At 57.4% G+C, this 272,994-nt stretch overlaps 12 protein-coding genes across 58 annotated transcripts; 8 read left to right on the top strand and 4 right to left on the bottom strand.

Moving 5' to 3' along the window:
- Positions 1-7,369: 7,369 nt before the first annotated feature.
- On the top strand, positions 7,370-20,741 carry DENND6B (DENN domain containing 6B). 10 transcript variants are annotated; one of them, XM_059937254.1, is made up of 20 exons: positions 7,370-7,609; positions 12,714-12,752; positions 12,824-12,866; positions 13,480-13,592; positions 14,030-14,110; positions 14,498-14,789; positions 14,911-14,990; positions 15,079-15,141; positions 15,418-15,473; positions 16,052-16,174; positions 16,257-16,352; positions 16,503-16,597; positions 16,711-16,776; positions 16,909-16,973; positions 17,067-17,156; positions 17,255-17,308; positions 17,639-17,763; positions 17,854-17,993; positions 18,100-18,174; positions 18,256-20,741. In XM_059937254.1, exons 1-20 carry the CDS (start codon positions 7,448-7,450, stop codon positions 18,615-18,617), a joined length of 2,220 nt encoding a protein of 739 aa, XP_059793237.1. In that variant the 5' UTR covers positions 7,370-7,447; the 3' UTR covers positions 18,618-20,741. The 10 variants fall into 10 exon arrangements, with proteins under 10 accessions (XP_059793237.1, XP_059793242.1, XP_059793241.1 ...); XM_059937259.1 differs by having other exon boundaries at positions 14,684-14,789; positions 17,639-17,748; positions 17,854-17,956; positions 18,256-18,465; XM_059937258.1 differs by having other exon boundaries at positions 17,639-17,748; positions 17,854-17,956; positions 18,256-18,465.
- A 1,134-nt stretch (positions 20,742-21,875) lies between these two features.
- On the top strand, positions 21,876-51,786 carry PLXNB2 (plexin B2). Of its 10 annotated transcripts, none has more exons than XM_059937282.1 (40): positions 21,881-21,980; positions 33,139-33,192; positions 34,051-34,103; positions 35,878-36,029; positions 37,956-39,042; positions 39,398-39,580; positions 39,675-39,803; positions 40,333-40,433; positions 40,528-40,654; positions 41,057-41,210; positions 41,645-41,759; positions 41,833-41,941; positions 42,022-42,123; positions 42,582-42,674; positions 42,989-43,070; positions 43,153-43,313; positions 43,429-43,577; positions 43,735-43,843; positions 44,042-44,178; positions 44,371-44,541; positions 44,961-45,129; positions 45,215-45,442; positions 45,578-45,754; positions 45,850-45,989; positions 46,083-46,183; positions 46,321-46,550; positions 46,772-46,953; positions 47,356-47,422; positions 47,584-47,730; positions 48,305-48,461; positions 48,599-48,699; positions 48,779-48,863; positions 49,021-49,175; positions 49,255-49,415; positions 49,498-49,645; positions 50,047-50,111; positions 50,316-50,391; positions 50,742-50,816; positions 50,904-51,042; positions 51,257-51,786. In XM_059937282.1, the coding sequence occupies exons 5-39, from the start codon at positions 37,969-37,971 to the stop codon at positions 51,006-51,008; spliced, it is 5,565 nt and encodes a 1,854-aa protein (XP_059793265.1). In that variant the 5' UTR covers positions 21,881-21,980; positions 33,139-33,192; positions 34,051-34,103; positions 35,878-36,029; positions 37,956-37,968; the 3' UTR covers positions 51,009-51,042; positions 51,257-51,786. The 10 variants fall into 10 exon arrangements, with proteins under 10 accessions (XP_059793261.1, XP_059793265.1, XP_059793264.1 ...); XM_059937281.1 differs by having other exon boundaries at positions 51,221-51,786; XM_059937280.1 differs by having other exon boundaries at positions 51,128-51,786.
- Positions 51,787-56,255: 4,469 nt separating this feature from the next.
- On the top strand, positions 56,256-62,617 carry MAPK11 (mitogen-activated protein kinase 11). 7 transcript variants are annotated; one of them, XM_059937245.1, is made up of 12 exons: positions 56,263-56,428; positions 58,683-58,824; positions 58,899-58,957; positions 59,028-59,139; positions 59,214-59,243; positions 59,326-59,373; positions 59,459-59,573; positions 59,896-59,967; positions 60,176-60,255; positions 60,716-60,794; positions 60,881-61,054; positions 61,334-61,511. In XM_059937245.1, the coding sequence occupies exons 1-12, from the start codon at positions 56,313-56,315 to the stop codon at positions 61,411-61,413; spliced, it is 1,107 nt and encodes a 368-aa protein (XP_059793228.1). In that variant the 5' UTR covers positions 56,263-56,312; the 3' UTR covers positions 61,414-61,511. The 7 variants fall into 7 exon arrangements, 6 of the variants coding, with proteins under 6 accessions (XP_059793229.1, XP_059793228.1, XP_059793226.1 ...); XM_059937247.1 differs by having other exon boundaries at positions 56,264-56,428; positions 58,695-58,824; XR_009505479.1 differs by lacking the exon at positions 60,716-60,794 and having other exon boundaries at positions 56,256-56,428; positions 60,881-61,185; positions 61,334-61,417.
- A 1,469-nt stretch (positions 62,618-64,086) lies between these two features.
- MAPK12 (mitogen-activated protein kinase 12) lies at positions 64,087-72,757 on the top strand. Of its 6 annotated transcripts, none has more exons than XM_059937238.1 (12): positions 64,087-64,783; positions 64,856-64,985; positions 66,732-66,790; positions 67,657-67,768; positions 67,876-67,905; positions 68,160-68,207; positions 68,779-68,893; positions 69,117-69,188; positions 69,326-69,405; positions 69,485-69,563; positions 69,658-69,831; positions 70,306-71,359. In XM_059937238.1, the coding sequence occupies exons 1-12, from the start codon at positions 64,659-64,661 to the stop codon at positions 70,530-70,532; spliced, it is 1,251 nt and encodes a 416-aa protein (XP_059793221.1). In that variant the 5' UTR covers positions 64,087-64,658; the 3' UTR covers positions 70,533-71,359. The 6 variants fall into 6 exon arrangements, with proteins under 6 accessions (XP_059793221.1, XP_059793220.1, XP_059793222.1 ...); XM_059937241.1 differs by lacking the exon at positions 70,306-71,359 and adding an exon at positions 72,216-72,757 and having other exon boundaries at positions 64,090-64,783; XM_059937237.1 differs by lacking the exon at positions 70,306-71,359 and having other exon boundaries at positions 69,332-69,405; positions 69,658-70,299.
- Positions 72,758-75,059: 2,302 nt separating this feature from the next.
- Positions 75,060-80,512, top strand: HDAC10 (histone deacetylase 10). Of its 7 annotated transcripts, none has more exons than XM_059937224.1 (19): positions 75,060-75,209; positions 75,289-75,423; positions 75,652-75,748; positions 75,979-76,076; positions 76,176-76,280; positions 76,443-76,511; positions 76,693-76,819; positions 76,998-77,063; positions 77,231-77,290; positions 77,368-77,457; positions 77,596-77,702; positions 77,783-77,850; positions 78,091-78,190; positions 78,310-78,394; positions 78,784-78,875; positions 79,018-79,074; positions 79,351-79,429; positions 79,631-79,813; positions 79,900-80,512. In XM_059937224.1, the coding sequence occupies exons 1-19, from the start codon at positions 75,151-75,153 to the stop codon at positions 80,086-80,088; spliced, it is 1,866 nt and encodes a 621-aa protein (XP_059793207.1). In that variant the 5' UTR covers positions 75,060-75,150; the 3' UTR covers positions 80,089-80,512. The 7 variants fall into 7 exon arrangements, with proteins under 7 accessions (XP_059793207.1, XP_059793203.1, XP_059793206.1 ...); XM_059937220.1 differs by having other exon boundaries at positions 77,923-78,190; XM_059937223.1 differs by lacking the exon at positions 76,176-76,280 and having other exon boundaries at positions 77,923-78,190.
- Positions 80,513-80,684: 172 nt separating this feature from the next.
- Positions 80,685-103,787, top strand: TUBGCP6 (tubulin gamma complex component 6). Of its 6 annotated transcripts, none has more exons than XM_059937217.1 (25): positions 80,685-81,643; positions 82,511-82,674; positions 86,243-86,453; positions 92,202-92,375; positions 93,385-93,506; positions 94,270-94,348; positions 94,460-94,569; positions 94,732-94,823; positions 94,919-95,058; positions 96,090-96,239; positions 96,710-96,791; positions 96,876-96,964; positions 98,177-98,292; positions 99,490-99,628; positions 99,942-100,013; positions 100,224-101,448; positions 101,618-101,676; positions 101,884-102,016; positions 102,097-102,265; positions 102,354-102,495; positions 102,589-102,783; positions 102,862-102,994; positions 103,077-103,290; positions 103,363-103,562; positions 103,642-103,787. In XM_059937217.1, exons 1-25 carry the CDS (start codon positions 80,903-80,905, stop codon positions 103,731-103,733), a joined length of 5,043 nt encoding a protein of 1,680 aa, XP_059793200.1. In that variant the 5' UTR covers positions 80,685-80,902; the 3' UTR covers positions 103,734-103,787. The 6 variants fall into 6 exon arrangements, with proteins under 6 accessions (XP_059793200.1, XP_059793197.1, XP_059793196.1 ...); XM_059937218.1 differs by having other exon boundaries at positions 80,686-81,643; positions 101,881-102,016; positions 102,940-102,994; XM_059937216.1 differs by having other exon boundaries at positions 80,686-81,643; positions 101,881-102,016.
- Positions 103,788-103,846: 59 nt separating this feature from the next.
- Positions 103,847-124,233, bottom strand: SELENOO (selenoprotein O). The gene is made up of 9 exons (XM_059937227.1): positions 123,662-124,233; positions 112,200-112,403; positions 111,082-111,262; positions 109,762-109,892; positions 109,062-109,342; positions 105,668-105,806; positions 104,656-104,841; positions 104,419-104,575; positions 103,847-104,327 (listed from the first exon to the last, which is right to left on the bottom strand). Exons 1-9 carry the CDS (start codon positions 124,225-124,227, stop codon positions 104,142-104,144), a joined length of 2,031 nt encoding a protein of 676 aa, XP_059793210.1. The 5' UTR covers positions 124,228-124,233; the 3' UTR covers positions 103,847-104,141.
- A 4,466-nt stretch (positions 124,234-128,699) lies between these two features.
- TRABD (TraB domain containing) lies at positions 128,700-138,089 on the bottom strand. Of its 7 annotated transcripts, XM_059937234.1 has the most exons (13): positions 137,071-137,686; positions 136,550-136,599; positions 133,696-136,243; positions 133,380-133,561; positions 132,990-133,058; positions 132,592-132,670; positions 132,088-132,254; positions 131,753-131,893; positions 131,072-131,182; positions 130,837-130,976; positions 130,359-130,531; positions 130,165-130,276; positions 128,700-130,045 (listed from the first exon to the last, which is right to left on the bottom strand). In XM_059937234.1, exons 3-13 carry the CDS (start codon positions 133,739-133,741, stop codon positions 129,868-129,870), a joined length of 1,398 nt encoding a protein of 465 aa, XP_059793217.1. In that variant the 5' UTR covers positions 133,742-136,243; positions 136,550-136,599; positions 137,071-137,686; the 3' UTR covers positions 128,700-129,867. The 7 variants fall into 7 exon arrangements, with proteins under 7 accessions (XP_059793217.1, XP_059793215.1, XP_059793212.1 ...); XM_059937232.1 differs by adding an exon at positions 138,004-138,074 and having other exon boundaries at positions 133,696-137,156; XM_059937229.1 differs by adding an exon at positions 138,004-138,052 and having other exon boundaries at positions 133,696-137,320.
- A 3,775-nt stretch (positions 138,090-141,864) lies between these two features.
- Positions 141,865-151,002, bottom strand: PANX2 (pannexin 2). Its single transcript, XM_059934911.1, has 3 exons — positions 150,777-151,002; positions 143,337-144,767; positions 141,865-142,981 (listed from the first exon to the last, which is right to left on the bottom strand). The coding sequence occupies exons 1-3, from the start codon at positions 151,000-151,002 to the stop codon at positions 142,638-142,640; spliced, it is 2,001 nt and encodes a 666-aa protein (XP_059790894.1). The 3' UTR covers positions 141,865-142,637.
- Positions 151,003-155,951: 4,949 nt separating this feature from the next.
- Positions 155,952-200,230, bottom strand: MOV10L1 (Mov10 like RNA helicase 1). Its single transcript, XM_059934910.1, has 26 exons — positions 200,134-200,230; positions 198,330-198,514; positions 193,396-193,558; positions 191,986-192,098; positions 191,365-191,552; positions 188,314-188,457; positions 187,823-188,067; positions 187,314-187,425; positions 185,774-185,968; positions 181,690-181,804; positions 178,315-178,492; positions 177,950-178,020; positions 174,823-174,914; positions 165,431-165,489; positions 164,882-164,979; positions 164,411-164,519; positions 163,958-164,127; positions 163,315-163,461; positions 162,729-162,850; positions 162,449-162,548; positions 162,192-162,356; positions 160,719-160,892; positions 158,212-158,361; positions 157,331-157,438; positions 156,454-156,545; positions 155,952-156,346 (listed from the first exon to the last, which is right to left on the bottom strand). Exons 1-26 carry the CDS (start codon positions 200,228-200,230, stop codon positions 156,316-156,318), a joined length of 3,423 nt encoding a protein of 1,140 aa, XP_059790893.1. The 3' UTR covers positions 155,952-156,315.
- Positions 200,231-204,696: 4,466 nt separating this feature from the next.
- MLC1 (modulator of VRAC current 1) lies at positions 204,697-223,113 on the top strand. Its single transcript, XM_059934909.1, has 12 exons — positions 204,697-204,849; positions 206,292-206,381; positions 207,735-207,788; positions 208,031-208,132; positions 213,382-213,480; positions 213,714-213,716; positions 213,850-213,921; positions 214,756-214,872; positions 216,811-216,867; positions 217,522-217,644; positions 221,339-221,491; positions 223,039-223,113. Exons 1-12 carry the CDS (start codon positions 204,844-204,846, stop codon positions 223,111-223,113), a joined length of 951 nt encoding a protein of 316 aa, XP_059790892.1. The 5' UTR covers positions 204,697-204,843.
- A 2,047-nt stretch (positions 223,114-225,160) lies between these two features.
- TTLL8 (tubulin tyrosine ligase like 8) lies at positions 225,161-266,742 on the top strand. The gene is made up of 13 exons (XM_059934908.1): positions 225,161-225,524; positions 225,792-225,890; positions 233,608-233,699; positions 237,463-237,601; positions 238,272-238,345; positions 239,686-239,814; positions 241,087-241,201; positions 242,669-242,794; positions 249,640-249,826; positions 261,089-261,237; positions 263,229-263,472; positions 265,411-265,846; positions 266,318-266,742. The coding sequence occupies exons 1-13, from the start codon at positions 225,161-225,163 to the stop codon at positions 266,672-266,674; spliced, it is 2,511 nt and encodes an 836-aa protein (XP_059790891.1). The 3' UTR covers positions 266,675-266,742.
- The last annotated feature ends 6,252 nt before the right edge of the window (positions 266,743-272,994 follow it).

Raw genomic sequence — 272,994 nt, 5'->3', positions numbered from 1 at the left:
AAGGACTGAGAAACACTCGTGAAGGTCACAGTCCAGGGGCACAGGCTCAGTAAAAGAACTGAGGCCCGATCACAGGGCCATAGAAGGCGTCCCCTCTCCCACACCTCACCTCCACGTTATTAAGGCCTACTTATAGCAGTTCCCTTCACCCAGTACATCATGTCTGGCTATCAGGAAAAAATTACAAGGCAAATTACACAATTAAAAGGCAAAAAAAACACAATTTGAAGAGATAGAGCAAGGTTCAGAACCAGATATGGCAGAGATGTTGGAATTATCAGACTGGGAGTTTAAGCAACTATGATTAATATGCTAAGGGCTCTCATGGATAAAGTAGATGACATGTAAGAACAGATGGGCAATGCAAGCAGAGAGATAGAAATGCTAAGAAAGAACCCAAAAGAAATGCTAGACATAAAAAACGCCATAGCAGATATGAAGAATGCCTTTGATGGGCTTATTAGCAGACTGGATAACACTGAGGAAAGAATCTCTGAACTGGAGAATATCTCAATAGAATCTTCAAAAACTGAAAAGCAGGGGCTTCCCTGGTGGTGCAGTGGTTGGGAGTCTGCCTGCCAATGCGGAGGACGCGGGTTCGAGCCCTGGTCTGGGAAGATCCCACATGCCGCGGAGCAACTAAGCCCGTGAGCCACGATTACTGAGCCTGCGCGTCTGGAGCCTGTGCTCCACAACAAGAGAGGCCACGATGGTGAGAGGCCCGTGCACCACGATGAAGAGTGGCCCCTGCTTGCCACAACTAGAGAAAGCCCTCGCACAGAAACGAAGACCCAACACAGCCATAAATAAAATAAATAAATAAATAATTTTTAAAAAAGAAAAAAACTGAAAAGCAAAGAGAACAAAGACTGAAAAAAACAGAACATCCAAGGACTTTTGTTCTACAAAAGGTGTAACATACACATAATGGTAATATCAGAACGAGAAGAAAGAAACAGAAGAAATATTTGAAATGATTCTACATTGCACTAAAGGTTCTAGTCAGTGCAATAAGGCAAGAAAAAAATTAAAGGCATACAGATTAAAAGGAAGAAGCAAAATTGTCTTTATTCACAGATAACATGATCATCGATTTAGAAAATCCTAAGGAATCTATCAAAAAAATCTGCTAGAGATAATAGTTTAACAAGGTCACAGGATACAATATCAATATACAAACAACAGTTGTATTTCTACAATTAGAAACAAACAATCTGAAAATGGAATTAAGAAAAAAATTCCAGGGAATTCCCTGGCCGTCCAGCAGTTAGGACTCGGCACTTTCACTGCTGAGGGCCTGGGTTCAATCTCTGGTCAGGGAACTAAGATCCCACATGCCACACGGTGTGGCCAAAAAAAGAAAAGAAAGAAAAGAAAAGAAAAGAAAAAGATTCCATTTACAACTGCATCAAAATGAATAAAATACTTAGGAATAAATATAACAAGAGAAGTGCATACAGAAGAGTCAATGCAGCAGGCTAACAACTTATCAAAAAACAAAACAAAATCAAACAAACAAACAAATAAAACCCCTGCTTACACAGTTAGCCCTTGACTGACATCTGAGAACCTGGATTTCGAGAAGGTTCCCACCATCCCTGGAAATGATCAGAATGGCTCTTTGAGCCAAACAATATGACTTACGTTGAAATCTGCTTTCTTTCCGGGTGCCTGGAATTTTGTTAGGCACCCGGCAGAGACTGCCTATCTGGCCAGCCCTGCAGTGGATTGAACAGTGGCCCCACCCAAAAGATATATATCTACCCAAAACCTGTGAATGTGACCTTTGGAAAAAGGGTCTTTGCAGATGTTATTAAGTTAAGATCTCAAGATAGATCATCCTGGATCAGCGTGGGTCTTATAGCCAATGACAAGTATCCTTCTCAGAAAAGGAGAGAAGACACACGGAAGAAAGTGATGTAAAGACAGAGACAGAAATTGGAGTGATAAACCTACAAGGATTGCTGGAAGCAACCAGAAGGTAGCATAGAGGCCTGAAATGGATTGTCCCTAGGAGCCTCCGTAAGGAACCAACCAGGCTGACACCTTGATTTCAGGCTTCTGGCCTCCTGAACTGAGAGAGAACAAATTTCTGTTGTTTGAAGTCTCCAGGTTTGTATCAGTTTGTTACAGCAGCCTTAGGAAATAAATATAAGTTCCCAATAAAACCGTGGGTGCTGAGTTTCTGATGAACTTACCTGGTTGGCAACATTTCACACCCATTGTCACAACTCCCTGGGACAATTAAGTTTGTCCTGTGTAACTACGTGATGACACTGGAAGCTGGCACCTGGTCTACCCCAAACTTAGCCCCATGAGCCTTTTCCCTTTGCTGATTTTACCTTGTATCCTTTTCCTGTAATAAATCATGGCCATGAAAATGACTCTATGCTGAGTCCTATGAGCCCTCCTACAAATCATCAAATCTGGGGGTGGTCTTGCAACTCCCATGCAATAAAAACTACAAAACATTGCTGAGAAGAATTAAACAAGGCCTAAATAAATGGAGAGACATGCTATGTTCATGGATTAAAAGACTCAATATTGGGCTTCCCTGGTGGCACAGTGGTTAAGAATCCGCCTGCCAATGCAGGGCACACGGGTTCGAGCCCTGCTCCGGGAAGATCCCACATGCTGCGGAGCAACTAAGCCCATGCGCCATAACTACTGAGCCTGCGCTCTAGAGCCCACGAGCCACAACTACTGAAGCCCGCGCACCGAGAGCCCGTGCTCTGCAACAAGAGACGCCACTGCAATGAGAAGCCCGCGCACCACAACAAAGAGTAGCCCCCGCTCGCTGCAACTAGAGAAAAGCCCACGCGCAGCAACAAAGACTCAACTCAGCCAAAAATAAATAAATAAATAAATTTATTTTTTAAAAATTCCTTAAAATAAAAAAAAAAAGACTCAGTATTGCCAAGATGGCAATTCTCCCCAAACCTGATCAATAGATTCAGTGCAATATCGGTGAGTTTTTCAGCAGGTGGTCTTTTTTTAATAGAAACTGGGGTCCCTGGTGGCGCAGTGCTTGAGAATCTGCCTGCTAATGCAGGGGACACGGGTTCGAGCCCTGGTCTGGGAAGATCCCACATGCCACGGAGCAACTAAGCCCGTGAGCCACAACTACTGAGCCTGCGCGTCTGGAGCCTGTGCTCCGCAACAAGAGAGGCCACGATAGTGAGAGGCTCACGCACCGCGATGAGGAGTGGCCCCCGCTTGCCGCAAGTAGAGAAAGCCCTTGCACAGAAACGAAGACCCAACACAACCAAAAATAAATAAATTAATAATAGGAACTGACAAGCTAATGCTAAAATTTACACAGAAATGCAAAGGATTGAGGTAGCCAAAACAGTTTTGAAAATTAGAGGACTCACACTTCTTGAATTCAAAATGTACTATAAAGCTAGAATAATCAAGACAGAATAGAATTGGCATAAGGATAGGCATATATATCAATAGAACAAAGTAGCAAAAAAAAAAAACCCTCAAAAATATGACCAATTGATTTTTTTTTATAAAGGTGCTAAGTCAATTCAATAGGGAAGCAATATCTTTTTTTTTTGTTTTTTGACCACGCTGCACGGCTTGTGGAATCTCATTTCCCTGACCAGGGACTGAACCCAGGCTGAGGCAGTGAAAGCCCAGAATCCTAACCACTAGGCCACCAGGGAACTCCCAAGCAATATCTTTTTTTTTTTTTAAAGAGACAGTCTTTGACTTATAACGATTTTTTAAAAATATTTATTTATTTATTTATTTATTTATTTATTTATTTATTTGGTTGCACCGGGTCTTAGTTGTGGCAGGCGGGCTCCTTAGTTGTGGCATGTGAACTCAGTTGCGGTATGCATGTGGGATCTAGTTCCCTGACTGGGGTACGAACCAGGCCCCCCTGCATTGGGAGCGTGGAGACTTAACCACTGACCACCAGGGAAGTCCCCCAAGCAATATATTTTTAAAAAATGATATTGGAAAAATTGGTTATCCACATGCCAAAAAAAAAAAAAGTTAAACCCTTACTTCACACCATACACAAAAATTAGTTCAAAATGGATCACAGCCCTAAATCTGAGAGGTGAAATACTTCTAGAAGAAACTTAGGAGAAATTATTTGGGTTAGGAAAAGATTCGATAGGTATGAGACCATAAACATACTACCAAAAAGAAAAATATTCCTAACTTAGACTTCATCAAAATAAAAAACCTTTGCTCTTCAAAAGATGCCATTAAGGGCTTCCCTGGTGGCGCAGTGGTTGAGAATCTGCCTGCCAATGCAAGGGACACGGGTTCGAGCCCTGGTCTGGGAAGATCCCACATGCCACGGAGCAACTGGGCCCGTGAGCCACAACTACTGAGCCTGCGCGTCTGGAGCCTGTGCTCCGCAACAAGAGAGGCCGCGATGGTGAGAGGCCCGCGCACCGCGATGAGGAGTGGTCCCCACTTGCCGCAACTAGAGAAAGCCCTCGCACAGAAACGAAGACTCAACACAGTCATAAATAAATAAATAAATAAATAAAAAAGAACGTGAATTTCTTAAAAAAAAAAAAAAAAAAAAAGATGCCATTAAGAAAAATAGAAGACAAGCCACAAACCAGGAAAAATTTTTTAAATCGTATGTCTGATAAAGGACTTGATTCTAGAATATATATTTTTAAAAAATCTTACAACTCATAAGACAAACGACCCAATTTAAAAAGAGGCAAAAGATTTAAATAAACATTTCACCAAAGAAGGTAATACAAATGACTTACGGGCACATGAACAGATGCTCAAGGGACTTCCCTGACGGTCCAGTGGTTAACACTCTGCGCTCTCAATGCCGGGGGCCTGGGTTCGATCCCTGGTCAGGGAACTAGATCCCAAATGCATGCCGCAACTAAGAGTTCACATACCGCAACTAAGAGCCCACATGCCACAACTAAGAGCCCACATGCCACAACAAAGATCCTGCGTACTGCAACTAAGACCTGGTGCAGCCAAATAATTAATATTAAAAAAAAAAAGATGCTCAACATCAGTCATCATTAGGGAAATTCTAAATTAACCCACATGTCACTACACAACCCCTTGGATGGCTACAATTAAAAAGGCTGACAACCTCAAATGCTGGTGAGTATGTGGAAAAACTGGAACCTTCATACATTGCTGGTGGAAACGTCAAATGGTAAAGCCACTTTGGAAAATAGTTTGACAGTTTCTTATAAAGTTAAACATAAACTGAACATACAGCCCAATACTTTCACTCCTAGGTTTTTACCCAAGAGAAGTTAAAACAGGTGTCCACAAAAAGACCTGTACAGGAGTGTACATAGCAGCATTATTACAGGCAAAAACTGGAAACGTTCCAAACATCAATTGGTTTGTTGACTCTAATAACATAATAGCCAGTTGTTTCACCAGCAAAAGCAAGTTTATTCAGGAATAGCCAGAGGAACTGTAATTCATGATGTGGAAACTATGGCAGACTACAAGTAAATCCAAAAAACACGAAAAGGGAGTTTGCTTTTATAGGGAAAAGGGGTCAGTTGGGAGGTACTGTGATACCTAGAGTCCACTGGAGGAGCATGGAGGCTTCCCATTGGTTGGGCTGTGACAGTCTCTGATTGGCTGGGATGTCCTTGGGCCGGAGGGATTTCTTCTTCCTGTTGGAGAGAGAGTAGAGGCACCTGTCTTCCTGTTTCTGGTAATTGAGGATGCGCGGTGGGCATGACAGAGCCCCCTAAAGACCTGTCCTGGCTCCATCTTCAACTGAGGTTTCTTTAAATAATTCCACTGTGAAAGGTTAAGGAAAATGTCATGTATCCAGACAATGAACTACTATTCATATAAAGGAACAAACTACTGATATATACAACAACATGGATAAACTTCAAAAATATTATGCTAAGTGCAAGGAACCAGACAGAATAGGCTGCATATTGTATGTATTAGCGTCCTAGGGCTGCTGTAACAATTACCACAAACTTAGTGGCTTAAAACAATGCACACTTATTATCTTACAGTTCTGGAAGTCAGAAATCTGAAATGAGTCTTATGGGGCTTAAATCAAGGTGTCAGCAGAACCGCATTCCTTCTGGAGGCTCTAGGGGAGAATCGTTTCCTTGCCTGTTCTAGCTTCTGGAGGCTGCCTGCATTCCTTGGTTCATGGTCCCTTCCTCCATCTTCAAAGCCAGCAGTGTGGCAACTACCAGTTTCTCTCTCTTATTCCCTTATCACATTGCCTTCTCTGACTCATTTTGGCCTATGGACTGTAGGCAGAAGTGCTGTATATATCACTTGTCGGCCAACGCAGTTAATAGCTAGCAGCCTTCCATTAATCTCTTTTCCACTGCCAGTGACCTAGGAGGCCATGTGTTCCAGAGGTAAGTCAAGGAGAGCCACCTGACTCTCCCACCAGTCCATGCACAGTGAAAAACCTGCTGAGGACTTGAGGGTTGTTACTCCAACCTAGCCTAGCCTAGCCTAACTTTGGAGTGGGGAACTTTAGTAAAAAAAAAAAAAAAAAGTAAAATATATATAGTGTGTCAGTTAAGTTATTGTCTCAGCTCCAAAGTCGCCCTTCCATGATCGGCTGTGTGATGCTGGGGGGTGGGAGGGGACTCTGCGGCCACATTTCGAGGAGCAAGGGCTGGTGCCTGGCTCTGCCAAGAGGAATGCTGGAAGGAGGAGATGCGACGTCAAAGAGGGAGAGGGACTTGCCCCCCCGCCAGCCACACTTCGCCGCCGCAGCAGAAAATAAAACGGCACAGGTGGCTCGAATTATGTGTGTTATACGCTGTGTCTGGTTTCGACAGACAGGTCTGGGACAGTGTGCAAGGCAGCCCAAGAGGGGGCCCGGAAAAATGTGGAAGAGCGCTGGACACAAGAAGCGAGGAGGGGACTGGCGCGGGCGGGTCTGCACGCACTGACGACCAGGCCATTGGAAACAAAGATGCCCCAGTGGTCAGACACGAACCCCGGACGTGACAGCCCTCTGCAGGACCCCATATCCGGAGGCGACCCCAGGGAGAAAACTCGAGGGACTCCCAGAATCGCTGGAATCTGTGTGTGATAGTTGGTAGAATGGGAGCTCGTAACGACGAAATCCGGTTAGGAAAGCTGGCCGGGTAAGGTACCGGCCAGTCTCGACTTCGCCCGTCCTCACGGTGCCCCCGGCGGCCGCGACCCCGCCCTAACCCGTCTTCCCGCGGGCTCACACGCCCCGCCGGAAGTCCCTCCTCCAGGCTTGGGGCCGCCCTGGCCCGCGCGGTCCCTTCTCTTTGGTGGGCTCGGCGCTGATCTGCCGCACGGCGGTCCTCCGGCCGCCAGGGGCGTGCGAGGCTGCGTCCGGGCCGTTCTGGTCCGCGACGGCCGCTCGACTGCTCCGCGAAGCGGTCCGGGCGCGCCCAGGCCACCGCCTCCAGTCCGTTCCCCCGGCAACGCGCGGCCGTTCTCAGTAGCCGGGTCCATGGACCAGGGGTCGGCCGCCGGGCCCCACCGGGCTCGCGGCCGCCTCGGCGCGCCGTCCTGCGGAGCGCGGGCTCCGGGGGCACCCTGGGCACGCTTCTCGGCCTGGCTGGAGTGCGTGTGTGTGGTCACCTTCGACCTGGAGCTGGGCCAGGCGCTGGAGGTGAGGGGGGCAGCGGGCCGGGGGGAGGCCGGGGAGGGCGGGTCCTGCTCTGTCGCCGCCGGCTAGTGTGGCTCAGGCATCGCCGAGGGGCGGCGGGAATCCCTCCGCAGGTGAGGTACCTTCGGGCAGACAGACCCCCCAGGTGGCCTCTTCCTCCCCAGAAACCCTGCACCTGTCACTTCCTGAAAGGTGCGCTCCCAAGCAGAAGAAAAAAAGTTAAGTTGCCAAGACCGCCCTTTGGGGTGGAGGAACGAAGAGCCCTGCGCTTCGGATACCCAAAGTGGTACTCTTTGATTTTTCTCCCAGTAAAAAGCTGTTTCCTCTCCCCTCCTCTCCCCCGCCTTTCCCACACTATGATACCTTCTAACCTCATTTACTCCAGCCAGAATCCCAGGGGTCACCCTTGACTCCTCCCCTCCCTCCACCCCACATCCCATTCGGGGACAAGGCTGACAGCTCCACCTACAGCAGGGCTGTCAGATTCATTACCACTGCTACTGTACCCCCAAGTCCAATATTTGTGGCTCTCTTGCTTAAATCTTTGGAAACCTCCTTGTTCACTTAGAGTCTGATCCAGACCCCTTGCGGGTCACAACCAGACCCAAGAGCCATCTTTCTGTTCACTGACTGCCCCCAGCCCACCCAGCCTGGGGTGTCCCCACTACCTACAAGACTCTTCCCTACCCCCACCCACGTGGGTGTAGATGAAAACATGACAGACTCAGGGAGGAAGGCCTTCTGTAGTAATGCAGGCCTGGGGGGATGGTCTTCTCCAGGCCCTGAAGGCCATGACATAGACCATGGAGCTGATCAGGGCAGGGGAGGCTGGGAGGTACGCTTCAGCACGCTGTCAGAAGGAACTTTCTGAGAACCCAGGAGGTGGCGCATCCCGTGACTGCAGTTGGCTGAGATGAGGCTGATCAGCCATCGTTGGAAAGCCAGCGTCAGGGTGAGAGGGTGTTTTCCAAGGCCTTGCTGAACTCCATGAGGCTGTGGGAAGCCCAAGTCCTAACAAACGGCAAGGGCTGACACTGCCCAGCTGGCTGTGGAGACCCCATTCCACCACACCAGTCCCCACGTGGCACACCAAATTAACTTGACGCAGGGACCTGAGCACAGAGAGGTGAGGTGATTTGCCTAACGTCACAGAGCCCACCTTCCTGCTGGTGCCCAAATTGTTCCCAATAAAATCACAAGAGAGTCTACTGTTTCCTTAAGGCATTCTCATGTATGATCTTCTAGGACTTAACCATTCAGGCAAGAACTGTTAAAGGCTCCATGTGCTTGGGCTTCTGAGCTTTGCTGAGGCTGTATAGCTCAGGGAGGGGGTGTTGTGGGGACCCACGGCCCCTCCTAATCATCAAGTCTGTGCAGGAATCGGGCAGTGCAACCACACGACGCTCATCAGGTTTGCATCTTGTCTTTCTTCTCTCCCCGGGAAATCATGGGGAAGATCAGGGGTCATTTCAGCTGCGTCCACAGTCACTCATGGAGCATCTGCCCTGCGCTCGCTTATTCCGGGCTTGGCCTGGCCGAGCACCACAGAGGCTCTGGCACTGCGCTTGCCACTGGGACATGATGGAAGACCCAGGGACTGCCTTCCAGGGGCTCATGGATCACGGAGACTCCATGGACAGATGCAGCTCAGAGGAAGGAATGGGGGTTTGGCCATATCTTGGAGGATGAGAAGGAGGCAGCCGGGCAGGGGAGAGGGGGCTCTTTCAGGTAACCCCTCCCCCAAAAACGCCAGCGAAAGCAAAGGCAAGGAGCCAATCATTCACTCATTCAATAAATCAAGCATTGGGCAACTGCCACCAGCCAGGCCCCACGGTACTGGTGCTGGACACATGGACACAGAGCTGAATGCGATGACAGGGCCCTGCCCACCAGGAGTTCACGTTCTGTGCTAGAGACGCAGAGAGTAAGTGGTTCAGGACCCCCGAGAGTGCATAGGGTATGTTGAGGGGGGTCCCACCCACATCGGTGCACTGGAGCCTGCAGGCGAGGCAGGGATCAGACACGAGGGGAGAGCGGGCAAGGCTGTGCACATCAGCTGAGCAAAGGGCCTGGCTCCGCTGCCTCAGCCCTTGGAAACTCTCCTCTCGGCATCCCCGCTGACCCGAGAAGCCCATGCAGTGAACCGCGGCCCGGGGCCCAGAGGGTCCCTCCTCTCCCAGGTGTCCGCGTCCTCCCAGCTGCAGCTCCTGCACTGCCCAGTCTCAGGACCCTTTTAGTCTTCAAAAGTACTGAGGGTCCCAAGGGGCTTTTTATGTGGGTTGTATCTATCGCTGTTTCCTATACTAGAAGTTAAAACAGAAAAATTAAAAATGCTTATTAATCCATTTTAAAAAACAACGGATACCATGTGTAAACAAGAGAAGCCACCGCAATGAGAAGCCCGTGCACCGCAACGAAGAGTAGCCCCTGCTCGCCTCAACTAGAGAAAGCCCGCACGCAGCAGCAAAGACCCAACGCAGCCAAAACTAAATAAATAAATAAATACATATTTATTTAAAAAATATATATATTTCCACAAAAATAACCATATTTTCAAAAACAAATTCAGTGAGGAGAATGGCATTATTTGGCACTTTTACGTCCCTTTTAAAAGGCCAAATAGAAGGCAGCTGTATCTTCACGTCAGATTCAGTCAGTTCCCCTTGATGGCCTGTGTCACAGCCTCTGGAAGCCGCACTGCACACAGTGAGAAGAGAGTGAAAAAGGCAGCTTCGGCCTCTGGGAGCCTAGGGTAGCCACACCACCCTTCGAGAAGCACTTTCCTAGAGGTACCTTCTCCAGCAAGGCGAGGCTCGCTGCATCTGTCTTCCTCAGGGACGACTGGGTTACAGGAGCTGCAGCCCCTGCAGACTGGCTCCTGTGGAAAGGACGAGACCCCTGTGGTTCCAGCGCACAGGGTTCATCGTGTGGCAGACTCCTCGCTCTCTGCCCCTCTCTGAGGGTCTGCTCCATTCCTCTCCTCAGTCAGGCAGGGCCGTCCCTCCAGCTCTGCTCCCAGCTTGTGAACAGTGAACTTGGAGCCCTGGGCGTGGCTGTGGAGCCTCCTCAGATGCTACAAAACTCCTGTGACTGCAGACCAGATTCAGACCCCTGACCTCAGCACCGAGGGCCCATCGTGGCCCTGCCCCCGCTGCCAGGCACCCGCCTTTCCTCTGCCCTTCTCAACAAGGACACGCAGGGGCCCGAGTGGTCCCGTGGCCCCTCCTCTCTTGGAGCCATCTCAAGGTACCTCTGTGGGTCCGCCCCACAGACAAATACTGTTTGGCTGGCTCCCCTCCCTCCTCTTGGCCCTTCCTTCTTGGTGCCTCCTTAGCTGACATCTCCTTGAGATTTCCACATGCCCCACCTGTTCCATTATTCCTTGGAGACATGTTTTCACGCACTCCACAAATACAGGCACACCTTGGAGATGTTGCAGGTTCGGTTCCAGACGACTGCAGTAAAGCAAGTCACACAGATTTGCTGGTTTCCCAGTGCATATAAAAGTTATGGTTACACTAGACTGTAGTCTATTAAGTATGCAAGAAATACAATTATATCTTAAAAAACAATGTAGATACCTTGATTTCAAAGTACTTTCCTGCTAAAAAGTGCTATCATCTGAGCCTTCAGTGAGTTGTTCATCTTCTTGCAACAGTAACATCAAAGATCACTGATCATAGGTCACTGTAACAAATATAATAATGAAAAAGTTTGAGATATTGTGAAAATTACGAGAATATGATGCAGAGATGCAAAGTGAGCAAGTGTTGTTGGAAAAATGGCACCTATAGGGTTGCTACAAACCTTTATTTTGTAAAAAATGCAACATCCGCGAAGCACAATAAAGCAAAGTGTGATAAAACGAGGTGTGCCTGTACAGTATTTGGTGAGGGTCTACTCCCTGCCAGGGGCTGGGAGGCAGAAGTACCTGGGGACACGGTCCCTGTCCTTAGGACACTTGGTGGCAGCGGAGGAGACAGAATAGGCCCAGAGCAGCGAGCCCAGAGCAAACAAAGACAGAAGCTACATTATTACAACAGTGCAAGACCCAGGGCACAGTACCTTACCATCTGGGGGTTCAGGGCACACCCCAGAAGAAGCTTCATGTCAGCCAAAACCCAAGTCCTCCTCCGCATGGGAGTTTGGCCGACAGAGTGAGGAGGGGGCCGCGCATGCAGGCCCTCAGCTCCTGGCTCCCAGCATAGCCGCTTCCTGGGAGAGCCGTCCTGCTGCATCTGAGCACGGGCCAGGGCAGCAGTGATGCCCAAGGCACACCAGGTCCCCAGGAGACACCTGGGGGCCTGCAGGGAGTGAGGGCTCTGGAGGTTCCCTGCCTTTTCCGTTTCCTGCAAAGAAATCCATTCCGGCCATTTGCCTGTGTGCAGGGCTACTGGCTCCCCTAGAGTGTGGCCCGTCTCCCAGGTAGAGCCTGTCCAGCTGGTCAGCTCACTGTACACTCCAGGGGCCTGGGTACTCCAGGGGTCACACTCCAAGTGGGGAGCAGGCCGGAAGCTCCCGGACCCGAGTAGCAGGGGTTGGAGTGAAGATGCTCAGAGGCAAGGGTGCCAGTGTCGGGCAACGTCTGAGTTAAGACGGGATGGGGAGGCTGGCCAGGCCGTCTGGAAGAGCAGGCCCAAAGGAGCCGCAGAGCCTAAGACCCTCTGGCTGGGGGGGGGGGTTGGGTTCGGAGCGCTGAGAGGGTACAGGAGGTGGGGGCCAGCAGGCAGGGCCCTGCAGCCGCTCTAGGCGGGAGAGGAGGCTATGGGGACAGACCGTCGGGACATGGGGGCAGGGAGGCCCAGTCTGGGCGAGTGGCCTTGAGGGCGAGGGGTGTGAGAAGGGGGTCGAGGAGCTCACCCAGTTGTGCGCTGGCCAAGAAAAGGGAAGGATGGAGGCCAGGAGTGGCCTCGGGCCAAGAGGGGCCTGGGGAGGCGGGGCAGGGGACTGGAGCCCTGAAGGGAGGAGGAGGGGTCAGCAGGGAGCCAGAGGTGGGGAAGAGCCAGAGGGTCTGACAGTACTGGGAGGTGGGGGGGGGGGGACACACCTGCAGCCCAGCACCAAGCCTGCCAAGCCCACGTCACCGAGTGCTCTGTGTCCCCCGCAGCTGGTGTACCCCAGCGACTTCCAGCTCACGGACAAGGAGGTGGGTCCCAGCCCTCCCAGGAGCAGCCCTCACCCGGGGAGCAGGCCCTCACTGGCTTTCCTGTGTTTCAGAAAAGCAGCATCTGCTACCTGTCCTTTCCCGACTCCCACTCAGGTAGGCCACCCCGCCTCGCCCCGGCCGGGGTGTCTCTCTGGGGCTGTGGGGAGAAGGAGACGGAGGGCGATGAGGCTGCCCAGGAGCCCTTGTGGCCAGGCCTGCACGGCCTGTAAGCCCCGGTCCCGCCTCCCGCTCCAGGGAGACAGCCAGAGCCCCAGGCCGCAGCAGCCGGTTTCCCCGGTTCCCGTGGAAAGAGGTGTCTCTGGGCAGTGGGGTCTCTGGCCTCCTTCACCCCTGCAGAGGGGTCACCAGGAGCTGGGTCCTGGCCTCTGCTCCTCTCCGGGGCTCGGGTGTCCGGGCCGGCCTGGTTTTCCGCTCCGGGCAGGCTACGCCGGGCCACACGCGACCCCCGCCTCTGCTTGCCCACAGTGCGCGCGCGCTGCGGGGCTGCGGCTGTGCTTCTCTGTGGGCTGAGTTTAAACCCTTAGGTGCGGGGATCTAGGACACGGGGACCTCTGTCGGGAGACACAGAGCCGGAGGGCTGGGCTTTTCTGAGGCATTTGCAGCCCGGCAGAGGCTTCGCCCCCTCCCTGGCCCCCCGCCCCACATGCTGGCAGGAGAGGCTCCAGCCCAACCCGGACACAGCGTGAGGGGACCACCTCCTCCCCAGGCTGCCTCGGGGATACTCAGTTCAGCTTCCGCATTCGTCAGTGTGGAGGGCAGAGGCGCCCCTGGCACACGGATGACAGGCACTGTGACAGTGGGGCCCCCGTGTCTCTGCAGGTGAGCCGGGCTGCCTCTCCACCGCTCCTCCCCTCCCCCTGCGGGCCAGGGTCAGGCGGGCGTGAGCGGCCCCTTCAAGGCAGGCGCCTGGCCAGCCCCAGCCAGCAGGGTCTCCAACTGCCGCAGCCTGGCCCGGCACCCCAGCCTCGACTGGGGGTGGGCCAGCGCTTCTGAGGACTTGCCAGGGTCCCTGGAGCTTTTCCTGTGCTCCACGTGTGCGCCAGGGCGTGGCTGGGTGTGCAGAGGCCGGTGCACGCCTGCGGGTGCTCTCGGGCCCCTGAACCGCTGACCACTGTGTCTGCGGAGATGTCCCTGGAGAGCGGTTGCCTGCCTTCCGGGCCGTGACTCCCAGGCAGACCCCAGCCTGCGTGGGGGTCCGAGGGGGCAGGAGGGAGCGTGAGAAGTGGGCGCGGCCTGGCCGATACCCCTCCTTCCAGAGGGAGCCGGCACACTACTTTGGCTACGTGTACTTCAGGCAGGTGAAGGACAGCTCCGTGAAGAGGGGCTACTTCCAGAAGGTGAGCTGCTGGCTGCTCTGGGGTGGCCCCGCTGAGAGTTGGGGGCCAGCAGCCATCGGGAGAGGCTGATGGTCTGGGGGGGGGTGCGTCCCGAGCCTCCAGGAGCACCCACCCCTCCGCAGCCCTAGCCACTTGGCCCTGGGCGGGGGCCACCGCACCACCTGGGGGCGGGGGCGGCCTCTGGGGAACAGGCTCCGCTGCCCCTCCCTCGCCCAGCCCGGTCTCTGGCCCAGGCCTCCCTGCGCCTCGCTGCGGGAGGAGGGGGGCCCTTGTCACACTTTCAAGATTAGGACGACTTCAGTCTTGAACTCAGACACCAAAAGCAAAAGCTGCTTGAGCCCCGGGAGACCATCCCATGATCCTGGCCACGTGCATTTCCCTCTGAAGGCCTGGGGTCCAGCCCTGCCCTGCTACACCTGGGGTTTTCTAATAGCCTGGAGTCCTACGTCAGGCCATTCCTGGGAAGTCGGTGGGACACCCTGCCCTGGGCGACCCTGGATGAGCCGGGCCTCAGGGGTCCCCGCAGGGTCCCAAGGGGCTGGGGCGACATCTCACCGGCCCCGGGCCCTGCAGTCTCTGGTGCTGGTGTCCCGCCTGCCCTTCGTCCGGCTGTTCCAGGCGCTGCTGAGCCTGGTCGCCCCAGAGTACTTCGACAAGCTGGCGCCCTGCCTGGAAGCGGGTGAGTGGCCGGCAGGCGCTGCCAGAGCTGCCTCGTCGCCATCCCAGCTGTAGCTCCTGGTGGCTCCGGCGGGCAGCTTTCTCCAGGACAGGCTTCTGACGCTGGCCACCTGTGTTCGCAGTCTGCGATGAGATTGACCAGTGGCCGGCCCCTGTGCCGGGGCAGACCTTGAACCTGCCTGTCATGGGCGTCGTCCTGCAGGTGAGGGCTGGCTGGCTGGGGTGCGACGGCCCCAGCACATGTGGACACCCCACCCGGCCCCACTGGCAGCTGCTTCCTTCACCCATAGGTGCACATCCCATCCAGGGCAGACAAGCCTGAATCCGGTCCTCCAAAGCAGTGCAGCCACGAGGTGGGCGCCCTGCTCCCAGGCTGGTGGCCCCATACCTGCCTCAACCCTCAACCCTCCCACCTGCCTGGGCCTCGCCACCTCACCTGCTGGGGGCCCTGGGGATTGGCCAGACCCCAGACACAGGGGCCTGCGTCTCCGTGCAGGGCCGTGGGGCGCGGGGAGGCATGCGGGTAGGGACTGCGGCCCCCGGGACTCTCCCGGGGTGACCGGTGCTGCTCGGGGCTTGTGGGGTGCCATCCTCCCCCTCGGCCTGACCCCACCCACCCTTCCTCTCAGAACCTGCTACCAGCCCCGGTCGTCCTCACCAGTGTCCATGAGCTGGACCTGTTCAGGTGAGCCCGGCAGGCCACCACCTGCTGCCCCGGTAGGTGATGAGTGATCCCACGAGGCTCAGGCCCATGGGGGCGGGGGTGCTGGGGGCCGTCAGGAGTTAGCCCCCAGCCCGTTCTGAGAGGGAGAGTCACGCAGAAGAGGAGCCCGGTGCCCCGATGTCTGCCCCCAGAGGAAGTGAGCACCGGGGGCAGGAAGTCAGGGCCTGGCAGGCAGGTGCAGGGAAGGGAGCAGCTGTGGTGGGAGATGCTGCCAGAGGTGCCCTCTGTGGGGGGCCAGCAGAGGACCCCACCTTTGGAGACCCTCTGGCCCCGTGCTGGGCCCAGCGGGAGCCAGGGCTGTCGGTTTCAGGCACGGCGGGGGCGCGAGGCCAGGCAGCACAGGTGGAGGGTCAGAACCGGGTGGCAGGGGAGTGCCCCGGACACGCCCTCGGCGTCTTCACAAGGCCTCACCGCCGCCTTCCCTCTGGAGTGAGGCCCAGCCTTCACCCAGACGGGGCCTGCCTGGGCCTGGGTGGGGGCAGGTGGGCAAGGGCTGGGGAGCCTCCCACCCGGCCTCCCCAACGCCCCCGCCGGCCCAGGTGCTTCCGGCCCGTGCTGGCCCACGTGCAGCTGCTGTGGGAGCTCATGCTCCTCGGGGAGCCCCTGCTGGTCCTGGCGCCGTCGCCCGCCGTGTCCTCGGAGATGGTGCTGGCCTTGACCAGGTGGGTCGGGCGGCAACGCGAGGGGCCGGGGGCCCTGGACCAGCCCTGCGAACTCACTGTCCCTGCGGGTCCCTCCCCACAGCTGCCTGCAGCCCCTCAAGTTCTGCTGCGACTACCGCCCCTACTTCACCGTCCACGATAGCGAGTTCAAGGAGTTCACGACGCGCACGCAGGCCCCGTAAGTGCCGCCCTGCCCGCCTGCCCGCCTGCCCGCCCTGCGCCCTGCGCCCTGCGCCTGCGTCTGCCTCTCCTCCCTCCCTCCCTCCCTCCCTCTCTCTCTCCCTCTCTCTCTCTCCCTCTCTCTCTCTCTCTCTCTCTCTCTCTCTAGACCAAGCGTGGTCCTGGGAGTCACAAACCCTTTCTTTATCAAAACGCTCCAGCACTGGCCCCACGTCCTCCGCATCGGGGAGCCCAAGATGCCAGGTGAGGCCCCCGGCCTCCGCCCAAGGGTCCTGGGAACGCGGGGCCTCGCCGGGTCTGAGCCTGCGGAGGCAGAACTGAGACCCTGAGGCCCGGCCATGGGGCGTGTCTCGTAGGGGACCTTCCCAAGCAGGTCAAACTGAAAAAGCCCTCAAGGCTGAAGACCCTGGACACCAAGCCAGGTCTGTGCCCCTCCTCTCCTCCCGGGACCCAGAGACACGCCTTGGGGCGGGGTGGGGCGGGCAAATGTACTGGCACAGCTGAAGGGGGTGCCCGCCCCCGAGGAGAGCGCGCTGCCATTCTGCCCTCCCCAGGCCTCTACACTGCGTACACGACCTACCTCCACCGAGACAAGGCCCTGCTCAGACGACTGCTTAAGGTACCGCTGGGGGGCGCTCCGGGGGCGGGGAAGCTGGGCTCGGGTGTGAAGGGGGCGCAGCCGGCCTGCTGCGGCTCAGCCCTCGCCCCCCAGGGCCTGCAGAAGAAGCGGCCGTCGGACGTGCAGAGTGCAGTGCTGAGGCGGCACCTCCTGGAGCTCACGCAGAGCTTCCTCAGCCCTCTGGTGAGGCCCGGCCGGGCCGGCGGGGAGGAGGGGCCGGGCTGGAGGGGCGGGCAGCAGGCTGTGGCCCAGACTCCACACTCACTGCCCTTCCCCCCCAGGAGCACTACATGGCCAGCCTCATGCCCCTGCAGAAGAGCATCACGCCCTGGAAGGTGTGGTCCAGGGAGGGGCTGGGAGGATGGGCCCTATGCCGATCCTTTGGGGGGGCGGTGCAGGAGCCCCTGGGGCCAGCCCGTCCCCACCACACCTGCAGGTGGCCCTCACAGGGAAGAGAAATGTGGGCCACATGGAGAGGGGAGGGGTTCGAGGCCCTCTTCTCTGGGAAGGGTCACCCTGGGATCTGTCCCTGCAGGGTGGGGGCTGGGGGACACACAAGGGGTGTGTCTGCCAAGTGCCCTAGGGAGGGTCCTGACCAGCCAAGGCACGGGGCCTGCGAGGCCGTGCCCCCCCCAGCACCCAGGCTCACCCAGCCCCTGTCTCAGACCCCTCCCCAGATCCACCCCTTCCACCAGGACGACTTCCTGCGCAGCCTGGAGCACTCGGGGCCCCAGCTCACCTGCCTCCTCAAGGGCGACCGGCTGGGCCTCTACAGGTGGGCGGACAGTAGGTAGGGTCCTGGGGCTCCTGCTGCTGGTGGCCGCGCCCATCCCTCAATACACAGGGTCAGCCCACAGCTGCTGCCCCTTGCCCCCCACAGGCGGTTTTTCAAGTCCCCCCATTTTGATGGCTGGTACCGACAGCGGCACAAAGAGATGGCCCAGAAGCTGGAGGCCCTGCACCTCGAGGCCATCTGTGAGGCGGTGAGGGGGGCGCTTGGCTGCAGGAGAGCGCAGAGGGGTGCGAGGCCCGAACAGGGGCTGGAGGAGAGTGCAGGGAGGGGCGGACACAGGCCCAGAGCTGGGCGAGGGCCTTGGCGACGGATGGCCTCATCTTGTCCCCGCAGAACATCGAGATCTGGATGAAGGACAAGTCCGAGGTGGAGGTCGTGGATCTGGTCCTGAAACTTCGGGAGAGGCTGGTGAGATGCCTCCCAGCCCTGCCCCGCCTCGGCCAGCCAGATGTGAAGGTCGCCTGCCCCTGACCACCGCTGCCCCTGCAGGTTCGGGCACAGGGCCACCAGCTCCCCGTGAAGGAGGCGACGCTGAAGCGGGCGCGGCTGTACATCGAGACAGTCATCGGCTCCCTGCCCAAGGACCTGCAGGTCGTCCTGTGCCCTCCCTAGGATGGGGCCCATGGCCCAGGGCCAGGGTCTGGCCGAGCTCCCCTCCCCCCAGTCAAGCACGAGCTCCCCCACCCAAGCTCCCGGCTGCCCCTGGCCCTGGACCCCCACCTGGCACCACCATCATCCCAGCAGACAAGGTGGCATTTGGAACTACAGCCTGGCCCCTGACTGTTGGCGGATCACGTGCTGGCAGCGCCTCCCCTCCCCCTGGGCCCCACCTGCCCTCTCCAGGGTCTTAGGCAGGGGTGGGGGGCAGGCTGTGAGCCCTGCTGATCTGATCTGGGCCAAGGCCACGCACCCCTCCAGGAGCCCATCTGCCCGAGCCCTGCAGGCCCAGGCGTTGCATCTGATGCGTCCTTTAGACCCACCAGGCTGCCCAGCTCAGGACGGAAGGAGGCGGCTGACAGGCAGACCGCTCTCCTCACACAGCCCGCCCCCGGCCGGTCTTGCCTGGGGGCTGAGGGGGGACCTCGCCTGCGGTCGGTCGGCGCTTGGGAGGGGAGAAGCCACTTTGCCCGGAGAAGAGCTATGCCCTGTGGTTCGCTGGGATGCCGCCAGGACCCGCATGGCTGCCAGGCGGGTCCAGGGCATTGTCTTTGTTCCACTCCAGGGACACCCCACTGGGCACCTTCTCCGTTCGCTCTGCCCTGCGCCGCTGCTCGGCTGGCAGGCCCTCGGGTCGCCCCCGTGTCCATGCAGCCCCACAGGCAGCGAGGGGCTTGGACTCTAGCCTGACCAGGCCCCTGCAGCCAGAGCCCTTCACAGCCACCGCGGCCTTGGGGCACCAAGCTCCTCGGCAAGGAGCGAAAGTCCCTCGGAAGGGATCCACGCCCCCACGTGACACCTTGGAGCGCTGGGCCAAGCGATCACCGGTGTTGCCATCAGCACCATCAGAGCTCAGCACAGAGTGGCAGCACTGCCAGCTGGCGGAGGGGGGTGGGGGTGGCGGGGCAGGGGGTGAGGCGTGGGCCCAGAGCCGCAGGCCTTTGGGTCAGTCCCACCGTATCCAACCCCAGACGCCTCACCTGAGGCACAAGGCCTCGTAGACGCCCGCGTGGGCCTCGGCGGCAACCTGAGCTGAGTCCTGGCTGCGCGAGGTGGTGCGGGAGGCAGGCCGAGCGGGGGGCTTTCCCTTCTCTCCTGAATCCCCACAGTCCGTGTCCCGGGATGGAGCACTGACGCAGCCACTCCTCCCAAGCGGGCTTCGGTGGGGCCGCCAGACGACAGCAGGCGCTGGCCTCAGAACTGCCAGTGTCGACTTGTCCGGCCCTGACCACTGCCTAGGACAGCCCGGCGCGTCCCCAGCCCGCAGACAGCTGAGCTCGGCCTGGTGTGTGACTGCAGTCAGGGGACGGAATCGAGGCAGCACAGGGAGAGACAAGCTGGAGGCCCTCAAGTGAGGAAGGACGTTGTGGCCCCAGTGCCGCTTTGGACAGCCTGCCCTGCTGTCTGGCCTGGAGGGGTGGCCCACGGGCCGTGAGGGGTGTGCCCCAGCGCATTGCACGGTCCCCTCCCTTGGCTTTCTGAGGGTGGCTGCAGGTGATGGAGGGCTGCAGGGGAGGGGCTGCAAGGGGGCCTCCGCAAAGCCCTCAGGGACTTTTGCCTCCATCAGCCCAGGAAGGCACAACCAGATTCCCCTGAATCCCTGCATCCTCCCTCGAGGACTCTGCTTGAGTCCACGCAGCAGCCCCTCACAGCGGCTTGTCCTCAGGAACACTGGTGCAGGGGGATGTCGGGGGGAGGGACGCCTGGCAGGGTGGGCAACACTGCCCAGGGTGGAATCCAAAGCTGAAGGGTAGAGGTGGGAGGAGGTCCCTCCCCTGGGGTGCCTGGGGCTGTGGAGGGGCCTCCTCCTCACAGCCTGACCCCCCTGCCCAGACGAGGCCTCTGAGTACAGCGTAGCCTGCGGGTGCGGGCCGGGGGTGGAGTCCTGCTAACTCCATCGTCTCCCCCATAAGCCCCCGGGTTCCCTCTCAGGATCAGGTCAGCTCCGGCTGGGCTGAGCCTCTGTCCCCCCACCAGGCTGGGGACAGGCAGTGAGGAGGGAGGGAGGGGCAGGAGGGTCAAAAGAGGCAGACCCCCCACCTACCAGAGCCCCGTGGACAGAGGGCCTGGGCGGGCAGGAACCAGTGGTCCAAGAGGGCGCTGTGGTCGGCGGCCAGTGTGTGAAGCCGCCTGCTTTTGGGGGTTGTGTGTGGGCCTGGTGTGGTGGCCGGGATGGGGGTGGGAGGGCAGTGGGCTGACCCAGGGACAGGAAGGACGGTCTTCACCCCCAAGCTTCCTGCACTCTATTTAAAGACTCCGCTTTAGTCTGGGATGGTGGACTTCCCACATCTTTGCTATTAAAATGTCCTGTGACACAATACTTGTCTTTTAACTTCCTTTTCTGATAAAAAGTTGGCATCCCTATCAGAGCCTGGTAACTTTAGGGTCCTCTTGGTGGGCCGTTGGGTGGGCCTTGGTGTGGATGGGTTCAGGGCTAAAGGGGTGAAGGTGTGGCCTGGCTGGTTGGGGGTGGGGGGGTAGCAGAAAGAACTAGTGAGCTGACCCTCTCCAGTGGCTTCACCTGAGTGGGGCGTTCCTGAGCATCGGGGGCAGGTCCCAGGCCCGGGCTGGGTGGGGTGGGCAGGAGCAAGTGGGCTCTCTGCCGGGAACGTCTGGGTGGAGGGCAGGTGCCCAAGGAAGGGGGGTCCCAGTGTGGGAGTGCAGGTTAGGGCTGGGGAATGGCCCCACGTCCTCCCTGGGTCCCCAGCTGCTGCTCGGCACAGCGGGGCTTGTGACTGCAGACTGTCTTGCTGGGAGCAGGAGCGCACAGGAGAGCTGGCCCCCTAGGGGTCCCCAACTCTGCTCGAGTTGTGGTGTGAGCGGCCAGGGGCATCAGGACCAGGGCTGATGGGGGCTGGAGTGGCCAGAAGTGGGGCAAGCTCTAGTCCAGAGCTGGACGCCCCAGGGAGAGGCTCGGTCTCACCACCCACCTCCAAGCACTTCAGCAGGGGTTGACGGGTCCTGGGTGTGGGGGGAGGGAGGCGGGAGGGAGGCGGGGGAAGGAGGGCGCTAGAGGCCAAGGACGTGTTGTGAGGGGACTCAGGGCAGGCGTCCTCTTCCCCTCGGAGGTTGGGGGACAAGGCCCAGCAGCCCTCAACCGCCCAAAGGGTAGGGGTGTGGCCGGCCTGTTCCCCAGTCGGAGGGTCGGGGTGCCGGGGACCTCGGTCTTGCCGGCGTTCTCCCCTAGAGCCCAGACTTGGGCTCCTCTGGCGCGAACCCGGACGCGGACCGGGCCGAACCTCCCCGGCGACGCGGCGTGTTTGTCCACTGCGGCCGCCAGGCGCCGGGGACGCGGGGGGGCGCGCGGGGGGCGCGCGGGGAGCGCTCCGCCCGGCGGGCCCCCCTTCTCTCCCTCCCCACCCCCCCCTCCCCTCTCCCTCTCCCTCTCCCTCCCCCTCTCCCTCCCCCTCTCCCCCGCCGGGGGCGGGGCCGCTGCTCCCGCGCGCTCCGGCCCCTCCGCGGCCACACAAAGGCCCGTCTCCATGGCAGCCGCGCTGGCCGCAGCGCAGCGCCGATCGCGGCACGGGCGCCATCGAGCCTCGGCGGCAGACGAGCAGGTACGGGAATGGGGTACGGGGCCCGCGGGGCGGCCGCGCCAGTGGGGGCTTCGCCGTCAGCGCCGCTCCGCCCTGGCCTGCGGCGCTCGGGACGCGGGGACCCGGGCGGCTGCCGCCCCGCAGAGGGAGACTCGGGCTTCGGCCGCCGGCGGTGCGTCCGTCCGGCCGGGGCCGGGGCCGGGCCGCTCCCGCCTCGCGCTCTTCCAGGTGGCGGGCGAGGCCCGCGGCGCCGAGGGCAGCGGGCCTGGCCCGGCAGAGGGTCCCCAGCCGGGCGCCGCGCCCTCTCCCGCCGCCCGCGTCCCTCCGGAGCCGCTCGGACTGCTTCTCGGTCCCGATCCTCCCTCCCTGCTCATGCCCGCTGCCCCTCCAGCCACCGGGATCCGTGCACAGCGCGGAGATCGGCCCTGTTGTACAAGAGCTCCAGGCCCGCGCCCACCCAGCCTTGTTTCCTGGGGTGGCCGAGCCCCGGCTTTCCCCAGGGAGCTGGGCCCGCGGTCAGGCCGTGGCAGCCCCCAAACCCCTTGGGGACTTGTGAGGCGGGCATAAGCCAGGACCACCCTGGGAGCCCCTGGTTTGCACTTGGCCGGGCTGGAAGGCGGGTGCAGGGTTCCCGGTTGGGACTAGGGGTGGCTTGGCACCAGCACCAGCACCTGGCAAGTCCTGGTGGCCCTGGGCCTGCTTCACCACAGAGCCGGCTCCCACAGTTCCCAGTGTTTGTTGGTGTGGTGTTTGGGTGGACACTCTGGGACCCAGGAAGTGAGTACAGGAAGTCTCTGTACTCACTGCCAGGCCCCTGCCCCTCTATGTGCAGCCTCCTGCAGGAAGCCCTCCGAGATGGGCCCTTCCCACCCATCTGTGCTCAGGTTGCTTGGCAGATACGAGGGGGGTCCCTGAGCCCAAGAGCCTCAGAGCTTCCTGCCAGTCATTGGCCTCCTCTTCCCAGCAACTTGGAAAAGGAAGGAAGGGGTCTATCCGTGCCCTGGGCCTGTGGTGGGGGTCAAGACTAGGGGTGAAGCTTGACTCCAAAGCCAGTGGAACGTTCTGGAGCTCGGAGGGCTCTCTGTGCCTGCCCTGGGGAGCCCCTGTCATGTCTAACTGCAGCCCCTGTGTGCCCCACACACGCCCGGGCCGGGCCCCGTGGAGATGGGAGAGCACGGCCCCCAGGGGTGGGAGCTCTCAGCCTGACCCCGTGCGGGATGTTCCCCGGGCACAGAGGGGAGAGTCTGAGAGCTGGACAGCTGCCGGGGTGTGTGTTGGGGGGAGGCGTTCTTCTGCTCTGAGGTGAGGATCCTGGGAGGGAAGGGTCAGCATCGGCCTGCCTGAGCCTGTTGGGTGTTTTTTATGGCGTGTCAGCTTTTAGAAATCCCCAGAGAAGACTGGGGACGAGCAGGTGGTCTCGGCAGATCTGAGCCTGTCACCTTTTTCCACCGTACCTATAGGGGGCCCACCTCTGTCTGCCGGGTAGGGGGAGGCTTGAGGTCTGGCCAGGGGCTCCTTGCCCCAAGAGGGGAGGGAAGTTACAGAGAAAAACAAGGGTTTGGAATGCAAGTCCCCCCTCCCCCGCCGGCCGCCTGCCAAGAAGGAATTATTTTGGATTATCCAGCCGTGTCCAGCCACCCAAGGGGGGAGGCTAGAGCTGGGGGAGGCTACAGCCGTGGGAGAGAGATCCACTTCCGGGGCCGTGGGTTGAGAGCCCCAGAAGGGAGGGACGGGCAAGTCTGGGCAGCTCCACCACCTCCCGTGGCTGCTCAGACCGGTCGGGGGCGGGGTGGGAGGGGATGCGTCACCCTTGAGAGATGGAGAACGCCCGAGGTCGGCCCCAGCAGGCCCCGCCCAGTGAGGCTGGAGTGGGCCCAGGCCCCCTGGGGGAGGCCGTGGGGCAGGAGGAGTCCTAGACTCCTGTTCTGGGGGCCCAGGGAGTCCTGTGTGGCTGCCCTCCAGCTCTGGGTTCAGGGACACACCTTGGGCCGGTTACTTACACCTGTGTGGCGCTTCCCTGGGGTGGCGGGGCAGGTAGGGGCGTGCCTGGGGTGGCGGGGCAGGTAGGGGCGTGACTTAGGCTGCTTAGAGCGGTGGGGCACTGGGGTCTCCCTCGGGCCGAATCTCTGGCCGTTCTCCTGCCTCTTGACTGACTCACTAACCAGCAGCTGACGGATGCACCACTTCCCTCCAAGCCCCTCGGACAGCCCAGCCCTCACCCCCACGTCCCCACCCAACTTGGATGTGGCGCCTGTTAGTCCACCCTGCGGGTGAAGGATCCCATAGGGGAGGGGGTCCCACAGGTGAGGAGCCCCAGGCCAGAGATGCAAGGAGCCCCCAGGGTCCCCAGGGTCCGTGCAGGCATGTGTGCATGTAGGGGGCCCCTGTAGGGGCCACGCTGCGAGGCAGAGCTGGCAGCTGGGGCAGCGTGCAGGAAACCCAGGGGCCTGGCCTCAGCCCAGGTGAGTAGAGCAGAAGAGATTGGACTGGAAGGCACTGGGGTGGGCCGGCAGCCTGGGGACGGATCCATATGGCACGAGCCCCTCTCCCCCTGGACAGCTTGGTTGCAGGCACTTGAGCCGTCCCAGGACCTGGGCCATTCTGGGGACATCGTGATGTCCTGTTCCCTGCCTTGAACTCGCATCCTGGGGGCCGGAGCTGGTGAAGCCCTGGGACCAGGGGAGTGAACTGGTGGGGACAGGCTGTGGCTTCAGTGCCCTCCCCCATGACCCCTTCTCTGGTCTGGGCAGATCCGCGCTGAGGTGCCGGGTCCTCTGGTCCTCCTTCTGTGTCCTTCTTACTCACGTCAGGCCTCAGTCCTTTCTGCTGCAGCAACAGGCACCAGCCTCCTGCCTTGGCTTCCTGGGTGGGGGGAATAAGCTTTTCTTCCCTGCTGAAGAGCCTCTTGGGCCCAGAGCCTGCCCTGGACCAGGGTGTGGGGAAAGCAGTCAGGGGAGGAGGTGAACTATCAGACCTGCCAGAACTCAACCCAGGCTGGTCTCCCAGCTGAGCTGGATGCAGGTTCACTGGGGGCCAGTCCCTAGTTGGCAGTGGGGGCTGGGCAGAGTCCCTCCCCCTGAGGCTAATGGCTATTTGTGTTTGGGGTGGGGTGGGATGGGTGGGGCCTCTAAATGTCTTTGGTCTCAAATTACAGGCTGGACCCGTGGTTGGTGGCCTGTAATTGGTGGGGGGCACTGGGGTGCATGGGGGCTGGGGGAAGCACTGTTGCTTCCCTTTTTTTCTCCAGGCCACATGTGGTCCCTTCATGGTTTTCCCTTCCGTGATTTCACATCCTCTGATGGGCTCCTGCTTCCCTCTGTCCCTGGGGCTTTGAGGACCTCGTTGCCCCTGCTGACCAGGCAAGAATCCTGCCCTTTCCTGGGCCCCCGAGCCAGACCAGGGCACAGCTGCTCCCAGCCCTTCCCTCCCATCCGGCAGGGCTTCTGAAGGGTGGGGCAGGGCCTCTGCTGTCCTGCCCCCAGTGCCTACCCCTGTGGTATTCACGAACCTGTGACAGTGACTGGACCCAGAACCCCAGACGGAGCCCGTGGTGGCCAGGGGCACACCTGTCGGTCTGCCCCTCCGGTCACAGGGAGGAGCCCAGGGCTGGTCCCCCACCTGGAGCTGGGGTCCTATTTCCCACCCTTTGTCACTCTTTGGTCCCCCATCTGCAGCTCAGCGCCCCCTTCACATGGAGAGTGGCTCCCCCAGCACTGCTCCCACCGTGACTGGCAGCTTTCCGCCCTGTGGGCTGGCCGCTGGCCCACCCGAGTGCCTGGTGCCCCCGTGCACTAGGCAGAGGAGGTGCTCTCCTGGGCTGGGGGTGGGGCATCTGGGAAGAGGGCTCAGCTTGGTGCCTCCGTCCTCAGCCCCTAAGATCACGTGATTTCTGAAACCTGGCAGTTCTCCATCCTGGTGCCAGGTGAGTCCTGGCCTGGGGACCATGGGAGCAAGAGTGAAGCCTTTGGGTGCAGCCTGGATTCTGACCCCAGCGCTGGCATCAGCCCTGCCCTGCACTCGTCCCTTCCGGATGTGGAGACCAGAGCCCTCGGTGCAGTTGGCCGGCAGTTCCCATGGGGGGTTCTGGGAGGAGGGGCACCGTGTCGAGCTCAGATCTCGAGCTCAGATCTCTGTGACGCTGCCCCCGCTGGACCCCCTCCTCAGGAAGAGCAAGAAAGAGGAAAAAGGTTTGATGTCAGCCCTGCAGAAGGCCACCTGTGTCAACACAGAGTCTGGCAGGGGCGTCTGCTCCTGAGGCAGGGACAGTTCCGGCTCTGCTCTGGGCCCCCTGAGCCAGCATGCCACCTGTGCAGGGCACGGGCCCTGGGTTGATTGGGGCTTTTCTGGGGGGCGCCATCAGCTCCCCTCCAGGCACCCTGCCCGGCGCCAAGCTGGTGGCTGAAGGCTGAGGCGGCTCCTCGGCCACAGCCGGACGTGCAGCGTGGGTGACAGTGGGAAGAGGGTGACTGGCTTGGTGCCCACCTGGGTCCTTGAGTGCTGGAGGGAGGGGTGCGGAAGGGGTCTGGGGACAGCCCTGATAGGTTAGGGAGCAGGGGTCTGTCTTGGGGTACAAGGGGGCCTGTGGCGCGAGCGGCAGGATTGGGGTGGCCAGGGGGTGTGGACCCGGCCATGGGAGGTAAGCTCCCGGACCATTAAGAGGTGTGGGCTCTGGGCCTGAATGTGGATTCTAGCCCCCAGCCCCAGCCCAGGGTGTCCTCAGAGCGGGGGGGCCTGCTTTGGAGAAGGGCCAGGGCCCAGGACACTGCCGTGGCGAGGCTGCTGCCCTCCCCAGGGAAGGTGGCTGCTGTCCCGCTCGCACCCGGTGGTGGGACCAGAGCTGGGTGAGTTGGCAGGGGCGAGGGCAGGTGGTGGGAGGGAGAGGCCCCAGCGCAGCCCACCTGCTCCCTCTCAGCCTTGGAGTTGCTCCCCGAGGCTGGCCAGGGGACGTGAGGGGCTGGGCCTCCCCCCATCTTGGCATCGGGCCTGATTCGGGGGCCACCGTGAGCCGTCTCAGGACCCGGGGAAGGATGTCAGGAGGGGGGATGGGAGGCCAAGGAGGAGCAAGAGGGGGAGACCCAGGCAGGAGACCCAGCCACACTTCCTGCAGGTGGCCCCTGGCCCTGCCCCTGTGTGTGACAGCTCCTTGCTGAACTGAGTGAGCCGCTGAGGGGGTGGGTGCTGGGCCTGGCCCCGGGGAGCTGTGGGCTACTTCCTGGGTGTGTGGTCACAGGGAGGCCGGGCGCCCGCCTCCCCCCATGCAGTCCTGGGCCACCTCGCTGCCCCCTGACCCCTGCACCACTGTCCCACTCACCACTCTGCCTTACCCTGAGCCGGGGTATTTCCTCGCTGGAAACTCCCGGTCCCTCTGCCCTTCCAAAGCCTAACCCTAACCCTGACCACTGCCCCACCCTGAGCCTGGACTCCTCCAGACCCTACCCAGCCCCCCAAGCACCTGCACCGCACCAGGCCCCGACCCCGCCTGGACAGAGACCGGGCCAGCGGCCTGGAGCCATCGCCCCGCGCAGCTGGCCCTGGCCCACCTTTCCCACACAGGTCCCTCGAGGCCAGCTCCAGGCCCGCCCAGCTCCCCCAGGCCCCTGGGCCCTTTTGGGCGTGCTGGGCCGACGCAGTGCTGGGGCTGCCCGAGGCCCACCCAGCCCAGGTGCTCGGGTCTGGGGCTCTTGTCCCGGAAACACTCTGGGCCTGGGGCAGACGTGTGTGCCTGCACATGTGCGCTCACGTGTGTGTGAGTGGTGGCTGGCATGCCAGCTGAGCACAGCGCCTCAGGCTACTTGTGGGGTTCGGCTGTGATGGAGGAGGGGGGTCGGGGTGACCGCTGAGGCGCTGACAGACTGACTGGGAGATAACAGGTCTGGCCGGCCCCTTGCTCGCTTGGGCCCTCACCCGTCCGCCCCCATGCCCCACGCCTGCCTCCTGCACACGGCCTGGGAAAGGAAGGGGGCTCCGGGCGGGCGGCAGCATCCAGCCAGCTGTGGGAGGTGAGCCTGGAAAGGGGAAGTGAGTGCGGGCAGCTCAGCGGTGGGCGCTGGCAGGCGGGGGCCGACCTCAGAACCAGTGGCTCCTGGCTGCGTGGAGCCCGACGCCCCCAGCACTGCTCCCAGCCTCTCCCGGCTGGGACTGGGGGACGGGGGCGCGGCTCCTCGTCCAGGAGCCCCTCCGGTGCTTGGGCGGCTGGGCCGCTCCCGTTGGCCTCATCTGTGCTCCCGACGCCCTGCAGTGCCCGCCCTCTCTCAGCCGGCCCCAGCCCACATCTGGCCTCTCCCAGTATCTCACCCTGTCTTCCTGTCCCTCTCAGCCTGACCCTGACAGGCTGTCCACTGGAGAGGTGGTCTCTGGAGGATGTCTACACTTAGGCGCCTGAGTGCCAGCCCCGTTCATCTGTTCACCAGGTGTTGACTGCGGCCGCTGTGTGCCAGGGCCGACAAGCTGCTGGGAGCTCCATGGGGGCTCCCGGACCCTGGAGGGTGGAGACTTGTCCCTCTGTCCCCAGCACACAGCACCGTTGTGTGGCACACAGGAAGCGCTTGGGGGCTTCGGGCTGAGCAGATGGGGCAGGTCAGTGGGCCCCTTTGGGGGGTCCCCACGAGCACGGGGAAGTCGATGGAGGCGTTAAGCTGAGGGTGTTCTGACGGGAAGGACTGCTCTGCAGAGGAGGGACATGGGCGAGCCGGGGCGGGGGGGGATCAGAAAGGGGGCCCAAACCGAGTCCAGGTGGGACACAATGGTGGCTGGGACTCAGGGGGGCGGCCAGGAGGAGAGGTGGGTCTTGCATCATGGTGGGGCGTCTGGGCCCCAGAACCTACTGAATCCCACCTTCTGTCCTGAGGGTCTGGGAGGCCCAGGAGGCTGTGGGCTGCTGGCGGCGCCCAGGCAGGTGTTCTTGAAGGACCGTAATCGACTGAAACCAAGTCATCCTAAGCTGTCTCTCCACGAGGTTGGGCACCGCATGGTGAGGCAGTGACTGGGACCGGAGAGGGGCCCGACTGCCAACAGCATGGGGATCCCAGTCTGGGTCAGCGCCCACACGGCGGGGTCTGCAGTCATGGGGGCGTGCGAGGCTGCGGCTGTGGCACACACCCTGGGGCTTTGCCGGGTGAGCCCCTGAGACGCCTGAGGGCGAGGGCTGGATGCAGAGACACCGGTCACGGTGACCTCGGGTATCAGACGGAGCGGCTGAGAGGCGGCCTGGGTGCACAGGGCGGGAAGGGGTGGGAGGCTATGGACTTGGCTGGGGGGAGGCCCATGGGATCAGGGGGGGCGGGCCCGGAGACCCCAAAGGCAGGTGGCAGAGAGAGCCCTGGGGTTTCTCTGCGCCCACTCCCCCTTGGCCTGGGGTCTTGGGCCTTTGACCTTCTCGCGGCCACCAGGCAGGGGTGATTTTCGTGCTGGGACCCGGAGCCCAGGCTGCAGGGGGAGGCTGATTCGCCTCCCCAGCCCCGGCGGGGATGGGCACTCTGGCCCACAGCCTCTGCTGGTTGACGGAGGAACCGGGCTGTGAGCCGGGCTGGTGGGGAGGTGACACCCTATACCTGGGAGGGGTCCTGTGGGAGGCTCTCCCAGCGCTGACGCAAGGCTCAGGCTAGACGTCAGGCTGTCCCTAGAGCCCGGCCCCGCCCATGCCTGATCCTAGGTGGCTGTGCGGGGAGCTCGGCCTTTGCCCGGTGAGTCTGGCGGGATGGGGGTTGGGAGCCATGCCGGCTGCGGCTGGGGCCTCGGCGGATCACTGGCCGACCGCGGAGCGGGGGGCCTGGCCACTGCGCGCTTCCCGGCCAGAGGACAGCCTGACGCCCCGCGAGGCTCCTTGGGGACGGGTCCCCGGGCCCACGTGGCCGCCGTCACGGCGACCGGAGGTCAGGCTCCCGCCGACCGTGCGCCCTGGGTCCCCTGGGAGGCTCGTCAGAGGCCCACTTGTTACCCCCGGGGGCGCGGGGTGCGGGCGGGGCTTCCGGAGGGGTCGTCCGCCGGAGCCGCGCTGCCACCTGGTCACCTGGGGTTAGGAGGCCAGGCCGGCCCTCCCCGTCGGGGGACCTCCCCACCTCCCGGGCTGAACTCAGACCCGGGGCCCCAGGCGGGCGCGGTGGGACCGCGGGGCTCCTCTCGCCCTGGCCCGGGGACCCCGACGCTCCACCCGGCCCCATTCGCGCCCCTCCCTCGCACTTGTTCTGAAAACGGCGGAGGCTCGGATTTGCCGGCGTCTCGCCTGTTTAGTTTCCTCTGATTTGTTTCGCGGTCCCGGCTAATTGCAGATTTGCATTTTCGCCTCGAGAACGGAGCGGAGGCCGGTCCCCTGCAGCCAGCTGCCGGGCGGGGGAGGGGCGGCGCCCGAGGCGGGACAGCCACCCTCGCTGCCTCCTGGCCTGGCCCCGGGGCGACGCGGCCCCCACCCTCGCCGCCGGGTGTTGGCGCCTCCACCCCCGCGTTGTGGGTCCGTAGTGCCCTCCACACGGTGCTAAGACTCCTCCCCCCCACATCTCAGGGTGTCCCTGCCTTGCGCTTGAGCCTTTGCCTGAATCGTCCGTTTCTCCGTGTCTGCCCGAGCCCGAGTCCCCATCCTGGTCTCTGGGTCCCCTTCCTGAGCCCACAGGCTGCCAAGGGCCTCCACAGACCTGGCTGCTGTGCGTTGTTTTGACTTCAGCTTTAAGAAGTTGCTCAATCTGTGTTTGCTTGAAAATAGTGACAGGGAGGTTTAGCCGGTACCCCAGGGCCCTCCTCCCGGGGGGCCAAGACGATGGGAGGGGGACCCTGACAGCCCTTGCCTGGCCTGGAGTGAGGACCCTGCCCTTCCCCAGTGGGCACCTCTTGTTTACCTTTTCCTGGTGTGGGGGGCAGCTACTGCTTAGAAGAAAGGAATCCGAGGAGGGGGAGCCTCAGGGGACCCAGTGGCCGAGGCTCCTTCCTACTGCTTCCCACTCCTCTGGACGTGCGAGGAGAGGCCTGGACCGCCCGCAGCCCTGTCCCCATCAGCGCCCTGGCTGGGGGAGGACACACCACCGTGTGCGTGAGGCTGAGGGACCAGCTGTAGGGGCACATGTACTTTCAACTTCCTCTGCTGTGTGTCACCCCCTTGCCGGTTCACTGGGCTGAGACCCACCTACGGTCTCAGATCCTGTGTTCAGACCTTGCTCACCAGTGAAGACCATAGACCACAGCGGAGGAGTGACGGTCCTGCAGGGTCAGGTCAGGATGGGTGTCTCAGGCTTCTGAGGGATGGGCAGGAGTTTCCCAAGGGGAACAGCAAAAGCAGAGACATGGCGACATCATGGCATCACCCCGAGTTCCTCCTCCACTGAGAGGACAACCGAAGGATTTCTGCACACGGATTCACTTACACCTCGCGGCAGCCCACTTGGGTTGGTGCTGTTATTACCCCCATGTCACACCTGGGAAACTGAGGCACAGTGTAAGTTTGTAAAGAGCCCACATAAGCCAGGTAGAAAGAGACAGACCTGGGGTTTGAACCCAATAGTGTGGCTCCAGAGCTCAGCCCCTGAGGCCCCTCTGGGCAGCAGCACTGGGTGTGTGATTGTGGGGTGGGGGGACACCCATGGCCTCAGGGACCTGTGGGTGTTCAGGAGAGTGGCCTTCATCTGAGCTAGAAGGAATGACCCTCGAGAGCAGAGGCAGGATGGACAAGCTGGGGCAGCTGGGAGCCAGGACCAGGTGGCTGAGGCCGAGTTAGGGAAGGGGAGGGGGAGGGGATCAAGTTTCATTCTGGAGGAAGTGCTGGCTGGAGGAGCCTGACGGGAGGAGAAACTGGAGGGTCTGAGAGGTGGGTCCACCCCAGTGGGTCACTTGGGGCAGGTCTGTCAAGGGGTGAGGTGGTGGCTGTGGAGACTGGGTGTGTGGGCTCAGGAAGAGCGTGTCCCTTGGAAGAGGCTAGCCTCCCTTGGCGACACCTGCAGCACGCACACCCCCGGCCAGGGAGGGGCCTGGGCCAGTGGAGGGCGGTGCACAGGGCACATGGAGCCCAGAGTGATGTCCCTTCAGGGTGGCAGGTCTGCATGCCCTGTGCCCTCGTGTGCTGTGGACCCCGAGCTCAGCCTCCACCTGGACTGGATGCAGCCTCGAGGCCAGGCCCGCTCTGGAATTCTCATGCGGCTCCATCATCCTGACGCCCTGTGGTTTGGCCCCTGAGTTTGCCCCTTTCACAAAGGCTGTGTTGTCGAGTGCCTAGGGCAAAACACACCCCTCACCCTCACACCTGGAGCCCTGAGCCCCTCTTCCCGGGTTAACCCTTCACTGCTCAGCCAGGGGCTGAGGGCACCAGAGGGATTTCCTGCCTGTGTGCGCAAGTGTGGCACCCACCTCCCCGCAGGCCTTGCCCCTGCTCGTCTCCTTTGGACCTGCCGTGGGTCCTCCCAGGCCTGGGCCCTACTCGCAATGTTGTTCCCGACGTCGGGGGAGTGCCCGGGGGGGTACGGGGGGAGCAGGGCCTGACCCTGGTGGAGGAGGTGTTGGGGGCACGCTGCTGGGGAGGGAGCCAGTGGGCCATGGCCGAGGACACCTGGGATAGGCCCGGAGAGATGGTTGGGGGGTGGTCACTGAGAGCCTGGAAAGCCGTGTCCTGAGGCAGAGTGGAGCTGGAGGGGGGATGATGATTATTATTATACATACCTCTTTTTATTTAGACAAGTAGTACGTAAATATATTCTTCTAAAATTTTTTTCCAAAACTGGCAAATGAAGTTGCTTTGCTGTCCCAGCCCCCTCCTCCCTGCCCGGTGCCCCCCCCCACCCCCGCTTCACCTTGACTTTCAGTTTGGATGAAGGCTTGTAGAACTTCTCAGTTAAACCATGTGTGTCTGTATCGACACCCACGTGTGGCGATACCTGGAGTTCTGCACCACAGCCGTCCCCAACAGGTCTGGGCTCCGCTGGGTCAGCATGGCCCACCCACCTTCATCAGCACCATGGTTTTTCAGGGTCCTCTGGTTTCATGCTGGGTGGCTGCCAAATTTTCACTATAATGAACCGCACTGAGAAGTATCCTTGGACTAGTCCTCCCGGTGGATACACATGGGTGTTTATCCAGGAGAGGATACAATAGCAAGTGTTGCTGAGTGCTACAGTGTAACAGGCTCTCCAGAGGCTTTTCGGGGAGGAATAATTTAGTTCTTAAAAACCCCTGGGAGCTCACTATGACTGTCTCCACTTCACAGATGGGGAAATGAGGCTCAGAGAAGTTAAGTAATTTGCTCAAGGTCACACAACTAGTAAGTAGAATTGCGGGGTCGTGTGTATGCATGTTTTTCAGAAAGCAGGTTTAAATTTTTTTTTTTTTAAAGATTTTATTGATTGATTGATTGCTATGTTGGGTCTTCATTTCTGTGCTAGGGCTTTCTCTAGTTGCGGCAAGCGGGGGCCACTCTTCATCGCGGTGCGCGGGCCTCTCACTATTGTGGCCTCTCTTGTTGCGGAGCGCAGGCTCAGTAGTTGTGGCTCACGGGCCCAGCTGCTCTGCGGCATGTGGGATCCTCCCAGACCAGGGCTCGAACCCGTGTCCCCTGCATTAGCAGGCAGATTCTCAACCACTGTGCCACCAGGGAAGCCCCACAAGTTTAATTTTAATCAAAGTAATATATTTACCTAGTTTAATAAACAGACAGTACCAAGAGACTTAATGAGAAGCTGTTCACTGCTCTTTTCTTCCTCTTTTTTTTCTTCCTTTTTTTTCTTCCTCCTGTTCAGCGCAGCTTGCAGAATCTTAGTTCCCCGACCAAGAATTGAACCCAGGCCCTTGGCAGTGAAAGTGCAGAGTCCTAACCACTGGACTGCCAGGGAATTCCCTCTGCCTGTTTTGAGCAGAGGCAAGAGGGGCGGTGTCAGGCATACACACCAAGTGGACATGTGTGAACTGGCGTGCTGGGCTAGGGGCTGGGAGGCCAGTGTCTGAGGGAGGGGCTGTGAGGGCGGGGTGGAGGAGGCTGGAGTTGAGGTTCTCCTGCTCCAGGGTGGCAGAGGCCAGCTGGGGTCCCATGGGCTGTTCCTCGCCCCCCCAGATGTGGAGCAGAGGAGAGATGAGGCAGGGGCCAGGCTTGTGGTGAGACCACTGTCTCTCCTTTGCTTCCTAGAGGATCTCCATGCTGGCCTGGAGCAGAGACTGAGCTGGACCACTGGAGCCTGGGTGAGTGAGGGCTGGGCACCAGCAGGGGAAGGCAGGGGGGCCACAGCCACGCAGTGAAGGCGTGTGGTGTCCCCAAGGCTCTGCTCCGGCCGGGCGCGGTGTGCAAACGTCTGCCCGACCCCAGGTGCCCTAGCTGTGGGGGCCGCTGCCAGGCCCCCCAGTTCTCTGATGGGGGGACCAGGATTTGCTTGGGAGGGGTGGGCTCTGCTGCGAGACTGGGGCGGTGTTTTGGCGCTGACTGCAGTGCTGGAATCTGGAACGTTAGGGCTGGGAATTTGGGCTGGGGGAGGGGGCGCCTGTCCAGACGCTTTCCTGGCCAGCAGCGGGCTGGAGTTTGTGCGACTTCTTGGAAGTGCACCTCCGGGCTTCGGCCAGGAAGAGGCGTCTGATGCCCCTGAGGAAATCCCCGCTGGCCCGGTGAGCAAGCGGGGGGTCCCAGGCTGCCTTCAAAACAGGAAGCGCCCGTTCCAGGAACGCCAGCCGCAGGAAGCTTTGCCGGCTGTGCCTGGCACCTCCCGCGAGGCCGGCCTGAGCGCTGCCTCTGGTCAGGTGGTTCACCCTTTGCCCCTGTGGGCCTGGCCAGGCAGGTCACCTGAGGCTTTGTTTGTCCAGGAAGTGGAGGGAGCTGCTGCCTATCATTGTCACCCAAGTCCCTCCTGCCAGACCGTGTGACCTGCGCTCAGCGTGAGGGGCCCTTGGAACCCTCGGACTTGAGGCTCACTCTGCCCACCACCTAGAGGGGTCCTGGGGCAGGGAGCCCAGGTCTGGCCCTGGCCTGCTCGAGTGGGGGCGGGGCAGGGGCAGCAGCACAGTATCTGGGCCAGTCAAGACCTGGTCCCGCTCGGTGACCGCGCACGTGGCTTTCACGGGGCACTTCTGGTGTGCCAGCCCTGGGGGCCCCTGGGGCCGAGGACAGGGCTGGGCTTCTGCCCCAGGGGCTCAGTCAAGTGAACATTAACCAGAGGGAGACCAAAGCATTCTTTTTTATGCACTGTGACCCTCCCATCTCCTGGGTCCTGTCATGTCTGTGAGCTCAGGACTGAGGCAGGGCTCAGGGTCACAGCAAAGCTCTTTCAGAAGTGGGGGGGCGCCCCAGGAGTTCCCCCGCTTGGTCGGTTCTGGGTTCAAGTCCTAGGCGCGCTGCCGGCCGGCAGAGGGGCCTGGACACGGGTCCATCGGGGACCAGGGGGCCTGCTTCCAGGGGTGGCCTGGGCTCGGGCGGCTCCAGCTCCGGCCGCGGCTCCGCCCCCGCCCGCCCGCCCGTCCGTCCGCGCCCGCAGGTCCGCCCCCGCCCGCCCGCTCCCTCCCTGGGCTCCGGGAACATTCCATTCATTCCCCGCTTGCCGCGGCGGCCCTTGGCCGGAGCCGCAGCCGCCGCCAAAGCCGAGCGGGACCAGGGTCGCGGCGGGGACTCGGGTGAGCGGGGCCGGGGCGGGGAGGGGGGGAGGGCCAGCCTGGGCTCGAGGCCGAGGGGCCTGGACGCCCCCCGCCTCCGCGGCGCCGGGGAGCGGACTTTGGGCCGCGGCGGGCGAGCCAGCGAGCGCGGGGGCGGGGCGGCCGGGACGCTTGGGCGGCGGGGGAGGGGCGGCGGGGGGCGGGGCCCTCCAGCCTTGCCCTTCCCCGCCCCCTCTCCCCGGGCCCTGGGCAAAGGTACCAGAGGGTGCCTGAGTGCCCGGGGCCTCTCCTGGTGCTCCCGGTTCTGTGCAGTCCTGGCGTCGCGGGCGTCCCAGCTCCAGCCTGGGGATCTTCTGAACTGCGCCCTCCTCTCCCCTAGACGGCGTCAGTTGTCCGCGGAGCCGAGCGGAGTCTGCGGTGGCAGGGGCCCGCCTCCGCCCAGGATCTGCCCAGCCTGCCCGCGGTCCTGTGAACTCTTCCTGTCTTTGACCAAAGGCACCATCTCCTCCCCAGCCTGATCACCTCGTCTTGGTGCGGCCTGGGGTCACCCTCTCTCCTCATCCCACCGCCTTCTCTTAGGCCATTTTCACCTCGTTCCCAGGTCCCTACTGTCTCCTGGACACTGTCAAGCCAGCCTGTGGGTGGCTCCTCTCCCAGCAGCTTGTGAGGAGGCCTGTGGGGTCCCCAGGGGCCCGGCAGGGACTGAGCCCTCCAGAGCAAGGGGCTTCTGTGCTTCAGTGCACAGCTGAGGGGCACCTTCCCCAGTCCTGAGACTTGCCCCTGCCAGTGCCCTGTGGTGATTCTGGGGTGCAGAGGGCTTTGTCACTTGGTTGCTTCTTGGTTACGCTTCCTCGAGGGGCTTGAGGAATGTTGTGGAGACTCAGAACAGAGGGGTGCAGTGGGGGATGGAGAAGAGCCGCAGCCTGGCCGGGGGGCTTCCTAGCGGCTCAGGCAAGGATGGAAGCTGGCTTGATGTGGGAATCACAGGGTTCGTGAGAAGAAGCCACCCTATTCCAGTCAACACAGCTTTGCGCAAAACCAGTGCCCCCAAAGAAACGTCTCCCCTGGCCATGGAGCAGAGCAGACAGCCTCCTGCCTTCCTGGAGGAGAAGGACGTAGAGCAGGGCAGGGCAGGCTGTCAAATGGGCGCAGAAAAGTAATTGTTTCTTGAGGGAATGAGAGCATATCCAGGTGTTTGAGGTGGCCGTAGGGGGCATGTCAGCTCCTCTGTAGAGGTGCAGCGGGCCATGGGGGGAGTCTGGGAGGCCAGGGCCTGAGCCCCTCATGACCCTCTGCCGTTGGGGTCAGTCTCCACTCGGCCACGTGGCATGGACAGCTGCCCTAAATGTCCTGCCGGGCACAGGCCCCCTCAGGGAAGGTTCCAGCGGGCCCAGGAGTGAGGGCTCACGCACAGATTGTGAGAGGGTGGCCGGTGGGGGTGGCGGCCAAGACCACTTCAGGGGATTCTGATCAGGGTCCCGAGGGTGGCGTTCGTGCTGGACCACCCCAAGGTGGGAGAGGCCTCCATGTTGGGGACCCTGAGCCCACCCTTGGCCTTAGCAGCTTGCCCCCATACACCCAGAGACACGCACGGGCGCGCACACATACGCAGGGACGTGTGTGTGCTCGGACGGACACCCGCACCCTGACGTGGCCTGCCCTTGCCCTGCACGCAGCACCCCCCGCGGCCTCCGGGGTCCCCCCTCAGAGACCCGGTGGACCCCAGAACCCCCTCCCAGGACCTCCTCTGGCGTGCCTGCGTCCGAGGGTCTGCCCTGGGCGGGGCACAGGCAGGGCGGGTGGATTGCTGGGGCCCTCCTGCTGGTTCAGCAGGGGAAGGGGGGTTGGAGGGAGGGTCCGGAAGGCTTGGGGAGGGGGTGGGGAGGCAGGCCCACCAGTGGCTCTGCTGTTTCCCGTCAGATTACACCGTGTGCCGAGAGTCAGGCATAGAACAGGCGTGTGGCCCACCTGTTTGCATGTTCAGGGCCTGTCGGTCAGCTTGGGTCTGTGCTCTGGAGAGTGTGGTCTGGGGGCGGCGCCTCCCAGACCACCTGGAGCTCTTGGGGTCATGGGATGTGAGGGTGGGCACACGCGTGAGTGTCTGGGAGACTTTCTGGAGGAGGTGCTCTGTTGCCTTGGAGGTGGGCCTAAAGGTGCTTTGGGAACTTGGGGGCAGAGGCCAGGGCGCAGTCCTCGGGGGGCGGCTGCACCCAGGCCTGGAGCTGCAGTGCTGGTGGCCTGGCCTGTCAGCGGTTAGGTTACAGGTGCTCCTTCTTGAGGAGGGCCGGAGATGATCTCCTTGGAGATGAGAGTGGGTGTGTCTGGCCAGATGGGTGGGAAGGCAGGGAAGGGATCGGGGGCTCAGGCGGGCTGGGCAGGGTCAGGCACCGGGGGCTTCCTGTGGGTGGGGTGGGTCCTCCAGGCTGGGGCTCCCCTGACCCTCCTCTCTTCCCACAGGGTGCCGGGGGCAATGGCGCTGCAGCTCTGGACCCTGACCCTCTTCGGCCTGGTGGGCACAAGTGTGAGCCTGCGGTCCCGCAAGCTGGACTTCTTCCGCAGCGAAACGGAGCTGAACCACCTGGTGGTGGATGAGGTGTCGGGCGTGGTGTACGTGGGGGCGGTGAACGCGCTCTACCAGCTGAGCGCCGACCTGCAGCTGGAGCAGCGGGCGGCCACGGGCCCGGCCCTGGACAACCAGAAGTGCACGCCGCCCATCGAGGCGAGCCAGTGCCACGAGGCCGTGCAGACTGACAACGTCAACCAGCTGCTGCTGCTTGACTGGTCCCGGAACCGCCTCATCGAGTGCGGCAGCCTCTTCAAGGGCATTTGCGCCCTGCGCTCCCTGAGCAATATCTCCACGCTCCTCTTCTACGAGGACGGCAGCGGCGAGAAGTCCTTCGTGGCCAGCAACGACAAGAGCGTGGCCACTGTGGGGCTGGTGAGCACCGCGGGCCCGAGCGGCGAGCACGTGCTCTTTGTGGGCAAGGGCAACGGGCCCCATGACAACGGCATCATCGTGAGCACGCGCCTGCTGGACCGGACCGAGGGCAGGGAGGCCTTCGAGGCCTACACGGACCACGCCACCTACAAGGCCGGCTACCTGTCCACAAACACACAGCAGTTCGTGGCTGCCTTCGAGGACGGCCCCTACGTCTTCTTCGTCTTCAATCAGCAGGACAAGCACCCGGCCCGGAACCGCACGCTGCTGGCGCGTATGTGCAAGCACGACCCGTTCTACTACTCCTACCTGGAGGTGGACCTGCACTGCCTGGGCCCCGGCGACACCCGGGTCCCCGCCTTCGGCACCTGCCTGGCGGCCTCCGTGGCCCGGCCAGGCGCCACTGGGGTGCTGTATACTGTCTTCAGCACAGATGGCCGGGGCGGCGGGGGGCCACGGGCGGGCCTCTGCCTGTTCCCGCTGGACGAGGTCCACAACAAGATGGAGGCCAACCGCGACGCCTGCTACACGGGCACCCGGGAGGCAGGCCGGGACACCTTCTACAAGCCCTTCCACGGCGAGATCCAGTGTGGTGGCCACGGGTCGGTACGTGGCCTCAGCACGTTCTCCCACGGGCTTAGACCACACGCGTGTGGGTCTGCGCGTGGCACTGCTTGCCGTGTCCATGTCCCACCTGCTTGTGAAGGCCGTGTGTGTGTGTGTGTGTGTGTGTGTGTGTGTGGTGTCCCTGCGGGCAGGTCAGCGTGAGATGTGGGTGCCACTTCTCCCAGGTGTCAGCCACGCTGGGCGTTGGGTTTTGGAGCAGTGAGCATGTGGGTAGGGGCCCTGCCTGCCTGGGCCGGTTCTGGGGGACATGTGTAGGGCCACGAGTGCTGGGAGCCGTGGTGGGGAGAGGCCTCGGGCGGGGGTCTGCACCCACCGTTGATGCCATGGTCCATAGGGTGCCAGCGAGAGTTTCCCGTGTGGCTCGGAGCACCTGCCCTACCCGCTGGGCAGCCGAGACGGACTCTCAGCCATAGCCGTGCTGCACCGTGGAGGCCTGAACCTGACAGCTGTGACAGTGACGACCGAGAATGGCCACACCATCGCCTTCCTGGGCACCTCGGACGGCCGGGTCCTCAAGGTGAGGCCCAGGGCTGGGGCAGGGTGGTTTCCGGAGGGGACCTCAGTACATGAGGCCCCCTGCCCTCACCATGCACCTGCCCTCGTGCCCACAGGTGTACCTCGCTCCAGATGGCAGCTCTGCAGAGTATGGCTCTGTCCTTGTGGAGATCAACAAGAGAATCAAGAGGGACCTGGTGCTGGCCGCAGACCGGGCCAGTCTGTACGCCATGACCCAGGACAAGGTTGGCCTGTGGAGCCTGGGAGGAGGGGCCTTGGTAGTCCAGCCCCTAGAGACACACAGAGCATGCTGGGAGGGGGGCCAGCTCGCATCTCCTTGGGTCCTGACAGTGTCTCTCGAGCACCTTTCCCGTCTTTGAAACCGTTTCTCTCTCTTCTGTGTCTCTGGCCCGGCCTTGGGCCCCTCCTGACCAGAGGGTCAGTGCTCTAAGTGGGCCTTCCCCAAGTGCAAACAGGGAGGCGAGGGGCCCCAGGCAGCTTCTGTGAGCTCAGACGGTGGGGGACACGGGCCCTGGGATCCTGTGCCACCTGATCCTGGGTCAGGTCCAGCCTCCCGGCCGGGTCCCACAGAGCCTGGCCAGCCGCTGCTGCCTGGAGCCCTCACTGCCCAGCCTCGAGTTGTGTTGAGGCTTCTAAGGCTTAGGGGTAAAGGTAGGATCAAGCTGGCAATCCCAGGAAGGTTTGGCGTCTGAGCAAGGTCCTTTGTGGCTGCTGTGGTGGCCGTAGTCCCGCTCACCGCCCCGGTGCCCCCAGGTGTTCCGGCTCCCCGTGCAGGAGTGTGAGAGCTTTTCCACCTGCGCCCACTGCCGCAGCTCACAGGACCCCTATTGCGGCTGGTGCGTCGTCGAGGGACGGTGAGCACCCGGGAGTCTGGGGGGCTCGTCCCCAGCCTGGGTCTGGGGGTGCCGCCCCACCCTGAGGGCTGACGGGTGCCCCCTGCCCCCGCAGATGCACCAGGAGGGCCGAGTGCCCGCGGGCCGAAGAGAGTGGCCACTGGCTGTGGAGCCGCAGCGAGTCCTGCGTGGCCGTCACCGAGGCCCAGCCGCAGAACATGAGCCGCCGGGCCCAGGGAGAGGTGTGTGGTGAGGGTGGAGGCAGGGCCGCTGCTGGCCTGGGGCTGTGGGGACGTCAGGAGACCTGCGTAGTATCTTGCTCCTGGCCTGGACGGCGGTGCTGAACCTGGGGACAGGGACCCCAGCCTTTGTTGGGTCCCCTGGCCCCTTTGATCCGAGGGGCTCCTGAGAATCCAGGGCAGACCCAGGCCCTGTCCCAGGAGCGGCTTAGGTGACCACAGAGGGGCCCATTCAGATGAAATGGAGCCAGGTTCTAGAGGGTTCTCCAGGGGGCGGGTGTACACATACAGGAGGGCGGCCAGAGAACGGCCAGAGGACCGGGGCTCAGGGCGGGGGCGGGAGGTTGCCTGCACCCTGAGGCTGGGCAGAGGAGTCCTGCTGTGAGCTGAGTGGCCCTTCCGCAGGTGCACCTGACCGTCAGTCCGCTCCCGGCCCTGAGCGAGGAGGACAAGCTGCTGTGCCTCTTCGGTGAATCACCGCCTCACGTGGCGAGCATGCAAGGGGGCGCCGTGGTCTGCAACTCCCCAAGCAGCATCCCCAGCACACCGCCTGGCCAGGGTGAGGCCCCGCCCGAGCCTGTCCCCTGAGCATTCGGGGCCAGCGGAGGACGGCTCACTGGTGAAGGTGGGGGCCACGCGGTGACGTGGCTGGGACCTGGCAGGCGCTCTGGCCCAGACGCCCAGGAACCACGGCCCTCGGTGCCTGCAGGGACAGAGAGAGGGCCCAGCAGCGCAGAGCCCTGGGGAGCGACACACGAGCCGAGATCTGATAGCGGCGGCGGGTCCTGCTGAGCCCTGCGGGGGCCCCGCTCAGACCAGGGTCCCCACACGCGGCCTCCCGTTCTCTGCTGGGTCGCCTGTGGGGAGCTCTGACGGAAGGAGGAGTTGGGGCCGGGGGGGCCCAGTTCCGGCTTCCTGTTCCCCCCCAACCCGAGCCAGCCTCCCCCTGCGTCCTGCAGCCCCCCTGACGCTGTCCCCATCTGCTGTCCACAGATCACGTGGCTGTGACCATCCAGCTCCTCTTCAAACGTGGCGACGTCTTCCTGACCTCCCACCTGTACCCCTTCTACGACTGCCGAGTGGCCATGAGCCTGGAGGAGAACCTGCCGTGAGTGCAGCCCCTGTCTGTCCCTCCCAGCCCCCGCTGCGGACCCCACACTCCTCACCACCCTCTCCCCCAGGTGCATCTCCTGTGCCAGCAACCGCTGGACCTGCCAGTGGGACCTGCGCTACCACGAGTGTCGGGAGGCCTCGCCCAACCCTGAGGACGGCATCGTCCGTGCCCACATGGTGAGGGGCCGTGAGGGCACGCGGGGGCCAGGCTGCTCGGCTGAGGCCAGGCCGCACCTGACCAGCCCTGCCCTCCCCAGGAGGACGACTGCCCCCAGTTCCTGAACCCCAGCCCGATGGTCATCCCCATGAACCACGAGACGGCTGTGACCTTCCAGGGCAAGAACCTGGACACGGTGAAGGTGCGGGGGGCTTGCGGGGCCCTGGCTAACCGGTGAGATCAGGCCTGGGGGGTCCCAGCAGGGGCCATGATGGCTGGTGGAGAGGCATAGGCTTGTTCAGAGCCATCCTCCTGCAGACCAGAAGCTGAGCGCCAGGGCCCATCCAGCCTTCTGCGGCTCAGGGCCCAGCACGTGAAGGAGGCAGAGGGGTCAGGGTGGACGTGGGGACGTCTGGACGGGCCTCGAGGGTTTAGGGTGTGCAGGGGCTGGGCAGCCCAGTGCCGCTCAGGAGGCAGCAGGGCGGTGAGTCCAGGTGTTGACCGTGGCGGGGCCTGTCTGTGAGTGGCCGGGTGTCAGTTGGGATGGGGGTGCCCAAGCTGGCCCGGGAGCTGTGTGGGGCACGGCAGGCACCGGGGCCCAGGGCGGGCATGTGGGACGGGCTGGCCCGCCTCGGGTATCCTGACTGGCCTGTCTGGCAGGGCTCCTCCCTGCACGTGGGCAGTGACCTGCTCAAGTTTGAGGAGCCAGTCAGCACACAGGAGCAAGGAACCTTCTCCTTTCGGACCCCAAAGGTATGCCTCCCGGGGTGGGCGGGCCAGGCTGGTGGACCCCGAGGGCTGGCCCTGCGGGGGCAGCCCAGTTACCTCCGGGGCTTGAGGGGTGGGGCGGGGGCAGGCTCACCACCTGCCCTGCTGAGGAAGCATCTCAGAGCATCCCTGGGCCTCCTGTCTCCCTGGAATCCAAGTCATCCTCCGTCTCTGAGCCTCCAGCTTCTAGACCTGGAGGCCTCCCCTTGCTGCCCGTCGGCTGTGAGGGGACACACGGTGGTCACCCTCGGGGGCTCGGGTGGGAGTCGGGGGTGCAGCGTGTCCCTGTGTGCCCCCAGCTCTCCCACGATGCCAACGAGACGCTGCCCCTGCATCTGTATGTCAAGTCCTACGGCAAGAATATTGACAGCCGGCTCCAAGGTGGGCGGGGTGGGCAGCTGGGCTGGTGGGCGGGCAAGGGGAGCAGGGCGGCCCTGCCGACGGCCAGCTTCTCCCTCCGCAGTGACCCTCTACAACTGCTCCTTCGGCCGCAGCGACTGCAGCCTGTGCCTGGCCGCTGACCCTGCCTACAAGTGCGTGTGGTGCAGCGGGCAGAGCAGGTGTGTGTACGCGGCCCTGTGTGGTAACGCCACCTCCGAGTGCCCACCGCCCGTCATCACCAGGGTAAGCCCCCTTACCCCCCACCTCCCTGACAGGGGGGACTGCAGCCCAGCCCTGGACCAGCTGCGCAGCCTGGCCTGCCCAAGCTGCCAGGTCAGCCGGGCTCTGCCAATTTCAGATCCAGCCTGAGACTGGTCCGCTCGGCGGAGGCATTCGCATCACCATCCTTGGGTCAAATCTGGGGGTCAGAGCAGACGACGTGAAGAGGGTCACCGTGGCTGGCCAGAACTGTGCCTTTGAGCCAGAACGGTACTCCGTGTCCACCCGGTGAGTGGGCAACCTGGGCCCTCAGAGCTGGGCCAGGCCCTACCCTGGGGGGCCAGGGGACTGGGGGGATGGAGAGGAAGGACACGGTCCAGGTGTGCGTGGGTGCCCAGGGCTTGCACACCCACAGAGTGTGCCCACCTGCCTGCCACCCACGCAGGATCGTGTGCACCATCGAGGCTGCAGAGGCGCCCTTCACCGGGGGCGTCGAGGTGGACATCAGCGGGAAGCTCGGCCATTCGCCTCCCCATGTCCAATTCACCTATCAGGTAAGCACCTGGCAGGTGGCTCTTGCAGGTCAGGACAGATGTGGGTGGGATCTGGGGAGCCACGTGCTGACTCGGGGTGAGGCGAGGCTGTGCCCCTGCCTCTTTCTGACAATGGTCATGGCCCAGGAGAGGCCCGGGAGGGAGGACCACAGCCCTGCCGCCCCAGCCCTGAGTCAAATGCCCCCGCTCCTCTTCTAGCAGCCCCAGCCTCTCAGCGTGGAGCCAAAGCAGGGGCCACAGGCGGGCGGCACCACGTTGACCATCAATGGCACCCACCTGGACACAGGCTCTGAGGAAGACATGCGGGTGACCCTCAATGACATCCCTTGTAAAGTGTGGGTGTCACCCACAGGCCGCCAAATCCTGGTCTGCCCTGGTCCTGGGGACAGGGTGAGGGCCCTCTGGCCGTGACCCTGTGTCTATCCTGGAGGGGGCAGTGGAACCAACCAGACCCATTGACCCACTGGCCTGGGGCTGCGGGTGGTCCCAGGGTGGGGTTGACATTGACTGGCAATCCCCACCCCCAGGACGCAGTTTGGGGCACAGCTTCAGTGTGTCACCGGCCCCCAGGCGGTTCCGGGAGAGCTGTCCCTAAAGATTTTCTATGGGGGCTCTGAAGTGCCCAGCCCTGGCGTCACCTTCACCTACCGTGAGAACCCAGTACTGCGGGCCTTCGAGCCGCTGCGAAGCTTTGTCAGGTGTGACCTCTTCCTCCCGCTGTGGCAGGTGCCCCCCACTCCCACACTGCTGGCCACACCCACCCCATCTAGCTATTTCCCAGGTGCCCTCTTCTCACTGGGCTTGTGAGGATATGGCAGAGCTGGTCTGGGTGACAGAAGGAGGCCTCCAAAAATCCCCACTGTATCCCCAGGTCGGGCAGGCCCGACATACCGCCTCCACCTCCCCCCGCCACCCAGCCCGGCCCTGCTTCTGACAATCCAGGGTGGTGGTGCTCAGTCACGTGCTCTGAGCACACCCCCCCACCCCACCGCCTCTGCTATTGCAGCAGGCCTGTGCTTGCACACACCTGCAAGAGTATCCAAAAGCAGGGTGGGGTCGGGGACACAGCCTTGCAGGGCACCTGCTCTGGAGCTGGCTGGGCACCTCCCTTGCCCAGGTGTGCCCACTCAGGCACCATCCCCTCCCTGCCCCCCAGTGGTGGCCGGAGCATCAACGTCACAGGACAGGGCTTCAGCCTGATCCAGAAATTCGCCATGGTGGTCATAGCCGAGCCTCTGCAGTCCTGGAGGCGGCGGCGGGAGGCCGGACCCCTGCAGCCCGTGACGGTCAGTCGGTGCCCGCTGCTGGGGACACGCCAGGGCAGGATGCAGCCTGTGCCAAGTGGCCTAACGGTCCTGCCTCGGCTCCCAGGTCGTGGGCAGGGAGTACGTGTTCTGCAGTGACTCCAAGGTCGTGTTCTTGTCCCCGGCCGTCCCCGAGGAGCCCGAGGCCTACAACCTCACAGCGCTCATTCAGATGGATGGGCACCAAGCCCTGCTCAGGACTGAGGCTGGTGCCTTTGAGTACGTCGCCGACCCCACCTTCGAGAACTTCACAGGGGGCGTCAAGAAGCAGGTCAACAAGCTCATTCACGCGCGGGTGAGGACCTGTGCAACCCCGGGGGTCAGGTCCTGAGTGGGTGCGTGTAGGGGAGCAGCCCAAGATCTGGGCTGAGCCGGTCGGGGCATCCCTGAACCCCTCCTGGGCACTGTGACCCCATCCCCCGCCCCCCAGGGCACGAATCTGAACAAGGCGATGACGATTCACGAGGCCGAGGCCTTCGTGGGTGCTGAGCGGTGCATCATGAAGACACTGACGGAGACCGATCTGTACTGTGAGCCCCCAGAGGTGCAGCCCCCTCCCAAGCGGCGGCAGAAGCGGGACACGACCCACAACCTGCCTGAGTTCATTGTGCGTGTAGGGTGGGGGCAGGGAGGGGACAAGGCACCGGGCTCTCCTGGTCTTGGCCACACACCTGTCCTTGCTGAGTCCGCCTCTCCACGCAGGTGAAGTTTGGCTCCCGGGAGTGGGTGCTGGGCCGCGTGGAGTATGACACGCGTGTGAGTGACGTGCCGCTCAGCCTCATCCTGCCGCTGGTCATCGTGCCCATGGTGGCTGTCATCGCTGTGTCTGTCTACTGCTACTGGTGAGCCCCTCCCCCGGCAGCCTCAGCCCCTTGGCCATACCCACCGGCCAGCACAACCCCGGCCAGGTCCCAGGAGCTTCCCTGTGCCCCCAGGAGGAAGAGCCAACAGGCAGAGCGCGAGTATGAGAAGATCAAGTCCCAGCTGGAGGGCTTGGAGGAGAGCGTGCGTGACCGCTGCAAGAAGGAGTTCACAGGTAGGGGCCGCCCTGCAGGTCCTGGGGGAGGAGGGCTTGGAAGAGGCTGCATTGGGAGGGACGGAGGGAGGGACGGAGGGAGGGACGGAGGAGGGCGGGCTGCCAGCGGCGGATGCCTCACCCCGACCTCCCTGCAGACCTGATGATTGAGATGGAGGACCAGACCAACGACGTGCACGAGGCAGGCATCCCCGTGCTGGACTACAAGACCTACACCGACCGCGTCTTCTTCCTGCCCTCGAAGGACGGCGACAAGGACGTGATGATCACGGGCAAGCTGGACATCCCTGAGTCACGGCGGCCCTTAGTGGAGCAGGCGCTCAACCAGTTCTCCAACCTGCTCAACAGCAAGTGCTTCCTCATCAACGTGAGCGGGGCGGGGCCTCTGGGACGTGGGGCGGGGCCGTGAGGGGGCGGGGCGCGAGCGAGCGAGCGGGTGGGGCTGGGGAGGGGCGGGGCCTCTGGGGTGTGGGGCGGGGCCTCTGGGCGTGGGGCGGGGCCGTGAGGGGCGGGGGCTCGAGCGAGTGGGTGGGGCTGGGGTGGGGCTGGGGCGGGACGGGGCGGGGCTCTGACCGGCCTCCCCCACAGTTCATCCACACCTTGGAGAACCAGCGGGAGTTCTCGGCCCGCGCCAAGGTCTACTTTGCGTCGCTGCTGACGGTGGCGCTGCACGGGAAGCTGGAGTACTACACGGACATCATGCGCACGCTCTTCCTGGAGCTCATGGAGCAGTATGTGGTGGCCAAGAACCCCAAGCTGATGCTGCGCAGGTGTGTGGGGAAGGGCAGAGGCCGCGGTGGGGGGTGGTAGGGGCTGGCAGTGGGGCAGCACAGGCTTGTTCAGGCACCTGGTCTGCCAGCAAGTACAGCCAGTGCCAGTGAGTAGGGCGGAGGGACGGCAGGGGGGCGCGTCGTTGCTAGCAGGTGGTCTCTGCTGGTCACTTAACTGCTCCCCCTGTCATCAGCCCTTTGTAGGATGGGGTGGAAGATGAAAGGTCCACCCTGAGGGGGCTGGGAGACTGGTCACTGCAGGCTATAAATGTACAGCCTGACGGAGACTCTGGCCTGGATGGAGGCTGGGCTGCTCTGAGGGTGGTCTGGGTACCTGGAAGACCCAGCTGATCCTAGGGGCACTAAAGGGTCCTTCAACACAAGGCCTTTCTGCATCTCCAGGTCTGAGACAGTGGTGGAGAGGATGCTGTCTAACTGGATGTCCATCTGCCTGTACCAGTATCTCAAGGTGGGTTCCACACAGCCCTACCAGGGGGTGGGGAGGGACGAGGTGCTGCTGTACCCCCCAGATGTCCACCTCCCTGCGGCCCGGCTCCACCCGGACGGGTTTGCTTCCCACCCTGGCACGATCAGTCCCACCCATGGCTCAGCCGCCCTGTGTTGCTCTAGGACAGCGCAGGGGAGCCGCTGTACAAGCTCTTCAAGGCCATCAAGCATCAGGTGGAGAAGGGGCCGGTGGACGCTGTGCAGAAGAAAGCCAAGTATACCCTCAATGACACGGGGCTGCTGGGGGACGACGTGGAGTACGCGCCCCTGGTGAGCCCCCGGGGCTGGGCGGGCTGCTGGGAGACCTCAGGGGCCGGCTTCCAGGCCAGCCTCAGGACTAGAGGCTGATGCCACTCGCCTCCTTCGTGGACTTGCATTAGAACCCACTCCCCGTGCTGGGCCCACCCGTGTTCAGGGAGGGGCCTGGGTCACGGGTCCTCAGCAGGCTCACGGGTCACTGGAGAGAGGCTCTAAGTGTCATGACCCCCAGCCAGCTGCCTCCTGGGTGCCCGGGCCTGCTGCAGGCGTTTGAGGGGCCTGGGCACACCAAGTGAGTGGTGGTAAACCCGTGTGCGTGTGGCGGTGGTACACGGTGTGTGCGCCCGTGACGCCTGTGTGTTGCACGATACCTAGAAGCGAGCAGTCCTCTGCCCTCTGTCCTGCTGAGCCACGGCGTGCAGGAAAAGGTGGGGCCTGGGTGCTGAAGGGGCTCAGGACCCCCCACCTCCACTCCTCCACCTGAGGGTGTCGCCACTGGGGGGAGGCCCAAGACTGCTCCCAGTTTGGGGCGACTGAGGGCGAGGGCCCCTCCCCAGCTGGCCCTTCGTTCTGTGTCCCCTGGCAGACAGTGAGCGTGATCGTCCAGGACGAAGGGGTCGACGCCATCCCTGTCAAGGTCCTCAACTGTGACACCATCTCCCAGGTCAAGGAGAAGATCATTGACCAGGTGTACCGCACCCAGCCTTGCTCCCGCTGGCCCAAGGCCGACAGTGTGGTCCTCGGTGAGCAGCACCCTCGTGTGCCTGGCTCTGCGCCCGTGGGAGCCCGGTTGGCCAGGTCGGGTGGGGGGTAGCGAGAGGGAGCCCGGACGGGGTGGGCTGTGGCCGGGTCCCAGGAGCTGGGCTGTGTCCTCCCACAGAGTGGCGTCCTGGCTCCACAGCCCAGATCCTGTCAGACCTGGACCTGACCTCTCAGCGGGAGGGCCGGTGGAAGCGCGTCAACACGCTGATGCACTACAACGTGAGTGTGGCGGCCGGGCGGGCCGGACCCCCTGCTGAGAGTGGGGCCGGAGGCCCTCCCTCATGACGCTGTTCCCCAGGTCCGGGATGGAGCCACTCTCATCCTGTCGAAGGTGGGGGTCTCCCAGCAGCCTGAGGACAGCCAGCAGGACCTGCCTGGGGAGCGTGAGTGCCTTCCTCTCATCCGGGCCCTTCTGGCCTCTGGAGGGCATCGTGAGCCAGTGTCCGCCCCATGCCGCCATCTGGGGGGAGCTGTGAGCCCGGCGTGGGACCCAGGCCCCGGGCTCCGGTCCTCGTCCTTCAGCGCCCCCCTCCCCCACAGGCCACGCCCTCCTGGAGGAGGAGAACCGGGTGTGGCACCTGGTGCGGCCAACAGACGAGGTGGACGAAGGCAAGTCCAAGCGTGGCAGCATGAAGGAGAAGGAGCGCACCAAGGCCATCACCGAGATCTACCTGACCCGCCTGCTCTCAGTCAAGGTGGGCCGCGGAGGGCGTGTGGGAGGCAGACCTGGGACGGCGCCGGTGGGATGCGCTGAACCCCGCTCCCGCCCCGCAGGGCACGCTGCAGCAGTTCGTGGACAACTTCTTCCAGAGCGTGCTGGCGCCTGGCCACGCGGTGCCGCCCGCAGTCAAGTACTTCTTCGACTTCCTGGACGAGCAGGCAGAAAAGCATGACATCAAGGACGAGGACACCATCCACATCTGGAAGACCAACAGGTGTGGGCTCCGTCCCGCCACCCGCCACGCCCGCCCTGCTCCAGGCCTCGGCGGCCCCTCACACCCTGTCGTCCCACCTCAGTTTACCTCTCCGGTTCTGGGTGAACATCCTCAAGAACCCCCATTTCATCTTTGACGTGCACGTCCACGAGGTGGTGGACGCCTCCCTGTCGGTCATCGCACAGACCTTCATGGACACCTGCACACGCACAGAGCACAAGCTGAGCCGCGTAAGTGCAGCTGCGGGCAGCCCAGCCCGCTTCCTGGCAGCGCGAAGCGTCAGGGCAGGGGGGCTGCGATGCAGGTGAGGAGGTCAGTTTGGGGCGTGGATTTGCACAGCAGGGGCTGGAGCTCAGTAGAAAGACAGGTGCAGGGTACCTGGGGCGGAGGGAGGCCCCCTGGGCAGTGGACCTGTGGCAGCCTGGGACCCCGAGCTCCTTCCCCTTCCATGAGAGAGAAAAAGTGAGTTTTACTATTAATCACAAAATGACGAAAACACTGTCAGGTCTGTGGCTGGGCAGGGCAGCTACCGCTGTTGGACCCCCATCCCCCGCATACCCCTCTTTCTCTGGGTATCCTGAGCGCGTGCAGGTGTCTTGGCTTGAGTGTCACTTGGCTCCGACCCCCACAGGACTCTCCGAGCAACAAGCTACTCTACGCCAAGGAGATCTCCACCTATAAGAAGATGGTGGAGGAGTGAGTGCACCCCCCACCCCATGAGGCCAGATCCTGGCTGCCCACCCTCAGCCCCCACCCAGCGGGGCCCCCGGGCGGTGCGGGCCTGTGATCAGGAGGAGGGCCCCATGGGTAGCTTCGGGTCCAGTGTCTGGGAGCCACTGCCCCCCGTTCCGGTACCCGCCCCCCGCGGCCCACCCTGTGTAACTCCCCCTCCCTCCACAGCTACTACAAGGGGATCAGACAGATGGTGCAGGTCAGCGACCAGGACATGAACACACACCTGGCAGAGATTTCCCGGGTAAGGGCGGCACAGGGGACGCACAAGCTGAGCGCCCCCCAGGATTAGCCCTCCACCCCTCCCCGGAAGGCCCTGCTGAGCGGGCCAGGAGACTGCACTGGGGGCGGGCGAAGTGCCCACGGGGGAGAAAGGAGAGGCGCAGACGAGGGGGCGTGGGGGGCGGCGGGGCTCGCGAGCAGCTCTGAGCCAGCCCCGCCTGCCATGGGTCTGCGTGGGTGGGAGGCTCTCTGTCTGCGGTGTGCCGTGGCTGTGCGTGTCGTGACCACCGGGGGGACCCTTCGTGTCTGCCTGCTCCACTGGGAGACAGCCTCCTGCCCGTGGGTCACGCAGCCCTTCCGCCACCCTCCCAGGCGCACACGGACTCCCTGAACACCCTCGTGGCCCTGCACCAGCTCTACCAGTACACGCAGAAGTACTACGACGAGGTAGGGGTCCGGTCCTTCCGGGACAGCCGTGCTCACCCTAGCCCTAACCCTAGCCCTGGCCCGTGCTCTGACGTGACCCCTCCTCAGATCATCAACGCCCTGGAGGAGGATCCCGCCGCCCAGAAGATGCAGCTGGCCTTCCGCCTGCAGCAGATCGCGGCTGCGCTTGAGAACAAAGTCACGGACCTCTGACTCCGACCTCCGCTGTCACGGTCTCGGGACACAGGTGTGTGACACCCACTGCCGGGTGCTGGGCGGCCCCGGGGGAGCAAGGCCAAGCGGGCAGGACTCAGCCCTTCTCTCTCTGGCAGAGGAAGAGCCCCCGGGCTTCCGAGTGTGTGCGTGGCAGGGGGGCCCCCACCTCAGCGTTTGTAGCCTCATAGCACCCTTCTCCTGAGCAATAGTGCCGGGCGGCCACCAGCACCAGTTCCCTCCTGCAGAACCAGCATCGGGGGTGTCTCCTTCAAGCCTCCTGAGCGATTTGAAAACGTGCCTTATGCCCCCGGCGCCACGCTGGGTTGCTGGGGGCAGTCGGGCCTCAGCCCCCCTCCCCAGGCACCAGCAGCCGCCTCAGATACCTGGGTTGGGCCTTTTGGGGTGAGGTCTGAGTGCCCGCGGCCCCCAGGACCTAGTGCCCAGACTCTGTCTGCCTGCCCTGCCTGGACTGGGGCAGAAAAGTGGTACGATGCCTTCCTGACCTCGCTGGCCTGCCCTGCGGGGCACTGGCACTCCCGGGGGACTCCGTGCTGCAGGCCCCACCTCAGAGGTCAAGCTGGACGTCAGACGTCGAGGCCCAGGCGGCCAGAAGGGACCCAGCAGACTGGGGGTCGGGGTCCCGGCCTGTCAGACAGGCTGACCTGGAGGCCCTGCCCAGGTCCGGGGGGCCGGGAGCAGCTCCGCCAGGACACCCGCAACCCTTTTTGTAAATCTTGTTAATTGTCAATGAAATACAGCTGTCTTTTTCACTCTGCTGGTTGGCTGGGTTCTTCCCGGGGCTGCCGACCCGCCGTCCCTACACCCCTGACCCGTTTTGGTACTGGGCCTGTTCTGCCCACGGCCTCCCTTCCTGTGCGCTCCTGGCCCCAGAAGCTCACCTGAAGGTGGGCCCGTGTGGCCTCGCACACCCACCCCACAGTCCCTGGCTCCTGTTGGCCAGGCTTGCTGCGTGTGCTGAGGCAGCCCGTCCACAGCCATCAGCTCGGCCGAGTCCACGCCTTCCTGCTGCCCCGGCGGGACAGGATGGTGGTCAGGGGTGGGAGGTGAGCGCTTGGGTGCGAACCTCTCCCAGAGGCACATCCTGGTGCACCCCAGCACTGAAAGTGACCCTGAAGCAGGTGGAGGTTCCAAGGGCACGGTGCGGCGGCACCGCCCCCCGCGGTGCCGGATTGGGCCCGCTTGGGCGCCATCTGGTGGCAGGGGTGGGCGTGGCGCGAGCTCTCAGGGACCTGTTTTCTCCTTCCTGAGGTGGGGTGCCTCACAGGTGTGGTCCACCCAGCACACGTTTAGTAAGCCCCTACTGTGTGCAGACCCCACTGGACACGGTGGTTCCTGGAGGGAGGCCCTGTATATCCCCCTGCTCGAGGCTGTGGGGCCATTAGGGTCAGCTCCTCCTGGGGTCCCAGGCACCTGAGAGCAAGACGCACCTTTGTTGGTGTAGGAAGGAGGGGCTTGTCCCGGAGGCAGGCGATGGGGGAAGGCAGACTGCTCCCAACCCCTGTGTTGCACACAGAGCAGGAGCCATGAGATGCGCTACTCTGTGGCCAATCAAGCACACGTGCCATGACCACACAGGCATGCACGTGTGCACACACACGCAGCACCAGTGTGTTGGGCCCCTCACTCGTTCATTCAACACGGGTTGTCCTGGGCACTGGGGACACAGCAGTAAAGGGGGCAGAAAGGGCCTTCCTTGAGGGAGCCCTTGTGTTCCAAGAATACCAACCCTAGCAGAAAAGGGATTTAGTGGCTCCATAAAGGCAAGTGAAGGGGTCCAGCTTCAGATATGGCTGGATCCAGGTGCTCACATGTCTTTGGGTTCCATCTATCTGACCCTCTTCCCAACATGTGCTACTTTATTCTCAGACACCTGGGACGCTGGTGGCAGGCCACCCGAGCCTGTGTCTCCTCCACTTGGGGCACACCATTGTGGCTGAGAAGTCTCAATGGGCTAGGCCTTGATCATAAGCCACTTCTGTACAGGGACAGCCAATTTTGAGCCACGTGGAACAAGAGTGGATATCTCCCACATGGAAGGGGTACTAGGCAAACAACTGACATCCCCCACCCCAGGGACCCCTGAAATGACAGTGTACTATGGTCAGGACCAGAGACCCAGATGGGCAGGGGATCTGAACAAGGTACTGCTAAACCAGAGCAGGGGCGGCATAGTCTGGGAGTGTTCACGCTTGGGGGAGTGGGGGCAGGGGGAGCAGGAACCTGGAGGCCTGGCTTCTAGACTGGACCCCTGTGGGCCACTTTCTCCTCAGCCAGGCATGAAATGGAGAAGAGTCAGTGAGCCCGCCTTTTGCTGCAGGTCCAACAGGTGGAGTTCCCTTCCCCCTCGGAGGACAGTAGTGTGAAGGGATCCAGGGGCCATCCTTTCATGGGGCCAGTGAAGAAACTGGGCATGGATGTTGGGTGCACAGGGGTGGGCAGGCCAGCTCGAGTGGTCAGGAGGCTGGCAGACCAAGGGGTGACCCAACCTTCTGTCACTTTCCACTTCCCACTTTCCTCCCAATGCAGTGGGAGTGGGGAGATGCAGGGATGGAGGTGACCAGCGACCTCGATGACCTTTCCTTCCAAGTTGCAGAAAACAGCCCAGGACCACACCCCACTTGCTTGTTAAGAGCATGAGACCTCACCTAAATCATGGGGCCCCTGTGACAGGGCCAGATAGCATTTTAGGAAGCTCGTTCTGACCTCAGGGAGAAGTGCAGCCAGGAGACCAGTGTGGGGCTGAAGAGGGGATGGCCTGGACCTGTGGAGAGGGGACAGTGCACACGGAGGGTGGGGGCATCTCGGTACTTAGGGGTAGCTGTGAATCACAGCAGAGAGTGGAAGGAGGCCAGGGGTGGGGTGCCGGGGACCCAGGGCTCATAGGAGGCTATTCTGTGCCGCCCCATCCGTGCCCCATCCTCACACCCACTGGCAGGGCCTGCCACTCCTGGCTGCCCTCCATCCGCACCACCCTCCCTCCAGGCTCAGTCCTCGACCTGCCGGCCGGGACGATGCTGTGAAAACACACAGCACAATGCGAATAAAAATCTGAAATCCTGTCGGTGCTCCCTGCCCAGCCTGCCACGGCCCTGCACCCATGGCCACCACTCTCCATTCTGGTCCTCAAGTCAGGCTAAGTCCTGAGGGGCTGGAGTGTCTGGAAGCTGGCCCAGCATCACTGCGGTCACTCCTGGGGGCTCTGACTGCGCTCTCCCTGCCACCCCACCACCACAGGGAATCCTCCCTGGTCATTCCCCTGCAGTATCACAGCCCCTTCCCCTCCAGAGGGCAACTTGGCTGAGACTGATCTGCCCGGGCGGCCGGGCACACTGCGGGCGCCCCTGTGCCAGGGCAGGTTTGCTGAACTCTGAGGGAGGGTCTCAGCGCGGTGTGTGACCGCTGAGCAGGGCAGTGAGGCTGCTCCCCTCTGGTCAGCGCTGACCACTCGCAGCTGGGATTCCGGGTCGACAGACACCCCTGCCCCCGTGGAGGAGAGAGGACAAAGGCCGCCCCTCCCTGCGGCGCGCAGCCGGTTCCCACGGCCCGCTGCTCCCTCCCGCCTCCTCTTCCCCTGCTTTAGCTGAAGCTCCATTAACTCCGCACAAAACCTCGGCTGCTTCGCCCGGCAGGCCGGGAAAGTGCCCCCAGCGTGAGGCCCCGAGGAGGCCCCGGGTGGGGCGGCTGGGGGAGGGGACACCGGCGTCCTCACCCCATCCCCGCCGACCTCCGCTGGCTCCCAGAGAGGGAACTGAGGCCGGAGCAGCTGGGCCTGGGACCCTGCTTCCTTTCTCACTTTTGGGCTCCCCCCAGGGTCCGGATTTGCCAGGCAGAAGTGTCCGTTTGCCTGGTACTGTGTTGACATGTTTTATTTTAATTTGGTTATCAATATTTAAATATCAGGAGATTTCACATAAAAACTCAGGTTTTAGTTTGTTTCAAAAAAGTGGAAGGTTGGGACCTCAGCCTGATTTCCCACTCTCCTGGGCGGGGGCAGCCCAGCCTCTACCCACTGCTTCCGCAGGGTGGAGGGTCAGGAGGCTATTTATATCCCAGGCAAGTGTTCTCTCCGAACCACTGTCACTTTAAGTGGGAAGTAGAAGTAATCGCTCTGGCCTAGAGCTCTAGGCAGATGCTGAAATAGGGAACATTCCCCTTCACAGGTACAGCCGCCTGTGCGAACTGCACCTTCCAGGTGGAGAGAGGAAATGTGCAGTGCTGGGCAGAGTTCACCAGATCTCGGGAACTGTGGTTTCCAACTAGGGGAGCCCCGCAGTACCTAGGAAAGTCAGGGTGGGCTTCCTCGAAGAGTTGACAGCTGAGGGAGCTGTTTCAGAAGGAGGAAAGGTACCAGGCCCCAAAGAGGACCCATTTGGGGAGAGCTTCTTACGGGCCCAACACCCCAAAGGCCCCTGGTGCCGCCGCTGTCCCTGGTCCTGAGGGCTGGTCTCCGGGCCTGGCCCAGCAGTCACGCTTCTCCCAAGGGGCAGCTGGGCCCAGCCCTGGAGCCAGCCCGTGCAGGATGCCACACCAGACTGTGGAAGGGTTACCGGGAAGCGAAGCACACCGCCAAGGCCGGATGGCCTCCACGGGGGAGGGAAGCCAGGCTGACCCAGGATCCAAGGCACTTCCATCTGCCCACGGCGGACGGGCCCTATCCAACCGAATGCCTAGCTTTTATTAGGGGGTATATTCTCTTCTGATAAAAAATACCTCCCATGGTTTGTCCCTGGCTTCTTTGATTTAGAGGATTCTATCTTCATTTCTGCGGGAACACGCTGGGGGAAGAGGTGCAGGGCCCGGAGCAGGTGAGAGGAGAGAAGGGATGCACGGACCAGAGCAGGTTGAAGGGGCGTTAAACGCAGGACCCGGACTAGGCGGATGGCGGGGTGCGGGGACGGGAGGTGGACAGCGGGGAGGTGCCGGCATCTGTGCCGGCAGGGGAGGGTGCGGGGAGCGGAGTCCTGAGAGGTGGTGGCGGCCTTGGTCCGGGCAGTGCCGCGCCGAGGACCCACGCGGCGTATATTGGGGAAGTGCGTGGACCCCGGGAGGTGGGCGGTAAGTCGTTCCGCGGCATCCCCCTCCCCCCACCCCCCCACCCCGCCCCGGGAAGGCCGGTTTCCGCTCGGCCGCCGCCTCGGAGGGGCAGGAAGCCGCGCGTTCCTCTGCGGGAACCCCCTCCCCGGCCCCGCCCCGCTCTGCTCCGCCTCCGGCCTCCGGCTCGGGCTCCGCGGGGCGGGGGGCGCGGGGCGGGGCGCGGGCCGAGCTGCGGCCGCTCCGGACATGTCGGGCCCGCGCGCCGGCTTCTACCGGCAGGAGCTGAACAAGACGGTGTGGGAGGTGCCGCAGCGGCTGCAAGGGCTGCGCCCGGTGGGCTCGGGCGCCTACGGCTCCGTCTGGTAGGGGCGGGGCGGGGCAAGGGCGGGGGGACTGAGCGCGCGCCCCCTCCCCGCCCGTGCGGGGTTCCCGGCGTGGGGAGGGGCTCGCCCTGCCTCCGCCCCCGGGCCTTATGCGGATCCGAGGAATGAATGGGGGGTGGGGGCGTGAGGGAAACTTTCCTACCCGAGCCTCTCCCCGGCGGGAGAGGGGTCGTCCTCCCGCCCCTCGAACCCGGAGTGTCCCCCTCCAGGCCCGAATCCTGCGGCGTCACAGCTGGCGAAAGGGCGGGCAGGTCTCCCGGGCCCCTGGATGTCTGAGCATGCATCGGGGGTGCCCCCGGTCAAGGGCCAGGCAGCCCTGGGCTCTGGCAGATACCCCCGCCCCAGGGTGGGTAGTTCTGTTTGGAAAAGAAGAGCCCAGATTGGGGGGTGGGGGGCAAAACCCCTCACCTGAGAACGACCTCAAGCTCCCCCGTGGGTCCAGTCCACTGCCCCATTTTCCAAGGGATCTCAGACTCCGAATGGGGCTTAGGCCTGATCAGAGACGCCTACCATCCCCCCTAGGGGGCGTCTACCCCCCACCCCATTTTTGCCCCAACCAAGAGAGCTCACACCACAGCCTGCAGTTAGGCCCTGGAGCCCAGACAGGAGGGAGGGTGGGGACGGGGGAGGCCTCTGGACCTGGTGGGGTGGAGGCTGGAGGGGGCTTTGGGTGGCAAGGGGCTTGTGGACAGTCCAGGTTGCAGTTGCAGTGTTGACAGTGAGCCTGATTGTGGGTGTGGATGTTGAGAGGTGCCCCCCCAGAATCCAGAACCCGTGAAGTGCCAGGTGACTGCGGGGTCATGGGTGTGGGGAGGCAGGGCCCCTGGGGGCAGGGTGTTGCTCCAGGATCCTGCAGAAGGTTAGGAGTGGGACTTCTCAGACCCTCTTCCAAGGCCCAGCACTGGAGCCTGGAGCAGGGGTTTGGGGTCCTCTGGGCCTCAGATCTCACTCTGCCACTGGCCAGCCATCAGGAACCTCAGGCCATTCCAGCCATTCCAGCCACAGGCCTCTATCTTCATCTCTAAGACCACAAGGGCAGGAAGAGGGTGTGGGCCAATGTGTGAGTGGTCCCTGGGGGATCTGACAGAGCCCTTGCTGGAAGTGCCTTCTGGGAACTCGTAGGGATAGTCAGGCTCCCCAGGGGAGGTCTCTCTCCACCACTTAGCTCTGCAGGGCCCCCATGCCGGTGATGGGCTCCCTCCCTCCTCTGATGTCTGAGGAAGCTGGTGACCCGGTGCCAATTCCCACAGTCCTTTGTTGACTGTGCAGACACAAAAGGATCTGCTGCGCGCGCATAAGCGCGCGCGCGCGCGCACACACACACACACACACACGCGCGCGCACACCCCGTTAAGTGAAGAGCCACTCCCCTACTTCCCACCCCAGCAGTGGCTTGGATGGGGGAGGGGCTTTCCTCCACCACCGCCTGGGCCCACGAGCACCCCAGGTCCTGCAGGAGCTGCTCCCTGGGCCGCGTGGGCGTGGGAGGTGGGCTGAGGCTCCACTCACTCTGGAGGGAGGCTGGATCCTGGAGACGGGAGATCAAGTGGGAGGGAAGGGGCGAGCAGCAGCCAGAGGGAACACTGGGCGAAGGCATCCCTTCCCGAGGGGCAGCGGGGCCACTGGACGACCCAGCCACTTGTGTTTGAGGATGATGCCCGTGAGTGTGGCATCTCCTGTGAAGAGTAGCTGGGTGTGGGGCTTGCGGGTCTGGACCTCAGGGGAGTGGGGTTGCACGAGGGGAGATGTTCTGTGGGTCCAGGCACCACCCTCTGCTGGGTATTTCCTACTGTCCAGTTTCTCGTTGTGAAAAACAATGATGGAATAAACCCCTTTGGTCAGGTTTTCCTCCATATTTTGAATATTTGGGGGCTTTGGAGGTGACTCTGGAACCCCCTCAGGGGGCCTCCCAGACCCCCTGGCCTATGGGGGAGCTGGAGGACTGCCTGCTGTCTGCCGCTGGCTGTTTCCCTGGGCTGTTATTTCCACCCTGAGCTGGGGGCAAGAGTCACTGGGGCCAGGAGACAGGAGAAATCCAGGTCCTGCCCTGGGCTGCCAGGTGGGCTGGGAAGGCTGGGGGTCAGAGGGCAGGGTGGAGGGTGAGCTGACTCTGGAGGAAGGTGCAGGACCCCAGGAGGGAGGGGAGAGGCTTGGAGGGAGTGTTCAGACCGCCTCCTGGTGCCGGAGGCCTTCTGGCCTGTGGGGACCGCGCGATGGAGGCTCGGCCTCACAGGCCGCCTTGCAGCTCGGCCTATGACACGCGGCTGCGCCAGAGGGTGGCGGTGAAGAAGCTGTCGCGCCCCTTCCAGTCGCTGATCCACGCGCGGAGGACGTACCGCGAGCTGCGGCTGCTCAAGCACCTGAAGCACGAGAACGTGAGCCGGGGGCGGCCGGGCCGGGGGTCGGGGCGCCCGCGGGCCGCCGAGCCCTGACTGCCCTCTGCACCCAGGTCATCGGGCTGCTGGACGTGTTCACGCCGGCCACCTCCCTCGAGGACTTCAGCGAAGTGTGAGCGGCCGCGGCGGGGAGGGCGCGGGGTCGGGGTGGGGACTCTGTGCTGATCTGTGCCGCTACCCAGGTACCTGGTGACCACGCTGATGGGCGCCGACCTGAACAACATCGTCAAGTGCCAGGCGCTGAGCGACGAGCACGTTCAGTTCCTCGTGTACCAGCTGCTGCGCGGGCTGAAGGTGGGCGGGGAAGCGGGGGGCGGGCGGGGGCGCAGGGGGCAGAACCTGACGCCCCCGCCGTCTCCCCCTCGCAGTACATCCACTCGGCGGGGATCATCCACCGGGTAGGTGCCGCGCGCGAGGGGGGGCGCGTGGGGCTCCTGCGGCGGCGGCTTTGCCTGCGCTCACGCCGCGCCCGCCCTGCAGGACCTGAAGCCCAGCAACTTGGCCGTGAACGAGGACTGCGAGCTGCGGGTGAGCGGCTGGGGGAGGGGCTGGCGGGTCGGCCGGCGGGGAGGCGGGGCCCCGGAGGCGCTGACAAGCCTGGGGGTGCCTCTAGATCCTGGACTTCGGGCTCGCGCGCCAGGCGGACGAGGAGATGACTGGCTACGTGGCCACGCGCTGGTACCGGGCCCCTGAGATCATGCTGAACTGGATGCACTACAACCAGACAGGTGACGTCAGCCCGCGTGGGGCCGCCCCGTGGGGCCGGCGGGCCTGGGGAGGGGGTGGGGCCGGGGCCCAGAGGCCAAGGACCCCGGGGGGCAGGCCAGGTGTGGGACCTGCGTTCACAAACAGACCTTCAGAAAGGCAGAGCACGGTGGGTCCTGGGCTGACGCTTCCCCCGGCCCAGGGTTGTGTCTGGAGAGGAGGGGCTGCTGGCTTTGGGCCTGAGCGTGAGCGCAGGGCCACTGGGCTGGCGCAGTGCAGCCAACCCCCGGCTCTCTGAGGAGGGACTTGGGGTGGGCAGACTGATGGAGGCGCCTCCTCCCACAGTGGACATCTGGTCTGTGGGCTGCATCATGGCCGAGCTGCTCCAGGGAAAGGCCCTCTTCCCAGGAAATGACTGTATCCTTGGCGCAGGTTAGGGGTGAGCCAGGGTCTGCTGCTGCGCGGTGGGGGTCGAGGGGGGTGGGCTCTGCCCCACTCCGTGCCACCTTGGGCTCACTGTCCCCAGCGGCAGGAGAGCAGGTTCTGGGCAGTGACCCAACGTCTGGGGTTTGGGGTCCCGGGGAGAGTCCATGCTTGGCCGTTGGGCATTTCCTGAGCCAGGCAGACATCGACCAGCTGAAGCGCATCATGGAGGTGGTGGGCACACCCAGCCCTGAGGTTCTGGCAAAGATATCCTCAGAACATGTGAGTCATCGGTCACCAGCCCCCTCTGCTGACCAACCACTCCCCCGCCCGCACTCTGGAGGAAGGGGCGCTGTGGGAATAGATGGGGCACCACGGGGGGAGCATGGGTCACAGTGGAATAGACCCCAAGGCAGGCGCTGACCCCTTCAGGGGGAAACAGGTGAACTGCGGAGACATTCCGGGCATGAGGGACGGTGAGGGTAAAACCTTGGCGCCTGCAGTGTCCCGGCCATGCACAGTGGAGTGGCACCAGGCCTGTGACCTGCAGGCACGTAGGGGCAGGCAAGGTGCTGGAGCCGCCACATCCAGAGTGGGGAGGTCTCCGGTCCGCGTGTGCCCTTGCCCAGGCCTGCTGGAGTGACTGAGTCTGGGGGCTTCTCCTGGCAAGCCTCTGCCGGGCTTAGGGCCACGGGAGGCGGGCGTTGAACAGCCCCCTCAGGCCCTTGCGCTGTGCTCCTAGGCCCGGACCTACATCCAGTCCCTGCCCCACATGCCCCAGAAGGACCTCAGGAGCCTCTTCCGTGGAGCTAACCCCCTGGGTGAGGATGGGGCCTAGGTCCGGGCTGGGCTCCACGTCTAGCCCTGGCTGTGGAGCTGACCACCCCCGCACCCCGCCCCTCGGCAGCTGTGGACCTCCTGGGACGGATGCTGGTACTGGACAGCGACCAGAGGGTCAGTGCAGCCGAGGCCCTGGCCCACGCCTACTTCAGCCAGTACCACGACCCCGAGGATGAGCCCGAGGCCGAGCCCTACGACGAAAGCGTTGAGGCCAAGGAGCGCACGGTGGAGGAGTGGAAGGGTGGGCCTGAGGGCTGCATCCCCCAGAGGCTGGGCGCTGCCTGTTTTCTGCAGAAAGTGCTCCAGTTCCTCTTGAGAGTGGTCTGAGCGAGGCAACAACACGGCCCCCCAGCCCCGCTCTAGGGGGGGCAGGTAGAGCTGGGGTTGGGTGTGTCCAGCAGAGGCTTGGGGGCAGCACGGGGCAGGCCCAGGAAGGGGCCCATGGGCCGAGGCTGCTCTCAGAGGGTGGTGGGCCTGGGCTGCTGAAGGCCTGAGCTCACCCTTCACCCTCCCCTCGCAGAGCTCACCTACCAGGAAGTCCTCAGCTTCAAGCCCCCAGAGCCACCGCAGCCGCCTGGCAGCCTGGACGTTAAGCAGTGAGGGGAATGCGGCTCGCCAGCTGCACTCGGACCCGAGGAGGGGCCTGAGCCCGCCTGCCCTCCCTCCTCGGCCTGCCAGACTTCCACGAGGGGCACCTCCCAACACCACTGCGGCCAGCAGCGCCCACCCCTGGCCTGGGACCCTTGTCTACACGCCGCTCCTTGTGGGAAGCCTGCACGTGTGTGAGCCATGGGTGTAGGAGTCTGGATAGAGCATCCTGGACTTCCTTGGTCCTCCTACCCCCTCCCAGCAACCTGGGTCTCTATTGGGACCTCGCTATGGGGGACCTGGGTGCCATAAGAGCTCCCCCCTGGGGAGTGTGTCTGTTTCCAGATCTCCTGGCTCGCAGAGGGCTGTCTGTGGGGGGTGGTGCCTTGGGGCCGGAGCCTCCTGGAGACAAAGGAAGGGGTCTCGATGGTCAGAGCTGCTCAGCCTGGAAGTGGGGGGCTACCCTGGAAAGTGCTGAGACTCAAAGGATCTTCCATGGGGGTGGCAGAGTGGGGACAGCTGCCTGGAGCCATGTGTTCACCTATGCTGTGTGGCACATATATGCTCCTGGAATTCACATGTCAAAGCAGATGCAGGCGCATGTGAACCTGAGGGCACCTGAGGGCCAGTGGCCATGACCAGCAGGAGGCCCAAGTTGGGGTGGCTCTACTCTTGCCTCCCCTCCCCTCAGTTCCTGGTGTGGGCGGGGAGGGGGCATTGCTGAGATCCTGCTGGGCAGCATGCAACGGGCTCAGGTGGCCGTGGGCAGCCATGTGAGCAAAAGCCCCCTGCTCCTTGGGTGTGAGGGCTGCAGCAGGGTTCTGAGGCATGAGGGCACCGTGCCAGCTGGGGGGCTGGCAGGCATGGGGGCCTCCAGCCTTGAGGACACAGATGCCGATGTGGACCCGGATCCTGGACCTTGGCCAGAGCTGATGAAGAAATCTCTGCCCACTCTACCTCTGCCCACCCTCTGGCCCTGCAGCCCGGCGCTGGGGTGCTCAAGTCTGTGGGTCAGCCCTTGTCCTCTTCCCGCCTTCCAGAGTGGAGCTGACCTAGCGACCTCTGGGACAGGGCCCTGCTCCAGGCGTGTGGGAGGTGTGGGTCCTCCGTCAAGGGGCGTCTGTCAGGTGGTGACCTCTCACCTTGCAGGACCAGGGAGGTCTGAATGCCAAGTGCCTGCCCCAGGGTTTCGCAATAAAGTTCCCCTCTCACTCGGCTTGTGTCTCCGGCTCTAGGTCCTGCTCCCTCGCTGCCCCCACTGCCTGGAGAGGGTGGCCATATCCCCCTGGTCCCTGGTCAGAGCAGCCATCTTCACCCTCCCTGCTCCCTGAGGGCCAGTGGGATCTGAGTTGGACAGGGCGTGATGTCCACCAGCAATCAACCCGCTGCCCTCAGAGGTTCATTGGGCAGGATCTGGCCCAGATCCAGACCTGCCCCTTCACTCAGTGGTCAGGGAGGACACGGGTGGGGGCTGTTGAGGTCTCTGGGAGCAAAGGCCTGCCCTTCCCCAGGGTCAGGGAGACAGCTTTCCTTTCCTTCCTTGTTAAGGGGAAAGAGGGCTGCTTCAGCCTTCGGGACACACACTGAGCTACCAGCCCCTGCTGCTCACTGCAGCTCAGGCTGGGAAGGCAGGGTAGCCCCAGGATAGGGACCTTCTATGCCTTTGCCCTAGGCCCTGGGGGTGGGGGTGGGGATCATCTGGGAGCTGGGCCTGCAGAGGCCTGGTCAGTGTGGGTGCTGGTCCTCAGGTCTCGGAGAACCCCTGGAGACCAGGCTGGGCCAAGTCCTGTGGGGGGGGGCGGGGATGGGAGCAGAACTGGGACATGCCCCATCTGGGAGTCTGGCCTGATGCAGGACCCTTCTGGACCCCTGGACCCCATCACAGGGAGTAAGGAGGCCAGCAGGGGGCTTCCTGGAGGAGACAGGTGGAGTGCCACAGGCAGCCCAGGGCATGAAGGGCACGGGGATGGGTGGTTGTGGCTCCAGTGACAGCAGGCTGCCCCCACTGACAAGCCTGCAACTCCTCAGCACCCCGATCAGATCACCGCGCAGCCCAGCTGTAAAGCTGCTCTGGCCAGGCCGGAGCTGCTGAGCTGCTGATTCATGGCACAGGGCACAGAGGGCGGGGCAGGGGGCCCTGGGGATCTTATTACCCCACTCTCAGGTCTGGGCCACGGGGCTGGGGGCTCTGTCGTCCAGTGGCATCTGGTCCAGGATGGGGCCAGACCCATGAAATGATGATGCCCCCACCTAAGGGTAAGGGGGCACCCACCGAGAGAGCCCCAGTAGGGCCCCCCTTCACCCCTGGGGTCAGGCACACCTCCCTGGAGAGAGTGGAGAGGCTCGGGCTGGGCTTTGAAGAGCAAACCTGAGGGCCTCCGCTGGGCAGGGGTGGGACAGGCAGAGGGACGAGCAAATCTCTGGAGCAGTCTCCACCCAGACGGGGGCAGCGAGGAGCAGCCTTCAGAGCACAGGGGCCCAGGGGGACCTACAAAGCCCACCCTCTCTGCTTCCGGCTTGGGAGGCAGCCTGAGTTTGGGAGACAGAATCAACTTCTTCACTGGGAGAGGGGGATGGAGGCAAGATAGGGGCCGGGGAACCCCGTACTGGGGGGTGGATGGGTCAGCCCCAGGGTGAGGGCGTCCTGGGGGCGGGGAGTTGGAAGTGGGCGGGGCTGGTGGACAGTGGTTTGCGGTTGGGGGTAGCAGTGGACAAGCTCAGGCTGCCAGGACGGGCCAGCGCCCTGGGGGCGCGGTCGTGAGGAGGAGGCGCGAGCCCCACGGCGCCCCGCTGACACAGCCTCCACTCGGGTCCGCGTAGTTCATCCCGAGTGCGGAGTGCGGAGGCGGGCCGGGGTCTCGGGCGCCGCGTCTGGGTCTAGGCTGGGACAGAGCTGCGGGGCGGCGCTCCCCTCCCCCAGCCTTCGGCCTCCCCGGCGGCGGCCGCCGCCTCAAGTTTCCGGAGGGGCCGAAGGGCGGAAGGGGCGTCACGTGCGCGCGGCCCGGGGGCCGGTTGGTCCGCCCGCAGGGGAGGGGCCGCGCGCTACCCGGGCGGGGGCTGGGCTCGGGCCGGGGTCGGCGGCTCCGGAGAGCCCGGACGCGAAAGCCGGCAGCAGGGTGCCACGGCGGCGGCGCGGAGCCGGCTCTGCCCGCGCGGTGGCCCGGGGTGCGCGCCAGGTCGTCTCACGGATCCCGGGTCCCCGGCCCTCGAGGCGAAGCGCCCGCGGGGTCCGCGGCGGGGGCGGTGCCCGGCCAGCCATGAGCTCTCCGCAGCTAGCCCGCAAGGGCTTTTACCGCCAAGAGGTGACCAAGACGGCCTGGGAGGTGCGCGCCGTGTACCAGGACCTGCAGCCCGTGGGCTCGGGCGCCTATGGCGCCGTGTGGTGAGCACAGGCCGGGCGGGGTGGCCGGGGGCGGGGTGGCCCGGGCCTCCCGCTAAGCGGTGCGCCCCGCAGCTCGGCGGTGGACAGCCGCACGGGCGCCAAGGTGGCCATAAAGAAGCTGTACCGGCCCTTCCAGTCCGAGCTGTTCGCCAAGCGCGCCTACCGCGAGCTGCGCCTGCTCAAGCACATGCGCCATGAGAACGTGAGTCGCGCAGCCCCCAGCTCCGGGCCCGGCGTCCATCACCTCACCTCTGCTCATCTCCCTCCTCCCCCCAAATCCTGCCCCGAAGACCCGGTCCCTTCTACCCAGCCCCTGGGCTTGCTCCCCTGGGTGGCGGGGCGGGCGGAGGCGAGGGGTCAGGCAGTGTCCCCGGGGGTGGGGGTCACAGTGGTGAGGGCCGAGCCCCGCCTCGTGCTAAGAGAGCTGCTTCCCCGGGGTCTAGTCCGCTCCGCCTGGGCCAGTCCCGGGAAGGACTTAGCTCTTTGGCGTCTTCCCGGAGCCGCATCTGGCTCCTCGGCCCAGGGTCTGGTCAGGGGACGGCCACTTGCCCAGGCCGAGGGGATCCTCCAGGTCTCACTCCAAACCCTGCCTCCAGCCAGGAGCCCCGAGGTGAGAGGGGACCTCAAGTGGGAGGAGCGGTTTTCCTGGAAGCGGCACTTAGCTTCTCTCGCGGGCATCCCCCTGCCGCCCCACCCGACCCCCCTCCTCCAGCCCCTCTCCTGACCCCACTCCGCCTCCTGAGCCTCAGCAGCCCCTCAGCGTCCGGGTGCCGCCGCCTCCCTCCAGCGCTGCCTTTCACAAACCCCTTTTTCTGGAGGAAGTAGGCTCTGGGAGGCTGAGGTCCCAGTCCTGCCCCTTCTGTGCCCGCTTCAGGCCTCCTCCCCCTCCCCCCAGTCCAGGCCGCCCTCTGCGCTGCGGAGGCCCAGAAGCCTCCACCAACCTGGTGGACCCCGTTTAACTTCCGGGATTCTTGCTAAATCCTCCTCCCGATGCCCGGGCCTCACCTGCCTCCAGGCCCCTCTCTGGACGTCCCACTGTTCCCTCCTCCCGCCCGCCCACGTCTCTGGCCCTGGTGGCTGCGTTGGTCATCTAGCTGTCCCTCCACCTAGTGTCCACTCTCACCTCACTCCGGTTTGTCTCCGTATAGCAGCCAGGGGACACATTCAGCATCACACCGATTTAAACTCTTCCGCTGTGGCTCCTAGGATTAAAGCAAGCCTTCACCTGGTGTCGAGGGCGTGCTTGGGTTTTCTTCGGCTTCTTTTTGGCTGCTCCCTGGCCTGGTCCTCGGCCACCTGGCCTCTCTCCCCGTATTCCTCAAGCGCTCCGAGTGTTCTGCCTCCTGCCCGGCCACCATTCGCATGACCTCTGCCAGGTGTCCCCCTGCCAGCACATCCACCTGTCCCTCCAGCCACTCTGATGTGCAGGCCTCCTGGGGTCCCTGGAGGCCCTGTCACCAGAAGCCCCAGGTGCCAGTTGTCACATTACCTGTCTGCTGTCCATCACCCCCGACCAGAGGGCTGCGGGGCCGGGTCTGGCTGTCGGTTTGGTCATAGTGCTGCCTGCCTGGATTTCTCTGGCAGAGGCATGGCCCCTGGAAGGGCCTGCTAGATACTGGCTGTCCCCACACTGTTCCTGGGTCTTCAGTGGGGATAGGAAGAGTGGGAGGAAGGGCCAAGGGGCTGGAGCTCCTTGGATGGCTGGGAGCTGACCCAGACTTGGGGCTGCCCCTCCCCCAAAGTATCCCGGCTGTCACCATCCAAAAATAGCCCTTGTTTATGGGCATGTGTGCCAGGGCAGGGTTGAGCTGCCAGTGGGCAGAGCTGGGCCCTGTGGGCAGCGGGGGGAGACCAGGACAGCTGCAGGGGCCTTTCCTGCCCAGAGCAGGGTGTGCCCTCCGCTGTATCTGTGTCCCCAGCCCACCTGGTGCTGTGGCCTCCTCCCCAGGTAATTGGGCTGCTGGATGTGTTCACACCCAATGAGACCCTGGATGATTTCACAGACTTGTGAGTGCCGGCCTGGGGCTGGCCGGGCAGAGCAGGTGGTGTCGGGTGGCTCTTGGGTGTCTGCTTCAGGTGTGGGGTTGGCAGGTGGGCCGCTTGAGGCAGGCCTTGCCTTGCAGCCTGGATGGGGGTCAGGTGCACACTGCCCACCTGCTCACCACACCACCGTCCACCCCCTGCCGCATGCCCCGGGGACCCACGGTGCTGGTACCACTGGGTGGATCTGGGCCTCCTCCTCCAGTGCTGGAGGTGTGAGCCTTGTACCTGAGCGTTTGTTAGTGGGTCCCGTGCTCTGGAAGCTTGGCGCTAAGGGTGTGGCCTGTAACTGGAGCTGCTGACCTTTGCTGGCGGGCAGGGGGGACCCAGTGCTGCCCTGCGCCTGCCCGGGTGGCCACCCCTGGCCTCACACTGCTGTTGGCCGAGAGCCAGGGGCCTGGCCCGGGAAGGGCGGGGCAGGACAGGCTCCTCGTTGCCTGACCTGGCAGAGGTCAAGGACTCGTGCTGGCAGGGTGTCCTGGCGGGGTGCTAAGCATCCCTCCCTGTGTCTCCGTCCACCTGCCCAGCCTGCCCCTCTGACCCAGATGTCCTGCTGTCACACCCCTGCCCGCAGGCACTTCCCTCCTTTCTCTCGCCCCCTCCCCTGCCTATGAGCCTTTGTCTCCCAGCCCCTAGGCCACCCTTCAGGAGTCCCCAAAGCACAGTCCGACCTGCCTGGCATCGCAGGGCCCGGTGGGTGGTCGGAGGGTAGAGCCCAGTGCAGTGCTGTGGGAGGTGGGGACCGGGTGCTGCGGGGTGACAGGGTCTTCCAGGGCCTGAGCCCAGGCCCACGGGCGTGACCCCGGCTGTCTGGCCCCTCCCTGACCCCGCAGTTACCTGGTGATGCCGTTCATGGGCACCGACCTGGGGAAGCTCATGAAGCACGAGAAGCTGAGTGAGGACCGGATCCAGTTCCTCGTCTACCAGATGCTCAAGGGGCTGAAGGTGGGGACGTGGGGGGGCCGCCAGAGTGGGTGGGGTCCCCCTAGGCAGGGCCGGGGCTCTGACGTTCCTGCGCACTGACCGCTGCTGACCCCTCTGTGTCCCCACAGTACATCCACGCTGCTGGCATCATCCACAGGGTGAGTCCTGGCCACGGTGGGCGCTTCCCCTGGCTGTGGGCGCGCGAGGGGCTCCACCTTTGGAGCTTCCTGTCTCACCCGCGAGGGGGCACCCTGCCTGCACACAGCCTGGGGGCTGTGCACCTCCACCCTTCCTGGAAGGGCTGCGGGGTGGCCCGGCCTAGCCCGATGCTCGCACATTCAGTAGCTGCCCGGGCCCGGGCGCTTGCGCCCTGGCGGGCGGGGCTGCACGGCCACCTTTCTTCTGTTCCCAGGACCTGAAGCCTGGCAACCTGGCCGTGAACGAGGACTGTGAGCTGAAGGTGTGTGTGGGGTTGGGGGCTCGGGGCCCCCCCAACACCTGCCCATCGGCCCGCTGGCCCCTTGGCCCTCAGGCCTGGAGGTGGACTGGCCCAGGCCCAGGCGGAGGGACAGACCACAGCCATCCAGGCAGTGGCCGAGCAGCTGATGGGCAGATGGGCCCTGGGGAGGCACTGGGTGAGGTGGCACGGGGCACACTCCCATACCTGCTTGAGGGGAAGGGCAGGTGGTGTCCCCAGCTCCCCGTACCTGAGTCAGGGCAGGGCTGAGCAGGCCTTCCCAAAATCGCTGGCTAGGGCCCGGCGGTTCGCAGGGAGTGGAGGAGCAGGGGCGGGAGAGCCCCCTGGGGTGCCTGTTCTAAGGGTCAGGGGCAGGCATGGTCGGTTGGGCTGGGTGCACTGGCTGTGGGGAGGAACCCACAGGGAGGCTTAGGGGTACCTGGCTGCGACCTCGGGCCCCAGAGGGTTGGCACGAGGCCCCGGTGTGCCCAGTCCCCTTGGGGTCTTCTGGACCACGGCTGGCCCACCCACTCCCCAGGGACTGCTTTGCCCCACCTTCTGATTCTGGCTGTAGATCCTGGACTTTGGCCTGGCCCGGCAGGCAGATAGCGAGATGACTGGATACGTGGTGACCCGGTGGTACCGGGCGCCTGAGGTCATCTTGAATTGGATGCACTACACACAGACGGGTGAGGAGCTGCCCGGAGATGCGGCCCCGCGGCACCAGCTTCCTAGCCCCCCCCTGCCCGAGCTGCTCTGCGGGGAGGCTGCTGAGCTGGGCCGGGGCTGGGCAGGGCGTGGTAGGCTCGATGGCTCCTGGGCCCATGCCCCCCTCCACTGCCCCCACTCCCGCGTCTGTGTGTGCCCCCCTCCCCAGCCCACAGGGCCCTGATGGAGGGGCTTCTGTCTCAGTGGACATCTGGTCAGTGGGCTGCATCATGGCTGAGATGATCACAGGGAAGACGCTCTTCAAAGGCAGCGACCGTATCCTACACCTGGAGCCGGGTGCGGGGGAGGCTTGCCCTACACCTGCGGGGAGCAGGCCAGGCACACTGCCCAGGCTGGGTGGGTAGGTGAGCTCTGCTCTCTGGCCCTGCACTGTGCTCCTGACCTCAGCCAAGACCTAGACCAGCTGAAGGAGATCATGAAGGTGACGGGGACGCCTCCCCCTGAGTTCGTGCAGAGGCTGCAGAGTGCCGAGGTCAGTCGGGAGCCGGGCGTGAGCTGGAGGCCTGGGTCTGGGCCTGGGGGCCGGCGCCTCACCCTTTCTTCCCACACAGGCTCAGAACTACATGAAGGGCCTCCCTGAGCTACAGAAAAAGGATTTTGCCTCCATCCTGACCAACGCGAGCCCTCTGGGTAGGGTGGGACTGCGGTGGGCATGGGGTCAGTGACATGGGTACTGGGGCCTGGGACCCTCCCCTCGGCCTGGCCTGATCTGCCCTTCCCCCAGCCGTGAACCTCCTGGAGAAAATGCTGGTGCTGGATGCGGAGCGGCGGGTGACGGCGGCCAAGGCGCTGACCCACCCCTACTTCGAGTCGCTGCACGACACCGAGGACGAGCCCAAGGCCCAAAAGTACGATGAATCCTTTGATGACGTGGACCGCATGCTGGACGAGTGGAAGCGTGAGTGGGGGGCTCTGGGCAGGGCCTGTGGCTGGACCCCACCAGCCCCGTGCAGGTGGCCAGGGCTCAGAGTCCTGGGTACCCCCACCCTGGGATGCAGGTTAGGTGAGGAACACAGTGGAGGTCGGGGCAGCTGGGCTTCCGGGCCAAGGCCACCTGAGCACTTGGCCTCTCCCAGCCCCCAGGCCTGCCAGCGTGCCTCCGCATGTCTAGGCCAGAGGCCGGGCTACCCCGGAGGCCCTCAGCACCCACTCCCCCAGGCCTCTGCTCATACCTCTTGAATCTTCTGGCCTGTGTGCCCCTTTCAGGACCCCTCCTACCTAGACAGCTGCACTCCCCTCTCGTCCTGCCAGCAGGATCAGGTCCACTCCAGGCAGCCCATAGCACCTCCCCCTTCCTCACTACCCCTCGCCCGTCCCCTCTAGCCCCACTGAGCACTTCAGACCTCCCTTTACCTGTGCTCTGCATCTCCAGGCTTTGCATTGGCCTGGAGACCAAGGGCCCCTCTCTTCATCTCTGAGGGCTCCCAGCACCTGCTCAGCCTGAGGCTGGGCTCGGACGGCCTGCCCAGTCCCCGGGCCTCCCTCTGCTTGGGCCCTGACGTCCCATGCTGGAACGGGCCTTGTCTAGCTCCACTCCGGCATGGCAGGCGTCTTCTCTCGGTGGCTGCGGGACCCGCCTGGGGGAGCAGGGACGTCTGAGGGCAGCAGTTAGCGCCGACGGAGCTGTGGCACTGGTCGCCACTGTCCTAGACCCCGTCCTGGCTGTGCCTCAGACCTGGGGCCGTGGTCCTGGATGTGGGGGATAGGGGTGGGGCTGGACGGGTTGTGCTTCTCAAACCACATTCTTCAGGGTCATCGGGGAGCCCCAGCAGGGGCTCTGCCCTTATCCGTGCTGTGTTTTGTGCTTGTAAGTTCTCTGTTGCTAGAAAGATAACAAGAAAACCGAAAACCATGGGCCACAGGATCCTCTCTGCGGTCTCCGCCACAAACTGTAGTGAGAGCTTTTGCTTTTACTACAGACCATGGTGGACACGTGGTCTGTTTGTGGTTGAGCCCCTGGTCAGGAATGCAAACTCATCACCTCCTGTTTCCCCGGGAAAAGCCAGCTTTACAGCAAGGACCTCTCCACACAAACCTTCCCTGTGTGGATGGGCCCCCGCACCAGGGTTAGATGAGGGCCTGGGAGGCACCCCACGGGGTAGGAATACAACTGTGCCGTGTGCTGTGCAAACCACACAGACCACCTGCTCTAAAGGCACAGTCCTTCCTGAACTGGGCTTGTGGAGTACCAGTGGTCCCCCAAACGGGCGTTCCCGTGGCCAGGTGAGCGTGGGCACCCTGGGGTAGGTGGCGCGGAACTGTCCTTTTGCAGGCTGCTCAGAGGGGAGGCGGAGCAGCACCCCCCTTCCTTTGGGACGGCTTGCTCTGGGCATGGTGCAGGGGACATGAGCACTGGTGAGGAAGCTGGATGCTGCAGGTGGTTGGTGGGAATTCCACACTCGTTTATAAATTTATTTATTTATGTATTTCTGGCTGCATTGGGTCTTCGTTGTTGGGTCTTAGTTGCTGCGCGTGGGCTTTCTCTAGTTGCGGCGAGCGGGGGCTACCCTTCGTTGCAGTGCGAGGGCTTCTCATTGCAGAGCTTGGGCTCTGGGCGCGCGGGCTTCAGTAGTTGTGGCACGTGGGCTCAGTAGTTGTGGCTCACGGGCTCTAGAGCGCAGGCTCAATAGTTGTGGCGCATGGGCTTAGTTGCTCCGCAGCACGTGGGATCTTCCCGGACCAGCAGTCAAACCCATGTCCCCTGCGTTGGCAGGCGGATTCTCAACCACTGTGCCACCAGGGAAGTCCCCACACTCGTTTAAACCTTTATAGATGTTCTGGATCCAGAAGCTGGGGTGTGCCCTGGTGGGACCCTGAGCAAGTCCACTCATGTGAACACGTGGGTTTACATTCCTCAGATGTCCTCTGTTCACTGAGGCACGCTGTGGAGCCAAGGCCACCCTAGGGGCCGTGGGTGTGGGTTACAGGAGCCCTGTGAGGGTGGACAGTCCCTGTGGATGGACACAGGTGGACTTGCACATGTGGGACAAAGGAGCCCACCTGGTGCCTGAACCCCAGCGGTGATCTCTGACCCTGTTATTTTGGGGGGCGGGTGGGCCCCCTAGTTCAGTGACTAACAGCCTGTGCTCTGGGCCTCCTCTCTCCGCCCCCGCCCCAAGTGGAATCTCATGGGACTTATCGCTGGTCCCCGCGAGCACCAATGAGCTAGGCCCAGTGCTTCGTCTTGGTCACTGGCGTCCCTCCTTGGTGCGCACTGTGGAGCTGTCTTAACAGGTGATGGGCCCCTTCTCCCATGACTCTGTCCCTCTCACCCTGCCCCAGGTGTCACATATAGAGAGGTGCTCAGCTTCAAGCCTCCCCGACAGCTGGGGGCCAAGGTCTCCAAGGAGACGGCCCTGTGAATACCCCTGGGCTCGGGGCCTGGAAGGGAGATCCTGTTTGCCACTGGGACCTTGGCTGGGGCTTGCATCCCAGGAGTCCCCTCGTTCCATGGAACCTCTTCTGGAAGCCTGTTCCCCTGCTCTCAGACCCCACCTCAGCCTAACCTTGGAGGAGCATCTGGACTTTCTGGACAGGACGCCCCCCTGACCTGGGGCTGGGCTCTGACCCCCTGAGCAGTGGTCCCCTCCCCCAGGGTGCAGCAGAAGCCTAAGAACCTGTGGGGTGGGATGGGGTTTGGGGTCAAAGCCTAGTCTCTGACCCTGCCTGCTCTGGACTGTGCTGAAAAGGAAGGACGGGAGGGTGCAGAGCACTGACTCAGGGACACGTCTCCTGGGGGCGTTGGTGTGGACGCTCCTGCGCCACCCCCCTTAAATGTACATTGGCCACACGGCTGGAGGAAATAAACCCTTTTGTAGCTCCCACTCTGCTTCACTTCCTGATTCCTGGGCTGGATCTCCACCTTTAGGCTTCTGTATGGAGTAAGGGGGCTGGCCTGGGAGCCTCGGCCCCGTCTTGAGCCACTGGGCCTGGGCACCTCCTCCCTCCCAGGTCACAAAGCTGGTGCCCACCTACCCCCAACCCCCCGTCCTGTGCCAGTGAGCCCCAAGTCTGGAGCCCCCCACATTAGGGCTTGGCCCTGCCTCTCTTGTGGTGTGGCCTTCCTCTAAGCTAAGACCCTGGACTCAGACCCAGGGCAGGGCCTGATGGGGGTGAGGGGGTTAGGGTCCAACTTGGGTCTCAGTCCCAGGTGTTTGGGCTCCCTGCGCTCTCCAAGGCCAGGTTCTTGGGGAGGTGGGGTCACGCTAGACACCTCCAGGCACCTCAGGTGTCTCTGAGACGCCTGTGCCTTAGAAGGGTGGTTTCTGTGCTCTCTTTCCTGCGCCTCCCCCGGCCATGCCCCACCGCCATTGGCGAGCCCGCGGAGCCCTCTGCCGGCCATTCGACATCTCCGAGGACTGGCAGCTGGGTCAGGGGCCACTCTAGGGCTCCTGCGCCCGCCCTTGCTTCTCTCACCTGGCCCCCGGCAGGCGCGCCCAAAGCGGGGCCAGGCCGTCACCCTTCTCCCGGCATGGGGCTCAGATGGACGCGCCCAGTTGGTCCAGCCGAATACGGTCAGACGAGTTGCCAGAGTGGATACACGCCTCCTCTGCCCAGGGGCCCTCCCGCGCCTCTGACGGAGCCCCGCCCAGGCCCTCCGCTCTCAGCGATCCAGGCGGGGCGGTCTGGCGCAGGCCCCGCCTTCGCGGCCACGTGCCCAGGACGGCCAATCAGCACGCCGTTTTCCAGCCGCCGTGATTGGCTCAGGGGCGGGCACGTCTTCCCAGAGCCCCGCAGGCCGCCGGCTACCCGCGCCAGCAGGTAGCTTGGCCAGGACGGTGGCGATCCACGCGGGGCTGCTTGCCGCGGGCAGCGAGGCCCTGTCAGGGCCTCCCTCTGCATCCATCCCACCTTGGGGATCGCCCCCGAACGGCCGGGGCGACCAGAGAACGGGACTGGGGCACGCCCGCCCCAGGGCCCCACCTCCTAGATTTCAGGGCCTCTGCTCACGTCCCGCCTCCAAGAGACCCGCCTCCAGGGCTCCGCCTACAAGACCCGGGACCCCACCCGCGGCGGCCCCGCCTCCAAGATGCCCGCCTTCCCAGACGCCCCCCCAGGAACCGCCCCCACATCCAAGCCCTGCCTCAAAAAGGTCCGCCCGGGCCCCTCCTCCAAGACCAGATCCCGCCCATGTCCCCGTCCCCAAAGACCCGCGGGGTCTTCAGTCCCCAGAACCTCTCCGTTTGAGGCCGGGGACTCCCTGTTTCCTCCCCTCTTTGGCCATCTTGTTCTTGGCTGGGCCCGCGCCTCTTCCTTTACTGGCCTCATTCGTTCACTCACTCATCCCTCGCCCAGACACTCCCTCTGTTGGCCTCCGCCCTGCCTCCCCCGACGCTGCGCCGCTCCTGTCCAGCTTCTCTGCCACAACCCTGACCCTCCGACTCTTCCGCTCTTCGGTCAGGGGTCTTCCTGGAGCTTAAATCGGATACTGTCACTCCCTTCTTGAGCCTTGGGGGGCAGCGCTGCGCTGCGGCCGGGCTAAGCCACGACCACCGTCCCCTGTCGAGGCTCTCTCCTCCTTGTGGCCTTGCCCCTGAGGACCCTCGGCCTCGCGCTCCTTCCCGCGTAGCTCCTCCCTGAGCCCTTGCTGGGGGGCCTCGGTCAGCGCTGGGCGCAATGGGCTACTGACGCGTCTGACCCGTGGCCTGCGGGGTCAGGGTGGGCCTGGGGGAGGCTTGGGGCGGAGGGGCACGGACCCGCGTGGCTCGGCTCATAGCACGCAGGTGGGGCCGCCGTGACGGTCCGCAGGAGCCTGGGCACACTGGCCCTCCGTCCTCGCACCCGTCCCCTCCGACTTACGCAGGGGCGCCGAGGCCGGCGACCCTCTCCCGGCTCCGGCGAGAGTAGGAGGTGGAGCCGCAGCTGGAGGGAAGGGCGGCGTGGGCAGAGCCCCGAGGGGCCCAGTCTTCGGCCCGCCCCGCTGCATCGGGGCGGGGTTTGGGGCAGCCGGAGGCGGGTCCATGCCAGGTCCGAGTTGGAGGAAGCCGGAAGCCAAGCCCCGCCAGCCACCCTATCGACCCCTGCCCAGCTCTGGCGCCAGCCGGGCCTGGGGCCTCCTTCCTGTCCGGGCTCCGCGCCCGCGCCCCCGGCTGTGCTCCAGGCGTTGGGCTGCTCCCTGGGGCTGCCAAGGGGGGCGGGCAGTGCACTCACCTGCCTGTGAGTGGTAGTGTTTGGGTCCTGCCCACCCTGAGTGGCCCAGAGCGACCACGGTCAGGCCATGGGGACCGCACTTGTGTACCACGAGGACATGACAGCTGCCCGGCTGCTCTGGGACGAGTAAGTGGGACCTGGCAGAGGCAGAGACGGGGGATGAGGAGGGGCTCTGCTCTGGACTCTGAGCTCTCTGTCCATTCAGCCCCGAGTGCGAGATCGAGTGCCCGGAGCGCCTGACCACAGCCCTGGAGCGCCTGCAGCAGCGTGGCCTGGAGCAAAGGTGTCTGCGGCTGGCAGCCCGGGAGGCCTCGGAGGCGGAACTGGGCCTGGTGCACAGGTCAGACTTGGGGCGGGCCTCCTGCCCCTGAAGCCGCGGTCCAGGACCTGGGCCTGCCCCAGCCTGCTGGTGCCTGGCAAACAAGCCTCCCCCCAAAGCCTCAGTTTCACCGTTGGATGGGTGGGTGAGGGAGCAATGAGGGGGGCGGTCCCACTGGGGGTCCAGGCCCTGTTTCTCCTCCACCTGCTCCTCCAGGTGACCCTGCCTTGCCTGCCTGCCCCTTTGCAGCCCGGAGTATGTGGCCCTGTTGCAGGGGACCCAGGCCTTGGGCACCGGGGAGCTCCAGACCCTGTCTGGACAGTACGATGCCGTCTACTTCCACCCGGTGCGTGCCCTGGGGACACACCCACCCACACAGTCACACATCCGGGTACTTGTGCCTGTTCACGGGCAATGTTCCCGTGTGCCAGTGCCCTGCTGGCTGCTGCTGCGGGCGCCCGGGACTGGCCTGGCCAGTTCTGCTCAGTGCTTGGTGCCCTGCAGCCTGGCACAGGACTTGGTAGAGCCTGTGAGGGGTAGTGGGCAGGGGGCTTACCTGCACCCCTGCCCTAGCAGAGTACCTTCCACTGTGCCCGGCTGGCCGCGGGGGCGGCGCTGCAGCTGGTGGATGCAGTGCTGGCGGGAGCTGTGCGCAACGGGCTCGCCCTGGTGAGGTGAGAGCTGCCCCCTCCCCTGGCCGCCCCGACCTGTGGGTGGCCCTGTGAGGACACAGGATGACCCTGACACGCCCCACACCCCACTCCCACCCCCAGGCCTCCTGGGCACCATAGCCAGAGGGCTGCCGCCAATGGATTCTGCGTGTTCAACAACGTGGCCATAGCAGCCAAACATGCCCAGCGGCAGCACGGGCTGCACAGGTTTGTGCCAGTCTGGCTGCAGGGTGAGGCCCAGGCCAGAGGGGAAGGCTGCGGAGGGGGCCTTTGAGGGACCCTACCCAGCTCCTTCCCATCCTGGGCCTGGCTCCTGGCCTGGAGGTGGGAGGCCCTGCCCTCAGTGACCCCAGAGCTGTCTGTCCCCAGGATCCTCATCGTTGACTGGGATGTGCATCATGGCCAGGGCATCCAGTATATCTTTGAGGATGACCCCAGGTAAGCTGGGGGTGGGGACAAGACCCTCCCCTGCGACCCTACTTTTCAGGACGAGCACAGCCCGGCCTGGGAAAGTCTGAGGGAGCAGACGTGGCTGTGTGCTCGGTGGGGTGGGGTTAGGCTTCTGCAAGGAGCCCTGGGGCTGAGGGGCCTGCCCTCTGGCCCCGGCTGACTGTCGCAGTGTCCTTTATTTCTCCTGGCACCGCTATGAGCACGGGCGCTTCTGGCCCTATCTCCGAGAGTCAGATGCAGACGCTGTTGGGCAGGGCCCGGGCCTTGGCTTCACTGTCAACCTGCCCTGGAACCAGGTGCTTGCCCCTCACCCCGGGCCCCCCACCCAGAGCCCCTCCCTCAGCCCACATTCCCCCCTCCCCCGAGTGCAAGCCCAGGGCGTCGTGCCAGGATCACCCCCAGAGCCCGGGTCCCAGGGGTGAGGACCCTGCCGTCCTCCCTGGCAGGGCCAGCACTGATGCCCCTTGGCCACAGGTCGGGATGGGAAATGCTGACTACGTGGCCGCCTTCCTGCATGTGCTGCTGCCCGTGGCCTTTGAGGTGACCGTGTGGGGGGTGGAGGCGGTCTCAGTGGCAGGGGGTGGGGGCGATGCGGTGCCCGGAGTGGAACAGAGCCCCTGGGGTGAGGAGGATCTCTCTGGAGGGGCCTCCCCTCCGCCTCAGCTCCAGCTTCTTTTCTGCCTCTCCCCACCGGGCCCTGCCTGCAGTTCAACCCTGAGCTGGTCCTAGTCTCCGCGGGATTTGACTCAGCCATCGGGGATCCCGAGGTGAGGGCCTGGCCTGGCTGGGGAGGGCTTCTGGAGTCCTGGGGCCAGATCCTCATCACACCTGGCTCTGGTTGCAGGGGCAGATGCAGGCCACGCCAGAGTGCTTTGCCCACCTCACGCAGCTGCTGCAGATGCTGGCTGGTGGCCGGGTCTGCGCTGTGCTGGAGGTGATTGTGGCGAGCTGGGAGGGTGCATGGGCCGGAGGCTGAGAGGTGGTTGGAGGGGTCCTGCCTCGTGGGGCAGGGCGTCCTGCCTGGGACCCAGACACCCCTGCCCTTCGTGTCTCTGCCCCCTCCTCATCCCAGGGTGGCTACCACCTGGAGTCACTCTCGCAGTCCGTGTGCATGATGGTGCAAGCGCTGCTGGGAGACCCTGCCCCGCCCCTGTCGGGGCCCATGGTGCCGCATGCCAGGTGCAAGGGGCAGGACGGAGGAGGGTGGGAAGGGCCAGGGGTGGGAGGCCAGGCCTCACTGATCCTGCTTCTCCTCGCAGCGCCCTGGAGTCCATCCAGAGTGTCCGGGTAGCCCAGGCCCCTCACTGGATGAGCCTCCAGCAGCAAGGTCAGCGTGGCCTGGGTCGGGATGGTGCCTCAGGCTCTCATGCAGTGGCTGTGACACTGAATCAACCCCTAGGTGTGGCCCCTGTACTGAGTCCCAGCCCCCGCTCCCCAGAGGGGAGGCCCTCGCCTCTGCTGCTGCCTGGGGGGCCCGAATTCAAGGCAGCAGCGACCCAGGACGTGGCTGCCCTGAGCTCCCTCCTGGACCAGCTGCGCCTCAATCCCGCGCCCCCTGTACGCACAGCTGTTGCCTTGACTGCGCCAGATGCTGCCCTGGCCCTGCCCTCTGATGTCCTCTGTGAGGAGGGGTCAGCCCCACAGGAAGAGACGCAGGCCTGGGCCAGGTGGGCAGGGTGGGCCTGGGGAGAAGGCCGGGACCATGTCTGCACATGTGCCTGTGTGACTCATCTGTGGTCTGTGTGTCATTTTGTGTCCTCGTGTCCTTCTGGTTTGTCCACCACAGGCCACATGAGGCCCTGGCCCAGGACAGGGCCCTCACTGCACTCGGGAAGGTCCTGTACCTCTTGGACAGGATCCTGGATGGGCAGGTAGGGGCACCGGGGAGGGGCTGGGGGGTGGCCATGGAGTCAGGGGCAGGGCCCAGGACCTGCCTGCGACAGGTGGCCTGTCCAGGGGAGGTCTGGGTGGTACAGAACCATGTGGACATGAGCATTGCCTTGTGCCCAGGACCCTTTCCAAAACAGCCCCCAGGGACAGGGTTCAGGAACACCCCCCTCAGTTCCCTCAACGAAATGCTCTTTGGCAGACAAGTGAAGGGGATGATTTATAGTTTTATGCATCTTATTTTCAGAAATGGAGCAATTTGACCTCAGAGTGCACAGGTGACAGCCATGTAGACACGGGCCAAAAGAAGGGACAGATGGGTCTGTTTATGTGGTTTGGGAGTTACCCTCTACACCTGCTATCCACTCCACAGGTGAGCAGTGGCATTGCAGTCACCCCAGCCTCTGCTGCAGCTGCCACCCTGGATGTGGCCATTCGGTGTGGCCTGTCCCACGGAGCCCAGAGGTAAGCCTCACATGGCTGGTCTGAGGCTACGAGGCAGGGCCCATGGGCACCCCCTGCTCTGGCTGGCCACGTGGCAGTGGCTCTGGGAATGGGCTCCAGGCGGGGTGAGTGCAGCTTATCCAGGAGCCAACTCTTCCTCCAGGCTGCTTTGTCTGGCTGTGGGACAGCTGGATCGGCCCCCAGATCTCACGGATGATGGGTATGACTCTCAGGTCATGTGTATGTCCGGTTCTGCAAGTAGGTGGGTGGGCACATCACCCTGGATCCCCAGGGGTGACAGGTGGGTGGGGCGTTCTGCAGCTGGAGTTTGGCAGAAGGGCCCCTGGGAGCAATGCCAGGAGGGTCTCCAGCACAGAGGGTCAGCGGTCTTAGCATCCCTGCCCCCTGAGCTGTCCTTCTTCTGTCCGGGCTCTGGACAGTGGGCGGCATCTCACACACAAGCTCATGTATCCATATGCTTGCTCTCCCCTGGAAGGAGGACTCTATGGCTGAATATTGGGGGCAAGGAGGCAGCTGCCCTGTCCATGTTCCACGTCTCTGTGCCACTGCCAGGGGTGAGTGGTGGTGTCACAGGGCAGGGCAGCTGCTGCTCACTGGCGTCGGCATGAGGGCCAGACCCCTGGCCTTCACCTGCCCTTCCTGGGGGGACTGTGGGTGTGTCTGCCCACCTGAGATTGGGAAGTGGGGTGGCCTGAGCCAGCTGGAGGGGTGTTCCCTGGATGAGGGGTTGGGCTATGCTGCTGTCCCTCCCATAGACGACTGGAGGGTTTCTGAGCTGTGTCCTGGCCCTGGTGCTGCCCCTGGCCTACAGCTTCCAGCCTGACCTGGTGCTGGTGGCGCTGGGGCCCGCCCATGGCCTGCGGGACCCCCAAGCTGCACTCCTGGCTGCGCTGCTTCGGGGCCCAGCAGGGGGCCGAGTCTTGGTCCTTGTGGATGAGGTGAGTTGGGCGGGGTGGACCTGCTGTGGGGTGGGAGGTGAGGAGAAACCAGCAACTCACTGCTTCCACCTCTGCTGCTGACTCAGGAATCCACACCCCAGCTCGCGGTGGTCCTGGCCAGGGTGTTGCATGGAGAGGCAGCCCCTAGCCTGGGTCCCTTCTCCATGGCCTCCCCAGAGGAAGTGCAGGCCCTGATGCAGCTGAGAGGGCAGCTGGAGCCACGGTGGAAGATGCTGCAGGTGGCCAGTGAGGCTGGGGGGCCAGGCTCAGGCTGAATGCTTGGGGCCTTGGGCGACAGCTGCCTTAGAGCTCTGTGGCGGGACGGGCTCACGTCCTGGGGAGTGGGGTACTGCCCTGAACCAGCTCATAGCCGCGTCAAGCAGTTGTGCACCTCTTCCCAGCTCCTCCTTGAGTGCTGTGACCTGGTAGCTTGAAATCGGCCAGGGTGGGAGTATTTACACCCCGGAAAAGACACCACCAACTAGTCCCCCAAGAGCCTGTTGTTAACCATTCACCAGCACACTTCTGCGCGAGGCCTCTTTCCTGAGGGCTAGGCTGCGGGGCTGCCCGGGACACTGGCTCAGGGGCCCTGTATCCCCTGCCCCAGCGCAGACTCCCCCCTCCGACCACCCGCCTCTGCACGGATGGCCCCTCCCCCGCTCCCTCCCCGCCCAATCAGTAAACGTCGGTTAAGCGAAAGTCTGACTCCGTCTCCCTTATTGAGCCCGATTTAGTTAACTCAGTTGATTACGGCCCCAGTTTCCCCACCCGTGGGAACGAGGCTCCAGGCCGGAAGTGCCCTTGGTAGGCGGCCTCCAGGCTCCGCCCCCTCCGCGCGGGCCGCCCGCCTCCCGGGTGACGCAGTTCCGGTGCGCTTGCTCCGGCTGTGTAGCCGGTCGCGTGGTGGTGACGCGGTGGCGGGAGCTGGGGCCGCGCGCTGTCCCCAGAGTGAGGGGACCCGGCGGGCAAGCGGGCGCGTGGGCCTGGCCCACGCTCCGTCCTCGGCGGTTCCTCTGCCGGCCGTCCCCTCTCCGGGGCCCCGAGAAGGCGAGCCAGGCCGCGCTCGAGGGCCCGGCGTGAGGAGGGGGCATGGCCAGCGTCCCCCAGCTGGTGGACGACCTGTGCGAGGCCCTCCTGCCGGCCGCGAAGGCTCACTATGGCCAGCGCCGCGGGAGCCGCAAGAAGGCCAAGCAGAGCCTCAAGAGGGTGGCCTACAACGTTCTGTTCACGAGCCTCTTTCAAGATGAGACCCGCAAGCTGCAGCCCGGCCTCCCGAGACTCCCGGTGAAAAACAGGATCCTCATGCTGTCCTTCGACTTGCGAGTGAGCGGCCTGGGCGCCGAGGCCGACCGCCTGGAGGAGTTGGTGGAGGAGCTGGAGGCCGCGCATCGCCGGCCGCTGGCGGAGCTGGGATCCGTGCTGGACCTGCTGGTGCGGCTGGCGGGCAGCGGGCCCCCGCGCATGCTGCGGCGCCGGCGGGGCTTCTTCTTGCACAGCCGGCCCGTCGGGAGAGACGTTCCCTACGGCGGCTACGACTGCGCCGACCTGAGCGGGTTGGAGGCGGACGTGCGGTCGCTCATCTTCGGAGAGGAGTATTTCTGTCGGGACCTGGTCCGGAAGACGCTGCAGGTGATGGAGGCGGCGCCGGGCACCGGCCTGCCCGCCGTCGGGCTCTTCTCGTATGGCGACCCCTGCGGGGACAGGTTTGAGAGGGACACCCGTGTCTCGCTCTTCGGAGCCCTGGTGCACAGCCGCACGGCCGACCTGGACGTCCGCCTGGACCTGCCCCCGGTGCCGGACAGCGCAGACCTCTCCGGACTGGCCATCAAGGTAGAGTGTTTGCTTCCTGCCTCCGGCTCCCCGGGCTTGGGAAGGGCCTCGTTTGACCTTCCTTCCATCGGGGCAAAGGGAAGACAGCTGGAGTCCGGGGCACTGGCGGCTGAGCCGTGGGGCGGGGCTGCCGGTGCGGACCCCCACCCCACCCCCCTCCCGCGCAGCCCCCGGCCATGTGCCGCTTTCCTCTTGTATTTAGTGTTCAGTCACTTCTGTTCTCGAGTTGATGTTTAAATTCAAGTTCATGAAGATGAAATAAATCCGGTTCTTCCCTGCGTTTCAAGTGTTCAGTAGCTGTAGGTGGCAAAAAACATTTGTCCGTGCTGTTCGTGCAGTGTTATATGCTTTTTTCCCGGTAAGGTGGGATTTTTCCGTTATTAAGTAAATTGTCGTTTGCCTTTGCATTTTGCGGCTTTGCTGAAAGGGTGCTCTGTCATCGTTCAGTTATTCCCTTACTGTGAGGCACTTAGATTGTTTTCAATCATAATGCTATAGCAAACATTTTGGAGGACGTGAGTTTTTCTGTGTCTATATGAATTTTTTATGCTGGGTTCCCCAAAATGGGATTTCCAGATCAAAGACATCTTGTGAAAAATGTCATTGTAAGTTATTTTGAGGCTCGTGAGCCTCAACAAGCCTGTGTTGTGTGAAATTGAGAATTGGTAATGAATTAGTTTAATTCCTTAAATGATTCCCTAGGGGTGAAAACATGGTGTACTACTTGTGTGCTTGAGAAAAATAGAAGAAGCGTTCTGACGGGTCTTTCCCATAGAGTAAATGGAAGCGTCCCTGGAACTGTCATCCCACTCGGGTGAAATCTAGACACCACGTCCAGGTGAAATGTCCTTTTCCCTTGGCCTCCAGGTCCCTTCGAGCGTGGATCAGTCGGAAGATGAAGGGTTCCAGTCAGCATCCAATCTGACTCCTGATTCCCAGTCTGAGCCGGGCGTGACTCCAGACATTGACCTGTGGGACGCTGTACTCACCTACGAGGCCAGCAAGCGGAGGTGCTGGGAGCAAGTTGGATGGTTCGTGAGCTTTGCCTTAAAATGCACAGTGCCCTCCCCCCCCACCCCCCGACCCCAGGTGAACCTGGCCTTTACTCGGAGAGCCCAGGTGGTTGGGATTAGGAACCTGGAAGTTTCAGTCAAGCTGTGTACAAGTTGTCTGCACTCTAGGGGTTGAGAGAAGTGCAGGGGGAAAGGGCTCTTGGGCCTCTGGAGGTTCCCACTGAACCAGTAACTTCTGCACATCACATTTCGCAGTCCGAGTGGTCAGTTGGCAACTGAATTACATCCTGGCCACGGTGGCTCCCAGTCCGAGGTGTCTGAGGGCGGCCTGGCAGGCTGTGTGGTCAGTGCCGGGCATGGGGTGCTGACGAGGGAACGTTCTTCACATCTAGAACGACTGAGGGTGGTCCTCTCTGGTGAGAAGTTCGGTCATCGCAGTGTTTCCCTGATTGGGGCTCTTCCCGTCCACGGCCTCTGCACACAGGACCTCTCAGTCTGTAGTGTGCTGGTGTCTCGCAACCTCCCAGAGTGGGGGTAGAGGACACATTTCCCAAATGTTTGGTCATGGGATACTCTTGTTGCATCTCATCTGCGGCATTTCTGTGGGATGCCAGTTTGGGGAGCACTGAGTGAGAGAGGTGGGGTTCACAGGGAGCCGAGTGTCTTCTGGTGCAGCCTCGGCTCCTGCAGGGTCTCCCAAGGACGAGCCCGCACTCGGGGGTGTTGTGTGGGCCCTGCTCCTGCTGGGATAGCTTTCCTGGCGTGGTCGTCTTCCCCCACGTGGATTCCTCCAGGCAGGGCCAGCTTCCTGCTTCCCCAAGCACCGTCGGTTTTGGTGGTTGTCTTGTCTTTGAGGGGCTTCTCTGCCCTGTGACTTCCTGTTAAGTCTTCACCCTGTCTTGTGTGTACAAAGCAAATCTAATCACTCTGCTGTTTGCTCACCCCTCACAAGTCTAAACACTGGCCATCAAGCAGCTACTACTTTCTTTTGTAAATCTTCGCTAGCGCTATTTCATTTAGCAGTTCCCACTTTGCTAGGCTCAGTTTTGCAGGTCACTGTTCAGGAGACATGGTTGCTCAGCTGGTCAACATCCTCGTCCCTTTTTCTGAATGCGCTTAATCTTCTCATTGTCCCCCGAAAGCAGAACTGACCCCACAGCTCCAGCGTGAGGAGTACCTCGCGGTGTCCCTTCCAGGAGGACGGCAGCCAGCGCGTTGGCCTGTGCCCCGCGCTCCCGCAGGAGACGCCCGGCCGCCTCGCGGCTGGGCACGGCCTGAGCTCACTCCCCCCAGGCTCTTCCACTGCCTGCTCCATCATAACCTGGTGCCCCAACCCCTGAGGCCTGTCACTCAGGTTCATTTGGAGAACTTGGGAACTCGTTGCAGTGAAATCCCAGCCGCCTGCTGGTTCCCTGCCGGGGGCTCTGACGAGCGGGCAGTGGAGGCTCCCTGCCCACCTGCAGCCCCTGGATTGTGAACTCTGCCCTCGCCTTGAGAACCCCCAGAGGGCCCCCGCCCCTGTGCTTCAGCCTGTGAGCCAGCGTCGGTCTCCCTGCTGCCAGGAGTCCTCTGCGTCTGTCGCCCTTTCTGGGGAAGTGGTTTCATTGATGTTAAAGGCCAGGTTCTCTGTGGGGACAGGTGTGAGTTTGTTTTCCTTCACGGACTCTCCTCCCTCAGCTCTGAGCCACCGAAAGGCTCGTGTGGCCACAGTGGTCGGGAGTTGACCCTGGAAGAGTGGGCAGGAGCCTAGCACTCAAGTGCGCGGTGGGATGGCGCCCGCAGCACATGCACCCCCCCGGGGACCCCCTGGAGGGCCGTTCGGAAGGACCCTGGAGCTCCGAGTCTCCTCCTTTCCTCGAGCTCTTCCTGCCCCGAGGGAGTGTGGGCTGGTGTCGTAGCCCGGCTGGGCCCCACCTGCTGATCGGGGCACTCAGGACTGGCCTGCCCGCTTCTCCTGCCCACTCTGCTGTCCTCCACTCGGCCAGCACCACTTTCCAGGGATGGAGATCAGAGGTGCGCCGCCACTCCCCCTGCCACGCCTCACGGCCTCCCCGCCTCCCCATCTGGACTGTGGACCGCCGGCCCCTGCCCTCGCCCTCCCCACACTGAGCCCCCAGCACCTGGGCCCTTTCTCTTCCTGTCTCTGGGCTTTCACACAGGCCGCTCCCTCCGCCAGGGGCGCTGCCATCTGGACTGTGGACCGCCGGCCCCTGCCCTCGCCCTCCCCACACTGAGCCCCCAGCACCTGGGCCCTTTCTCTTCCTGTCTCTGGGCTTTCACACAGGCCGCTCCCTCCGCCAGGGGCGCTGCTCCAGCGTGGCCTCGCTCCCGGGGCCTTCCCACCGGGACCGTGTCCTGGGCGGTGAGTCGCGCCTCCTTGTAGCTTGTGTCTGCGCACCTGCACCTGCCCCGTGAGGACAGGACTGCGCTCGTCCTGCTCTGGCCGCTGCTCTCAGACACTTGCTCGATGAGGGAAGGAGCGCATTATGGTGCAGTGTTCGTTAAAAAGCATTTTTGGTTTTAACAAGTTCTGAGATTTTTCCTGGGCTCCTTTTATTAAGAAATTACTTTTTCCAGTGGATTTTAAAAAACGATTCTTTCATACTTTCAGTAGGGGTTGATGGTTTCCAAAGGAATATTTAAGAAGTGATACTGTCTTTTTGGCCTTTTTTGAACAGTGTGACTGGGCTGGGCAGACACTGGTAGTTCCTGAACTTCCTACAGGACCCCCATAGGCAAAGACCTCAGGGGTGGACGTGTGCCCAGAGCCACGCTCTGTGAGACCCAGCCCCCCTGATTTCTCCTGGAATTGCAGGAGACTTTTTGCTCTGTACGTTCTTTGTGCTTTTCTGGGGGGGAGGGGGATAAGATGCCCGTAACATAAAATTTAACATCTTAACCCTTTTTAAGTGTACGGTTCAGTGGCATTAAGGACATTCATGTGGTGTGACCATCACCACCATCCGTCTCCAGAACTTTTTCATCCTCCCAAACTGAGACTCGGTCCCCATTACACACTCACTCCCCCTCCCCCTCCCCCAGCCTCTGGCCCCCACGCTTCTCCTTTCTGTCTCTGTGGTGTGACTACTTCAGGGACCCCACAGGAGCGGGGTCACTCAGTACTTGTTGTCTCGTGACTGGCTTGTATCACTTAGCATCACGCCCTCAGCGTTCCTCCGTGTTGTAGTATCTGACACGTTGTGTCAGAATTTCCTTTCTTTTTAAGGCTGGATAACAGTTCCCTCGTGTGGACGGATCACGTCTCTATCCACTACCTCTGGCGATGGACACGTGCGCTGTTGTTAATGTTCTGCTCCGAGCTTGGGTGTTGTTTCCCACGTAGAGGCCATCGCGAGCGAGTGGTCGGCCGGAGGACCGCCGTGTGCCCGGAGGCGCTGGGCGGTGCGGGCATTTGCTGCTGCTTCTGGACCCTTTCCGCGCGGCGCTGACTGCCTGCCTGCCGCGCGCTGCCGGGGGCTGGGGCCGTGGGGAGTCACACCTGGTCTTAGACGTTTTATGCTCTTGAACCGCTGTTTGTCCCGCCTTCTGTTCACGTCCGCTCGCTGCCCCCCTCTGTCCCCCACAGCCCGCCTGGCCACCGAGAGGAGCCCTACCTCACCGAGGCCGGAAGGGCCGCCTTCGACAGGTCCTGCCGGCTCTGCCAAGCGGGGCTGCAGGTGCTGGGCGGGGGCCTCCTGCAGGCGCCGCAGCCCGTCCTGGTGGAGGAGTGCGAGCTGGTGAAGGACGCGCTCAACATCCTGATTGGGGTCGTGTCCGCCACGTTTTCCCTCTGCCAGGTAAGGACACGCTCACACGCGACACACCTGGGCGCTGGGGGGGGGGGCAGCGGCCACAGAGTCCAGGGTGGCGTGTGGTCGGGAAGCCGACTTGGCCTCCTGCCTGGTGATCGTCTTCTCGTTTCAGTTCTAAAAAGTATTAATTTATTAACATCCTTTTAAAAACTGAATAAAAGCTGTTTCTTGCCATCAGTGAAAGAAGAGAAACGTACCCGTTTCCGCAGATCCTCGAGAAGTGCCGGGGCTGGGGGGCCCTCTGAGCCCTCCCGGTCGCTCTCCTGGCCGCGGGGGGCCGGCTCAGCTGGGCAGTCGCTGCACTTTATCCAGCCTTTGCCTCTTGCTGGGGGTTTACTGAACAAAAGATATGTTTACGGGAATGAAGCCTTTTGTATGTGTTGTTCTGCAACTGCTTCTTTTGTCCTGTGCCCGGTCTCTGTCTTCAGTGTACTTCCCAGGGCTGTTCTCAGGTGGAGCGTGTGCTAGAAGCACATCCTGGGCTTGGCTCAGACACACTCCAGCCGGCTCCAGGCGGTCCCGGTGCTGGTGCGGGTGCTGGTGCTGGCGCTGGGGTGCCCTCTGGGACGCTGTTCCAGACTCCGTGTTCATGGCCTCATAGTGTTCTGTTGTGTGAATGGTCCTTCTCTATGGAGTGGAATCAATCCTCTCTACCCTTTTTAAATTGTGGTAAAACAGACGTAACTTAAAATTTACCGTGTTACCCACTATTAAGTGTACTATTCAGTAGCATTAATTACATTCACAATGTTGTGTAATCATCCCACTATTTCCAAAATTTTTCATCTTCCCAAACTGAAACTCTGTCCTCGTTAAACACTGACTCCCCATTTCCCCCTCCCCCAGCCTATGGCACCCACCTTTCTACTCCTGTCTCTCTGATTTTCCTCATATGAATGGAATCATACAGTGTTTGTCCTTTTGTGTCTGACTTATTTCATTCAGCATAATGTTCTCAAAGTTCATTCATGTTGTAACCAGTGTCAGAATTTCCTTCCTTTTTTAAGGCTGAAAAGTATTCCATGCATATATAGACCACATTTTGCTATCCATTCATCAAGTTGATGGACACTTGTGTGGATTTCACCTTTTGGCTATTGTGAATAGTGCTGTGTGAACATGGGTGCACAAGAATCTGTTTGAGTCCCGGCTTTTAGTTCATTTGGATATATTCCTAGGAGTGGAATTGCTGGATCATACAGTAATTCTATGTTTAACTTTCTGAGGAACCAACAGATTATTTTCCACCATGGCTGCACCTTTTTACACTCGCTCCAGCAGTGTCCTGGGGTTCCAGTTTTTCTGCATCCTTACCGATACTTGTTATCCCCCCACCCCTTTTTTGGTAAATAATAGCCATCCCAGTGAGTGTGAAGTGGTATCTCATTGTAGCTTAGATTTGCATTTCCATCATGACTAATGATGCTGAGCATTTATTTTTTTTAAGATTTTTTTCCCTTTTTGTTTTTAATTAATTAATTAATTAAGTCTTGGCTGCGTTGGGTCTTCGTTGCTGTGCGCAGGCCTTCTCTAGTTGCGGCGAGCGGGGCTACTCTTCGTTGCGATGCACGGGCTTCTCGTTGCGGTGGCTTCTTTTGTTGTGGAGCATGGGCTCTAGGCGCACGGGCTTCAGTAGTTGTGGCACACAGACTCAGTAGTTGTGGCGCACGGGCTTCTTTGCTCTGTGGCATGTGGGATCTTCCTGGACCAGGGCTCCAACCCATGTCCCCTGCATTGGCAGGCGGATTCTTAACCACTGCCCCACCAGGGAAGTCCTGAGCAATTTTTCACGGGTATATCTTTTTTGAAGAAATGTTTATTCTAGTCCTTTGCCTTTTTTTTGGGGGGGTGTGGGTTTAGAGAACGGAAATGTATTTTCCCATAGTTTTGGATGCTGGAGGTACAAGGTTAAGGTGCTTGCAGAATTAGTTTCTCCTGAGGCCTTTCTCCTTGGCTTTCAGACAGTTGCCTTCTTACTGTGTTCTCACATGTCCTTTGCCCATTTTTGAATTGGGCCGTTGAGTTGTAGGAGTCCTTTATACATTCTGGATATTAATCCCTTATCAGATATATGATTTGCAAATATTTTCTCCCATTCTGTAGGTTGTTTTTTCACTCTCTTGATAGTATCCTTTGAAGTACAGAAGTTTTTAATTTTGATGAAGTTCAGTTTATTTATTTTCTTTCTTTCGTTGCCTGTACCTTTGGTGTCATATTTAAGAAATCACCAAGGGCTTCCCTGGTGGCGCAGTGGTTGAGAATCTGCCTGCCAATGCAGGGGATGCGGGTTCGAGCCCTGGTCTGGGAGGATCCCACATGCCGCGGAGCAACTCGGCCCGTGAGCCACAATTGCTGAGCCTGCGTGTCTGGAGCCTGTGCTTGGCAATGAGAGGCCCGCGCACCGCGATGAAGAGTGGCCCCTGCACCGCTATGAAGAGTGGCCCCCGCTTGCCGCAGCTAGAGAAAGCCCTCGCACAGAAACGAAGACCCAACACAGCCATACATACATACATACATACATACATTAAAAAAAAGAATGTAAGCAGACAAGAATAGCATTAAAAAAAAAAAAAAAAAAGAAAGAAAGCCCTAGAATTAATTATAAAAAAAAAAAAAAAAAAAAGAAATCACCAAATTCAAGGTCTCTATGTTTCCTTCCAAGAGTTTATTGTTTTAGCTTTTAAGTTTAGATATTTGATCTATTTTGAGTTAATTTTGTATATGGTGCAGGGGGAGGGTCCAACTCAGATCTTTTGCACGTGGATGTTCTGTTTACTGAGCACCATTTGTTGAAAAGACTGTTCTTTCCCCATTGTATGGTCTTGGTATCCTTATGCATTAATTGACCATATATGTGAGTGTTTATTTTTGGACTCTCTTCTGTTCCACTGGTCTTCATGTCTGTCCTAATGTCAGTACTACACTGTTTTGTTTTTTTGGGGTGCCGTGCCGCGCAGCTTGTGGGATCTCAGTTCCCTGACCAGGGATTGAACCCGGCCCATCGCAGTGAAAGTGCTGAGTCCTAACCACTAAGGTAGCAGGGAACTCCCCAAGTTCTACACTGTTTTGATTACTGTAACTTTGTAGGAAGTTTTGACCTTGGGAGGTGTGAGTTTTTTTTAAGATTGTTGTGGTTATTCAGGGTCCCTTGCAATACCACTATGAATTTTAAGATGGTTTTTCCTATTTCTGCTAAAAACACCATTGGGATATTGATAGGGATTGCATTGAATCCATAGATCGATTTGGGTGTGTTATTATTATTATTATTATTATTTTTGGCCACACCGCACAGCATGTGGGATCTTAGTTCCCTGACCAGGGATTGAACCCGTGCCCCCTGCAGTGGAAGTGCTGAGTCTTAACCACTGGACAGCCAGGGAATTCCCTGGGTGTATTATTATCCTAACATTATTAGACATTCCAGTCCATGAACATCGGATGTCTTCGCATTTATTTAGGTCTTTAATTTCTTTCAGCAATGTTTTCTAGTTTTCACTGTAACAAGTCTTTTGCCTTCTCAGTTAAATTTATCTCTTAAGTATTTTATTCTTATATTACATTTGTAAATGGAATTGTTTTCTTAGTTTCCTTTTTTTGGATTGTTCGTTGCAAGTGTATAGAAATACAACTGATTTTTGTATGTTGATTTCATATCCTGGAACTTTGCTGAATTCGTTTATTAGTTCTAACAGGTGTTTTGTAGATTCTTTAGTGTTTTCTGTATATAAGATCATGTCATCTGCAGACAGATAATTTTCTTCTTCCTTTCCAATATGGATATTAAATTTTCTTCTTCTTACCTAATTGCTCTGGCTGGGACTTCCAGTATTATGTTGAGCAGAAGTGGTGAAACAGGCATCCTTGCCTTGTTCCTTATCCTAGGGGAAAAGCTTTCAGTCTTTCACCACTGAGTGTCATGGGAGTTGTGGGTTTTTCACACGTGACCTTTATCCTGTTGAGAAAGTTCCATTCTTTTCCTAGTTTACTGAGTGTTTTTATCATGAAAAAGTATTGAGTTTTGTCAGTTTTTTTTGCATCAGCTGAGATGATCATATATAATTTTTTCCTTCGTTCTATTAATGTGGTGTATTACATTGATTTTTTAAAAATAAATTTATTCATTTATTTATTTTTGGCTACCTTGGGTCTTCATTGCTGTGTGTGGGCTTTCTCTAGCTGTGGAAAGCCGGGGGCTACTCTTCATTGCAGTGTGCGTGCTTCTCATTGCAGTGGCTTCTCTTGCTGCGGAGCATGGGCTCTAGGCACGCGGGCTTCAGTAGTTGTGGCATACGGGCTCAGTAGTTGTGGCTCACGGGCTCTAGAGTGCAGGCTCAGTAGTTATGGCGCACGGGCTTAGTTGCTCTGCGGCATGTGGGATCTTCCCGGACCAGGGATCAAACCTGTGTCCCCTGCATTGGCAGGGGGATTCTTAACCACTGCACCACCAGGGAAGTCCCTACATTGAGTTTTGTATGTTGAACTACCCTTGCATTCCTGAGATAAAACCCACGTGGTCATGGTGTATGATCCTTTAACATGCTGATAGATTCAGTTTGTTAATATTTTATCAAGGATTTTTGCACCTGTGTTCATAAGGGATGTTGGCCTGTAGTCTTTTCCTTGTAATGTCTTTATCTTGCTTTGGCATCAGGGCAATACTGGCCTCTTAGAATTAGGAAGTGTTCCCTCCTCTTTAATTTTTGGAAGAGTTTAAGAATAACTGGTGGTAGTTCTTTAATTGTTTGGTAGGATTTACCACTGAAGCCATATGGTGTTGGACTTTTCATTTTTGGGTTTTTGTTGATTTTATTTTCTTTAAATTATAAAATTCACATGACGTTAACAGTTACCATCTTAACTTGTTGGGAGGTGTTGTGCTGGTCCCAGCCTATTTTTTTTTTCAATCAATCAATCAATTAATTAATTAATTTAAGGCCGCGTTGGGTCTTCGTTGCTGTGTGCAGGCTTCCTCTAGTTGTGGCGATCGGGGGCTACTCTTCGTTGTGGTGCGTGGGCTTCTTATTGCGGTGGCTTCTCTCGTTGCGGAGCACGGAATTTGTGGTGCGCAGGCTCAGTAGCTCCACAGCACGTGGGATCTTCCCGGACCAGAGCTCGACGCGTGTCCCCTGCACTGGCAGGCTGATTCTTAACCACCGCACCACCAGGGAAGCCCCTCTGTTCCCTTTTTTATTGTTTCTCTTCTTCTGTTAGCTTTGGGTTTCATTTGCTCTTTGTCTGCTTCATTAGGGTGTACGGCGTGGATATTTATTTGAGACCGCCTTCTTGTTAATGCAGGTGCCTCCAGCTGCACGTTTTCCTGTTCACACTGCTTTCACCGCATCCCACGAGTTTGGTTGCAGTCAGCCCTCTCTTAGGTCGTTTCCGTGCTCTGCGGTTGTCAGCCATATTGTGGGGAGCATGCCATGGCAGATATTTGTGTGCCTTTTCCATTATTTCCTTGGGACAGGTGCCTGGGAGTTGAATTGCCAGATCTAACGGCAAGCACTTTCTTACAGCCTCAGCCCCAAGCAGGTGTTTGTGTGCCCTCCTCAGGTAGCTTGGAAGGCCTTCTGCCTCCTGCACCCTCTCCTGTGTGTGTCTGGGTCGGGGCACCTGGTCTTGGGGGCGCTGTGGGCAGCGCTGTGGTTGGGTGCAGGGCTGGAATGGGATGCAGCACCACGTGGGGCTCTGGATACCCGGCCCCAGCGACCTCCCCTCTGTCCTGCGCAGCCAGCTCCGGCCTTCACGGTGAAGCAGGGCGTCCACGTCTCAGGAGCGTCCCCCGAGAGCGTCAGCGGCCTCCTTTCGGAGGTGGCCGAGTGCGGGACCCACTACGCGCGCCTGAGCCACTTCTCTCTGCAGCCTGTGCTGGACGCCTCGTGCAGCGAGGGCCTCGTGTTCCAGGTACGGCCCCGCCTCACGCTGCTGCAGGCGTGCCTGAGAGCCGTCCGCAGGTCCCGCACCAGGGCCTCTGAGCACAAACAGTGTTCTCCTCGGTGACGTCCAAAACCCGTCAGTTACCCGTCAGGAGTGGGGTGGCCGGCGATTACGCCTTACCTGGCCCGTCACTTCACTGGAAGCCTGGGGCAGACGTGTTGGGGCCACGAGAGAGTGTGAGGCAGGTGTGGCCAGTGCTGGGGGCCCCGGGGGCAGGCCAGGCGGTGTGTGGGGGGCCCATGCTGCCTGTTCCCCACTGGGTCCCTGGCGTGGGGCTGAACCAGGTCCTCTTGAAAGCCTTGTCTTTGGCCCATTCGCGGGCCACAGCCCCCAGGACAGCGGGGGCAGCTGCGTGGGAGGGGCATCCAGACTGAGAGAAGGGCGCGGGCACCGCGGCGGGGTTGCTGGGGTGACGTGATGAGGCTCAGGTTCTAGGACGGGTCCCACAGGGCTGGGAGGGCGGAAGGAAACCAAGACAGGACTGCTGTGTCGGCTCTCTGGGGTGTGAGGGCGGGACGGCCGTCTCCTTGCTGGTGGGTGCCTGACGTTTGTTCTGGAGTGTTCCACGCAGACCTCCTGGAACGGCGTGAGCTGAGCTGGGGCCGTGCTGCTGTGGTGCTGCCCAGAACACGTGTGTCCTCGAGACCCCAGTGGTCTGAGCAGCCAGAGACCCTCTGAGGGCTGGCGTCTGTGCGAAGAGCCCAGCTGCTTGGGATCCGCAGGGTCCGATTTCCCGGTGCAGCTGGCCCTGGCTGCGGGGACAGGATTTGCAGTGGCCTCGGGCTCCCGGCCAGGCTGGGTGTCTGCACGTGACCCACAGATGCCCGTTCCTTGGAGCACGGAGCCCCAGGGCTGGGGGTGGAAGCCCTGCCTTTTGCCTGCACCGGCTCGCGCTCCGGTTCTGAGCTTGGTGGCAGTGCCTCAGCGCCCGGCCGCCCTCCTCCCAGCCCCCTGCCCCCTGCCCCCTGCCCCGCAGGCCTTCACCAGCGGCCTGAGGAGGTACCTGCAGTACTACCGGGCTTGTGTGCTCTCCACCCCGCCCACCCTGAGCCTCCTCACCATCGGCTTTCTCTTCAAGAAACTGGGCCGGCAGCTCAGGTGAGCCTCAGCACGGCAGCCTGGTAGCTGGACAGGGGCAGGCGTGGGGCTTGCTGGGTGGTGGGCAGCCATGAAATCAGCCCTCCTGGCGGGCGTCTGGACAGCCCCTTGACCCAGCTGAGTTCACGAGGTGCTGGGTGCTGTCTGTTGGCAGCCCACCATGCGGGCCCTGCCCAGGATCGGGGGCTCCTGCCTGACAGGCACACAGGGTGCCTACAGACAGACCCGGCCCCTGGCACCCAGGAGCCAGTTAGTAAACGCCAGGCCGAGGCCCGCTGGCAGGTGCCACCTGGAGAAGGCAGAGTGGGGGGCTGGGGCCGGCTGAGGGGTTCAGTGGGAGAGGAGTTCTTGCAGGCAGAGGGCAAAGAGTGTGGAGGTCCCGGGGCTGGAGATGGGAGCCTGGGGGCGTCTGGAGGGTGCTGTCGGGGGCCGCGCTGCCGTGTGGAGCACGGCCTGAAGCGGGGTGTCGGGGGCGAGGGCCCCGAGGGGGACTTGGCAGCCATCCAGGGCAGAGGAGGTGGCAGCCTGGGGGAGGCGGGAGAGTGGCAGGTTTGGGGAAGGGTGGTGGACTCAGGGGAATTCAGTCTTGGCCAGACCTGGGAAGGAGGTGGAGATGCGTGGGGCGCCCTGGGAGGGGCCCGGCAGGAGGCTCACACCTGAGGTCCTTGAGGTGCAGGTGGTTTTAAAGTCAGACCATCTGGACAGGCAGAGGAGGGCCTGGGACGTGTTCTGCTCACCTGGTCTCACCGGCCTGTGTGTCCAGGTACCTGGCTGAGCTCTGCGGTGTCGGCACTGGACTCCTGGGCGCTGGGGGCGGAGCGCCCGGGGCTGCGTTCCCCACTGTGAGTCTGGGTTCCTGCTGGGTGTGGGCCTGGCCGGCGCCGGGGGACGGGCAGGGCTCCCCGCCTGCTGCCTGTGCCGTGTGCGCTGAGCCCTCGCCTTGCCGCCCGCAGGGGGTGAGGCTGCTCTCCTACCTGTACCAGGAGGCCCTGGATAACTGCAGCAACGAACACTACCCGGTCCTGCTGTCCCTGCTGAAGACCAGCTGCGAGCCCTACACGCGGTGGGGGCCGCACGGGCTCGGGGCGCCTGCTCGGCGCGGGGATCAGAGATCGGGGCGGCGCGGGGAGGGCGGGATGGGGGGTTCGGACTGTGGGCTCCGGGGCGCAGCTCTCTACCCCCGTGGGTGCCACCCGCCTCACCACTGGCCCACCCGCCCTGGCAGGTTCATCCACGACTGGGTGTACAGTGGGGTCTTCAGAGACGTTTACGGCGAGTTCATGATCCAGGTGAACCATGAGTACTTGGGCTTCAGAGGTAGGTGGTGGCCGGCTGCCAGCTGGGACCCCACACCCTCAGGCGGGTCAGGGCCGTGGTGAGACGCAGACCCGGCTGTCCCGTCCCGCACGTAGATAAGTTTTACTGGACCCACGGCTACGTGCTCATCTCCAAAGAGGTGGAGGACTGCGTCCCCGTGTTCCTGAGGCACGTTGCCCACGACGTGTACGTCTGCGGGAAGACCATCAACCTGCTGAAGCTCTGCTGCCCCCGGGTGAGGAGGGGTTGGCGCGCGCCACCTGCAGCACGCTGCCCGCCTGTCGCCTGCCAGCCCCGGCCCCCTGAGGCCTGGCCATCTGTCCTGAGCTCTGGGTCAGCTGTGTTGGACCAGGGGTCGTGGTGACCTCTCCCTCAGTTTCCCTTGAGAGTTTCATGAGCTCAGCTTCAGTTGAGTTTCTGGGCACTTGTTCACAGACGGGAGGAGAGCTGAGGGCATTTCAGAGGCCAAGGAGGCAGTGGGCTCCTCCCCCCGCCCTCCGCATTGGAAGCTGCCCCGGCAGGACAGGGGTGGGCTGCGTCGCCAGGAAGGTGGACCCAGGGAATCGTGTGCAGGGGTCACAGGGCTTGGCTGTGCTCCATGCGGCTGAGGCTCTGTGGAAGATGGCCAGGTGGCAGTGGTCACCTGGTGGGGTGTGGACCGGCAGCCTCTGCCTGGAGGCGCTCTCTGATGTCTGAGCAGGCTGGCCAGGTGTGTGGACCTGGGGGTTCCTGGCAGTGGAAGCGCCGGGTGCAGGCCGGATCAGGGGGCAGCAGCCGGCTGAGTGCAGGGCTGAGACCAGACTGGAGCGGCCAGGACAGGCTCAGGGCTGGGTGGGAGCGGCCCATGCAGGGGAGGAGACCCATATTGGTGAGCCCCCAGGAGCAGCCTAGAGGTTGGCTGCGGGGAGGTGGGGCTCTGGGGGGGGCGGGACTACATGGTGGGCTGGGCCCTGGGGAGAGGGCTGGCGGCCGGGGCAGTCCCGTCTGAGCTGACCTTAGCAAGCGCGTGTGAGTGTGTCCGGCTCTTGGCGGCTTCTTCTGAAGTGTTACTTGTGGGAGCCAGACCTGGCCTCTGCCACAGGGCAGCCTTGGCCTGGGCGGAAGCCACCCAGCCTGTGACGTCCCGGAGCCGTGGAGGATGTCAGTGAGGAGTGCAGCGTCTCCGGGGAAGCAGGCTGTCCGCGTGGGTCGCCAGAAAAAGGGAGGCAGAGAGGGGTGTGGGTCTGAGTGCCTCTGGGCTCATGGCAGGTCCTCCCTCCTCGGCAGCATTACCTCTGCTGCTCCGATGTCCCCGTCCCTCGCATCTCGGTGATATTCTCTCTCGAGGAGCTGAAGGACATCGAGAAGGACTGTGCCACCTACGTGGGCCGGATGGAGAGGGTGGCGCGCCACAGCTCCATCAGCAAGGAGGAGAAGGTGAGGGGGCACCTTGGGCCACGGGCCTGGCCTTGCGCCTCCCGCTCCTCTCTCCTCCCAGGGTGGGCTGGACAGTGGGCTCCCCTCCTGCTCAGGAGGGGCAGGTATACTGGGGCCCAAGCTGTGCGCCTCCTGTGGACTGGGGAGGGGTTTGATGGAAAGTCCTTCCTGGCCCGGCACCTGGTGGGCAGCGGGGAGATGTGGGCCGGGCAGACCCCAGAGAACAAGTGGTGGGGTGGCGGGGAGCGCTGGAGGTGCAGGAGGCTGTATACCCCACTGGAGCGCCCTGGCCTGGCCCCAGATTGCTCTGGGAGAGTGTGTCGACTGCCTGGAAACCAGCCTCACCACTGTGTGGGGCGGGCACCGTGCCCCCGGAGCCCACCCGGGGTCTGAGCGGACCCCTCTCCCAGGCCGTCCCAGGGGCACGGGAGGGAGGATTAGATGCATCAATCACTGGTGGTCTTTTTCAGGAATTACGAATGGAAATTGCAAAACAAGAATTAATTGTCCAGGCCCGGGAAGCTGCGTCCAGGGTCCTGAGCGCGCTCAGCGGTGCGTGTGGCTCGGGTCCCCCTCTGTGTCGGGGGGCTGCCTGCTGGGGCTGCTCATAACGTGCCCCCTACTCTCTCGTCGCAGATCGGCAGCTGTCTGAGCGGATGGCCTTGGACGCCCAGAAGCGGGAGCAGTTTCAGAGGCTGAAGGAGCAGTTTGTGAAGGACCGGGAGGTGAGCGGGGCTGGCCCGGGGTGGCAGTTTGTGAAGGACCGGGAGGTGAGTGGGGCTGGCCCGGGGTGGCAGTTTGTGAAGGACCGGGAGGTGAGCGGGGCTGGCCCGGGGTGGCAGTTTGTGAAGGACCGGGAGGTGAGTGGGGCTGGCCCGGGGTGGCAGTTTGTGAAGGACCGGGAGGTGAGCGGGGCTGGCCCGCGGGTGGCAGTTTGTGAAGGACCGGGAGGTGAGTGGGGCTGGCCCGGGGTGGCAGTTTGTGAAGGACCGGGAGGTGAGCGGGGCTGGCCCGCGGGTGGCAGTTTGTGAAGGACCGGGAGGTGAGCGGGGCTGGCCCGGGGTGGCAGTTTGTGAAGGACCGGGAGGTGAGCGGGGCTGGCCCGGGGTGGCAGTTTGTGAAGGACCGGGAGGTGAGTGGGGCTGGCCCGGGGTGGCAGTTTGTGAAGGACCGGGAGGTGAGCGGGGCTGGCCCGCGGGTGGCAGTTTGTGAAGGACCGGGAGGTGAGTGGGGCTGGCCCGGGGTGGCAGTTTGTGAAGGACCGGGAGGTGAGCGGGGCTGGCCCGCGGGTGGCAGTTTGTGAAGGACCGGGAGGTGAGCGGGGCTGGCCCGGGGTGGCAGTTTGTGAAGGACCGGGAGGTGAGCGGGGCTGGCCCGGGGTGGCAGTTTGTGAAGGACCGGGAGGTGAGCGGGGCTGGCCCGGGGTGGCAGTTTGTGAAGGACCGGGAGGTGAGTGGGGCTGGCCCGGGGTGGCAGTTTGTGAAGGACCGGGAGGTGAGCGGGGCTGGCCCGCGGGTGGCAGTTTGTGAAGGACCGGGAGGTGAGCGGGGCTGGCCCGCGGGTGGCAGTTTGTGAAGGACCGGGAGGTGAGTGGGGCTGGCCCGGGGTGGCAGTTTGTGAAGGACCGGGAGGTGAGCGGGGCTGGCCCGCGGGTGGCAGTTTGTGAAGGACCGGGAGGTGAGTGGGGCTGGCCCGGGGTGGCAGTTTGTGAAGGACCGGGAGGTGAGTGGGGCTGGCCCGGGGTGGCAGTTTGTGAAGGACCGGGAGGTGAGCGGGGCTGGCCCGCGGGTGGCAGTTTGTGAAGGACCGGGAGGTGAGCGGGGCTGGCCCGGGGTGGCAATTTGTGAAGGACCGGGAGGTGAGCGGGGCTGGCCCGCGGGTGGCACAGGCTCGGGGAGTCGGCCTCACCACTGGGGCCGCCGGGGGGTGTTGTGCAGCGCCGCCGGGTGGCCAGGCAGGAGGAGCTGGGTGATGACTTCAGCTACGCCCGCGAGCTCCGGGACCGGCAGAGGAGGCTGAAGGCCCTGGAGGAGCAGCTGGAGAGGAAGGCCAGGTAGGCGGCCGCGGGCGCAGTGGCCACTCCGGGTCGGCCTCCCTGGGACGAGGGCACCGCGGGGACACCGTGGCTCATTTGATCTCTGTGATGGCCCTTTACCTTTTATTTTGAAACCTTTCAGGTGTACGTTCAGGCTGGAAGAGTAGTGGTCTGAACTCAGAATGTCTTCTTGCGGTCTGTTTGTGTGGATTGGGGTTCAGGATCGGTCCACACACTGTGTTCCTGTCGCCTCTCTGTCTCTTTGTTTCTTTTAAGTTAAACAGCTCCTGTTTTTCTAATTTATTCTTAAACCTGTTAGCAGCTTGACAGAGAGACAGGAATTTCTCCAGCACAGTACCTGAGAGTCTGTCTCTTGCTGTGCCATCAGCTTGTCCCGCCCTCCCCTGCATTTCCCATAAGCTGGCAGCAGAGCTGGCATCTCGAAGGGGGGCCCTTTGTGGGAGGGGCTGTCCCTTCCTACTCATTGTCTCGGGGTCTCAGTTGTCCTGACCTTGGGGACGGTTTATGGAGCTGTGACGGAGCCAGCAAGTGATGAGTGCACGTGCCTCCGTGCTGTCTTGTGTGTACACACGTGTGTGTGTGCGCATGTGAGTAGATGTTATTCACCTGTTTACACGAGGAGGAAACTAGGTGTAGAGGCTGTGTCCCTGGCCTGTGGCAACCGAATTAAAAATGGCCGGTCCAGGTTTGAAACCAGTTTCCTGATGGCGAGAGGATCAAAATCGTTGGGTGTTGACATGCCAGGCCAGCTTTGAATTAAGCAAATAAAATGTTTACACTGCACCCTGTGTACCCTTTTGCATTAACAATCAGTTCTCTGGGGTTTGCTTCAGCGGAACGGGAAGTTGCCTTTTATGCGGCTGAGAAAGCGAGGCTTTACCTCCTAGAGGGCCTGGGCAGCCCCCGGCCCCTCGCCAGTCCCTCTGCCCCAGGCTGTGTAGGCGCTCATTCTGCTGTTCACTCAGCAGAGTGAATTCACTGGGCCTGCCCTCTGGGGGCTCCTCGTCTGGGGGCCAGAAAGACCTGCCCAGTGAGGCCCCTGCAGGTGTTGCGGCAGCAGCTGCCTGGCCGGGGAAGGCGCTGGGCGTGTGGCCTGCCCATCGGGGGCCTCTGCCACGGAGAGCATCCAGCCCACGGGGCACTGGCTGGACGGTGGGGTGCCCGTGGTGACCGGTCCCCTGTTGGTGGCTCCAGGCAGGCGCTGGTGGATCATTACAGCCAGCTGTCCGCAGAGGCAGCTCGGCGGGAGCGGAAGGCGCTGTGGACGGTCCGGAGGCACAGATTGGCCGGCGCTCGGCTTCGGTTTCTCTTGGAAGATCAGAGACGCGTTCAGGTAGCGCTGCCGTTCACCCGGGAGCTCTTCCCCGGCCCCCCGGGGCCTCAGAAGCCCCTGAGGTCGCACGCAGACCTTCCTGTGTGCCCGCTGGAGGAGGATGAGTAAGGCTCTCATCACGTGCTCAGAAGGGTTGTGACCGGGAGAGGCCGTGCTGCCCTCAGATGACACAGGTGGTGCCAGGCGCCAGCCGGGCTGCGAGCCAAGTGCCGCGTGAGCCCCGCCGCATCGTGGTGCCCGACAGGCGCGGGCCGTGGGGCTGTGGCTTCCACCCCCACGGCTGCCGCCGCACATCCTGCTGGTTGAATTTCAGGAGCTGCTGGAAGACATGGCTGAGGGGAAGCCCCTGGAGCCGCTGGCCGTCCTCCCAGGTGCCCGCTCCCAGGTGAGTGCCCGCTCCCAGGTGAGTGCCCGCTCCCGGGCGAGGGGCCGGGGCAGGATCCAGGGCATGTAGGGTGGGGCTCGGAGCTGGCTGCCCCGTGCCTGGCCTGTGTCCCCACTGCCCCCCTAGCGTGGGTTTTGGTGCTGGTTGCAGAACTGAACCTGGGGGACAGAGCCAGATAATGGGAGGGATCAACGCGCACTTGTGTTTCAGCCTTCCTTTCTGGGCCCTGAGCTTCCAGACGGAGGCGGCAGCTGCGATTCTGGGCGTGAGGAGCAGCACGAGGCTGCCCGGGACGGCCCCGACAGGCAGAGCGTGCTGACGCCGCAGCCCCTCGAGTCTCCAGCAGCGGGGGCCTGCGGCTCAGGGCCAGGCGCAGGCCCGCCGTCAGAGCAGGCGGAGGAGCTGGGGCCGTTCTCTGTGGGCCTCAGCATCCAAGACTTCCTGCCCGCGGCCCAGGGGGCTGAGCAGCCTGTGCTCACCAGCGCGGCCCCCGTCCTGGACGAGGCGCTGCAGACCATCGGCTCGGACCTGCCTCCCCTGGCTCCGTCCGCAGCAGCGGACACGGGGCCCTCCGGGCCACAGGAGTACGATTTCAGAACCATCCTGAGGCCGGCTGTGGCCGCCCCAGCTTCCCCAGGGGCCCTCCAGACTGCAGGAGGCAGCTTGGGCAGTGAGGGGCAGCAGCTGCGGGAGGACACTCACGTGCAGCCGGGCACGTGTGTCCCAGATGGGCGGGTGGCTCTGCCTCACACGTACCCCCCCCAGCACACCTCCCACCAGGAGGAGAGCAGCCAGGCCACGGGGCAGCTCTGTGGGCAAGTGGCAGAGCCTGGTGTTCCCACAGAGGGTTATGCTTCTGGAATGGCTCTCTCCCGGCCACGGTGGAACGTCCACGGACACGTGTCTGATGCCAGCATCAGGGTGGGGGAGAACGTGTGGGATGTGGCCCCCTCCCGGCCACGGTGGAATGTCCACGGACACGTGTCTGATGCCAGCATCAGGGTGGGGGAGAACGTGTGGGATGTGGCCCCCTCCCGGCCACGGTGGAACGTCCACGGACACGTGTCTGATGCCAGCATCAGGGTGGGGGAGAACGTGTGGGATGTGGCCCCCTCCCGGCCACGGTGGAATGTCCATGGACACGTGTCTCAGTCCAGTGTGATGCTGGGGGTGCTCTCAGGGGAAGCCGAGCCCAACGTGCCTGGGCCCCCCTGGGCGCCCCCTGACCATGGGTCCCAGTCAGGCCTCAGCTTGGGAGCCCAGAGCCCTGCCCGGGAACAGGAGCCACGGCTGCCTGCAGAGACGGCCTCAGGCGGCTCCGGTGCGCAAGTGGCTGGATCTGGCTCTGGCCGTGGGGAGGAGAGCGGCCTGCAGGCCTTGCTGTCTGCGGAGGCTGCACCCGCTGCTCTGGAAGATGGTATCCCTGAGGAGCCAGGTCAGTGGGGCCCCCAGGGCTGTCCTGGGACGGGGGGGGCGTCCGTGAGCCCAGGAGGGGCGGGGGGAGGGCGGGTGAGAAGCTGGCTGCCCTGGGGACTTGGTGGGGCACTGCCCTGCGGCAGGTGCTGGGCCCTGATGCCCCCTCCTACCCCGTTTGTTTCGCTCAGGCGCGGGGGCGAGTGGGGACTGCCAGGATCTCTCTCCAAGTGGCCCTCCGAGCTCACAGGTCAGGGCAGACGTGATCAGGGGTTGGGGATCGGGAGTCGGGGGAGCGTGTGCTGCTGGTGGGCCCGCTGCCCCCACCTGGCCTGTCGTGGGCAGTGAGGGCTCCGTCCTGGGACTGGGCAGCACGTGGGGGATTCCCCCCGCCCCGTCCATCCTCTTCCACACGAGGGGAACCGGCGGGTTCCTTGAGGCTGGGTTGTCTCAGGAGGGCGTGGACACCCGGAGCAGCCCAGGCCCTGGCGAGGAGGCGGCCCAGCGCTGGGACAGGGAGCAGGCCTACTTGGCGGGCCTGGCGGGGCAGTATTGCCTGGAGCAGTACCCGGACAGCTACGAGGCCATGTGTGAGTGGGCTGGCCGTGGCGGGAGGGAGCCTGGCCGGCGTGTCCCTGGTGCGGGACCGTGGTCCGTGTCACCCCTGCAGCAGAGCCTCCCGTCGCCCGCCTCCTGCACCACGGGCTTCCCCGAGCTTTCGCCCTCCCCGAGGACCCCGGGGCCCAGTCAGACGCGGACGAGAGCGCGGTGCAGCTGAGCGAGCTGCTGCCACTGCCCGTGCTCATGAAGCACTCCATCACGGCCCCGCTGGCTGCCCAGTGAGTGCCCGCCCGGCCCGCCCCGCCCGGCCCTCCTGCCCGGCCCTCCCTGCCTTGCCGGCCAGTGACGCCAGGCCCCTCCTGCCAGCGTCTCCCTGGTGAACAAGGCCGCGGTTGACTACTTCTTCGTGGAGCTGCACCTCGGGGCGCACTTCGAGGCGCTGCGGCACTTCCTGCTCATGGAGGACGGGGAGTTTGCGCAGTCCCTCAGCGACCTGCTCTTTGAGAAGGTGAGCCCCGGGTGGGGCGAGCACAGGTGGGGCTGCGGGAGGGGGTCCGGAGGCCTCGGGACACCTTGGGACACGCGTGCCCTGCTGCTGCAGCTCGGGGCGGGACAGACGCCTGGGGAGCTCCTCAGCCCGCTGGTGCTCAACTCCGTGCTGAGCAAGGCCCTGCAGTACAGCCTGCACGGCGACACCCCGCACGCCGCCAACCTCTCCTTCGCCCTCAAGTTCCTGCCCGAGACGTTTGCCCCCAATGCCCCGGACGTGCTGAGCTGCCTGGAGCTCAGGTACAAGGTGAGTAGGGCCCCCTCGTGCAGATGGGCGGGGGACGGTCCCGGGACGCAGGGCGTGCTAAGTCGGCTTCCCTGGCAGGTTGACTGGCCCCTCAACATCGTGGTCACCGAGGGCTGCTTGAGCAGGTACAGCGGCATTTTCTCCTTCCTGTTGCAGTTGAAGCTCATGATGTGGACACTCAAGGATGTCTGCTTCCACCTCAAGCGCACAGGTGAGCCTCGCAGGGCCCCGGTGTCCCCTCAGCCCGTGGCCGTAGCTCAACACCCCACCCCCCCACCCCATCCCCCCCGCAGCACGGGTGAGCCACGCGGCCGGCTCGGTGCAGTTCCGCCAGCTGCAGCTGTTCAAGCACGAGATGCAGCACTTTGTGAAGGTCATCCAGGGCTACATCGCCAACCAGATCCTGCATGTCACCTGGTGTGAGTTCCAGGCCAGGCTGGCCTCGGTGGGCGACCTAGAGGAGATCCAGCGTGCCCACGCCGAGTACCTGCACAAGGCTGTCTTCAGGTGAGGTGCGGGGCCGGGGCCGCGTCCCCTGGGTCGGGCGCGCTCACCGCAGCCCCCGCCTCGCTCCCCCAGGGGCCTGCTGACAGAGAAGGCGGCGCCCGTCATGAACATCATCCACAGCATCTTCAGCCTGGTCCTCAAGTTCCGCAGCCAGCTCATCTCCCAGCCCTGGGGCCCGGCCAGCGGCCCCCGCGGCCCCGAGCACCCCAGCTTCGCCCTCATGCAGCAGTCCTACAGCACCTTCAAGTACTACTCCCACTTCCTCTTCAAAGGTGACCCCTCCCCTGGGCCGGGCAGGGGCAGGTGGGGCGGGGGCGGGGCTGAGCTGCTCACGGACCCCCCTCCCTCCAGTGGTGAGCAAGCTGGTGAACCGCGGCTACCAGCCCCACCTGGAGGACTTCCTGCTGCGCATCAACTTCAACAACTACTACCAGGACGCCTGAGGCCTGTGTGGCGTGGCGGGTGCCTGGGCTGGAATAAAGGTGCTGCCCGCCCCACTCGTGCCTCTCTCTACCGGGCGGGGCCGGGGCGGGGGTAGAACGAACACACAGAGGCGACCGAGGGAGCTGCCAGTTTATTTAGGAGCTGCGTGCCCCGCCAGGCTGGCGAGGTGGGCGGGGGCCGCGCGTCCGCCGGTCCCCTCTGCTGAGCTGTCCTGGCGCAAAGCAGCCTGTCGCTGGGAGAAGAGCCTGGGGCTGGGCGGTGCTGCCGAGTCGGCATCGGACAGAGACGGGTCGGGTCCTGACTGGACGTCTCTGCTGTCATGGAGAGACGGGCGGGGTGGGCGCCGCCTCGTGGACTCACTCAAGGGCTCGGGCCTCGGGGCTCCTGCGTGGAGGCCTCCAAGGCGCTTACGACGATCACGTCACACACAGCTCCGCCGCCCAGAGCGGGGGCTTGCTGCTGTACGAGTGCCGCCGGCCGGCTGCCCCACCGGCCTCCCCACTGGCCTCCTCGGGCTCGGCGGCCTCGCGGGCCTCGGCGGCCCCCCCCTCCCTGCGGTAAGGGGTCTCCAGCAGCTTCAGCACCCGCTGCACCTGGAGGAGAGCAGAGGGTGCGGTGTTTGTCGGGGGCCGGCCTCGCCCGCAGCGGGAGGGACCAGTGGGGGGGGCCGGGCAGGCCGCTTGCCTCTGAGAAGTCTCCGCTCTCGGCAGCCTCGATGGCGCCCTGCGCGATGTAGTTCCTCAGGACGTACTTGGGGTTGTTCGCGTGCATGACGCGCACGCGCTCGGCCTGCCAGGCAGCGGTGTCGCCGGCGGCCTCCTGATCCTTCTCCAGCCGGGCTCTGGAGTCACACCCGAGCCGCGCGTCAGCAGAGCTGCCCCACCCCGCTGCCCTGGGGTCCCCGCGGGGGGAGGGGCCCACCTGTACTCCAGGAGCCACTCGGCCCAGCGGCTCCTGTTCCTGCCGTGCAGCTCGGCCGGGCTCAGCTGCTCCAGCCGCGACAGCCGCTCCACGCGCTCCAGCTCCCGCGCCAGGCTCGCCCGCGTGCCGATGAGCGCCAGAAGCTGCGGGTTCGACTGCGCCAGCATGAGCATCATGGACAGCTGCCTGCGTGGAGCGGGCGCGTGAGGGGCCCCAGGCCGCGTGGTCCCCACCGCCGCCCTGCCGCGCCCCCGTCCCCAGCCCCACCCCCACCAGGGGTGAGCCCGGGTCCGATGGACGAAGCAGACGTGGGACCGCTACCAGCCGTCCGCCCTTGTTCTACCACAAACCCCGCACGTGACGGGGCACACGGACACCGCAGGCTGACCCGGGCCGGCCCTGGCTCCCGGCTGGCGGCCACCCACCGACAACCGACCCAGGACCCAGTCCCTCTGGGAGAGGTTCGCTGCTGTCAGCTCCTCCCACGGTGATCACAGGGCTGGACGCTTCTCCACCTCTGGGGGCACCTGGGGGCAGGGCAGCCCCTGACACCCCCTTCCCCAGTTACCCTGGCTCCATGCTCAGCAGGTCCTGCCAGCTTCAGCCCCTCCCCACACTGCTGCACTAGAGTCCTGTCTGGCACGGGACGGGACACGTTGGTGATGGGTTTTGAGCGTGGGCTGCACCCTCAGGACATGACACAGTGCAGAAAGCGTGGTCTGGCTGGAGACTGCGGGCCCACACCCAGGCTCTTCCCAGGGAGCCTCCCCAGAGCAGAGACCACCGTGCCCCAGCCTGTGCCGCCTGGCCTCCCCATTCCAGTGTCAGCACCTCCATCCTTTCCTCTGGCCAGCGGGCCTCAGTGCCACAAAGCCAGGGTCTGACCATCCCACTCCTGGGAGTGGAGCGGCCACCTGGGTGTGCCGTCTCCAGCGTCCTCCCAAAGGCTTCGTTCTAAATGTTCCTCCCTTCCCGGAAACAAATGCTAGGGAAGCAAGACCCAAGTACCCACCGGGGATCCATCTGGGGTCGGAAGGCACGCCTCAGCTCCTCCAGGGAGGCACACTGTGCAGTCAGCGCGGCCAGGAACTCGTCCAGGTCCTCGGCTGGGAAGGAGCTCAGCAGGTAGAAGGAGTTTGTGAAGTCAGCACCTGTAACACGCAGCTGCTCAGGGTGCCGTCCCGTCACCAGAGGACCGTACCTGTTCATCCACCACGTGTGCGGCGTCCTGCTCAGCCTCAGGCCAGGGGCTCCTGAGCCCTCCCCTCAGTCCTCCCAGCTCGGTCCCCACTCTGAACCTGACGAGTCACTCAATCTCTCAAGGCCTCCAGGCCTGGTTTCTTCATCTGTAAAATGGGTAAATACAGTAAAGGCACCGAGGCCGGGCCCTGGCCCTCATCACTGTCACGGCAGTTAGCACCGTCTGCTTCAGGAGCTGCGGGGTCGAGATGGCACAGGACGTGAGCCATGACAGACACTGTGAGGGCCTCAGCCTGACTTGCTGAAACACTGTCACCAAAACCCCCAAGGAAACATCCAAAAAACAGACACAAGGGAAAATGAGAAGGAAACCAGAACGGTATACTGCAAAAGATCACCTAAGCACGAGAGCAGTAACAGAGAAAATAAAGGACAAAAATGGTGTAAGACAGAACACAAAGAGCAAAACAGCCTAAGTCCTCCCTTATCAGTAATTACTTTAAAAGTAAATGGATTAGGGAATTCCCTGATCCAGTGGTTAGGACTCTGTGCCTTCACTGCTGAGGGCACGGGTTCAATTCCTGGTTGGGGAACTAAGACCCCACAAGCCAAAAAAAAAAAAAAAGTAAATGGATTAAAGTGTCCATTCAAAGAGCAGAGACTGACAGAATGGATAAAAAAACCATGATCCAACAACTACAGTAAGATAACTTGCTGTAGACTCGTAAGTCAAAAGCGAAAGGATGGAAAAAATATCCCATGATTTGCATACTGACAGTAACCTAAAGAGAGCTGGGGTGGCTACGCTGACGTCAGAAAAACAGACTATGTAAGAACTTGACAAAGAGGAGCATCATATATTGATGAGTCAGTTCAGCAAGAAGATGTAACAATTACAGACTTGCACCAAACAAGAGCCCCCAATACACAAAGACTCAAAACTGAAGGGCGAACACATTTCAAATCAACTATACTCCAATTTAAAAACAAACAAACAAAAAAACCTGAAGGGTGGACTCGAGCAGTTCTGTAAGAGTTGGGACGTCAGCACCCAACACCTGGACAGAAGGTCAACAAGGAACAACGTGAACAACAGACGCAACACTCCACCCAAGCTCTCAGGTGCACGTTCTCCAGGACAGACCACGTGTTGGGCCATAAAACCAGTCTTAATACACTGAAAAGACTGGTGTCTTCTGCAACCACGATGGCATGAAGTCACAAATGGAAGGACAACTGGAAAATTCACAAGTAATGTGAAAATTAACTACTGGTTCTAAAAAGAAATCACAAGGGAAATTAGAAAAATACTTAGAGGTATGAACCAAAAGCAGCAGTGCTCAGAGGGAAGTTTATAGCTGTAAATGCCTGCGCTAAAAGCACAGCTCTCTCATCACCAGAAAAAAATAAATTTGTCACTGTGTGGTGGTCATTTCACGTTATATACATAGAGCAAATCACCATGTCACACACCTGAGACTTATATAATGCTATACGCCAGTTCTCAGTAAAAAACGATTTCAAATCAATAATCTAATCTTACATCTAAAGAAGTAGAAAAAGAACTAAATAAGACCAAAGTTAGCATAAAGGAAGGAAATGAGATTAGAACAGAGATAAATGAAATAGAGAACAAAAACAAGAGAAAATCAATGAAACCAAAGTTGGTTCTTTGAAAAGGTCAGTAACACTGACAAAATTTTAGCTACACTAACAAAAAAAGACACAAGTAACTAAAGGAAATAAAAGTGGGGACGTCACTGCAGACTGTACAGAAATAAAAGACTAAGAAAACACTATGAATAATAATTTAGATAACATAGATGACATAGATGAATTCCCAGAAACACATAAATTACCAAACCTGACTCAAGAAGAAATAGAAAATCTAAATAGTCCCATAGCAAGTAAGGAGACTGGAAACTTCCTAACACAGGAAATGTTAGGACCAGACGGCTTCACTGGTGAATTCTACCAAACATTTAAAGAAAAATTAACACCAATCTTTGTCAGACTCTTCTGAAAAATAGGAGGGAACACTTCCTAACTCATTCATGAAATCAGCACTGCCTCGATACCAAAGCCAAACAAAGATACCACAAGAAAAGAAAACCACAGACCAGTATCCCTTGTAAAAACAGATGTAAAAGAAACCTCAGCAAAACATTAGAAGGAGCAAGTAGGGTTTATCCCCAGAATGCAAGGGGTCTGTCTGTGTGTCCCCTGCCCGAATCCACATATGGAAACCCAACTCTGCAGGGTGATGGTATTTGGAGCTGGGGCCTTTGGGAGGTAGGCCACGAGGGTGGAGCCCTCACAGTGTGCTTCATGCCCCTGCTCCCTACTCTGCCGTGTGAGGACACAGCCAGAAGGCGGCACCCTGATCCTGGACCTCCAGCTTCTACACCGTGAGAGGCAGTTTAAACTAAGGCAGGATACGGATGAAGAAGTAAAACCTGGCGATCACCTCAACTGAGGCACAGTGTGAAAACACCCAATGAGGGACAGAAGGAAACATCCTCTACTTGAGAAAAGCCACATGTGCACAGGCTAACAGCTCACATCACACTCGTGTGACAGACAGAGCTTTTCCCCAAGAGCAGGAACAGTAAGTGACGCCTGGTCGGCCACTTCTGTTGAGCGGCACCAGGCGTCCTAGCCAGAGCAGCCAGGAAGCCCCAGGCACACCCCACAACGGCACCCTGGAGAGGATGGGAAACAGGAACGCAAAGACACGGTACGTCTGTGTCCACAGCAGCGTTATGCATGGTGGCCACGGGGTGGAACAGCCCAAGTGTCCAACAGACGATGGACGAGCAAAAGGCAGGCCATCCGCACAGACTATTCGGCCTTAAAATCCTGACACGCGGACAACGGGGATGACCGCCGTGGAGGACATCACGCTGAGTGGGGTGAGCTAGAAAAAGAGCCGCGTGAACCCCTTGCCTGCGGTCCCTGGAGGCGGCGAGTTCTTGGAAAGCAGGCATGAGGTTACCAGGGCGGGGCGAGGGGCGGGGCGAGGGGCCAGGGGGCTAGTGCTTCGTGGGTGCAGATGTCCGTCGGGGAAGACGAGAAAGTTCTGGAGACGCTGGCAGTGGTGGTTGCGAGACAAGGTGAATGTGCTTAAAGCCACCGAGACGTGGTCACAGGTCGGTTTCATGTTCTGTTTCAGCACGACGTGGCGTGTGCACCCCACCCACACTCACCAGTCAGGTGCATGGTCTCCAGGAGCCTGGCCACCAGGGCGCTGTCCTCCTCCCGCTCAGCCCGCACGAGGCCCAGCTTCCAGCGCATCTTCTGCAAGTAGTGCCTGCGGAACTCGGCGTCGAACTCCTTCGCCAGGATGGCCTCGGCCAGCTCGAGGGGCAGCGCGGGGTCCAGGGCCTCGGCCAGCTTCTGCAGGTTCCACTTGCACACCTCGGGCTGCCTGCTGTACGAGTAGCGCCCGGCGGTGTCGGAGGCATTGCACACGTGGTCGGGGTCGTACCTGCCGTGTGGGGAGAGCCGGGAGCTGCCTGAGGGGACCCGCCGAGCAACAGTGCAGGCCCGGGTGGCTGCCGCTCCCCTGCCCGTCCCACGGGGCCCTGCAGCCTCTAGAGCAGGGAGGCCGCGCTCCAGTGCGGCCCCCTCGCCGCTCCTCGCCTGGCTCCCACCCCCGGCCCTTCAGCCCACTCTCCACCTGGGAGCCGAGGGGGCGCTGTTCAAAGTACTTCTGCGCTCAGAACCCTCCAGGGGTCCCTGCTCTGGGGACGGCCGGCTGACCAGGCCTTGCTGAGAATTAAACACCCAACAAAACATTAACAAGAGCAGCCACACGGGCCTGCAGGTCCTTCCCGTGGCCTTGAGATGCCCGCACGGTCACGTGCCTCCCCGCCAGGGGCCCCTGGCAGGCGGCGGGATGCCCACCTGTCCAGGAAGCCGAAGGGCCCGTAGTCGATGGTGAGCCCCACGATACTCATGTTGTCCGTGTTGAGCACGCCGTGGCAGAAGCCCACGCACTGCCACTCAGCCACCAGCTGGGCCGTGCGCCGCGTCACCTGCAACAGTGCCACGGGACGGCTGCCGGCTGCTCCCCTCCACGCCCCCCGCAACCAGCTGTGCCTGCTGAGCCGGTCTCGCTCTGCGGTGACTCCCAAGGGGCCCGACCCAGTGTCCTGTCCTGCCAGCTGACGCTCAGCCGTGGGGAGAACGTCCGAGGACAGTTAAGAAGGAAAGAGTATTTTGGATGAGTTGATACGAGTGGCTCTGCTCCTCACATACACCGTCTACCTCTTTTATATACTCACTGTTTTTTGGCTTTTATCCAAACCAGAAAAGTCAGGGAACCTGGACATTCCCATGACTCACGCCCCGTAGGATGACTACGTGGAAACAAGGAAGTTACCATGTTCTCAGGCGAAAACTGCCCAGGTCCAGACACTGTGCCCAGGGCCCCGCCTCGCCCTGGGCTGCAGGGAGCGAGGCTCAAACGGCCCAGCTGCCCAGCCCAGAGTCCGGCTGCCAGACCTGCCGCCCCCTGCCCCCCCCCGCCGGGGAGCAGGAGCCCTGCAAGATGCAGGGCTGCACCTGGGGGCCCCCGGCAGCCCACAGACGGGTCCGCATGCACCACGCCTCCTGAGGCTGCGGACGCTCCTGGAGTTGGGTGGCACCACCCTCTCCACTTCACTGACCAAGAGACCCAGGTTCAGAGGGGGGAGCCTGGGCCGCCCACTTCGGGTGTGAGCTGAGCCCCAAGACTCCCCTGGCATCACCCACATGACAGACGGGAAGCAACAGTGTGGCTCAAGTGGGGTCCAGGGAGTGACAGGTGCAGGACAGTGCCCACTTCTGGTGCAGAGCGCTGGCCGCGGGCCTCCGGCCCTCAGGCAGAGCCCTCACCCTGCCGCCTGTTTCCCTGGCTGAGGCTGCACCACCTCCCACAACTTTGACTGTCTTGTGGGATGACGCCTGAGAGTTCTGGGGGAGATGGAGAGGCCAAGGGGTGTGTGTTTGGGGCCACCGTGAACACACGCCCCACGCGGGAGGCCCAGCACCCACCAGCCCTGATTCCCTCCCGAGCTCTCTGCGTGGCCCCTCGATGCCGCTCAAATAGTGACCCGGGGGTCTGTCCCAGGACCCCGACCCTCAACGGTATCTGAGAAGTTGCCCCTGGGCCAAGCCAGTGGGTGGTGACTCAAGAGGGCCGGGCACCCAGTGTCTGCCCACGGGCGGGCAGCTCCCACCGACCTCCCGGAAGAAGGCGGCGTGCCTCTGCACGCTGTCGCTGGCGTGAGTGGCCTGGATCTCAGGGTAGAAAGTGCTGATGACATAGTCCAGCATCTGCACTCGGATGTCGTTCCTCCCCACGCTGGGGCCTGCGCGCCCCGTGTGCTCGTCCGAGGACTTGAAGATCTCAAAGGATCCGAACCTGGAGGGAAGACCCGCGTTGACAACAGGTTAAACGTGACGCCTCCCCCTCACGAGTAAGGAAGGAGGGAGGGTGCTGCTAGCCCTCGTGGCCGGGCGGGGGGGACAAACCACCAAACGTAGCTGGTCGTTCAGTGACTCAGGCAGACACAGGGCACTTCCCGGGGTGCGTGGGGCCGGGACGGCCACGGCTGCCCTGCAGGGACGAGAGGGGTTCTGTGTCCGGCCTCCCACACCGAGGGATGCGCCCGTCACCGGCGTCCTGTAGTGGGGTGACCCGCAGGGTCAGCGGTGGGGCAGTTATACGCCCCAGGGGGCGGGGCAACGTCCGGAGGCATTTTTGGTTGTCACGACGGGGGTTACTACCAGCAGCTCGTGGGTGGAGGCCAGGAACGCCGCCTGACACCCTATGAGACACAGATCAGCTCGCAGCAAAGACGACCTGGTCCAAACGCCACTAGTGCAGCTGTGCCCAGAGGCCCCGGGTCTCCCAGGACGAGGCCAACGCCTGCCCCGACACCTCCACCCCCGGAGGACAAAGGGAAAGCTGGTGACAGCTGACGCACAGGGTCGGCTGGGGTCACCTGACCCCGCCAGACCGCCACAGCCACCTCCTGGCGACTCTGGGTTCAGGTGGTCGGTACCGAGCACCCGACGCCAGACAGCGTGGTGACGTCGAGGACTAACAGGCCCCGCTGGAGACAGCAGCCGGGAGGCCTCCAGTCAGTGAACAGGGGCCAGAGGAAGCGGGCACACCGGGCGTCACGGCCGCTAGTCCAGCAGCACAGTGAGGCCGTTTTCTTGGTGCATCTTACGTAGCTCCTGGTCATAAACTCCAGGTCCACAGCTCTGGACACGCTGCCCCAGGCCCTGCACCCTGGCCGGGCAGCTGCACTCTGGCCACCGGGGCAACACGGGAGCACGAGGACGGGCATTACCTGAGGAACGTGGGGGCCACGCGCAGCACGACCGCGCACTGCTCGTGCCTGGGGTTGCCGTCGTAGAACACGTCCCGCTCGACGGAGGACTGGGACGTGACGCAGGCGCCGGCCCGCGTGGTGGGGATGCCCAGGTGGAACATGGCCTCGCTGCACAGGAACTCGCGGATGCTCGAGCGCAGCACCTTGCGACCGTCGGCCTGTCTGAGGTCAAGCACAGAGGTCACTGCCGGGCTCCACTCAACACCAAGGTGTGGTCACAGAGGGAAGGGACTGGAAGAAAGCCTCCTAATGGCTTTTTAAAAACAACCCACGAGCAGCTCTGACATCACTGTAAAAAGAGTGTTTTGGACAATCTCAGGTGCTAAGCCCCTAACCTCCTCCAGGTCTGGAACTGCAGCACAGGGTGCCTGGCCCGCGGCAGGAGGCCAAGTCCATACAGAGGTCAGGGAAGGCTACTCCCAGGGTCACACACACACGCTTGCAACTCCGCAATTCTGTTTTTATGAATTTACTTTGTGAAAATCCTTTTACAACAGCACAGACACAGAGCATCATCTGCAGCGGGGGGAGGACCCCAATCTCCCTCGGGCAGCTCTGAATGACGTGGATGTTTTCCTCTTATGCTAAACCTTCATTATTACTATTCTTTTAAATAGACTTTATTTTCCTAGGCAGTTGTAGGTTCACAGCAGCACTGATCAGCAGCCAGAGAGATCTCTCATATACCCCGCCACCACACACACACAGCCTCCCCCAGGATCAGCATCCCCGCCAGGGGAGACATTTGTCACACTCGATGAAGCCATGCCGGCACGTCGTCATCACCCAGAGTCCACTGTCTGCATCAGGGTGCACTTTCAGTGTTGTCCACTCTGTGGGTCTGACAGAGATCCACCATTACAGTGTCATACAGAACACTTTTCACGGCCCGAAAAACCCTCTGGGCTCCACCTGGTCATCTGTCCCCTCCCAACCCCTGGTCTTTTACTGTCTCCATAGTTTTGCCTTTTCCAGAATGTTATAGAGTTGGAATCATACTGTGAGACCTTTCAGATTCACTTCCTTCACTTACTGATATGCATCTAAGTTTCTTCCATGTCTTTTCATGGCTTGATGGCTCATTTCATTTTTTTTTCTTTCTATTCTTTTGCTGAATAATATCCCATTGTCTGGATGGGCCACGGTTTGTTTATCTATTCACCTAGAAGGACATCTTGGCAGCTTCCAAGTTTTGACAATTATGAATAAAGTTGCTGTGAACATCCATATACAGGGTTTTCGTGTGGACGTGTTCTCAACTGCTTTGGGTAAATGCTGAGGAGCATGATTCTTGGGTCATATGGTGAGAGTATGTTTAGTTTGGTAAGAAACCACCACACTGTCTTCCCAAGTGGCCGCACCGTCCTGCATTCCCAGCAGCCGTGAATGGGCGCTCCTGTTGCTCTACATCCTCGCCAGCATTTTGTGCTGTCAGTGTTCGGGAATTTGGCCATCCTCCCAGGTGTGTAATGGCGTCTCCTTGTTAATTTGCATTTTCCTGATGACACATGATGTGAAACATCTTTTAAAGTGCTTATATGTCATCTCTGTATCTTCTTTGGGGAGGTGTCTAACAAGGTCTTTGCCCCATTTTAAAATCAGTTTGTTTTCTTATTGTTGAGTTTTAAGAATTCTTTGTATATTTTGGATAACAGTCCTTTATCAGATGTGTCTTTTGCAGAGATTTTCTCCCACTCTGTGGCTCGTCTTCTCATTTCTCCTGACATTGTCCTTCACCGAAGTTTTAACTTCAATGAAGTACAGCCTATCAATTATTTCTTCATGGATCCTGTCTTTGGTATGGTACCTAAAAAGTCATTTCTATACCCAAGGTCATCCAGATTTTCTATTTTATCTTCTAGGAGTTTTACATTTTGTTTAGGTCTGTGATCCATTTTTGTTTTGTTTTGTTTTTATTTATTTATTTATGGCTGTGTTGGGTCTTCATTTCTGTGCGAGGGCTTTCTCTAGTTGTGGCAAGCAGGGGCCACTCTTCATTGCGGTGCGCGGGCCTCTCACTATCGCGGCCTCTCTTGTTGCAGAGCACGGGCTCCAGACGCGCAGGCTCAGTAATTGTGGCTCACGGGCCCAGCTGCTCCGCGGCACGTGGGATCTTCCCAGACCAGGGCTCGAACCCATGTCCCCTGCATTGGCAGGCAGATTCTCAACCACTGCACCACTGGGGAAGCCCTGTGATCCATTTTGAGTTATTTTTTGTGAAGGGTGTCAGGTCTGTGTCTAGATTTTTCTTTGTTTGTTTGTTGATATCCAGTTGTTCCAGTACAATCTGTTGAAAATACTATCATTGCTCCATTGGATTGCCTTTGCTCCTTTGTCAAAGATCCACATCTATGCAGGTCTATTTCTGGGCTCTTTGTTCTGTTCCATTGACCTATCTATTCTTTGGCCAAAACCACTCTTTTTTTTTTTTTTTTTTTTTTTTTTTATTTTTGGCTGCATTGGGTCTTCGTTGCTTCGCGTGGGCTTTCTCTCTAGTTGCAGCGAGCGCCAGAAGCAGACTCTTGGATGTCGTGCGCGGGCTTCTCATCATGGTGGCTTCTCGTTGCGGAGCACGGGCTCTAGGCACGCAGGCTTCAGAAGTTGCAAAACCACACTCTCTTGATTGCCAAAGCTTTATGGTAAGTCTTAAAGTGGGGTAGTGCCAGTCCTCTGACTTTGTTCTTCTCCCCCAGTATTGTGAGGGCTATACTGGGTCTTTTGCCTCTCGATATAAATTTTAGAATCAGTTTGTCAATATCTACAGAATAACTTGCTGAGACTTTGATTGGGATTGCACTGAATCTACAGATTGAGTTGGGAAGAACCAATATCTTGACAATATTGAGTCTTCCTAGCCATGAACGTGGAATATCTTTACATTGATTTAGTTCTTCTTTGATATCTTTGATCAGTTTTGTAGTTTTCCTAGTAGACATCTTATATTTTGTGAGTTCACACTTAGGCGTGAATCTAATTTTTAGGATTGCTAATGTAAACAGTATTGTTTTTAATTTCAAATTCCACTTGTTCACTGCTGGGATATACTAAAGTGATTGACCTACGTAGTAACTCTGTATCCTGCAACCTTGCTATAACTGCTTATGAGCTCATTTTTTGGTCAGTTCTTTGAGATTTTCTACATAGATGTTCATCTGCAAACAAAGACAATTTTTATTTCTTCCATCTCAATCTGTATGCCTTCGATTTTCTTCTCTTGTCTTGTTACATTAGCTAGGACCTCCAGGGATGTTGAAAAGCAATAGTAAGAGGGAACATCTTTGTCTTGTTTCTAATCTTAGTGGGAAAGCTTTGAGGTTCTCATGATTAAGTAGATTTAGCTATAGGTTTTCTGTAGATACTCTATCAAGTTGAGGAAGTTCCTCTCTATTGCTAATTTACTGAGTTTTTATCATGAATAGGTCTTGGGTTTTGTCAAATGCCTTTTCTGCTTTAATTGATGTGATGATGCGAGTTTTCTTCTTTAGCCTGTTGATCTGATGGATCACATTAATTAATTTTTGAATACTGAACCAGCCTTGCATACCTGGAATAAATCCCATTTGGTGGTGATGTATAATTCTTTTCAAACATTGTTGGATTTGATTTGCTAATATTTTGTTGAAGATTTCTTTATCTATGTTCATGAGGGGTTTTGGTGTGTAGTTTTCTTTTCTTGTATTGTCTTTGTCTGGATTTGGTATTAGGGTAATGCTGGCCTCATAGAATGAGTTAGGAAGTATTTCCTCTGCTTCCATTCTCTGAAAAAGAGTGGAATAATTTCATCCTTAAATGTTTGGTAGAATTCACTGGTGAGTCCATCTGGGCCTGGTGCTTTCTGTTTTGGAAGGTTATTAATTGTTGACTCAATTTCTTTAATATATATAGGCCTATTCAGATTGTCTTTTTTTTTTTTGGTGAGTTTTGGCAAATTGTGTCTTTCAAGGAATTGGTCCATTTCACCTAGGTTGTCAAATTTGTGAGCATAGAATTGTTCAGAGTAATTTTACTATCCTTTTAATGTCCATATGATCTGCATGATTTCCCCTCTTTAATTTCTGGTATTAGTAATTGTGTCCTCACTTTCTTTCTTAGTTAGCCTGGCTAGAGGTTTATTGATTTTATTGATCTTTTCAAAGAACAAGCTTTTGGTTTCACTGATTTCCTATTTCCATTTCATTGACTTCTGCTCTAATTCTTATTATTTCTTTTCTTTTGCTTACTTTGGATTTGATTTGCTCTTCTTTTTGTAGCTCCCTAATGTGGAAGCTTAAATGATTGGTTTTAGATCTTTCTTCTTTACTAACATATGCACTCAATGCTATAAATTTCCCTCAAAGCACTGTTTTCACCATACCCCATACATTTGGTGTTTTCATTTTCATTTAGTTCAAAATACTTAAAAATTTCTCGAGATTTTGTCTTTGACCATGTGTTATTTAGAAGTATGTTGCATAATCTCCAAGTATTTTGGGATTTTCAGTTACCTGTTATTGAATTCTAGTTTGATTCCATTGTGGCCTGAGAACAGACACTGTATGATTTTTACTTTAAAAAATTTGTTAAGGTATGTTTTATAGCCTAGAATGTGGTCTCTCTGGATAAATGTTCCATGTGGGCCTGAGAAGAATATGTATCCCATTGTTGTTAGATGAAGTAGGCTATAGATGTTCTTTATATCCAGTTGATTGATGGTGTTAACTGAGTTCAAAGATGGCCTTACCAATTTTCTGCCTGCTGGCTCTGTCCATTTCTGATAGAGGGGTGTTGAGTCTCCAACAATGACAGTGGATTCATCTGTGCCCCTTTGAATTTCTGTCCGTTTCTGCCTCATGGTACTCTGATGCTGCTATCTGGCACATACACAGTAAGGATTGTTTTGCCTTCTTGACCCCTTCATCATTTTGTCATGCCCCTCTTTATCCCTAATGACTTTCCTTACTCTGAAGTCCACTCTTTCTGAATAAATATGGCTACTCCTGCTAACTAGTGTTAGCATGGTATGCTTTCCTCCATCCATTTACTTTTTTTTTTTTTTTTTTGTATTTTGGCAGCATGTGGGATGGTTCCCCAACCAGGGATTGAACCCAGGCCTCTGCAGTGAAAGCGCCAAATCCTAACCACTAGGCCACCAGGGAAATCCCCCACCCATTTACTTTTTTTTTTTAAATTAATTTATTTATTTTTGGATGTGTTGGGTCTTCGTTGCTGGGTGCAGGCTTCCTCTAGTTGCAGTGAGCAGGGGCTACTCTTTGTTGTGGAGTGGGGGCTACTCTTCGTTGCGGTGCGCAGGCTTCTCATTGTCGTGGCTTCTCTTGTTGCGGAGCACGGGCTCTAGGTGTGCAGGCTTCAGTAGTTGTGGCACGTGGGCTCAGTAGTTGTGGCTTGCAGGCTCTAGAGCTCAGGCTCAGTAGTTGTGGTGCATGGGCTTAGTTGCTCCACGGCATGTGGGATCTTCCTGGGCCAGGGCTCGAACCCATGTCCCCTGCATTGGCAGGCGGATTCTTTTTTGGTTTTTTTTGGGGGGGAGGCGGATTCTTAACCACTGGGCCACCAGGGAAGCCCCATCCATTTACTTTTAATCTACATATGTCTTCATATTTAAAGTGGATTTCTTATGGACAACATATAGTTTGGTCTTTTTTTTTATTTATTGGCCTTGCTCTTTGTTTTCTCTTTCACTCTTTTCCTGCCTTTTGTGGTTTTACCTGAGCATTTTGTGATTCCAATTTCTTTTTCATCAGTTCTCGCCTAGCGTATCAGTTACACTTTTTTGTTTGGTTTTGTTTTACTCTTTAAAAAATGGTTGCCCTAGGACTTCCCTGGTGGTGCAGTGGTTAAGAATCCACCTGCCAATGCAGGGGACACGGGTTCGAGCCCTGGTCTGGGATGATCCCACATGCTGCGGAGGAACTAAGCCCGTGCGCCACAACTACTGAGCCTGCGCTCTAGAGCCTGTGAGCCACAACTACTGAGCCCGTGTGCCACAGCTACTGAAGCCCGCACGCCTACAGCCCATGCTCCGCAACAAGAAAAGCCACCGCAATGAGAAGCCCACACACCACAACGAAGAGTAGCCCCCGCTCGCCACAACTAGAGAAAGCCTGCACTGAGCAACGAAGACCCAACGCAGCCAAAAATAAAATAAATAAATTAATTAATTAATTATTTTTTTTTTTTTTTTTTAAAAAGGTTGCCCTAGAGTTTGTAATATATCATTTACAACTAATCCAAGTCTACTTTCAGGTAACACTATCCTGCTCCATGGGTAGTATGAGTACCTTATAATAACAAAATAATCCTAATCCCTCCCTCCATCCCTTATTTGACTGGTGTCATTAATTTCATTTATACATAAATGCATCGTTACTATTATTTTAAACAAGCTATTACCTGTTATATCAATTAAGATGAGGAAAAGTAAAGGTTTTTATTGTACTTTCACTTCTTTCTCCTATGCTCTTCCTTTGTTTATGTGGATTCAAGTTTCTGACCTACATCATTTTCATTCTCTATAAAGAATATCTTTTAACATTTCTGGCAAGACAGGTCAACTGCTAACAATTTCCCTCAATTTTCGTTTGTCTGAGGAAGTCTTTATTTCTCCTTCACTTTTGAAGGATAATTTCACAGGGTATGGAATTCTAGGTGGGTAGGGTTTTTTTTTCCTTATCACTTTACATACTTCACTCCACTTTCCTCTTGCTTGCCTGGCTTCTGAGAAGTCAGATGTAATTCTTATCTTTGCTCCTCTGTAGGTGAAGTGTTTCCTTCCTCTAGCTTTCACTTTTTTTTTCTTTATTTCTGCCTCTCTGTAGTTTGAAAATTATAAGCCTAGGTGTAGTTTTGTTTTTGTCTTTTGGTGGGGGTGGGGGAGGCATTCATCCTGCTCGGTGTGCTCTGAGCTTCTTGGATCTGTTTGGTGTCTAACATTAATTCAGGGAAATTCTCAATCATTTCTTCAAATATTTCTTCTGTTTCTTTCTCTCTTTCTCTCCTGGTATTCCTATTACACATGTGTTACTACTTTTGCACTTGTCCTACACTTCTTGGTGAGTGTTTGGTTTTTTTCAGTCTTTATTTTTTTTGCTTTTTATCTTTGAAAGTTTCTCCTGAGATATCTTCAAGCTCAGAGATTCTTTCCTCATCTGTGTCCAGTCTAGCAACGTCCATCAGAGGCATTCTTCATTTTTGTTAGTGTTTTTGCTTGAAATCTCTAGCATTTCCTTTTCGTCTTTCTCAGAATTTCCATCTCTCTGCTTACACTGCCCATCTATTCTTTTTGTTTCTATTTATTTATTTATTTATTTATTTATTTATTTAATTTTTGGCTGTGTTGGGTCTTCGCTGCTTCGCGCGGGCTTTGTTGAGGTGCCTGGGCTTCTCATTGCGGTGGCTTCTCTTGTTGTGGAGCACAGGCTCTAGGCGTGAGGGCTTCGTTAGTTGTGGCACGTGGGCTCAGCAGTTGTGGCTTGCGGGCTCTAGAGCATGGGCTCAGTAGTTGTGGCGCACGGGCTTAGTTGCTCCGCCTGCCCATCTATTCCTTTTTTTTTTTTTTTAAAGGTTTTATTTATTTATTTTTTTGGCCATGCCGAGCAGCTTGAGGGACCTTAGTACCCCGACCAGGGACCAAATCCAGACACTTGTCAGTGAAGGCCTAAGTCTTAACCACTGGACCACCAGGGAATTCCTCTAGTCTCATTTTATTTATTTTATTTTTTTTCAAGTAAATTTATTTATTTATTTATTTTTGGTTGCATTGGGTCTTCGTTGCTGTGCGCGGGCTTTCTCTAGTTGGGGCAAGCGGGGGCTACTCTTCGTTGTGGTGCGCAGGCTTCTCATTGCAGTGGCTTCTTTTGTTGCAGAGCATGGGCTTTAGGTGCGCGGGCTCAGTAGTTGTGGCATGCAGGCTCAGTAGTTGTGCCTCGCGGGCTCTAGAGCACAGGTTCAGTAGTTGTGGTGCACCGGCTTAGACGCTCTGCGGCACGTGGCATCTTCCCGGACCAGGGCTCGAACCCGTGTCCCCCGCATTGGCAGGCGGATTCTTAACCACTGCACCACCAGGGAAGTCCTGCCCATCTATTCTTGAATGCTGCCTACTTTATCCATTAGAGCCCTGAGCATAGTAATCATAATTGTGTTAAATTCCAACACAATTGTAATTTTGTTGGTCTGACAATTCCAACATCTCTGCCACGTCTGAGGCTAGTTCTGATGCTGGCCCTGTCTCTTCCAACTTTTAGTATGTTTTGTAATTTTTTCTTGATAGCCAGGCATGATGTATGGGGTAAAAGGAACTACTGTAAGCAGGCCTGCAGTGATGTAGAGGTGGGTTATAGGTGTCAGGTGGAGGCCTCAGACTCTCAGTGACCCTGTGCCTCTGGACTGAGAGCTTCCATATGTGCTTTTCAGTCTCCTCTCCGCCAGAGGGCGCTGGAGCTGGGCATTTCCCTTCACCAGGTCTGCTGGGCTCTGATAACAGCCCAGCAGGTCAGGCTCTGGTTAATCAGCTTCCCCCAAGGGCAGCCTTGTTCAGAACAGAGTGCTCTGGTGTACTCCACACAGCTCCTTTCCCCGCTCCTGCCAGAAGCACAAAGGGATTTTCCACCAAGATTCACTGTGAGAAGACAGCAGAGCTCCAGGAGGTACAACTCACCAGAGTGCGGGGCTCGCTTACGACTGGGCCCCGAAATTTTCCACTGACTCGTACACACTGAGCCTCCAGCAATTCACCAATTACAGGGCAAGGATCTGTGCAGACTTCCGCTCTGGTAACTCATAATTCTTTGTATTTGCCTGTCAGTCTCTCCAATTTGGGGGGTGGGGCAGCAATTTGCCCTCTGACCTCACTTTTCTTGCAGATCTAAGAAGACTTGTTGATTTTTCAGTTTGTTCAGCTTTTTACTTGTTAGAATGAAGTGATGATTTCCAAGGTTTCTTACATGCTGGACTGGAAACTGTATTATTTTTTAAAATTAAAGGAAAGTGGTAGCAGCACACGAGGACAGCTGGCCTGCATGAGCCACGTCCTCAGCCCCTCCTTGTAAGATGAAGGGCGCTGGACACTCCGACCTCCAAGAGCCCCCACCCAGCAAACAAATGCAACAACAAAGTGAGCTTGGATCTCTGCCCTTCAGGGTCAGGCCTGGCTTCCTGGCCTGGCCCAGGGCATGGCAGCGTCCCAGCACTCTCCCAGGCAGGAGGGCACCTGAAACAGTTTGGAAAATTCTCTAGGAAAGAACAAAAACTGGTGGGAAGACACTGGGCTCACTTCTGTCTCATCTGCAGAAGGACACCGAGGCTGAGTGAAGGTGCCCAGGGTGCACGTCGCCCACGTCCTCTGCCGGGAAGAGGCCAGAGCCGGGCTCAGTATGAGTTTGGGGTGCTGGGGCCTAGGCCTGGAGAGCGGGGCCAGGGAGGCCGGGAGCCAGTGAAGATCTCTGCAGGCCTCCTGCCTCACCCTCACCTGGGAGCCTGGGTGTGGCTCATTCTAGGTGTGAGTGACACCTCTAGAGACCCGGCCTGACAGTCACCCCGGGGCTGTCTGCAGGGTGACTGTGCCTGCCTCTGGCTGACAAGACCCTCAGTCCACAGCTGCATTCCACTCACCCCTTCTAGTCTGTAATCCGTCCTCAAATGTCACTCCACACCGGCCCCCCCCCCCCGCCTCCCCCCCCACCCCGGCCTGTTTAGCAGGAAGCCAGTACAGTCCAAGCTAATTGTGGATCTGGTAAAAATGATCCAGAAAACAAGCTGCCTATCTCCTTGCCTGGGGCAAAGTGCCCGAAGCAGAAACCAGAACTGAATAATGATTACACAGCAAGGGTACAGGGCCTCAGGGTGGCCCTGCCCCCAGAGAGCCGCATGGACACGTGACAACGGTCCCTTCTCCTGGGCGCCCACGTCTGTTCCCAGCCAAACTGCTGGGGTGGACCCAGCTGAGGACAAGCTCTTCTGCACCTGGCAGGAGAGGCCGTCCTGAAATCCCAACCCCCATGGGAGGCAGAAGCAAGAAGCCACCTGCGCACCCCCCAAAACCCACGCCGGGGGACTCGAGTAGCTGCTGGCCTTAAGCCACTCACACCACTTCAGATGTTAGCCTCAAGCTTTGTTGAGGCTGGGGACCCCAGGAAAGGCTGGGGGTGCTGGGTGGGTGCACATCTGGTAAGGGTCAAACAGCCCCTTTCTTTTAAAGGACTTCAGGTCTGGAAACACTGACTTACAGCTCAAGTCTTCAAACATTAAAAGCAACTTCCAACAGCAGATTACTCTCACAAAAATGTTTTTTATAAATGGCAAAAACAAATGATTAAAATGAACACATAAAAAGATGCTCATACAATGTGCAGGCCCCAGGGCAAGACACATTTACACGTGACCCCAAAGAGAAGAAATGCTTCTGCCGGCCACGGGTGCAGACAGCTCTGAGCAAGCTGTTCCAGGCGGGTGGGGCGGGTGCCAGGCTGCACTCAGGACATTTCAGAGACACCGAGGTTTGAAGACTGGGGGATGAGGAAGGACCAGTTATCCTGAGGATCTGAGGTGGAGCTGCTAGAGGTGGGGGCCCGGCTCAGTCCCTGGAGGGAGGGGAGGGGAGAGCTCATGGGAGGGGCCAGACCAGAGACACACCCTCGGGATTTCTTGGAACATAAAACTCCAAGTTAGGTGTGATTCTTTCAGCCATTCAATAAGCACTTAACAAATACGGGCTAAATACATGAACTTTTTTAGTGAAAAGGAGCAGAAGAGACTATCAGCACCGTGTGTACAGGAGAGGCCTGACAGCTGCGGGAAGGGCGCCCTGCTGGGTCAGGCTGTGGGCATCTGGACCCCGGCCCTGGCCCATGAGCCCCACCTCACTGCGGGGTCAGAACATGGCTGGCCCCCAAGTGCTTGGAAGCCCGGTCCTGGGAGAAGGGCCACTGGGCCGAGGATCTGTCCCGGTCCAGGGCACCGGCTGCACAGTAGGCATTTGCAGTGCCAAAGTGTGCGGGAGGGAAGCTGACAGCCCGATCAGCGTTCAAAGGAAGCCGGAAGCCGAGTGCGCCGAGCAGGCAGCAGGGCTGGGCACGCGGTAAACATGACCGTGCTGCACGTAGAACTGACTCCAAACTCTCTGGATAGTTTATGAGAACAGAGCATGGGCAGCTGCCAGCGCCGTGTGATCAGACGCTCGGCCTGACCTGAGCGGCAGCAGGACCCTCCCCTCCCCCCTCTTCCAGGCAGACGGGGCAGGGGCGCTCCGAGGCGGCCAGGAGCCACAGAACCTGCTCCCTCGCCTCCTGTCCTGGCCTCAGGGCCTTTGGCCCGGGCGCTGCTACCCACCACGTTCTACGTCCCCACGTCACACTCTTCCGTAGTTAATCTCACCCCCAACCGCCCCACCGGGGAGGACAGCTCCGCGGGTACGGGCGCAAACACACCTGGAGAAGGGCGTGGGGCCGGCGCCCTTGAGCTGCAGCTCCCAGCGCTCGCCGGCCGCCGTGCACACCTCGCCCAGGTACATGGCGGCGCCGTCGCCCAGCTGCCCGGCGAACTGGCCGAACTGGTGGCCGCAATAGCAGTGCGCGGCGGGCTCGGCGCCCGGCAGCAGCGCGTTGCCGCTGAAAAAGAGCGCGGCCTCGGCCTCGCGCGCCTCGCGGGCGGCGGCGTCAGCGGGCGGCGCGCCCAGGCCCAGCAGCGCCAGCGCGGGCTCCGACAGCGCCACGACGCGCGGCTGCCGCAAGGGCGCGGGCCGCACGCGGCTGAAGCAGGCGCCGGGCACGGGCCGCGGCGCGGACGGGGCGCCCTCTGGGCCAGGCGGCGGCGTCTCCACCGGCAGCGCGCGCAGGGCGCGGTTGTCGAAGCGCAGCCCCGCCAGCCAGCGGGGCTCAGGCTCCATGGCGCCGGCCGACGCGGAGCAGGGCGCGGGCGGCGGGCGGCGGCCGAGGGGCGGCCGGGTGCGGGCGGCCGCGAGCGAGGCCGCGAGCGCTACCCGGAGCACGGCCATCCGAGGCGCCGCGGCGGCGGAAGTCCCTCTGCCCCGACCGGAAGCCCCGCCCCGCGCTCCGCCGCCCAATTGCCGGGGGCCGCGCCCGCGAAAGCCTGGCTCTGATTGGTCACGCCATCTATCTGCTTCTGCTCCAGGTCTCGCCTGGGGGACTGCGAGGTCCCGGCCCGCCCGGGTCCCGGTCCGCGGGGCTGCGGCTGAGGGCTGGATCGCGCGGCGGAGACTGGGCCGTCCGGAATGACTGGCCTGCGCCACAGCGGCAGGTCCCTGGAGGTCCGCCCCGGAGGCACCGGCCAGTCCGGGCTGAGCGCTCCGGGCCGGTGGCCGTGACGAGTGACGTGCCCAGGGGACCTCCGGGGTGCCTCCCAACTCCGCGGTGAAGCCAAGGTCAGACCCGGCCCCACGCTTTGCTGAGGTTTGGCCCTGGATTGTCCTTTGCCCGCTGCGCACAGGGCAGGAGGGAAAGAGGACCTTTGTCCAGATCTGGCCGAAAGTCGGGGGACAGTTATGGGCCAGGAAGAGCCCCAGGGCGAAGCCAAAGCCGAGAGCCTGCCAGCCTGGAGCCCGGTGACTCCCTCGTGCAGGGCCTTTGCTCCTGCCCTTTCCCCGCTCCAAGCAGGGTTCCTCGCACGCGGGCTGGATCCCAGGCCCACCTCTCCTGCCTGCCTCCTGTCACCCTGTGTTTTTCCTTGCACTTCTCTCTGAAATTAGCTCATTCCCTTATTTTCCTGTTTCCTGTGTGTCTTTCTCCTCACCCACGCTCTGGAAGGGCGGGAGCCTTGATGATCTGGGCACCAGTTCCCCCAGAACAGCGCCAGAGAAACCCCCCATAGATGCCCAGGAGGCCTGGGGTGGGCGCAGGGCGGGGAGGGCCAAGCCTGGCCTTGAAGGGCCCGCCCCCAGGTGAGGAGCTGGGGTCAGTGCTGCAGAATGACTCAGGGGTCCAGTTCAGAAGAGCCTTGTGGAGGGCCCCCCAGGGGACCCCGCTGATGCCTGCGTGGCGCGGGTGGTCCTTGCAGGGGTTCCCAAGCCCCTGCCCGCCTGGACCCAGAGTCACACCCGAGGCCGCGGACAAACTCGCGAGCTCGCCCGTGGCCGGGGCTGTTCCGTTCCCGCCGCCCCGATTCCACACCAACTTCAGGGAGACGCCTCGGAACCTTCTGCTGGGGTCCCAGCATGGTGCCCCAGACCTCTTGTGAACCAGCTCCGCCCCTGCCGGCGCTGTGACCTCGGGGAAGCCCTCACCCCCCTCCAGCTCAGGGTCCTCTTCCCTGCCATGAGCAATGACACTGCCTTCTGTGTGGGGTGGGGGGTCCCACGGACAACGGGGACAACATGGTGGGGGCCTGGTAGGTGCTCGGCGCCCTGGAGCCCCCGCCTGCAGCCTGACGGCTTCCCTTCCACCTGGACCCACCTGGGGTCTTCCCCACGTGGCCTGCTGGCAGAGCGGTCCCCTGTTCCCAGCCTCCTTCCCAGCTACCTGGGAGACCTGACCTGAGCCTCCCCTCTTCCCCAGGCCCGGGCCCTCCTGCCCCATCTCCTGGCCGCCTCACCCCACTGTCCTACCCCTGCTCTGGAATCTGGTGGGACTGGGTGTTTGAGGGCCTGTGAGTGCCGCGCTCTGTGCCCTGCTGCCTGCCCTGCCTGGGCTCACAGCAGAGGGAACATCTGGTGGGTTCCAGCGGTTCAGCAGGTCAGTGCGGGAGGGTCAGTGGCCCTCCCAGCCCTGGCAACCTTGCCTCTGCCTCACTCTTGGGCTGCATGGCCTCCTGGACCTCCCTAGGCCCAGCCGGTACCTGCAGGTGCCGCTGGAGCACAGGGTCCACGTGGCCCTGATGCATGGGAGCTGAGCTTGGCCCCTTCCTGGCCCCTCCCTGCAAAGAAGACTCAGCCGACAGCCAGGCTGCACCATCCTTGCAGGGCAGGCCTAGGCCCTGTGGGCCGCAGGGCGAGTGCGCAGCCCGCCAGAGCGCAGGGCCGGCCCACGGTCGTCCAGCGCATGCCTGAGTCGGCCCTGGTGCGCTCCGGCCTCGGTGTGTTGAGGTTGGCCTGGCCGCCATCGCTGTACCACCAGCCGGTGCCTGAGGGCTCGCGGCTGCAGCTGGCAGAGGCGTGGGCCATCGGCGCAGGGCGTTCGGCCATCGGCGCAGGTGTGGTGCAGCGTGCTGAAGGCACAGCCCTCCTGGTTGTGGGCGCCGCCAGAGCCCTGGAACGTGTCCCCTGTACGGTGTCCCCTGTGCAGCCCCTCAGCCGCACCCCCATCGTGGATCCTGGCCATCTGGGCCCCCCGGCAGGTGGTCCAGGAGGAACATCCTTCCCCGGAGAGCTGAGGCTGGCAGAAGTAGGCTGAGAAGTTGGGGACTCTGGGGTCCCAACCTTCTCCCCAGCCCCTAGCCCGGGAAGCATGTCAGCAAACTGCGATGCTTGTGGGCAGGGGGGTGGCACGAGAGCCCCCAGCCCTCCCAGGCACTCACCTGTGGCCCTGAGTACAGGCCGGGAGGTAGAGCCAATAAAACCGGTCTCCCTGGTTCACGCGGAAGCTGTCAGAGCGGGCCCACAGCGAGTGGTCGCCCACATCCCGCAGATCCACCGTCAGCTCGGTGCGCAGGCCGGGCTGGGAGGTCAGGCCCAAGATGTGTTCCAGCCCCGGCCAGTGGTCACCTGCGGGGAGTGGGGCACCCAGGCTCAGGCCTGCCCTGTGTTCTCAACAAGGCCCCGGGGCCCTGGCTGCACGGCCTTCCTACCTCTCCCCAGTCTCCAAAGCCCTCTTTGTACTCCTGCCGGCACCTCTCAAAATCCAGCAGCCTCTCCCCGCCCCAGTCTTGACTCTGAATCACCGTCCAACCACTGTCTGTGTGCTTGTCACAGAACCTGGGGTGGGGTGGGCACGTCAGCGCCTCCTGTGCTGGCTGTGCCTGGCGGATCGGACTCCACAGTCCAGCGGGGAGGGATGTCCGCTCTCCCCTAAGCACTCTTTATATGTTTGAAAAATGAAACCTTGTTTTTCTGCTTGTCAGTGTAATACAAACTTGCATTGGAATACATTTAAATTCTCAGAAATAGGGTGAAGATTCAAAGTAACTCCCCAGGCCTCAGGCTGATGGCTTCAATTTAATGGATGTTATTTTATACTTAACTTGTATCCTGGGCATCTTCGTTTGTTCCCTTGGAAGTAGACTTCTCCTCTCCTTTCCTGACTGTGGCCAGCGCTCAGAGAGCATCTCTGTCCCAGGTGCAGGTGTCTGGCCTGGCGCGGCCCTTCCCTCCCAACCGCCAACGGTAACATCTGTTTTTGCCAAAGTGATACACGAACTGCAGGCTGCCCTCCTGGACGGGGCACTGGCTCCTCTGGCTGGCTGGCGTACACACCACTGGGGCCCTCTGGTTCTCCACCCAGATCTGAGAGCAGTCCCTCCCTGGGGAAGACTCGGGCCAGGAGGGGTCGGAGTTCTCCAGGTGACCAGACCCAGAGCCTGAGAAGGGCCCATGGACAATCCAGCAGATGACTTATAACCTTGGTCCTGGCAGACGGGCAGCCACTGTCCTCTCACCTTGGGCCACACCTGCCTCAGGCCTCTTCCCTCCTGGAAGTGGCTGGCCTTCAGGCTCCTAGCATTTGCTGGCCCCCAGCCCTCAGTCAGACCCTCGATTCCTCCCGCTGCCCCTGGACACCACCTCTCCCTGTGGGTCCAACATGGCCTTCACCTGCTGCCCTAGGAGGGTCTGCCTTGGCTTCCCCGCCTCCCTCCCCCGGCCCAGCTGGCCCCCCCTAACACCAGCCTGGAGGGGGCCTGGTCCTTGTCTGCCCCTCCCCCAGGCTGTTCAGGGCAGGTACCCAGGCGGGTCCTCACGGGGAGTGAGAAGCCTGCAGGGTGCAGACCTGTGGGTGACAGCTCAGAGGCCGCCCAGCCAGCATGCACCAGGCCCCTCCCACTCCCCCACACCCGGCCAGACCTTGGGGTTCCAGCAGGACCGCCTGGACCTGTGGCGAGAAGACGCCGGGCAGAGGAAGCTCAGTAGCCCCGGGAGCCCCTGGCCCACCATGGGCCCGCCACCCGCTCCTACCGGCCTTTGACCATGTACCTCAGAGCTGGCCCAGGGCAGAGGGACGCAGAAGAGCCCCGAGACCCAGCGCAGGGCGGCAGCCATGCTTCCTGGGGGGCAAACACTGCGGAGAAGCGCCACCCCGCCGTGCCCCGGGGGCGGCCCACACGCCCCTCCGTGCTCAGTTGCCTTTCTGGGCAGATGTGAGCCGCTGGTCCCCACTGAGTTTTGTTCAAGCTGCTGGGCTCGCTCCCACCTCCTCCCCTCCGGCGTGCCAGGATGGGGCGCTGAGCAGGGAGGGGAGCCCCAGGGTGTGGACTAGGAGGGCAGGGGTCCACAAGGGATGGGTGGGTGCCACCAACATCCTCATGCCCTTCCCCACCCTCCCTGTACTTGAGTCCCATTCCCGCACATTTCACAAAACAGGCTTCCAAAATTAGATTTTATTTCAGTCTCTAAGGGACGTGTACACGAGCGTGTGAATGACAAGGACATGGCCCAGCCCAAGGCTCCCCGGCCCAGATTGTGGCCGTGGGTTTCACCTGATTTAGACACTGAGTCAACACAGATACAACCAAACGTGGCCCTGGGCCCCTGATGGGATGCACAGATGCTACGTCGAAAACAGGTGACCAGGACACGACGCAAACAGGTAATGACCGGGGTCAAGTGCTGTGTGGGGCCAGCTCGACCTTGGGCCCAGCTGCACCCAAGGCGGTTCCTGTGCAAACTGGCGGGCCCTGGTGGACAACTGCCACCCATCCACTGAGGGTCGGGGTGACCCCCCAGGTCCCACCACCAGCTGCACAGGAAGCAGGTTCAACCGCCCGCGGGCCAGGCAGGCTCCACCCCGAGACGGTGGCGGCCCTGGGCCCCCCACGGCTGGAGGTAGACCACGGGGGCAGCCGGACGGGCAGCAGTTGGAGGCCAGCCTGGCTGCCCATGGCCGATACTGACCCTCGCCGCCCCCGTCTTCCTGGGACCGAGACTCCAAGAGAAAGATGTTCTCTGCCCCAACCAGATTTAAGGCTAGTATTTCCTGACATTTATTTCAGTTTGTTTTAAGTTAAAATTACCTGAGTAGAAAAGTTTCAGACACTTTTAAGAGCCAGAAACACACAACCTCTGTAGGCACAGCTGTTGCTGGCGCTCACCCGGGGCCACCGCCCCCTCAGGGGGCGCCAAGGAGCCACCCGAAGGGCTGCACGGGCCAAGCTGCCCTTCGCCAGCGTGCTGGCCCGGCACCCCCGCGAGGTGCCCCCTGCGACGCGGAGAGAAGGCACAGTGAGGTAGGGGCTGGCCGGCTGCGGCCCACCGCGCCTCACCCCTCCCCCGCCAGCTCACCCCGGGCCGGTGAACTTCCTAGCGGCCCGCAGGGAGAGGGTGGAGGGGGGCTGCTGGGAAGCCCGAGCTCAGACAGTGAAATAATTCTTTATTTGGGCGGTTGGGAGAGGGCAGGCGAGGCTAGGCCGGACCCCCATGGGGGGTGGCACCCCGGAGCTCCTCAGGGGGCCGGCCCCCCGTGCCCCTCGGCCGTGTCACAGGAGCAGCCGCGGGCAGCCCCTTGGACGGACGTGGTGGCTCGCTCTGTCCTTCCTACTTGTGTGGCCAGGCCTCGGAGGCCCTCTGCAGGCAGTACTGGGCGGCAGGCAGTGACAAGACCAGGCTGCTGGCACGGCGCCCCATCCAGTACAGGCCGTAGCCCAGGAGGCCCAAGAAGGTGGCCTTCACGGCCAGCCAGGACACTCTGCTTGAGATGGACGGCGGGGGGACACTGGCGGGGAGAGGGAGGGCGGGCTGGGCCTGGCTGGGGGACGCACGATCCCCCAGCCCCCAGCCCGGCTCTGCGTGGGTGGGGTGTGTGGGGCGGAGGGGTGGGCGGGCGGCACTCACGTCATTATCTCCTGGATGTTGAGGTCGGTGGTCCAGTTCTTCTCGATGCCAGGGACGTGGCCCATGCCCACGACGCCCACCACCACGGAGGGGACGCACTTCCTGGGCTCGGCTGCAGGGGGAGTGACGCGTCAGCACCGCCCACCCGACTGGCCCCGGCAGGTCCCCAGTGACGCCCGGCAGCCCGTCCCCACCGTCGGAGGCGCGAGGCAGCTCCAGGCGCCGGGCCGCCTGCCTCAGCATGTAGGTCAGGTAGATGTCCCGCTCAGACACGATGGTGCGGTGCAGGTCGGGGAACTCGCCGATCATCTCGGCCATCATCTGCTCCAGCAGGTCCTTCTGCTTGCACCGCTCTACATCATCCTTGCTGGGGGAGAAGGGCGTGCCGCCAGCCCGAGGGACGGCTGACCCAGGGCGGGCGCAGCTGACCCAGCGCGGGCGCGGCTGACCCAGCGCGGGCACCGCTGACCCAGGGCGGGGACCCCGCACCTTCCGCCTGGGATCCTGGCAGAAGGAAGGGGTGGGGAGGCCCTGCGTGAAGGAGGCTCAGCCCGAGAATGAGAGGAGCGTGCCGCATGGCGGGCTGGGCCAGGCCAGGTGTGGACCGAGTGCTCTGTGGGCATCTCAGGCCACTGGCCACTATTCCCGGGCCGGGAGGCCGAGGGGCCCTACCTGATAGGGTCCGACAGGAAACACAGGCCCCAGGCCAGCTTGATCTTCTGCCAGAAGGAGAGGGCGGCGATGGCCCTCTTGAAGGTGACGGGGATAGGCCGGTCGCCCAGGTGGAACTTGCAGAAAGGCACCTTGCTGGCCTGGGCAGAGGCTGGGTGTTGGCGGGGGAGCCTCAGGCCCCGGACAGCTCCCTAGCACCGAGCCCCCTCCGCCCCCCGGCCGGGCCCGGGCCCACCTCCTTGAAAGCCTCCCTGAACTCGCCGCCGGGGGCCACGCCCAGCTGCTCAGTGATGTGGGCGGACACCTTCAGCAGCAGCATCTGCATGAGTCCCGACATGACCCCGTTCTGCAGGGAGAGGCCCGGTCAGCCGGCGCGCGGCAGAGCACCAGGTGCCTGCGGCCCTGCGGGAGGCCTGCCCTGTGCTCTGGGGAGGAGCGAGGGCCAAGCTGACGTCCAGCAGGGCCTCACGGTGGGCGCCTCACCCACGGTGCACGCTCAGAGGCCCCTCCCGGCCCTTCAGACAACCTTCCCAGAGCAGGCCCACCGCAGGCCGCGCAGTCTCGGACCGGCTGCCTGGCCTCTGCCCCACGGGTGCCCCCTTTCCCCCTCACCCCTCCACGCCAGACCCCCAGCTCCTCTGCCCACATCCCCCTTGGGGCACCTGTCAGTGTGAGTGGACTTGGGTCCTGTGTCCAGAGCCCCTGAGCGAGGCGCAGTGGGGTCGCAGCTCTGGGCCACGTGACACGCTGAGGCCCCACCCCCGCCCCTGGTGACCTGCCAGCACACTCCCAGGGCCCTCAGGGTCCCTGACCAGCTCCTGCCTTGGGGTTGGGGCCTCAGCCGCCTCTCCTCACTGTCCCTCGGGCCAGGGTGAAGGGTCCCGGACCAGAGTCCCCACGGGGCTGGCACGCGCACCTGCCTGACGGCCTGCTGCAGCTTCTCCAGGCTGATCTCCTTGGCCTCACGCAGCAGCGTGCGCTCGTCCATCTTCAGCATGGACACGCGGTACTGGCACAGCTCCACCACCACCACGTCGGGCTGCACCTCCCGGATGGTCTGCGACGGACACGCCGGCTCACCGCGGGCCCCACGGGCAGAGCCACGCCGGACCCGGAGGCCCACCCCCAGGGCGACCCCACCGCCGGTCAGCCGCCGTGGAGACAGCTCGGTGCTGGAAGCGACTACGGAGGGAGGGACGACCCGGCTCTGCGTGTCCTGCAGCAGCAGCAGTGGCGGCTCACGGGCCTCACCTTCACCACGTCCTTCTTGCTGTCGTCGCTGAAGTGGGCCGTGCCCACCACGTACACGCGGCTCCCGTCCTCGGCCACCAGCTCGGTCACCGTGCGCGGCAGGTTGGGCCGCTCTTGCCGCCTCTTCAGCTTCATCTCCAGGAGCAGGTTGAAAGCGTCCACGTCGGCTGCAGGGACAGGGGTGTGTGCTGCCCCGCGGAACGCGGACGCACATGGGGGCCTCTCCCGGCCTCGAGCCACTGGTCCTTGCTCACCAGGACGTGCGGCCAGGCCCCACTCCGAGGGGAGCCCCCAGGCTGCCGAGGGGCCCAGGACGGGGGTGCTGTGCAGGGCACCCGGCCTCCCCACCTGAGGAGGGGGCTCCTGCCGCAGCCCTGCTCGCGCTCAAGAGCCCCCCCCGCCAACACCCCAGGGTGCGCCGGGGCCCCTGGTCCACCACAAGCTCTGGAGACCACCCAGCCCAAGGCCCTCCCGCCCGGCACGGGGACCCCAGGGAGCACGCACACAGGTTCTGGGGCTCTCCGGGGAGCACCCTGGGCACCACCTCCGAACCCCCTGAAGTCACGATGGGCTCTGTGTTGGCCTGCAGAGGGAAGGGGAGCGTTCGAGTGGCGGTACTCGCCTCTCCGGGGCCTGCCAGGACTCGTGCGGTGGCTCCATCAACCCCCGGGACTGCCAGCCGCATGCCCCGCAGACAACCTCCTCGCAGGCGGCCCACCCTCAGGGCGCCCTGCCCCGGGCCCCTCGGCTGACTAGCCACATCCCAGGAAGAGCAGTGAAGGGCTTCTCTGCACAGAGGCCAGGGTGACCCCAGGGAGCCTCACGCAGGGGGAGCCCCACACTCCACGGGGTCGCCCCGGCCCCTGGCCCCCGGCCCCCGGCCCCCAGCCCAGGGCTCTGACCTCGCGAGGGGGCTGCTCCTCCTGCCCTTCCATGGCGGGGCGGCGGCTGCCGGCGGCGACCAGTGAAGCCTGAGGAGACACAGGAGCCGCGCCCTCACCTGGAGCCCCGGGGCCGGGCGTCCGTCGGGAATGATCCGCGGGCAGGACCTCGGCCCCAGGCACGGGTGATCTCGGGATCTGCGGTGCGGGGCTGAGAGCAGGGTGGGGACGCCCGGGCGGGGAGCCTGAGTCACCCAAGGGCAGGACGTGCCGCCCGGCCTCCTGCTCGCCCAGCAGGGGGATACCCCGCGGGGGCAGCTGGCCAGGCCTGGATGCCTCCTTTTTGACTTTGGAAGAAAACACAATTTATAGAATTCCCTAAAAAGACAAAACCAGGCGGCAGAAGGGAACCTGTGTGCTGGGCTGGCGCGGAAGGCGGTGCGGCTGCAGCCCCGCTTTCAGGAGCCACATGTGGTGACGATACGTGTCACCAGCAGCATCACACAGGCGTCGGCACAGACTCAGGAGGAGGAGGGGGAGGGACGGCGAACAGCACAGGTGTGTGTCGGCCTCACTGAGAACCGAGACTTCTTCTGGTTGAAGAAAAGAGGCACAAACTCGAAGAAGCTGAGCTAGGAGCCGAGCCCCGGAGGTCACGCGGGAGCCGCTTGTGCTGTCCCTTCTGGAGGGGAGACGGGGTGCAGGAGCCCAGCAAGGCTGTTCTCACCAGAGAGAAGATCCGCGCTGGGCCCGGGACACGTTGTCCTGGACATCTGCCACACGGACGTCACCCGAACCTCCTAAAATCCTGCCAGAAACTCAAACCAGAGTCTGACAGAGCCTCCGGTTCCAGCTCTGAGTACAGAGCCGGGGTCTGGCCGCCAAAGGACAGGGGGCTTGGCACCCGCAGGAGGGGCCCGCGGGAGAACCTGACAGGTGACTGGAGACCGTCCCGTGAGGAACGACTCTAATTTGGTTTCAGTCGTGGGCGCCGTATCGTGGGTTTTTAGAGTCCGTGTCTGTCACACGTGAACTGATGGGATGTGCCAGGAGGCCCCATGCGGGCAGTGGGACACCCCTGGGGCGCCTGTCAGTTTCACTGTTGCACTTTCACAACAAAGAGGAAAAACAAATAATAAATAAACACGACGCTAGGTCAAGGTCCTTCCCTCTTGCACCCCGTGACCCTGAGCCCAACCCTAACCCGGGCTCTGTTCCCGGCCCGCTGGGAGCTCCGCTTCCTCGCCTGCGGCCGGGAGGACCGGCTCGGGCAAGTGGCTCAGCGCAGGGCAGCCCATCCCAGGACGGCTGTGCCTTCTGGAAGAAATGAGGCTGGGGGAAGGGTCTGGAAGAGAAACTGGCTCAGGACCAAAAGGGGGCAGGCCCGCCAGCAGAGAAGGGTGGCAGGCAGAGCCGTGGCCTCTGCACGGGGCAGGGGAGCCGGCTCTGGGGTCTGAGCCCGGCCTGGGCCCCCGGGCGCCCCGCCATCGGGGAAGGAGCAGCAGCGCCGGGGGCGCCCGGTCCCCACGGGCAGCGGCTCACCCGGCCTCACCACTCCCGGGGCCGCCTCCTTCCCACTTCACAGACGAAAGCGCTCCACTGATGCAAGGCACTGACCGAAATAGAAACAGGAAGCTGTGTCTGTGGCCGAGCTGGGGCCCGCCCGCCTCTCAGGTTCCCGAGCCGGCCCAGGAGAGCATCCCCCCGGTCCGCTTCACACAAGGCTGCCAAAGTACTGGAGAAACTTCTTAAGGAAGCATCCAGTGCTGTCCTGGGAAGCCTGTGTGACAGCCGGTAAGAGGAGGGCCACCGAGGCCGAGGCCTCCCTCCCACAGGGGTGGGGGTCACAGGTCTGGGTCGGCCCTGCCCTTGCCCTCCCTGCACTTGGCCTGGCCAGGCCAGACTCACCCTCTGTCCCCAGGGGGCAGACGAGCCTTGAGCCCCGAGATGGCGGGGCCACCAACCGCAGCACCAGGACCCAGGTCCCCTCGATCTCGCTGGGGTGGGCGCCTGGCCTGGGAGGGGTCAGGCAGGAAGGCCACCGAGGCCCCTTCAGGGCCAAGAGCCCGTGATTCTGAGAAGCGTCTCTCTGATGTTATCACATGCACACACTTCCCAATATCCTGGTTTCCTGCAACCTCAGCCAGGGCCCCTGCTGATACCCTTGTAGGACGTATCAGTAAGTTCAGTGGGTCATCAATCCCTCCTCCCCTAGGGAGCCCCGCTCACCATGATGCACTTTCAAATATTTACGGCTGGGACCCGAGCCTCTCTAAATATTTACGGGAGGGGAGCAAAGGGCCCAACGCCATAGAACCCTGGGCCCGGCCTCCATCTCCCACACCCGCAGGCTGTGTTTCTGGCCACAAAATCTCTGGACGACGGGTCCTGGCAGCTCATCACACCACCACAGGCTGCAGCGACCAGCAGACCCCAGGCTAACACCCTCGCGGGGAGATCGATGTGCCCCCTCCTAAATCCAGGCTCCAGCGCCCAGCTCCCACCAGCCAGCACAGCCCCAGGGAGGCCGGAACCAGGCTTCCGCCCGGCAACCTGGCCCCGCCGCGGCCACCACCGCCGAGACCCTGGGGAGCCCGGCACGAAGCAGACCCTTCTGCCCGGTCCAGGTGCTCACCGCCCCCAACAGGTGTCACTGCTGAGCCGGACGGTCCACGGAGCACGGCCTGGGGGGGAGGCACCAGGCTCAGCGGCGGGAGGGGAGAGGCCTCCCGAGCCTGGCCACCGAGGCCAGTCCTCTAGGCGGCTGCCAGCACCCGTGCTGCGGGGGACGGCTACAGGGTTGGCCAGATCTCAGGCTGCTGCTTGGCGCGGCGCAGCCTCGGGCAAGTCGTTCCAACCCGCCAGGCTCTTAGCTCCTGCCTTTAGGGTGAGGTGGTTAGAGCAGCCACCCAGCCATCCCACGAGCAGCACGAGGCGTGCCACACTGAGATGTCACCTCAGCTTCCCTCTGCTGGGGCATGAAGAGAACCAGCCACCTGGTTTCAGGAGACTCGTCCACAGAGAGGGACGCCACCCTTATCTGGCTCCACGCAGATGACACCCACACGCTTCTAGGAAAACGAGCTCCAGACCCGAGGGAATCCCTGACCCCCGTGAGGACCGATCTTGTCGGGTTCACCAGAGAATGCACCTGCTCACAGGGCAGGGAGAGCCCCACCTGCATTAGGGACCCCCAGGGAACGTGTCAAGGTGCTCTTGCTGGATGGGGTGTCAGCACAGGAAACGGTTTGCTGGGTGCCCCTGGCAGGACAGACCTGAGGACACCGGAGAGTGCGGGCTGAGTGGCAGGCCACAGCTCCCGCCTGCCCAGCCCAGGCAGCTGTCCCCTTCCAGGAACAGCTATGGACTGAACTGTGTCCCCTCACAGTTTGAAGCCCTAACCCCAGTGGGGGTGAAATTAGGAGGCGGGGACTTTGGGAGATGGTGAGGGTTGGGTGAGGTCATGAGGCTGTGCCCCAGGATGGGATCAGAGCCTTCCTGGGAAGAGACCCGGGAGAGCGGCCCGGTGAGGATACAGTGAGAAGGCAGCTGCCTGGAGGCCGGGAAGAAAGACCCCTCACCAGCAACCAAATCAGCCAGCACCTTGATCTTGCCTCTTCCGTCTCCAGAACTGTGAGAAAACCGTTAAGCCCCCTTCAGTGGTATTTTGTCATGATTGCAGAGCAGGATAAGACAGCCATTCTCTCTCATTCATCCCTCTAAAAATTAGGAAGCCAGAAACTGCCGCCCAGACCAAGAGCTGATGGAGTTCCCAGAAAAACCATCTCCCAACCAACCCACTAGGCCTGCTCACAAAGCCAAGGGTTCCAAACTGGACAGACTAGCGGGCTGGAGCACTGGGAGGCAGCAGGGTGTGGCCCAAAGCCCTGACCCCCTACATCCATCCCCACTTCTGAAGCCTGGGCACCTTGGCCACCGGAGACCCTCCTGGGTCTGGCAGGCTCTGCTTTATGGCGGTGTGGCCGAGGGTAGGATGGGGGTAGAGGGCACATGCCAACTCACACCTGAGCCGGAAGCCTACCACACCTGGTCAACCCTCTTGGAACCTAGACTCTACCCAGTGCTGGGTCCCCACACTGACCTCCACTGCAGGGCGCTGGGTAGGGGCCTGCCCGCCCACCGTGCCAGGCCCTCTCCTGGCTGCAACATCACCGCCATCCTGTAAGGCTGACCAGTGGCCCCAAGGTCAGGGCTCCCTCCCAGCCACACAAGGGGGCAACAGCGGCAAAAGGGAGAGGCCCAGGGAGAGTGGAGCCTGCACAGGAGGGCGCCGAGCTGGTGGCCTGGACATCTTCCTCTCCAGGGGACCCCGAAAGCCAGGAGGATTCAACCTGGAAACCATCAATCTCCTGACGAGGCTGCCCTGACGCCCAAAGTCAGCCGAGGACTTCTGAGCGAGTTCCTCGCTGTCTTCGGTGTGCTTTGGTTTCCTTTCTCGGGACAGTTTTCACAAAGACGCATACGTGAACTCTGTGGTGCTTTATGGCATGTAAGTTATGTCTCAATAAAGCTCTTCACAGAAACAAGGTAAGTAAAGACCTACAAGGCCTCGGAAGTTTGGTCTCCTTTGCCCATATGGCAGCCCTGCTTGCTCAGCTTGAAGGGCAGAGGCCTCCGGCACGCAGAAGGGCCCAGGGTCTCCACCGAGACCCTGCCGCCGCCGCCTGGGGAGGAGGGGACCCTGCCCCTCACGCCCGGTCCCCCGCCCCCGACTCCGGCCGACCCCGCCCCCGGCCCCGACCCCCGACTCCGGGCCCCGGGCCCCGCCCCCCGGCCCCGCCCCCGGCCCGCACCATCCGAGCCCTCGAACCCTCGCGACCCTCGCCGTCGACTCCGGCCCCGCGCGCACTCCTCGGAGGTCGGGGCTGATCCTTCCGGCCCGAGATCTCACGCTGGGGGCTGGCTGCGCCCGGCCCGATGCGGGGCAGCATCCGACCTGGACCGCGGGCTGACCTCGACCCGCCGGAGCCCCCGCGCGCCGCCCCCCGCCCCAGGCCCGTGCCGCGCGGCGTACCAAGGCGGGGCGGCGCTCCTCAGCCGGCCTCCATGCGGCTCGTCGCCCCACCAGACGGGGCGGACCGCGACCGCGGGGCGGGGCGGCCGGACGGGCCGGGGCCGGAGGGCCGGGCGGAGCGCGGCATGCCGGGAAGCGTAGTTCCGCGCGCCTTCGGCCCGGCCTTGCAGCGAGGCTGTCCCGTGCCCGTGGACTACAGTTCCCAGGGGGCCGCGCGCGAGCAGCCGCGGACTTCACTTCCCAGGAGACCGCGCGCGAGAAAGCACCGCCCCGCCCCGCCCCGCCTCCAGCGTCGGGATTCGAGGACTTAAGCGGCGGCTAGGGCCCCCGGTTCGAGTCCCAGGCCTGCCACCCGACTGGGGTGGCGTTGCGAAGCGCCCCAAAATTCTCTGGCCGTAGCTCCCGGTCAGTAAAAGGGGTGTGATGTTCATATGGCCTGCTATGATACAGAACCGTCAATCTCGCCCGAAAGGGTCAGCGATAGTGCAACGCGAGGAGCAGAGAGTTCGGGTCGTGGATTGCACCCATGTGGGCGACTGGGCCACCCCTCGGCCTGGCAGCTGGGGTCCGGGGAGGCGCGGGCGGGGGCGGTGGGACGGCTGGAGGAGAGGGGGGCACGGGTTGGGGGCGGGGCCCCGGGGTGGGGGGCCCGCGGTCGGCCCCGGAGTGAGGGATAGCCCCGTCCGGCCTGGGCCTGGTCTGGGCCTGCCGGGCCGGCCCACCAGCGGTCCGAGCTGGGCGCCGGGCCTCCCCTCAGGTTCCAGGAAGGGGGTGCTGGCCCAGCCCTGCTGTCCCGTGCAGGTCCCAGGTTCCCACATTCTGAGTCTGGGGGTGGCCCTCCTGTGGGCTGGCTGACGTGGGAGGTGATGGCCCATCCACTCTCGTGCGGGGCAGGCTCCTGGTCGGCAGGCGGGCTCTGTTAGGCGAGAGGCTCTGGGTTGATGTTTATCTGCCCGGCTCGTGGTCCAGGACCCCTGTCCCGCCCTCTCTGTCTGGTTCCTATTGTTCATCTCCTTCGTGCTGGCACAGATCGCTTCTGCCCGCCCCCCACCTTGGCCACCCACACAGGAGAGCTGGAGTGAGGGCACGGTTGTCCCCTCGAGGCACCAGCCCCACGGCCTAGAGCCAGTCTGGCTGAGATGCCCACGCTGGGCTGTGTGATGGAGAGAGGCCTGGGTTCCAGGCCTGGCTGTCTGTGGTGGGTCTGAGCTTCTCCCACAGCCCCTCCTCTTGGGAGAGGGAAGGCACCTCTACCTGCCCTGCCCGGGGCTGGAGGGAAGGAGCAAGGAGGCAGGTGTGGAGGGTGTGTCAAAGGAATGCTGATGCCCACGGTGCGCCCTCTGCCCCCTCCAGGCAAGGTGGCATCCCTGGCACCTGCAGGAAGAGGTCTGCTTCTGTGGGACGCTGACTCCCTTCTGTTCCCCAGGGCAATGGGTCAGTTCACACACCAAGGAACAGGCCGCTGGAGGAGACTGGTCTGAAATGTCCTGCCAGACCTTGGCTCAGGGGGCAGGGCTGGGCACAGCAGTCCCGCCGAAGACAGAGACCGGGGGCGGGGGAGCGCTCAGTGGCCGGTGTGCCTTAGCCCCGCCTGGACGCATGTGCATGAGGAACTTCTGTGGCCTCCGTGGACTCAGCGCACGGCCAGGCAGCGTGCCCCGTGGGTCTCTGGGGCTGTCTCCACTCTGAGCGGAGCCCCTGAGTGTGCACGGGCAGGGGTGGGGGGCCGGTCTGGGCTCCAGCCCCGCTCAGGGATTGCCAGGGGGCCCGTGGCAAACGCTGCTGCCTGAGGTGAGTGGGAATTGGGCTCCTGGGTGGGCAAAGCAGCCCCTACCCCTGCAGGGTCACCTTGGCCCCAGTGCCCGGCTCACCACCACCACGGAGCTGGCTGCCCACGTGGGACCGAGGGGCCAGGGGCTCATCCCACCCTGCAGGACCTGGTCAGCCTGCCTGGGTCCTGTGGGGTCCCTTCCCCAGATGAGTGGAAATGGTGAGTGCCAGCCCAAGAGGCAGCAGGCCATATGACCTGGGATGCTGGGCTGGGGAGAGTGTCCTGACTCGGGTGAGGGTGAGTGCTTTCTGGGGACAGGGGCTATGAATTGTACCGTTTTGCCCTCTGGGGCCGTGCCGACCCTGGAGAGACTGCCCCTCCCAGAGTCAGCCAATTCCTAGAGACAGCAAACAGTTTCACAAGCAAACCAGCCATCCACAGCCCCAGACCATCCCTCCTCCATGGGGTACTCTATGTCCTCGGGGCCACCCTCTGCCTGCCCCAATCACCTGGGCCAGGCACCGACAACTAGGGGCAGCCCCTCCACCCTGAGCCCACCGAGATTATTCACGCTGGCCGGTCCTGAGCCTGCTCACCCTGCCTCGCGTCTCTCCCTGCGGAAACCCAGTGAAGGCTCCTGCCCACGTGTCCCCTCTCCCTGCCTCCTGACCGGCCCTGGGGCCCCCTCCTCTTGGGACCTGTGATAAACTGTCTTTGCAGTGGCAGTCATCTCCTGATCTCTTGGCTTCACCATACCTGAGTGATGATAAAAACCTACATCTAAAACCCAAGCTGGGGGACTTCCCTGGTGGTGCAGTGGTTCAGAATCCACTGCCAGTGCAGGGGACACGGGTTTGAGCCCTGGTCCGGGAAGATCCCACATGCCGCGGAGCAACTAAGCCCGTGCGCCACAACTACTGAGCCTGCACTCTATAGAGCCTGCGAGCCACAACTACTGAGCCCGTGTGCCACAACTACTGAAGCCCGCGCGCCTAAAGCCCATGCTCCGCAACAAGAGAAGCCACCGCAATGAGAAGCCCGCGCACCGCAACCAGAGAAAGCCCACACGCAGCAACCAAGACCCAGCGCAGTCAAAAAAAAATAAATTTATAAAAAACAAAAACAAAAACACCCAAGTTGGGATGCAGCCCCGGATGATGGATCGACCGCACTCCCGGGAAGCCCAGCCTGCCCAGCTCAGGGCTGCTCCAGGGAGGGGCCTGCGGAGGGGCTTCGAGGAGGCCAGGCCAGTCAGGCCTCCACACGGTGCAGCAGGTGGTCCCACCCTGATCTCGGCTGAGCCCCCTTGTGATTGAGGCCCGCACCCCAGCTGCTCTAGCCCCCAGAGGTTTCTGGCCCAGCTGCCCCGCCACCTGCCTCCAACGAGCCTCTCTTCAGACCCTCGGGGTCTCCTGCTGTGGCCTACGGTGTGCGTGACTCCGCGGTGCACGCCCGGCACCGGCCTCATCTCCACCTGCACGCTGGGCCCGGTGAGGAAAGCCGCCCCCCCCCGCGATCCCCGTGACACGAACACCTCCAGAGCACGCTAGGGGCACCCCTTCCAGGAAGCCCTCCTGAGTCCTGCCAGTTCTTGCTATTCCCCCCAAGTGTTCCTGGCAGCCCCTGCCCTCAAGCATCTGATGGGGGGGTCGGCTTCCTGGGGGGGCTCGCTCCATCTCCACTGAGTCTGTGTGAATCACCCTGTGGCCCAGTATGCACGCACGTTAGCTGGAGACCACAGTGTGTCAGCCGCGTGACGACTGTGTGTTCTCATTCAGCTGTGGATGCAGCAGGGCCCCCAGGCGACCTGGAGGGCATCGGGGCGCCTCCCACGGCCCTGCCACCCCCCGCCCCCAGCACCTCCATCCCGTGCAGGTTGGGTGGAGGCCCTGGACACAGGAGGCCTCAGCTGGACCACAGGCCTCTGGCAGGATGGACCACTCAGGACTCAGGGGTATCAGAATAATCTTTATTGATATGCTCGGTGCTACCTTGTTAATACTGTCACGTTGTCGCCGTGGCTGAGGTAATAGGGACGGCCCCGCCCAGCGCCGGCCCTGGGCTCCCACGGAAGCGTCGTGGACCCTCGGGCGGGGGGGTGCTGATGGCCTTGGAGGGGACGTGGTTATTGCGTTGGATTCCTGCCCTCGCTGGCACGCTGGCGCCCTCGCCCAGCCTCACCCCGTGCCCACTCACGCACACACTCGCACACTTACCCGCTAATGCACACACCCACTGGCACGCTGGCGCCCTCGCTCTCTCGCCCGCACGCTCCCACACACACACACAACATCCTTTGTTTTGAATGCGTCTGAAGCCTCCTGGTAATAAATATACTCGCTAGTTACAGTAATCATAGTAAAATAAAGTACAGGTTTGTCGGGATACGAGGAGAAAGTGCACGTTGACCTTTGACTGGAGGGTGGCCCCTCCCACCGAGGGCTCCCGGTCCCTGCAGGGGGCAGCCCTGAGGTGCCACCACCCCCAGCTCCCTCCTGAGTTGTCCTGCCACCGCCCGGCCCCTCACGGGCCAGCATCCCAGGCCCAAGACAAAATCAACTAAAAAAATAAATTCTTCATCTCACAGCCGAGCGCCTGATGCAGGGGAGGGGGGTGGCGGCTCTGGGCCTTTCTGGCCACGGGCCCTACAGGGGTCACGGCCAGCCCCTGGCCCAGCCAGCGCCCCGACGATGCCATCTGAGGGGCCGGGTAGGCGAGGCGCTGAGCCCCGTGGCATGCGGACAGGAGGCCGGGGTGTGGGCAGTGCCGGGCGAAGCAGAGGCCGCATCCACGGGGGGCTGGGGGCAGTGGCACACTGTGGTCATGCAGGGGGGCCTGCGACGGCCTGGGCAGCCCTGTCCCCTCAGAACTCCACAGTACTCACTACTGTCCTGGGCTCCTCAAAGGTGGCGATGAGGATCTGCTGGGGGGGAGGGATGGGGATGAGGCTGCCCACATCCGGGGGGGCTCGGGGGGCCCCGTCCTCCTCCTCCCGTGCCTCATACAGGGTGCTGATGTGCAGCAGCGGGTGGGTGGCGTTGCGGCTCAGGATGGCGAGGGGGTCAGGCTTGCCCAGGCTGGCTGGCGACAGAGGGGCCGTGGCGGGGGCGGCGGAGGGCGAGCAGACGTGAAACGGGCCCCCCGAGGGCAGCGCGGCCCGGGCTGGCTCTGCTGGGAACAGGACCTCCTTCTCGGGGAGCGGTGCATCTGCAAACAGCCCAGAGCACAGAGCCTCTGGAGGCCCCTCTCCCCACCTGCTGCCTCCCCGCTCCTCCCGCCTGGCCGGCTCGAGCTCTGAAGCTCCCGCACACAGCGGCCGGCCTGGGGGGACTCTGGCCGCCCCAGGAGCAGTGGCGCCCGTTTCCAGAAACTTCTTCAGGTGCCGAGCAACCTTACCGTGTGTCCCCGCCAGCCCTTCATCCCGTGTGCTTCACAGGGCCCTCGAGTGAGGGTCCCGCCTGTCGTCACCCTGGCAGCTGGCTCCCTTGCCCACCCCCTGCTTCCATCCGGCTGGTTCAGTCCTTAACCCCTGTCACGCCCCTCCAGCCCTGCCCATCCCTACCTGTGGTGGGTGCCATGGTCAGGCCCAGACCACACTCCTCTGCCTGGGACAGGAAGCCCCCTTCCTGGCTCCGGGAGGCCGGCAGGGCGGCAGGCATGGCCTCGGCCTTGGCCTTCTTGGTGCCCAGGATGTAGGGATGCACGTCCAGGGAGAAGTGGCGGGCATGCTTCTTGTCGGGGGGCGGGCCCGCGTCGCCCCCGCCGCCCTTGTAATGGTGCGCGGCGCGCGCGCCCGCGTCCAGCAGCGGCGCGATCAGCGTGTCGGTGGCCGTCTTGCGGCGCACGGGCTTGGGCTTCTCGGCCTTGCTGTTCTCCACGCGCATGATGGCCAGAGGCTCCTTGAAGGGCTGGGGCAGCGGGTTGCTGGTGGGGATCCACTTCATCTTCTTGCGGGGCCGCTTGACCACGGGCGGCTCAGCGTCGCCCTCGGGCTCGGCGGGGTTGGCGCTGGGGTCCACGGTCTGCACGGCCGCGTCGCGCACGGTGGGCGTGGCGTCGTGGTTGGACTGCGCAAGCGCGGCCAGCAGCTGCCGCACCACGTTGTCGTACATGAGGTCGCTCTCGTTGGTGATGAAGTCCAGCCGGTTGAGCGACTTGATGTGGTCGCGGTTCTCGTTGCAGAACATGGCCAGGATGTTGATGTCGCAGAACTGCGAGCGGCGCCACTGCCGGCGGGTCTTGATGCCCACCTTGTGCAGCTTGTCGAAGATGAAGTTGCTCTTGCGGAAGATGAAGAGGTGGACGAGGTTGACGAGGATGGTGAGGTTCATGGAGCAGAGCAGCACGATGTCCACGCCCGCCACGATGCGCTGCAGCTGCACAGACGGCAGCTTGCAGGTGACACGCACGGCCGGGCCGCCCCCCGGGGCCGCGCCCAGCGCGCAGGTGAACTCGTTCTGCTTCTGGGTGGCGTAGTAGGTGCACAGGTAGGAGATGGGCGCCACGCTGAGGAGCAGGATGAGCAGGTGCCGCGCCAGGTAGAGCTTGGCCAGGAAGTTGCTGCGGCCGCGGCGCTCCAGGTACTTCTCGAACAGGTTCTGCTCGGGGCTCTTCTCCTTCTCCGCGTTCTCGATGATCTCACGCCGCTCGCGCTCCGTGATGCCGGGCCCCTTGGATTGGATCTGCTTCTCGATCTTGGGCGCGCGGCCCTCGGCAGCCCGGTGGTAGCAGTTGTCGATCTCCTGCAGCAGGAAGTTGAGCTCGGAGGTGAGGCGCGTGGACGCCAGGAACTCCCAGCCCAGCGCGGGCACGTACATGATGGCCGCGAAGGCCAGCAGCGAGTAGGGCAGCAGCTTGTGCTCAAACAGCGACGGCCACAGGCTGGCGTCCACGCCGGGCAGCGCGTCCCGCAGCTCCGTCCAGCAGTAGCCGCGGGCGTACAGCGCCTGGTCGCGGGTGAAGTTGTGCGGCGTGTAGCAGTAAATGGGCTCCTCTGGGGGCAGAGAGGAGAGGGGGCTGGGGCGAGCCGGGCATCGGACCCCTCCCGCCTGCCCCGCGCTGAGCCCCATTCTGCACACCTCAGCGTGGTGGCGTGGGTCTCACCCCGGGTACCCCGCCCCTCACGTACTGCAGTCAGCTGTGGCACAGACAGAGGTGGGTTGGGGGTGGAGGGTACAGCCGTGCCCACCCCGCCTTGGGGGGCCTACCTGCACTTGGAACCTCAGGCCCCCCTCCGAGTGCCATAACGTCCTCATGTGCACACAGGGACGAGTCCCAGAGAGGGCGGCACAGGCCACACCACTCAGCCGGGGCTTCTCTTCCAGTGGCACAGCTGGACCAGCCCCCAGCCTGGCACTGCCCCGGGCTCCATCTTGAGAAGGGCAGGAGGTCAGGTCCTACCTACCCAGAGGCAGTTACGGTGGCACAACTAAAGAACAACAAAAGTGGCCCTGCCTGCCCTTGAGAGTTGAGGAGTGTCCCCCCAAGACCCACTGTCCTGGGAAGGGCAGGCCTGGGGTCCCTGGACACTGTCCTGGGGAAGGGCAGGCCTGGGGTCCCTGGACACTGTCCTGGGGAAGGGCAGGCCTGGGGTCCCTGGACACTGTCCTGGGAAGGGCAGCCACCCTGGGGATCCGACAGGGAGGATTCACCACCCAGCCCGCCATGTCACGCAGGAAAAACGGTCGTCACTGAGCTGTCTGCCCCCAGGTGAGGAGAGGCACAAACCAACAGCGGAGAATGTGGGACGCTGTCCCCCCCCTCCCTGCCCTCCAGCTGGGCCTCCCGGTGAACGCTTCTCAGAGGGGAGAGCTTGGCCGGCTCGGAGCCGTCCTCAGGGCAGGGCGTCACCGTTCACGGCCCCTGAAGGCCGGGCCACTCGGCCGTCAGGCCAGGCTCCAGTCCTTGTCACCACAGACCGGGCGCGTGTGCCCTCTTGCCAGTGGCAGAGCCCGGGCCCCCCGCCCAGAGGGCAGCGTCCCACTGACAAGAGGTCAGTGCCCCCAGCCCGACCACAGCTAGCATACGTGCCAGCCCGCCCTAGCCTGGACCCTCCCTCGCAGCCCCCAGGGCGAGTCCGCTGAGTCTCCCTCTGCTCCAGCGTAAGCCCCTCACCCCACGAGGCTTGACATCAGGAAGCAGCGGGGACCAACGCACCTGTCTTCTCTGTCTATCTGTCTGTGCAGGCCCCTCCCAAGGCCTGCCCCACATTAAGCCCGGCCTTTGAGGCCGGGAGAGGCAGATGGTCACTGCTGGTGCCCCGGCTACACATCTGGGCACGGAGACCCCACAAGTGCCTTCGGTCCCAGCGCACGGAGGTCATCTGGCCTCTTACATACATACGCAGAGCCCCAGCCATTGCCCCCAGCGTGACAGCCCCGCACCATCCTGAGGGTTGAGGGGGGCTTGAGGTGGGCCTCAGGATCGCCGGAGTGGGGCCCACAGCTCGTTCCAGGTGGTGTGGTCCAACGGCCATGGCAGCAGGACCTGGGGCTCCACGTGGCAGGCACTGGGGAGTCACGGAGGGCCTGGGAGCAGGAGTGACGGGCGGGTGAGCTTTGCTCGGCTGTGGTGGCGAGGCCAGGGGCTCCATGAGGAAGCTGTGCCATGGGCACACGAGGGATGGGGCTGGGTCAGGAAACGCTGGTACCCACAGCCCAAGGCCCCTGACGAGGACACAGATTTGGGGCCTAGTGGTGAGTTGGGCTCAGAGAACATGGAAAAGGCACAGGATCCCCCCTCGTGGTTGAGAAGATAGCATTTTATTCACTTGCTTTTTGTCCTCACAGCCAACTCCAGGCCAAGGAAGGGCAGACACTCTTCTCTGGGGGAAAAGGACGCCAGGGAGAGGTCCCCGGGACCCCCAGGCCCCTGGTCCAGGCCCCAGGGGAACTGGGAGGGTGCCGCGGCTCTGGGGCACGGAGGGGGCCTGTCCCCTGGCCGTGAGTGCTGCAGGCACAGGGGAGCTGGGTCACCCGTGGATGGAAGCAGGGCCCCCATGGGTCCCCACGTCCTCTCACATCTGCCACTGCCCCCTGGCTGCTGGGAGGGGAGGAGGGATGAGCCCTGGCTCGGGAGAGGCCCAGCTCCAGGGCCCCTCGGGCTCTACACCGGGGTCTCTGTCTTTCCCTGACCTGCAAAGCAGGTCCAACAGCCCAGGAGAGACCGGGTGTGTCATGCAGGTGCCTCAGGACACACGTGTGCAGTGACCCTGGCCCGGAAGAGCTGTGGCCGCATGTCCTGACTTGAGCTGCAGGGGCCTGGGTGCTGGGCCGGACTCTGGTTGGGGGTGGGGGCGACCGCTGAGCCAAGGGCCCTGGGCACCGGGCGCTCAAACACTGCGGTGCCAGCATGGGTGTCCGACGGGGACATGCAGACCCAGCCAGCTCACCCAGGACACCTTTCCTGAGGATGGCACTGTGGACTCTGGACCCGAGCACCCCTGGCTATGCCCCGAGAGGACACCGGGGCCAGGGTCCTCGCAGGCCCGGGTGCTCCCAGAGACCCCGTCGTGGAGCGCGCAGGGCTGACTGCGGTGCCGTGGAGAACATCGAGCCAGAGCAACAGCCAGGGCTTGCTAGGCCGCTTCGGGGAAGAAGCCGTGCGTGCGATTCCGAATTCGCTGCAACTCCGGGGCTGCTCCCGGTCCCCAGGCCAAGCCCAGCCCTCGACAGCGTCCCCTCCCAGCCCGAGCGCCCTAGTTCCCTTGGAGACCCTGCCTGACTGGGGGTAGAAGAGGCACACCCGTTACAGGCATCTCGGAGATGTCGAGGGTTTGGTTCCAGACGCCAGCGATAAAGCGAAGATCACAATGAAGCAAGTCACACAAATTCTTTTCTTTCCCAGTGCGTATAAAAATAATGTTTATACTATACTGTAGTCTATGTCTACATGCTGTATGTATGTCTAAAAACCAATGTACATACCTTAATTAAAAATACTTTATTGCTAAAAAATGCCACCCATCATCTGAGCCTTCAGCGAGTCGCAATCTTTTCGCAATAGTAACATCAAAGATCACTGCTCACAGGTCACCGTAACAAATGTATTAATAAGGAAAAAGTTTGAAATATTGTGAGAATTACCAAAATGTGGCACAGAGACACGAACTGAGCAAATGCTGTTGGAAAAATGGCGCCAGGAGACCTGCTCGTCGCAGGGTTGTCACAAACCTTCAAATCGTGAGAAACGCAATATCTGCTAAGCACAACAAAACGAGGTCTGCCTGTGTTTGGCTATTTTAGGAAAAAGCAGCTGTTGGTCCCCTCTTCCCAGGGCCCACATAACATCTGGAGAAACCGGTAACCCTTCAAGGCCCCGCTCCCCCGCCATCCTCTCTTTTGGCCGTGCGCCTGGCTGGCCCTCCGTCCGCCACTGAACGGGTCTGCACAGTGCGGGTGTCTGTGGCGCCACGGGGGCCTTCCCGCCACCTGCCACCCTCCAGCCTGGGGATGCGCACAGGCCCCGGTGTTCAGGGAGGTCCCCGCCTGGCTGGCTCCTCACCATGAGCCCAACGGCCAGCATGTGCTTGCCCACGTGTCACCAACAGGCAGACACGTCGGACCCCCATCCCCCGCGCCAGGGCACCAGGTGAGGATCTGGGTGCTGGGTGGGCTGGTGGGGGTGAGCGCCGGGTCCCCTCGAGCCGAGCCGGGCTCCAGTGGATGGGACGTGGATCCTTCCAGCAGTGGCAGGACATACCCACACCCCTGGGCTCGGAACCTGAAGGTGGATGGTGACCCAGTGCTGAGGGGACGGCTCGGGTGTGCTCCTGTCTGGGGGCGGGGGATGCAGCTGGAGGGGCCTCCAGCACCCCTTGAGGGTCAGAGCTTCTGACCTCACTTCCTCTTGCCCCCCTTTGGTCCACTGCAGTGGTCCCCTACTGTCCTCAGATCTGGAGAAGGGACCCGGGGACGATTCTGAGCTCTGTGAGGAACGCCAGGTAGACGGACCCTGATCCAGGAGAGCAGGAGACGCAGCCACCACTGCCCCGAACCGCGGGGGGTGCAAGGGGACCGCGCGGCCTCAGTCACTCAGCAGCGGGAGAGCTCGTGAAGCCACTGCCACCCCCCATTTGCTCTGTGACCTGGAACAGGACTACCACGGGGCAGACCCGGGCCCCGCGCGCCAGACACGCTCCACCGGGTGGGTTTTGGGTCGCGGGATGCTGGGCCGCAGGACCGGCACCCGCCTGCCCTGGCTCAGAAGGCCTGCCTCGCCCTCGCTAGGGAGGCACCGGGCCCCTCCTGACCAGCATCGGGCCCAGGCGTGTCCCCAGACACACGCAGGTGGGTGTGAAAGGGCAGGTGGCACAGGGAGGCCAAGGGTACCGCCAGGAGCAGAGATGAAGGACTCGGGGAGACCCAGAAGCCCAGCCTGGCTGGATGTAGAGGTGCTGAGGCCCCCCGACGTGGGGGGAGCTGGTTCACAGCAGAGTCTCAAGGTGGTGGCCCTGTCCCAGGAGGTCGCCTGAGGGCGTCTGAGTCCTGAGCCTGCCCCACCGTGTGCATCTCGAGTGGTAGGATTGTTCCCCCCAAAGATGTTCTAGCCCCAAGCCCTGGTACCTGTGAATGTGACCTTGTTTGGAAAGAGTCTTTGCAGATGTGATCAAGTTGAGATGAGTCACGCTGGATCAAGGGAGCCCCGATCCAATGACCGGTGTCCTCATAAGAGGAGGGAAATTTAGACAGACACCCAAGAGGAGGTGTGAAAACGCAGGCAGAGATCAGGTGATGCGGCCACAATGAAGCCAAAGAAGGCCCAGGACTGCGGAGCCCCCAGAACTGGAGAGGCAAGGAGGGACCCTCCCTGGGGCTTCGGGAGCATGGCCTGCCCACGTCTGGATTTTGGACTTTGGACCTCCGCACTGTGAGACAATAAGGCTCTAGTGTTTGGAGTCACACGTTTGTGCCAACCTGTCAAGGCTGCCCCAGGAGACACCTGTGCACAGCCTGACTTCCCCCCCAGGCTCCTGGGGAGCGTGCTGACCCCGGGAGTGGCCCCACCCGGGGGTGGGACGAGGCAGCCTGGACAACGTCCACCCTCAGGTCACAGGGACCCCTAACGGGTGAGTCCTTTGTGCAAGGAAGTCTGTCCACGTCCCTCAGGGGAGAGTCGCCCTCTCTGCCACGGGCTGGTGGGCTGCGGAGGGGCCTCCCTGGACATCTGGGCCCTGAGACCGCTTGCCAGCCAGACCCTGCGTGGGGGGCCGTTTCCCGTCTCCAGCCGCCCACCCACCTGCCTCGTGTGGACCCTTGGGCCCCGGGAGCCCACTCCTCCTCCTTCCTGCCTCACCTGGGGTCACCTCTCGTTAGGAGGCCCTCAGGTGCTGCCCAAGTGCGCTAAATCTACTCAGGACCACGTCTGTTGACGGGAGCTTCAACCTCTCATCACGTCCACGCTGCCGTGGTCACTGCCCTTGTCCGGTTTCTTCTTCTACCCGCACCAGCCTCACAGGGGCTGGGCCTGCTGCTCCTCCAGGCCCTGCCTGGCCTGGGGGGCCTCTGCCCAAGACCTGCCCAGCCTCCCGGTGCCCCCCCAACCAACCGACCAGAATCTGCCCACTTCTCAGGGTCTTCATCCCACCACCCGCCCCAGGACCCTGCCCAGAGGCCGTGCTTTGGTGTCCGCTGTCCCCATCACCTGTAACTTCCTTTCTTGGTCCCCACCTGGCCACTCCTCCTTCCCCCAGACCCTGCCCACTCCCCCTTCTGGTCGCCCCTCTTCCACGCCAGACCCCACGTCTCCTTGATGCCTGGGACCGCCGGGTCCGCCCGGTGTGAGCCAACGGAAGGTAAATTCAATACATCGGAAGAGAGGGGTCAGGGAAGCAGCCCCAGCGACCGGCGACACATGCACGGTTGGGGGAGTGTTGAGGGTCTGCGGGGAGACCCCGGGGCACCGCCCACACTGCCGGCCCCAGTGGGGAGGCCCGCGGCGGCTGGCGCAGCGAGGGTGGCCCGAGAGGGCACGCGCCCCTCCCGCCGCGCGCCTCCGGCCTCACCTGCGAAGTTCTTGGTGAAGACCAGGGTGACCAGCAGGATGGGGACGAGCACGGTGCCGATGGTGACCACGCGATCGAACGGCAGCTCCAGCTTGAGCTGCAGCAGCAGCGCGGCCAGGGCGCCCGCCTTGTCTTCCTGCGCGCCGGGCAGGATCAGCTCGCGCAGCTTCTCGCCGGCCAGCAGCGCCGTCGCCATGTCCGCAGACGGCTCCAGGAGGTGGTGCATGGGGGGCGCGGGGGGCCCAGGGCGCGGGGCCCGCGCTGGGGGCGGGTGGCGCTCCGCCGCCGCCCCCCGGGGCAGGGGTCGGGCCGCCCGGGCCGGCGCGGGCTGCGGGGGGCGCAGGGGCCGCCGCCCCCGCTTCGGCTGCAGCCCCGGCGTGGCCCCGGCGCGTCTTTCCGGCGGGGGCGGCGGCGGGACCCCCCCCCCCCCGCCCCGAGCGGCGGGCGGTGGCTGCGGTCCCGCCGCGGGGAGGGGGCTGTTTACCTGCGGCGACGCGCGGCGTGGCTCCGCCCCCCGCCCCGGCCCCCCACCCCTCCGCACGCAGATGCGGCGCCAGCGATGACTTGGCAAAAAATATTTAAATTAAATAAAATGAATGAACAATGGTTCTTCCTCTTCCTCAGGGCGGGGAGGAGGGGCAGGCCGAGTGGGGGGCTCCCCTCCCCCGAGGCGCGGGCGTGGCTGCACGCGGTGGAGATGCGGCGGGGCCGGCCGCGTCCTGGGCCCCCGTCCTCCAGCCCCGCGTCCGGGAGCCGCCCCGCGGAGAGCGGTTCCTCGCCCGCCTCCCGCACCCGCTCTCCGCTCTCTACCGAAGCCTGGCCGCCACCGTGGGCGCTGAGGCTCCCACCCACCCGGGCTGCTGCGGACACAGACGGGGGACTGCCACCCCCCACGCGGGGCGTCTCCTCACGGCCTCTGCACTGCAGCCGTCGCCCCGGTGCCCTCCCCCCGCCCCCCCCCCCCCCCCCACCCCACCCCGCGTCGCCTCCACGCGGTCCCGCGGCCTCTCTGGCCCTGCACCTCCTCCCCATCACCCCATCCGTTTGCCTTGGTCAGTGGCATTCTCCCGGTCGGCCTGTGCCCGCATCTTCCTGACCCTTACCCCCTCCACTCCGACACCCCCGTGCCCACCCTCAGGCACCACCCCTCTCGCACCCTCCTGGGTGCCATCTTCATGCCGATTGCCTGCCAGACTCGCTGTTTCACTTCTTATTCTTTCATAAAAGGTCCCCATCCTACTGTAATAGGATATACACGTGCTCTTTATAAAATATTTAGCATAGTTGGGAGTTTCAACTTCACTCAATAATTCATCCAACTATGTCTTAAGCACCCATATTTGCAGGCCTTGGGTCACTGCTGTGAGCTAATTTCCCATCCCCTGTCAGGGGGGCTCAGAGAGGGGGGATGTCCTCTACAAGCCTGAGCGTCACACTTTTTTTTTTTTTTTAAATATTTATTTATTTAGGCTGCGCCGGGTCTTAGTTGCAGCATGCACGCGGAATCCAGTTCCCCACCAGGGATGGAACCCGGGCCTCCTGCATTGGGAGCGTGGACTCTTAGCCACTGGACCGCCAGGGAAGTCCGGGGGTCGCTGTGCTTTTGAAGACTCACCAGTGTTTCTGAGCGACGCCCACCCGTTCTACCTGTGTACTGCTCACTGAGGGAGTCGGACTGCTTCCATCCCCAACAACCCAGACACCTCCAGTCAGGGGCTGGCGTCTCCCCTGCAGCAGCACGTTTCCGTGATCCCACATGCCGATGGAGGTCCCCCACATTCTCCTTTTCCCTTATTTAATGGCTTAGGTATTCATGGCCTTTCCTTTTCCGTATACGTTTTGGAGGATGGGGAAGGTGGAAGTCTGCGCTGCCTTAGGCTGTTCCATCGGTGAACAGGGCACATCCCTCCATTACATCTGTGCCTCCTGTAATAGAATCATTATTTCTCTGTAACGTCTTGTTGGTTCTTCAGGTTACTTCCTAGACACCCTGTAATAGCTCCGCTGTAAACAGCCGCCACTTTCTGTGGTGTATTTCAGTTGGTTAGTCCGGTTAGGAGAAAAACCGCTGGTCTCCGTGTGCTCTCAGAATTGGCAGGTGGCAGAGTTGCCACTGGAGCACGGCGGGTGTGCGGTGGATGCTGGCAGGACGAGCGCATGGCGCCCACAGGACGGAGGGCGCAGCCGGGGCTGGCGGCCCTGCACCCCTACCCCCACGTTACGGCAGCCCCTCCGACGCTGTCCTCATCCCAGAAAGGGGCCTGGTTAGGGGCTCCGATCCCGCAGAGGCTCCGAGCTCCGCCCTCCCTGCCCCTTGGGCAGGGGTGGACAGCAGGGGCTGCGCCGGCCCTCACCCCCGGCCGGCCCAGACTGGGTGGCTACTCTCCCCAAATCCTGTCTCTGGGGCAGGATGGCATTAGGGGGGCAGCCTGCCCTTCCTCGTACTGATCCACTGACATGTGGCTTTTGACACATGGAAGGACTTTGGAAGGTTGAGGGACATTACTACAGCAAAACCTTCATTCTCATCTCTATTTAGGTGACGTTTTATCAGCTCGCATATCAACGAAGACGAAAAATAGGAAAAAGCCTAACGCTGAACCCTGTCTTATTACTTGGGCAAACCCCAAGTAATGTTCGCCCTTGAAGATGGGCCACTCATTAACTGACGCATTTCCAATTCTACTTCGACGTTCAGTTACGAAAATTCGCCATGTCTGTGCCTTGTGTTGATCGAGTACATACCTAACGATTCTGAGAACACAGGAAGTTCTTGTTCCCAGGTCTGGCCGCATGGTCTCACAGATTAGGACAAACGACCCCCTCGATGTACTCCAGGTATTTGTCTGGGAGCAGCCGAGGGTGCTGGATAGGACAGGCCATGGCACAACACGGCGGAGGGTCATCTCACCCCACACTTGGACAGCAGGTGGGCTGGGAGCTCTGCCCCACCGGCCCCCTCACTCTGGAGACTGGAGCCACCGCCCTGGGGTCCCCAGGCACCTGGCGGAGGAAGTGGAGCTGGTAAGCTGGTCCACTCGAGCCCTGTGGCACTTCTGTTGGCCCTTCGTGGGCCAGAGCTCTCAGCCAGCCCCGCAGGGCTGGGTGGGGAGGCAGGTCACAGCCCACCGTGTGCCCGGGAGAACAGACCCTCTGTGACGCCATAACTTTCAACCCAGCACATTCCGCACTGGGGTGCCGTTCTGTGGGAAGCAGGAAAAACATGATGTTTACAGCTGTGAAAGGACAGCTTGCTGGGGTCCTTTTTAAGTGGACGAGGGCGAGTGTCAAATTGCAATGGCATTTTGAATCTGTCAGAGATGCTGAAAAGGCTGCTGGGACTGTTCTACTTTAAAATGATAACATTTACAAGACGTTGGGCATGAGCAGCTTTAAAGAGTGAAAAGCTTGGATGACTTACGAACGAGGGGCGGGACACACAATTTCCAGGTTTCGTTTAGGGGATCTCTGTGCAGCCACACCTACCCACGGTGCGCTTTTTTTTTTTTGGCTGCCTTGGGTCTTTGTTGCTGTGCGCGGGCTTTCTCTAGTTGTGGCGAGCGGGGGCTACTCTTTGTTGCAGTGCGTGGGCTTCTCATTGTGGTAGCTTCTCTTGTTGTGGAGCACGGGTTCTAGGCACGCAGGCTTCAGGAGTTGGGGCACGTGGGCTCAGTAGTTGTGGCGCACGGGCTCTAGATCACAGGCTCAGTAACTGTGGCGCACGGGATTAGTTGCTCCATGGCTCGTGCGATCTTCCTGGACCAGGGCTCAAACCCGTGTCCCCTGCATTGGCAGGCGGGTTCCGAACCACTGCGCCACCAGGGAAGCCCCTGTGGTGCCTCTTACCTCTGCTCCACGGGGTGTCCATGCTGGTCTAGGTGGCTCGGCCTCCCACAGACTCTGACCCTTGGCGGGCAGGCACCTTGTGCTTCTGCCCACAGGCAGCAGAGGTCCCTGCTTGGGCACCGGCCCCCATCCCCATCCAAAGGTCACATGGGGGCTCCTGCCTGTTCTGGCCCAGCCAGGCTGTGCAGCGCCCTCCTGCCCTTGGCACACAGGTGTGCCCTGAGTACTGCCACCTCAGACACACCTCTGGGTCCCTGCTGAGATGTTCCCTGGCCCGCTCAGCCCCTTACTGCCCCTTACTGCCCCTTACTGGGATACCCGCCCAGCCCCTTACTGCCTGCAGCTCCTGCCCTGGCACGTGGTGGTGACCAAATCCCACCACTCGCCACCAAGGATGGAGGGTGGGACCAGCCACGTGTACTCAGCCAACACTGGCTCCCCCCCGGAATTTCTAGGTCTCCACTGTCACCGGTTGGTGTCAGAGGCCCGGCCCCCAAGACCCTGCTCTGGAGAAGGTGGCATGGCAAAGCAGAGTGGGCTGGACTGGGACCCGGTCACAGAGAAGACCAAGGGGGCAGAGCCAGGTGGCAAGTGGGCAGGAGATGCAGACCGAGGGGGTTCAGCGGGACCCTGACTTCCACTCAGACTCTGCCAGGTGGGGCTCGAGGCTGCTCAGAGTGACCTGGCAACTGTCCTGGCAGCCCACGCACACGGCCAAGGCCAGAACCTTCTCGTGTCCTGACAAGCTACTGGCTCTGTTTCTGAACCCAGCCCTTCCCCCACCAACTGACCCACAGCAGCCATTTGTGGTGTGTCCGCAGTTAGGAGAGCCCAACCCCAGGCCTGGGGGCCCCAGTGGGCTCCGGGCTGAGCCACCGGGGCCTCGACTCCCCCACCTGTGAGCCAGGAGACGGCGTTCCCAGCGCTCACAGCTGTCGGCAAAGGGACAGGGCCCTGAGGAGCAGGGCTGGGGGCAGCCAGTCATGGCGGGTGCTAGGGTCCTGGGGTGGCCTTGGGACCCCTGGTGCGGACACTGTCTGCCCTGTCCCTCCCGCCACGCCCTCCACCTCTGCAGCACCCACGGGAAGGTCTCTGTGGCCCTGCCTGTGACCTCCAAAGACTCGGATACAGGCCCCGCCCAGCTGCAGCAGGATGCAGGCGGGGGAGGATGCTGACCCCCACCCCTGCCCTGCCGGCCCAGCCCTGGGCAAAGACCCCCAGAGCCCCCAGGCTTCACACAGCTGGTTGTGCGAAGTGAACGTGGCTCAAGGGCCTGGAGGCCATGTGAAAGCCTGACCGCCACCCCCAACACTGGACGCGGAGGCCACGCAAGTGTCCCACTCAAGCGTTTATTTCGGTGACAGCTGCAGGGACTGCCCAGGGGTGGGCACAGGCTGCGTGCGGAGCTGACCGCAGCGAGAGCAGACGTCCCACCAGGGGCCCCAGGCCCGTGGCCATGGCTGGAAACTAGGCAGGCCGCAGCCCAGATGGCGTCCCTCGGGGCGTGGAACGCGGCCTCTGGCCACCGCTTCTCAGCAGGGGCTCTGCTGGGCAGAGAGGGGCGGCCGCACACCCGGCCATGGCAGCAGACTTGGAAATGCGGGGTCCAGTGAGTGGGGCTCCCCGTGACAGCTCAGGCTCGCGCTCAGGGACCACCGCGGGGGGCTGGCAGCCCCCTCTTCCCAGGGTGGTCTTACGAGGGGCACTGAGGTTTGCTCATTAAGCTGTGAAAGGAAGGAGGCGCTGACCCCAAATGTCATCCCAGGACCGGGTGGAGGGTGGCCGCAGCCCAGGGGCAGGGCCCGCAGGGGCAGGAGACGGCAGTGCTCACTTCTGCAGGGGCTGCAGCTCGGGCGGCAGGTTGCATCCCGTGTAAACCCCATTCGCGATGCTGTACTCCAGCAAAGCTCCGAAACACGGATCCTGATGACACACAAAGGGGCGGGGCTTGTACCTGACAGCCATCCCGCTGCCCCACTGGGCCCCTCTCCCTGAGCCCTGGGCCGCAGCTCACCCTGACAAGAACATGAGGATTTCCCACCACAATCAGCAAGGCTTTGGGTCTGGTGATTGCAACATTAAATCTTTTTGAGTTGGACAAGAATCCCAAAAAATATCTATCATCTTCAAATATGTCTTCATTTGACCGCACCTCAGAAACACAGAGATGGATAAAAATAGTGTTTAAAATTTTTCGGTGTGGAAACTCAATATATAAAAGCATTTAAAAACGTTAAACATCAGTATGACTCCATCTGTGGTCAAAGAAGAGAAAGACAGTGGGCAAGGAGCAGGCCTCACCGCGTTCTGTCTACACCCAAGGGGATACTCCAAACACCAAGGGGTGACCTCCGGGTGTGGGGTTTGAGGCAACGCTGCTTTTCCTCCTACCTGAACTCCCCAACCTGCCTGCAGTTAACATGCACTGTTCATAAAGGGAATTTTAAAGAGAAGAACAGACTTCCGAGAGCCGAGCCACCCTTCCCGGCCCGCAGGCTCCTTGCCAATCCCGCCCCTTCCACATCCCAGCCCTCCTTCTCCAACATTTAACTACTTCTTCCTGGGTTTCTGTACTTCTTCGTTTTGTTTTGTCAAAAAGAACACCCTACAGTTAACTGCTCGAGGTGGCGGCCCAAGGCCCCTCCTGCCCCCGGGAGGCCCCGCACGGCAGCCAGCCTGGCGCGGGCCCCTGGGACAGGGGTACCTACAGTTGAGATGATGATAGCCAGATACTCTTGCCCTTGAAACTCCTCCACGGATCCAACCTTTACATCCATCAGATCAACATTTCGCAAAAGAATTCTGATTTTCTCCACCTTTGAACGAGATGAGATCAAAGATAAAATTTCACACATCTGACCATTCTTTACATCGTACAGCGTAAGCTGAACGTTAACCACTGAGCACCCGTGGCCTTTCAACCCCTGATCTCGGTTCATCAACTCGAAGCTGCTCACAGCACAAACCCCGATCTCAGGTGGGGTGTACGGGGCCGGGGCAGCACCCCCCAGGAGCAGGGCTTTGCGTCAAGAGGTGAGGAGGACTCCCTGTCCTGAGAGTGGGGGCGGGGCCAGAGCGCCCCCTGGGGTTGGTGGGGAGAGAGCGCCCATCCAGGGGATCCCACCCCCGGGGCCTGAGTGGTTATGACAGGAACCAGGCTGTGTGGCCACAACAGGAAGGCCAGGAGGAAGAGGACGGGGGGACGGTCCTGAAGGGGGGAGCAGCTGATGAGCTGAGCAAGACTGGGGGTGTGTGAAGATCTCCAGAGGGTGCTAGTGAAGGAGAAGCAACTTGAAATTGTGAAAAGGAACATATAGTACTTGGACAAAAGCTCAGCTCCTGCCAGCGCAAGAGGCTGGAGGGCGGGGACCAGAGGCGGCTCCCTCAGCACCCAGGGGATGGGCCTTCTCACACCCAGAGACCGCATGCGCGCCGAGGTGAGGTCACCACGTGTCCCCAGCCCCCGCCCCCCACCCCACCCCACCCCACCCCACCCCACAGATGCAGAGAGCGCCGTGTCCACCTTCCTTCCTCAGACCCCCGAGGAAGGCAGGAAGGCGCAGAGGAGCTGGCTGGAGCAGACCCACACCTGCTTCCGGTAAGGCGTGATCACGCCGATGTCGCCAGCGGACACCGGGCTGGAGATGCTTCTGGCCAGCAGGCAGCAGTAGCGCATGACCTGGACGGCCTCGGCAGGGCTGAACCACGACGGGCTTCGCCCCTCTCGAGCTTCGTCGCCCTGCGTTAGCAGGAAGACAAGAGAATGGCACGTCCGTCACAAAACGTCCTTTTCTCGACAGGAGTTTGTGAAGGGCCTATGAATTAGGGGAGACGTCAGGGTGGTGACTCAGCAGAGACAGAGGAGCCCTGCTCTCGTGCAGACTTGTGTTCCAGCAGGACAGACGGACGCTCAGCAGTAAGGACTCGTCCTGGATGCACAGATGCCCGGGGAAGAGGGTTGGCTGGGCGTGTCTGTGAACTGGGACCCCACCCCCTGCCAAAATGCCCCTGCGTCCTGGCGAGAGCAGACCTCGTGGACTGGGGGAGGCGGCCGGCTGGCTGATACCTATTTGGCCACAAATTTTTAAGAGCAGAATTTACAGGCCCTTGTTCTTGGTCAGAACCTAATAAAATTAGAAGTAAAATATAGGTCACCCAAACAATCTTAACCACGTGGAAATATACTTCTTTAGAACTCCTGGGTCAAAAAGGAAAATAAAGCCACAAGCACCTCGACGGACACGAAGACACACGTGGAAGGGCAGAGCTGGGAGGGCGCGGCCACCCGAGCCCCTGTGAGGAGGACACGGAGCACAGGGGCCAAGCGTCCATCTCACGGGAATTACGACAAACGAAGCAAAGATGAGCAAGTCAGCGAGGGGAAGGGGTCAAGAGAAAGCTGAAATTCATGAAGCAGAAAACAGGTGAAGATAAAGTCCAAAGCTGGTCTTCCAAGTAGACCAAAGGCCGGTGCCTCTCCTGGAAGGGGCCAGACGGTCAGAACCCGAGGCTTGGCTGCAGCCCTGCCGTCTGGGCGCAGGCTCCCGGCTCCCGGCCGCACTTCCTTTAGGACAAGACCCCAGTGGCCTTGGGCCCGGCCCCCCTTGGGCGCTCCTGGGGCTCAGCTGCCCCCTCGACTGGGCCCCTCTGCGAGATGCCCTGGGCTGGGGACAGAGCAGTGAGGCAGATGGGGGTCCTTCTGGAGCTCTGGGGGAGGGGCTGACGAGGGGAGCATATAGGTGACACCTGGAGGTCTCATTCCAGGGACAGAGTGCCCTGCGGGGGAGCGAGGGCCCTGGCAGTGCCGCAGCCTTGTCACCCGGACGGCAGTGCCCTTTTGCTCCAACGGTGGGAGTGGAGCCCGCCGTTCCCCGCGAGCCGGCCCGAGGCCTCACCTCATTTCTTCTGGGGGCCCAGAATGGAGCCAGTGCCCGGTCAGGCCCCCGAGAAACACCCACTAAATAAGGTGACCTTTCTGGACTCTGTTCTTCTCACACCGAGCACCTCCATCTCCACAGCTCCATGGTAGGTTATCCAGTGGATCTGGAGTCTCCATTTCCTTCTACACAACGTTTTTGCACATTTGCCACTCCCTTCTACACCCAGTTTTTGTCGCGAATGAGCCTACTGTGACCCTTACGTAGTTTGCAGGAAACACATGGGTTGCTGTGGGCAGAGCTGACCTCTCCTCAAGGCTGTCCCTCCACCGGGAGCGTGGGTGCTCTCGGGCGGACCTCCCCTCCTTGGCTGACTGCTCTGCTGCCCCTGAAACCTGGGACGCCTTCGAGCAGAGGCTGGGGGAGTGGCATTCCTGGAGGGGCCTCGTGCCTAGCGACCACGCTGGTCTCCCCACAGAGCCCCCTCTTCCTCCAACTTGCCTCCATCCAGAGGATGGACACCCCAAGCCACACCTGGACACACGAGCCCACCGCTGACAGAGCGGGTCAAGCTAAAGGTCGAGGGGCCAAGCACTGTCCCCGGGAAGGCAGGCTGCTGAGAGGACGGGCAGACACCGCTCCAGCCCCAATTCTGCAGGAGAGTTTGGCCGGGGAGGGGGTCACGCCAAACCTGACTTCTGGTCCTAACCACCAAACTCCCAGTACAAACTCCCTGGTTTTAGTGAGCGCTACCGGGCATCTAACACCTCCCTCTGGGGACCCCCCGACCCAGTGAGGCCTGGGGGAGGGCAGGCTCTGTCCCCAGGATCGGTCCTCCCACTCGACACCACCGAATCACAGGGGGAAGGGGTGGGGCGGCGGCCGGAGCTTCCTCAGGTCTGCTCACCTCCCAGCCCCCGACCAACCCTGTCAACTCCCTCAGGATGCCCCCCTTCGATGCCCACCTTGGGCCAGCCCCCTCCGGGGCCTGCTGTGCCGTCACCCGAGTGCCAAGGGGCTGGTCCTGCGGGGGCAGAGCCCCCTCCTCACTGGCTTCTCTCCCCCGGGACCAGCAGGGAGCAAGCCCACCACAAGCTCTCAGGAGATGCTGGGTTAATGACGCCGGGTTAAGGACCAGATTCAACATGGTAACCAGGACACGTGTAACCGTGGGTAGCACTGAGGGGTCGCCCTCCTGCCGAGCCTGGCCCACACCCACCCTCACTCCGTGGAAGATGAGAGGGAAGTCCTTCCTGAGTAACTTCTCCCAGCCCAGCAAGGAGGTCACCACCCTGGGGTCTGCGCAGACTTCCAGCTCTCGGTGGTAGAACAGTCTGGACGGTAGGGCCAGCAGAGCTGAGTGGGACCTGTAGTTCTTCACGAGCTTCGTCACCTGCAGGTAGGAAGCAGGGGCAGGTCCAGGGCCAGAGCCAGCACGTGCACCCGACGTGCCTCCAGGGGAAAGGTGCCTGGTCACCTCGAGTCACACCCGGGTGGCCCTGCCCGTGATGCCCGCCCCCGTCACCTCCGCGGGACTTGGAAGCGCTCTTGGCACCTCCACCTCGGACGACTGGGCTCTGACAGAGAAGAACAGGAGAGAAAGTGTCCCTGTGCGGGGCTGCAGGCTGTCTGCAAGCTGCACCCTGATTCCCTGTGTCGCGACCCCGGCCGTTAGAGCAGCCCTGGGCCCCGAGGCAGGACGGCTACCCACAGCCAGCCCCCCGAGGCGCCGTGGGACGAAGCCCCAGGACGGGGAGCAAGGACAACTTTGCTTCCTGCCGCCAACTGGCTGGGAAGTTCATCCTAGTCTTTCCTTTTTCCTGGGGTGAGAAGGCCAGAGGCCCGGGACTCTCCTGCTGACAAACTTCCACTCAGTCACCAAGACGGGTCCAGCCTCTGAGACACTGATCGAAACCCCAAACCCGACTCGGCAGCGCGGCTCCTCCCTGGGCCAGGCTGGGCCGGGCCCCGCGGTGCTGGCCTGGACACCTGCCCGCCGCCCCATCCGCCCTGTGCCCACGTGCCCTCCCTGTTCTCCAGGGGCAAAGGGCCCGGGGCTGACAACCTGGAACGCGGAATAGGCCCCAGGCAGTTGCCCTGACCATCTGCCCACCATCACCGCACCTGGCTTGCTGTTTAAAGTCCAGAGGGGAACCTCTCCTTGTCTCTGTACTGGGAGAGCCCAGAGGATAATGTTATTGGCTCACCTCAACAGGGGACCCCATGGACACAAAGCTCCCGAGCTCCAGGGTGCTGGGGGCTCCTGAAATGCAGACCCTGAGGCCCATCCCTCTGTGTCATCAGAGGTCGGCTGAGAATCCAGGAACTGGCACTTTTACCAGTACGTCGGGAGACCGCAGACACGCTGCCTTCTCTTCCAGGTAAACTTCCAGAGCTCCCTCCCGTTTCCCACAGTGACACAGACTGAAGCTCTCTTACTGAGGGGCTGGCACTGCCTGCAAGGGCCGGCCCCCCAGGGAGCCCCTCAGCAAACCCTGGAAGCAGTTCCTGAGTTCCTGGGACCGTGGAGTTGGTGCAAGTGCCTCAGGTGCACTTTGGGGGTGGTGGCAGAAGGAGGGTGGGCTGCTTGGGCCCTGCCCCTGGGTGTGGCTCGGGGGACACAGGGTGGTGAGCTCCCACGTGGGCCCCTCTGCTCGAATCCCAACAAGGAGCACGTGGGGTCCAAGCTCACCAACAAGGGGTTGTAGGCACCACAGGCTCCAAAAGCATCTTCGTCTCGCAGATACGCTGGTCGGGACATCAGTCTCTCCAGCATAGAGACGTGCAGCCCATAGGCCATGGCAAGTCTGGACTTGATGACCGGCCCGAGCTGCATGGGGTCTCCGGCCAGGACGACCTGTGGCACGAACAGGATGGCCTCAGAGTGAGTCCCCTGGTGTGTGGCGGGCAGGGGCCAAGGTTGGGGCGACCGCAGCGCGTGGGCCTCACCTGGCCGCTGACGTCTGAGACCAGCCCCAGGGGGATGAGGCACTCGGGCTCACTCGCCTGGCCCGCTTCGTCCACAAACACGTGTGTGAAGTGTCCGACTCTAGAGCAGGCACGTTCCTGGGGTCACTCTTGTCCACGTGTCCTGCCCAGCAAGGCCTCGCCTCGCTGCCCGGGGCGCCTGCCCCCCTGCTCCTGCCCGTGCCCGCGGGCACCTCCCGACTTCCCGCGAACACACCACCTCCTCCTCCCCGCCTCCGCCCGGGACGCCCCAAGAGCCCACCTCAACCCTATCTGGTAGAAGAGCCCTGCGCTGCTGCACGTGGTGACGACCACCCTGAAGCGAGAGGCCTTCCAGATGTCTTCCCCGTCTCTGCAATACGGCCTGATGGTCTCTGTGATGCTCTGTGGGGGGCAGGCCACCTGCCAGGTTACTGAGCATTTCTTTAAACTGGACATAATCACAAAGCTGAATGGAATTCTAAATGATAACCTCATCCTGCTGCCACTTCTTAGTTGTGACTCAGTATTAAGATTGTTTTTTATATCAAAACGTCTTATGTTTTCCTATCAATTTAGTCCACGTTTTACAGACTCTGGAACCATGAATATAACAGAGAATCCTGCAGATCCTTCCCCAAAACAACCACATACATTTTCTAGATTCAATCTCGTCTGTTAACCAAACTGGGAGCTTTTACAGCAAACCAACAGAACCAAAAAGCAACTGTACCTTTGGGGAAAAATAAGAGAGTCGCAGCAGCATTTAACAAAGCTGGGAACGCCCAGAACGTCACTAAACGTTCAGGAAGGAAAGAGCCCTCGTGTTCCGGTGTGGTGTCGGGACAAGGTCCGGGGAGGACGCTCACCTCCTCGAACCTGCAGGTGGCGTTCACGCGGACCATGGCGCCCAGCCGCAGTGCCTGGCTCTCGTGCAGCCGCAGGCACACGAGGTCGGTCGCGCTGTTGGAGGGCGCGCACACCAGGATCCGACTGTCCGGCAGAGCGTGGAAGACCTTCCCCGGGACACACGGGAGGCAAAAGGGGACGGGTCAGCGGCCAGTGCCAAGCCCACCCGCGAGGGCTCCTGACGTGGACTCGCTGCGTGGGCCCACGTCACCCCTCACGCGTCTGAGCCTGGCCCTGCCACTGTGTGCAGGTGGCGGAGTCCCCATCTCCCGGACCCTAAACTGCCCGGGTCTGGGTACCCACGGGCGACCCGAGTCCCCAGCGACGCAGGACACTGAACACACAATGTCCACAACTCAATTTAAATCTCGATGGAGGCGCCAGACACTTGTGCAGTTTCTATTCTGAAGTGGAGTGATTCCTGTCTAAACCTAGGAAATGAGCTCTTAAAGTCCTATAGCCACATAACAAACTTTGCTAAATATGAAACAACTGGGATTTTTCAAACTCTTTCCAACGTTCTCATCTATGGTTTAAACCGACGCTTCCCGATGACAGGCGCACACAGCTGTTTACCGCGACCCCGTCCCCGCCCGTCATTACCTGTAGAACAGCCTCTATGATGGTCACCGTCTTCCCAGTCCCAGGAGGCCCGAAGAGCACATAGGGGATCGGGCGGCAGTCTCCACTCAGGATCCTCCTCACCGCCAACTTCTGGTTTTCGTTGAGCAGGGGGTTGAAAAACTCCTCTCTCGCTTTCGGGGCTCCGCTGACTGCGTCAAAGGGGAGAGACAGGGTCGGCAGAGGTCACGGCTGGTCCCCTCACGACCCGTCCCAGCGTCACTCGCATTCAGGACAGTCGGCTGAGAGCCAAAGTGCAGGCCACCCCGACCGCTCCCCGTGTCACCTGTGCAGTGTCACCGAGGTGTTAAGAGTGGTTGTTAACAGGTGGACAAGAGCAGCCCACCATCAGGAAGGTCAGAACACATGTCCCCTCGGCTGCCCGAGATCCCCCCCACCAAGTCCTGCAGGAGCTGGCTTGGTCCCCAGACTCACCCAGCCCGTCGGTCTCTGTGGCGAAGGCCCACGGCCCTGGTGTGTCCTGGGCACCCGCCCGCTGCTCCTCTGGGGTGTGCTTAGTTTGGTCCTTCAAGGCTTTCCTATTCTAGAAAAATCATGCAGAAAAATGGCTTAAAAAGAAAGCTTTGGGACTTCCCTAGTGGTGCAGTGGTTAAGAATCCGCCTGCCAATGCAGGGGACATGGGTTCAATCCCTGGTCCGGGAAGATCCCACATGCTGCGGAGCAGCTAAGTCCGTGCACCACAACTACTGAGCCTGCGTGCCACAACTACTGAAGCCCGTGCGCCTAGAGCCCGTGCTCCGCAACAAGAGAAGCCACTGCAATGAGGAGCCCACGCGCTGCAAGGAAGAGTAGCCTCCACTCGCTGCAACTAGAGGAAGCCCATGTGCAGCAACGAAGACCCAGCACAGCCAAAAAAATAAAAAATAAAATAAATAAAGCAATACCTTGGAGGTGGGCTGTCCGTGGTTTTTGATGTCTTGTGCGTGTTTCCAATTCCATGTCACTTGGGGAGACTGTAAAATGATTTCTTCTGGAAACAACACTTTTAAAACAAGAAAAAGCGAGAAGGTAGACATTACTGAAAAGCTTAAGAAAGATAAATAGAGGCAGCTAGTCCTGAAGAAATTCATGTCTGTGTATTCCTCTCCTCTCTGGCCCTGTGCACTGCTTCTCACCTACAGCATAGTGCCAGCACTGCATATTCTTTGCAACAAAGCCATTTACTTGTCTATTTGTAAGTACAAAAATGAGTTACGTTTAGGAGGGAAAGCAGAGTGCAATCATTTTATTTTTAATAACTTAAGCATGCCATTTCTACATAGCTGAAATTGTAAGAAAACACTGAACGTCCCCAGTAGAAAGGAAAACACTGGGTATCACATAGTTTTACTTCTAATGTATAAATGAAGAGACTGGTTTACACAAAATTTTACGTGATGCTTCTAAAAATACTCCGGGAAGATGTAACACCGTCATCCCACAAAAGTTAATACCTTTTACGCCCAAGTAGACAGCTTGTTCAAGTGCAAAGTGACACCGTCTGCTGGTGGTCCTGTGGGAGAGAGTGACGCGGGTCAGCACCCTGGGACCCTTAACAAACACTCACACGAGACCGGGCTGGAGGCACCAGCAGGAATTTTACGAGAAAACTCTCAACACCTGTCAGGACAGCAGGGACGCCTTCCTTTCTGGGAATACTCCTGTTTTAATGTATAAAGTGGACAAGTAGAAAAAAGAGAAAATACAGCCTGTGAAGTGTCAGAGCTGCATCAATAGGGAAGTAACTTTGATGGTAAAGATTCACTCCTGTGAAATTTATTCAGAACAACAGTTAAAAAATAAACTGAAGCATGTTAAAAATGCTAAGTATTGGGGCTTCCCTAGTGGTGCGGTGGTTAAGAATCCGCTTGCCAATGCAGGGGACACGGGTTTGAGCCCTGGTCCGGGAAGATCCCACACGCTGTGGAGCAGCTAAGCCCGTGCGCCACAACTACTGAGCCTGCGCTCTAGAGCCTGTGAGGCACAACTACTGAAGCCCGTGCGCCTAGAGCCCATGCTCTGCAACAAGAGAAGCCACTGCAATGAGAAGCCCGCACACCGCAACGAAGAGTAGTCCCCGCTCGCTGCAACTAGAGAAAGCCCACGCACAGCAAAGAAGACCCAACGCAGCCAAAAATTAAAAAATTAAATAAATTAAAAAATTATTAGACAAGCAAAACAGCCGGAAGATAAGAAGCATCCTCAGGGGAAAAGTTAAAAGAAACAGACCCAGAAATGAACTAGATACTCAATTAGCATACAAGAAGTTCAAAACAGTTGTTATAAATACATTTAAGATTTAAAGATGGACATAATGGTTGAGAAGATGGGGAATCTCTACAGAAAAGACCCAACACAGCCAAAAATAAAATAAAAAAAGAAAAAGTTAAGTTTATTAGGGCAAAAACTGATTCGAATCGGGCAGCAAAGCATCCCATTCGCAGACAGAAGGGCTCTGAGGGGATGTGAGGAACGCACGCCTTCTGCAGGCAGGAGGGGCGGGACGGGCAGTGATTCAGGCGAAAAGGCGGGCTGGCTGGGGCAAGGTCACTCTCCTTGAGCGGACGGCAGGGGTCATTCAGGGAGACGACCCGCCAGTGCTGGTCACGGGGTTCCTGGCTGACTGGTTCACGATTCCATTTCTGAGACAGCCGAGACTGCAATTCAGTGAAACCTCAGTTTGGTGACGTGGGGCTCAGTATAAGCGACTCCACGGTGGGCCTGTTCTCCTTTTTTTTTTTTTTTTTTGGCTTTGCCACACGTCAAACGGGATTTTAGTTCCCTGTTCAGGGATAGAACCCCCGTGCCCCCTACAGTGGAAGCGTGGAGTCTTAACCACTGGACCGCCAGGGAAGTCCCTGTTCTCTTGTATTTTAACACAACAAAAAGAACAAAAAATGGAAAATAAAATTCCACCTTCAATGGAACAAGATGACCAAAGCTCCAAAGCACAAAAGAAAAGAATGCTCAGTAAGGAGCATCTGGCCTCAAACAAGCAAAGGCACGAGAGCTGGTTCACGCCACCTCAGAACTCCGGCCACAGGCGGATCTCCGGAAAATGCAGGTCACCGTCAGGACCCGTTCCCACAGCGCAGCGTTCTGGGGGCGTGTATGGGGCCAGAAGGAACGGGAGCCTCACCTGCAGGGCCCCAGGCTCCAGGCAGCCCCATCACCCCTGGGATACAATAAACTCCACTCAAGAGGAGCAGCAACCGGAAAAGACCCTCCTAGGACTTAGCAAGGCTGACTCTAGGAAGAAAAAACAACTTAAAGCAGATCAGTTACAGAGGAAGAAACCTTCCAGTGGGAAGTCACCATAATGGAGACTCTAAAACGCCCAGGAAACCAGACACCCCGTCAACCTGCAGCCCAGTGCTTTACCCCTAACAGCATGAAAACAGCATGAAAACGCGAGCCAAACGTTTCCCAGTAAATCCTTGGAGCACATTACGGAAGGAATTCACCACACAGAACACCACGTTTTTCATCTTGGGCCTATAAGAAAGGTTCGACAGAAAGTTATCCAGTCGAAATATCCATCTCCTGAATAGGCTGAATAAAAAAATTATTATCTCAAGAAATGCCAAAAAGGAAATGAATGTAATAGCTCAGAATAGAAACTGACGCTTAAAATTCCTTAACACAATTAATCCGAAGGACAGCAAGACACTAGATGGTAAAATACTAGCAGTATTTACTAAAATAGAAAACAAGACGAAGACACAGGAGATGGAAACCATGAGAGAACAGTAAAGCAGCTGGGTGGGAACTAACACAACAACAGACAAGGATTCCAAAGGAGGACAAAGAACGGAAAGAAAAGAGGAATTAAAGGAAACTTTCCTAGGTACAAACTGTTGTCCAAGAGGAGACCCCATATGGCAAAGATGACAATTCTCCCTGTATTTTAACATCATGGTACAAAGATGTAAGAATGTTTATTGCTTCACTGTCTGTGATAGGAAGAAGCTTAGAACCTAAAGGTCCAGCAGGGGTAATAAAGACCAGAGCAAAACCCAATGGACTGGGAGTGCCCTGGTGGCCCAGTGGTTAGGACATGGGCTTTCACTGCCGTGGACCCGGGTTGGGGAACTAAGACCCCACCAGCCATGCAGTGCAGCCAAAAAAACCCCCAAAAAACCCGATGGACTAGAGACAGGAACACACGAGAGAATACTGATGAGGCTGGAAGTCCGTCCTTCGATGAGATCAGTAAAGCCGACAAAGCTCTAGCCAAACTGACAGGAAAAGAAAGGGCAGACATGTTGCCAGTCCTGGGAACGAGAGTGGTAATGTCAGCAAAGACTCTACAAGCACTAAGCGAACAGTAAGGAAATATCATGAGCAATTTCACACAAATACATTAGATAACTCAGATGAAACGCACAAATCCGTAAAGACACACACACTACCAGAGTCCATGCGGCAAGAAACTAAGGGTTCCTAATCTCTTAAAGAAACTGAATGTAGTCAGGAAGCTTCTCACAGAGAAAACTTCAGACCTAGAAGGCTTTACTGGTAAATTCTACCAAGCATTTAAGAAAGAAGTGATGAAATTCATATTTTAAGGCAAGACAAGAAAAATCTAAACATAAACTTGTTCTCTGCCCTTTGGCCTCCTCCCTCCTCACTAGTGTGCATCTGCATCTGCGTTATGTGTTAACCTGACCTCCCCCATGGCAGAAATACCTGCTCAACCAAAGACTGATTTTTCTCCTTCTGGAGCCAGCCACGTAACTCCTTAGAAGATAACATTCCTTTCTCAGTCCCGTGAGGGGTCACGGTGACCCACCACTCACCTTGTGCACGTGCAGACATCTTTGGTGGACTTTATGGACAGGGCAATGGGTCGTTTCCCTTAAAGACAGTGATTGGTGCAGAACAGACAGGTCAGATGACCTGGGGAGATTCTGGGCTGCAGTGAATGGGAGTTCTTAGCTTAAATACTTATGACCTTATTAGTGTGACCAGCTCTATTACCTGTACTCTTCCTATTCTTCCTAACAACAAGATTATTGTTTCCTGCATTACCAAATGTGTGACTGAGCCCCCGATAAAAATAATGATGACTAGGTGACCTGAAACGATTGACCAAATACATAGTTCCATAAGCTCAATGACTGCAACAGAGTAACTCTAGATGTGGGAAGAAGCAGCCAGAGGGAACCATTTCCTGGACCATAAATGACTAGAGGGACAGCTGGTCCAGAGGCTCTGGGCTACTGTTAACAGGGCCTAGGCCAGCACACTGAGTGGCCCAGCAATGAAGTTCTCGTCTGAGCTGGGGATGAGCAGTCCTGGCACCGTGGACAAAATGGTCACCAAGTGCCTCCCAAACCTTGGTTGAAATTAAGACTGAAAGGGAGGGGACTGTAACATAAAGAATGTTGTCCACCCTCCAGTTCTACAAGAATCAAGTCGTTAACCACTGCACAGTACATCCCAAAAGGAATTCAGGGAAGATCAGGATGAAGCATTTTGTGCTCTGGGAAAACTGGCAGAACTGGTCCTCAGATAGTTAGATATTTTCAGGAGAAAATTTTTATAAACCCAGTATTCGGCTTCTTCCCATGTTTAGAAAAGCACTAAACCATTAGCTAAGGCATCTGTTCCTTGTGAATAGCTGTGTGCTTGGTTGCACGCACCCCTTCAAAATCACACCTATACTGGTCTCCTCCCTACCTCTTGGGAACGGTCCTCAGAGCCCCTGAAAGACTGTCCCCCAGGTTATAATCCTCAGGTTAGCTAAAATGAAATTCTTCATTTGTTTCTTAGACTGACTACTGATTAATATTTTTGTCAACATAAGTAATACCCATTCTACACAAACTGTCCCAGAAAATGGAAGAGGAGGTGACACCTTCCAACGTACTGTGAGGCCAGTGTTACCTCGTACCAAAATCAGAAAGAGATACTTCAAGAGACTAAAGACCAATATTCCTCATGAACACAGACGAAAAAATTAATACAATTTTAGCAAATCAGATCTAACAACATATAAAAGGAAATTACATCACGGCCAAGCAGGGTTTATTCTAAGAATGCAAAGTTGATTTTACAATCAATGTAACTATCTTAATAGACCAAAACTGAAAACCCACATGATCATCTCAATAGATACAGAAAAAGCATTTGACAAAATCCCATATCCATTTTTGATTAAATAAATCTCAGCAAACTAGGAGTCTATCTCCTTAACCTGACAGGGCCAAATACAAAAACCTACAGCTCACACAGCACTAGATGGTTCAAGACTGAACGCTACTGGCCTAAGATCAGGAACAAGGCAAGGACGCCACTTCCCGCCACTTCTACTTAACACCATTCTGGAGGCTCTAGCCAGCGCGAGGCGAGAAGAAGCAAGATGCATCCAGATGAGAAAGGAAGCAGCAAAACTGTCTTTATTTGAATACATGATTTTACTGTATACACAGTAGATCCTATATAACCTGTAAAAAGCTACTAGAACTATTAAGTGGGTTTAGCAAGCTGGCAGGATACAAGATTAATATACAAACATCAATTGCATTTAAAGAGTCAGGGACAAATTTGACAAAAGATATACAAAACCTGTACAGTGAAAAGTACAAAACACTGCCTAAAGAAATGAAAAAATGCCTAACTAGATGGAGAGAAATACCATTTCCAAGGGTTAGAAAACTCAATATTAAGATGTCAATTCTCAGAATACCACTCAGCCATAAAGAGTGAAGTAATGCCACTTACAGTAACATGGATGGACCCAGAGATTATCATACTAAGTGAAGTCAGACAAAGACAAATATTATTAGATATCACTTATATGTGGAACCTAAAAAATAATACAAATGAATCTATTTACAAAAAACAGAAACAGACTCAGACATAGAAAACAAACTTACAATTACCAAAAGGGAGAGGGGGGAAGGATAAATTAGGAGTTTGGGATTAACAAATACACACTACATATATACATAAAACAGACAGCCAACAAGGACCTACTGTATAGCACAGGGAACTATATTGAATATCTTGTAATAACCTATAAAGGAAAAGAATCTGAAAAAAATATATACTGTATATAACAGAATCACCTTGCTGTACACCTGAAACTAAAACAATACTGTAAATCAGCTATACTTCAATTAAAAAAAAAAAAGGATGTCAATTCTCCCTTAAGTGGACCTAAAGAGTCAATGTCATCCTGATCAAAATCTCAACAGGCTTTTTGTAGAAACTGACAGGCTGAGTCTAAAATCCACATGGGAATACCAAAGACCTGGAATAGCTACAACTCGGCAGGAGAGGGACACAGTGGAGGCCGTCCCCTCCCTGATTTCAAGACTCATCACAAAGGCACAGTGACTGAGACTCTGTGGTGTAGGCTGCAAGACTGACAGACGCACCAGTGGAGCCGAATGGACAGCTTAGGGATAGATCCACATGCGTAGGCCAATCTGCTTTCTTTTCTTTCTTTTTTTTTTGTTTTTTATAAACCTTTATTTTAATATATGTATTTTAATTGGAGTAGAATTGCTTTACAATGTTGTGTCAGTTTCTGCTGCAGAACAAAGTGAATCAGCTATATGTATACATATATCCCCTCAACTGGTGTTCAAAAAGGTGAAAAGGTCACTCACTGGACAAAGGACAGTCTGTCTTCTCAACAAATGGTGTGGGACAACTGGACAGCCCCCGCCAAATCAATCCATACCTTGCATCACTTGTAAAAATTAACTTGAAATAGATCACAGCCCTAAATGTAAAACGTAAAGGCGCAAAATTTCTAGAGGAAAACGTAGGAGAAAATCTTTGTGACCCTGAGTTTGGCAGACTTCTTAAATGCGTCACCGAAAGCATGATCCATGAAAGAAAAACCGATAAACTGAACGTCATCAAAATTAAGAATCCCTGCTCTTCAAAAGGCACTACTAAAAATGAAAATACAAGCCACAGTCTGAGAAAATATTGGCAAAAAACATACCTGATAAAGGACTTGTACTGAGAATATGTGAACAACTCTGAAAACTCAACAATAAAGCAAACGATACAGAACATGAACCACAGACCCGAGCGGGCACCTTCCCAAAGGCCAAGTGCCAGCCAGCGAGCGGAGGAGGCGCTCGGCGTCGGGCATCACAGCAAGGTGAGCCCCCACTGCACACCTAACACGGGCCTGAGGAGGAACCACCGAGCACCCCAGGGGCTGTGCAAGTGGGGAGCACGGTGGGAACACAAGCAGTGCAGCCACTTGAGGAGAGTCTGGCAGTGTCTCCGGAAGCTCAGTGTACAGCTGCCGCCATGTGCAGCCATGGCACTGCCAGGCGCTTACCCAAGAGAAATCAAAATGCCTGTCCACACGGATGTTTACAGCAGCTTCATTTCTAACAGCCAGATCTGCAAACAACCCAGCGTCCACCCACAGCTGCCTGGATTAGTAACCTCAGGTATGTTCTTATAATGGAGTATTACTCACTCATAAAAAGGAATGAATTCATGCAAAAGCAAGGCTGAATCTCAAAATAATTAAGCTGAGTGAAAGATGCCACGCAAAAAAGAGTAGGTCCTCACGTAAATTCTACAAAATGCACACTAATGTGTGGTGCTTGGGAGCTGGGGCGCAGAGAAGGAATGACAAGGGCAGCAGGGAACATCTGCGGGGCCAGATCTGCCCCCAGTCTTCACCGCGAAGCTCGTTTCACGGGGTATACAAATGTCAACACCATCAAGCCCTACACTTTAAACAGGTATAGATTACTTTACGTTCATCACCTCTCAGGAAACCGACTTTCTTAGAAAGGAAAAACACCTGCGAACAGCATAAAGGTGCAGCCGTCTGCCCATCCAGAGGGCCCGGCCTCTTGGCTCTGTCCCTCCTGCTGCACTGCGGAGCTGCCCAGTCCTCCCGTTTGTCAAAACAAGTGGTAAATACAGATTTTTTAAAGTGTGAAATCGCCTGATTTTAAGTAACTTAATGCAAAACCACCAAAAACTTATGTGGGGCGAGCAAACCCTCTGTGCGGCAGAAGTGGCCACCGGCCCTCGTTCCCGCCTTGCTCCCCACTTGGACGGCTGCAGACAGCATCCCCTCTGAACTCAGATTCCGACATCCTGCCTCGACCTCAACTTCCTGTCTTTCCAACACTCTGGGTCAGGAAACTGCCCGGTGGTCTTCAGCCCCACGGCCCTCTGGCTTCTTCCTGCTCGCTTTCTTCCTAGGCTCACGTCCCACAGGGCATCCGTCCGCCCACCTGCCTGTGTCCTTCGGTCGGGCGGCTCTTGCTCCGAGTGCAGCAGTGTTTCCCCTGCCCCCGCCCCCGCCCCAGGTCCACGTCCTCTTCTTTCTCTGCGAACACCCTCCCTCGCGTCCTAGAGCGACAACGAGCCCTTACAAATTCCCACTCACCATCAGCTCCCATCTCCTGGGTGCCCAGCACAATGGAGGACGTGCGCCTCCGCCAAAGACCACGGCCTCGGCCTGAGCCCGCGTCCCCACGCGTCACTCCTGCTGCCCGGTCACCACACCCACCTCATGGGCTTCACACGAGCGGTGCTGGCTCCTCTCACCGTAAGCAGCAAGCCAGGCAAGGCCACCCGGACCCTGGGCGCCTCCTCACCCACTTGTCTGTCTGTCCTGCCTTCTCTGCTTTCCCAGCCAAACACCCTTCAAAAGGGCCAACTCCACGTCTGCGCCATCCATTCATCCGCAACACCTTCCAACCTGGCTGCAGCCCAAACACTGAAAGAGTTCTTAAACAAGACACGAAAAGCACTAGTATACAAAAACCCTGATAAATTCCACTATCTTAAAACTACCACCTTCTGTTACTCAAAGGATATTTTAAGAAAGTGAAAAGACAAGTAACAAACCCAGAGAAGTTGTCTGTAACAGGTGTATCTAAGAATAGTCTAGCAAAAAGAATACACAAAGGACAGCTACAAATAATTTAAAAAATCAAATTATAGTCAATAAAAGACACGAGAAAGCATTTCACAGATGAAGGAATTTTACGGCCAATAAACAGGGGGACTCTCGACCTTAGAAGTAGTCAGAGAAACATACATCAAGACCATAGCGAGACACAGCTCACACCTACCAGGCTGGCACGCGCCCAGGAGTTTCACAAAATCAGGTTTCGGGAGGGCATTACAGACCCTGACCTGCGGGGCACTTCTGCCACCACGTGTAAAGCTGGAACGTTAGCATCCCCCAAACCCCGACCCCACTCCTAAGTGCGCAGCCAAGAAAACCTGGGGGTGGGTGTGCACGAGGAGATAGCGGGTGTCCACAGCAGCCGCCAGAGCGCGGGCAGCGCTGTGCCCACCGGCAGGAGGGCAGACACGCGCCCGGTGGGGCACAAGTACGCTGCGGACACGGCCCGCGGACCTCCTGTCAGCAAACCCACGCCTCCAGACCACAGGCGGCAAGTGCAGAAGAGCTGCAACTAACGCAAACACTTTCCTGTGTGTGTGTCTGTGCGCAAACACACCAACTTTTGTTTTAAAAAGCAAAGGAGAGAGAAACACAAAATCCCAGCTAATGGTGGGGGCTTGGTGGGGGAGGGGGAGAGACAGCTGGTGGTGGGGTCCCCGCCTCGTGACATGTGACAAGTGAGGTGAAGGAGGAGCGGCTGGTGGTGACGGCGTGTGAGGAACCACGGATTCTCACTTAAGATCCAAAAAGGAACCAACATGCAAACGTTTACCAAACGGCTGGTGACAAAGCTATGATCACAGAGGCACGTGACACGGGTGCAGGGAGCCCACTCACAACCCGCGAGCACGCATGCCGCCACCTAGGTATCAAGGGACTGAGGGAAGGGGAGACAGCCGCCCACCCAGAAGGAAGAGTCCCTGGAAGCGTTACCTGTTGTATGTAAATTCCACATCCATAGGTTCAGAGTTATATGCTTGTTCAAACTCTGGATTAAGTTTAAGGGTTACATCTTCTTCATGAATCTAAAAATAAACAAATCATTTACTTTTTATACTTTGTACTTGATTTCTTGGGACAATCTTCTATCCATATTCAGCAACTCATCATGAAGCATTCATCCTACAGATCTGAGCTGAAATCTGGCATCTGAAATGAGCGCAAGATGATGGGAAAGGACTCAGTCACCGCGCTGTTCCTCCCCCACCCCCAGCAGCACACCTGCCGACGCTTCCCCAGGGCGTACGGGCTCGTGAACACAGAGTGCGCAAGACAGGCCGCCGCCCCTGAAGGAGACACGTGAACAACCGCGAAGAGCAGGCGGTGCCGGCCACGAGACCCCCTCCCCCACCAGGACAGGGAACCACACGTTCAGAGACCCTCCAGCCAAAGCTAGGTCCCGCGTAAGAATCCTCAGAGGAGCAGGAAGGAAACCCCACGCTGAGAGGAGCTGAAACAGGACGGGAGTGCTAGGCAGCGGGGCCTCCCAAGAGCTGGGGGCCAGCAAGGGAAGAGGCTGCGACGTGAGGCTCACGGTGCCCCCTGCTCTCGGCAGAAGCACACAAGCCCCTTAAAAGGAAAGCAAGCCCAGCACAGGGTCCTGGGTTTCCCAGAGATTAAGACAAATGAAAGTGAATCTGTAATCACAGACCATCAGGCACACAAGGAAACCACCAGCAGCGAGGGTCGACTTGAATTGCCATCAACAGACTGAGGCCCTGAGGACATCATATACTGATGCTGTCATTTACAGAAATTCGAAAAACTATGGGAAAAAAAAAACTGGGAAAACCAAGATAAGCAAGCATAAGATAACATAAAACAACACAACAGGGCAGCTTTAATGAGTCAAATAGCGTTTAGAAACGAAAACTCTGCTTACGGAGCTAAACTCAGAGAGAAGGGAACAAGTGACCTGTTTGCTCCCAGCAGACAGGGAGGCCCTCTGCGGACGTGCGGGTGGGCCAGGGGCAGTGCTGGCTCAGCCCAAGGAGCTTTCCGTCCCCCCCGCTCCCCGAAGCACCAGGCTCTGCCCGCCCCACCACCCGGGGGCGCTCCTCAGGGCCCCGGTGCCTTCACGGTACCCAGGCCGCTGTGCTGGCCACGGGATTCCGGAGAATCACGTAAAGCAACAGCCAAGACCCGAGACAGCACAGCTTTAGCGGGCACCCATCACTCAGGAGCGGCCAGCTTCACGGACGGTCCCGTGGGAAGGTCGGCAGGGCAGCTTCAGCTCTGGACTCGCCAGCCTGGGAGTCGGGGCCAAGGGGGCCTCAGCCCCGAGATCCCTGGCCCTGCTTCTTCTGAGGTTTAGTCCACAGGGCAGCCCCTAGGGGCACAACTGGTCTACTCTCCGGAAGCTGAGATGGTCACTTGGCCATTCTGGGCTCCTCACGCCCTTGCCAACAGCTAAGGGGGCTCATGCTGGTGAGGGTGATGGGCCCTCTAGCTGAGGCTGGGCGGCTCCTGCCCTGCAGCGGAGGGGGCACCCGGCCAGGCCGCCTGTCACTGAGGAGAGCGAGCTCCTGCCCCAGGAAATCCCGGCTCTGGTTCCACAGGCGACAAGGGCTGCGGCTGTGACCATCTTTCTACAAACGCCCCGAAGACCCCCTACCCAACCTCCCGTGCTCTCCTTCCCTTCCCAGACGTGGGCCCCTGTGGCCACGGTCACGGGCCCTGAGCACGCCCTGAGGAGCACAGGGACAGGCGTCCCGAGACGCAGCCCGGGCCCTGTGTGGGGAGTGCTGAGTGAGGGACTGGGACCGCCCCCTCGGGGGGTGAGAACCTTGTGTGCAGAGCCGGGTCAGTGCAGGACGTCAGTCAGGAGCAAGACGCTTCCGCAGGGAGAGGGTGACGCGGACGCCTGTGCAGGTAGGGAGGCTTCCGGTCCCCAGGACCTGCGCCCTCCAGGGCGGCGACTCACTCTGGCTAAGCCGCAATACGTGAGGCCTGAGGGGCTCACCCGACCTTCAGGCCTGGTCCAGCGGCCTGGGGCGCGGACACAGCGCATCCTCTGTCTCGAGGGTGGCGGGAGCATCTGCGCCCGAGCTTCTCTGATTTGGTGGGAGCCAACGCTATCATGAGACCAGGCGGGGGCACATTTCTGCTGCGGACCAGCCTGCACCCTGACCTTGTTCTCCAGGCACAGCTCGCCCACCTGAGAGGCCCACTCAATTCAAAACACCGCCTCTTCTGCTTCCATCGGCCCCAGCGGGCTTGTCTGATGCTGCGGGCCTGGCTGGCGCCCCTGCAGTCCGTACGGCAAGGTCTGTGGTGTTCGAGTCCCCAGCCTGCAACGGCAGCCCCTGTGATGTGCTCACGGCCTTCTCGCCTTCGGAAATGCCTTCTGGGCCCTTTCCACTAACAACACCCTTTCTGTCTTCTACGGTGATCAGATGCCACTTCCTCGTCTTCTTGAGGAGATGAACGAGCCTCCACACTGGATTATTCACGCCCGTCTTTCCCTCGTCCCCAGGGGCACACCGCCTGCTGCCCCAGCGAGGGCCCGGCCCCATCCTCGGCGGAGACTCTGCTGGTTCTCGTACCCCCCAACCCTGGCTCAGGGCTTCGGTGCCCTAGTTCCCACATCAGGCAGCGTGCGGGCTTCACGGGTCCCTCCACATGGCCCCCGAGCTCCGTCCCTGCGCTGTGCCCGGCAGGGAGCAGGGAGACTAGCTGGAGAAGCCCTGAGCGTGCTTAGAGCCGCACGGGCACAGGGCCTTAAACCAACACAACCTTCCCCGTGGAGACACCAGAGTATTCAACGCGTAGGTGTGTTTTTCCTTTGCAGGCTCGCTCTCCTAGAACATATTCAGAATGCCCGAAATCTGACTAAATGCACGCCTTACATGTGATGTACTTAACAGGTAAAGTGTGTTTTACACGGCTGAAAGTGGTAAGATTTCTTTACACGTCACATTTATTTAAATATTCACTTGATCCTCAAATTTTCCAAACTACCATCAACACCAGGGGACCCCCGCCCCGAGCTGAGGCAGGAAGTTCACCTCTGCAACCGCCCGCTGGGCTAGCCCAACGTGAACTAACAGCGGCCTCTCACCTCAGTCACATAGCCGATGTACTCGATGACGTGTCCGCTGTACTCTTGAGTTTTTAAAATCAGTTTGTCACCTAGTTAAAAAACACATCACCACACGTAAAACTACAAACTCAATAAATTTTGTTGCTGTTCTGTAAAATCAAACACTCTGAAGAAGCGGAGTAAGACAAAAACATTCCTGGGACCAACAGCTTAAAACCACACCAGTGCGATGAGAGGGGCTGGCCAAGCTCTGAGTGGAATTAGAACCCAAAGCAGAGAAGGTCAGGGCGGCTACGGTGCTGCCAGTTAAGAGCATTCTTCTTCCTGCCTGTGGCTCAGCGTTTCTAGCCCATCTAGGAAGACGTGACGCGCAACAAGCCTACCTGTGTAAAGAGAAGGCCGACTCTCAGCTAACCCTGGGACCTCCAGGACCAGCAAATCCCCGTTTCTTTTCAAGGTGACCCCACTCATATTATACTCTTTCAGTTCTATTTCTGCATGAATCTCCTCAAGCCAGAGCAAAGTTGAAAACTTCTCCTTGTGATTTGACATGTTCAAAAGCTGCAAAAGAAGCCAGCAGGTTAGCGAGAGCCGAGGAACACTCCACACACACCCACATCAGGAAGCCAGCAGCTCTGGGGTGGGTAAGTCCCACGGACAGATGCAACAGCCTTCAAACACTGACGACCGGGCAGTGCAGGGCAGTGGCCCTGAGATGGGGAACCGTCTGAGTGAGCCCCCAGCCGCCCAGCTCCTATCAGACAGCGCCTCCAGGCTCAGCTCGGAGCGAGCCCGGGGCAGCCCTGTGAGCCCTCAGCCGCGCAGCGGTCAGCGCACGCGCGTGAGAAACGACATCAGGTGGGGAGACGCATGTGATGGGAGCAGAAGCGGGGCTCCTCCGCCTCGGCACTTGCGGCGCTGGGGCGGGGCGGGGCCGGTCTCCGGGGCGGGGCTGTCCCGGGCTCTGCACGGGGCCTAGCAGCATCTCTGGCCTCCACCCGCTGGACGCTGTTCACGCTCTCAGTCGTGACAACCAAAAATGTCTCCTAGGGGGGAAAGCTCACCTGTTGAGAACCCCTGGGTCCCAGAACTCACACAGGGCTGAGAATGCTGTGGGTCCCACCAGCCCAAATGGAAAGGCTTCAGATAAAGCGGCACTGGGTAGAGTACTCAGAACGAATCAGCCCTATATTAAAAACAACTCTGGTCCCTCCTAACAAGGCTTTAAAGCCAGGCTTAAAAGTATCTGGCCATTTCCAAGTAACTTAAGTACATCCCAGAACAAAGTTCAAAAATATTTTCAAGAACGGAAAATATGAAATACCCAACAAGGTAAAATCCAGAATGTTTAGCGTGCAAACAAAGATGACCAGGCACGGAACTAAGCACACCCATAATGAGGAGTAAAACCTATCAACAGAGACAGAATCAAAAATGACACCTGTGATGGAATCAGTATCACAAGAACATTAAAACACTTGTTGTAACTGTACTATATACATTCAAAAAGTTGAGGGAAAAAAAAAACTGAAGAAAAAAAAGGTGAGGAGACACTAAGCATATTAAGTAGAGACAGAAAATATAAAAAAAGACCCTAATTGAACTTGTGGAGATAGTAACAACAACGTCTGACATAAAAAAATACACTGGATGGGACTGCACACTGCCAAAGAAAAAAATCAGTGAACTCGAAGCCACAGCAACAGAAACTACTCAGAATGAAACACAGAGGAAAAAAGACCGAAGAGAAATGAACGGAGCAGCCGTGAACTGTGGGGCAACTTCACGTGGCCTCATACACATGTAATGGGAACGTGGAGAGCGGGGCAGAAAGAATACTTGAAGACGGAATGGCCAAGAACTTTGAAATTTGAGAAGAACCGTAAATTCACTTTCTCCAGTAAGCTCAAAGAACCCAAGCCAAGGAACTTGAAGAAAACTACAGCAACTCACGCTGTAAATTAAATTCCTTAAAACTAGTGAAAAAGAGAAAATCCTAAAAGGAGCTAGAAAAAAACACAGACTCCGTGCAAAAGAACCAAGGTGAGAAGGAAAGCAGAGCCCCTGGAGAAACGCCAGGAGGGAGGAGGTGTGGGGCAGCGTCTCCTCAGCGCCTGCCCAGAGGTCAAGACCAGGCGAGACCCGCAAGGCTGACAGACCAACCACTGCAGGGGGTGCTCAGGTCCCCCAGAAGGATGGGAGGAGCCCCAGGAAGGGGACCCGCGCACGGGGGCGGTTACAAGGGCACAGGAAGTCAGGAAGTACTGGGGTGACACATGCGTGAATTAAAGAATCACAAAGGGGCAAGTACTCTGGAACCTTAGACCATACAGCACTTTTTCATGACCATTACCATCATACTATTATGAATGCTGAAGACACCCACTTTCTTCTGGTAACTGCTACGCTCAAGAGGAGGTCCCTTCCCGGCACCCAGGCCACGTTACAGGAGAGGTGCAGGCGCACTTCCTGCACACGATGGTCCCAGAAGCTGCATTCGCACCGGCATCAATTTCTCAGCCCCGAAGTTCTTCTCTAAGGTGTTTTAGGGCTGGTTTGCTGCTCCGGCCTCAGTTCAGGCCCTACAACCATCACTGCAACAACTGCCTGGCGGGTCTCCCCGCTTCCAACCCACAGTCCTGCCCACATGCCCTCCTTGGTGCTGCTCCTTCTGTGTGGCCGCGCCGCCCCTGGACGGCGCCCAGTGCCCCTGCGGCACCCTCCCCACTGCAGGACGCCAGTGTGCCCTGGGGTGGGGCACCTCGGGCCGGTGGCACAGGCAGCATCGCAGCACCAGCTCGGGGGGCAGCTTCTGGCCCAGCCCTGCCGCGGGCCCAAGGCCCAGCAGACAGAGGGCTCTGTCCATCAGTCCAGGGCAGGCGTGCTCCTCGGTGCCACCCAGCTTCCTCCCAAGCCTCCTTTCCTCTCTGCCTGCCACCCCAGCTCTCCCAGCTCAGGGCTCCCTCACCCTCCACGAATCTCTGGCGAGCCCCAAGTCTCCCTCCAGCCACCATCCAGTCTCCTCCCTCCTTCTCGCCCTGATGCAGGCCCCGGCCCCCATTCCACTCACCCACTCCTCAGCCAACAGACACCCAAACCCTCGGGAAAGTGCCCTCCTGGAAAAGGGCCGCGCTCCCCCATTGCTGCCAGCGGAACAGACACTCTCCCTCCCTCCCTGGACCCCTGCCTCAGCCTTGCTCAGCGCTGCCCCTGCCCTTGGCCTCCTCTGGCAGGTCCACCCCTTCTCACAGCTCCGACCACCACCTGCCACAGCGGGCAGGCTCAGACCAGGCCTCCCCCAGAGGATCTGAATAAGCCTGAGACCAAAGAAGCAGACGAACAGCCCAGCCAGGGAGGGTGACAAGGAGACGTCCTGGCAGAGCAGCCCTACGGGAGGCCTGGCCTCCTCCTCCTTCCACCCCCCCACACTGGTCTGTGTGGCTACAGGCCTTTTCCCAGCTCCCCTGCTTAACTGCTCAGAGCCCTGTCACAAATGGAAAGCTGCTGAGAGGCTCGGCCACGGGGTAGAAGAGAGGCCGGGCCGGGGGCAGAAGGTCCCCCCAGCCTCCAAAGCGCCGACAATCTGCAGAGGGACACAGTGGTGGGCCCCGCCGCTCGTGGTTCTCCCGCTCCCAGCTTCCTGGGGTGAACACAACCCACACGAGGTCTGAACCCACCAAAGGTTCACCCTGAGTTTGTTCAGAAAACAACTCGGGTGTGGTGAAGAATCAGTACTTCACATGAGACACTTTTCCTACCTCTGCGAGTAGTGGCTGAAAGGTCAGGATGTCGATTTTCTGCCGCATGCATTCTTTAAGCCTGTCTGGTATCGGGTACTGCGGGAGAAAACTCGGAAGCTGTCGTCTCAGGTTCCTTAAAAGGAGATTTGCAAGTTAGAAACAGCCCTTCAGCACCAGGCACTTCACCCCAGACGTTTCCACTTAAACATCCTTTCCTATTTCAGAAAGACAGAGGTTCAATCACCAAAAACAACTGGTACGTGAACTGCTGGCCTCAGGCAGTGGTTTGCAAAGTGCTATTTAGCTTTGGGGCCGCTCTCCCCCCCGGGAGCTGCTTTGCCTCTAGCAGAAGAACATGTCAAACTCCCAAAAGCCCCTGGGACCAGTGAGCTTGAAAACACTGTTTCTAAGCTTCCAATAAGCTCAACTCTTACGCTTTATTTTTTTCCTTCCAGTTTCACGGACATATAATCGACGGCAACACTGTAGACATTTAAGGTGTGCAGCATAATGATCTGACTTACATGCATCATGAAATAATGACCACGGTAAGTGTAGTGACCACCCATCTTCTCATACAAAGTTAAAGAAATAGAAAAAAATATCTCCTTGTGACGGGAACTCCCAGGATCACTCTCCTGACATCTTTCACATATAACACACTGCCATGTTCATTACACGTGTCATGCTGTACATTACATCCCTAGTACTGATTCATCTTATAGCTGGAGGTTTGTACCTTCTGACTCCCTTCATCCAATTCCCCCTCCCCCAAACCTCACCTCCGGTGACCACAAATCTCATCTCTTTTTCTATAAGTTTGTTTTTGAATCGACCTACAACACTGTTATTTCCTGTTACACAACACAGTAATTTGATATTTCTGTACATTTCAAAATGATCATCACAATAAGTATAGTTATGATATGTTACCACGCAAATATATTACATTGTTATTGACTATATTCCCCACAATGTGCATAGCTATCTATCCCTCCACCTATCCATCATCATCTATCCATCCAACCATTCATCCATCTATGGTTATTTAAGTTGCTGGTCTCTTAAGTTCAAATGCATTTTTCTTTAAAATTAATTAATTAATTAATTTATTTTTGTCTGTGTTGGGTCTTCGTTTCTGTGCGTGGGCTTTCTCTAGTTGCGGCAAGCGGGGCCACTCTTCATCGCAGTGTGCGGGCCTTTCACTGTCGCAGCCTCTCTTATTGCGGGGCACAGGCTCCAGACGCGCAGGCTCAGTAGTGGTGGCTCACGGGCTTAGTTGCTCTGCGGCATGTGGGATCTTCCCAGACCAGGGCTCGAACCCATGTCCCCTGCATTGGCAGGCATTTTCACTCTCCTCCCATCATGATTATTGTTTTTTTAATATTATTTTTAATTTTGGCTGCGTTGGGTCTTTGTTGCTACACGTGGGCTTCCTCCAGTTGCAAAAAGCAGGGGCTACTCTTTGTTGGGGTGCACAGGCTTCTCATTACGGTGGCTTCTCTTGTTGCGGAGCATGGGCTCTAGGGGTGCGGGCTTCAGTAGTTGTGGCTCACAGGCTCTAGGGCACAGGCTCAGTAGTTGTGGCGCACGGGCTTAGTTGCTCCGCGGCATGTGGGATCTTCCTGTAGCAGGGATCGAACCTGTGTCCCCTGCATTGGCAGGCAGATTCTTAACCACTGCGCCACCAGGGAAGTCCCATGATTATTGCTTTTGACATCATATTTTACATCTTTTTGTTCTGTGTATTCCTTAACTGCTAATTGCAGATATATATGATTTTACTACTTTTGTCTTTCAACCTTATGACTAGCCTTATACAAGGCTGGCTTTACTACCTTTACTGTATATTTCCCTTTTCCTATAAGCTTTTTCTTTCATAATTTTCATGTATGTAGTTATGGTCTTTTCTTTTTTGCTAAAAGAAGTCCCTTTATCATTTCTGGTAAAGCTGGTTTGGTGATTCTGAACTTTTTTAGCTTTTGCTTGTCTGTAAAGCTTTTAATTTCTCCATCAAATCTGAATGAGAGCCTTGCTGGGTAGAATATTCTTGGGTGTAGGTTTTTCCCTTTCATCACTTTAAATATATCATGCTACTCCCTTCTGGCCTGCAGAGTTTCTGCTGAAAAGTCAGCGATTGTCTTATAGGAGTTCCCTTCTACCTAACGTGCTGCTTTTCCCTGGCTGCCTTTAATATTCTCTATCTTTAATTTTTGCCTTTTTAATTACAGTGGGTCTTGGCATGGTCTTCTTTGGGTTGATCCTGTTTGGGACTCTATGCGTCCTGGACCTGGATGTCTGTTTCCTTTCCCAGGTTAGGGAAGTTTTCAGCTGTTATGTCTTCATGTATGTTCTCTGCCCCTTTCCCTCTCTCTTCTCCTCCGGGACCCATTTGATGGTGTCCCAGTGCTCTCTCTCTCTTTTTTTTAAATATACATTATTTGCATTTTCTTTTTCTTTTAATAAATTTATTTTTTATTTATTTATTTTTGGCTGTGTTGGGTCTTTGTTGCGGTGCACGGGCTTCTCATTGCGGTGGCTTCTCTTGTTGTGGAGCACGGGCTCCAGGCACGCAGGCTTCAGTAGTTGTGGCACGCAGGCTCAGTAGCTGTGGCTTGCGGGCTCTACAGTGCAGGCTCAGTAGTTGTGGCGCATGGGCTTAGCTGCTCCGTGGCGTGTGGGATCTTCCTGGACCAGGGATCGAACCGATGTCCCCTGCATTGGCAGGCGGATTCTTATCCACTGCGCCACCAGGGAAGTCCCGAGTGTTCGTTTTAGGGACGCTCCTGTACAGTGACAACGTATTAATATTCAACGGGGAAAAACTTACCAGAGGATTAAATACTTGTGCTGTTGCTCTATCTCACTCCTCTAGTTAAGCCAAACTGTAACGGGAAAGCCGCTTGGTGCACCACTAAACGACAGCCAGAGGTTCTTAAAAGCTCCTGTAACTGGAGTAAAGCCATGTGGACCTGCCGCCCACAGGCCACATGACTTCTTGCTCCTGTGTTCAGGTTCCATCCCTAGAGCCACTCAACTACTGTTTACATGCCCACTGACTGTTATTACTTACTGATTGCTGTTGACTGCTCACTGCCAGAAATGGCACGTGTGGGGCAGGGGGGGACTAGCACTTTACAAATGAAACTAAGGCTCAGAGAGGTTGAGAAACTGGCCTGAGATGGCACAGCTTCCTGGTGGCAGTGCTGGGATTCAAACAATGGTCTAACCCCAAAGGTCAATAGGCACACAATACTTTAACAGATTTCCCTTCAGCCCACGAATCAGTGGAAGCCCAAAGTACCTTATCTTCAATTGTTCCCAGGTCAGATGTGATCTGAGATTCAGGACTTCCCACCACAGAAAAGCAGCACGTGCCATCCCAGTGAGTTCTGGGCCGCAGCTGAGGGGGCGTGTCCACACGACTAAGTCGTGGAATGTCTTCCAGCCTATAGGTCATGACTTTTTGGCACCGAACTTAAGCAAAATTGGCTTTTCAGAGCTTTGGGGTTTATAACTGCAGACGAGAAAGCGTGGGCGCGCAGCACTTTCTCCAGACGACACCCCAGATACAGTCAGGTCGTCCCCAAGCCCCCAGCCACGCGCCGCTAGCACATTACATGCTTTTTTCTTAATTTCATTTTTCAAAGGTGTCACACCTTCAAATGGGCTTCAAACAGTCAAGCAACCCTGCTGCCCTCGACAAGCGATACTCGGGTGCTATGAATGGCCCTCGAAAGCCATGCCAACCACGTCTCACTGACCCCTCGCTGCTCGGTGCCCTGGGTGCCCACGTGGGACACGGGCTTTCTTGGGAGGTGGGTGGCCTGGGCTGATGGGAACACGAAAGGTGGCAGGAGCCGAGGGCAAGGGTCAAATCACATCCTGCGTTGTGAGTCACCTTGAGACTAGCTGGGGTGCTGCAGCCCACCCAATGCTCGCCGTCCTCACAGTGTGTCCCCAGGACAATGGAGGGCGCTGGGCCGCAGCTGCACCCCTTTATCCGGGACGTCCACCTCCCTCCGACAACAGCAGCTATGTGCATCCCTCACACAGTGAGCCCAAGATCTGGGCTTGCATTGTCGTCTGCTCATGGTGGTACCTTTTCTGCATGGTCACGACAACTGTAGTTTTGGTGGAAGCTAACACTTGAGAACTTTTAGACTTCTTCCATGAAAAGGGTTCTCGGACAGCTATCAGTGATTCCTCCTCACTTATGACGTTCACTTCAAGGAATCGTCCAATTATGAAATTGGAGAAGCAAAGCAGAAGGAGCTCCTTGCAGCGGCCAGAATTCCTGGAGAAACAAGACACAATTTAGTGTGAGTCGTAAGTAATAGAGGCAGGTTCAACACAATCTCCCTTCGTTCACACAGGGAAAGTCACAGAGCTAGCAAACCAGTCACCCTTAGCTTTTTTATTATTTGTTTAAAATTAATTTATTTCTTTATTTTTGGCTGCGTTGGGTCTTCGTTGCTGTGCACGGGGTTTCTCTAGTTGTGGCGAGACGGGGCTACCCTTTGTTGCAGTGCATGTGTTTCTCATTGCGGTGGCTTCTCTTGTTGCAGAGCATGGGCTCTAGGCACGCGGGCTTCAGTAGTTGTGGCACGTGGGCTCAGTAGTTGTGGCTCGCGGGCTCTAGAGCACAGGCTCAGTAGTTGTGGTGCACGGGCTTAGTTGCTCCGCGGCATATGGGATCTTCCCGGACCAGGGCTCGAACCCGTGTCCCCTGCACTGGCAGGCGGATTCTTAACCACTGCGCCACCAGGGAAGCCCACCCTTAGCTTTTAATAATTCTATTAGAGGGAAAAAATGGACATTCTAAAATAAGCAATGTTAACGTTTTCCCAAGCTAAAATCACACACTTGAAATGGTATTGTCTGTAATTCTCACGCTTAAGAAAGGAAAGAATATTTCTAGTATTCCCAAGTTTAAATCAGAGCAGTGCAACATGACCAAAGAGACACCAGCTCCCACTCTGCCTTCTGCCCACTTTCGGCTGCTGCTCGAGTCTGGCCCCACTGTCACACGTCACGGAGGGCACCGCGGGGGCTGCATCACCAACCACTGACGCGAGGACTGCCCTTGGCTCAAAGCGTCACCCGCGGCCTGAAGCAAGGCGCTGATTTAATCAGAGCCACCCTCTGACAAATCTAAAATCAGCAAGTGTAGATGAGATGAGGGAGGGAAGAAGGGCTGCACCAAAGCGCCCAGCTGACAGGGGACCAGCAGGCAGCGCCGGGGGTTCTGGACATGGGGAAGGAGTCAGGAGAGGGAAGGGCCCACGAGGGCTCGGGAGCCCGTGTCTGGCCGGGCTGCCCGGGTGGAGGGAGAAGGGCAGGAAGGTCTCAGGGCCGAGCTGAGGGCAGGCCTGGGGAGGAGCAGCAGGGGCCTCGGGGCCCCGGCTTCCCAAGGCTGTGGGGGCTTGGCCGTGCCCGTCCTCCATAGTCAGGAGTCAGCGTGGGTACCCTCACTCAAGCCACTTTCTCCACTAGCGCTTTTCCTCGTGATTTCGTCCCATCAAAATAGTTACCAATACTTTTTACAACATCCAACCTAGAAGTACCATAAGCGAAACCGAACAAGACAAACGCGCAGATGCCCGCAAAGTCAACTGCCTCCAAACCCTCCAGCCACGTACTTTGCATCGCAGGTAACCACGATCAGGGTTTTTCCACCTGGAGGGATGAGCCCACCGGGTTCGGGCTTCTGTGACACATTCTTCTCCTTTTCTCCTTTACAGGCATAGTCATCTGGGAGATGAAATTTAAATCCAAAATTAGACCGAAGGTGAACTGTTCTGACAGTGGTGGTGCTGGTGGAAGGGACTATCACACACAGACGAGTGGCTGACGCCCCCGACAGGTGAGCGACAGGCAAGCGACAGGCAAGGGGGCGGCAGGCATCCTCTCCCCCCAATTTAGAATCATTGCAGGAAGCGGCTCGTGTAAAGCATGAAGTAGCTCGTGTAAAGCACGCCGGGCATTTCTCCAGCTGTTTTAGCCCCAAGTATCAGAGAAGGGTCCAGACCAAAGAGCCCACAGGGTAAACACTGCCACTCGCCTGCCCAGACCCTGGAGCAGCTGCACCAGCTCCCGGACCTGAGTGGGCTCGCGCAGCGGATCCAATGGTAACAGCTGAAACGTCTACCTGGAGAGGCTTCTCTGTTGTTCACCAGACTGCTCTCCAATGTCTGATAGGTTTTGTTTTTCCTGCAGCTGTCTAATGAGTTAATATTTTCATCCGCAAAATTCTTCTCCTTCTCAGGAACGGAAACAAGAGACACTTCGGGGCACGTCTGGATTTCATCCAGCATCTGAAATCTGAACTGTTTAGCTTTATCCCAGCCACCCAACTTGCAGCTGACTAAGTTTTGAGGAATGTCTCCTTTATTCCTGGAAAAGGAAAATTAGCCATGAACAGAGACAGGATTTCTAAAGCTAAAATACTGTTACCATAAAACAGAATTCAACCTAACTAGTGAATGGCGATTGCAAATACTTTTATAAGTAAAAAGGCTATTTCATGGTGGAAAATCTAGAAAGAGATACATAAAGGAAAAAATAAGCAAGCAAAATGAAATTGGTTCTACAGAAGTTCTTAAATCACAGTCTGTACTTTTGTTTGAGTGGCAAACTTACTCTATCCAGATCACCACATTTTTGCTTTCTCCTTCTTTCAGCGTTCCAAAATTTGTCATCCTCGTGACTTCAATGTCACCTTTGTTTTTCAGTAAAAGGGCTCCACAGGCCTCGTCAGCAGTCTCCTCGACCGCAGAGGTGCCCCTGGATAAAGCAGCCACAGGACAGTGTTGGGGTCAGTGTGGGCGGGCGGGGCATCCTGAGGCCCCGCCTGCCTTCCCTGCCCCTCCAGGCCGCACCAACCACAGGGCGAGGGGATAAGGAGCCAACCCCAAAGAGGCGACCAAGTAAGGACGACACTTAGAACTTCTGAGCAAGACAGCAGATCACCCTGAAGAAGAAACAACAAGCCCTGCTGAATCCAGAGGAGAGGAGGGCCCTGGTGGGAGCTCTGGGGATCTGAGAACATGGGCGGCCTTCACCAGCTGTGCACCCCCCAGAGGCCCGGGACTCCTCAGCCCCCGCACCCCCCAGCCCTGGTCACAGAGGGAAGGGTGTTCAGTGCTCCTCCCCAGACCCTTCCTGGCTGCCGCAAGGGGCTTTGCTCGTCAGGGACCCACTACTAAGCTTTCATTTGGAAAAAGAGTGTGGCTTCAAAATACTTGAAACTAATTAAACGAGAATTTTTATCTTCAGAAAATGAGCAGATCCCACCCTCCCGTGAGAAGGGCCCATTCGTCCCCCTTTGTCCTCCTGACGCTGCCGTGAAGCCCGGGCGCTGTGCCCACCGCTCCCCTCAGCTCCCGCCTCCCCTGCCTGACCCTCCCGCAGTGCCACCCGGAAACAGGCTCCTTCACGCCTGGACCCTGTCCACACCCCCACCCAGAGGCACCCTCCGCCACAGCAGCCACGCCCTCAACTCCCTGCCGGCCACGCGCTCCCCGCCTTCCTCGCCTCACCCACACGGCCAGGGCCGCCCCGAGGTCGTGCAGCCGTGCCGCAGCCCCAGCCTGCGGTGGCCGCGGGAGCGGGCATCTGTGCTTGCAGATGGCCAGCCGTGGCGGCTTATGGACAGGCGGAGGAGCACCAACCAAGACAGGAGTCAGAAGCCACCTGCGGGCTCTGGGCGGACCCCACCCACAGCCTGGAGGGAGCACGCGGGACGCCGCTGCAGGCCTGCCCCGAGGAGCACAGGGCCCTGCTTTGCACACGACACTCTGCTGTCCTTCAGACCCCTGAGTGGGCAGCCGGACAGTGCGTCTGCGTGCAGGGCGGCGTCCTCCACTTGGGGCTAAGGCCGCGGAGCCGGGACCAGGACGGGAGGAAACCACGGTCACGACGCAGCACAGGGACCGCAGCACGCGGGGCACCTGCTGGGCGGACAGGACGCGGGGCCTGACTGCTCACCGGGCCAGCGCCCCCTCCACCGCTCACCCCAGCCCCACACTGACGGGGGGATGAGGAGGGGCTGCACGGGAGCTGGGGCTGGCTCACGGCCAGTGTCTGAGAATGAAGGCGTGACGACTTCCCCGGCCGCTCGAGGCAGACGCGTGGAGCCCGGGGGCAAGTGCCCGATTGGCCACCCTTCCGGGGACCAGCTCCCCGCACTGCAGGCAGGCCACCCGGGAGGCTCACCCGAAGCTCACCGCCCACGGCCAGGGAGCCCCCCGCTCCTGCCCCCACCCGCTCCATTCGGCAGACGCGGGTCCTCTGGAAACACGCTGAGTCACAGAGCAGGTTAAGGGAAGTGCTGCGGAGAATCAGACAGACAGGGCAACAGGGACCCAGACTCCCTTCCGACGAACACACTGGCCCTGCGGGCGAGATGGCAGCTGTTTCTCTCGCATGGTCAGTTTGCACCAGTCCTGGCCGCCCTCCCACGATCCGCCCCTGCCCACGGCCATCAGGAGCCCAGTTAACTGTGCTGTAAAGACAACAATCACGAAGTCCGCGTTTCAACAACATGGTGCTTCCTTAAAGTGGCACAAGGTTCCGAGTGACGATACCTAATGTGGGCAGGGCCGCTGGCTTCTGCTCCAGGTGACCGACGGCCAGCAGGGTCACAGAGCCGGCAGGGAGCCGAGGCCCCGGTTCGGCCTCCAAGACCCCGGCACCGATGCCTGGCAAACAAGCGCCTGCTTGGCCTCATGTCCACACACCCCTGAGCCCATCAGATGGACTGAAGCCAGAACTCCCGGGCCTCCTGGGCCTTCCTGGTGGAGGGGGCGAGGGTATACATCTCCCGCACTTCACTGTTCCGAGGACGGGCAGAGTCATTCTCCAAAAGGAGAGCAGGTCCCGTGGGGAAGGAGGACATGTCCACCAGACAGTCCGGACACGGCAAGGCCCACCTCACCATGTTCCCCTTCTGCCCACACCCCGCCCCCCGGCACATCCCTCCCAGCTGTGCCGGGCCGCTCAGTCCTCCTGAGATGGGGCTCCCCTGCCTGCCTGCCCTGTGGCTCATGAGACGCTCCTCCCTGCACGCAATCTGCTCCACTGAGGGGATCAGACAATAAACAGAACGACTTCAGAAACCATGTACCGAGCTCCCTGAGACGAGCACTACGGAGAAAGAGCAGCAGAGACGGGGCGGGAGCCCGGGAAGGCCTGTCGTGTTGCATAAGCACGCGTGTCGGAGGGAGGAAGTCACGGGCGCACAGAAGGAAGAACCGGATACAGGAAATCCAGTAATTTTAAGAACCGACCAGGACCTCCCTGGTGGTCCAGTGAGTAAGACTCCACGCTCCCAATGCAGGGGGCCCGGGTTCGATCCCTGGTTGGGGAACTAGACACAGCATGCACGACGCAACTGGCATAGCCAAAATTAAAAAAAGAACTGACCACGTCCAACGTGTTCTACAAAATGCCAACATGTGAAAGAACACAACACACAAAACCCACGAAAATATGAAGATCATCAACGTAAGATTAAGGATCAAGAGGCAACTTTCCACTCAGCCTTCAGTCAACTGTGAAGACCCCTAACCCCCAGGAGAGCTCTCCTTCCAGCCCCGCCAGCTCAGGACCTGGACAGTCTGTTACCTGCCTTGGTAAGCCAGCTCTCAGATGCACCCCAGGCCCCCGTCCCCCGAGCCGCCGCCTCCTCACCGCCTCTGCACTGGGGTCACGCACAGGGCCCTCCACACGTAGCATGACTGGCTGCTCTCCACCACCACCGCGCTGACCACGTCGTGCCTCTGCGGCACGTAGCCTTCCGGGAGCTTCAGGGAGTCCAGGGTGAAAAAGATGTAGTCGTTGATCACCCCGTTCCTCCCACAGAGGCTGGACACGCAGACCTGCAAGCACAGCACCAGGGGCTGGCCGTGTGCACGGGGCCGCCGCAGCCAGTGGGGCTCAGGCCTGGTCTCGGAGGAGGAGCAATGCCCCCAGCGGTACCGGCCAGGCAGGGAGCGGGGCCCAGCACACACCTCCACCCCCACCTCCACCCGCAACCTCAATTCCCTCCTCTGTTCCAGTGCCCACTCCCAAGACCACACCCGCGGCTACGCGCGAGGCCAGAGGCCACACCCCACTCCACGCGGCCCCACCATCAGACGCTTTAACACTCCTCGTCCCTCTGTGACCTAGAATTTAACTATGTGCGTGTGCAGGCCGGCCGCCGGTGATCTCAGGAAGACATCAGGGTCTTCTCTGCCCGAGACGGACTCTCATTCATCCTGACCGCCCATCGCACCCAGGACCCCGGGCCGCTCGAGGCTCAGCACCTACCCGGTCCACGCGCTTGTACCTCAGCGGCTTCACCGAGACGGCCTCACTGCTCCACGTGCCCGGCCGGATCCAGTACTCGGCCTCCACCCAGTCCCCCTTGCAGGGCTTGAAACCTCCAAGGCAGGGAAACCGGGCATGTTACTCAGTGATGTAACTTCAAAGTGTACAATTCACTCTGCAGTTATGTTTCTGTTCTGAGACACACATGACTGGTTGAGAAAGGGGCTCTCTGTTCCCGTTAGGAACCAGCGTATCCACCTGGATTCTCTTCCAGATTTACCCACGCCAACGGAGCAGAGGCTGTTACAGGCCAACCTGTCTTCCTGCCTACAAGGCACGGGCAGGGGACCTGGTCTGCACAGTCTCAGGACCCCATCTGATTTCAGATACTCCCCAAAGTTCTTACAAAGAAAAAAGTAATGAAGTGTCATCAACAACTGCAACAAAGTGGGCAGAATGGCAGCCCTCTACCCACAGGCCTGGCTCCAGGAGGTGTGGGTACGTGTGGCACTCCTCTGCCAGCTCCTTGCAGACACTGTGAGTACCCTCCCCATCAGGGACACCCAGGGTGCACGGTGACACAGGGACATGTGCTCAGACCTGAGGCCTGGGCGGCTACGGGCATCCCAGCTCAGGAGAGGGAGCCCCTCGGTGTGCCAGGGAGCTGGCGGGGTGGCCGGTAAAGCGGGGAAACGGCAGGGGCAGTGACATGAGGTGGCAGCCGAGCCATCCTGATGTGAAGCGGGGAGAGAGTGGTCTGGACAGGTTGGGCGCGGCACGCGGTGTAGCCGCAACCGGTGATAACTTTTTGGTTGTTTTGTGATAAACGTTTTTGCAGCAGTTAAGCTCAAAAAACAACAGTGCCTAATGAAATATGGAGTTTGTTTCTCAAGAAAGCTGGTGACGAGCACACAGCAGTCCAACGATCTGCGGACACTGCTACCCAGCAGCGGGGCCATGCTGCACCACGTGCGGCGGCACAAGACCACTGGAGACAAAGCTCCTGAAGCACCAGCTTCCAGGTCGGTGGGTGTTTTAGGCAGACTGACAGATGCACGAAGGCAACCCAGCTACAGAGCACCCACAGCAAAGCCAGTGCTCAAACAGACCAGAAGGGAAGAGGCAAGGCTGGCTGATCCGTACAGGGCAGGCCTGGGGGCAGAGCAGGGGGGCATCTGGGGTAAAGAGCTCCAGCCTCAGGGTAGGGTGGGGTGGGGTGGGATGTCAGAGGCCTGGGATGAGATTCAGATAAGGGGAACCAGATGTTGGGCAGAGGCTTTAAGGGCAACACTCGGAGAACCTGGCAGATGAAAACCAGTCCCTGGTCCATCTCCAATCTCGTTATGAACATTTAAAAAAAACCTCACAAAACCTAATTTTAAACATGAACCAGAAACGCATTCCGCGTACCTTCACACACACTCTCCAGGGAGAAGTACGTGGTCTGGTTGATGTAGCCGGCGCCGTCCATCAGTGAGGTCACGCAGCCGATCAGCACGCGGGGGCTGGAGTCGGAGAGCCCTCTGCCGTGGCTCTTGCTGTTGTCTTCCCATTCATCTGAGATGGCTTCCACCTGTAAGACAGGCAAACTGCTACTTAAGACATACTGAGGACTCCAAGGAAAGCAAACTTCTGGCCGAGACCCCCTTATGAACACTGGGGCAAAAATCCTCAATGAAATACTGGCAAACTGAATGCAGCTGCATAAGAAATGCGTTGCACACCACGATGGAGGGGGGTTTACCCCAGAATGCAAACGTGGTTCAACAAATGAAAATCAGTCAGTACCATCCAGCACACTGGTAGAACAAAGGAAAAAATATATGATCATCTCAGCTGATACAGAAAAAGCATCTGACATAACTCAACACCTTTACACGATAAATACACTCAATCCAATAGGAAGAGACTGGAACTTCCTCAATAGGATAAAGGCCACGTATGAAAAACCCACAGCTCACATGACACTCAGTGGTGAGAGACTGAAAGCTTTCCCCCGAGGATAAGGAACAAGGCAAGGATGCCTGTTTTCACCACTTCTGTTCAACATAATACTGGAAGTCCCAGCTAGAGCAATTAGGCAAGAAGAAGAAATTTTAATATCCAAATTGGAAAGGAAGAAGTAAATTATCTATTTATAGATGACATGATCTTATACACAAAAAACGCTAAAAAATCTACAAAACACCTCTTAGAGCTAATAAATGAATTCAGCAAAGTTCCAGCATATGAAATCAATATACAAAAATTAGTTGTATTTCTATACACTTAAAATGAACAATTCAAAAAAGGAAACTGAGAAAACAATTCCATTTATGATAGCATCAAAAAGAATAAAACACTTAGGAATAAATTTAACCAAGGAGGTGGAAGACCTGTACACTGAAAACTACAAATTGTGGCTGCAAGAAGCCAGAGAAGACACAAATAAATGGAAACACATCTCACGTTCACGGATTAACATTAAGACATCAATACTACCCAAAGCGATCTATGGATTCAATGCAATCTATCAAAATCCCAATGATGGCTTTTGCAGAAACAGAAAAACCCATCCCAGAATGCATATGGAATCTTGAGTAACCCTGCATAGCCAAAACAATCTTGAAAAGGAAGAGCAAAGTTGGAGGACTCACAACACTTTTTGATTTCAAAACTTACTACAAGGGCTTCCCTGGTGGCGCAGTGGTTAAGAATCCACCTGCCAATGCAGGAGACGTGGGTTCAAGCCCTGGTCTGGGAAGATCCCACATGCCGCAGAGCAACTAAGCCCATTTGCCACAGTGACTGAGCCTGCACTCTAGAGCCTGCGAGCCACAACTACTGAGCCCACGTGCCACAACTACTGAAGCCCACACGCCTAGAGCCCGTGCTCCACAAGGAGAAGCCACCACAATGAGAAGCACACGCACCACAACGAAGAGTAGCCCCCGCCCGCCGCAACCAGAGAAAAGTCCACGTGCAGCAACAAAGACTGAATACAGCCAAAAAAAATAAATAAGTAAAAAAAAAAACAAAAAAAACCCCAAAAAACTTACTACAAAGCTACAGTAATTAAAAGAGTGTAAAGACAGACAAAATACCAATGAAATAAAGAGCCCAGAAATAAACCCTCAAATATATGGTCAAATGACTTTCAACAAAGGTGCCAAGACCCTTCAACAGGGAAAAAGGTTTTCCCTGTTGTGCAGTCTTCTCAAAAAACGGTGGTGGGAGAACTGGCTCTCAGCGTGCAAAAGAATGAAGTCAAACCCTCATACAATACCATATTCAAAAATTAATTCAAAAACGGGTCAAAGACTTAAATTTAAGAACTAAAACTATAAAACCCTTAGAAGAAAGCACAGGAGAAAATCTTCATGATCTTGGATTAGTTAATGATTTTTTAAGTGTGACATCAAAGGCATAGGCTATTAAAAAAGGATAAATTGTACTCCATCAAAATTTAAAACTTCGGTACATCAAAGGATATTATTGATATTAAGAAAAAGTTAAAAAATTCACAGGATGGGAGGAAATATTTGTAAACCACATATCTGATAAGGGATTAATATCCAGAATATATAAAAAAAACTTCTACAACTCAACAAGAAAATAAACAACCTGATTAAAATATGAGCAAAGGAACTGAAAACACATTTCTCCAAAGAAGATATATAAATGACCAATAAGCACATGAAAAGATGCTCAACATCACCAATTATTAGGAAAATATAAATCAAAACCACAATAAAACACCCCTTCACATCCACTAGAGTGTCTACTATCAAAAAAATGGAAAATAATTCATGTTGGTGGAGATGTGGAGAAACTGGAACCCCTGTGCTGCTGATGGGAATGTAAAATGGTGCAGCCACTGGGGAAATTTTGGCGGTTCCTCAAAAAGTTAAATATAGGATTACCATATGACCATGCAATTCTACTCCAAGGTATAGACCCAAAAGAATTGAAAACTGGGACTCAGAAAGGTACTTTTCGCAGCAGCATTATCCACAACAGCCAGAAAGTAGAAACAATGCAAGTGCCCATAAACAGGTGAGTGGAGAAACAAAATGTAATCTATACATAACAGTGGAATATTATTTAGCCATAATAAGGAATGAAGTTCTGATACATGTTACACGGATATGCCTTGAAAATATTATGCTAAGTCTAATGAGGCAGACACAAAAGGACTAATATTATATGATTCCACTTACATGAGGTACCCAGGATAGTCAAATTTATAGAGACAGACAGTAGAATAGTGGATTATTATTTAACGGGTATAGAGTTTATATTTGGGATGATAAAAAGTTATGAAAGTAGACAGTGGGCATGAGTGCAGAGCAACATGAATGTACTTAGTGCCACTGAATAGCATTAAAACATTTAAAATTAAAATTAATTTTATGTTATGCATATTTTACCACAATAAAAAAACGTGAATAAAAAATGAGCAAACAAATCCAGAGGGTAGAGCAAATGAGCCAACTCCACAACTCTCACAATGGAAGTCAGCTACTACTGTTTAATGTTGGTGAATCAAGTGATTCAAGCATCTTGCAGAAGAGCTAAAAACAACAAGGACAGCACTTCGCCTGAGTGGCCCAAGCGCAGCTGGAGAGCAAGGAGGAAGCGCCTGCTCCTCGCTGGGGGCACGTTCCCGGCCAGAGCAGCCCTGCAGGCCCTTCAGCCACCAGAGACGTTCTACGTGCGCGCCATCCAATTTGGTGCCACCAGCTACGTTCAGTGCTTGGAATGCGGCTCGTGAAACTGAAGAATTCCAAATTTTATTTAATTTTAATAAATTTAAATTTAAATAGCCACACATGGCTGGTAGATGGCATTTACTAAAATGTAATAGTAACAAAGTATGTCTTGACCATTTTAAAAAGTAGTGGAGCTCAGTAAGTTGGCCAGACACCAAATTACATAACAAAAAAAACAACAGATTTCCTAGAGGGAAAGAAAAAGATTAATTTGAAAATACAAAGAAAAATTATATTGATAATGGAACAAAAACATTACAATTCTCAAAAATAAACTTCACAAGGAATCTGCAGAACTGAAGTGAACAAAAAGAACGCAAAGGAAGGCTTAAATAAGTGGACGGACATAATCCGTAGCTGGAGAAGACCTGCTATGATTCACACGTCACTTGACCTAAACGGATCCACACACTCAGTGCTGGTCCAGGTGAGTCTGAGCCGAGGAGGAGAAACAGCAGGATGACGCTAACGTTTATCCACAGCGAGGGGAGAGCCCAGAGAGGTCCATCCACCAAGAAGAGGAAGAGAGAAGCCAGCCTGCCACCCGAGGACCCAACCATGCCATGTGGGCCACGTGCAGGCAGCAGAACCGACAGGGACCCAACAGGGTCCAGACAGGGTGCCAGGCAGGTGGGATTCTGGTGTGTGAGAAGGGGACCGTCCCACTCAGTAGGAAAGAGTGGACCACTCAGCGGATGACCGGTGCGCTACCGGGGAAGGAACGTCTGGCTCCTTCTTTCAGTCTGTACATCCACTAAGTTCCAGGTAAATTAAACATTTAAATGTCCATAAACAATTTTCACAGGAAAACCTGAGTGCATGTCTAATGAAAAGTGGGAAAAGCCTCTCTAAGGATTCGTACAGAGCCCGAGAGCCACATGGAAAAGACAGACACATTAACTACATAAAATGAGACTTTGTAAAACAAAGTCAAAAGATGATCGGGGGGGGGGGATATATTTGCAACACTTTCATATAATAATTTTGCTTAAAAAAGTCTAATTTCCATAATGTAGAAAGTTCAATTTTAAAAAGTTGAACCCAACAAAAAAATGATAAAAGGACACTAAAATAACTCATAGAAAAAATTTGAAAATTTAATCTACTTTAAGGCTTAAGTGCAAATTAAAATTATAAGATCCCTTTTCAAAGTGATTGGTGCAGATTTCCAAGATCAATAACGTCCACATCCTTTTGCCAACGTGGATAACAAGTGTCTCATCCTGCGCCTGAGTATAATTAGTGCAGTGTTACTGAAGGATAATTTGATGATACCATTAAAATGTTAAATGTGCATACTCTCTGACACTTATACTTCCAGGAAATCAGAGTACAAAAACACGATTTTTTTAAAGGAACAGTTGCTGAATAGTAGAGTTCATTAATTATCTTTGCTAACTGAATAACAAAGGATCCAAATAGTTATTTTTAACAATACTTTTTTAAAAGACTAGAAGAGTGGATACAGAAGTGGTAACAGTGTTTCTCTCCATGGCATACAACTACAGGTTGTCTCTGAGAGGTAACTGAACAGGAGGACAGCGGCGTGAAGCCCAAGGTGAAGAGAGGCTTCCTCATGAACTCAGGCCTTACCCGGATTGCTTTCAGTCCATTCGACACCTTATTTTCTTCCACAACCGCAATAACTTCCTGTCCAACATGCAGAAGCACTTTGCTTGTCAAAGCCTCATTGGAGAAGTAGATCAAATCGTCAATCATGCCATAATCGCTGCAGTACCTTGTCACGACACCCTGGACAGTTTTCAACTCTGTGTCACCTAAGACGGGTAAACAGAGAGGTTATGTTGACCACAAATCAAGTGCACACTACAGTTAAGCCCCCCAGAGCATCCGCGGGGCTAGGAGCCCTGTGGGCTGAGAACCTCCCTGGACACTGGGGTGCTCAGAAGGCAGGGTTTTGGAGGCAGACTGCCCAGCTTCCTCCCAGGGGCACAGGCAGTGGGCTCGGTGGGGCGAGGCTGCCTGCGTCTGACGCCCAGCTCTTCCCCAGCCATTCGTGGAACCCTGGGCTAGGTCTTCAAGCACCCCGTGCCGCACTGTCCTCACTTGTACAACGGGGACAGTTGTAGCCTCTGTCCGAGAGAGCTGTGTGAGGGTTATTACGTGACAGAAACGTGCACTGCGTGGGCCTCTGAGTGGCCGGCACGGGTTGGGGGCACCGTAAACTGCTGTCAGCGTTACGGCAGCATCAGGGGAGTGGCTACGGTGCATCCTCGTTACCGCCGTCATCACCACCACCGGCAGCAGCGCCACGAGGTCCCGCGTTATTTCACCAAACCAGGTGCTGGAAGACATTCTGCGCCTGGGGGCAAGTCTGGCGTAGAGCAGGGCCTGCCCTCATCCACTCAGAGACCCTGGCCAGAACCCGTGCTCCGAGTCTGCTCCTTCTCAGACACAGAAGACACCCAAGTGGGCACGGCCCGCCACCGAAGCCCGCGGAAGCCTGGCTGGAACTCCGACTGTTGCTGAAGGGCCACGTTTTACAGGCAAGATCCACGCGGACGGACGAAGCGACTTACTCCAGGTGGCAAAGTTAGCTAAAGAGGCATGAACAACTCTGGGCAGAGATGGCTTTTAGCGTGCTGCCTTAACAAGTAACTCCACGGCTAATGTTCTGGCTTCTCTTGCGGAGAATTTCGTCTTTTTAGAGGTTAGAGAAGGCAACTAGAGAATCACTATCCAGCGTTCAAGTCTCAGATAGAAAGAGGGATTGGGAGGAAATGCCAAAAGCCTTGGGGAAAAGCAACTGTGTAATTCTGGGTGCAGGGAGGGACGATGTGGCAGAAACAGAAGTACGGTTTGTACTTCAGGAAGATGGGTTCGAAAACAATTTCAAGAAAACAGGAGGAGGATGCCACGAGACTCTAAAACGACAGTTGAAGACAGCTGGATTACACTTTTCAGAGCTGTCGAAGCACACAACCGCAAGGGACACTGACACAGAGAGAACGGGAAGCCGTGCAGGGACGACGTGTCAAGGCGCTCCCGGCGCATGAAAACACAAAGCGGAAAACAAGGAGGCACAGACCCCAAAAGCCGTAAAATGCTATTACGTAGTGAGAAGGCCTGTTTAAGTTACACTGCAAAGAAAAGATCATCACGGGACAGACACGCGTCAGCTTCGAGTTAGAAAACAAGCAAAAGCTCTCAAATCCCGATCTCGTCACACTAACGCCCTGGGACCCGGCTCGGACCACGCTCCCCCCCACCCCCCGCCCCACCAGGCGCAGGAACCAGGCTTTGAGAGCCTCAGCGGCTCTCACTAGGTCACCAGCCGCCCCCCCCCCCCACTCCCGCGCCCGTCCACAGTCCACGGTCCACCGTCCGGCTGGGCGGCCTCGCGGGGCCGCGCGTACCGGCCCTTCCCGCGAGGCACCTTCTGCGAGCTCGGGCCCCAACGGCCCGGCCTCCTCCTCGGGTTCTTCCGCCCTCCTCCAGAAGAAGGCCACCAGCTTGCCCGCGAGGCGCAGCATGACCCAGCCGCTCGTCTCCGCTCCCGCCGCCACGCCCTCCGCCGCCCTAGGCGCCCGCACGCGGCGCACCGCTCCCGCCGCCCTCAGCCAATGGGGTCACCGCACCCGAGCCTGCGCCTGCGTGCCCTCGAGCTTGGCCAATAGGGTTGTGGCGCCCGCGCCTGCGCCCACTCCCGGTTGAGCTCGGCCAATGGGGGCGTCGCGCGCGCCAAGCCTGTTAGCTGCGGGTGGTTGGCGGTTGCTGACCGTTAGTGCGCTGTGTGGGAGTGACGTCATGCCTGGCGCTTAAGGCGTGCGCTGGTGGGCAGGGCTTCGCACAGATGGGCGGGGCTTCGCGTAGGTGGGCCTCCTTCCCTCCCTCCCTCTGGGGAGGGGGGAAGGCTGAGCGTTCACTGCTCTGTACTGTTAGGTGTAGCTTTGGCAGATATTCTTTATCAAGTTGAGGAAGTTCCCTCTGTTCCTATTTTTCTGAGAGTTCTTATCGCGCTTGGGTGTGGAATTTTCTCAAATGCTTTTTTCTGTATCTATTGAAGTGATCATGTTGTTTTTCTGTTTTAGGGTGTTAATGAGAGTGAATCATACTGATTGATTTTTCAAATGTTAAGCCACCCCTGCTTTTCTGGGAAAACTCAACTTGGTCATTGTTTATTATCCTTTTTGTGTATCGATTCAACTTGGTAATGTGTGGGCAAGGGTGGCATCTTTGCTCCTGAGTGATGAAGAAATTTTCACATACTGAGGTGTGGGGAAGTCCTTCTGGCTTATACCTGATTTGGCTTGAACTCTATGCTAACTAGAACAGCCTGCCTTGTGGACTATCAGACATACATTGTACATCTGCTTTAACAAATTCAATAGTTAAAGGGCCATTTAAGTTACCAGTATTGAGCAATATTGCATAAACTTTGGTAATTTCATCTTTTATGGGATTTGTCCATTTCATCCAAGGTGTCATTTCATCCAAGGTGTCAAATTTATGTCTGTGTGATCCATTGTGATGAACCATCTTTCATGCCTGATATTGGTAATTTATGTCCACCCTCTCGTTTGTCTTCATCAGTCTAGCTACAGGTTTATCAGTTTTATTTGTCTTTTCAGAAAACACCTCTTGGTTTCATTGATTTTTCTCTATTCGTTATTTCCTGTTTTTGTCTTCTTCATCCTCCCCCACCCCTGCCCCCCTCTACTGCCTCTCTCCTCCTCCTCCACCTCCTTCTTCTTCTTCTACTTTGATCTGTACTTTTCTAACTTTTTAAGGTGGAAAATTAGATAATGAATTTTGGAACTTTCTTCATTTTTGATATAAGTGTTTAAAAGTATACATTTCTGTAAGCTCCGACTCAGCTGCATTGTACAAAATTTGACGTGTTGTATTTTCATTTTCCTTCAGTTTCTAATTTCCTTTGTGATTTCTTCTTTGACCCATGGGGTTATTTTAGCGGTATATTGTTTAGTTTCTAAATATTTGAGGATTTTCCAGATATTTTTCTGTTAATAATTTCTAATTTAATTTTGTCATGGTCAGACAATAAAACTTGGATGAATTAATTAAAAAAAAATGTATCGAGGCTTTCCTCCTTGTCTCTTCACAAATGTTCCATGTGCTGTTGGAAACCATGGGTATCCTGGTATTGTTGGCTGGGGTCCAATTTAGCTTTGATGGGCATGTTTTTGTTTTACTGGGTCAGATCCCTCAGTCTGATCGACAGCCTGGGCCTGGCCTCTCCGTAGATGCACAGTGTAATTACAACCCCTTCCTGAGAGGTGGGGAGATACTCGTTCCTTAAATGATATGAAGCACTGCTAAGTCCCTGTCTTGGGCTCATTGCTGGGAATACACAAGGAAGTGGGAAAGGCCCTGGGGATTTATTGGATAAGTGGGGAGAGACGTCCCAGAACAAGAGCGTGCAACAGGGGGGCTGGCAGCTGGGCCGGGCTTCCTGCAGGGTGCCAGAGCCAGGGTGACATGCGCGGGAGCTTCCACGTCACAGGGCTGCCCCTCCCATCCCACAGTCCAAACCTCCCCTGGATTCTGGACTCTTCAACTCCACCTCATCAGCAGATCCACTTAACATCCAACAGACACCTCAGCCTCATCATCAAAACGAAACTCCTGACCTCTGTCTTCTCCATCCCAGGTGAGGCAGCTCCAGCTGTACCGCTCAGGCCGAGAACCTTCCCGTCTCCCAAACTCCTGCCCTCCTCGCCCCACGTCGCTGGGACGGCAGATCAGGTTGGCTTGTGAAAGTCTATTGAGAATCCTGTCACTTCTCACCACCCCCACCGCTCTACCTCCATCCCCGCCAGGACCTGCTCTCACCTGTTGCCCCGCAGCCTGTGCTCCTCCCAGCTGGACTCTTCTGCCCAGAGCCTCTGAGCAAGTCCATCTCAGAGTCAAAGCCAAGCCTGTCTCCATGTCCGCAGGTGCCTCGTCCCCGGAGGCCTCACCTGCACCTTACCTCACGTGGTCCTCGTGCCCACCATCCTCCAGCCTTGACACCTCAGGGCCTTTGCACCTGCAGCAACTCTGCTCCCTGCCCGCTTCGCCTCCTTCCCAGTGAGGCCTGCCTTGACTCCCCAGGTAGCACCTTCATCCCCTCCCTGGACTTATTTGCCGTCACAGAGAGAGTCAAGTACGTCACCGTAGAACACACCCATTTATTCTTCTCATGTGCGTCTGTCCCCCCATTAGATTGTGGACTCCACGTGAGAAGGACCGTGGCCTGCCCTGTTCACTTTGCAGATGTTCGCTGAACGGCGAGGTGAATGTTGAATCATGAGCGGGACCTCGGCAGTGGAAGACAGAGGAAGGCTCTTGAGGAACCATAGTTTGTGTGAGGGATCGGGGCTTGTTCTAGAAACTAGTGTTGCCACCAGAAACGAGGAAGTTCTTCCCAGGACGCTTTGGGTGGTGTTTGTCCCACGATCTCTAATTCAAGGCAGCTTGTTTGATTTCTTAGAGAACAACTTTGGAAAGGCACAGAAATGGTGAAACCTGCTTAATGCTTTTCTTCAAACAAAGAGAGAAGTGAAGAGTTCCATTGGTCGGACATTTCCTGCTAGTTCCACTTACTGCTTTAAAAGACAGTTAATAAGGAGGTTTGGGAGGTTTTTCAATCTATTTAAAATCCCTTCTTGACTTCACAGTTTGTGAAAATTAATTCTAATCCTTCTTGATTGGTTGAAAAACGAAGACAACAGAGCATCCCATGATTGGAAACTGAAGCCTTTGCTCAAGCCTGATGTGGGCTTGTGGTCTGAGGAGCCGGCTTTGCAGAATGCTTTGGTTTGAGCCCTTTAAGCGCTCCTGTGAGCACAAAGACTGGCGCTGTAATTGTGGGGCGCCAGTGTCTCTGGGCGAAGTGCCCTCCCGTCCTTCCCCTCTGCTTGGTGAGCAGAAAGAAAGGGCACAGCGGGACCCGGCGCTGCCCACAGGAACCCGCGGGTCAGAATCCCAAGCAGTTCAAGGGCCAGGTCAGCTACGTTGAGCGCAGATGTGTGTGAGACCTTGTGAAGGAGGTGTTCCTTGTGTGATCACAGGGGATGGAAAAGGGCTGCCAGAAAGGATGGAGAATAAGGCTTTGGATAAAAATGTGTTTGTTTCCAAAACAGGTACCCGGCCCTCCGGCCTGCCAGGATCCTGTGCTTGGTGCAGTTCTGCGCTCGGGTACACCTTTTCTTCCGAGATGCCCACCCCAGTGCCTGCAACCTGTCTGCCTCCAGTGGACCTGACGAGGCCCCTCTGCTCCTGGCGGGGTTGGCACAGGACGGGGCAGAGCTCTGGGCCAGCAGTTATACAACCACCAAGAACCTTCCAGGATCCCTCGCTTCATGTCCTCATTGAAATTCAGGAAGCGGTCCTCCTTGCCTGGCTGAAGTGCAGTTCTGCCGGGCTTTTGTTTCGTCTGTGAATAGTTCTTGCTGGACGCCCAAGGCAGGGTGACTCGGTAACAGGAGCCCCTCACCCAGAGACCGGCGCTCCCACACCAGAAGCGCCGCAGAGGTAAGTGTGCAGACGGGAAACCCTCGCGTGGAGCACATCTGTGATCTCTTGTCCGGGTACCGCCCTGAGTTTGGAGTAGCCAGCACATCATGGGACTCAAAAATGAAGCTGCCAGTGGACGTGAAATTGAGGGGGGCGGGGGTAGGGCGAAGCACTTAAAGCCTAAAGTCCTGCTGTGAATCTAGACTGTTCGGGTTTGTTTTCCTGGGAAAGTGATTTTATTCACTTGTGGAATTAACTGCTTATTTTTTTCTTACAGTACTTCTATACAAATGATATCTCTTTTACTGAAAATAACTTAAAAACAAGTATTTATTGAAAATCACTTCTTTGGGAGTTTTTTCAGAGTGATCAGAAGTGAAATTTGTAATCTTATCACAAATCAATAAGTGGCGGCGTGGTGAGTGCAGCGCTGCGGCCGCTAACGTCAGCCTTTGCCCCCGGCAGCGCCATGGCCCGGGAGGAGCTGGGCTACGACCGGGTGCCCCCACTGGAGCGCGGGCGGCCGGATGCGGGAAGCTACGCCCCGGACACCAAGCCCAGTGACCTTCAGCTGTCTTCCAGGCTGCCCCCGTGCTTCAGCCACAAGACGTGGGTCTTCTCCGTGTTGATGGGGGTGAGCAGCTCCGCGCCAGGCCCGCGGAGACACCGTCCCGCTCCGGGGCCCGCTGCCGGGGTGCTGGTCCCAGATGGCCCGGGGAAGAGCGGCCCCGGGTTACTTCTGCCTCTGAGAGACTCGTGGGTGCTGACGTGCTTATTTGCTGTGCTCTTTGAGTTATTTTCCTCTGCTGGCGAGGCTCTGTCCTGCTGGCCCTGCCGGCCTCTGGGCCGTGGCTGCTCTGTGTCCCGGCAGGGGTCGGACAGCCCAGGGCCCACGCCAAGCCTCCGGCTCATGTGTTGTACCAGGGCGGCCTCCACGACCCTCGCCTCCTGGGGGTCTGCAGAGATGGGGAGGAGGGGCCACGCTCGCAGGACGGGCCTCTGGCGGGGTGGACCGCAGGACGGCGTCCTGAGGCAGGAGGCCAGGGCCATGGGGCCAGGGAAGGCTGAGGGGCCAGGGGCCAGGGCCAGCAGGGAGGAGGGGGCAGGCCTGAGGGGACCTGGCCTGGGGTCCCGGGACGTCTCCCTTCCGATATGCTTGGATAAGCACTTGGACGACAGAAGAAGCCCTTTTGGCCTGAGCGGGCACGGTCACCTGGGCTGGCCACTGGACGCGACTCTCTGTGGGTGGAAGCTCGGGGGTCGGTGTGCCGGGGGCCGAGATCCAGGATCCGGGCTGGGGCCTCGCCCCTCCCTGGGCCCCGGACTCCGCGGGCCAGCCCCGCGGCACCCCGGTGGTCCTGCCCGCCCTCCCCCCAGCCGCTACCCTGTGCCACCGAGACGGGAACTCCCACCGTGTGGGTCGAAGAGGACGGTCCTCCCTCCAGCCCCCGGGTGGGCGGCGGGCGGCCGGTCAGCCTCCTCTCATTCCCAGCTCCTGGGCTCTGTTGCCCGCAGCAGCCCGCGGCCACAGCCCTTGATCCCGCTGCCCTCTCCTCCCTGAGGGGTGCACCTTGGCCTCCCCCGCCCCCCCGGCCCGCGGGCCGCAGCGCTCCCATTCCGTGGCGTGCGCACGGCCCTCTGCCCACACCCGGGTCTGAGTGACCTTACACCAGTGCCCTCGGCCCCGTGGCCTCCCCCTGTGCAGGGAGTTTCCATCTCCGGTGCCTTGAGCGGGATGGGGTTGTGTGCTCGGCTCTGTGCCTGGACCGGGGGGCCCCGAGGCCCCTGAAATTGCACATGTGGGGTGAAGGCGTTTTCTGGGGAGTGGAGCCGCCGTTTCTTGCTTTGAATTTTGACAGGGTCTCCTGTCCCCCAAATAAGTGTTGATGCCCGTGACCTGCCCCTGGGGGAGGGCGGGCGGCTGCCGTCCTGCAGGGAGGAGTGAGGTCCGGCGGGATCCAGGCGTGGATGTCAGTGTTGTACAGAGTTAAGTTGTAGTCAGAGGGCTAGTTGTTCAGCCTCCTGACCTTCAGGCCTGACTGTGTTGTCACCCGAATTCGTGCTGCTGTTTTGCAGAGCTGCCTGCTTGTGACCTCGGGGTTTTCCCTCTACCTGGGAAATGTGTTTCCTTTGGAGATGGATTACCTACGCTGTGCTGCAGGTTCAGTGAGTAGCAGTCCTGTGTCAGCACTGAAGTTTGAGGTTATGCACCTGGGTTTTTTGCTCTGAGATTTACCCGTTGCTGTCACTCGCCCCTCATTCAAACTCTCTTCCTATACTTTGGCTTCGAATAGCAACTGTTGCTTTTGAAAATGATCAATGAGGCAAGTCTATCTTACCCCACAGACTCCAGAGCAAGAAACGGCACTTTGATTTCCAACACGCAGGTGCATGCTGCCCCGGGCTGCCCCATGAGCCGGCAGGGAAGCCCTCCGTGGTTTGGGGGCCACACCCCCACCCCTCCCCGAAGCTTGTACCTGCTTCTGGACTCAGAGCCGAGGCCTGGGGAGCCACCAGTCCTCATGGGGAGACGACCAGTGACTCCCGCCAGCTCAAGCACAGGGCACATCCCCTGGGGTTTGGGGGGCCCTCTCGCCCATCTGCTCTCCTGTTCCAGCCCTGTCAGCATCCCCAAATGTCTGAAAACACAAGACAGATGCAGCTGCCCTTACCCCGTACCCCCCGCCACAGGTTGCCCAGCCTCCACTCCCTTAGAAGAAAACCCCTTGAAAGAATTTGACCCGTTTCCTGCCCTTCTCTCTGGAACCTCCTAGGTGGCCCTTTGTGTTCACCACTGGAGCAGCCCTGGTTGGGGGTCACAGGGGCCTCTGACCTCTGACTCAGATGGCTCCAGGGCCACGCTGACCTAGGCCGATGTCCCAGCAAAATCTTCGGTTGCGTCCTTCACCCCCAGGGGTGATGGGCTAGGGGGACCAGTCACGTGGTCCAACTGGCTCCTCCGTCGGTGCCCAGCCCCCATCCGACCCCTGCTGGGCTCGCCCACCCGCCCCGCCACCAGCTCCCACTGCAGGGTCTGGGCGGGGAGGTCCCGTTGCTGCAAGAGCGAGACCGGCACGGCCCACGGGGCCCAGGCTGGCCCCCCAACTCCCCCCCGCCCTGACCCCAGGCTGGCCCTCTCCCTTGTCCTCGGCTCCGGGGACGCAGTGGGGACCTCTGACAAGGACTCCGGGGGCTCTGGGGCCCCTGAGCATTTCTGCTCCTTCACACGCAGATGGTTTCCCCTTTCTGCGTGATTCTTACCAAGACGCGCCTGGTCTCGGGCCACAGGAAGCGACATCCGCTTCTAAGCGCGTCCAGCTAGGACAGTCTTCATTTCGGTGTCTTTTTCATCATCACAACAATTAAAACTCTTTCCAGAATAATTATTTTGAAAGACCCAGGACCCTTCAGCGTCGAGAGGGACCACTGCGTCTGATGGAGGGGGACACGTCTCGGGCCACGTGGGTTTCCAGGGCACAAAGTGACCAGCGGGGACGCTCACCGGCTCTCTCTTTTCAGTGCATCCCCTCAGCCATAGTGAGCTTCGCCGTCTGGAGGAGAAACGTCAGCGCGGTGAGTCCGGCCTTCTGTCCGCACCCTCTGCAGCCCTGCACCCGCGCTGTGGGGCTTCCTTCACCCCCCCTCCCTCTGCCCCCAGGGGGGCGGAGGGGCCCGAGCTCGCACGCATCCCCCCAGCTGACTCTAGGGGCCCTATCCTCGGGATGGGTGACTAATGCCAGGCTATGTGGTTGAATGTCACTTGGTTTCTTTCTTCACACAAAGGAGAACGAAACCCCTCCTGTCTTGTTTTCCAGATTCCCAACTTCCAGATACTGTTCGTGTCCACGTTTGCTGTCACCACGACGTGTTTGATCTGGTTTGGATGCAAACTTGTCCTGAACCCGTCAGCAGTAGATGTGAGTCCCTGGAAAGCCACGTGGGTCCTCCCGGGGTCACAGGAGCCGAGGGCTCTGGCCCCACTGGGTCTGCTGAGGCCTGTGGGCTCGGAGCTGGCGTTAGTGAGCTATCTGCCGGGTAGTTACACTGGAAATGTGTATCGTAGCTCTTGAGTTTGAGAATTTCATTTAGGCTTCTGAAGAAAAGAATTGTCTTTAACGCTTTCACTGATTTCAGTGGACAAATTCACTGAGTTTTGTATCTCTTTCACAACAGTTCTTAAACATTATCAGTAATGTAATAACATCTTTCATCAGATCTGCGATACCGCTGACGTAAGTTGCCCTGTTTATGTTCCGTTAAGAAAAATGGAAGAGTCTTGTCATTTAAATTACAATGCAGCAGAAAAAAAATCTCTAGGAAACAGGACCTGATCAGAGATACCTCTGCTCTGTGTTCAACACGTTTTCTTTAAGATCAGGAAAAGGGTGTGGTGGCCCGAGGACATCTCAGCCAGGCGTGTTAGGGCATGAAAAACGGACAGACACGTGGATCTGAAAGGAGCACCTGTGCTGCCATCTTCTGCAGAAGAGACGATTTTCTGCTTTCTTGACATTTGGATTATTAAGCCCACGTAGCAAGGTTGCTGGATGTGAAAATCAATGTAAAACAATTGTTTGTGCCAGAAACAGAGATTTTGGAAAATGTTATTTAATAACAGATATCATTTTATAAAGTGCCCGGGAATAAACCTAACAAAAGGTCTGGAGACTCTTTTGCAGAAAATCATAAAGCCTCGCTGAGAATTACGATGCTTCTTTATCAAAGAAACCCTACACGGAAGTGGGCACCTGTCCCATGGGTCCGGAGCAAGTGCGCCTGCAGGCAGGACCCAGCAGGTTTAGGTGGTGACCAAGGGCCGGGGTGGAGCCCCCTTGAAGAACATGTTTGGGGACTCACCCGCACCCCACAGCCGTCCCAGCAGGACGGGAGAGCCGCCCCGGACCAGTCGGCCCAGGCAGCCCCACGTGCATGGCCGCAGCCCCGGCCCGGAGCACAGCAGTGACCAACCTGGGGGGGGCCCTGCCCCCGGCCCGCCCACCACGAAGCCGCGGCCAGTCTCCCGCAGACACAAGGAGCACAGTCTGTACGGAAGGGGACACGTTCTCTTGGAGTGGCCGACCGGTCCCAGGGTACATGAGGAGCCTTGGGAGAAAGTCAAGGGTAGCAGGGACCGCGCCGGGCGCTCACCAGCAGGAAACCACAGCGCCAACGCGCAGCTCGGAGGAGCCACACTAGTAATCAGAGGAGGTCAATGAAAGCCACAGGAGATGCCGTTTCCAGCATCGGGACGGGCTGGAGCCCAGGGTGGTTCCCTCACGTCCGGCAACTCCTACGTGCTGCTGCAGGCTCTATGGAAAAGTCCGGAATTTGCAGGTCCTTTCTGAAGAAGTACATACACTGGGAAGCCCCGTGGCACTAACCCTGGAGAGACACGCACATATGTGACCAGGCGGTGTGTTCCTAGCAGCCCTGTGGATCGTGGCAAAAACCCCAAACCAAAACAGGTAATCTAACGTCCATTACTAGGATGGTGCCCCCAAGTGCACAAAACGGATGAAGAAATTGTGAAAGATGCACGAAGCTTCGCGCTCACAGCCTCCTCCTACTGGATGGCCTCCCCTGGGGCTGGGCCTGCATCGTCCCCCAACCCAGGCCCCAGCGCCAGAGCCCGCCGTTAACCAGACCCTCAGGCTCCTGCCCCCTCGAAGGCCCAGCCAGGCCGCGTGGAGGACACAAAGCTCGGACACCTAAACACATGGAAGGACCCCAGGACCACGATGTCAGGACCACCGGTGTCCAAACACAAGGTCACAAATGGTGAAACAGGAAACTCTGCAGCGTGAGGCCGCTCAGGAAAGGGGCTGCTCCCCTCCCCTGTCTCCCTGTTGAGCCGGGCTCTGGACTTGAACCTCCGCCCTGGGGACAGCCACGTGGGGCTTCGCTGTAGGGTCCCTGCTCCCTCTTTCCCACCCGCCGTCCCTGCCTTGGCTGCAGCATGTCCGCCGTGGACACCGCTTTCTTTAGGGAAGGATCCAGCTCCACGGCCTCCGACGCTCCCCTTCCACAACTGGGCCGACGTGGGCACGTCTTCGGGGTCCTCATAGGCCAGGGAGGGGCGTGAGTCCACCTGGATTCAGCTAAGCCCAGGACACACCCTCACCGCCAGCGGGAGGCTGCCAGGTCCCATAGCCTTTCCCACACTTGGCGTCCCCAACAGCCCCCGTTTTCCCATCTGATGACGGTGTTGTGGCTTGCTGTTACCTCAGATCACACTCTCTGATCACTAGCACTTTTGAGCCCCTCTTCCTGGGTGTTTGCTCTCTTGGGCTTCCTTCCTGTCCTTGGCTTGTCCTAAATCAGGGGTCTCTTCCTGTGAACCGCAGCACTTGCTGTCACACTGTGTGTCAAGTTCCCCCGTGAGCTGCTCGACACCACGCTTTTTATTGTGGCTTCGTGACTCCAGTTGTCTTCCTTCTTCAAAACTGACAGCTCTTATTTCAAATATATTTCAGGATAAGTTTATTGAGTTCCTCAAAAAATACAGCTGGGATTCTATTACGATTACTTGATGTTTACAGAGTAATCTTGTGAGAATTGACATCTTTATTGTGTGGAGTCATCCCACTGAGAGCATAGACTGTCTCTCTACTTACTCACATCATCTCTGTCCTTTATTAGGGTTGGAAAGTTCCGTGTATTCTTGGTTAGATAATCCCTAGATGATTCACAGATGTGTTGCTAGTATGAATGGTGTCTTATTTATTAAATTATATTTTCAGATGGCTTATTGCTAGTGCAGAGAGAGGCTACTGATTTTCATTTTTTCTTTATTTTGAAATATTTGAGACTGGAAAGAATTTGCACAAATAGTACAGAGCATTCCTGTGTATCCTTCATCCTGTGTGCTCTTCATCCCCAATGAGAGCATCTTACGTGGTCAAATCAGGAAACTGACATTGGCGCATGTTAGCTTAGACCTTATTCATATTGTACCGGTTTTTAAAAATGGATTTTTGTAAGTGGACTTTGTTCCTGGAAGCTTTACTGGACTCGTATCCTCCGAGTTTTCTGTAGGTTATGTTGGTTTCTCTATGTAGGTCACTCTATCGTCTGCAAATAACGACAGTTTAAATGCCCCTGTTCAGTCTAACCCTCTTGTTCCTTTTTCTCTATCGCTTTGGCCAGGACTTCTGCTACCGTGGGCCTCTCTGTCTTATTCCTGATTTTAAATAGGTTGTATCTAAAGAGTTTCCAATAAGTTTTTTGTTTTTTGTTTTTAATTTATTTTTGGCTGCTTTGGGTCTTTGTTGCTACTCGTGGGCTTCTCATTGCGGTGGCTTCTCTTGTTGTGGAGCACGGGCTCTAGGTGCGCAGGCTTCAGTAGTTGTGGCTCGTGGGCTTTAGAGTGTAGGCTCAGTAGTTGTGGCGCACAGGCTTAGTTGCTCTGCGGCATGTGGGATCTTCCCGGACCAGGGCTCGAACCCGTGTCCCCTGCATTGGCAGGCGGATTCTTAACCACTGTGCCACCAAGGAAGTCCCCTTTGTCTGATTTTAGAACTAGGGTTATACTGGTCTCATAAAATGAACGAGGTAGCTCTTATCTCTTTTTTGTTTTTTGCAAAACCTTGATATGATAAGAAGTCACTGCTTCTAGAAAGTTTGGTAGAACTCACCTGTAAAATCATCTCCATCCAGGGCTGTTGGTGAGGGGAGGTCTTTCATTATCAGTGTTAAAGTTTTCTGTCTCTTCTTGTGTCAAATTTTGGGTTTTATATTTTTATCAAAAGTTTATCCATATCATGCAGGTTTTCGAAATTATTAGTTTATAGTCGTTCATAATCTTGCTCACTATTTTTAATTCAAGCCAAATATAGTTATTTCTCCTTTTCATTCTGAAATGTAATTTATCTCTCTGTTGTATCTCTTATTAGTCTTTTCGAAGAACTGGCTTTGCTCTGTTAACCTCACTTTGTATTTCTGGTTGTCAGTCTCTGCCTAGAACCCTGATGAAACAGACACGTGGGATTATCTTAACAAGTCACCCATTTATTACTGGTTTCTAATATCACTACATTAGGGTCAGAATGTACAACCTATAATGTATTGATTGTTCAGAATTTACCAGGGTTTGTTTTGTGGCCTAATAGATGGTCAATTTTTGTTAGTGTTACACAAATGCTACAAAAGAATGAAAATTCTATGTTTTATTTTGCATGTACAGTTCTGTAGATCCAACTTATTAGTTGCATTTGTTTTTAAATGTAGGATTTTTAGAAATCATCATTGAGGGTATAGTGAGACCAAGACATCAGGAGACGACTGCCACTGCAAAGACAGTTTATCACAGGTGCCAAGAGGAGGGGGCCCCAGGGCCGGTGAGGAGGCAGGGAGAGGGGACACGTGGGCAGGAGCCTTCACTGGGTTTCCGCAGGGAGAGATGCGAGGCAGGGTGGGCAGGCGCAGGACCGGCCAGCGTGAATAATCTCGGTGGGCTCAGGGCGGAGGGGCTGCCCAGGTGATTGGGGCAGGTGGCGGGAGAGGCCCATAGAGGCTCTCGATTGGTTGGTTTTATTTTATTTTATTATTTTTTTGGCCGCGCTGCACGGGATCTTAGTTTCCCGACCAAGGATTGAACCCGGCCACGGCAGTGAAAGCGCCGAGTCCTAACCGCTGGACTGCCAGGGAATTCCCGATTGGTTGGTTTTATATCACACAGTTAACTCAACTTTGTTGGTGTATTGTCCTGTGGATTTAAACACAGGCATGGATTTCTGTAACTGCCAACAGTCAGGACATGCAACAGCTCCATAACCGCCAACCCCCTGGTGTTTTCTCCTTGGGACAATTACTCACAGAGCTGCTATAAACGTGGGCAGGTTTTAGTGTGAACGTAAGTTTTCATCCCTTTAGAGTAAATACCCAGGAGAGACCAACCACTAAGGAAGGCTGAGATCAGGGCAGACTACAACCCAAGGGCCAAATCCAGCCCTTGAGCCAACAATAATTTAAAATCAAAAACCCACCAACCAACAAACAAAAAGATATACGTGAGTCAGAGGTGGTTTGCGTGCCTGGCATCTGGCTTTGGACAGAAAAGTTGCCGAGACTTTGAAGAGGCATCTAAGCCCCTTCGTGGGATTGTCCACGTTTACGGAATGAAAGCGAAGAAGCCGGTTTTACAGACGTATGTGTTCTCCTTTGGCAGATCAATTTCAATCTGATTCTGCTGCTTCTGCTGGAGCTTTTCATGGCGGCCACGGTGATCATCTCTGCGCGGTCCGGCGAGGCGCACTGCAGGCAGAAGGTCGGTCCAGCCTGAGGCACAGCTGCGCCGCAGACCTGGCTGCGGAGCGAGGGGCCAACGGCCCCGGGGAGGCAAACCTGGGGATGCGGCCCCACCACCTCCGTAGCCTGATGCTGATCAAGTAACACCACCCCCACCCCCCAGCAGTGTTACGCGCAGAGACCAAGTCCGCCTAAAGTATCACCCTGTAAACTAGGACTTCAGCAACCAAACACATTTTCACGTGCCACGAGAAGGTCCGTGTTTGAGCTTTTGCGCTGAAGCCTGAAGCTCCAGGAGCGTCTTCCAGATGCTCACGTTTCAGACCATCGCCCGAGCGACGGCCTGGACGGACGGCCACCCCTGTGATGTGGTTTTGTTTCTTTTCAGGGCTCCGTCTCCGAGAGCACCAACGTTCTGTATGAAGTGACATTTCCTGCTCGGGTCCTGAAATCCTATTCCGTAAGAAAAGCTTTTCTTTCTCCTTATTTTATTTCATTGTTGGGGGTAGTACTTGAGAAATATGGTGTAGGCGTGTCCCTGGTACACGAACTGTCCTGGTTGACAGTACACCCCCTTTTACTCTCAGTGTGTCCATAAATTATATGTTAATTGTGTTTTCACTCGTTTATGTCCTCTCCAAAATTTTTTAGTTTACTCGTTCTATTACTGAAAGATCTGTTAAAAACCTCCCAATCTGTGGGCATTATCGATTTGTCTTTGTAATTCTGTAGCTTTTCACCATAGAGTTTTGGAGCCTGGGTTTTTAGGTACACGAAAGTTTAGAATTCCTTCCTTCCTTCTTTCCTTTTTTTTAAAATCATTACGAGCAACTCTCTCTAGTAATGGCTTTTGCCATAGAACATATATTGTTAACTACATCAGTTATCTCTTGGTTAATATCTTCCCAGTGTATCTTTCCCTCTTCTTCCACTTCTTTCTGTCCTTACATTTGGGCAGTTTCTGTACAGAGTGTTGGCGCCGTTTGAATTGCGCTGGTTCACTCAGAGCGCAGTTCCTGACACCTTCATGTTTATTTCTCCATCTTTTTGTTTCCTATCTTCTGTGCCTTTTCCCACCTTCCTTTGAATTGGCAGGAGCTTCTTCCTTCCCTTTCCCACGAATTTGGGTTGGAAATATGCATTTTCCATATCCCCTTGGAGGTTATCCTCAGCGTCTCAGCACGGGGCGCCCTGACGCTCTGCCCTGAACTCACAGGACCCTCCGCACCCCCGCCCCCTTCCAGGGACCCCGGGGAGCCTGCCCGTTCCCCTGGGTGACACTCTCTGCCCCCAGGTCATCGAGGTGATCGCCGGTGTCTCCGCCATCCTTGGAGGGGTCATCGCTCTGAACGTGGATGACGCCATCTCAGGCCCGCACCTTTCGGTGACGTTCTTTTGGATCTTAGTGGCCGTGAGTACACCCTGGGTGGCCCTCGTCAGTGTGGCCGACCTTTGAGCTCGGTTTTGGGGCAGTCAGGCAGGAAAGCGGCGGGAGGAGGGGCGGGGGTGGGGAGTGGGCGCTGGTGGGCCGAGCAAGATGCTTCCCAGGTCCTCGTGGGCCCCAGACCAGGGCGATTTGGGAACCGAGGATTAAATGAGTCGGGATGTTAGCTGGTATTATTATTATTATTTTAAAACTGGCTTGAGGATACTAGTACCTCATACAGATGTATTTCTGTAATTATGATACTATTTACTCCCTCAGATTAGCTATTATTTTTTTTAATATGAATTTATTTATTTATTTTTGGCTGTGTTGCCGCGCGGGCTTTCTCTAGTTGCGGCGAGCAGGGGCTACTCTTTCATTGCGGTGCACGTGCTTCTCATTGTGGTGGCTTCTCTTGTTGCGGAGCACGGGCTCTAAGCGCGGGCTTCAGTAGTTGTGGCTTGCGGGCTCTAGAGCGCAGGCTCAGTAGTTGTGGCTCACGGGCTTAGCTGCTCCATGGCATGTGGGATCTTCCCGGACCAGGGCTCGAACCTGTGTCCCCTGCATTGGCAGGTGGATTCTTAACCACTGCGGCACCGGGGATGCGGTAGCTGCTATTAGTATTTTATATTTTTTGTATTAGTTTCCCTGAAAAATACTTGTTTTATTATTTTATAACATATAACATTCATATTGCTTTATAATACGTTTTAAAATGTAATACATTTATATTATTTTACATTGAATACGACTACCGTAAATGCCTAGCGCCGCACCTGGTGCTTGGTAAGTGCTTACTGACTACACGGTCACTGTTTTAAACATGGGCCTTTCATCCTTTCATAAGTAAGTCCGAGTTGACTTACGTAATTTAATGTTGTTTAGCGTTTAGCTGAAATGCGGCGCGGGGAACACACGGCCCCCAGGCCTTGGCCCCCCTTGGCTGTGCTGCCGGTGGGTGTGGGCCACACATCCGCTTGGAGCAGCTGCGATGGGCCCTGCACACCCGAGTTTCCACGTGTCACGAGATGCCCCCAAACCCCAGGCTCCTGTGCTTTGTGCTCCCACACCAAGGGCCTGGGCATTTCCTTTTCCTTTGTGGGCGTGTGGATGGGTCACTGGGGCCCGGACACACTTGGGCCCAGCAGGCTGTGCTGGGCTGGGGCGGCGGAGGGTGCTGGGCGCCTGGACCCCCGGCGGGGGGCAGGTGGACGGCAGGGGGCTGGGCCCCGCACTCAGCAACCTCGAGGAAGTCTTGTGCTCCCCTGAGCTTCCCTCTGCCCGAATCGTGTAGAACTAAATCAAGCTCCTTACGATAAGTGGGAAAAGGCCTTTATTGATTACAAAGGGACAGGAGTGCTGGTCCAATGGAGGAGCCCCCAGTGGTCAAGCATGGTGGGCAGGGGCACGGTGTCTCCGGGGGCCCTGAGTCTGATAGCCCAACTGAGCCCGCCAGCGGCCAGCTGGTACTCCCTCCAGAAATGCAGCATCGTGAAGGTGGCACCGCTGAGGGTCAGCTGAGGCCTCCCCATCAAGGAGGCCAGCGAACTGACAAGAAACACGAAGCGTGATCATCCATTGGGTCCTGAGCTGGGAACAGACCCAGCTGGACCAGGACATCATCAGGACAATTGCAAGTCCGAACACAGACCCTGCCTTGGACAAAGCTGCTGAGTCTGTGTTACGTCTCCCCGGTGCAGTGCTGAATGGAGACGGAGCAGGAGACACGCACACAAGTATTTAGGGGCGGGTGCCACATCTGAGAGAGCAGGTGTGAGGGTTCCAGGGTTCCAGCCTCTCTTGCACGGATCCCCGGCTCTCCTGGCGACCAGCATGGCCCGAATCAGAACGGGAGGGCACATGTTTGGCATCTGACTTGTTGGGCTCTCATCTCTGAAGCCTTTCTTTTTCCTTTTCTCTTAGTGTTTTCCAAGTGCCATTGCCAGTCACGTGACAGCAGAGTGTCCCAGCAGATCTCTGGTAGGTGAAGCCCGGCCGGGTTCCAGACACCCGCGGAGCGACCTGCCGGGCTGGGCGGGGTCGGGGGCGAGCATCTGAGGGGCGTCTGCAGGCTGCGGGCTTGAGGGGGGGCCTTGCCGCTGTCCGAGGCCTGGGCTGTCCGTGGAAGTAAGCAGAAAGGGCCCATTTGGCATAAGAGTCGGGAGAGATTCCTGGGACTCAGCGGAGGCGGCGTCCTGTCCGGCTGTGGATGTCGGACAGTGACAGTCGCTCAACCGGCCCAAATGCCTTGCGGCGTGAGCGTCCGAGCTGGTGCTGAGCTCAGCCGACACCTGGGCCTGCGTGGCCTCTGAGCTGGTCCAGGCATCGCTCTCCGAGGCGGGAGGGCCTTGGGAGGTCACAGGAGCAGGTCGGAGGGCACTGGGAGGAGGCCATCGATTCCTAAGTGCTATTTTATCAACAGAGCGAATTGCTCATAAGTTGAGAAAGCTTGCGAGACACGTGGTGAGCTTTGAATTAACGGGCAAACCGAGCACAGAGACTCAGCAGGTGCCCCACGCTGGACGCAGACACACGTCAACTCATAACTCCCGCTGTGTGGTTGCCGGGCTGCACCCTCCGTCCGGGCAGTGGCTCCCAGACCCCGACCTCCCACGCTTGTCTGCTTCCCGCCAGGTGGAGGTGCTGATAGCCATCTGCAGCCTCGCGGCCCCGCTGCTGTTCACGGCCTCGGGGTACCTGTCCTTCAGCGTGATGAGAATCATGGATGTCTTTAAAGATTACCCGCCAGCCTTCAAGGTGGGTGTTCTTTTATTTTATTTTAAACTCTATAGGAACACGATGCCGCTGAGCAGTGCTGAGCCGCTGCCCACGTCGGGGCAGGTGGCTGGAGCTGGCTTTGCACACGCCTGACGTGCACGGAGCCGGTTCTGCTAATTGGCTTTTCTCCGCGGACAGTGACGCGTCTGTGCACCGTCCTCTGGTGCCCGTTCCGCCCGGGACCGCTCCGCTGCTTCTGTTCTTCTCCTCTGGGCTGCTCTGGCTTGAGCAGCCCCCCAGACACCCTTCTTCACAGGCGCCTTACATTTTCTCGGCCCTGTTCCCATCCACTTGCGTTTAAGAGTCACCGTTTGTCCAGTTTCATGAGAGACCCCGTTGGTTCCTGGGTAAACTGAGGGGTGTGAGAGCCTCCCCTCTAAGGGGGCTTCTCGGGGGTCCAGCGTCCTCCCCGCAGGCTCGGGCTCCAGGCGAGGTTAGTCCTCAGACGCCCCGCGGCGTTTCCAGTGTAGACAGTGTTTGCCCCCCAATGTTCATCATGAGAAATTTCAAACATACAGAAGAGCTGAAAGGTTAATGCAGTGAACACTGAGATTCCCTGGTGGCTTCCGTGCGTGTCCGTGCGCGTGTTTATGCTGACGGGTGGGTGGAGCACACACCCGGCATCGTTTTCCAGAAGCATCTGAAAGCGAGTGGCAGAGGTTTGAGGTGACCCCTCGCCCTTAGGTGCTCTGGCATCTCAACAGTAAGGACAGTCTCCTGCACCCCTGAGGTGGCTGACGTCCTAGGTGACAGCACGTTGTCCCCTCAGACCATTGCCCGCTGCCTGGGCCACAGGGGAGGCCGGGGCGCTCACACCTGCGCCTGCCCGAGAACCCCACGGGGGACGCGTGCTTGTCACTGTCGGCAGAGCGCTGCGTCCTTTGTTCCCTGACGCCCAGGGTGACCCACCCCTGGGCTCCCAGATGCCGGCACATCATCCTCTCCCGTCAGACGCTTGAGATGGCGCGGGCTCACCTGGTCCTGGTCCTGCCCTGTCCCGCCCTCGCCCCTGGAGGGGGAGCCGTGTACCCATTCCTGTGGGGGCATCATTACGCCGGAGCCCTGTCAGTGGACGGAGCTGAGAAATACATGTCTACTTAAAGATCCCTAACGTATCTTGCTATTTCCAATTCAAATTTTACATTCTAGGGTTTTTTTCCCCTTAACCTCTCTTATTTTATATTTGCATCATTTTTCTCTTAGTCCAAAAATCCTGGTAACACTGAATATAGTTACTGCTTAATTTTGCCTGACAACTCACACGTGTTCACAACTACAGGCCCCATTTTCTAGCAGCAGCGCCCCTGCTGGGTGAGGGACGGCTCTCTGTACGCACTCGGAGGTACGGTCATGTGCTCCGTGAGGGAATCCCCCTTCTGTGAGGGGTCCTGCTACACAGTCAAGTTTAATGGTTTCTCTTTGTATTCAGCTTTAGGCTCTGATGCTTTTTTCCCTCTTAATAGTATTTTTGAATATATAAAACTTTCACACGGTTCAAGTCAAATCATCCGAAAGGCAACCTCAGAGGAGTCGTGGTCCCATCCACGGCTCCCCTGATTCCTTCTACAGGCAACCGTGCATATTATTATATTCCTTCTTTCCTACAAAACAGGTCACTCTAATCACGCTTCTACACCTTACCTTTTGTTTTTTTTAACTTAATTTCTCCTGGGGGCTCCCGTGTTCCCTCCCGCCTACGGTCTGAGAGCACCTGCTCCTCCGTAGCCCGGGAGGGTTGCCACACTGGGCTCTGTAACACAGGTGACAGACAGAGCCTCGGGTGGGGCTGTTACGTGCATCTCTCTGGAAACGGGTGACCTCTTACTGTGTCTACAGTGTGCACTTCTCCAGTAACCTCTGTCCGTGTCTCCTGACCACCTTCTAGTGGGCTTTGAGAACGCTGCTGACACAGGGAGCCCGGCGCTCGTCAGACACGGAAGATGCAAGCAGCGGCCTCAGCCTGGCAGCGGTTTTCACCCCGCTTGTTGTGATTTTTGTCATGTGGAAGCTTTGTCGTCGTCGTGGTTGTTGTTTTTACATAGTTAAATTTGTCAATATTTTCCTGTATTGCTTCTAGATTTTAAGTCACAATTAGAAAGGCTCGTACTTGTGTTTCCGCTGGAGTTTAGCCTGGAGTGCAGCACAAGGAGTGGGCCCCATCGGACTTTTCTCAAATGGCTCGTGGTTCAAACGCTGTTTATTAAAAAGCCCACCTTTTCCTCAGTCGCCTGAGACTCTGCCTTTATCACGCACTGAGCTTCGGTCTGTTTGCGTCTGTTTCTGCCCTGACTGTCCCCCCTCGGCCGGTCTGTGCCGCCAGGTGCACCCCGGAGATTTGCACCGGGCATCGCCACCTGGCCTGCTCGATGCCTCGCGGCCGGCTGCCCTGCGTTTCGGGGCTGACTCACTTCTGTCGCTTGCTGGTTCTTCTATATGAATGTTTGTTTGTTTGTTTATTTATTTATTTGTTTATTTATTTATGGCTGCGTTGGGTCCTTGCTGCTGCACGTGGGCTTTCTCTAGTTGCGGTGAGCGGGGGCTATTCTTCGTTGCAGTGCGCGGGCTTCTCATTGCAGCAGCTTCTCTTGTTGTGGAGCACGGGCTCTAGGCACGCAGAGCTTCAACAGTTGTGGCACGTGGGCTCAGTAGTTGTGGCGCACGGGCTCTAGAGCGCGGGCTCAGTAGTTGAGGCGCACGGGCTTAGTTGCTCCGCGGCATGTGGGATCTTCCCGGACCAGGGCTCGAACCCGTGTCCCCTGCATTGGCAGGTGGATTCTTAACCACTGTGCCACCAGGGAAGTCCCTATATGAATTTTAGAATCACCCTGCCTGGCTCTAGATAGCCAGCCCAATGTTGCATTTTTTAAAAAACTGGACTCATGGTTAAATGTGCACATAAACTTCAGAGGTGTTGTCTTTTTGGTTTTTTTTAACAGTGACATTTTCTGGGTTCTTCTTTGTCTTAACGTTGCATTGTTTTGTACTTCTGAGGCTGGAAGGGCACCCCTGCAGTGTGGCGAGGGGCCAGTGCTTTGTGGATGTCTTTGCAGCCACTGGGGCTTCCTCTGTGCTGGTGGAGGGCCGTCTCCCGAGGCGCCCCCCGCACCACCCCGCTCCCTCTACTCCTGGGCAGACCCCTCCTCCCCAGCGGCCAGTGCCGGACCCTCCAGCCTCGAGACTGATCTGTCCCGCCGCCCCGGACCCGCCCCTCTCTCTCGTCCGGCTCGGGGCCTCCACAGCAGACCTCCGCCCCACCTGGGCACCCTCGGCGAGGCCACGGGTGGTTTCAGTGGCTCCGCTGTGGACCCGAGTGGTTGTTGGGAGGCCTGGACGACTTGACCCGGGCAGCGGCACCATCACGGGGCCTGGCTGCCTGCGGGTCATCTTTGTGTCCCTCCGTTAAACCCAGAGCAGAAGTGATTTCCTCAACTCTCTCTCACTGAGACAGAATGTTGCTGCTCAGGCTGGTGACATAATAGGGCACAGGGGAGTGAGATCCTGAAACCGCTCCACACAGGCTGCTGCGGGGCTCACGGTCTGTGCTTTGGGGCCACGGCCTGGGAAGCCCGCGCGTGGCCTCCCTGGGCGGCAGGCCCATGCGGTGGGGGCCTGGGGGCGGCCGAGAGCCGGGAGGAGAGGCGCTGGGCTGCCCACCGCCTGTCTCCACCCCCAGCCGTCCTACGACGCGCTCCTGCTGCTGCTGATGCTGGAGCTGCTGCTGCAGGCGGGCCTCAACACGGCCACGGTCATCCAGTGCGTGCGCTTCAAGGCGGGCACGTCCTGGGACGCCGCACAGACCGGCCCGCAGGGACGCCCGGCGGGAGAGGTGAGTGGCCTCCGAGCGAGCGTGGCTCCCCGTCCCGTCCCCTCCCGTCCCAGTGGGGCTGTCTTCCCAGGGCCCTGGGCAAAGCGACGCCCACCTGCGCTGACTTCTTTCCAGACCTGTTGGGTCGCTTCGTATTTTTTAAAACACCCCAGAAGAATCTTGGAAAGGTACAATACGTTATACGCTTTTTAAGCCAGCCAGGCAAACGCAAATCCATTTCTGGAAAGGTGTTATGGACTGAATGCTTCCAGTTCTACTCTTACAAACGTAGACGAGAACTTGGCAAACATCTGCATGGATCACAGAGCTTTCCCTCTGCGGCTCGTCAGGGTGCCCACTACAGACGTGGCGTCGGCGACCCCTGGCCGGCGGGCTCTGAGGGGCACGCCAGCCCCTCGGCCAGGCTCAAGGCCGCTGCACTTTCCCCAGGCCCTGCCTCTTGTCCCCCACAGCTGACAGGCTCCTCCCCGTGAGCTGCCCGCTGTCCTCCAGGGGCACGATGCTCCGGGTGCCTGGGCGGCTGCTGCAGGGCCCTCCAGGGCCACCCTGGGTGGACCGGGCACTCCTCCCGCCCAGCCACCACCCGGGCCCACCCCGTCTCACGTCCTGCTCTCCTGCAACACGTCCAGCGCGGCCAGCCTCCTGCCTCCGCCACCCTGTCGCCCCACGAGGCTGCTCCCGCCCTCCCTGGGGGACGCACTCCGGCCGTTGGCCCTTCCTCAGCCACCCTGCACGCTCCACCTCTCCCTCCATTGCACTTCTCATATGGCGTCGTTTGGTTGTCGTTTTTACCCGGGTGTGGTCAGTCCCCGGAAGGGTTGGCTTTGTCCCTGGGTCCCACGTGAGGCCCCCCTGGTTCTGTGTCAGGACGCCAAGGTGCAGCGTCAGGCCGATGAATCCTCCCCCCACGTTCCAGAACTGCCAGCTCTGGGGGCTCGGCCGGGCAGCTGTCCTCCCTGTTTGGTGACCGCTGCCTCAGGCGTCCTCCCTCCCCTGGTGTCATGCCCTGAAGACGCCTTCACAGCCTCCGGGGCCGGGTCAAGACCCCTTCTCTGTGGAGTGTCCAGCCTCTGCCCCCAGGAAGAGCTTGGAGGGACTTACCCCTGCACCCTGGTGTGTATCATTCCACAGTCAGCAGTATTTACTGAGCACCTACTGAATGCAGACGCTGCTCTGCCAGGTGCTGGGATGCAGACCCACAGGAAGAGGCCTCACGAGGCAGGTGCAGGTTCCACCCGAGCCCCCGGCTCCCCGGCTGTTCGGAGGATGCCCGCTCACGGCAGCCTCCCACCCCCCATCCAGGGCCCACCCCCCATCCAGGGCCCACCCCCCATCCAGAGCCCACCCCGCATCCAGAGCCCACCCCCCATCCAGAGCCCACCCCGCAGCCCAGGCCCCGCCCCTGCGGAGGACATGTGCTCTGGGTCGCGGCCGGAGGTGTCGGGGCTCTGGGACAGCAGAGTAGTGAGAGGGAACTGAGCCTCCTTCCTGCTTCCTGCCGCCTGGGTGGCCCGGGACAAATAACTCTTTGCCTGTCTCAGTCGCAGGTGGCCAGAAGCCCCCTGAAGGAGTTTGACAAGGAGAAAGCGTGGAGAGCCGTCATGGTGCAAATGGCCCAGTGACTGCGGACCCAGCTCGTTAACTTAACGCGCAGACGCTAGTTGTCCCTGAGCCGCGACCTTCCAGCTCGCCCCTCCCCTTTCGTAGGGCAGGCTGGGCTGCAAGGTGTTTTCATTTCTTACCGTAGTTTAATTTTGAAATAGGCAAACGTTGACTATTTTGCGCTGACTGCGGGGGTTGGAATCAGTTCAGTGCTCCCGAGGTGGTCTAACCACAGGAGCAGTGGCACGGGGCCCCCAGGTGAGGGAGGGGCCCACGCTAGAGCTGAATTCTCCAGGCACTGATATTTGGGCAACCACGGGTCTCCGGGTTCCCGGTCCAACCAGTGACCGGCTGCCGGTGTCTGCTCCTCTGAACCTCGCCCGGCCTCCCTGCCCTGCTTTTGTTGAGCACCTACTGTCCGCAGCCAGCACACACACCGTGCGTGGATCTCACCCATTTCGGCTCTTCCCTTCTTGGGGGCCCAGCCCGCTGAGTGAGCGTGGATTCCTTGACGAGGGCAGAGCTGCTTCCGCCCCGTCTCGAGAGCCCGTGGAGCTACCTCCCCCGGAGCCGGGGGTGCAGGGCGGCCCCCACCCCCAATGCGCAGCTTTCCCCACGTGAAACCCACCTGCCTGCATTTCTGCTCTCTCTGTACTTAAACCCACTCTTTCCGGAAGGGCCCCCGTTCAGTGGCCCTGGTCCATGTACGGGTGTCCTACACAGCCAGTGGAGACCCAGCTCAGCAGCGGTCAGCCTGCACCCATCCTGAGCCCTCTGTCAACGATGCTGGGGTCGACCCCGTCCACTGTGGCCGCTCAGTGTTCTCTGGGGTGGGGCCGTTGTCCAAGGCTCTGAAAACTGACAGCTCACATCTCCACGTCTCGGTGGCCTCCGTGTCCCGGGCGGGCCAGGAAGACAAATGCCTTGGTCAGTTCCCCAAACAAGCACGGGGTCAGCAAGGTGGCTCTCACCTGCACACGAGCAGACCCCACCCAGACGCAGCCCACGGGGCCACCTCCCCTTCCTGCAACTCCCCAGCCTGGACAGGAGCCACGGGGACAGGGCAGGTGATGCTGATGTCTCCTGGGGGTCCAGAAAGTCTGAGCCTTAGAGCTGGAATGAGGTGCCTGGGGACTTAACACAGGCCTGCACTTTGTTATTTCAGAGAGAGCTTGAAAAATCCACACAAATGGGGTTTTAAAAGTGTATAGTCCTGTCTCTGTCAATTTACATTTTTGTGTGATATAGTTTAATACTGCCTGAGCAATAAATGCTAACATGTCAATGTGGCCCAGTGGCCTATTTAACTCTGGGTCTCTGGGTATTTCCATGCCCAGGTCTGAAACAACTGAGAGGTAAAGCATAGGAGGGGGATGGGGGCAAGGGCCACTTTTTAATTTATTCATGATTTATGTTGCCCTGAGCCAGTCTGCAGTGGGATCTGGTGGAGATGGGAAAGGCACTGGGGCCCACCCAGGGGAATGCCCACCACCCCTCACTGAGTGGGCGCAGAACCTCACTTTCGGGTTATCTTGGGAAGTTAAATGCAAGATAAAGATTGTTAAACCAAATAAAGATGACATCTAGATTTGGGAAAGTTACCAGGAGGTAGGCACTGATGGGGTGGGTGGATCTTTCCTACTCACCCCTCCCTCCACAAAGATGCTGGACCAGAGAGGCGGGACATCTGGGTGGGGTGGGACACTGGCCGATGCTGGGAAAGCCCGGGGCGGCGGCTCAGGCCCCACGAGTGACCCTGGGGACACCAGAGCACACTCCCTGGTGGGCTGGGGGCGTTCTGCTGGGGGACATCGGATGTTAGGTGCGGAGGGAGGCCCGAGGTGTGGACCAGAAAGAGGCCCGAGGGTCCCAGGACAGAGCCTGCCCTGGACAGCCCGGCTGGTTCCGCAGGGGCGGGGGCCTGGGTGTGGCCCTCGGGTCTTTATGACTTGGGGGGCTCTGACGGCCAGGGCGGGTCTGTGTGACCCTGACACCCGGAGCGGGGCGGGATCGCGTGATCCCAGGCGGGGCGCTCGCCACTCGCGGGCCCTCCTCCCCGCGGACACCATGCCCGGCCCCCGGCGCCCCGGCCCCCGCGCGGGCCGTGGCCGCGCCTCGGACTGCAGCCCCTGCCGGGGACCCCGCCTGGGTGCCCCCGACCGCGGCCTGTGGGACCCCACGCCCCTCGCGCGCCGTCGTCCTCGGAGCCGCACTCTGAGCCACTCCCGGAGCCGCTCCCGCCGCCCCCTGCCGCCCGCGCGCCCGCGCAGCCCCACGCCCCGCGCCGGCCGCCGCCGCGCCGCGCTCCCCGGGCCTCGCTGCCGGCGCCCCGGTGCTGCACAATGCGCCGCGCGGCCCGGGCCCGTCACCCCGGGCAACCGGAGGACGCGGGACAGCGCGACTGGGGGCGAGGGCACGGGCCCCGGCCCGGGTGAGCACGGGAACAACCGCCCTCCGCCCCTCCGCCCGGGGATTCTAGACCACCCCCGCGGAGTCCCGGACCTACCCTTCCTTCGGAACTCCTGACCGCCTCCCTACTCCAGACCTGCCCAGCCCTCCACCTCTGGACCCCGCCTTCGGACCCCCCACCCCGACCCTAGCCTGCGCCCCCCTCAACCCCAGACTTCCCCCTCCACCCCAGCCCTGCTCTCGCCCCTCTGAGCTCCCTGCTTCTATCAGCACTGATACCCCCTTGCAGGGGTCCAGGCAGTGGAAGGGAGGAAGGGCGAGGTGCCCGAGGCCGAGGCCGGAATGGAACCGTCCGCGTCATCGGAAGGGGAGCAGAGAGGAGAATCTAGTCAGTATTGTCCTGCGCCCGCCGCCCTGGGTTTCCTGAAAGGGACCGCCGAGCTCAGGCTCGGGGAGGGGGCATCCGTCTGTTCTGTTGATCTGTCTGCCCGTCCTTATTCCGAAGTACCTGCTTTAATTCCAGGAGCCTCGTAATAAGTCTTAATATTTCTCTGACTTTGTTTTTTCAAGATGTGCTCAGGTTTTCTTGCATTTTTAGAATCAATTGTTAATATAACCCCCCCAACACACACACACACACACACACACACACACACACACACACACACACACGAGAGTCCTGCTGGGATTTTGTGATTCCATTGAATGTGTAGATCAATTGGGGTGAGAACTAACATCTTAATATCCAGACTTCTGACCATGAACAATAGCTCTTTCATTCTTGTCAGTAAGGTTCCCACTTTTAGTTACAGGTGTGCAAGACCTTTTGTTAGAATCACTCCCGGATAATCCATGCTTAACACTGCTGTAGGTGGCATTTTTGAGTTTCATTTTCTAATTGTCTCTAGTGTATAGAAATACAGTTGAATTCATTTTCCTGGCTTGGTGGTTGGTGACGTTGGTAAATACACTACTAACTCATATAATTAGATTTGTTACATACACAATCATCACCTGCAGATCTTTTCAGTCTTTGTACCTCTTATTTCCTTTTCTTGCATTATTGCATGGGCTAGCACTTTTGAGTATAATGTTGAATAGATATGATATAGTGGACATCTTTTTTTGTTTCCACACTCAGGAGGAAAGTGCTCAGTGCTTCACCATGAAATATGATGTATAAGGTTTTTTTATTTTTTAAACATGATTTTTTTTCACATTTCTTTGACTGTCAAGTTTTCTTTGGCAAATTTATCTAAAATATTAAATTTTCATTTTAGAACCTAGTTTATAGTTATATAACAGAGGTCCTAAACTGATCCAGGTTCACCAGAATACCTTTCTGTAAGCCCTAATGGTTAATATTTTCCCTATAAAATGTACAAGTGTCTTTTAATTAAGTTGTCATTCACAAAAATTATAAATTAAACACCTATAAATTCTTGTTGCTATAAGTTTTAAAGGAAGTTCCCTTTATTCCTGGTTTACTGAGAGTTTTAAAACAAATAGTTATTACATTTTATCATATGTTTCTTCTGCATATTTTTTCCTTTAGTCTATCAAATGATTATGCTATGGATTTTCAAATATTAAACAAACTTTGTATCCCTAGAACAAATAGCACATGGTCAAGTGTACTGTTTTATGTCACTGGATTTGATTTACAAATATTTTAAGATTTTTGTGTCTATTTTTATGAGCAAGATTGGCTTGTAATATTTCTTTCTTTTAAAAAGGTCCTTGTCAGATTTTGGTGTTAAATGCATGACCTCATAAAAAAATCTTGAAAAAGAAAAAAAAAAAGAAAGGGTTGAAAAGGCTTTTCTACCTTCCTCTCTAGTGAAAGGGTTTATATGGGGGTTCTTTTGGGGTTTTTTTTTTTCTGAAATATTTGGACAGATTGACCTGTAATGCCATCTAGGCCTGGCTTCATTGTGGGAAACATTTTAAATATGGAGTTAATTTGTTTAACAGAAATAGGCCCATCTGGATTTTCTATTTCTTTTATGTCACTTTTGATAAGCAGTGTCGTTTAAGGAAAATGTCCATTTCATATGAATTGCCAAATTATTGACATGTGGATGTTCATAATATCTTTTTTTATTGAAGTATAGTTGATTTACAATGTTGTGTTCATTTCAGGTGTACAGCAAAGTGATTCAGCTATATATATATATGCTTTTTCAGATTCTTTTCCATTATAGGTTATTACAAGATATTGTTCCCTGTGCTATACAGCAGGTCCTTGTTGTGTATTTATTTTGTAGATAGTAGTGTGTATCTGTTAATCCCAAACTCCTAATTTATTCCTCCCCCCCACCTTTCTCCTTTGGTAACCGTAAGTTTGTTTTCTATATCTGTGAATCTATTTCTGTTTTGTAAGTAAGTTCATTTGTATCATTTTTTTAGATTCCACATATAAGTGATATCAAATGATATTTGTCTTTCTCTATCTGACTTACTTCACTTAATATGATAATCTCTAGGTCCATCCATGTTGCTGCAAATGGCATTATTTCATTCTTTTTTGTGGCTGAGTAATATTTCATTGTATATGTATATATATGTATACCACATCTTCTTTATTCATTCATCTGTTGATGGACATTTAGGTCGCTTCCATGTCTTGGCTACTGTAAATAGTGCTGCTGTGAACATGGGGGTGCATGTACCTTTTCAAATTAGAGTTTTCGTCTTTTCCAGCTATACACCCAGGAGTGGGATTGCTAGATCATATGGTAACCCTATTTTTAGTTTTTTAAGCAACCTTCATTCTCTTCTCCATAGTGGCTACACCAATTTACATTCCCACCAACAGTGTAGGAGGGTTCCCTTTCCCCACACCCTTTCCAGCATTTATTATTTGTAGACTTTTTAAAAAAAATAAATTTATTTATTTATTTATTTATTTTTGGCTGTGTTGGGTCTTCGTTTCTGTGCGAGGGCTTTCTCTAGTCATGGCGAGTGGGGGCCACTCTTCATCGCAGTGCGTGGACCTCTCACTGTCACGGCCTCTCCTGTTGCGGAGCACAGGTTCCAGACACACAGGCTCAGTAGTTGTGGCTCACGGGCCCAGTTGCTCTGCGGCATGTGGGATCTTCCCAGACCAGGGCTCGAACCCGTGTCCCCTGCACTGGCAGGCAGATTCTCAACCACTGCGCCACCAGGGAAGCCCCTCTTTGTAGACTTTTTGATGGTGGCCATTCTGACTGGTGTGAGGTGATACCTCATTGTAGTTTTGATTTGCATTTTTCTAGTAATTAGTGATATTGAGCATCTTTTCATGTGCCTATTGCCATTTGTAAGTCTTCTTTGGAGAAATGTCTGTTTAGATCTTCTAAATCCCATTTTTTGATTGGGTTGTTTGTTTGTTTGATACTGAGCTGTTTATATATTTTGGAAATTAATCCCTTGTCAGTTGCATCATTTGCAAATTTGTTCTTCCAGTCCATAGGTTGTCTTTTCATTTTGTTTATGGCTTCCTTTGCTGTGCAAAAGCTTTCAAGTTTAATTAGTTCCCATTTGTTTATTTTTGCTTTTATTTTCATTACTTTAGGAGATGGATCAAAAAAATATTGCTGCAATTTATGTCAAAGAGTGTTCTCCCTATGTTTTCCTCTAGGAGTTTTATCCAGTCTTACATTTAGGTCTTTAATCCATTTTGAGTTTATTTTTGTATATGGTGTTAGAGAATGTTCTAATTTCATTCTTTTACCTGTAGCTGTCCAGTTTTCCGAGCACCACTTATTGAAGAGGCTTTCTTTTCTCCATTGTATATCCTTGCCTTGTAGATTGATTGACCATAAGTGCATGGGTTTATTTTTGGGCTCTCTATCCATTGATCTATATTTCTGTTTTTGTGCCAGTACCATACTGTTCTGATTACTGTAGCTTTGTAGTATAGTCTGAAGTCAGGGAGTGTGATGCCACCAGCTCCATTCTTCTTTCTCAAGATTGTTTTGGCTATTCAGGGTCTTTTGTGTTTCCATACAAATTTTAAAATTATTTGTTCTAGTTTTGTGAAAAATGCCATTGGTAATTTGATAGGGATTGAATTGAATCTATAGATTGCTTTGGCTAGTGTGGTCATTTTAATATATTGATTCTTCCAATCCAAGAACACGGTATATCTTTTCATCTGTTTGTGTCATCTTCAATTTCTTTCATCAGCATCTTATAGTTTTTGGACTACAGGTTTTTTGCCTCCTTAGGTAGGTTTATCCCTAGGTATTTTATTCTTTTCAATGCAATGATAAATGGGATTGTTTTCTTAATTTCTCTCTCTGATTTTTTGTTGTTAGTATATAGAAATGCAGCATATTTCTGTATATTAATTTTGTATCCTACAACTTTATATTTTCATATAATTCACTGATGAGCTCTAGTAGTTTTCTGGTGGCATCTTTAGGATTTTCTATGTATAGTATCATGTCGTCTGCAAACAGTGACAGTTTTACTTCTTCCTTTCCAATTCGGTTCCTTTTATTTCTTTCTCTTCTCTTACTGCTGTGGCTAGGACTTCCAAAATTATGTTGAATAAAAGTGGTGAGAGTGGGCATTCTTGTCTTGTTCCTGATCTTAGAGGTAATGCTTTTCACCACTGAGTATGATGTTAGCTGTGGGTTTGTCATATATGGACTTTATTATGTTGAGGTAGGTTCCCTCTAAGCCTGTTTTCTGGGGAGTTTTCATCATAAATGATGTTGAATTTTGTCAAAAGCCTTTCCTTCATCTATTGAGATGATCACGTGGTTTTTATTCTTCAGTCTGTTAATGTGGTGTATCATGTTGACTGATTTGTGGATATTGAAAAATCCTTGCATCCCTGGGATAAATCCCACTTGATCATGGTGTATGATCCTTTTAATGTATTGTTGGATTCAGTTTTCTGGTATTTTGTTGAGGATGTTTGCATCTATGTTCATCAGTGATATTGGCCTGTAATTTTCTTTTTTTGTGATATCTTTGTCTGGTTTTGGTATCAGGGTGATAGTGGCCTCATAGAATGAGTTTGTAAGTGTTTCTTCCTTTGCAGTTTTTTGAAATAGTTTCAGAAGGATAGGTGTTAACTCTTCTCTAAATGTTTGGTAGAATTTACCTGTGCAGCCATCTGGTCCTGGACTTTTGCTGGTTGGGAGTTTTAAAATTACTAATTCAATTTCAATACTGGTAATTGGTCTGTTCATATTTTCTGTTTCTTCCTGGTTCAGTCTTGGGAGAGTGTACCTTTCTAAGAATTTGTCCATTTCTTCTAGGTTGTCCACTGTATTGGCATAGAGTTGCTTGCAGTAGTCTCTTATGATCCTTTATATTTCTGTGGTGTGGGTTGTAACTTCTCCTTTTTCATTTCTGATTTTATTGATTTGGGCCCTCTTCCTTTTCTTCTTGATGAGTGTAGCTAAAGATTTATGAATTTTGTTTACCTTTTCAGAGAACAAGATTTTAGTTTCATTGATCTTTTCCATTGTTTTTTTTAGTTGCTATTTCATTTATTTCTGCTCTGATCTTTATGATTTCTTTCCTTCTACTAACTTTGGGTTTCCTTTGTTCTTCTTTTTCTAGTTGCTTTAGGTGTAAGATTAGGTTGTTTATTTGAGATTTTTCTTGTGCCCTGAGGTAGGCTTGTATCGCTACAACTTCCCTCTTAGAACTGCTTTTGCTATGTCTGATAGAGTTTGGATTGTTGTGTTTCCATTTTTATTTGTCTCCATATATTTTAAAATTTCCTCTTTGATTTCTTCAGTCACTCATTGGTTGTTTAGTAGCATATTGTTTACCCTCCACGGGTTTGTGTTTTTTGCAGTTTTTTTTTCTTGTAGTTGATTTCTAGTCTCATAGTGTTGTGGTCAGTCTATTTAGAGGTTTATCAACTTGAAAAAAAATGTTTCAAAGATCCAACTTTTGGTTTTGCTAATTTTCTTTATAGTACATTTGTGGGTTTTTAAAAAAAAATTATTTATTTTAAATTTTGGCTGTGTTGGGTCTTCATTGCTGCATGCGGGTTTTCTCTAGTTGAGGAGAGCGGGGGCTACTCTTCGTTGTGGTGCACGGGCTTCTCATTGCAGTGGCTTCTCTTGTTGTGGAGCACAGGCTCTAGGCACAGGCTCAGTAGTTGTGGCACGTGGGCTCAGTAGTTGTGGCGCACTGGCTTAGTTGCTCCGCAGCATGTGGGATCTTCCCGGACCAGGGATTGAACCTGTGTCCCCTGCATTGGCAGGCAGGTTCTTAACCACTGTGCCACCAGGGAAGTCCCCCCAAAAACATTTTGTTAATGTCTCCTCTGGTAATATCTGGTATTGATAATTTGTTTGGGTTTGAATTTGCTGGTAGTTTTCTGGTGATTTCTTTGGGTTTGACTTTGAGGTGATCTTTCTAATATCTGAGATGGATGCTTCACTGACTGTCCTTAGCCTTTATTATTTTCCACTGTTTGCATCTACAGCTAAAAATTGCTTTATAAACAGAACCTAGCTACAAGATTCGATACTTGGTATTTTAACTCTCATTTAGTTAAGAAACATGCATTACTTTTTATCCTGATCTCCTCTTTGATGTGGGTTATTCAGAAGCACATTTGTGAAATGTGTGTTAGTCTCCTATTGTTACTTTGTCTTCTGATTAAACTCCCTGACTTCACGGCTCTGTGATCAGGGGACATGATCTATGTGGCTACTGTCCCTTTGAAATTGGTTAAGAACATCTCCGTTGTCAATTTTAATAAATGTTCCCTGTGTCCTGGAATGAGCAGGATGGCGGCCGTTGAGCGAGGTGTTCTGTGTGCTCGTGAGGTGAGGGTTGGACAGTCACATTCAATCCTCGTCCTTGCTGACCTTTGTGGTTGTGTCAGTGACTGAGGGCAGTGCCTGTCACTATCTGCAGCTGAGGCCACTTTGTCCTCCTGGTGGTCCTGCCAGCCCTGCTGTGGTTTGTAACTGACTTTGTCCAGAACTCCCCACGTGTGGAAGCCCTCAGATGCACCTTGGTGTCTGCTTTGTTGGTTGAATGTATTGTATTTCTTTTCGCCCCAGTCTAGGGTTTGCCTTCTCGTTTTCTTAGCCGAGGAGAACATTTCAATTTTGATAAAGTCTGATTTGCCCATTTTAGCTTCGATGGTCAGTGCTTTTGTGGAGCATCTCGGACTTGCTGCCTTGCCCGAGGCTCTGAGAGCCCCTCCCGGCTCCTGTGCACACTTTCACACTCGCGCCTGTGACTCACGTCTGGTTACCATGTGTCCCCAGGTGGGGCTAGGGCTCCCCTCTCCGTGTGGACGGGCCGCTGCTGCAGCCCCACCCCCGCTCAGGGCCGCGGGGCTCTCCCTTGCCTGCATCAGTTGGCTCCGTGGATGTGGGTCTCTGGGGTCCACGGGGTGGAGGGAGCTGCAGGAGGAGCAGGTGGGTGAGTGGCCGGGGTGTCCACTGCCTGTCTGCCCACCTGGGATGCTCTTTGGACGTCCAGGGACTGTGGGTCCAGGAGGCGTCGGGAGGTCGGATGGTCTGCCGGGGTGTGTACGCTGCAGGAGCATCTGCCCCGTGGAATTCAAGCCACCATCTGGGATGAGATGGCCCAGGGTGGGCAGGGAGGCGAAACACAGATGTCTGAGGTCCGGGCCTGGGCCCGGCCACAGTTAGGGCGTGGGGAGAGAGAAGGGGCGGCAGTGAGGGAGGGAGAGCGGGGCTCAGGGCAGCAGGGGCTGGCCGGCTGAGTGTCCAGCGCTGGCAGAGGCCAGGACACAGGGAGTGACCGTGGGATTGGCCTGTGCGTGTGTGACCTTGGCCCGAGCTTGTCTGTGGTGGAGCCAGCAGACAGGCTGTGGAGAGAGGAGAGCTGAGAGGTGGAGGAGGGAGTGGGCAGGGTGCAGGGACGAGGGTTTTCATTTTAATGTTTATATGGACGCTGCTACACTTGCTGTGTGCTGATGGGAGTCGTGGCCAGGGTCCAGAGAGGGGCCCAGAGGGGCTGGTGGCTGGAAGGCTGGCCCAGGCAGAGGCTGAGGGCTGACCGAGCGCCATGGGGGGCTGGACATGGGGATTAGGCTGGTGTCTCCTGAGTCCGAATGTCACTTGTTTGCTCTTTCCTTTGCCTTGATGTCTGTTTCTCTTTTGTAGAATTAAAACGAGGAATTTCCCAAGACTTGATTTCTTCCCCCAAATTAGACATATACAAAATAGCAAGACAATTAACGGACAAGGCAATCAAGGTAAATGTTCTTTGGGGCTCAGTGGGAGGGGTACTTTTCTCCGTTTTTTTTTTTTTTTTTTTTAAATTATTTATTTATTTATTTATTTTATGGCTGTGTAGGGTCTTCGTTTCTGTGCGAGGGCTTTCTCTAGTTGTGGCAAGCGGGGGCCACGCCTCATCGCGGTGCGCGGGCCTCTCACTATCGCGGCTTCTCTTGTTGCGGAGCACAGGCTCCAGACGCGCAGGCTCAGTAGTTGTGGCTCACGGGCCTAGTCGCTCCGCGGCATGTGGGATCTTCCCAGACCAGGGCTCGAACCCGTGTCCCCTGCATTGGCAGGCAGACTCTCAACCACTGCACCACCAGGGAAGCCCAAGGGAGGGGTACTTTTTAAGAACAGAAATTCGTTTTGGAATTTGGAGAGTGAGTTCGTTGCCTCTGATGCCCTCCCCCTGAGGTGAGGCACCCCCGCAGTCCTGGCCCCCGCGTGGAGGCTTCTGCCAGAGTTACTTTATGTTTCAGCTGTACTTTTGAAATAGGTAATGCTTTCAAAATTCAAAAAATGCAGACACATACACGGTAAAAATCTCTCCTGCAGCCATGCAGTCGTGTGACTGCAGCTGTGGACACACATCCCAGACAAGGGACAGACTCCTAGTGACTCACAGACCCCCTCCCATCCGCTCCCCCCGCCCCAGGCCCCCGGGTGACACGGTGAGGACACTTGCATGTGAGAGAGGTTTGTGCCCAGGAGAGGAACTCTGGGGCTCTAGTGGGGCAGCTGGCATACCCACCCACTTCCCCAAGGGGGAGGCCTACCTTTCACCAGGACGGGAGAATTTGGGGGAGATAAAGAAGGACAAGCGTTCTTCGAATGGGGGCAGATGGCTCCATGGCTACCACTTTGAGAACATGATCCTCTGTCCTTATCACACGTTCGCATTGCTCAGGCCGGGACAGTGGGGAAGCACTGACAAATCCAACACACATTAACACGTGGAAATGTGCTCATTCCCGTAACTTTCTTCTGAAGCACAGCACACACGTGCGAGTGTACAGATCATAAATGCACAGCTCAGGCTGTGATGGGCTGGATGTACCTGGAGAGAGAAGCACCCCACAGGTGACGTATGTAATCAGCATCAACCCCTGCAGACACGACAGAGCACTTCTGCCCCCTTGGAAGCTGCCTCCCGCCCTGGTTATTCCCCAATCCTGGCAACCACGGACGTGCTTTCTGTGCTTCCTATCATGGTCCTTTCTGGGACTTCATATAAGTAGAATTTAATTTTCAGATTTTCTTCTGAGGCCTTAAAACATATAAACATTCAGGGCTACAAACATCCCTCTAAGTACCGCTTTAGCTGCATTTCAAAAGATTTCATTTTGTAGTGTTTTTGATGAGATTCAGTTCAAAGTATTTTATAATTCATATTATTGCTTTTCATTGATTGTGTGTTACTTAAAACTATAGTTCTTAATTTCTAAACTGGCGGCTATTTTTCTAGTTATTTTGTTATTGGTTTCTAGTTTGATTGCCTGTGGTTGAGAATGTAATGGGCACAATGTTATTCCATTGAAATGTGTTCAGACCAGCTTTATACCTAGCATTTTGTTAATTTATATAAAAGTTGATGTAGAGTGCTATATTCACAGCCATCAGGGTAGAGCTTGTTATTTGCGTTGTTGAAGTCTTCTAGCCTTATTGAAATTTTTTTGTCTCTGTGTTCTCCAATTTACTGAGAGAAGCGTGTTAAATATCCTGTTGTAATTGTGGATTTGTCTACTTTGTGTTTCTGCTAGTTTTTGCTCTGTATAATTTATAGCCGTCTTCATGGGTGCAAATGTATCTTTCTGGTGAATTGAATGTTTTCTTTAAATTATGGGATGATTTTCTTTACTTTAGTGATGTTTATTTGTCCCAAAGGCTATTCTGTCTCATATACAGATCCTTTTATTTTTTATCTATCTGTAGGGTTGTGCTTTTGATTTTGTCCTGGAAACGACATAGATTTAGATTAAAAAAAGATATAGTCTGGCACTCTTTACCTTTTAACTGGAGCATTTTGTGCATTTATCTATAATTAAACACTGGTATATTCCCACCGTGTTTCATTCATTTGGTTTGTGCTGTCTGCTCAGTTTTCCTCTCCTTTCATGCTTCCTTGTGGACTGATGACTTTTTATTATTCCATTTTCCCTCTCTTATGTCAGAAATCTTGTACTCTTTTTTTGTTCTTTTGTAGTTGCCTTATGTATTGTACTGTGCTGACTTATTAAAGTTAATCAGATTTTCTGAAGTCGTTCAGTTCGACTCCAGTTAAGGAGAGGATTGGGGGCGGCTGGGAGGTCTTGCTGGAGCTGCAGGGCACTGACATTCCTGCTGTTTTCATACTCCCTACCCGCCTCTCCTCGCAGCGGCCCCTGTCGTGGTGCACGGCCCTGTCGAGGGTGAGGCCAGGCTTCGGACTGAGGTTCTGGTTAGAAGGGGGCTTGGAGGTCTTTCATGTGGGCACTGGGACTTGAGCTCTCAGCATCTGGCCACAAGCCCACACGTTCTTGGCATGTGTTCCCATTCCTCCCACTGGGACCCGTGTTAGCTACCAATGCTGCTTGACAAATCACCATGAATTTAGCTGCTTAAACACACCACGTATTATCTCCTGTGGGTCAGGGGTCCAGGCTGGGTCCTCTGCTCAGTGTCTGTCAAGGGTGAAATGAAGCATCAGCCAGGTGGGGTCTCATCTGAAGGCTCAACAGGGGAAGTTTCCAATCTTCCTCAGCTTGTTGGCAGAATTAATTTCCTTGTGGCACCTTCTTCAAAGCCAGCAGTGGAGAGAGACAGTCTCTGCTGTTTTCAATCTCTGACTTGAGAGAATCCTGGACCCTCTTTTAAGCGGCACACCTGATTAGGTCAGGCCCACTCAGGATAATCTGTCTTTCAAACTCAGAGTCTAATTAGGGACCCTAGTGAGTTTGAGCCGCCTCCCCCTGCTGCCCTGGCCTCCTCTCCTGCTCTCACAAGCTCATGAGGCCCTAAGCTAATGAGGCCCTAAGCTCACTGCTGACCATACCCCTGTTCCCTGACCCTGCCCTGCAGCTGCCGCCCTCTGACCCTGTCCAACGGATGTGTCCAGGCTGTGTCCTCAGCAGCATGGGCCCTGGGGCTCCAGCATGACCATCACTCTCCTGCCCACTGTCCCTTGGCTGGGAAGGCAGAGGACGCCAGCTACCAACTCCCTGCCTGGCCCCTGGCAGCTGGGCTCATTCCCACAGTGATGGGCAGAGTCCCCAGCTCCCCTGGTGCTGGCCCTGGGCAGTTCGCACTGCCCCTCCAGCCATTGGTGGGCATTTGTTCCCCCCTCTCCTCTCAAACCTCGGGGAGCTTCCCCACCCCAGGCGTGAGGGACGGTCACCTTTGCAGAGAAAAGAAAGCCACAGAGCACAGGCCCTCGGGCCCTGTCCTGCATCCCACCTTTCAGACCTGGAGCTGCCCTGAGCTGGGGTCTGAGCCTCAGGAAGCACCGGGGTCCTGGCTGTGCTGTGCCTTCTGGCCTCCACGTTTGGGGCAGCAGGCACACACACAGCAGAGTGGGCCTGCCCGGGGGCTGCCCGGCCCCAACCCGTCGGCCGTGCCAACGCTCCTGGGTGGTCTTCTCGGAGCAGAACACGGGTGCCTTCCCGCCGGTGCAGCCGGCGTCATCCTGATAGTAGACGCCTCTTACAGAGACAAAATTAACTCGTTTTCAATTCTTTCATTCCAAATACACTCTTGCAATTCAAGGAAAAGAAGATCTTCTCCATCTACGGACACTACCCGGTGATCCGGGCCGCCCTGCGGAGGAAGGGCTGGGTGGAGAAGAGGTTCCACTTTCTGCCCAAGGTCGTTCCGAGTGTCGAAGACGAAGGGGAAGGAGCGCCAGGTACAGTATCGGAAGCGTCTTGTGTTTCGGTGTGAGACGTTTGTGTGTATGTCACGAGGACCCAGACGTGAGTCGATTCTGCGGGTCCTGTGCTGTGGCCTCACCCCTGGGGAAGGAGTCACCTCCTGGCCCCCGCCCCAGGCGTCCAGGCCCTGGCGAGCCCTTTCAAACCCTGGTACTGGTCACTTCTTGGTGTCCCACCGTCCATGCGCAGACCTCCTCCTGTGCCTGGATGGTGTCCATCGTCCTTTAGCGGCCTGGCCCTGGCTGTCCCTCCTCTGGCCTCAGCTCCCGAGTGGTCACTGCTTGGCCCCCTGCAGTGCCCGCTGCACCCAGCCCCTGGTCACTGGTCCTCCCTGACCCCCCCCCCCCCCCGTGCCTGCCCCCTGCTCTGCAGAGTCTGCATCCTCTTGGCTCCAGGGTCTGCGCTGGGCCCCGTCCCACACGGTGCTTGAGACCCAGCTCACGGCCCTGCCCACGTCCCGGGTCCCCGACCCTGGCACGGCCCCTGGCGGGGGTGCCATGCGGTGGACTCCCGAGCCTGACTCGACCCTGCTCCTTTCGGGACCCACGGGGGCACCTCCTCCGCACTGGGCCCTGTCGTGGGCCCGGCTGTGGTCACGCCTTCCGGCCATGATGCACTGACATCTCCTGTGTGTTGTGTTTGCAGAAAACAAACGTGCTGAAGGCAAAGGAAATCAAGAAGTGGCTTTGGAGAAAACAGACGACATCCACGATGTGATGGTAGGTCCCCGTGGGCTCCGGAGGGGCCTCAGCTGACGTTTACCTGCCTTTGTGCCGCGTTCTGGGGGGGAGAGATGTGGCAAAGCCACGGTCACGCCCTGCCTCGAGGACATGCGTGCGTGTGCATGCGTGTGCACGTGTGTGCGTCCGTGTGCCCCGTGTCTCTGAGTGTCCACGTGTGTGCCTCCACGGGTGAGCAGGCAAGCTGGGCCTGTCGTCTGCGGAAACCCCGTGGGACCCGCTCAGAACGGCCCCCAGGCGGCGACGGCGGAGGCGGAGTCTGCGGGACGCAGCGCCTGCCTTCGGGGCGGGGCAGCCGCCACAGGGCCGGGCTCCCGGGCCGCGATGCTGCCTGCTGGCCGGTCAGCCGTCAGGGACGGGCTCTGCAGCGCTGAGCTGCCCCGGGAGGGCTCTGCTGGCCGGTAGCAGAGGGTCACTGCGACTCAGGGGAGGGGAGAAAGTTAAAACGAGACCAAACAGCGTGCACCGCGAGCAAGCGTGACGCGTTGACCGCACTGGAGAGCTCCTGTCTCTCATGTGACCCCGTGAACAGAACGGAAAGACGAGCCACTCAGGGAGGTACTTGCAGGGCTTACGAGTTAAAAGATCTGATACTCAGAACGTGCGACGCGCTCACACGTCAGGAGCAGGTGACGATCAAAGAGAAGCGGGCAAAGACCCGACAGGCGGGGAGCCCATCACTGCAAGTTCCCAGAGCCGATTCCTTTCTGTGAAAGTCGGCCGTGAGGCTGGGGGGGGGGCGCCCGCGGGTAGGGGGTGTGGGGAGTCGGCGGGGGTGGGTCCAGGGGGCCGGGCCTGCGCGGGAGCGACAGCTCTGGACGGAAGGCCGTTTCTCACCCCGGGCGCCCGGGTGGCCACCAAGCCGCTGTCTAAACTTCCGTGTACGACGGTTCATCTCACACTGTGACAAATGACAGCGGCTCTCCTGGGCCCCTGCATCCTGAAGGTGCGGGGGCAGCGGAGGAGCTTGTGTCCCGGAGGCCAGGGAGGGGGACTCTCCCAGGTCCACACGTGGTGTGTCCCTGCGGCCGGCGTGGGCACCCACGGGGGGCGCAGCTCAGACCCCACTCGGGGCCCCTGCAGCCCAGAGCCCGAAGCCCCCCACCCCCGTGCCATCGGAAGCCCCGTGTGGTAGCTGCTCCCACGTGAGCCCGCGAGAGACCCTCGAGGAACGTGCGAGGCCGCAGTCAGGATGGGAGAGTCACAGAAATCACACACCGCTTCTCACCTAAACCCCGGTTCCTTTAGTCCCGGCGTGTCCCATTGTCAGAGACGTGAGCCTTGGGGGCTGGGTGTGGATAAAGGTTTTTTCTTGCCAGTCCAGGTTGGTAAAAAATGAAACACCATACTTCCTCTGGACAATCAAAAGGGACATCATTGACTATCACCGTCTGAGCTGCGACCAGATGCTGAATCACTACGGGAAGACGGCGTCCTTCACCACCAAGGTGAGTGGGAGGGCTGGGGGCGCAGGCGGGGCAGCACCCTGCCTCCTGAAGTGCCAGCACCTCCGGGGCTGGGAGAGCCACACGGGGACTGGTTCCCTCGGGGCTCCTCTCCAGGACTGGAGCCTCCTGCTGACCTGGCCCGGCGTCAGTGTCCAGAGCCGCTCAGAGCTGCTGCCCGCAAACCGCCCCCCCCAGAGCCCCTGTGCCCCTCGCCCTGTGTTCCTGGGTGGCCCCAAGGCCACAGAAGCACTGTCCTCTGGGCGCACAGGCCAAGCCCAAGACAGGGCAGGTGACGGCCTCCACCACAGCCCGACTCAGGCTCTGGGCCCTGGAGGGGCTCTGGATCCCAGGGCGGCCGGGCCACCCTCACCTGCGCTGTGACTTCCAACCGCAGGGGGGCATTGCCACACGGGCACTTCCTGCCCTCACCCCCTTTCAGCCGCCAGCCCCATTTACCCTGAAGGCTGAGGTTAGGGGCGGGGCCAGCCCGGGACGGACAGGCCTGTGTGTACCCCCTGGGAGAGACAGGGTAAAGGGGCTTCCCTGGCAACAAGGGCACGGTCCCCTAAACCCTCACGGGTGACAGAGGGGCAGGGACGAAGTGCACGTCTGCCCCCGGGGCTCCCTGTAGGGCTCGGGCCCCCCGCATCCTCGCCAGGCCTTGGGCCGCTGGTGTCCTTCCGGGTGTGGGCGATGCCTGCGGACGGCCCAGTGGGGTCGGGCGCCCCGCAAAGACCCCCGGGTGGGGCTGGCACCAATGCTCCCAGCAGCCGACAGGGGCTACGTTTCCCGGGCACGTGGCACTTCTCTTCAGAAGCGTTGAGGAGTGGCCCCGGGCCTCTTTAACGAACAGTGCGGCGTCCAGGGGGCAGAGCGGGGGCTGGGGGCGGGGGGCGGCTGCGATGTAGACCCGTGAGCTCTCGCCTGCACCGCTCCTGGGCCTGAGCCGCAGCCCTTCGGGGACCAGGAGGTGGATGCAGCGCCTTCCGCTCTGGGGGCCCCCAGACGGCCCCCCCCGCCCTTGGGCCTGCCGTGCCTGCCACCGGCCAGAGGGTGAGCCCGAGGCCCCGGCCTGCACGTCGGGTCACGCGGCTGCTCGGCCAGCTGGCCGGGGGGTGGAGGGGCCGGGGGGCTGGGGAGGGGCCGCTCCAGGAGGTGCCCTCCCAGGAGCCCACTGGAGCCGGTGCTGCCCAGCCGGCCTGCGGGCACTGACACTGGTCCGAGCTGGCCCGGCGCGTGGCCGGCGGGCCTGACGTGCCGCTGTCTCTGGAGATCGGGCTGTGCTTGAGCCTGCGGAGCCTGCCGTGGTATGTCCAGGCCAACCCCGCCTCCTTCTTCCCACGCTGCTACGGCCTCTGCACCGAGAGCGAGAAGCAGGAGTTCCTGGGTGAGTGGCTGGCGGCCCGGCCGAGGCGCCTGGCGTTGAGTGCTGGGCCAGGAAACCCGGCGGGGCCTCTTTCTGGCCCACCTTCCTGCAGGAGGGGCCCCAGGGCTGGGGGTGGGGGTGGGGTGATGGGGGAGGGCCCGGTCCCATCCCAGCACCTGGGAGAGGCCGGCGTGGGGTTGGTGCTGGGCCCGGGTCTGGGTGCCTGGGGCACACGGGGACGACGGGCTCTGGGCTGGGGACAAAGGCTGGTCCCTGGTCCGATCTGCCTGGAGGCACAGGAGAGAGAAGGAGAAGGTCAGGGCAGGCAGGGAGGGGGGTCGTTCGGGGGGGGGGGGGGCATGTTTCCTGAGCGCCCATCTGGGAGGCTGTAGAGAGCGGCATCTGCCCAGCACCCCTGCCCTGTGCCCTGACCCCAGGCCGGGGCTCCCAGGAGCCAATGGCCGGATGCAGGACAAGGCAGGGTTGGGGGCAGGGCAGAGGTGAGAAGTGCAGTGGGGGCAGGACCATGAGCGGGGACCTCGCAAGATGGGGTGCTGGGTGGAGACCCAGAGGCGAGGGAGGCTGAGGGCAGCCGACTGGGGAGCTCCAGGCCAGCCCTGGAGCAGGCAGTGTGCCCGCACGTCCTCGGGCAGAGGGGCTGGTGATCTCAGGAGCATTTGTTCTGATGGACGGAGGAGGGTGGGTGAGGGGCTGCGTGGGGGGCTCAGGTTCTGGATGTTTCCAGGGCAGCAGTAGCTGCCAGGCAGGTGGATACCCGGTGGGGTGGCCTCAGCTGAGGTGGGGAAGGAGCAGGTTTGGGAGAGAAGTTGCTGGAATATCCAGCAACTTGGGGTGGGGAGCAGCCTCGCCTCCCAGGCCCCTCACGGAGGCGAGGCTCCCCTGGCCGCTGCCCCTGGCATGTGACAGGCGCTCAGAGGCAGCCTGGCCCCAAGCCTGGGTCTGGGGGACCCTGAGCTGCCTCTGCGCTGGTGGATACAGCCGGGCCCCCAGCCACCCACAGTTAGAGCGGTGGGAGCCAACAAACATGTCCAGGAAGGTCCGGAGGGGCTCGTGTGATGGGGAGGGTCCCGGTGCTGTCAGCAGGGGGCTCTTCTAGAAGGATCCCTCTGTGCAGGGCTGAGAACACAGGGGCAGGGAGAGGTGGTGACGGTGCCCACAGACCGTGGCCCTGGGGGTGCAGGAGAGGGGCAGGGAACGGGGTGCGTGGATTCTGCCTCTGGGCCTGTAGGCAGGGTGGATGTGCAGCTGGGGTGGATGAAACTCCCCTCCACAGAGGAGGGAGGATGAGTGTGGAGGTGGAGGGTGTGGGCAGGGCGGGGCAGTGGGGGAGCACCCGGCCCCCGGAGGGCTCTGAGGCAGGAGTGAGGCCCCCGCACGCAGTGGGATGCCCGGGCTGGGAATGGCTGGCGCTGGCTGAGCTCCCGTCCCCAGCGCAGGCAGGGGGGCGACGGCTTGGTGTCCTTTCAGACGACTTCCGGCGCACGGTGGCCTCCAGCATCCTCAAGTGGGTGGTCAGCCAGCAGAACTGCAGCAGGAGCACACCCAAGGGCTGGAGGGAGAAGGCCGGTGACAGTGACCCCAGCAACAGGCAAGGTGTGTGCCGCCTTGGCATGGCCAAGGCCGTGCCACCCCGGGAGGACAGTGGCAGGAGGGGCCGTGGAGGTGTGCATCCAGGGCGGGGCTGCAGCTCTGCCCCGACCCCCAGTCTCTTCCAGCAGAATCCCACGGGAATGGCGCTCCTGGGTCATGTAGGGAGTCGTGGGCCACCGTGGGTTTAGGCCTACAAGACCCAAATACGTCCTTTTTGTTGTTATTCACTTTCATAGAACAGTTTTAGGTTCACAGCAAAGTTGAGCAGGAGGTATAGAGTTGTCCCGTGTACCCTCTGCGCTTTCCTCCCCTGTATCAACATCCTCCTCCAGACGGTGCATTTGTTATAAGTGATGGACCTACACTGACACATCATCATCACCCAGACTCCACAGTTTACATCACGGTTCCCTCTTGGTTTGGACAAATGTATAATGACATGTATCCACTGATATAGTATCTTTCAGAGTAGTTTCACTGCCCTAAAAATCCTCTGTGCTCAGCCTGTTCATTCCTCCTTCCCCCCAAAACCTTATCTTTTTATTGTCGCCACAGCTTTGCCTTTTCCAAAATGTCATACAGTCGGAATCATACGGTATATATGATTCAGACAGGCTTCTTTCACTTACTAATGTGCATTTAAGGCCCCTCCATGTCTTTTCATGACTTGATAGCTCATTTCTCTTTAGCACTGAGTAACATTCCACTGTCTGGATGGAACAGAGTTTGTTCATCCAGTCACCTGTTGAAGGACATCTTGGGTGCTTTCAAGTCTTGGCAGTTATGATTAAAGCTGCATACAGGCTTTTGTGCAGCTGTAAGTTTTCAACTCACTTGGTAAATACCAAGGATCACGACTGCTGGATAATATGGCAAGAGTATGTTTAGTTTGGTAAGAAACTGCCAAACTGTGTTCCAAAGTGGTTGCTACACCAGTTTGTGTTCCCACTAGCAATGATGAGAGTTCCTGTTGCTCCACATCCTGGTGAGCATTTGGTGACGTCAGTGCTCTGGATCTTGGCTGTCCTAATAGGTGTGTAGTGGTATCTCACTGTTGTTTTAATTTTCATTCCCCTGACAATATATGATGTTAAACATCTTTTAATATACTTATTTGCCATCTGTATATATTCTTTGGTGAGAAGTCTGTTCAGCTTCCCTCCAGTTTTAAATTGGGGTGTTTGTTTTATTGTTGAGTTTTAAGGGTTCTTTGCATATTTTGGATACCAGTACTTTATTGTATGTGTCTTTTGCAAATATTTTCTCCAACTTTACAGCTTGTTTTCTAATTCTGTTGATGATGTCTTCCACATAGCAGAAGTTTTAAATTTCAGTGAAGTCCAACTTATCAATTATTTTTTTCATGGATTGTGCCTTTGGTGTTGTATCTAAAAAGTCATCATCATACCCAAGTTCATCTTGGTTTTCTCCTATGTTACCTTCTAGGAGTTTTATAGCTTTGTGTTTCAACTTAGGTCTATGATCCATTTTCAGTTAATTTCTACGAAGGGTGTAAGGTCTGTATCTAGATTCATTTTCTTTTTTTTTGCATGCAGATATCCATTTGTTCCAGCACCATTTGTTTGAAAAGACTATCTTTGCTCCATTGTATTGCCTTTGTGCCTTTGTCAAAGATCAGTTTACTATATTTGTGTGGGTCTGTTTCTGGGCTCTCTATTCCACTGATCTATTTGTCTCTTTTTCACCAATACCACACTATCTTGATTATTGTAGATTTATTGTAAAGCTCAAATTTAGATGATGTCAATCTTCCAACTTTGTTCTTCTCCTTCAACATTGCATTGGCTATTCCGCATTTTTTGCTTCTCCATATAAACTTTAGAATCAGTTGGTCAATATCCACAAAATAACTTGCTGGGATTTTGCCTGAGATGGCTTTGAATCTATAGATCAAGTTGGGAAGAACTGACATGTTGACAATGAGTCTTTTCTATTCATGACCATAGAGTACCTCTCCATTAATTTGTTCTTCTTTGATTTAATTAAGCAGAGTTTTGTACTTTTCTTCATATAGATCTTGTACATATTTTGTTAGATTTATTTAATTATGTATTTATTTCATATTTGGAGTGCTAATGTAATGGTATTTTGTTTTTAATTTCAAATTCCAATTATTAATTGCTGGTGTACAGGAAAGTGATTGACTATAACCACTTACTAGTTCCAGAAGTTTTTTTGTTCTTAATTCTTTCAGATTTTCTACCTAGACAATCATGTCATCTCTGAATAAAAACAGTTTTATTTCTTCTTTCCCAATTTGTATACTTTTCATTTTCTTGTCTTGTTGCATTAGCTAGGATTTCCAGTGTGATGTTGAAAAGGAGTGGTGAGAAAGGACATCCTTGCTTTGCTCCTGATTTTAGTAGGAAAGCCTCTGGTTTCTCACCATTAAGTATAATGTTAGCTGTAGGTTTTTTGTAGATATTCTTTATCAAGTTGAGGAAGTTCCTCTCTATTCCTAGTTTTATGAGAGTTTTTATCATAAGTGGGTGTTGAATTTTGTCAAATGCTTTTTCTGCATCTATTGATATGATCATGTAATATTTCTTCTTTAGCCTGTTGGTATGATGGATTACATTAATTGATTCTTGAATGCTGAACCAGTTTTGCATACCCGGGATAAATGTGACTTGGTCATGGTGTATAATTCTTTTTATAAATTGTTAGATTTGATTTGCAAATATTTTGTTGAGGATTTTTGCAAATATGTTCATGAGAGATTTTGGTCAATAGTTTTCTTTTCTTGTGATACCATTGTCTGGTTTTGGTATTAGGGTAATGCTGACCACAGAGAATGAGTCACAAAGTATTCCCTCTGCTTCTATCCTCTGAAGGAGATTGTAGAGAATTGGTATACATTTTTCCTTAAATGTTTGGTAGAATTCACCTGTGAATCCATCTAGGACTGGTGCCTTCTGTTTTGGAAAGTTATTAACCATTGATTCGATTTCTTTAATAGATAGAGGACTATTCAGATTGTCTATTTCTTCTTCTGTGAGCTTTGGCAGATTGTATATTTCAAAGAATCAGTCCATTTCACCTAGATTATAAAATTCGTTGGCATAAAGTTGTTCATAGTATTCCTTTATTATCCTTTTAATGTCCATGAGATCTGTAGTGATGTCTCCTCTTAGTTTTATGATACTAGTAATTTATGTCATCTATCTTTTTTTGTTTTTAGTTAACCTGACTAAAGGCTTATTAATTTTATTGATGTGTTCAAAGAACCAGCTTTTGGTTTCACTTATTTTCTCTATTGATTTCCTGTTTTCAATCTCATTGATTTCTGGTCTAAGTTTGTTTTTTCTAATTTATTTATTTTATTTATTTATTTTTCGCTGTGTTGGGTCTTTGTTGCTGTGCATGGGCTTTCTCTAGTTGTGGCGAGTGGGGGCTACTCTTCGTTGTGGTGCACAGGCTTCTCACTACAGTGGCTTCTCTTGTTGCGGAGCATGGACTCTAAGCATGCGAGCTTCAGTAGTTGCGGCATGTGGGCTCAATAGTTGTGGCTCACAGGCTCTAGAGCACAGGCTCAGTAGTTGTGGCACACGGGCTTAGTTGCTCCACGGCATGTGGGATCTTCCCGGAGCAGGGATTGGATCCATGTCCCCTGCATTGGAAGGTGGTGGATTCTCAACCACTGCGCCACCAGGGAAGTCCCTGGTCTAAGTTTTATTATTTATTTTCTTCTGCTTATTTTGAGTTTGATTTGTTCTTCTTTTTCTGGCTTCCTAAGATAAAAGCTTAGCCAATTAGTTTCAGATCTTTCTTCATTTCTAATATAGGCATTCAATGCTATAAATTCCCCTCTAAGCACTGCTTTCATTGCACCCCACAAATTTTGATAAATTGTATTTTTATTTTCATTCAGTTCTAAATATTTAAAATTTTTCTTGGGATTCTTTTCATTGACTCATGTGTTATTAGATGTACGTTGTTTAATCTCCACATACTTGAGGATTTTTCCAGCTATCTGTATCTTTTGATTTCTAGTTTAATCCATTGTGGTCTGAGAGCATATATTTTATGATTTCTATTCTTTTACATTTGTTAAGGTGTGTTTTATGGCCCCAAAGTGGTCTGTTTTGGGAACTGTTCCAAATGAGCTTGAGAAGAATGTGTATTCTGCTGTTGTTGGATGAAGTACTGTATAGATGTCCATTATATCCAGTTGATTGATGGTGCTATTGAGTTCACCTACGTCCTTATGGATTTTCTGCCTGCTGGATCTATCCATTTCTGAGAGAGGGGTGTTGAAGTCTCCAACTCTAATAGAGGTCATCTATTTCTCCCTGAAGTTCTATCAGTTTGTGCCTCATGTATTTTGATGCTCTGTTGTTAGGCACATGCATGTTAAGTATTGCTATGTCTTCTTGTTGTACTGACCCCTTCATCATTATGTAACATTCTTTTTATCCCTGATAGTTTTCCTTGCTCTGAAGTCTGTTCTGTCTGAAATTAATATAGATACTCCTGCTTTCCTTTATTAGTGTTAGCATGGTATATTTCTCTCCATCCCTTTGCTTTTAATCTATATGTATCTTTATTTACAGTGGAATTTTTGTTGAAAACATACTGTTGGGTCTTATTGCTTGATCATTGTATAATTTCTTTTAATTGATACATTTAATCATTGACATTTAAAGTGATTATTGATATGGTTGGAGTAACAGCTACCATATTTATTACTGTTTTCTATTCGTTGCCCTTGTCCTTTGTTCCTATTTTTTTTCTACTCTTTTTCTGCCTCTTGTGGTTTTAATTGAGCATTTTGTATGATTTCATCTTCTTTCTTTTCCTAGCATAGCAGATATATATAGACATATATAAATTTTTTTAGTGGTTGTCCTATAGTTTGCAATATACATTTACAATGAATCGAACTGCATTTTCAAGTAACACTGACCACTTTACAGTAATGGGAATATTTTATAACAAAATGTTCCTAATTCCCTCCTCCTGTGCCCTGTATCTTTGCTGTCATTTATTTCACTTATACATAAGCTATAATCTGGATACATTTTTGCTATTTTTATTTTTAATAATAATTATTAAATTATTATGTTCTGTCAGATCAATTAAGGATTAAAAAAGTAAAGTTTTAATTTTCCCTTTATTTATTCCTTCTCTAATGCTCTTCCTTTCTTTATGTGGATCTGAGTTTCTGATTTATGCCATTTTTTTCTCTCCTAAGGACTTCTTTCTTTTAACATTTCTTGCAAGCCAAGTCTACTGGCAAAAAAATCCCCTCTTTATTTATTTTTTTGGTCTGATACAGTGCTCTGTAGTCCTGTGATCAGGTCTCAGTCTTTGGTGAGCCTGTACCCTTGGACTGTGAACGTCACCACTGCTTCTCCTTTTTTCCCCCCTTTGGTGGGACAGGATGGCTAGAGGTGGTGGAGCTGGGTGTTTTCCTGCCCCAGCTGTTGATTAGGCCCTGATAAAACCCTGGCAGGTCACACTCTGGTGACTATTTCTCCTGAGGGCAGCCTTGTTAAGAACAGAGTGTTCCTTTCCTCCTCTCCCTGCCAGAAACACAAGGGGATTTCCCTCCAATCCTCACTGTGACCCCCAGGTCAAGCTCTTGGAGGTAAAACTGACAAAAGTATGGGGCCCCCTAAAAATGACCCCTGGGGTCTCTAACTCTCAGGGTTGTCCACGCTGAGCCTCCCGCAATCCGCCCATTGCAGCAGGTGGGTTTCCTTCCCTGGTGCTGGCTGCCACAGAGGTTTCTGCTCTGCTGACTCTCTGTACCTGCCCATCCGTCTCTCCAATTTGGGGCAGGCTTTTGCCCTGTGACCTCAGTTCTCTGACAGATCTAAGAACAGCTGGCGATTTTCCGGTCTGTTCAGCTTTTCACCTGCTGTTAGGGTGGAGTGGCAACTTCCAGGCTCCTTACATGCTGGACACCAGAAGTGAATTTTCACTTTAAAATGGTCACTTTTATATTTTGTGAATTTCACCTCAGCACATTTAAGAAATGCGTGTTGTAATCTCCGCAGCAACCGCAAAGCTCGAGCGCTTTCCCCCGGGTCCGTGCTCGCTGGCGGCCGCTGGGTCCATCAGGGCTGCCGTCTCAGTGGCTGTGCCTGGGGCTCGTGCAGGTGTCCCCGAGCACCTTCCAAGCAGCCTTGTGCTGCAGGCTCCTGCCCCGTAGCCCCACGACAGGGTTCGGCTCTCACCCCGTCTCCGCATCCAGCCTGGGGACCGCTGGCTGTGTGTGGGGGGCAGGCCGCCACATGAGGTGGGGGCCAGGTGCATGAGGTCTGCCTTCACCTGGGCGGGGGCCTCCCTGTGTTCAGTGCTCCCCAGACCAACAGCGATCTTGGCTCACGGGCTCCAGAAGGAGAGGGTGCTGCGTGGGAGGTCGGATGCGCAGAGCCACAAAGCCCACGCGGGCTGGGGCTCTGAGAAGTGCCAGATGTACAGGGAGGTGTTCCTCCCAGCCTCCCGCGGGGCCGGCAGGCACCACTGCAGGGCTGTCCACAAACACCTGTTCTTTTCTCACTGAGGACCAAGTATGTGCTCAGAAGCAGAGGTTTTGTGGAGAGCTCATCAGAAGTGCTGTTTCATTCCCACCCGAGGGGCTGAGAGTCTAGTCGGAGGGTGGGGGGCACGGTGCAGTGGGGGGGCAGCTTCGGGAGGGGAAAGGTTACCTGCCCAGACCCAGGTGTGGCATCCAGGGCGGCTGCCCAGGGAAGCGAGAGCCCTCACCGTGAGGCCCTGAGGCACAGGCAGGTGGGGTGGCCTTTGCCTGCGCCCCAGTGGTGCCACTGCGTGGGCGCGGGTGGTGGCCCGGGCTCCACGTGCTTGTCCTTGGGTTTCAGTTCCTGAGAGCCCGGGACCGAGGCTCACGGGCCTCCCAGGGCAGCTGGTGGACGTCGCGTGCAGGGTGTGCGAGGGTTACCTGGGGCGGCTGGAGCACGGGGACATCGACCTCGCTGAAGACGCCGCCAAGGACCTCACGGAGGACGAGTGGCAGGACCTGACCCAGCAGTACTACACGCTCCTTCAGTAAGACGCCTGGTCGGCGCCCTCTGGGGCCTGCCCGAGGCTCGCGTTATCCAGAGGACGCCGGGTGGACTTTAGGGGTTGTCTGGGGACGTTGGCCCCTGGGACGTCTGGGGCGCCTGTCTGGGAGTTGGGGTGCCTTTTTGGGTGCCTGCCCAGGCCCCTGTTGGCTGATAAGAGGATGACACGGCCGGGCGAGCCTGTGGCACCTTGCGCACCCTGCGTGTCCTTTGCGTCATTTGGGGCCACAGCCGCCGTGGGCGTCCCCTTCGCGGCCAGGCTGCCTGACTGACTCTGGGTGGTCGGGACTAGCGGGGCCGTTGCTCGGCCCAGGCCTCCTGACTCCACGACCTTCGGTTGCCCCTCACTCCCCGGGGGCCCTCTGCGGAGGGCTGCGACCTTTCACAGTGGCCGACGGCGCGGAGCTGGGGCAGAGGCGGGCCAGCACCCGCGCCGGGAGCAGCTCTCCGCCGAGGGAACAAGGCAGCAAAGCTGGAGCCCTTGTTTTGGAGGGTCTGCCTGCAGCCCACACGCACCATCCCAGGGTCGTTTCTGTTGTTCTACTCCTTTCCTTCTTTGGATCAAGTATCTTCTTTTTTATTGGATGTAAATACAGTAAAGGGCACGCCACGTGCTGATGGTATTTCTCCAGGTGGATGAAAGTCTGCATATGTGCTCACGGTGTAGCCACCGCCCAGATCAAGGTAAAGGACATTCCCAGCCCCCCAGCCCCCCTGGTAACCCTTCCCAGGCAGGACCCCACCGAGGTCACGCCTCCTCTGATTCCCACCACCTCCACCAATGTTGCTGTGGAATTTCATGTTCATGGAATCCTACAGGCCGGGCTGTCTCATTTGTGACTTCTGCTCGACACAAGACCTGTGAGATTTATCCAAGTTGGTGCAGAAGCTCATTCTTTTCTGTTGCTGTGCGGAATCCCGTCCTTTCAATAGACCACAGAGCCCTTACTCCTCCTGCTGTGGATGGGCAGGTGGGACACCGCCAGTTTTGAACAATTCCCAAAGTGGCTGTGCGGCTTCGTAAGCCAGCCGTGACACGTGTCCACGCGCCCCGCTCCCCGCGCCGTGGGCAGCCCTCGGCATTGTCACACTTTTTCATTTTCCTTTCTTCGTCGTCTCATTGTGGTCTTAGTTTGCGTTTCTCTGATGGCCGATGGTGATGAACATAGTTTCATATGCTTACTGGCCATTTGGCTATGTTCTCTCGTGAAGTGCTTATTCAAATCTTTTGATCATTAAAGAGAAAGAGGTTGGTTCTCTGTTTATAAAGTTGATTTCTAAGAGTTCTCTACATATTCGTCACCAAGTCCTTTGTTGGAGATGTGCATTAAGCATACCTTCTCCCAGTGCATGACTTGTCTTTTTACCTTTCAATGGAATTTCTTGATGAGGTCCACTGTTTTCATTTTTTCCCTATTATGGTAGGTCGAGTGCTGGTTAAGAAATCTTTGACTATTCAAGGTCATGAAGATGTTCCCCTATGATTTCTTCTACATGTTTTACTGTTTTTCCGTTCACTTTTAGCTTTTCATGACTAATTAATCTTAACTTGTGTGTAAGATAAGAGATATGGATCAAGGTTCTTTTTTTGTATACAGATATTCACTGTGAATAAAAAATAAACATGAATTTTGGCGGAACTTGCTTTCAGCCCTGATCAGCGCTGATCTGTTTTGGTAACTGTTTCATGTACACTTAAATACAATGTGTATCTGCATTGCTAGGTAGTGTGTTATTAAAAATGTCAATTAAGTCAAGTTAGTTATTCAAATCTATATCCTTACTGATTATTTTGCCTGCTTGTTCTCTGAGATACTGAGAGAGCCTAGTTAAAATCTCCAACTGTATTTGAGGTATTAATAGACGTAAAGAGGGTACTTCATAAGAAAAGAATCCAATCAAAGGAATCAAAACAATCTGGACCTGGATGTAGTGAATACTGCATCAGAATATATAAAACAATCACAGAATTAAAAAGAGAAATAGAAATGCAACTGATTTTTGCGTGGTGACTTTGTATCCTGCTACTTTGCTGAATTCATTTATTAGCTGTTCAATTTTCGGGAAAAGTTTGAGAAGGACTTGTATTAGTTCTTCTTTAAATGTTTGGTAGATTTCACCAGTAAAGCCATCACGTCTAGGGCATTTCTTCGCTGGGAGAGTTTTGATTACTGATTCAAGCCCCTTAGTTGTTATAGGTCTATTCGTATTTTCTATGTCCTCATGATTTAGTCTTGGTAGGTTTTGTGTTTCTGGAAATTTGTGTATTTCATCTAAGTTATCCAGCTTGTTGGTGTACAACTGTCCATAGTACTCTCTTATAATCTTTTTTTATTTTTGTAAAATCAGTAGTAATGTCCCTAATATCATTTTTGATTTTAGTAATTTGAGTATTCTCTGTTTTTTCCTTAGTCCATCTAGCTAAAAGTTCACCTACTTTGTTGATCTTTTCAATGAACCAACTTTTGGTTTTATTAATTTTCTCTATTGTTTTTCTATTTTGATTAATTCTGCTCTAATCTTTATTATTTCCTTCCTCCTGCTAGCTTTGGGTTTAGTTTGTTCTTCTTTTTCTAGTTTCTTAAGCTGTAAAGTTAGGTTATTGGTTTGAGATTTTTCTCATTTTTTAATGTAAGCCTTTATAGCTCTACATTTTCCCCTTGGTACTGTTTTCACTACATCCCATAAGTTTTGACGTGTTGTGTTTTAATTTTCATTTATCTCTAAGTATTTTCTTTTTTCTTTAAAATTTATTTATTTATTTTTGGCTGCACTGGGTCTTCGTTGCAGTGCGTGGGCTTCTCATTGCGGTGGCCTGTCTTGTCACGTAGCAGGGGCTCTAGGCACACGGGCTCCAGTAGTTGTGGATGAGGGCTCAGTAGTTGTGGCTCTCAGGCTCCAGAACGCAGGCTCAGTAATTGTGGCGCACGGGCTTAGTTGCTTCGCGGCATGTGGGATCTTCCCAGACCAGGGCTTGAACCCATGTCCCCCTGCATTGGCAGGTGGATTCTTAACCACTGCGCCACCAGGGAAGTTCCTATCTCTAAGTATTTTCTGATTTCCCTTGTGGTGTCTACTTTTATCCATTGGTTGTTTAAGAAAGTGTTGTTGAATTTCCACAGATTTGTGAATTTTCCAGTTGTACTTCTGTCGTTGATTTCTAACTTCATCTTGTTGTGATCAGAGAGGATACTTTGTATGATATCTATCTTTTAGAACCTATTAAGAGTTAATTTGTGGCCTAACTTATGGTCTGTCTTGGAGAATGTCTCATGTGCACTTAAGAACGATGTGTATGTTGTTGTTGGGTGGAGTGTTCTGTATGTTTCTGTTAGATCTAGTTGATTTACTGCGTTAAGTCATCTATTTCCTTATCTTCCATCTTGCTCTTTTATTCATTATTGAGAGTGTGGGGTATTGAAGTCTCCAGTTATTGTAGAACTGTCTATTTCTCCCTTCAATTCTGTCAGTTTTTACTTCATGTATTTTGATGGTCTGTCATTAGATGCATAAATTTTTATAATTGTTATGTCTTCTTGCTGAAGAAGATATAACCTTTATTAATATATTATGTCCTTCTTTGTCTCTGGTAACCTGTTCGACTGCAAGTCTATTTTGTCTGATATTAGTATAGCCACATCTCCTCTCTTTAGTTACTGTTTGCATGGAATATCTTTTCCATCCTTTTACTTTCAGTCTATTTGTGTCTTTAGATCTAAAGTGAGTCTCTTCTAGACAGCATATGGTTGGATCATGTGTTTTTAATTCATTCTGCAGATCTATGTCTTTTGGATTGGAGAGTTTAATCCACTTACATTAAAAATAATAACTGATAAGAAGGGACTTCTTTTTTTTTTCCAACTAAATTTTTTTTTAATAAATTTATTTTATTTATTGTATTTTTGGCTGTGTTGGGTCTTTGTTGCTGTGTGGGCTTTCTCTAGTTGTGGTGAGCTGGAAACTCTGGAAATCAGATTCTCCTCCTTCTCCAGGGTTTGCTGTTTCATGTTATTGTTTCTGTTTATTGTTTTTGGTTTTTTGATTTCTGTAGTCTGTCTCTGTGCCTGAGGTGTAAACTTAAGGTCTTCTTAGGTCTTTTCTATGCCTTTCTCTGGGCATGCACAGTCACTTTCTAATTTTCCCTTTATATGCAGTTGTTTTTAAATGTCCTAGTCTTTTAATGTCTGGCTCTCCAAAAGGGAAGAAGAATAAAATGAAGGGGAGGGAAGGGTGCTGGCCCTGTAAATCCCCTGGAAGGCACTTCAGCTGGAGGGGGTGGGGTTTATAACACTGCGGGGGAGGTCCAGCAATAATGGCTGCCTGTCTTATTTGTCTGTACCTCTATCATCAGGAGGAACAATCAGTGATCAGAGCACAGATCCCCAATATCTGGAGGACAGGGTTCTTTTTTCCCTGCCCTGGCTCCTGCAAGCTATGTGCAAGCTGCTCCAGGACCCATGCACAGCTGCCTGCCACGGGGGTGGGGGATGGGGAGCTGCTACGGTGCTAAGAGCCGGTATTGACCAAAATTAACTTCAATTTACGGTCTAAGGCTTCCCTCAGAGGTTGCACACCTTTAGTAGACTCCAGAGTCCCAAAATAGTTACATCAGATTCTGCCAGTGCAATTGTTGTCTAGGTGGGGAGACAGATTCCTGGTGCTTCGTATTCTGCCATCTTCCCAGAATCCTCCCTTCTACACGTTTTAATTACATGTGAGGTATTTATTATTGCTTTAAATAGTCAGCAATTTTATGTTTTCCTACATATTAACCTTTTTAAGGGAACTTCATTCATTTCTGCAGTTTCATTACTATTTTCTTTCATCCTAAAAAACGTCTTTCAGTATTTCTTCTAGTGACAATCTGCTGGTTAAGAACTCTCTGATTATTTTGTCTGAAGAAGAAGTAGAATTTTACATTTTTTTTTAAAGTTAAGCATTTTTTAAAAATAAATAATTAATTAATTATTTTTTTGGCTGCATTGGGTCTTCACTGCTGCGCAGGCTTTCTCTAGTTGCGGTGAGCAGGGGCTACTCTTTGTTGCGGTGCGTGGGCTTTTCATCGTGGTGGCTTCTCTTGTTTTGGAGCACGGGCTCTAGGTGTGTGGGCTTCAGTAGTTGTGGCACGTGGGGTCAGTAGTTGTGGCACACGGGCTTAGTTGCTCCACGCCATGTGGAATCTTCCCGGACCAGGACTTGAACCCGTGTCCCCTGCATTGGCAGGTGGATTCTTAACCACTGCACCACCAGGGAAGTCCTTACATTCATTTTTAAAAGATAGTTTCACTGGAATAAAATTCTAGCTTTGCAGAGGTTTTTGTTGCTTTTGCATTTTAAGATATTATTCTATCATCTTCTGGCTTTCATAACTTTTATTTACAAATCACCTGTAGTGTTGTTTCTGTTCTTTGAAGGTAGTGTCTTTTTATCTGGGTGCTTTAAGATCTTCTTTCTATCTTTGGTTTTCAGCAGTTTTGTTATAATGCTTTTAGGAGCAGTTTTCTTTGTATTTATCCTGCTTTGGGTTTGTGGGGCTTATTTTGTCTGTTAGTTGGAGCTTCCCATCAAATTTGGAAAATTCTTGGCCATTATTTTTTCCGATATTGCCTCTGCCCCATTCTTTCTCTAACTTCTGTCTGGGATTCCAATTACACATATGTTAGACTGTGTCTCACATGTCTCTTACACTGGTCTCATCTCTCATCATCATCATGACAGTCTTTCTAATATCTTTGAGTCTAACTCTAAACTATATATTCTCTTCCACTGACCTTGCTATCTTTTACCTTAGTAATAGTACTGTACACTTTTAATTACTGTATATTTATGATTTAATTCATGGTAGAAATAGTCCATTCTCTTTACTCCCTTTTCCAGAAATTTTCTATTTATTCTCACGTATGAATTCTCCTAGGTTCATTGCCCTGGTAACTAGTGCAGTTTATCATCTTTTCATTGTTTATTAACCATGTGGATATGCTCTTTTGTGAATTCACTATTCAAGTTTCTTGCCCATCCTTCTATTGTCTCCCATTCTATGGATTTTTTTCATTCTCTTAAAGATGTGTTTTGATAGAGTGAAAATCTTTAGTCATCATAGAGTCCAATTATCTTAGTTTCTCTTCATGATTGATGTTTTATAATACTATTCAAAAATTCCTTGCTGTTTCCAAGTCATGAATTTATACTCCTATGTTTTCTTCTAAAATATTCATTATTTTACCTTTCCTATATTTTTACACATGCCCGTTTGGAGTTGATTTTCGTGTATGGTGTTAGGTAGGTATCAAGATGTATTCTTCCATATGAATATTGGAAATGACTTATAAGTTATTGAAAAGTATTTCTTTTCCCACTGTATGGCCTTGTCATAAATCAGAGTAGCATTAATGTAATTGAAATGGAACTAACCCCTTGATCAGCAAGCAGTCCGGCCTATTCACAGCAGGACAATCTTTGCCACCATAAACCTTCGTAATCATACAGGAGGAATCCAATTTTTTCCACTTCTTCCAGTTCAACTTTTAAAATACATTTATTGAGTTATAATTTGAATGCCATAGACTCCATTAATTGTAAACGTACAATTCAATGATTTTTAGTAAATTCACAAAGTTGTATAAAACTACAATCCAGTATTAGGACATGTCCATCACCCCATAAAATTCCCTTGTTCCCATCTTCAGTCACTCTTTGTTCACAACCCCCGTCCTTTCCAGCCACTAATCTTTTTCTGTCTCTATGGGTTGTATTTTCTGGTTTTTAATAATACTGAGTCTTCTAATCCATAGATATAGAATGTTTCTCCACTTGTTTAGGACTTTTAAAATGTGTATCAACAATGTTTTATAGTTTTCAGAGTTCAAAATTTATACTTCTCTTGCTAAATTTATTCCTGTATGTTTTATTATTTTTAATACTATTATGAATGGAATTAATTTCTTAATTTTAATTTTAGGATTTTTGTTGGTAGCGTATAGAAATGCAATTGATTTTTGTATATTGATCTTGTAACTGTGATTTTGCTGAACTCATTTATTAGTTCTAATAGTTTGCAGTGTGTGTGTGTGTGTGTGTGTGTGTGTGTGTGTGTGTGTGTGTGTTCCTTAGAATTTTCTACATACAGGATATGTCACTGTAGAAAACAATTTTATTTCTTCATTTCCAGTCTTGAGTTCCAGGAACTCAAGATTGGTCTAACATTCAAAAGTTGATCAGTGGCATATTCTTCAACCTTAAAAGGAAGGAAGTTCTATCAAATGCTACAACGTGGATGGACCTTGAGAACATTATAATGCGTGAAATAAGCCAGACACAAAAAGATAAATAATGTATGATTCCACTCATATGAGGTACTCAGAGTCATCAAAATTACAGAGACAGAAAGTAGAATGGTGGTTGCCAGGGACGAGGAGTTAATGGGTACAGAGTTTCAGTTTACAAGATGATGGTGGTGGTGTTTGCACAACGTGAGTGTACTTAATGCCACTAAACTGTACACTTAAAAATATTTAAGGTAGTAAATTTAATGTTATATGTATTTTACCACAATAACATTTTTGGAAAAAAAAGTAAATTGGTAAATTTCATCATGTTTACAGAATAAAGAAGAAAAACTGTATGAGCATCTCAATAGATGCAAAACACTGATGGAATTCAATGTGTCCATGTTAAGTTTTGTTGTTGTTTTTAGCAAACTAGGAAAAGAAAGAAACCTCCTTAATTTGATAAAGTTTATCTACAAAAATCCTAAAGCTAATATATTTCTTAACGGTTATGAACTGAAAGTGTTCCCCTAGAAATCAGAATGAAACAAAAATTCCCACTATCATGACGTCTAGTCAGTACTGACTGAACAATCTGTTGAGTTTAATAGTACAAGAAAAAGAAAGAAAAGGCATAAAATCAGAAAGGAAGACATAAAACTCTTTACTTACTGATGACCTAATTGTGCACATAAAAAATTTTAACAATCATAAAGAAAGTATCATAATTAAGTCAGTTTAGCAAGGTCACTAGGTAACAGGTCAATATACAAAAGTCCACTGTATTTCTGTGTACTGTAACAATCATAACATGAAATTTTAAAAATGAAATTTATAATAACATCAAAACCCTACAAATATCCAGAAAAAATATAACAAAATACAAGGAAAACCCTAAACTGAAAATTATAAAATTATACAGAGAAATTAAAGACCCAATAAGTATGTGTGTGTGTTGTGTGTGTATGTGTGTGTGTATAAAACCACATTCATGAATTAGAAGACTCAGTGGTATAGAGATGTTTGTTTTTCCCAAGCTAATCTATAGATTCATTGTAATCCCCATCAAAATCCACGCAGGGATTTTTTTGGTGGTGGGGGATGGGAGGAGCTGACAAACTGATTCTGAAATTTATTTGGAAATATAAATGATTTACAAAAAACCAAGACAACCTTGATTAAGAAAAATGAAATTAGAGGACTTATGCTCCATATTTGAAGACAAACTGTAAATCTACAATAATTAAGACAGTGTGGCTTGGGGATAAGGTAGGTAAATAGGCCAATGTCACTGGAGAGTCTAGACATAGCTCCTCACATGTCTGAGCACTTATGATCAAGGTGCCACTGCAGTTCAGTGAGGAAGGGTTAGTCTCTCCACTAAATGGTGCTTGAGCAATTAGTATCCTTATAAAAAGAAAGTGTACCTTGAATCCTGACTCACAAATACACAATAATTAATGTGAGATGTGGCATGTGATATGTGAAAGTTTAAAAAATAATAAAACATTGGAGTGTATCTTCATGACGACAAGGAAGGCAAAGATGTCTTAAATAGTTCTCTAAAAGCACTAATCATAATTTAAAAGTTGATAAATTGTACTTTATTGACATTAAGAACTCTGTTTATCAAAAAACACTACAAAGAGAATTAAAAGACAGGCCACAAACTGGAGGAACATATTTACAACACGTATATCCAACAGAGGTCTCGGATCTAGGATCTTTAAAGAACGCCCATAAATCAGTAAGAGAAATAATCCCATTGGAAATGTCACATAAGAAGACAGCAAATGGCCAATCAGCACATGAAGAGACACTAAGCATCACTGAATTCATAATTCAAGGGTGAATTAAAACCACAGAGACGCAACTGCACACCCACAAGAACGGCTGAAAGGTCAGCCGAGATGTGGAGCGGCTGGAGCCTTAATCTGCTGTTGGGGTGGGGGGGGCGGGGGTGTCTGGAAATCGGTGCAGCCTGTCTAGAAAAGCCTCAGGCGTTTTGTATAAATTGAGGCATCTACATACCCTATGACCCAGCTCTGCCGTGCTTGGGGCGTTTGTCCAAGAGAAATGAAAACACATCTGCAGAGGGTCTTCATTCATAATCTGGAAACCACCAACGGTGTGAAAAACTTGCCGCGGATGCCTGCAACGCCACACGTGGCTCTCAACGTCGTTCTGTTGACTGAACGAGCCACTGGTGTGAAGTTCAGTGCCAGGAGGCGTCCACACAGGGGTGGGGAGAACAGGTCAGAGGCAGAGGGGTCTGGCCGACGTGGTCTCCAGGGCAACATTTTGAGGGGTTGGCAGTGTTTGCATCTGGACCCGGGTGGCACCTGCATGAGAGTACCTGTGCGAGAATGGTCAGCTCCCCAGCAGGGCTGTGCCCTTGGCTTGAAGTCCCAGGTGTAACCAGGGGTGGCAGCAGCAGACCCCACAAGGGCCACTGTGGCACCTTCCGAGCTAGGGAGCTCGTTAGGGAACCAGAGGGCGGTTAGCTCGGTCTGTCCCCGTTCCTTCCTTGTTGAGGCGCCCGGGGTCCCCACGCGGGGTGTGCGTGTCGTCAGGACCAGAAGGGCAGGTGCTGTGTCCCTTTCTTTCTTATCATCAGCATCTGGGGGGAGGGTGCTTGTTCTCTGGCGATTATGGGGGTGTCTGGGACTGGGAGCTTGGCCAGGCCTCCACCTTAGGCTGGGGTCCCGCCTCCTCCCTTCCGTCCTCTGCCCTCAGGGGGAAGCGACAGTTTTCCTATTGTGATGCACAAACTCACAGGGGACTCCATCCTGCCTGGATGCCGCTGTGAGGGGCTGAGGCCTCGTTCCGAGCCCCAGGGCTTGGGCGCCCTGGGGAGACCGTGGGGACCCTTCCCCGAGGGAAGATCAACCCCTGTCTTCTTTCTGAGCGCAAGTGGCGATTGCGTTTGCTGGTCTCCTGGGCAGCTCTGCCCCTGGCCATCAGGCTGGGCTCTCGGGGACCCGCCTCATTTTGCATGGCACCCGGGCCGGTCTCTGCTGCCGGACGGGAGGGTTACAGACAGCTCGGGACTCACACCTGCTTCCGCCAGGTCCTGTCTTCTCCCTGGGGTCAGGTAGAGCGTGTGCACCACCAAGGTGGGCCAGGGGGCTCCGGGGGCTCCCCTTCTGTGTGTCCTGTTAGAACCAGGGGGCGAAGCCCCGTCTGACCCGTCACCCACGTTCCCTGCACCAAAGGGGGCTCCTGCTTTCTCACGCCCCAAACTCGGCTCCTTGGTATGGGGGCCTCTCCCCCACCATCGGGGACCCCACTCATCGCTTCTCCCTCCCTGTTGCCGCCCCTTCCCAGCAGGGTGGGCACAACACTGTGCACAGACGTCCGTGTCCCAGGAAGCTTCTTCCCCACGCCAGGGCCATCCCCGCAGGTGGTGGCCGGTGGCCTCGGAGCCCCGCGCAGTGTCCTCTGCTGCAGTCCCCCCTCGCGTGGGGTTGCGATGCGGCCCGGGGGTGGGTTTCCTGGTCCCAGGCTTCAGGGACGCACCAGCAACCGAGCTCTGAACCCGTCCAGACAGCTATGCCGTCTGCCTGCCTTATTCCCTTAAGTTATGGTGGCTTCCTGGGGGGGCCCCATGGCCAATCTGGCAGTCAAGCCCACGGGACACTAAGCTGGCATCCAGCCTGCGTGAGCTGCAGGACCCTGGGTGCTGCCGGCGTGAGCAGCTCGGCTTTCCCACACGGGCCTGCAAGGGCCACCCTGACGTGGGTCCGGAACAAGGACCCTGGCCTTCATCTCCCGGCACTTTTTCTGGGCCCAGGCACAGCGCCCTGGGGTGTCCTCAAATCGGGGGTCCCCACGACCCTACAGGCCACGTTCCCGGGCACCCGTCGGGCGGGCAGCAGGATGCTCTGCGCCTGCCCCTCGCCCTTTCCTCGGGCGGCCACTTGCTGGCACCTGGGCACCGCCCTCGGAGCCTCACGGGCTTTCTGGATCTTGCTTTGTAGCGGCGAGGCGTTCATCTCCAATTCAAGAAACTACTTTTCACAGTGCCAAGCTCTGCTGAACAAAATCACCTCTGTGAACCCTCAGACGGAGATCGACGGGCTTCGGAACATCTGGATCGTAAAGCCCGCGGCCAAGTCCCGGGGCCGAGGTAAGTTCCGAGCTGGGCGCCCTGCGGGGACAGCCAGCCGTGGCGGCGGGGGCGGGGCTGGGCGCCAGGCTCCCTGGGGGGCTCAGGACTCGCGGGTCCCGGGGAGCGGGCGTCCCAGTGACCCTGGTCTTCATGGCTGCTGTTCCAAGTTTTGCTAAGTAATTAGGATTAATTAGGAAGTTCCATCTCTAGTCCTCAGTTAGACTGTAGTTTTCTTTTTCGTATTTGCTCGCTCGCCAGCTGCTGCAATGGAATGAGGACTCCGCATCCAGCAGCAGTGGGGGCCTGGGCCCAGGGTGGTTATAAAACCCCCAGAGGCACTGGCCTCTTGCAGGCACATCCTGAGTGCCCTGTGAGCTCTGTCCCTGGTGACCCCGGCTCAGGTTTTCTACTTCTCCTTGCGTCACGGCTGTGACCGTGCCCTCTTCTTTATTCCTAATGGTGAATACTGTGGGTTCTTCATTTAAAAACAGGATTTCAAGGTGATTTTCCAATCTTATGAGTGTTTCCAAAGAACCAACTTTTGGTTGCATTTCTTCAATTTTCCTGTGAGGGATTGTTCCCTCTTGGTGCTGACTTAAATGCTAAGCTTATCTATTCCCTAAACATCCTTGTGCAACCGTAGAAGCTTTCAGGCTATGGAAATGTCCTCCTAATACAGCCATCCCTGCATCCTCTTGTTTATACATATGATGTTCTCTTTTCCCTGAGTATCTAAATAGACCTTACCTTTTGTTTGCATATTCTATTTGCCCCTTGAGTTATTTGAGGGGTTTTATTGTTGCTGTAAATTCATAAGTGGTTACTTTTTATGTGATTTTTTTAAAAAAGCTTTATTAATTTGTGACATTCCTGCATTCGGTCCTGGATATCCTGCATTCAGGATGTCCTGAAACATTCTCTTTCCTGAGCTCCTGCCTGCTCTCAGCAAGCACCCTCCCGGGCCGGGCCAGTGTCCCTCCCTGGGCTCTCTCCTGAGCCCAGACCTTCCACCCACTGCCGACACTGCATCCCCGGGGACGCTCCACAGGCACCTCAAACCCACCTGTTCAAAACCGAGTGCACGCCTTTGTGCCAGGTCACTGGCTGTACTCCCACCGCCTGGCCCCCAACCCAGTGCCCCCGTCTGCTCTCGGCCCAGGGGTTTGCAGCTTCGTCCTGGACTTTGGTCTCAAGATGGCAAGGTCTCCACTTGCTGTAACTGAAGAGCGGGGTCCTGTGTTTTGTGAGGAAAGCTCCCTCGTGCCCCGTGCTGTCACTGCCCCTGGGCCTCGCAAGTGGCACCCCCACCCCCGTGCCGGCCAGGAGAGCCAGACCGCCCCGCATCTCGGCCTCTCCTCACGCTTGTCCATCGCAGGTTGGCAGGGAGGATGGCGAGTCCCCCCACCATCTTGTGACACAGTTCAGGCTTCTGGGGTGTCACGGCAGAGAAAGAGAGGGCTGGGGGGGGTGGTTCTGTTGGTGACATTAAATGCTGCAGCCCAGGGAAATGCACGTCACTTTGGCTCAGATGCCACTGGTCACCACCAGTCACACGGCTTAACTTTGGGGCATGCAAACCCTCCTGCAAAGTGGAGGGGTGCAGACGTGGGGGAAGAGTCGTGCACCCCAACCCCGCCCTGTTCACCCCCACTTGTCCAGTCGCCCTGGGTGTGAGGCCTCACCAGCCCTTGGAGCCCATGGGGCCGCCCATCACGCCGCCTGCTGGTTTCCTGAGGCTGCAGAGCCCGACCTGCTTCCCTGCTCCCCCCGTACCCGGGCCAGTGCTCAGCTCGCTGGCTGCCTCTTCACGGGGCCTCTGTCCCCATCCCCGACCTTCCCCATTCTCAGTCCTCTCGGGAGGCCCGCGGTCGGCCTTGTGGTGGGTGAGCCTGGAGGGCTGCCCTGGCTGTGGCCTCGACCCCGAGGGCAGAGCTTTTCCCGCGCAGCTCCCCAGCGCCGGACGGCAGGCGTTGTTCTGGGGCTGGGGGCTGAGCGGTGGCCTCTTGCAGACATAGTGTGCATGAACCACGTGGAGGAGATCCTGGAGCTGGTGGCTACAGACCAAGCCCCCGCCAAGCACCACAAGTGGGTAGTGCAGAAGTACATCGAGACGCCGCTGCTCGTCTACGACACCAAGTTTGACATCCGGCAGTGGTTCCTGGTCACCGACTGGAATCCGCTGACCATCTGGTTCTACAAGGAGAGCTACCTGCGCTTTTCGACGCAGCGCTTCTCCCTCCACAATCTGGACAGGTCAGCGGGGGTCAGCTAGGTGCCATCGAGGGTGGGCTCCCACCAGCACCTGGGGTGCGAGGCAGGTCTCGTGTGCCCGGCGGGGTGCTGTGTCGTGCTCGGGCCTGGGGAGGCTACTCGACCTCCCTCTGCGAGGGGCGGGCCCAGGCCCCCTGCCCGTCAGAGCCAGTGCCTTGCGCCCCCGTGGGGTGTGCATCTTCTCCAGAAAATCCTAAAAGCGCCGTCTGCCGTGTGCTCGTGGGCACCAGGCACCCTCCGCGGGGGAGGCTGAGTGGCCGGCCGTGCCCCTCCGCTGACCACACGGGCCGGGCTCGGGGTGCAGCTCTGCTCGCTGTCTTGGTCCCCTCAGCATGTGGAGGGAGGGGACAGGTAGGGCTCCTTTGGGAGCCTCCTGGGGACCAGCCCCTCAAATCCTGCAGTAGACCCTGCGCGGCCTTCGCTTTGCGAGCCCCCAGAGCCGTGGGGTGGGGATCCTGCAGGCGGGGAAGCTGCTGGAGTGTCTGGGGAGGTGGGAGGGCGGCTCTCCGACGAGGCAGACTGTGGGACGTGAGGGTGGCCTGAGGGGTCCTCTGAGGATGACCCCAGCCGCGCGGGGTTAGGAGGGGCCAAGACGATGCGAGCAGTACCCGATACAGGGCGCAGGGGGTGCCGGGAAGCAGCTCAGACCTGCAGGAGTGGGTGCCGTGGGGTGGGTGAACCCAGGCCCACCAGGGTCCCAGAGCGGGCAGGCCGGGTGTGTGTCAGGACGAGAGCCCACCAGCGAAGTCTTGGGAACGTGCCATTCTCTTGAGAGAATAGCTGCCGCCTCTCTTTCCAAATGGAGGGCCTCCGTAGCTCTGCTTTGTGACCACACGCGGGGTGCCAGGCTGGGTGCCTAGGCAGCTTGGCGGGGGCTACAGGGGAGCCCGTCAGTATCACGAGGACTGAAGGTTGCTCAACAGAGACCTTGAGGGGGGTCACTGTGCTCAAGCTGGGCGCTGTGACCACACCTGGGGTCACACCTGGCAGGAGCAGGCAGCTGGGACAAGTGGTCCTGGCCGGCAGCTCAAGGAGCACATTTGTCCCCACCAGGCCAGGAGGGCCTGGAGGAGGGGTCCTGGGCTGACGGGGCAGTGAGAAGCCCACGGAGCCCCTTCCAGCCTGCCCGGCCCTGCCAAGCTGTGAGCTGTGTGCCTGGCAGGTCTCTTACCCTCTCTGAGCCATTTCTCCATCCGGGACCATAACCCTCTCCCCAGGCTGACAGGAGATTCTCTGAAATTGTTTCTGAACTGTGTCAGCTCCCAGCACTGTTTTCAGCTTCCAAAACTCTTCCGTGTGCCTGTATCTTGTTTCTTGTATCTGTCTTATGGGAGTACAGCTGCCTCATGGTCACAGGGGCGGTATCACCACCCAGAACAAGATGGCAAATCCCCAGGCCCACGGACACGTTTAAATGAAAATGACTTTGAACAAGACCCATGTATTTTATAATCTCCTAGTAGATTCTATTCAATTTAAATCCTGTTTAGAACAATGCCAGAGTATAAACGAATTAATTGTAAATTTCACTTAGCGGATCTTTCTCGCCTTGGGGGGCTCTGGCTCTCCTCCAGGGACAGGTGGGGAAACAGGCTCAGAGGGTGGTACTTGCTGGAGGCCCCTAGTTGGTGGCCCCGGGCTGGCTGGCTTCTGCCCTGCCCTCCCCTCCCCACCCCATGGTGGTCCCAGGCCGGATGGGAGGGCCGTCCTGAGGTTGCCTAGGAGGATAGGGAACCGGTCAGAACCTCTCCTGTTGCGGCGGTGGTGCGCCGGGGTCAGGGCCCGCGGGGGCAGGGTCTCGGGGGCGGAGCCTCGGGGCGGGGTCTGGGCGGGGCCTCAGGGTGGGGTCCCGGGGCGCCCGCTGGGTGGAGAGAAGCCTGCGCGCCCGCCCCCGACCCTGACGGCGGCCTTGCCTCGCAGCGCCATCCACCTGTGCAACAACTCCATCCAGAAGCACCTGAAGAACGACAAGGACCGGAGCCCCCTGCTGCCGGGTCACAACATGTGGACCAGCACCCGGTTCCAGGAGTACCTGCAGAAGAGGGGCCGCGGGGCCGTGTGGGGCAGCGTCATCTACCCGTCCATGAAGAGGGCCATCACCAACACCATGAAGGTGGCCCAGGACCACGTAGACCCGCGGAAGAACAGCTTCGAGCTGTACGGCGCCGACTTCATCCTCGGGCGCGACTTCAAGCCCTGGCTGATCGAGATCAACTCTAGCCCCGCCATGCACGCGTCCACGCCGGTCACGGCCCAGCTCTGCGCGCAGGTGCAGGAGGACACCATCAAGGTGGTGGTGGACCGCAAGGTCGACCGAAACTGCGACGTCGGCAACTTCGAGCTGCTGTGGAGACAGGTGAGGGGGCGGGGCGTCCCTCTCCCGCTGGCCACCTCGGGGTGGCCCCTCCCCACGCCCCGGGGGGTCTCACCCAGCTGGCCTTTGCCGTCCAGCTTTCCAGTCTCTCCTCCCCAGCCAACCCCAACTCTGTGGCCACCAGGCAGGGGGCCCTCTGGCTGGGCTGGCGGGATGTCCGTGGCCTCCAGGCCCCTCTAGGCTGTTCCTTTTCCGACCTGCAGTGTCCTCCGTCCTCCTGGGGAGGGAAGATCCAGCCTTCCTTCAGGGGTCTTTCCGGGGGCCTGCTCCCCCAGGAGCCCTCCTGCAGGCCAGGCAGCAAAACCCTGCAACCTGGCCCCCCTGGAGGGAGGACCCAGTGGGCAGCCCAGCCATCGGGAAGTGTGGCCGGGGCTTCTCCCTGAGGCCTTACACCTGACCGGCAGGCCAGGAAAGGGCCAGCCAGCACCCCTCACCTCATCCTTCCCTCCCCAGCCTGCAGTGGAGCTGCCCCCCTTCCCGGGGTCCGACCTCTTCGTGGAAGGGGTGGGCGTGGGGAAACCCAAGAAGCAGATGCCGCCCATCTCCAACTTTGACTTTGCATCTCCACTCTTGGACGTTCATCCACTAAGAGAGAGGTGCCCCTCGGCCATGCCAGGCCTGGCTCCGGGACCCCCACGAATGGCTCTCCAGCAAGACTTGAAACTGAAAGACGAAAAGGTACTTCCTTGCACCTTGCCTGTGCCCTTAAAGAGGCTGGCGGAGAGAAGTGCTAAAGTAAAGTGCGGCCGCAGGGAGTCTGACGGGAAGATAGAGCCCCCCCACCTGTACCTTTCAGCGCCTAGACAATAAGGCCCTGAGCTCTGCTCTCGCCAAGGCCGAATCAGACGAACACTTGCATCCAAACTTATTAAATGTGCACCCGCTGCCGTCCCTTCTTCCGAGCGTGAAGACAGCGGAGAGCGCTCAGTTTCAGCCGCCCAGACCGTCAGGTAACAGCGCCGTGCTTGTGCCCGTCTGAGCCCCGGGTCTGCGTGGGGCTACCTGCTCTGCGTCCTCTAGGGCGGGGCGGGGCCTCTCGTCCAGGCACCGGCCTGAGCTCAGAGCAGGGTTCAGGGCGCCCTGGCCCCATCCTGGTCCCGGCCAGTTGTCGGGATAGTGGGGGGCCTGCTGAGCGCCGGGTCCCCTGCACAGGACCAGGTGGGTGACAGCCTTCGTGTCTCTCCCCTGTGGGGTGTGGCGCCAATGGGGCGTTGAGTTTGAGATCTGCATAGGCGCCAAGTGCCGCAGGCGGGAGGGGGCCGGCAATCACTGGACCCTTGCGCTGTTTTCTGAAGCTTCTGGTGGAGCGGGCCACGCGAGGCCCGGGAGCCTGGCCTGGGCTTGGCCTCCGAACACAGGCAGGCAGGTATGGAGCAGCCCTGCGTCTCTAGGGGTGGCCTGGCTATGTCTGCACCCCAGTGCCGTCTCCAATGGTCTGGAACCCAGCAGTGGCCAAGAGAGTGACACCAGCCAGGGCCATGCCCCCACCTGCTCTGCCCCAGGTGCACCTGTCTCCCTGAACTCGCCAGAACACCTGCACCTGCTGTGCCCACCACCCCCCTGGGTTCTCAGTGTGTCTGTCTGTCTGTCTCTCTTTCTCCCTGGCACTAACAGCCTCTTTGCCTGTCTGTCTGTGTCCCCATGGATTGTAAGCTCTCAGGGGCTGGGCTCTTGGTGCACCCTTGCACCTGGGGCCATGCCTGGCACATAGCAGATGCTCAGTACATGTCTGTCGCATCAGCACGTGTGTGGACCACCCCCCAGAGTTGCCAGCTCCGGGCACGGTGAGCGTGTGCTTTCAGAGCTGGCAGGGCCCTTGGAGGCCACCTCCAGTCCGGCCCGCCATCCTCACCCCATGTCCAGTCTGGCACCAAGGTCTGTCAGCCCTACTGCCTAGCAGCTTGCCTCTCCATGGGGGCAATTTCCAGGTTTTTTCTGTAATGCACTGTGCAGCTTTCCCCAGGCATCTTCCTAGGAGTGAGTGTCAACAGGGCGCACACAGCTTCTACCTAAGTAGGTGTATTAGCTGCTGTAACAGAGTACTGCAAACTTGGTGGCTTAAACCACAGACATTTTCTCTGAAGGCCACAAGTCCAAAACCAAGGTGTTGGCAGGGCCGAGCTCTCAGAGCCTGTAGGGAAGAAACTTCCTGTCTCTTCCAGCTTCTGGCAGCCGCTGGCAGTCCTCAGTGTTCCTTGGCTTACAGACGAGTCACTCCAATCTCTGCCCTGCTTCACACGGTGTTCCTTCAGTGTGTCACTGTGTCCAAATTTCCCTCTTAAAAGGACACCAGTTGTTGGATTGGGTCCCACCCTCCTCTAGTAAGGTGACCTCACCTTACCTTGATTACATCTGCAAATAAGGTCACATTCACAGATTCCAAGTGGACATGAACTTGGCGGTGGAGGGGGGTGGGGTATTAAACCTGGTGCACTGGGCACTGCAAGCGTGGCCAGAGGGACTGCACTTTGACCGTGGTCACACCGTGGCTACACTGTGGCCATTGCTCCCATTGGTGCCAATACTTGGCGTTGACAGGGCATCTTGTTTGCCTCTGGAGGGAGTGATGACCCTCGTTTGCATTTTCCTATTTACTAATAAAATGGCCTATTTTCAGACATGCGTTGGCCAATTAGGTCTCCTGTCCTGAAAAGCACATCTTTTGTCTGATCGTCCTTAGAACTGCACATCTTTTTTGCTGATTTGTAGGGGTGACAGCCATCTATTCTGGATTCTCCTCCTTTTTCAGTTGATTTGTGTGGCAAACACTGTCTCCCACTTTGTGATCTGTCTTTTCACTCCTTTATGGTGTCTTTGGATGTAAAGCTACCTTAATTTTAATAAACTCCAATAGGTCAAGCTTTTCCTCGACAGTTGGTGATTTTTATGGCTTGTGACCTTACCCTGAGGTCGTGAAGCCCTCTTCTTCTAGGAGCATTGCTGTGACTCATACATTCCAGCCTTGAATGTTCCTGGAGCTGACTTGGCACGTGGTGTGAGACATGGGGGCCCAACCGCCCCTCCCCTGTTCACCTGCAGGCTGGCACTGTTGCGTGTTGGCACCTCTGGACCTTCTGGTCAGCTCCACCATTTTGTTTGTCTGCCCTGGGACAGTGCCACAAGGTCTTCATTACTACAGCTTTGTAGGATGTCTTTGTGCTAGTCAGACAAGTCCTATAAGCTTCTTTTTCTTCCTTGAAAATGACTCAGCTGTTCTTGACCCCCCTACACCTCCATACAGGTTACAGAATTAGGTTGTCAAGATCCACCAACATAATTTTTTATTAAAATTAAAAAATTTTTATTGCTATTAAATTCATCAGTTTGGGGAGAACTGACTTCTTTACATTATTGAGCCTTAGAATCTGTGAACATGGTATATCTCTCCATAAATAAATCCTTTAAGATCTTTCAATAAACTCCTAGAATTTTCTTCGTAATGGTCTTGCACTTTTTTGTTGGATTTAGACATATATTTTTTATTTTTTTATTCTATTGTAAGTAGTATCAAATAAAAATTTTTTTTTCCTGCAAATTGTGGCTGGTTGATAGAAAGGGAATTGATTTTTATGAATGGATTCTTTTTTTAAAAAAATTATTTATTTATTTTTTTATTTTTGGCTGCATTGGGTCTTTGTTGCTGAGCGGGGGCTACTCTTTGTTGCGGTGTGTGGACTTCTCATTGTCGTGGCTTCTCTTGTTGCAGAGCACGGGCTCTAGGCACGCGGGCTTCAGTAGTTATGGCACACGGACTCAGTAATTGTGGCTCGCGGGCTCCAGAGGGCAGGCTCAGTAGTTGTGGCGCATGGGCTTAGTTGCTCCGCGGCATGTGGGATCTTCCCGGGCCAGGGCTCGAACCTGTGTCGCCTGCATTGGCAGGTGGATTCTTAACCACTGTGCCACCAAGGAAGCCCCAAAATGTAAAACTCTTAGTAGTAAATGTAGGTCCAGGAAGATCCCACATGGCCCCGTGCGCCACAGCGACTGAGCCTGCGCTCTAGAGCCTGCAAGCCACAACTACTGAGCCCACGTGCCACAACTACTGAAGCCCGTGCACCTAGAGCCCGTGCTCTGCAACAAGAGACGCCACCACAATGAGAAGCCCAAGCACCACCACGAAGAGTAGCCCCCGCTTGCCGCAACTAGAGAAAGCCCTCGCGCAGCAACGAAGACCCGATGCAGCCAAAAATAAATAAATAAATAAAATGAATTTATTTTTTTAAAAAAAGAGTTTTAAATTTTGTTTTTGACATAAAAGTCCTAATCCATTTGGAGTTGACTTTTGTATATGGTGTGAGTTAAGAATCGAATTTTAGTTTTGTTCATGTAGAAAATTTTTTCAGTTATTTTTTGAACAATTTATTTCTATCCCCCTGTGAACTGGTATCCCACCTGTGTGTATGTGTGGGTCTATTTCTGGAGTCTCTATTCTGTTCCACTGGTGAGTTTGCCCCCCTGCACCAGTGCCACGCTGCTTATTGTATCTGGTAGGGCAAGTTGCCTCTCTCTGCTCATCTTCATAAGGGTCTTGGTCCTTCTTGACCTCATTCTTTTCTATATAAATGTCCTAGTTGTTTTATCAAGTTCAACAAAAAAAATCCTATTGATATTTTGGTTGGATTTGCATTGAATCCATGGATCAATTTTGGGGAAATGGATAAATTAATGAAATCATATCTTTCTACCCATGAACGTGACATATCTCTCCATTTACTTAGATCACTTTAAATTTTAGAATTTTCCCATCAGAGATCATAGACATCTTTTATTAGATTTATTTTTCTTACTTGATATTCAGATACTACTGCACATGGTGTCATCTCTCTATATAAATTTTCTCATTGTTTGCTGCTGGCATGTAGAATGAAACTGACTTTTATATATTAATTTTCTATCTGCCACATTTCTAAACTCTCCCATTATTCCTAAAAATGTGTATGTATCTTCTTTTGAGTTTCTATGTAAATAATTATATCCTGTGTAAATTGCTTTATATCTTCCACTCCAACCTTCTTGCCCCTATTGTCTTGTCTTATTGTACTGGCTAGAACCTCCTACACAATGTTGGGCACCATTGTTGAATTCCTGATTTTAAAGAGAATGTTTCTAACATTTTCTCATTTATAATGACATTTTCTGTAGGTCTTAATAAAGCTATAGATATGATATATAGATATAAATGTATAGATACTCTAGCATGTTAAAGTAGTTTCTTTCTAATCCTTACCAAGAATTTTTAATACAAATGTGTAGTGAATTTTCTCAACAATTTTTTTTGCATCTATGAGACTATCTTAAGTTTTTTCTTCTTTATATTATTAAAGTGGTAAATAACATCAATAGGTTTTTCTTTTTCTAAGAAGTTGCCTGTAGCACCTAACATCAATCAATTTTTGCATGTTAAACCAACCTTGCATTCCAGGAATGAACCTAACTTGGTTTGATGTTGAGTTTGATATATGTCTGGATGTGGTTTCTTGCATGTGGTTAAAACTGGTTCTCAACCACAGTTTATTTACATACGACTGTGGATAGACATTTACATTGTTTCTAGTTCAGACTATTACAAATAGTGCTGTTGTGAGCACTCCTGAATTTGGTGAACATGTATACATCTTTCTGTAGGAATGGAGTTGCTGGGTCATGCATTCAGCTTTGGTAGACACTCCCAAGGAATTTTCCAGAGTGACTGTGCCAGTGTAAATTCCACCACAGTGTATGAGTCTTCCAGTTACTGCACACTCTTACCAACACTAGATATTCTCTGTCCTTTTGTTTTAGCCATCCTAGTAGATGTGCAGTGGGTTCACATGATAGCTTCAATTTGCATTTATCTGATGACTGGAGAAATTCAGCACCTTTTCATGTCAACAGTCCATTTCAACATACTCTTGCAAAGTACCTTTTTTGTATTTGGGCATGTTTTTCTGTTCCCTATTCCTGTCAACTTGTAGGAGTTCCTTATACATTCTGGATACAAGTCCTTTGGTGGGTATATGTATTAAAGATACCTTCTCTCATTCTATGATTTGCCTTTTACTCTCTGAATAGTATCTTTTGGTGCACATACATTATTAATTTCAGTATATGTCAATATCAATTTCTCTTTTATGATTAGCATTTATGTTTTCTGTTTGTGAAATCTTTGCCTACCCCAGAGTCATAAAAATAGTCACTTCTGTTTTCTTCTTAAAGTTGTATGGTTTCACCTTTCACATTTAGAGCTATGTTCCATCTGGAACTGTTTCTGGGCGTGGTGTGATGTAGGAGTTAAGCCGCACGATTTTTGTACAGACGTTCAGCTGATGCAGCGTAGTGCATTGAAGACACTACGTCCTCTTTGCTGCGTTGTACCATTGTCGCAAGACAGGTGGCTAGGTATGTTTTTCTGGTTGTGGACTCTACAGTGTCCCAATTGTCTATGCTCCTGTCTTTATTATGTCAGGTTTTTGCAGCAGTAATGCTGCATAACAAAGACAACCCCTCCCCAACCTCGGAGGTACTTATTCATCAAGTCTCTGTTTCTCACACATCTTCAGGTCGGCTGTAGCAATGTTGGGTTCTACCAGGAAGGCTGAGCCAGGCTCCAGGCTGCAGGTTGGGCTGAGATCCACCTCACGTCTCTCCCCTTCTGGGGTCAGTGGTTCCCCAGGCATCATCTTCACGAGGCAGATGGTATCAGCATGAGAGGGCAAGTCAAACGGTGCAGGCATCTGAAAGCTTCTACTCACATCACATCTACCCAGACTCAAGTTGGTGGGCAACGAAGGCTACTCCTCAGTGGGGGAGGAGGAGCGGAGTGAATATGTTCTGAACGATAATCACATGTACAACAGTCCAATCTCCAGGTCACTGGCATTCACTTACCTTCTGCAAACAAACTACGCTCACCGCCCCCACCCCCACCGCACCCCACTCCAAAAGTCTCCACAGTCATAGAACCAGACTCTGAGTCTGGGATCTTGTGATTCTCCATCATTCCTCTTCACCTGGATAACTGTGAACCAGAAAAACAAGTTGCCCAGTCTGGGATTTGCTTTCCCTTCCTTACGAGCTGTGAGTGTAGCTGTGGCTGTTGCGTGGAGGCTGGCAGAAGACACGCGACTCCTGGGTTGGAGACGAAGGACTTT

Source organism: Balaenoptera ricei, chromosome 10 (assembly GCF_028023285.1).
Source record: "Balaenoptera ricei isolate mBalRic1 chromosome 10, mBalRic1.hap2, whole genome shotgun sequence".
In the NCBI taxonomy this organism is placed as follows: Eukaryota; Metazoa; Chordata; class Mammalia; order Artiodactyla; family Balaenopteridae; genus Balaenoptera; species Balaenoptera ricei.
This window is presented reverse-complemented; position numbering and strand designations above follow the sequence as displayed.

Bases quoted from the DNA above. Each gene is read 5' to 3' on its own strand.
- MLC1 (XM_059934909.1), top strand. The intron at 207,789-208,030 runs GTGAGTCCGGCC...CTTGTTTTCCAG, and splicing joins GGAGGAGAAACGTCAGCGCG to ATTCCCAACTTCCAGATACT. The intron at 221,492-223,038 runs GTGAGTGGCCTC...TCTCAGTCGCAG, and splicing joins AGGGACGCCCGGCGGGAGAG to GTGGCCAGAAGCCCCCTGAA.
- TUBGCP6 (XM_059937213.1), top strand. From the start codon at position 80,903: ATGGCCAGCGTCCCCCAGCTGGTGGACGACCTGTGCGAGGCCCTCCTG. The intron at 101,449-101,617 runs GTCAGTGGGGCC...TGTTTCGCTCAG, and splicing joins TGGTATCCCTGAGGAGCCAG to GCGCGGGGGCGAGTGGGGAC. The intron at 102,266-102,353 runs GTGAGTGCCCGC...CCCTCCTGCCAG, and splicing joins ACGGCCCCGCTGGCTGCCCA to CGTCTCCCTGGTGAACAAGG.
- TRABD (XM_059937232.1), bottom strand. From the start codon at position 133,741: ATGTCCAGGACAACGTGTCCCGGGCCCAGCGCGGATCTTCTCTCTG. The intron at 132,671-132,989 runs GTCAGAGCCCTG...TTCCCTCTGCAG, and splicing joins AGGAGCAGCCCCCTCGCGAG to GCCAACACAGAGCCCATCGT. The intron at 130,277-130,358 runs GTGGGGACGGGC...CTCCCCCTGCAG, and splicing joins GCTGCCTCGCGCCTCCGACG to CCGAGCCCAGGAAGTGCGTC.
- TTLL8 (XM_059934908.1), top strand. From the start codon at position 225,161: ATGCCCGGCCCCCGGCGCCCCGGCCCCCGCGCGGGCCGTGGCCGCGCC. The intron at 225,525-225,791 runs GTGAGCACGGGA...ACCCCCTTGCAG, and splicing joins GGGCACGGGCCCCGGCCCGG to GGGTCCAGGCAGTGGAAGGG. The intron at 263,473-265,410 runs GTCAGCGGGGGT...CTTGCCTCGCAG, and splicing joins TCCCTCCACAATCTGGACAG to CGCCATCCACCTGTGCAACA.
- PLXNB2 (XM_059937278.1), top strand. From the start codon at position 37,969: ATGGCGCTGCAGCTCTGGACCCTGACCCTCTTCGGCCTGGTGGGCACA. The intron at 43,314-43,428 runs GTAAGCCCCCTT...TGCCAATTTCAG, and splicing joins CACCGCCCGTCATCACCAGG to ATCCAGCCTGAGACTGGTCC. The intron at 43,578-43,734 runs GTGAGTGGGCAA...CCACCCACGCAG, and splicing joins CGGTACTCCGTGTCCACCCG to GATCGTGTGCACCATCGAGG.
- MAPK12 (XM_059937236.1), top strand. From the start codon at position 64,659: ATGAGCTCTCCGCAGCTAGCCCGCAAGGGCTTTTACCGCCAAGAGGTG. The intron at 66,791-67,656 runs GTGAGTGCCGGC...CTGACCCCGCAG, and splicing joins CTGGATGATTTCACAGACTT to TTACCTGGTGATGCCGTTCA. The intron at 69,189-69,325 runs GTATCCTACACC...ACCTCAGCCAAG, and splicing joins GCTCTTCAAAGGCAGCGACC to ACCTAGACCAGCTGAAGGAG.
- PANX2 (XM_059934911.1), bottom strand. From the start codon at position 151,002: ATGCACCACCTCCTGGAGCCGTCTGCGGACATGGCGACGGCGCTGCTG. The intron at 144,768-150,776 runs GTGAGGCCGGAG...CTCTGCCCCCAG, and splicing joins CTTCACCAAGAACTTCGCAG to AGGAGCCCATTTACTGCTAC. The intron at 142,982-143,336 runs GTAGGGATGGGC...GGCTGTTTGCAG, and splicing joins GACCATGGCACCCACCACAG to ATGCACCGCTCCCCGAGAAG.
- MAPK11 (XM_059937243.1), top strand. From the start codon at position 56,313: ATGTCGGGCCCGCGCGCCGGCTTCTACCGGCAGGAGCTGAACAAGACG. The intron at 56,429-58,682 runs GTAGGGGCGGGG...TCGGCCTCACAG, and splicing joins GGCGCCTACGGCTCCGTCTG to GCCGCCTTGCAGCTCGGCCT. The intron at 59,574-59,895 runs GTGACGTCAGCC...CTCCTCCCACAG, and splicing joins GATGCACTACAACCAGACAG to TGGACATCTGGTCTGTGGGC.
- HDAC10 (XM_059937220.1), top strand. From the start codon at position 75,151: ATGGGGACCGCACTTGTGTACCACGAGGACATGACAGCTGCCCGGCTG. The intron at 76,077-76,175 runs GTGAGAGCTGCC...TCCCACCCCCAG, and splicing joins AACGGGCTCGCCCTGGTGAG to GCCTCCTGGGCACCATAGCC. The intron at 79,430-79,630 runs GTGAGTGGTGGT...TCCCTCCCATAG, and splicing joins TCTCTGTGCCACTGCCAGGG to ACGACTGGAGGGTTTCTGAG.
- MOV10L1 (XM_059934910.1), bottom strand. From the start codon at position 200,230: ATGCTGCGCCTCGCGGGCAAGCTGGTGGCCTTCTTCTGGAGGAGGGCG. The intron at 164,520-164,881 runs GTATTGCTTTAT...TGATTTTTCTAG, and splicing joins ACGGACAGCCCACCTCCAAG to AATAGGAAAGCCTTGAAGGA. The intron at 163,462-163,957 runs GTAATGACGGGC...GTCCCGGGGAAG, and splicing joins TCATAGAGGCTGTTCTACAG to GTCTTCCACGCTCTGCCGGA.
- DENND6B (XM_059937249.1), top strand. From the start codon at position 7,448: ATGGACCAGGGGTCGGCCGCCGGGCCCCACCGGGCTCGCGGCCGCCTC. The intron at 14,111-14,497 runs GTGAGCTGCTGG...TTCCCTCTGAAG, and splicing joins AGAGGGGCTACTTCCAGAAG to GCCTGGGGTCCAGCCCTGCC. The intron at 17,994-18,099 runs GTGCGAGGCCCG...TTGTCCCCGCAG, and splicing joins CTGCAGGAGAGCGCAGAGGG to AACATCGAGATCTGGATGAA.